This window comes from Vicugna pacos, chromosome 4 (genome assembly GCF_048564905.1).
Source record: "Vicugna pacos chromosome 4, VicPac4, whole genome shotgun sequence".
NCBI lineage: Eukaryota > Metazoa > Chordata > Mammalia > Artiodactyla > Camelidae > Vicugna > Vicugna pacos.
The window spans coordinates 2,626,866-2,915,223 of record NC_132990.1 but is presented as its reverse complement, the minus strand read 5'-3'; the positions used below and the strand labels follow the sequence as shown (position 1 = coordinate 2,915,223).

The 288,358-nt window shown below is 46.7% G+C and overlaps 2 protein-coding genes and 1 long non-coding RNA gene across 8 annotated transcripts; 1 reads left to right on the top strand and 2 right to left on the bottom strand.

The window, feature by feature from the left end:
• Nucleotides 1–4,256: 4,256 nt before the first annotated feature.
• Nucleotides 4,257–102,796, bottom strand: FAM120A (family with sequence similarity 120 member A). The gene is made up of 18 exons (XM_072959123.1): nucleotides 101,572–102,796; nucleotides 83,730–83,976; nucleotides 80,611–80,693; nucleotides 66,517–66,645; nucleotides 65,754–65,850; nucleotides 55,709–55,806; nucleotides 55,192–55,469; nucleotides 44,056–44,143; nucleotides 41,185–41,412; nucleotides 38,392–38,566; nucleotides 28,778–29,027; nucleotides 22,836–22,950; nucleotides 17,507–17,716; nucleotides 15,605–15,788; nucleotides 14,882–15,019; nucleotides 12,665–12,806; nucleotides 12,091–12,187; nucleotides 4,257–6,171 (listed from the first exon to the last, which is right to left on the bottom strand). Exons 1-18 carry the CDS (start codon nucleotides 102,580–102,582, stop codon nucleotides 5,860–5,862), a joined length of 3,882 nt encoding a protein of 1,293 aa, XP_072815224.1. The 5' UTR covers nucleotides 102,583–102,796; the 3' UTR covers nucleotides 4,257–5,859.
• Nucleotides 25,271–26,153, top strand: LOC140695790 (uncharacterized). The gene is made up of 2 exons (XR_012071606.1): nucleotides 25,271–25,404; nucleotides 25,529–26,153. It is a non-coding gene; the product is annotated as an uncharacterized lncRNA (long non-coding RNA).
• Nucleotides 102,797–158,318: 55,522 nt separating the features above from the next.
• On the bottom strand, nucleotides 158,319–274,898 carry WNK2 (WNK lysine deficient protein kinase 2). 6 transcript variants are annotated; one of them, XM_072959117.1, is made up of 30 exons: nucleotides 274,653–274,898; nucleotides 273,440–274,110; nucleotides 241,106–241,278; nucleotides 240,675–240,895; nucleotides 237,090–237,247; nucleotides 234,341–234,429; nucleotides 232,230–232,449; nucleotides 226,173–226,455; nucleotides 222,647–222,846; nucleotides 220,615–220,770; nucleotides 220,033–220,224; nucleotides 215,396–215,950; nucleotides 213,643–213,948; nucleotides 213,033–213,082; nucleotides 212,066–212,234; nucleotides 211,862–211,978; nucleotides 211,342–211,512; nucleotides 211,030–211,075; nucleotides 210,428–210,547; nucleotides 189,853–190,676; nucleotides 189,499–189,556; nucleotides 187,816–187,898; nucleotides 187,028–187,719; nucleotides 185,544–185,758; nucleotides 184,471–184,659; nucleotides 183,643–183,741; nucleotides 177,615–177,659; nucleotides 175,895–176,154; nucleotides 161,296–161,407; nucleotides 158,319–158,516 (listed from the first exon to the last, which is right to left on the bottom strand). In XM_072959117.1, exons 2-30 carry the CDS (start codon nucleotides 274,106–274,108, stop codon nucleotides 158,491–158,493), a joined length of 6,498 nt encoding a protein of 2,165 aa, XP_072815218.1. In that variant the 5' UTR covers nucleotides 274,109–274,110; nucleotides 274,653–274,898; the 3' UTR covers nucleotides 158,319–158,490. The 6 variants fall into 6 exon arrangements, with proteins under 6 accessions (XP_072815218.1, XP_072815220.1, XP_072815221.1 ...); XM_072959119.1 differs by having other exon boundaries at nucleotides 220,615–220,716; XM_072959120.1 differs by having other exon boundaries at nucleotides 220,615–220,713.
• Nucleotides 274,899–288,358: the final 13,460 nt, after the last annotated feature.

The window sequence follows — 288,358 nt, the reverse complement described above, 5'->3', positions numbered from 1 at the left end:
AGATTGGTTGGGTTAGGGCCCACCTCACCCCAGCATGACATCCTAACCTAACTAAATAGTTCTGCACCCACCCTATTTCCAAATAAGGTCCCACTCTGAGGGCCTGGGGTCAGGGACGGCAACATATGAATTTGAGGGGACACAATATAGTGCCTGCTTTGGCCCTGTCTGCTGGCCTTCCGATCACCTATGGCCTGAGCTGCGCTAGGGAAGCGAACATGGCAAGGAACAGAGGACAACCCTTGGCTCACGTAGTGGGGCAAAGGCAGGACTCTAGGCAAAGTGGCTTCTGCAAGGTTCAGTCTGCCAAGTGGGGATTAAGGAGAAAGGGGGCAATAAATCAGTCATTCTCGGGAAATTTGAAGGTAGAATAAGGTCACTGGAAGAGAGAGCTACTCTTGAGGACACAACATCAGGAAAGAACTGGCACCAGGTGTGGTGACAGGCTCCCTCTGGGGAGCGAGGAGGAGAGGGAGGGTGAGGAGGGAGGTGTCGGGAGCTTCCTTTGTCCTTGCAGGCGATTATATGGATGAGGGTACAAACAGTGAATTATTTCTTAATATTCTGGCTTTGGCCTGGGATTTTAGAATTATGAAAGAGCCAAGACGCTGGACATTCTCTGCCAATTGGAAAATGGTAAGCTGAGGGCACAGTAAACCTAAGAAGGGATCTATCACCCTTGCAGGCAATCAAAGCAATGGAGATGAAAACCAGAAACCCATCTTCCCTGCCACTTTTGGCAAAGAGTCAGGGTCTGGTCAGCACCTGGGACCAAGATAACCTTCCCTCACCTCCCACCTTGAGCTGTTCCTTCTCGTGAAATGCTAATCACCTATAGGGTGTTGCCTGCCTCCCAGTCAGCGGCCACCTGGAGACTGGTCACAGCCTCCGAAGGGCCAGCAGCATGCCCTCACCCTGCAGTGCTGGCTTTTCCCCTCACTTAGGTATCCTCTCCATCCACTGCTTCCTGGCCCGGGGCCTTAGCCTGACCCCAGTCTCCTCAGACCACCATCCTTCTCATCCCCTGTCCCAGAGGCCCTTCCTGTCAAGCACCCATCACCTCGTTTTATTGTCATCTTCTTGTTTCTAGTAGTCTTATTTGTACACACGTGTACTTCCCCCAGCCCACAACTGTAAATGCCGTGAAGGCAGGGCCCTTGCTGCCCTCTGAGCCTAGGGGCCTTGAGCAGTACCCGACACAGGTGCTCCATCAGCCCTGGAGGGGGCCCAAGTAAAGCCAGGTCCAGCCACACTGGACAAGCAGGTACATCATGGTGCAGCCACCCGCAGAGTTGTGGGACCTATGACAGAAAGTGGAATGGCAGAGAGGGATAGCCCTAAAATGATGCTAGGTGGGGTAAAAATGTTACAAAATAGGTTTGATGGCTTGATTATTTTCTGCAAAAAAGTTAAAAATTGCATAGAGAAAGGCAAGATAAAGACCAAATATTAACAACAGGTCTCCAGGAGGGTGATTTTTCTTTTCCTTTTCGTTTACCTGTATTTTTTAAAGTTACTACAATAAACATATTACTTTTGAAACAAGAAAAAAAAATCAGTAGAAGCTATTTTTTAAAAAGAAAAAGAAAAGAAGCCGACAGCCCGGGAGTGTGTGAGTTGTCCTAGGGGCCAGGCCGAGGTCAGAATTTGGTCCAGAACCTCAGCGCACCGCGCAAGGCTGCTGGCACCTTGCTATCCCGGAATGCCACTCGGACCGTCCTCTGAGAGCCTAGTGATGCGGGAGGGATGGCCAGCGTGTCCCCAAGCAAGCCTGGTGCCCTGGGCCTCCCTTTGCTTCCTGCCCAGGCCTGCGCCTCCGTCCCTCTTCCCTCTCTAAAACAGCAGGCTCTTCTCTAAGAGGGTGGACCTAACTCAGAGAGGGTAGAGAAATGGCGGGGTAGAAGAGGGGAGGGTTGCGGTTGTCATGGTGGGGAGGCACTGCTGGCATCTGAGGTTAGAAGCTGGTGGCACTGAGCACACAGCCCTCCTCGCAGACTATCTCACGGAGGAACCCTAACAGGAGTTTGCAATGGACGCTGGATTAAACGCGCTCCGGGCACAAACCAGGTGAGCCGTATGGCGAGTCTTCACTGGAACTGTGGTTTCTGTGAACTAGAAACACACCCTGCTCCCAATGCCTCCCACAGCGAGGGCAAGCAAGGGCTGGGGGCCACGGGGTCCCTTGGTACTGTGGCCCAGAACATGATATGAACGTACAGGAGCTCAAACCCACGTCCCTGAGGAACGGTGGGGCCAACAAGTGTCAGGAGAGGTCTGGGTGAGGTTCCCTATTTCCTCCAAGTTCAGAGCCACAGCCTGTAGGAGCAGAGGGCTAACCGCCCTTGGAGCCGCACAGCTGCCAGAACCAGAACTCTCAGGGCTTGCGTGGAACACACTGGCTCCGGACAGCGCCTGAGTGCTGGGCACTGGGGACCGTGGCCGGTCCCTCAGGGGCGCAGAGCTCCAGGTTAGAGGGTCGTGCGGTGCCGGAGCGCAGCCCAGAGCAGGCGGGGGTTTACTGCGGTCGGGCTCCAGGAAACTTGAACTTGAGCGCTGACCGTTTGGGGAAGCCCCGGCCCGCCCTGCCCGGCCCTCGCCGTCCCTGAGGATCTGGTCTGAGTTCTGCGCGCGGAATTCGGCTGCGGGCGCCATCGGTGTGAACCCCGAACCGGCCTCCGCCGACCTCCCGCGGCCGCCTCGGGCCTGGCCCCGGTAGCAGTGGCGCAGAGCCGCGGCGCCGCGCGGGCCTCACGGGCCTCGCGGGTGGGAGGGAAATGGTGCGCGCGCACCGTCCGCGCAGGGAGGGAGTGGGGCGGCCCTGCGCTCGGCCCCGCCCCGCCCACGCCCTACGCAAGGCCCCGCCCTGCTCCACGCAAGGCCGGAAGCGCGCATCCCGGGCGCGTCCGCCTCCGACCAGGAAGCGGGGCGGGCGGGGCCTCGCGGCGGCCCTCCCTCTCCGCCCCCGGGTTCCGAGCAGGCGGCCGGAGCGGCGGCCCGCAGACCTTGCCTGGGTGGTGCTGCGTCTTCGGGCCCTCTCCCCCATCCCGCCCACCCCGTGGCGGCCAGCACACAGCCCCACCCTCCGCTCCGACCGAAGACGCGGTTCCCGAGGAGCTGGGCGAGCCAGGCAAGGGGACCAACGGACCAAAGGGCTCCGCCAGGGCTCCGAGTGTGGGCTCCACGGCACGAACTCAAGATGCTGTCTCCCCCGCTCCCTAGCCTCCAATAAGTTAAAAATCTTCGGTGGTGAACTAGTGTCATCCAGATAGCATTGCGGTGAGCATTAAATGAGCTAAAACATCTAGAATAGCGCTTCTAAAAAAGCATGTCCTATTTTAGTATCATTACTGAAGGTTGCTATTAGAACACGAGAGATTTACAATGGAGACTTACAAAACAAAAACCAGTGAAATGTATTAAGTACTGAGCGTTCACCCCTGTCCTGTGCTAAGCACTCAGAACTCAACGACGTAAAAACATGGGGAAATGGGGGAGAAGAGACAAAACTGCCATACAAATTCTAAGTAATTTACTAGGGATAGATACTCAAGCATGACGGCCCACTTCCTGAGTGTGGGCTGCGTACGGTGACTTCGGAGGAGGGGCTGGAACTTTACAGAGAAGAGACCTGGCCAACACACAGCCGAATGATCAAGGCCGCCATCAGTGGTGATAAGGCGTGCTCATTTTACTGAGCCTAACCCGAGCCTACTCATGAAGAAAAAAAAAAAAAAAAATCGGGCATCACAATTAACACGCAGTCAAAAAAACATGTGACCAGCACTCAAGACTGTCACAAGGTCACCAAATACAACGAAAGTCTGAGCAACTGTCACGATGGGGAGCCTAAGGAGCCGTGACAACTAAATGTAATGGGGTAATCCTAGAACAAAAAAGGACATTAGGTGAAAACTAATGAATACAGTATGGATCTGGTTTTAAAAAATAAAAGTTATGTTTTGTCAAGATCAAGTGTATTTCATTCTTGGGCTTTTTTTTAATTAAGTTTCTATTTCTAAGACTGCTCTATCAGAGAATGTCTTTTTTTGTAACTATGAAACTCAAGACATCAGTATCAGCATAACTTGCACATTAGCCACGTATGTTCCTTTAGAGCTGGAACCTGGAATTACTTGCAAGGGGCAAAACATTTCTAAATTTTGGTTATTTGACCAAGCTCTTCAGCAGCTGTTTCAATTTGAATTAAATCTCGGTAAAATGTATGTTTTTACAAGGAATGTAAAAGCCACACCATCTTTATACTAAAAGAATAAAGATTTTTATTAAGCATTGTAAGTTGCATTCAATAGCCTTCAGATACACCACACCACAACCCATCTACAATCAGTCAAACCCAACAGCAGTTCATTCTTGCACAATCCATGAGTTAGGGCAAAACTCCCTTCAACTTACAGTAAGATCCTACTCAGGTCTTGCGGGCAGGGATTGGGGAATTACATCTCATTTCTGATCACTAATGTGTGATGAAGAGCATCAGGAGAATTATATGAAAACGAATAAGAAGTGATTCTGATTTCAAAGTACATTGTTTGGAAACATTAACAAAAACATCAAAATGATATAAGTATACCTGCTTCTACTAAATTCTTGATGGGAAAGTTCTCAAGAACAAGCAATTTGTTTCCTGCTACAGAAGGGGGGGTTGTTTTTTTTTTGTTTTTTTTAAAGATCAAAGGGATTTTTTTTTTGTTTTTCACAGAATTTCATATTTTGCTAATATGAAGGCATAAAACAGCAACAAAGAACAATAATGCATACAGCAGTGAATACACCAGGGTAATGTTGATATTCGAAACAGCTAGATAATTTGGGGGGGTTTTAGAATAAATGCAACAGAGGTCAATAATCACAAAATTTTAAGGTTAGAGCAAGATCAGTCAATGACTAAACAGAGTTAACATCTTTTATAGGACTATTACTGATTATTAGCATTTTTGTTTTGCAAATGGGCACATACTGGTAAGAATGGAAGAAAGGACAATAACATGCATAATATTAACTACACACTTTAAAAATTATGAACCATGCAGAAGTTTAGCTCAAGTAGTAGCACTAATGGTCTACGTCCGATTCAAAACCACATAGTTCATTGATCACAGATGCATGGTATTAAGTCACGAAAAGTTTCAGAACACATTGTGTTGATTTTGAAAGGTCATTTGCATCTTCTATGATTTCAACTTTATCTCCATTTAACTTGCTTGTAAAGTATGTATGATGTACTGTATATTTAAAATCAGCAGAACGGCAATATTACTCTATAATTTTTTTTAGTTTTGATAGTTGCACTTTTTTTTTAAACACAAAAAAAGAACCACATCAACAGTGATGAAGTTTAAGTAAGAAAGAAAAACTGTGGTTGTGCCTTATTTCTTTCATAATCATAAAATCAAAGCCTTAGACAAAGCTTTCTTGTGAACAGTAATGCAAAATCAAAGATAATGGCATACATATGGTGCCAAATGCTAAAAATGATATTTTAAGCTATATATACTTAAAGACTGCCAAAATTTGTTTTCTTTATAGTTCAAGAAACACAACTGTAGGCTTTTGTCATAACCAGTTTAAACTTTGTGTGTACTTCATTTTAAGTGTGGGAGTCAAATGCTCTTCATTTTCTTTCTTTCTTTGTTTTATTGTAGCATTTTGACTACAACTGGTTAAAACTAAAAATGTGTTGTTTAAATCTCTGATATCAAAGAGGGATCCGAATTTCCAAAGTCCTCATTTTTCACTTACGGAAAGGAAAAAATGTACATAACTGTAGGCTCTCTTTCTCTCCAGATATTCCTAAATCCTTACCCTTCCAGCATCCTTCACCCTCTATAAAAAATAAGTTTACTCTTCTTTCTTTAAGACAGCCGCCTCCAGAGCATCGGCCCTGCGGCAAGCACTGTCTGTACTTAGTGCATTTAAGTGAGGATTTGTATTGCACGTCTTAGAGTCATTGTTCAAGGCACTTTCCGAGTGGCTGGGGGCCCTGGCGTCGCCCGCGCTCCCGTTCATCTGGGGAGCCGGCTTCTCCTCAGCCACCGCTCCGTTTTCAGCCAGGGACCCGTCTGAAGACACGGCGGAGGACTTCGATTCCCCGGATCTTGACTTCAGTTCTTTGGCCACTTCTTCTGCCGAAGCAGCATAAGGAGGCTTGCCCTGTAAGAAAGGAAGGACAGGCAAGCGATAAGGCAGCTTTTGATTAACAGCGGGAGAGAGGGGACACCAGCTGGGGCCTGATGACACTCGCTGCAGATTCAAGAACAGAACACAGCGGGGGCGGGGCCGCGCCCCTGCCGCACGGACCCTCTGCTCTGCGCGTTCTCTTACATACCTACACGCGCTCTATACATTTGACCCTTGAACAACACGGATTTGAGCTGCACAAGTCCACTATTCTGGGGGCTTTTTTCAATAAATACGTACTATAGAATTACAGGATCCTCAGTTGGTTGAATCTGCGGATGCGGAACTGCAGACTCGCAGAAGGGCTGACTGCAAAGCTGTACGTGGATTTCTGACTGCGCAGAGGGCCGGCGCTGTCCGCGGGAGAGCTGTACCCTCTACCCCCGCAGTCTGTGCATGTTCTATTATCTACAGTCTCTCTGCATCCTGTTCTATCCCCTGTCCACCCTACAGTCACACCCAGAGTGGGGCTGGAGGTACCCATCACCCTCGCTTTAGATGCACCCTCTTGTACCCCAGGGGTTCGTGTTCCTCATCCAGGCTCAGTGTCCCACAGTATCTTCTCATTTTGGTTTTTACTCCTACAGTTCAGAAACACTCATCTTTTCGAGAAGTCAATACTACTATCATCCTCTTGGAACCTTGAACAAAATAATTAATACAAAAATATAGCAGGGCCAAGAAGGGGAGAAAAAGCAATCATGAAGATTTCAAGCACATGCTTCCCAACCTTAAAGCCCTCACTCCCTCAGGGGAAAGGCCACTTACTAAACACACACCTGCAGCAGTGCTGCCAGTGGTGACGCAGTGGTTCCCCCGCGGGCGCCTGCTGCAGGCAACGTGTGCGGCAGCCTGTTTATCCTGGAACCGCGGGATAGTTACTCCCTAGGTAGCAATATGAGGGGTGTGCGTGAAGGATGCAGGAAGACTACGAAGGAAAGCCAGCCTGTACCTGTTTGGAGACAGACATTCCCTCTCTCTACAGCCACCTCTTCCCACAAGCCTGGGCCGCCGGGAGGAGCCCCCATCACCAGAGGCACCACCAGCACAGGGCAGCACGGCCTCCTCCACCCCGCTGACACATCCCCTCAGAACTGGTCCCACCAGGATGGCAACAACAGAGGCCAGAAGGTCAGAAATGCTCAGGAAACAAGCAGCCCTTTGACACCTGTCTTTCTCAACGTGCCAGGACACTCATTCACTTAAAAACAAGTACCAGAAAGTACTAAGGTGAAACTACACATTAAGCCATTATAAGAAAATAAAGGATGGAACAATGTCCCTAAGGACAATGAAATATGTCAGAAAGGCATGTCCACAGAAGACCAAGACTGCTTGCTCTGATCTCAAAACAGGCTGTGACAGGACAGGATGAGGAAGAGCAGCACAGACTACACCAGGGAATGCTAGAAAGTGAGGTGGAAAACTTAGGGAAGAATTTAAAAGAAACAGAAAAAAATAATTCCCAAAATGAACACTAAACTAGAAGAAATACAACACCAAATAAACATCATAAAACTTGAAGAAGGTAAAAGAAAAAACATTTTTTAAATCAGAGACAAAAAAAAAAAGGGAAATGCAAATCAAAACCACAATGAGATACCACTTCACACCCCCTAGGAGGGATAAACTCAATATAACACGCGTAGACAAGGATGCGGAGAATTGGAACCCTAACATTGCTGGTCAAAATGGAAAATGGTGCAGCCACCACGGAAAAGTTTGGTGGTTCAAATGCTTAAACACAGAATTACCATTTGAGCCAGAAATTCACTCCTTCCTATATACCCAGGAGAACTGAAAATGTGTCACAAAACTTGTCCACAATGACTATAGTTAACAGTACTCTATTGTGTATTTGAGAGTTGCTAAGAGAGTGTATCTTAAAAGTTCTTGGGGGGAGGGTATAGCTCAAACAGTAGAGCACACGCTTAGCATGCACAAGGTCCTGGGTTCAATCCCCAGTACCTCTTCCAAAAATAAATACATAAATAAGTAAATGTAATTACCTCCCCCTCAAAAATTTAAAAAAAAAACTTAGAAAAAAAGGTTCTCATCACAAGAAAAAAACGTAGTTATGTGTGGTGATGGATGTGAATTAGACTTACTGTGGTGATCATTTCACAATAAATGCAAATATTGAATCATTATGCTATACACATAAAACTAACGTAATGTTATATGTCAATTGTATCTCGATAAAGCTGGGGGGAAAACCAGACTTGGACATGTATGTTCACAGCAGCAGTATTCATGATAGCCAAAAAATGGAAACAATCTAAATGTCCATCAGCTGATGAACAAGTAAAGAAAATGTGGTGTATCCATCCAGCGGAGCATCACTCAGCAATAAGAAAGAATGACAACCTAGTATATGTCACAACACGTGCATTTACGTGAAATGTACAGAGGACACGTCCAGACAGAAAGCGGATCCGTCAGGGACTCGGGGGGTGGGGTGTGTGGCTGCTCATGAGAGTAAGGAGTTTCTCTGGGGGTAATGAATGTTCTAGAAGTAGTGGTGACTGCTGTATGGCCTTGAGAACAGACTTGACTGCACACTTTAAACAGGCGAACTGCACAGTACATGAGTTACAGCTCAAAGAAGAAGGGAAGAGACAAGAAGGAATGGAGAGCATACAAACACGGAGGGACGGAACCAGAAGGGCTAGCACAACAGCCACACCAGAGACGAAAACAGAGCAAAGAAAAGGCTGAAATGAAAAGCCAGTGACTCAAGAAAATTTCCAATGTAAAACGAGACTTGAAATCGCATTTGGAAAGAAGGCATCATATACCAAGTATGTTGACCAGGAATGACCAGCAGCTCGGCGCGTCACTGAACTTTGATGGAAACACACACACAGTTTAGGCATTTAGGCCCAAACAGCAAATGACTTCAAAGGGAAAGACAATTCAATTATTATCATTCTTTGACGGCAAAGCTTTATGACAGAAGAAATCGCATAACACGTGTACGTTACTCGAGAAGGAGATGTGAACCGACATTTGCAATTACTAGGAAAATAAACTGTTTTCAAATTGAATGCTGTTTCCTTTCCCTAAGTCCTCCCCGAGGAACCCATTAAAGAAGGAGCCTCAGAGGGACGAAGTGGACCAGCAGACTCCAGGCTGGTGGGCCACGGGGCAGTCATCCACAGGCCCGGGACAAACACGGCTGAGCGTGTACCTCGGACAATGCCAACAATAAAAGCAGAGCTTTTTTTTTTTAACGTGACAATGGTGGGGGAAAGATGGGGGACATACGCCAACATTTTCTGTTACCTGTTCCCCGTGATTGTGCTGATGGCAGTAGTATTAGCTATTCCTAGCGGACTGTGTACGCAATGTGAGAGGATGTAAATGATGAGTTAGGGGACGTTCCGATTGGACCATCATCTGGGTTCCTGGGAACCAAGGTTCGAAGGATGGAAGAAAGGACATACTGATGTAAACATAAAAGTCAAGTTCAAGTCCTGAAGTCCTAAATTTCAATTGGAGGAGTCTATATGAACTCCTACGGTATTTAATTAGGGGAGGAAAAAGGCGGCAGACTGCATGCGTGTGTCTGTATGTGCCAAGCACACGTGAGTGAGCACGTGCACACTTTGCCCCTCTAGCTCTGTTCACAGGAAAAAGAAGTGGTGATTTGGCATGCAAGAAAGGACGTACACATGTAACAGAGGAGAGGCTAAAGGGAAGCCTTAGAGTCCTCAGTTTGAATTGGAAACATCAGTGTGAATTCATGAGAATTGTTTCTTTAAAAAATGCAATAAAAAGCATATAGGTTGTGTGTATAACGAAAAAGGACTCTGTGTGTCTATGTACACAGAACACTAGGAATAGTGACTGACCCCGTGGAAGCCAGAGTCTGTAAGTGCCCCTTCTCTGGTCCTGAAACGCCGTTTCCCACTAAAGAAACCAAGAAACTAGAAAAAACGGCTGTCACAGGTCTGCTGGACTGGGCAATGCACCGGACAGGAAGCTACTGAAGATCAGAGGTCACAGTACAGGGCCCAGTGGCCAAGGACGGGCAAGGGGAGCTACAAAGCCATGTGCTGACCTCGCTTTCCTGTAAGGGTTGTGATATTTGGGCACCAAAAGCGATAGAAAGAATCTTTTTATAAAACACCCCAATAAATAAAGAAAAAGAAATGATGGAATGAGAGGATCTTTACTTTGCAACCCACAGTCGATGAATGGATCTACTCACTGAGGCATCAGCAGGTCCTAACATGTAAAAATAGGGAAGCAGATACGAAAGCACACAGCTCCACTACATCCTGTCTCAGGGACAAACCCGATTCCAAGGCAGCATCCAGATCCAGCCACCAGTGTGCAAGAGAGACAAGGTCAGAGCCACACGGAGAAGAGCGCCATGAGTGTGCGCCTGGCAAAAGCCAGAAGCCTGCAGGTGAAACAGCCTGGGTTGTCCTTCACCAGATAAAGTGAAGGTAAAGGAAGGGAGGGAGGGAAACCTGCAGAGACACTCAGAAGACATAGCAAAGAAAAAGAAAATGAACAAAACTCAACCACGCTGTCTAGGAATGCACACATGAGAGATAAAACCAGAAAGAGACAAAGGAGAAATAACAGAGATGAGTGTAAAACTCCAGGGTGGTGGTTATTTCTGTGAAACTGGAAGACAGGAGGTTGGTATTGGGATCCGGCCCACGAGGGGCTCTTGGTACGGCTGAGAAAATATAAACCATCACATGGGTGATGGCTACATGGCTTTCTGCCTTTTAACTCATTAAGCTACACATTTTGTGTGTGTGGTTTTGGGTATCTAGGTTTTATATTAAAATAAAAGTGCTTAAGCAATGTGGGGACACATATTCCCCACCACCAGCTCAAGAAAAGGCCCCTGCATCCACCAGGGATGACCATAATGTACAACCTGGGACACTTTTACAGAACGAGCTCTGGGCTGGAGAACCAGTAAGAACGGAGTTCTCCTCCCTCTTGTAAACCTGTCAAGGGACTGAGAGTGTCAATGGCTCACAAGGACGTCTCTGTGAAGGCTGAGGAAGGTCAGGGTGGGGCCCCAAGGGGAGCCAGAATGAGCGGAGTACCTCCTCCTTGCCGGATGCTGGTTCCTGGGCCCGCTCTCAGGGACGGGACTGCCTCTGCGCTTGACTCATTTGAGGTATTTCATCAATACAGAAGCTACCAAGATGCTAAGATCACCTGGTAAAGGCAGAAATTTTATTTCCTCTTGGCCAATTAACCTTCCAAATGTGGGTTATTAATAAATGAGTCACAAGAGTGTACTCCTCTTAATGTTTACGTGGATAGTATGGGGGAAGAAACTGTTTGCACTTTGATTAAATATCATAACTCAAGTGAGACAACACAATACGGTGTTAGGACTGATCGGTATTTTTAAAAGCTCGTTCTCAAGAAGTTCACCAGGATCCAGGTCCTAAAATGGAACATCCAAAGCAGAAGAAAGCTCTGGCTACTTCATGAAGACAGGCACGTGACTTTATTTTCTCATGGGCTGATCCTTTCAGGGAAGACCTAGTCAAGATGGCCCAGGAGGAAGAGAAAAAGATGCACTGCCCCTGTTTGTAAATTTTCTTTTTCAATCCTACATGCAATTTACCTAAATCATGCTTTGTAATACAAACAGCAGGAAGAGTTCTGGAATATTCTCAGCTAACGTCCTACACACAGCACGTGGACGTGAGATCGAGCTCTCGTCACCACAAGCAACACTCTAATGATCTGGGTTGGAGGGAGCGTACATTTGGTAAACACCACGTGCCACTGCTGTGCTGGGTGCTCAACCCGACAGCCCTCCTGTCTGGACACTGGCCCCAGAGCACCGGCCTGGGCAGACCAGCACTCGGGAGTGAGGTGGCACTCAACGCTACATCGTGTCATTACCTGAATCGCACCCTGGTTTTTATAGCCTCTGCCGTAGTACCTTCCACCTCTTCCAAATGTTCTGATCACTGGCGTGGAAATAACCCCTCTTGGGCGCCTAAATGCATAAAAGAGGACAAAAGCAGACAGACTTGAATTTGTTACAAACAACATTTAAAAGAGTATCAGATGGATTTAAAGGTGTCTAATCTGTGCTATAGAAGGCAGACTTTATTAAATCATGGTCATACCAAAGATTGACTTCAAGTAATCAGTCTTATTTTTTGGGGGGATGGGGATCCCTATATCTAGTGGGTTCAATTTGAAAAATAATACACTTCAAAAATGTTCCTTTTTTTAAACATTAAAAGAATGGTTAATTGAATCATTTGTGGATAATTCTTTAATAATGGTTTAAATAATCACATAACGCTATATGTAATGGAACCCTGTAACCTACTAAGAATAGTGTTAAAGAGGAATGTATTTAATGACATAAAAATGTCCCTAGTAAACTCATGATTAAAATAACAAGAAAGGCCTTTTTTTTTTTTTCTTAAAAAAATACAAATTTGCTTTCATTGTTCAAACTTACCCTCTTGCTGGTCCTCCGACAGAAACTACCTGCAGGGGGAAAGGCCCCCGGCCCCCCCGGCCCCGTCTGCTCCCAGCCCAGTGGCCGACCACGGTGCCAGCTATTTCTAGCTTCCCTCCCTGAGAAGGTATAGGTTGGATCCCTGCACAAAAATAGATGAAGAAAAAAAATCTTTACAATCACAGAATTAAGCATAGCGAACAGAAATAAGCAAGCTATTTCTTTTCAAATGTGGTTTCTATTATTTCCTCTGAAGCCCCTTTCTCTTGCTTTGTGAAGACTTCTTGTTTGTTATGTAAACTGTCTGCATACACACGATTGGATTTTAATGGTTTTAAGCTGTTCTTAAAAATACAGCTGAAAGTAAGAGGTGTTGACTATTCAAAGAACCCACGAGAACTAAAACAGGTTACAACCGCAAAATTGAGTGTGGCTTTTAGGTGGAAATACAGCCGAAGTACTGGGTGCTTATGGCACCAGCATGGAAACCTACAAACTCTGAATGTTCTTCTCTTCGGGTAATTATTTCCAAGCTTACTACCTCAACCAAACACTGCAGAAATGAATCAGTCAATCTAGTCTGTTACTTCTTATTGTGTTATGAAATGAAAATTTCCTTAGGCAGGGTCACAAATATCCACTGTGCTCACTAACTTCTATTAATTGCTGGTACCCTGCATAAGGTCTTCTGACTTCCCTAAGAAAAATTTCTCAGAACTTCTGATAAAAACAAAATAGAACAGAACCTCAAGCATCTTATTTTCTGGCAGATGGAATGGACAATAAACTCTCTATCATCTTGACGTTAGCCGTGGTGATTAACAGCCAGACAGCGCTGTCCAACAAAATCTACAACAAGCCTTACGTTTCCTAGTAGCCACATTAAAAAAGTACAAAGAAACATGTGAAATAAGCATTAATAATACGTATTTTATTTAACCCAGTATATCCAAAATAATGCTAATTTCAACAATGTAATCAATGCAAAAACTATGAATGAGACAGTCTGCACTCTTCTTTCTGTATTAAGTCAGCTCAGCTCGGATGAGCCACAGGTTCAAGTGCTCCAGAGCCACATGTGGCCAGTGGCTACTATACTGGACAGCGCAGATCTGAGTTCCAGATACAATCTGGAGGTTCCTCTTGTCATTTCAGACTAAAAAACCCACTCTGACCCCACAATGTCCACAGTCCTGACTCCCCGACCCCTGCCCCCGCCACCGCAGTATTTTATCCCAACTACAGGCCAGCGTGAGTTTCCAGGCAAGGGTTGCAAGAAGCTGAAATCGACTGTGAAGCAGAGGGCACACGTTCCTGCGCGCTGCGCCAGGCGCAGGAACAGAAGGGAGAGCGCCCCGGGCAGCCGGGAGAGCTAGGGGCAGGCGGGACGGGCGTGCGAGTCCAGGAGGAGAGGAGGGACGGCTCCTGCAGCTCACTCATCTGCCAGTCTGACTGCTACAAAACACGTCTCTCGGTGGCTTCTGTAAGTACCCAAGTAGCTGAGCTGGAAAAATATTCCTGGTCAAGAAAGAGAGGCGTGCCTATCCTAAAAGTTCTTCCAAAAATGTACCTGAATAACCCTGTAATTCAGACTTGATGACCAGGTTGAGATTTGCAGGCCCCACACATGGATTTAATGACAAAGCCACAAGTCACGGGCTTCAAGTACAGCAAAATCACAAGACAGTATTTCAAAACTAAACGTTAAGACTTCTTTTATCTCCCTCGCAAGCCTAGTACAAATGAGAAGAGAAGCAATGGAAATTTAAAACAGACTACATATACATCTGATGTTGGATACGTCTTTAAAGCTGTGACAAACTTTTCTATGCCAGGAACTCTGCGTTGGCCTTAGAATCTTCCATACGAGCATCATCCCCTTTACCTGCCAGGGGCTTGTTAGAGAATACGGAAGGAAAGGGACGACACTGAGTGTTCCTGGGCGGCCTGCTCTGTCGCAGGAGGCAGTGGTCAGGAGGCAGTGGTCAGGGGGCCGGGTGCAGAGAAGAAGGGCTGTGTGCAGACATGCACCAGCCCCGCCGAGAGGCAGGGGCGGGCCACAGCAAAGCTGCTGGGAAGGCCTGGGGGCAGGCAGAGCCGGGAGGAGACCTAGCAGAAAGGATGTGGCGCTGGGGTGACGACAGACGGGGAGAAGAGGCGGGAGGAGGGGAAGCTGCTGGCGGACAGAAGCTCCAGGAGGAGGTGTGGCATAATTACCGCCCTGCGACTTGCTAGTCCTGCTGCTGTCACTGCCTGAGAAGGCTCCGCAGTGTCCTGCCGCCGTCGCCACACGGAAGGCACGGTAAGCGCCTGTCGCTACAGTGTCCCCATAGGGGCCTCCAAAGCCACAGACTCCTGTGGGACCCGAGCGGAGAGAGACGGGAGAAGCCGTGAGGAACCGGGTTCAGGGAGAGCCACCAGTGGGCTTGTGGGCAGAGCAACCCCCGTGTCCCTCCACCGCTGGTCTTACACCGCCAGTCACCGGGGAGGGGACTCCCAGCCCCTGCTGTCACCAGCGATACTGAAACGTCGCCCTGCCCGCTCTTGGAGGAGCCTCCTGAGACCAGATACTATTGCCAGAGGCTCTGCCACAGGCCTCGGGGGGGGGGCCTTAGTGCAGGAGAGCTCCGCAGGCTGCACACAGGAGAGGATCTCAAATCGCAAATGCGAGCAGGATTTCAGCCATACTGACCAATTTTAAAATCCTGTTTCTGCAACAACTTCTGCAGCTTCCTCTCCCTTTCCCATAATCTCTTCTAGGATCAAGTTTGCTCCTTTCTCACATAAGAGCTGTCGGTGCAAACTTCAGAACTAAGCCTGACAATCAATAACCTGGTCTCAACACGGCAAGACATGGCCCGCCAAGAAGGCCTGCCTGCTGGTCACACGCCTGCCTCCCCACACCGGCGCGTCCCGACATGCAGTGGGGGGCACGCTCACCTGCAAAGCCCCGCCCTCGGCCCTGAGCTGGAGGGATGGGCCCGAAGTGCCGGGGGTACACAGAGGCAGGGTAGAAAGGCAGCGCCGCCGGCGGTGGGAAGGGGAGCGGGTGGCTCTGCCGGGAGAAGTTCAGCCCTTCCAGGATGCTCTGCCGCATCTTCTCTACCTTGGCAGCTTGCTCGGCCTGCAAGGCAAGGACTGGCATGTGACAACTTGACTCACTAGATTTCCACTGAATTGGAATGAACAAGAAATAAGTATGACACACAGGTCACTGTGCCAGGCCTGTTTATTCTCCCGCAGATAAAACAGTCAAACTGCTCAACAACACTTGTTTACAGCATGCAAACGTGCAAACAAAAACTAACAGGTGCCTCTCCATCTCATAATCTTAAATCTTGTAAATCAAAAAGAATTTAAATTCCTACTTTCTCAGTATATCTTCAGGTGAGAGCTATTTATTATGAAAGTTACTAACCGAAAATGAACTTGGTTCTCAAAATCAATGTCTAAATCCAGACAGGTCACATTCAGTCTTCCTTCCACCCGTGGACCACAGGGAAGATGATGTCTAGTTCACATCTTTAAAATTTACTTTCCTATCAATTTAATTTTAGGTCAGAAATTTACTGTATTTTATAGAGAAGGAACTGAGGCACAGAGTGATCGATGCTGCTTAAGGGAAGCGTGGGGCTCTCTGAGACAGGACGGGACAAGAGCCCTGCTGAGCTGTCTGTGGGGCGACCTGCACAATGTGGACAATACAGCTTGTGTGTGTCCAACTCCACTGTGAAGTAACATCAGAAACGTTCAACCAGAGTGTCTTCTGTTAATAAACACATACTTAATACATACACCAACAACCCATCTTTAATCAGAGAAATTAAAAATCCATTTACTCTGTAAATCTGTCTTCAGACTGAGCTTGACTTAAGCAGCATGTGGGAAAATGCATGTTTTATAGTCTAAGATTTAAAAGCTTGAAGCACATGTGAGCATCTTTCATGCAATGGGACAAGATAACCTGATAATCTACTTCACTTTATTTTTAAATTAAGGTTTTAAAAGTACAGCCAATCTTCATCATTCAGGAGTTTCACATTTGCAGAATCACCCACTTGCTAAAATTTATTTATAACCTCCAAAATCAACATTCATGGCATTTTCATAGTCATTTGAAGACATGCGCTGAGTGGGATAAAGTTTGAGTTGGGATCTGAGGTTGCAGGATGCACAGCATGGCCTTCGTGTTTCAGCTTTTATACTGTAAACAGGTGTCCTGTTCATTGTGTTCCTAGTGTCACGGTTTCCGTGTTTTTGTGAGTGACTTGTGTGAAATGTCCCCAAGCACAGTGCTGAGTTCTGGCTTGTGTTCCCAAGTGCTGGGCTGTAAGGTATCTCATGGAGAAAACATAATGTGCTAGTTAAACGAGCTTTGCTCAGGCTGAGTTACAGACCTGCCGGCCGTAAGTGCAATATGAGTGAATTAACACTATATCTATGCATTAAGAAGTCTTTAAACAGAAACACATTAAGGAAGGTTATGTGCTGACTGGTTGATGAAGATGTTGTGACGGGAGGCTCGCAGGAACCTAAGCCTGTACTTCCCCTAAGAGCAAAGGTTCAGTATTTGCTAATTCAGTGTTCAAGGCATAGTTATAGAATATAATTACTGTGAATGAGAAGCAAGTGTCTATCCTGAGCGCGGCTCATGTGGGCACTTAACTGACACCTGGTTACACAATGGGCTGAGCCTAACCTACATCAGAGTGCTGTCTCACAGGCTCGTTACAAATTCGGTCGGAAAGGTGACAGATTAGCCAGTGAGCACGTTATTTCATTCCAGCCGGAAGTCACCACCCGCTCCTCCCTGGCCCGCCCACCCTCTTCCCTGCAACTGACCTGACCATCACAGAGGTCGATGAGTGGGGTCTTTTCCCGGCTTGCTTTGAGGAGTTTGGACTGGAAGAGCTTTCCATCAAAATACATCCAAGGACAGCAGTGTTCCCAGGGCACTGGCTGGCCACACGCGTCGTTTGCAAACAAGGCCATGTCCACGCCACTCATGAAGAGAGCTGACAGCTGAATGCCTCGGGGGTCGAGGTTCTCAATCTTTAAACGGAAAAGAGTGATTTCTATGGAGTAAGAGTACCACCGTATCTAACTCTTGCAATGTCTGACTACAGCTCTCCACAGTTATCGAGGACACCCCTCAACCAAACGGCCCCCTAAGCAGTCCTGTCCCTACTTCACAGTGACTCAGCACTGACCTGTCCAAACAGAAAGACCTTTTAAGTTATTTAACAAATTTAAATTTAAGAGACTGTTTTATAAACATACTGAAATACTTCAATTCGGAATTTATAAAGAGTTACATAAGTGTAAAGTAATACTGTATTTAAGGTGGACAGTTGACAAAGTACCAAATTATTAAGTTTCCTTAGCAGTTAAGCCCACAATTCATTTATGAAATAAAATTTTCCATTTCAGATTCTAAACACTGGCAATACATCAACAGAAATGTTGTACAAAGGAATATTCTATTCAGGTTCTGCATTTTTTCAGGTAGTTATCTTAAAAAATGACTTGGTGTAAGTTCATTCTAAAGCATAATACTTTACGTTTACAGCATTTTATATGCTAATGTTTTAGATAGCAACTTATTAATGAGACTGTCAAAATGTTTTAGGAGAAATGGATAGCTCATAAATGAAAGAACACAACAGCAAAAACACTGTATCTGAACCATGCACACTATCAGCATCTACAGGCTTGCATCTCTGGCGTCTTCTCACTCACACATTAGTGCCGTGAGCCTCCCTGGGCACACACAGCCCTCGCGTCTAGCATCTGATGCAGCGGATAAGAAACACTGCCAAATACAGTCAACTCTTGATTATCTGTGAAGGACCTAGTTTGTGGATTATCCAGGACTGAGTCTTAACTGTCCTGGTTTCTGTCTTCCCATCTTGCACGCTCATTTTCAAAGGCGCTGGCATCCCAAGAATGCAGTCTTTACAGGTACCAACCTGAGTCGTGCCTAATGGTGGCAGGTAAACTGGCCTTTCATTAAAGAGAAAAAAGACAATTTCTGTGCCCAATGTTAATGAATTTGTGATTATCTGACGTTTTGTGCCGTCAGTGTCAACACTCCCCGTTATCAGCCAACACTGTTTTTCAACTTTTTTTTTAAAAAGTTGAAGTCAATGCAGTGAAGAACTTAACCTGTAGAAGTCTGTCCACCCTTCCGAGCCCACCCTCCCGGCTCCTGCTTCTCCAATGGAGCGTCCGAAAGCAGAACTAAATATGCTCAGTCGAGGGCAGGTAGGGATGGGGTGATGGAATTAGATGCAGTTTTGTATTTCTAAGCAGAAAGTGGAAAAAGAGAGGGTCAAAACGGAAAAAAAAAATCACCTAACTTACTTAGCGCCTCACTGGCCCTGCCTTTCTGTGCACTGCAGAAAGGAAGTGGAAGTCCCTTCTCCGCTGAGAGTCTTGAGGCAGAAAGAGGGAGGGGAACCTCCCGGAACACTGGCGCTGTGGGGAGGCGGCACCGCAGTGATGCCAGCCTGAGCCTGGGGGCTGCCTGCGCAGATACCCCTCCCCTGGCCCTCTGCAGGGACAATGGCAGCCAGGCCTCTACTGCGCTCTCTGCACCAGCCCCCAGCCTCCCAGGCCAGAGGACGGGGGACCTGGGCAAGGCTGAGGGCAAGGCAGTGATGGCACTGATGCTGCCCTCAGGATGCTTTGTAACAAAGTGCCAGCAGCACGCTCCTGGGGAAGTCCGTACTGCTGTCATTTCTTAGTCCCCGGTGGTGTTGGTCACAGCCACGCCCAGCCCTTATTTCACCAATACAGCTCAAAACCAATGTGGGCAGTTGGCCGCATGAGTGCTGAGGTTAAGAAACGAGCCAGTGTGTGGGGCCCAGGAGCACCCCAGTTAGAACAAGTGACCCTCTAGTGAGCTGATGGGAGGAACGGACGAGTCTACGGTTCCCACACACATACATATTTATTTTAAATGGCCTCATCATTAGCTGAAGAACTGTGTATGGGTTTAAAAAACGATTTTCAAGTCAATTAGTTTTAGAAATGACAACTATCATTGATTTAATGGAGAAAAATTCTTCAAATCAAAGCTGGCTAAATAATATGAATGAAATCTCAACTGCTGTGTGGATTTCACTTCATTTGAAAAATGTTTTAAGTACTTTACATGGTGTTTTATATTTCTTTCCCTAAATGTGAATTATAAATATAAATGGCTGCAATATTCCTATTCCAACCTCATCCTCTTATACCAAGTGAGATAAAATATTTGCCTTTATTCAAAGTTCCTCAACTAGAGAAACGGTGACAAAATTTTCTGCCCTTACAGGAAATAAAAATATGGAATGTATCTCTGGCCAATGCGCTCAAGAACCAAATTCCAGTGAGGTCACTCTGTCCAACTTCTAATTACTGGGCAACAGACTCTTTACTTTGACTTGTCGTATTTACCTATATGCACAATAATTCCTACAGGTATCACAGACATGCTGCAATCCCTAATACTGCCTTTAAAGCTCTTCATTTTCTATCTTTTATACTCTGCACTTGGCATGTGAAACTGTTAAAAGAATCTGAGGCAATTTCAGGGATGTCAGGAGCAAGGGAGAAAGAAACTGGACAAATATTAAAACTGTACAAAGGCCCTTCTCCTCATCCTTTACCAGCCCTCCTCCAAGCACAGTGTCACTGCTGATTTTCCCTCAGTCATTTCATTTGTGCTGGTGACCTACGAGAAGGGTCTGAAAAATATACCAGGGAAAAAGTGAGGGCGGTCACTCAGTGTCACAGGTCCTCAAAGAGCCACACAGAATGCTCGACTGTTCAGGGTTGTGGCAGGCAGACAGAGAATGTACAGGATGAAACTCTTGCAAACTCGTTTAAAACAATGGTTTTAACATCTTTCCCCAGCAAACCTCCAGTCAGAATAGCTAACAAGAGGTCAAACTGCCAAAATTATTTTCTTTCTCTTCTCTTTATTCTCAAAGCGCATAATGGACAAAAATGGGAGGAGGAAAACAGGATCTGGGCAATCCACAAACTGGACAGTGGCCCCTAAAACAACAGCAAAAATCAAGAGTTGACTATATCCTAAACAGGGAAATGGTGTTTTGTAGGAAAGCACTGTCACTGCTTTTGAAATATCAAAACAACTTTAATGGTTAAATGAAAAAGCAATGTCGAAATTTACTTTTCTATCACTGAATTTGGGGACCCTCAGCTCTGCGTTGGGATTTGTGTAGCAATGAAATAATGATTATTCCTGTCAGTTCTCAATCTGACAGCTGAGAGGCTCTTTAATCTTAAAAAAAAACAAACCGACTACCTTCCCCCCACACCCACAGCGAATATGCTATTAGCTCCCCTTCCGGCTTGTTCAGAATTTATGGTGCTTGCGAATGAAGCACTGACGGTGCAGGCTGCCCTTGGTGGAGGGAATGCAGACCCCCCGACCAGCAAGACCCACAGGGACCGTGGTGGGCCTGAAGTAACTGCACATAAAATGGGTCCTTCTCAACGCCTGGCTTTAGATGAAGAAAAAGGAGAAAAATCATGAAAGCACTAAGACCTCAAAAGAACCAAAATGAAAGCTTAGAGTGTGACTGTCTTTCAAAAGCTATATCCTATGTGTTGATCCAAAAATGAAAAGGATATGGGAGAAGATGAACTTGGAGTAAAAGCAACTTGATGGTGAATAAGGCTTGGTGGGCATACCTGATACCTGGCGGTCTGATTTTCAGAACTGGGATGTCAATACTGATGTAATAATCTAAATAAGAGAAACAGGAAGTAGAGGTAGAGGGATGGCACCACACTCTGGTCAAAGTATTCACAACACCCCTAAGCACAGTTGCTGCTGAAGACGGTGGTGATGGCACCACGCTCTAGGACACAGGGAGGGAGGGCCTGCACTCAGTACCAGCCTCTCGGGGGACACCCAGCCAAACGTTCTAGAACGAAAACTTAAATTCAAAACCATTTAAAATAACCACAGTTTCTGTCTAACAAACAGAAAAGCTTAATCTACAATGTAAAGAACACAGTTTGAGGTGGACTCTCCTAAGTTCTGTTGTCTTTAGTTTAGCTTCTTTCGAAGTCATCAGAAACCTAAGGTGACCACGAATGACATGGGCTCCACGCAGCTAAGGGTTACTCAACACTGAAAAACTGAATTTAACTCAATCATTTAGGGGAAATCAGAGATTTATTCAGCCCCAACTGCAGAATACTGAAAATCTCTCAAATGAGCCTAAAACTCTTCTGCGGGGAAAGAACGCCTTCATAAAGAATGGCCAAAAGATCTAAAAGTGAAGGCGAGTTTGTCAAAAGAGATTACTTGATTACAAATCAAATTTTGTAAAAAAAAAAACAAACTAACAAAAAAAAAACAAACCAATGGCAAAGAAAAAACCCAAAACCCTGTACAATAAAAAGAAAAAGCAGATCCACTCATTTAGCTAACTCTGGAAAGTCTTGAACTTTCTAAAATTTAGTGTCGCAATCAGGAAGCAAGTACAGCCATGTGGACACAGTGACTAATAAAAGTGCACTGAAAAGATAAGCACACCAAAAAATCAGGTGACAACATGGAGAAAATTAATATTGTCAAAACAATTAAAGAACAAAAAGAACACTAGAAGGGAAAATTAAAAGAAATACGATGTTAAAGGCTGACTAAAAGGGCACAGGGATGATGACATAACATTGTTCTTCAAGTGGTTTTTTTTAAAAGGGATTTATAATACCAGGAGGGCAAAGGTGTTTTGTTTTTGTTTTTGTTTTTGTTTTTTTAAAGAAAACGAATGTTGTAATTAGGAACAACAGAACGAAATAAGAAAAAGAATCCTGGCCAGATGTTAGTCAATTCTTAGGACCAAGCCCTCCCAGGGTTTGGGATCCCATCTGAAATAAAAGGCAAGTTTATTTCCTGATACGAAAAACAAGAATAAACACCCACTGGCAAACAAGGGAAAATCTTATCCAACAAAAGTAGGCTTGACTGTTTTCATAACTGGGAAGGAAATCCCTTTTGCCCTGAAGGCTCTCAAGTTCACCTCATTAGTACTACGAGTTTAGTGCACTGAGTGACTGCTTAGTGAGGTTAGCTGTGTCTCCAAGAACTCCAAAACAAGGCTTCCCAAGACACGACTTCCCAAGACAAGGAATGAGGCTTGCGAATTACCTTGAGCTCCTGCAGCTGATCAGGCTCATAGAGTTTGGGGGACAACGCCTGAGCCAGGAAGGCATCCAGCTCCTGCCGACGCAGTATCCGTGCTCCAGGCCACTGCACCATATACCTGCAGGGGGTGGACAGAGAGGGTCTAGCGTCAGGATGCGGCCGTCACCAGTCAGGCGCACAACCTGGTGCTCCGGTGCTAAGTTCGCTCAGGACGACACAAGCTAAGGAGGCCTATATGGATTTCTCACCCAGTTTTTCTATCTTCACTGGATGTTGCCAATTACAAGTACAAACCTCATCATCTGGACTCATCAGAATGATTTCAGAGGAATGAAAAATAGCACGCTAAGTCTGTACATACTGTAAGCCAGCTGGTAAGTGATTTTTGATATAACTTTACTCTTCTGAAGTGTTTAAACCCTGAAAATGTATTTTAAGCACCAGTGTATAAGATTTATCTATTTGAATTCAAGACAGGATACCTGGGAGGCAGGCCTTAAGTCCAAACAAGAAAGATTAATCTCCCGATGAAGAGTGAGTGTGCGAACCGTCTGCACAGAAGGGGCCCTGGCGGTGGCAGGGGAGTGCCCCGGGATGGAGAGGGAAGGGACAGCAGGGACAATGCCTTAAGCTTCAGCCTTCAGAACTGGCACAATCCCTGGGGACACACAGACTTTCTGGGGCCACCCTGGTATGGACAGCTGTAGGGAAATCCATTTCTAATTCTTCAACTTCCATTTGTACTATCTGCCTGCGGACCGTCAGGTGTCCGCATTCCCTCTTCTCTACAAATCCTTTCCCCTGTACTCACCTTGCCGGACAGCACTGCTCCAGTGACAATCTCCAGGATGCTAAGCCAAAGCTCAACTCCAAGGAGTATTTGGGTATGAGAGAGTGAAAGGCTAACCACTAAGAACCTGTCTCACCGCATGGCCAGTGGTTCCCGGTTCTCTGCATTCAGCAAACCTGACCTAGCCAAGTTGCCAACTGATCATCATAAATAACTGCTGGCTTAAAAGGAGTCCGGAGAACCATGACATGCCTGACGAAGCTCTTTCCAGGCCTGTCTGCCGAGGAAGTTATCTCAGCGCTTAAAATTTAAGTTAACAAAACTCAGGATCAGAGTCAGTGTTGAGCCCTCTCTCCCTCTCTCATTTCTGTAACAATTAATATTCATCCACAGGAACATAAACTAATAGGTAAAGGAGGTTCCACCCAGCTGATTCAGAGAAGTATTTTCAATAAAAACCCCAGTATAAAAATCAAAGTGCTCACTGGGTGCCAGGCGCTGCTCTGAGCATTTACCACACATTAACATCTCGAGTGGCCACAGCAACTCTGAGGCCGGGACCACTACTGCCCCATTCTAGAGATGGGGAAGTGAAGGCACGGAGCTTATTTACTTCATGGTAAAGCTGTACACTGAAAGTTGAAAGGAAATGCAATTTCAAAGTAAACAAACAGTGGATGTTAAATCTCCACGGTATTTAGATATAATCAGAAATATGTAAAAGAGTGATGCAAACGTTTTATTTCATTAAATTGTCAATGTCTGTGATGACAAAAAAAAAAAATAGCACCCTTTGTAATTGTTTTAGTGCCCAGAATCTTAAATAAAAGAGTCTTCGTGAGTTTTAACCAGGGCTTGATGCAAGAACAGCAAATATGAAGAAAGTAACCCTACTCTTGTCTGAAAAAAATTACTGTGGAAAAGTTGTGCTTGATATGTGCTTTGCCTAAGTACCCATGTTATACATCCCTTTATCTTTATTTCTTATTTTTAAAAAACTGTGGTGAAATACACATAACATGAAATTTAGCATCTTAACCATTTCTAAGTGGACAGCACAATCGTCTTTATTAGATTCACTCACGGCGGCTGAGCAGCCACCCCAACGACTGGCCCCTACCACAGTTTTCATCCTGCAAAGCCATGAAACACTCACTCCCCTCCCTGCCCCCTCATCCCAGACTAGATGCTCCTTTACAAACTGTGAATCAGAAAAAAGACTGTCTCGGGAACAGGATGGTTTCCCCAGCAGCAAAGGCTCTCAGCGCTCGGTTTAGCTCTGACAACAAATAGTCTTACGGGCTTAGAAGACCTACTGTGTCCTCCATTTGGCTTCCTATCCACAGTTTAACAAAGTTACCATTTACCTCTTGCTCAATGTACGTCCCCAGAAAGACTTTCTGGATGTAGAAGGAGTATGAAGTGTGTACATGGAGAGATGCATGCCCAGAGCAGCTGAAATCCCGGAGAGCCCCGGGAGACGTCAGACGGCACCGATGGCAAAGGTGAGAGCAGCAAGCATCTCCCCTTGACCATCTCGTGTGTTCGAGATATTCCTGTCGGCGCACTGTCTGCGCACGGACAGTGCTTTCAATCCCTTCGCATTTCTCAGTTTTGTCCAGACATTCTTTTCCATGACTTCTCCGCTCCCAGCCTTAAGTTTCCTGCCCCGGAAGTTGGGGGGTCTCTGGGTTCTCCCTTTGTCACCTCCCCGCCCAATGCCCTTCAGAAGCAGGTCTCCGTGACACTGGGACCCATGAGGTCTGCCCGCGACGGACACAGGTAAGGAGCGAGACCCCGGCGGTGCTCCTCGGGGTGCTGGGACAGGCTGCGCTGACTGTGTGAGTCTTGTTTGGGGCCCTAAGCCCTCCAGTCCCCTTATTTTATTCAAGTTCCTCCTTCTCAGGAGAACGTGAACTCTCTGGGCTAAGGACCTGCTGCTGCCCGCTCTCAGGAAGGCTGCTTTCTGTTCTGGACGCTTGCTTCACCCTCACTGAACCTCTGCTCAGACGCGGGCCCCTCCTCATCCCCACTACAAGGGTTCTAGAAATCTGGCTGCCGTCCTCCCCCCATCCTCCTGATTGCTGCTGCAATGTCACACTTGGAACGCATGTCACGTACGGGTGCTGACATCACTGTGAAAGTAGACCACCGCCTCCTGGCTGGGGCATGCCTGTCCCCAAAGCAGAAACGCAATCTCATCACGGAGGGACACCAACAAATCGGGACTGACAGTCTGCCCAGAGGCGGCCGCCTGATTTTAAACGCAATTTCCTGGAGCAGCCACACCTATTAGTTCACATGCTGCCTAAAAGACGAACGATCTGCAGGTCTCTGGTCTGGAAAAAAAAAAAAACCCAATGTTTACTCTCTTCAGAAAAGTCCCTGCACCGACCCAAAGAAACCCGAGAAGTTGTCTTAGACTGGAGGACACATGGCAACTAAACGCAAGCACAAAGCCAAGATTCTGTTGCTAATAAAGGAGGTTACCAGGGCAACAGGTGAAACCTGAGCAAGCTCTGCACATGAGATGTATCAGTGTCACTTTTCTGATTTTGATAATGTCCTTGTTTTTTAAGGAAACACAGACTAAAGAGCTTAGGGGTAAACGGGCATCGCACCCACAACTTCCGTTCAAGGGATTCAGGACACACACACAGACACACAGAGAGAGAGGACAAAGCCGCTGCGATACAGCGTTCACGTGTGGGGAACCAGGGGGCGGGGCGGCCAGCCACCAATCAAACGGGGTGCCCTCCTTTACCTGCTTGTCCCTGTGGCCCCAGAACACCCACACAGGTAGAACACATGCTCTTAGTGGAGGCACACCAACCCGTTTACTGGTGTCCTGGCCTCAAATCCTTGGGACCTGTTCCGTGAGTCGCTCGCCTTCATCTCTCCCCAACGACCTGGCCTCAACAGGCCCCTCCTCCCCAGGATCTGAAACCGTGTGAGTCTGTCCAAGCGGGAAACTCCACGGCTCCTAGCCCACCCCACACACAACAGTCTGCACAACCAGCCTGTCCTCTGGCCTCCGCTGGGGTGCCAAGGAGCGGGGAACCCACAATGAACTCACTGTAGCTTCTTGACAACACAGACATGAGCCCAGGAGGTGGTTCCCTGAAACACAAGATCACTAGTTGCATTTATTAATCTTTTCAAGTTCTAAAGTGAGTATGCTTTTAATAAACAATAGAAATCACAACAAAGATTATCTGAAAAACAGGGACCAGCACAATGCTGAAATCCGGGAAGACTTACAAAGGCCATCTGAACAGTGCCTACCTCCTTCTGGGGTAATAGCCAAGGAAGAGTCACAAAGACCAACACAAAGAGCGGGGCCCGGTCACACTGCCCGGTCTGCACGTGTCCAGCATCCCAGCGCCCCACGGGGCCAAGTGCATGAACACACGAGACGCGAAGGCACTGCCATCCCAAGGAGCGTGAAATAACGTTGAGTACTGTGTTCACGTCAACAGTGGCTGCTCCCACACTAATATACAGCTGCTTCTGTCCAAGGGGAGCCAAACGAGCCTCAGGTGCAGCACACACTGTCCTCCCTCAGGGCGCCGGGGGATCTTTACGCCAGGTGTATGGTAGACAGCTAACTGAATTAGAGGCCACACATAATTTTAAACTTGGAAGAGAGACATATGAACAAATTCATCACTGCTGATTTGATCTCAGAGCCCTCAAAGTCTTAACCTTAAAGTGTTGGCTATTACAAGGCTTTTATCGATAAATGAATTCTCCATCAGAGGAAACTAGCAGAAGATTCTAAAACAAAAACAAAGAACTTTCCCTCCAGCTAACCCTCAACAGAGATAAAGATAGGAAACTGACACACTACGCTCATTTTCGTTAACCTCAGTTTAACTAAGGAAAGGCTTCTAAGTAAGTTATTGGCCTTAAAGTCTGTTATGAATTTATGAAACTTCAGGAAATAAACACCTGACCAAGGCTGTCTGCTGTTCTTAGTCAAGCAGATGAGATCCAGTGGGGATCAGGGGCCCATGGAGAAGGAGCTAGCCTGGGGGGACAGGACACACAGGGCTGGGGCAGGTGATGGCCTGGATGACAGCTGTGCCCCAGGCTCTGTTTGTCAGAGTCTGAGGCCACACACACGGGAAAAGAGAGGTAGGCTGGGCAGGCTGAAGGCACCAGAAGCAGAAGTCTACACACATGCAGATGTCTGTGTCCATAAGTGCACTGGGAAGGCCTGGGAGCAGCGAAGAGCGTCGTGTCCAACACCAAACCCATCACTAGAAACTAGGGCTGCTGGGAAAAATGGGGCATCCACGGTGAGGCCAGAACATCTCCAAAGAGAAGTAAGGAAGTGCTCACAGAATGACAAAGACACGTCAGAACACAGAGGCCAGACTGACAAGGCCCCCACCTGGCCCAACACGTGAAGGTGAAGCACCAAATTAAATGAGGGCAGTAGTGGGCCACAAGCCACTGAAGCAGCCAGGAGCCCATGCTGACACGAATGCACTAAAGTTTGAGGTGGAACAGAATGTTTACACTAAGTGCCTCGCATGAAATCGTATTAGTTACAAGGGGACAGAACGGCCTCACTGGAGAAGCCAGGCAGACGCCCCCTCTGCCAAGTGGTCAGGGTGCAGACACACAGCCTGGACGAGATACGGAGGAGGAGAGGACAGCTCCACGCTCCACCAGCACCTGCTGGAGACCAACAGGAGTTCATCTCCAAATACAAAGAGACGGCCTGCAACAAACCTCAAGTTTAGATAGAAACCAAGCCCCGATGCTGGTCGGTCCCCTGGCTGTACTGGGGTCGCACAGGACAGTGTACTTGTCTGTTGGCAGATCACACTCCAGTATCTGTTTTTTAAAAGCTCTTTGTATTATACAACTTTTTCCTTAGTCTGAAATTGGCTTAAAAAAACAAAAACAAAGCCCTCACTTTTAAATCATTATGTTTACATAAAGTGTAGGTTCATCAAACACACCTATTCATAAACATGCTATACTGCATCAATTCAAATCCAAATCAAATACAAGATGAGGACTAATTTCAACCGGCAAGACGATTCATCTGGCGTGACCCCCGGGAGCGTCACACAGAACGCATCCTGGGGAGGCGTCCGCACAAGCACGCGCCAGGGAGCTGGCAGCGGCCGGCCGCACCTACCGTAGGACGCAGCACAGCACCGTGAGATGAGTGGGCACGCTGGCTGGGTTGAGCATGGCTGGTGTGTCCGACCTCATGCAGGCCAGGAAGGCCCTCATCCTGCGGTTCTTGTCCTCCACCGCCTTCCCCAGCCAGAGTCTCTTCAGGTTGGGGCAGGTCCACTCCCTGAAGGCAAGGGCTTCCACCAGCTCCGGGGTCTGGGGAGACTTCCCTTTGTAAGCTGCCCACTCTTTAATGATCACTGGCGAGACTACAGGAAGGAAAAGCAGAGGAGAACCATTTATGCCCCATCGCAGCCGCCTTAAGCCTAACAAAACCCAAAAGCTCTAGTAATTATAGTTTGAGGATGTCACCCCTTGTATAGCAACGCACTCTCTCATTAGCAAGCCCTCGGTGATCAGTCCTCCCTCTGAGACACTTGTGTTTCCTACTCCATGCACCTTAGTGACTCATTCGGATTTGCAGTCAGGCCACCAATAAATTTCTTCTCAATCAAATCAAATCAAACTGGACTTCTCCATATAACTATTATGTATAAGTCAACAATGTTAGACAAAATTTGTTTTAATATTTTAAATCCACTAACAGTCTTAGTAATAACAACTGGTAACATTTAGAGAAGTGTATGACTATCGTGGAAACCAGACAGCGAAGCTTTTTCTATATAAATACTTTTACTAATTAGATTTGAGAAATAATTTGCAATTTGGCAGCCACTTTACTCTAGGACCTCCTACTTTAATAAATATAACTGTTAAACTCTATTTTAAGGATTAACAGGGACAAACTACCACACAGTGAGACCCCCACAGCCCAGCAAGGCAGCAAGCGGAAGCAGTATTCCATGTTTCAAAAATCCCAGGTGAAGTCGGCACACAGTATTTCTATTCAGCAAGACTGAAGACAAACTGTAAAATTCCCCATTTCACCTCAAAAAAAAAAAATCAAGATGTTCTAAGTTGGTATCATACAAAACAATGACCTTTTATCCACAGTGGTTTTACCCCTATTAGCATCAATTAATTCTTAAAACACACACAAACATGCACATTTTCCCATGTAAGTTCCAGATTACTTAAAGGAGACACTATGATGGGACACGGGGAGGGAGGACAATGAAGATAAGGCATACTGCAGAGAAGTGCGGTAAAACTTCTCATCAAAATGCACTGATGTCAACAATTGGGCAGGAAAATCTGGGTGTGCGTTTAGTAAGTAACAAAGCGCTCACTTTGATCAATAACCATCAGAACCGAAGCAGGGCGCCCCTGGCCCAAGGAGCCGCTCGCATGCCCTCCCGCCTCCCCACGTGGCTGACAGCTGGACAGGAGCCAGGATGGTGCTGTGATTCTAATGTGACCTTGGATGTATCAATTTTATCCAAATAACAGTACCCCACCTGGGTTCATTTTCCCTAAAGTAACACCCAGGACAGACTGAGCAAATGGAGAGACGGTGAAGAACCCGAATCCTGACAAAGTTAAACGATTAACTGGCCCACCTCCAGCTCCACCCCAAGTCTGAACAGAGTCAGGCAAGACAACCATCTCTTCCAATGTCAGGAAGAATTTCAGGAGTCAGATACTTGGATATATACAGTGTGTCAACGACAGGAAAAGCAAGCTTTGGCACATTCAGCCCCAGTCAAGTCAGGTGACAGTGAGCTGCAGAGGAGCGCCATGACCAGTCATTCTGCAGGGCCCCCCCCCCATCTCCCAGGAGCAGGCTGCTTGAGCAGGGATGCAAGTCAAGACAGTTTCTGAAAATGTTCCTCTTACAAAAAAGTAACTGTTCCGTCACTGGGAAAATCCCTTTAATTTACATTTGAATATATTAGTGTTTAAATGTTAAAGGCAAATTTTAAATACTTAAAATGTTCATCTTAAAGTCCACCAAGTCAAAACAGAGCTATACATGTATATATAAATACATGCTTCTTGAAATTAATCTATTTTTACGTGCCAAACGCAAACTCACAAAGTCCCCACTGTTCAGCAGACCCTGTCCGTGGACTCACAATCTAGCCACCCACCCCCCATGCCCGCCCAGCTCCAGCACACACAGCTCCACGCAGGGCCTGCCCATACACAGGGGGCGCCGGTCACCGCCGCAGGGTGCCCCTGGGTGCCCTGCCCGCCCCGCCTTTGCCCCAACTACCATCTCAGAGGCTGGCACACTGTCAGTCCCAACAAAAGAGGTGAAAGGAGGTTACCAAATAACCCGTTAACCAGTTCGCTGCACTTCTATCAGGTCACTCCACAAAGTGCATTTTCATGCCTCCAAGAGCAAAAACGCATGAATCTATTTTTCTTAGGTACGTCTTTGTTTTGCTGGCAAAGATTTATTTAATGAAACTAATTATATTTTATCTTTGGTTGTTAATCTAGGCTCTCTTATTTTCTCCCTCCAAAACACACACACACACCACACCACGCACGCATGCACACAGAGCATAAGTTTACTGCATCTTAAAAAAACCTCAGGATACACTGTCAGAGACTCCTTTGAGCTTTCTCAAGAGAGGCACTCTTATTAAAGCTTCCTTCATCTCCATTTCTCTCCCTTTTGACAGCTCTGTTCTTGCCTCTTTTAATAATTTTTAACAATCATTTTATTTTGTCTTCATTCTAGAAATAAATTTTTGGTGGAGGATTTTCATTCTGAAGCTCAGAATGCTTAGACCTCTACATGCTTTATGTTCTAAGATACAGCGCAGATAAGTGGAGGCTGGAAGTGCCAGCGGCCCCTTCACGAGTGTCTGTTTACCCAAGTCTTCCCTGAAGCTGCCCTAGACAGCTGTCCACACTCGCGGGGGCTCCGAAGGACCCAAGTGTGCCCGAGTTTACCTGGCATGGTGCTGTGTGCTCGGCTCCCGTACAGCCCGCAAAGGCTGCAGATGAGCACACGCTCACGCCTAAGGACTGCCACCTGACGCCGTGAGCCCGCGTCCCTGGGGAAAGGATGGCTCCAGTACTAGCAGGGATGTGCCGTCGGTTCCCACCAGGAGCGCAGCGCAGGGGGGAGCGCAGCTGTCAAGGAGGTATCGGATGTCTTAGCTTCCTCTCATCCTTCCAAGCATTTTTGCTGCTTCTCTGCACTACTCAGAACAAGAATGGCTCAAAGGGGAGGGGCTTCAGGGCGGCAGAACAGAAGGAGGCGGGGCTCACCCTCTCCCACAAATACATCCACGTGTAGAACATTCTCAAAGAATGGCCCCCAACTGAATTTAGGAAATACATGTCTTTTTTTTTTTTTTGGAAGTTTTTCGTCACTCATCACTTTATTTCAAACATTGTCTGGACGAAGGGAATATTCTACTCAGGCAAATTTGTGAAGCTCAAGAATTAGGAAATAAATGTCTTTATCAGAGAAAATAGGCAGCAAAATGTGCAGCAATGAAAAACTGTTCCAAAAGCAAAGATGCTCCTATTGGCTTTATTTTTTAACACGTGTGTATCTGTTTTTGAACAACTGAACATTTGGAGACCTTCTGTGTACACTGCCACTCAGTAGCTGTGGAAACTTTGGCCAATCACCTAATAGATATGTACTAAGTACCTACTATGTACCAGACTGGCTGGGGCATGGGTGAGGCAGGTGCCAACCCCCGTGTGCCCATGCTATTAGCAAGGGTCTCAAATTCTGAGGACTAGGCCCCTCATCTGCCTCACCCCAGCCCAGCCCTGGGACTAGGCACTGAAAAAAGGACGCCAGCCACTCACTCTGCAGCACAATCCAGATGAGGAAACACAAAGGTGCCTCACACCCCTGTTATGTGCTCACGACTGTGTGAGACCAACCTATGTTGTATAGACTCATTACATTAGATTAATTAAAGATTCGTGTTTTATAAAATAATGAATTCCAAGAGACATCCCATTCCGGGGTTGACACGTGGCAGCCTCTGCGTTACAAGCTGCCTGACAGGGGTGGCTGAGGCACACGCAGCACCTTCCCTCCCTCTGGCTCCGGGCTCCTTCTGAAGTCGCTGCTGCCCAGGAGGGAAGGCTCAGTCTCTAACTCAGCGCACAGGAACAAGCAGGTGCAGAGTGGCCAGCTCTTAGCATTTTCTGCAAAAACCACCGGTTATACAGGGATTTTCCAGATGGCACGGGCAGCTGGATTACAGGAACACCCTGAGCGCACGTCCGAGTGCCCACAGACACGAGCACTGTGGTATAAAACTCTCTGTGCAAAGGTACCATTTTAGAAAGACATGTTCCTGTTGCCTTGTTAAAACAATAAGAGAATTCCAGAAATCAGCTAACCCAGTTGCTGTCCATGAATAAATCTGTGTGTCACCATCAACAAATATTTAACTTGTCTTTTCTACCGACAGGAAAACTCCCAATTTCAAGTAAAGGTCTGAGAAAAAACTGAATATCAGGTTGTCTTTCTGACCTGAAACTAAACTGAATTTTCATGTTGGCAAAAGCAATTCTAAGGCATCAGTTTTCCGTATTCCTGGAGGCTAAATTTATAACGTACTTTCTGTACTAAAAGCACTTCTTCAAAATACAATTTCAGGACCCAAAACATTATTATGCTTAAGCTGTCAGTAAAAACCCAATGTTTTCCATCAGACATTAGCCATGTTCTACTATCTTCACATTTAAATATGTGACGACCAGCTACCTTGGAAATCTGTTATAATGCTGATTTCAGGATCCATCCCAGACCAGGAACAATGAACACGTTTCATTGTGTCAGCCTATTCTAACTCACTGGTAGTGGCCGGCTCTAGTGCCATCTGATGAAGTATATGCCTCTAAGCTCGGTGCCAGAACACCACTAGCACCGAGCAGTGCAGCACATGGGCGATAAGGTTACAGGTAAGGAAAAAGATGGAGACAAAAAACCTCCAAGACTGCAGCCAACTGGACCTTTCGTCTACATCTCTGCGTGCGTGGGTGTGTGCGTGCGTGCGTGCGCGCGCGCGCGTGTGTGTGTGTGTGTGTGTGTGTATCTGGGCAGGAGCCACTGTTTCACTCACTGAGCTTTCCTGGGGTTATAGAAAAAAAAAAACAAATAAATAGAAACAAAACTCTAGTTCCTTCATATTAGGGCAGAAACAGAAAAATGGGTGCAATGATAGCTGGTCTACCCTTCCAATGGGAGAATGGCTGGTTAACTTTCGAGCAGCATGGTGTGCACCCTCCATGACTCTCAGAAGTAAAAGGCTATCAGTTCTTCCCTTAAACCTTTCATCCCTGAGACTGGGGGCATCTTACTATCTACAAAAATATATACGCTCAGTAGGCCACAGGGTACACAGAAGAACACGATGTGACATGGTGTTCAAGGACCCATGACATAAATAAAAATCTGAAAGAGCGCCATCAAACACTGGCCTGGCACACAACACTGCCTTCTTCCTCAGCTGACTCTTGAGCTTGGCTGCTCAAAGTTTTGTGAGGAAAAGGCAGTTTGCTAACGCTACTTCTGGAAAGCTTTGAAGGATAAAGAAAGTCAGATTAATACACAAACATCTTCCATGAAATCAAGAGAAAAAATGTTTATGGTATCCAACTGTTACACAAATTAAAACAGCACACTTATGTTGGTCACGTTGAAGTATTCTGTTTTATAACGTAATCCACAATGAGCAAATGTAATGTATTTATTTTCAGTTAGCAGTCCCAACTATTAGCACTAACAAAATTCCTAAAGCAAATTGGACCAAGAGGAGAAAAAAAAAATCAATGTTCCTTTTGACTTTTCCTGATAGTTTAAAAAGTAGAGGAAATATGGGAAAATACAGATAAGCATAGTACATACTACACACAGTACATAAACTTGTTTCCTATTCCATAAATACAACTCATGTGTTTATAATTTATGTCTCATCTATTTTCTATAACTCTGTTTCTTTTACCTAATCTTGAGGTACTGGGAAGACTTAGAGAAAACAGAAGCCAGTTTTATTAAGAGGACAATAATTTTAAAATGTGCAAATCGCTTCCTGGATTTTTTTTAACTCTTCAGGTATAGCTGAAGTGATTCATTACCCTTGTAGTCTTTTTAGAACCTGACCCCTTTCTTGTGGCCCCTCCCATTCACCCTGAGGGAGCACCTGGGGGGGGACCCCAGTGCCTGGGTGATGGGGGAGCGCCTCCCCGCCCCAGGGCAGCAAAGGCCAGAGCTGCTTTCAGGGCTGGAGAGCGTCTGGAGTTCACCCATGAAGGCCTCAGGGCCAGGGCTGGCTCAGACCCAGGCACCTGTCTCCAGGCCCGGCCTGTATTCCAGCAGCTGCAGAGAAAGCTCCCTGGTCCTGTGTCTCCCCATAGCAACTGCCACTGTCACCATCCAGCACATCTGGGAGAATCTGCCTGTGTCAGGTCAACACCTTCTGCTTGCCCCACTGGCAGGACTTTGAATTCCACAGTAGTTCCCACAATAAAACAAGTATTCTGATGAATTTACCAAAGTAAAATGATAGAACCTAGAAATGGACAAAAAGGAATAGAAAACAAACTGGCAGCATGTGATTCATCAGGACCTTCAGAGGCTGCTGTTTTTTTAAGGATCTGATTGTAGATATCCTACTGTAACCATATAATGACTTTAAAAAGAAACTCTGGTAAGTCCCACAAAAATCCATTGTTGCTCATGAACACTTTATCATGGGCCTTAATTAAGAGACGAGATTTCCAAATGGACACATGTCTTACATCTAGTAAGGGTCAAGTATTTTTGAACAACCCTTTAGACTTCAATGTGCCCTTTGACTCATTCGCTCTGACAATAAAGCCATCTTCAGGAAACTCCTGATCGTCTCAGTAACCACCCCAGAATCGTGCATCTGTACGCAGAGCGTTCTGAGGCCACGTTAGATCAAAGCCCTCACATTCAGAAGCGGCTGCATCACCCACTTGAGTTGGTGGGTTTACCCGGAGCCCACCCAGCTCGGTCCTGGTTACCGGACCATCAAAGTGGACGGCAAAGCCAGCGGGCATCCAAAGGACAAACCTGTCCCAAGGACCGCATGGCGCACTGTCACGTGGCTTACAAATCTCCCGCAAGGTGCCACTCGTTTCATTTCATCTACGTATGATCTAAAAGTAAGCATCAGTAAAACAAGATTTCAACATACTCTCAAGTCTTGGCAACCAAGAACTCCCAAGAGGCCGTTCAAGGTCAGCCTCTCTTCACATGACCCGACATTGTCATTGTCCCATCTCATCCAGGCCTTCAAGAAAGCGTACAGTATTTTCTTCACAAGAAGAGTAAAACGCATAGTCACTTAGTAGAAGCTGCACGCATGGAAACCTGAATTGGTACCACCATTAGTCGGTGTTTCCCACTGGCCAAAAGTAACAGCGGTAACGGACAACCGTCGCCCATCCTTGAAAAGAAGGCAGAGGAGAGGGGAGTCAGTGGAGGCAGAAGGAAAGGAGAAAGACACGCCTGCTGAATTCTCTCTGAAGCTACGGCCTTCTCCCATCCATCGCACACAGGTACACCTTCCTCCTCCTTTCCTTAGTACTCCCTGGGGCCTTCCCCATCCAAATGAGCTCAAGCCACCTCCGTCCGGTCACCCCAGACCCGACCATCCTTCTTCTCTTTTCTTCCCTTGATCACGCCACTCCCCACGCCCTCCAGCCCCAGCTACAACTGGCCTGCCACAGGCAAGCTGACCCTGTCATTCCCCTTGGAGAGCAGCACCAGGCCCTACTGTGTGGTCTGCACACTCAGCCCTTCCTCACAGTTGGCCTCTCTCTGGCTTATGCTCAGAGGATGCTGGTCCATTTAGTCAACACCGTCCACTGGCTTCTGCTTTCCAATACTATTGTCTGCTAACAGGCCAGCCTCTCCCAGGCCAGCAGGACAAACTACAATTAAGCAATGAGGGAGTGAGCATGCTGTGTGCTGACAACTGTGTGTTTGTCCGACCATGTTTCAAAACTGCAGACATGCAGCAGGGCGGAAGAGAGCAACACTCCTACTTCCTGAGAGCACCTGGCACCTGAAGCTCCCTGAACTGCAGGGGACAGGGACAATCACACCAGACCTGAGGGGTGCACACCACCCAATGCCGAGAGCAGGAACAGAGCACACCAGCCATACTCACAAATACGGCCATGGGGAGCCTGTCCTGGGAGCTACCTGAGGGTCCCCAGGATGGGGTCAGTGAAAAGTCCTGAGGCGTCTGCTGCACAGAGATAACCATGCTTCTGGAACACACAAGCAGATGAAAGAGCAGCCTTTCACCAGCAAAGTCACCGCAGTGTCACAGAGCTGAGGACATGGCAGGAAGTGGGGCTGCATGGCACACAGCATCCTAGGCCCGACAGAGACCCAACGGGGCCACAGGGACGAGGTTGGTCAGGGCCGGCGGCGGACTGAAGTCAGGGTCACAGCACAGAAGGCTGAGCAATCCCATGCAAAGTGCAAAAGGTCCTTCTTTCCTAGCGAATAAGCCACACACTGTGAGAAGAGAGGACATGTGCATCCGGAACACACCAGGCCTTTGAAAAGCGTGTCCACTGACAACACTCGTGTTGCACATGGCGTCCCGAGCCCTGACCAGGGCAGCCGACGCATCACCTTTACCAGCTGTGGTCACACAAACAGTTCGGCAGCCACTCTCAGTATGGCCACCTTCAAGCGAGGGTAGTATCAGACGCTTCATTTTAAAGGCTTCCAGAACCACAGTTTCATCACGGTCATCGGAAACAGAAAACTTAAAATCTACTGAACTAAGCTTTTGGCATTGCCAGGATCTCTCTAGGTTTGAGTTCCAAGGGTAAGACCCACTCCCACACTTGCCCCTGAGCTGGTCAGCTTCACCCGGGTCAGCAGGCCTGCACTGACCTGCCACACAAGCAGGTGATGTGTCACTAAATATCCTTTGTTTAGAGGATGATCTAGTAGTCTACAGTTTCCACAGTTCAAAATATTATTTTAGACTGCATGTTCTGGGAAACTTTTCTCTATTTCCTACTGAAGGCACAGTGACTTTTACATTCCCTACATTAGTAGATAAAATCACCGATAACAGAAAGGCATGATTTCCCCAAAATATTACACTGCCCACGAGGAGAGCGAATACTCCGACTTCAACTTTTGCCAACGCTCAAACAACAGTTTCTGTCTTCCCACTTCCCCTTCCACCCCCAGAGTCGATCAGCTGGAGGCCTCCGAGGGGGATCATCATTACAAGTCCCCTCTCAGCTTCAGGGATGTGCGCAGCGACACGCCAACAGCGCAGAGCGGCCCAGTGGACTGCCGGTGGGACCCTCCCAGGAACACTGGCTTCTGCAAAGAGCGAACCACATCTCGTGCATGCCAGAGCAGACCCTGCTACCGCTCTGCCTGGTACAGGCTAACCACAGCAGGACAGCAATCATTGGGGCTGTCTCCAGATCAACGTGCAGTTTAAAGGGCAAACCTGCTGTTTTATCGTTTTACTGAATAACCACCATTGCTGGTATGTCACTGAGGAAAAAAATCCCGTGGCGTGTCCTCCTTTCCTAAGAGCCCCAGTGAAGCCCACCTCCTCAACGTGGGGGCACTCAAGGTGGACTCAGTCACGATCTTTCTAAGGCTTTAGAAAATGCACAAGCGATTACGAGGTACCGAGGAAAACAAACAATGGATTTTACAGTACATACATTCTGGTGGAAGTCTGTTCTTTCTAAAAGCAAGTCTCTCAGTTTTCTTTCTGCTTTCTGCCAAGCTAAACAGGACTCCGTAAACATACTGACGAACTGGCCTATAGAGCAGGGCGGCGGGAGGCAGGTCTTTGCTGGCTTCATCTTCAATAGAAACAGCAATTTTGATTTCACCCTTTGCATGGAAGAAAGCAGAATAATATTGCACATTTTTCATGTTGAATTTACAATAAACTCACAGAAATATACTGTATTATCTCCAGTTAATGAAATTGCAATTCTATTCCAAATCAATTGCTTAACAAGTTGCCTACATCGAGATGTTTAGGGAGAGTTCATTTAGCAGGTTGTAGTCAAAACATACGCTCAAAGAGTCAAAATAAAATCTACATTGTTTTAGTTTTAATCTGGAATCAAGAACAAACGAAAACCATGTAGATGATCCCAAAGTCTTTGAAGCAATCTAGACAGATAACATCAGACAACAAAAAGAATAGAAAATGCTGAGAACGGGCAGATTTTATGCACAAGTCAGGATGGTCACACGTAATGAAACTCATCATTTTCAATGACCTATAATATGAAATTCACAAAATGAGCATCCTGAAAATAACATGGTCGAATTTATCTTTTTCCCTTCCATAAAAAATTACCATGCGCAAAAATGCTCTACCTAAGAGAACTCTCTTCAGTGTCACTCATTTTTAAAGTGTTCGGCATGTTTAAGGCCTCTGCCCTAGTGCGGCCAAGTACCTGACAGACGCGTCTCACTGAGTAAGAGGGCATGACAGCCCTTAGGGGCAGAAAATGAAGGAAGCCCTGCTCTGTTCACTCCCCCACCCCCTCTGCCAACATGGCAGGGGCTGTGCCATGGTGCAGGACCATGCTTCCAGGAGACAGATGACCTCAGCGACCACCTGCACTTGACACCATTGAAAATGCAGTGGTCCTGTCTCAGATATTTCATGGTGTCAAGGTACGTCAAGAGATTTTACAAGGAATTTTATTTACGTATGTTCATAACATATAAATAAATTTATGACCTCCAATGTCTATTAAATTTATTGATATATATATACTCCGAGTAATTTCTTTACATTTGCTTTTTCTTTCACGTAAACTTAATTTCAAAATTGGTCTTCTCCCTTAGCAGTACCTTCATACTCATTAATCTAGCAGCTGCATGTGGTTAACCAGCTCAACCCACAAATACTATCTCTCTCAATACTATGAGGATTTGACCTCTGCATTCTTACTATGAAGCTTCACTTTATTGCAAATGTCTCTGCCTGGACAATTTAATACTAGAGCTACTCAGCTCCCAGGAAAACAGCAAACATTTTAATCTAAACTTTTCCCCTAGTATATCAAAAAATTTTAGGTGGCACTTTAAAATCTGAAGACAGTCAAGTTTACTTTTCTCAACCACAGTCATTTAATCATCATTTGCCCTTGAAATCGGTGAGTACAGAAGAGGTGGACAGGCAGTTTGCATCACTCAGACTGATCCCCAGGTCAGACCCACCAGCATGGCAGGGCACAGCCAGCAGGGAGTCCAGGGACCTTATATTCCAAACAATCCCACAGAGCAAGGGCACAATCTTCCCAAACCTTGGTCCCTTTAAACTTAGCAAAATCCTTTTCCCGCAGGAGTAACTTTCACTTACCCTTATAATTTACGTTGGACCTGAAAAATAAAATGTTTACTTTATAACCATAATCTGAAAAGTGATACCATACATGCATACCCATATCAAATTACGGATGAGACTTGGACGTAATTACAATTTAAAAATAAATTGAAGGACTTGAATAAATTCTACTCGTCTTCACGTCCTTTATTTTATAAAATACAATATTCTTCGTGTCCTTTAATTTATAAAATGTAGAAGTAAGCAGTTCAAATTAGTCAGTTAACAGTTCAAGTGCAGCTCAGGAGTGCTGTGGCATGCGAGTGACTTGTACTTAATGACTCCATTTTACAAACCACAGACGGACTGCAGAAAGTAGGGAGAAAAAAGCCCGATCACACGTGGTGGGATGGACACTGATGGAAACATGCTAAAAATACATAGAGCAATGAATTAATTCTGCATGAGAAATCTGGTCACCAAGGTAGCTTACTAAATTTGGGGTCTATGATTATAAACATGAAGCCTGCAAACCACTGAGGAAATTTAAATACACACAGTTCTACTCAAGACACCAAGATTTAGAAACAGTTAATGGCACGCTGTGTGTCGATTTAAGCATACACTTGGTAAAATACTAGTAAAGTGAAATTTTATGTTGTGCTACAAAATCCTGTATTCCATTTTTGCTGTGTTATTCAGACTGTACTCAGTGAGACAGAGGAACAAGCGAAAGTACACGAAGCGCTATCAGCCACTCAGAAGTGGGGTATTTCTGGGACAGATGATACGAAATCAGATAGCGTAGGTGACATCAGTTAAACCTGACACTACGGCATAAACATGGTGCAGGAAAAATTGAAATGAGAGGTAAAAAGAATAAAATTACAAGTCAGAAAATTACACGAGGCATCAGTAATTAGATGTTTCAAAATATTTGACATTAAATTGAGGAGGAAAATAAGACTTTTCCCGAGTTCTTTCATTGTGTTCGTGGACAGAAATATCCATCTTTTTTTTCCTCACAGTTTAGAAAGGAGAAAATGCACTTCGTTTCAAATAGCTTGTCAGGTAAAAAACAGTTCCAAACGGAACAAGAGGGCACACTCCGCAGGAACGAGCACTGGGAGACGACGGCCACACCCCCAGCCCCTGTGCGTACCTTCGTCAGGACGTGGAAGATGTAGGGGTACATGAGCCCCTTCTTGTGCCGGTGCTCGGCCACTCTCAGCACCTCGGGCGCGACGGGGGGCAGGGGCGGGGTGGTGATGTCCATGTGGTTCCTGGTGGGCATGGACAGGAGGCATGGAATTGGCTGAACAGTGCCAATCTGGCTCCCCTTTCCTTCAGCAAGCTGGCTGCCAGAAGAGGCAGTGGACGAGCCTTCTGCCTACAGAGCAACGGGGGAGAGGGGAAGACGGGTTCATGGCACGTTTCCACTCCTTTAACCCGTCTATCCACGTGCAGCACAGCGCCCTGTCCAGAGAGCCGTGACTGCGACTTCACCACCGAGCACACGGCAGCTCCGACCCACTCCTCAGACGGGGGGATGCCCACTGTGCCTGTGTTGCGGGTGGGAGCCCGGAGGACCGCTGCGGCTTCTGCTGGGTGACCCCTACCCACGATTCCTCCCTTGGGCCCCCCAGGGGGTGAATGGCTTTCTGTAGTTGCGAATCCCTGGACAGCCTTCCCCGTCCCATCTGGCTCCCCATGTGGCCAATTTCTGTGTTTCGCTTTCTGGGGAGACTGTTCCTAAACTAAGTAAGCATCATCCTCTCTACAGATGAAGAAATCAATGCTCCAAGAGGATACGTCACTTGTCCACAGTAACGAGACCAGAAGCTCGTGGAACTGGGACTCAAACGTAGGTGCGAGTCAGGCCCGCTCTTCACCACCACCACCAGCTGGTATTTGAAGAAACAAAAACCCAACCTCAGGCATTCTCTTGGGTATTTTTGCTCGCCAAAAATCAAAACTAAAGAGTAAGTTAATCCCATTAAAAATGATGAGTCAGATCAATGTATACTGACATAGAAATACATGCATGGTGAATCACCAATCACCAAAACACAGGCTCTATGTACATGAACAGGAAACAGTGTGGACACCAAATGACGATGTCAGTGCTGGATGGCTGCAGAGCAGCAGGACCAAGGGAAGGGAAGGCAGGAGGAGACCCTTAGTTTTTTCGTTATAAATTTTATCAAATTTAGCCAAGTCTGAATTGTTTACCAAAGCCGCCATTATTTTCACAATAAATTTTTTTCTCACAAAAATACTGGAAATAACAATTGCCTATTACGTGATTCTCTGGCACCTTAAAAAATAGACATTTTTCTACTTTGGAACAAAATGTATTTTTACAATAGTATGTAATGAGTGCTTAATTTTATCCTTTAAGACACAAAATGCCAAAATCAGTCTTAAGAATAACTCGTGGATAATTCATGAGTGTTTTCTATACTTTCCATTCCACAGAATGCAGACATAACTGAAAATAATTTGGAAGGTGTTTTGCAAACAGTAGGTATCCAGAAAGCGCTTCTGTTATTTATTTGCAGGATAGTCATTCAACAGTCGAATATTTCAGAGATTTACACAGATCTCTGATATTCTATATATTCTATGGATTCCATTCTGTGGATGGAAGACAAGCCCTCTTCCTGCCAGAGACCAGCTCATCCTCAGTGATCTCATGTGGGGACAGATGTCCTTTCGTAAGTTAAAAAGGTATTTCCAGAGATCGATATTGATAGGTAGAAATAGGGAAAAAAAGGGGAAGTAAAATTAGTTTACTTTTGTTTTTATTGCATACATCTCAGGTGCTTTCTCAATCATCACAAAAACCCTACAAAAAAGAAGGGCTCTGGAAGGCTCTAAGTTCTTGACAAGACTATGCAGTCAGCAGGCAGTGGAGGGTCACCACAGCCACCACCCTGCCCTGTGCAAGAAAGCTGGCTGACGGCAGCATAGCCCTGGGGCTCCTCCTCCCCTCTCACCCCTGCCAGCGCCTGTGGGCCCCCTACCCTCTCACCCCTGCCAGTGCCTGTGAGCCCCCTCTCCTCTCACCCCTGCCAGCGCCTGTGAGCCCCCTCCCCTCTCATCCCTGCCAGTGTCTGTGAGCCCCCTCCCCTCTCACCCCTGCCAGCACTGTGAGCCTCCTCCCCTCTCACCCCAGCCAGTGTCTGTGAACCCCCTCCCCTCTCATCCCGGCCAGCTCCTGTGAGTCCCCTCCCCTCTCACCCCTGCCAGTATCTGTGAGCCCCCTCCCCTCTCACCCCAGCCAGTGTCTGTGAGCCCCCTCCCCTCTCACCCCTGCCAGCGCCTGTGAGCCCCCTCTCCTCTCACCCCGGCCAGTGTCTGTGAGCCCCCCTCCCCTCACCCCAACCAGTGTCTGTGAACCCCCTCCCCTGTCATCCCGGCCAGCGCCTGTGAGCCCCCTCCCCTCTCACCCCTGCCAGTTATCTGTGAGCCCCCTCCCCTCTCACCCCTGCCAGTATCTGTGAGCCCCCTCCCCTCTCACCCCGGCCAGTGTCTGTGAGCCCCCTCCCCTCTCACCCCAGCCAGTGTCTGTGAACCCCCTCCCCTCTCATCCCGGCCAGAGCCTGTGAGCCCCCTCCCCTCTCATCCCGGCCAGCGCCTGTGAGCCCCCTTCCCTCTCACCCCTGCCAGTGTCTGTGAGCCCCCTCCCCTCTCACCCCGGCCAGCGCCTGTGAGCCCCCTCCCCTCTCACCCCTGCCAGTATCTGTGAGCCCCCTCCCCTCTCACCCCGGCCAGTGTCTGTGAGCCCCCTCCCCTCTCACCCCAGCCAGTGTCTGTGAGCCCCCCTCCCCTCTCACCCCAGCCAGGGTCTGTGAACCCCCTCCCCTCTCACCCTGGCCAGCGCCTGTGAGTCCCCTCCCCTCTCACCCCTGCCAATATATTAGTCATAATATGCTTAAAAAAAGACAGAGCATTTAACTTTAAACCAATCCCTAGTGTCACATGCTGAGAGAATGAGAATTTGAAAGAATAAAAGGCATAGAGTTACTACCTTTGTTTGGTCTCCTGGGTCTCCCCGTGCTTGAGGCTCTGAATGGCTTCCTGTCTTCTCCCAGCCAATTTTGTTCCCACTGATATGGCTGAACATAAGATGAATAAAATTACTGACAGTTGTCGACCACCTCCCACACACGCTCAGGACGACAAGTGCCGGGACCGAGCCCACAGGCTCAACGATGCCTCATGCTTTACTGATCTCCCCGCCCCCAGCAGGGTGTCTCCAAAGGGAACCCTATCATGGGGACACTTTCTGCCTACTGCAAACAGGCGGGTGGTAACCACTCACTGTGAAGAAGAAATAAAGCACCTAACCTACGGCTCACCGCGCGGCTTGAAGGTGGCCCAGGACCTGCCAGCGTTGTGGGGCTCAGTCAGCTTGGACAAATACGGAATCACATTTAACTGAGAACTGCCCGGCACTTGAAGATTAAATGCTATCTGGATCACATATCACTCATAATTTACAAACAAATGCAAGGTATTATATGGCAAGTGACAACTGATGGGGGCATTCCAGCCTACACGTGGAAGGGGGCAAGGGAGCTCAGGCTAGGGTAACTCACACAGGCCAGGCCGAGGTGGGAAGGCGCCTCCCAGACCCAAGAAGAGGGAACGGATTTGGTGAGCTCAGCGGACACGGAGCTGACTGACTCTTATTTGGGGGATGATTTTACTCGGCAAAGTGAAAGTGGGGGAAAGAAATGGGGAAGATGATAGAGTATCTTAAATGCCAGAATGAGGTATTTCAATCAGCATTCTTAAAAAAACTATGGGTTGTGTGACAATGAATATATGTATGTTCATGTATAACTGAAAAATTGTGCTCTACACTGGAAATTGACACAACATTGTAAACTGACTATAACTCAAAAAAAAAAAACACAAAACACACAAAACACTGCGGGTTGTGATCCACTAGTAGCCTGAGAAAACAATGTAATGGATTTAACAAGCTTTCAAAAAAATAAATAAAACGGAACAGACCAGATGTAGCAAACGTAATATGAATGGTTTAACTTTACAAATTCTTTGTTCTTTTGTGTGTTATGGGCCATAATGTAAAAGGAAGTTTACTGCAGTCCCCAGGCAAATTTTGTGGAAAGCATTATCCTGGAGGGAGCAGGGAAATCTAGAGGGAATTGAGCAGGGAGGGGATGCTGCCCTGCTGTGGGGACCGCTGAGGCCACATCACGCAGCCACCCTTCACTTGTCCCTCCCCCTGCAGGGTTCCATGCCAAAAATCATCTTCTAACACCAGTGTTGGCCAAAAGGCAAGCCAATGCACAAAGCATTTATTTGTTTTGCCTTTCTAACTGACCCACGTAACAGAGTTTTAAGACCTGCTAATTCTGTCTTCCAATCGACTTCATTTTAGTTCTACTGAAAAAAAAAGAGCAGTTGCAAAAAGAAGAGGAGAGATGAGAAGGCTGTCCCATCTTAAACCAAGACTCGTGTCCTGCGATGTGGTATCCCAGAGCCTCATTCTAGCTCCATGATCCCAGTCATGGGATGGTAAACCCCAGTACCTCCACATGAAATAAGCAGCCCAGATGCCCAGTTATCCAGCATCCAGGCTCCCAGTCTTCAGCAGGGGGACTCAGGGAAACCACTGCTCTGTCCAAGTTTGCTACTCATGTGTGCAATCTCAGGCTACAACTTTGCAAAAGCAGAAGAAACCCCAGTGATGAGGAGAAGGCATCTAAAGGCAAGTATTCCAAAAGCATAGTGATCCATCTGTTTAATCCGAGAGAGGAGCAGAGTGGCTATGACATGAGTGAGGAGGTAAGAAGTTAGAGAAACAGATTAGTTGATCAATTTTCAATTGAGTGTCTGCCTGTCAGGACATGTTACGTGACAACTGCGCCAGGACCTGTCAAATAGGGGGACAGAAGGTGGACGATCTTGTCATACACACATCCAAGGTGGGTATTCAAGTAATGGGGAGGAAAGGTTAGCGGCCCTGAAGTCATCTAGCATGTGGTCTAAACAGAGCTGCTTAACTACTTGTTCATAAACAAGTCAGTGACAATTATGTGGTGAAATTTTAGAACAAATTACTTGGATACTTATAGGATATATAAAGAAATACGTTTATTACCTACAATTTTAAACATTTAAGTAAAACATACCTACAAAATGCACTAGTCACAAGTGAACAGCTGAATGGATGTCCACAAACTGAACAGACCATGTAAGCAACCAAATCAAGACACAGGGCTGACACCCCAGAATTCCCTTCTTGATCTGCTCCAGAGACAAGGGTAACAGTTACTCTGACTTCTAACAGCGAAGATTGCGTCTACCTGGTTTTGAACACCATATAAATAGAATCACGCAACTGCACACTTTTTCGGATCCAGCAGTTTTGGCTCCACAACATTACCGCACACAGTGCTGGTGCAGTCTTGATGCTGCACACATTCCACTGTGGGGGCGTGCCACAGCTGGGTCTACAACCCAGCCCTGCAGGAGATCCCTGCCCTGATGCACTCAGTATCTTCGGTGGTTCTCGTGTCAGCCTTCCGGGAGGGGATGCTACGAATGCCAGCATAGTCTTATGTGCACCTCTCTGACAGTGATGAAGATGAGCGTCATTCCATGTGTGACATCTTCTTTTGTGACATGCCTGCTCAAATATTCTACAGAAAGTACTGTGCAGATTATTCTTATGGACTTAAAAGAAGTCATTATATGTTCTCAACATAAGTTCTTTGCAGGTTTATGGATTGCAAATATTTCCTATGCCCTGCTGGACTGCCACTCCTCCCTCCTCGTGATAGACTGAAGCTTTTATACGTGATGCTTCAACTTGAAGACTTGGCTACAACTGGGTGCAGCCTTCCCTGACCAGAATCAAATGAAAATAGAAATGCTATTTTCATTTCTGTGTTTCCTTCATGGCATGCCTCATATTGAGCACTATTTCTAATTACTGTCTGTTTTCCATCACGCAGTTATAAACTCCATGAAGATCTTATGGTCACTACAAACAAGTGTCCAATTGTTGAATGAATAAATCACGTTAACTGTAGCCTAAAGGCATATGGCAAAGAAAGTATAAAATCTGGTTTCTCTTTTATACAGCACAACAAAGGAATGCTCATTAAACACGCAGCCCCTCAAACACACAGCCCTAGTGACGGGCCCCAGGTCTCTAACGTGGACGCCGCCAGCAAGCACACAGGAACAATGTCCGGCAGGGAGCCATGCCATGCTACTGAAGCAGGAAGCTTGTCCCACCTAAGATCACACAGAATTTTTATTTATAAATCTGAGATTTGTTTTATACAGATTATCAAACTAAAAATGATGTCATAATCTAGAAGCTCATAAACCCCTCTGATACTGAACTAAATAATCTAAAATTCTGCCTGAAGAGCATCTTGACAATGGCCAATTTTTTAAAAGTCCAGAATATTTCAATAGCATAACTACATTACTTTACAACTTAAGAAAAAGAGTTTCTGAATACAACAAACACCTTCTTGCCTCGAAGAACAAGATGGATGAGAGGTTTCAGACCCTTTCTGTACTGAGTCAGGTTCCACTCTGCACAACTGCTCCCACCTCATAACCACACTTGGATCTGTTAACGTCAATGTGACGTTTCACCAGTTGTGCCCTGGGAAGCCCTCCTGAGACCCACACACAGGCCACAGGAAAGTGGACCGGCCCGGGCAGGGCGCCTGCATGTGTTCTTGAGTTGAATTTCCTGCACACCCTAAGGCGTAACACCCTGCTGGGAAAATTCAGGTTCAGAGAAGAGGCATCCACTCGTAGTCATAGTGACAGTGACTGGATTCAAACCCAGACCCCCCACTCCAGACATCACCGCAAGCTCTTACAAAAAGGCCATCCCAAGGGGTTTTACACAGATGCACTCGTGATGCAGCAGACGATTGACAGTAGAGAACGACCCTCACGCCCAGATCGGCGGCAAAGAGAAAGGCCAGCATCACATCACCAGGCTCTGTGGACCCTCAGGAGGCGCTGCAAGGGCTCGCTTCACCCCAGGGCACTGGGGCTTTTCCTGCACTAAAGCTGGTTCAAAGTAGCAAAATGTCCTAACCACTGAAATTCTCCCCCACACGTTTTTGGAGTCAGCAGGTTGGTGATACTAGGCTGGAAACTGACTGGCGTCCACTTACACCAAGTGCAGAAGCGTCTGACCTGTCACAGCGACTTCCCGCTCATGGCCCCTGCCATGGGAGCAATTTGCTTTTGTGCAACAGGAGAGGAAGACAGCATAGACCACAGGCTGACTTACTTGTCAATGGGGAAAAAAAGAAAAGGCAAATCAAAACCAGAAGGGAAGAAGCAAAAAACTGAACGAAAGGGAAAAGATCAAATCCTCAGCAGCAGTATCTGGGGTGTGTGTTTCAGGTCACAGTTACGGTCAAACCGAGTGAAGCTTTTAACAAGTGTGCCCGTTTTCATTTCTATCTGCTCCCCAACTCGGGAATGGAAGAGAGACTTGATCCACAGCCTGTTCTCATTCAACAGACCGCCCGGAGTTCCAGAGAGGGGGCCTAGTGGTCAGGTGCACCTACAACAGAGCGTGAAGATTTGAGCTCCCTGTGACAAGGGAGGCACATACAGACACCCTTGCAGGTACAGCCTCCTTATGCCCCAAACAACGAGCTACTGTCACACATGCAACTTCTTCATAAAAAATCAGTAACAGAAACGTACTGGTCTCATTCCTGCGCAGCAGTCACATGGGGCCCTTGTTCTGAATGCAGCTCTTACGTGCTTGTCAGGACTTCTCACGCTTTCTCCATACACAAGTGAAGGTTCAGAGACCTAACTGAGTTAGCTGAGCTCGACATAAAATGCCCACGTGGGTCAGCAGGTGGCGAGAACATACACAGACCCTCTCCCTGTGAGGGCAATGTGATTACTAGTTTTTGCCAACAATAAAAATAATTTAGAATAGTTTTCCTGAGAAGATACTAGAAATGTCCCCTTACGTTAAAAAGTCAAAATATAAAGTAGCCATTTGTCTGGCACAACAGCCGGACAGTCTGAAAGGAAAAACCTGCAGCTGTATTTAGCCTGTCTGACACTGGGTGCCCTAGGGTGGGGTGAAATGTAGTTTGTCTTTGCAAACCACATGGTTTCTTTGGAAAGGGAGATGGACAGGACTTGAAGTAGAAGAAAAACACCAGTATCACTTAAAGGAAGGAAGATCAGAAGAAGCGTGTTCCCGGGATGCCAGATCAAGGGCGCCAAGTGAAATTCTTTGGACATTTACATGAAGGATGAAATCACTGTCCTGATTTCTAGTTGCACCCACAGTTGTCTTGTAAATAACAGCATTAGCTATAACTTACCGTGGCTACTCATCAGCTGATCTAGATCACAGACAGCGCAGAGGCCTCCCGTCTGCACCGGGTGTACTGGGCCCACCCAGGGAGCTCCGGGTCACACAGCAGCACCTGGCAGGACCAGCTCGGGAGGCTGGGGGACAGCGCTGGGTCTCAGCACTGCTCAGCAGTCCCTCGGGCACTGACAACAACGTTCCGCAGCCCAGACCTGGTCCAGCAGGGCACACGTGCAGCCCTGCTGATAAGCTTACGCAAAGATGCCCCCGTGACACGGTACCTCGAAATTGAGGTCTATGTAAATATGTAGGGAAAGAGAGCAAATCTATAAACGAAGCCACAAAGTGGGAAAAAAGAAGTCAGTCTCCTCTCCTAACAGGACTTCTAAATATTCATTTGAAAATGTCAATCAGGATCGGTAAAAACACTGAAGCAATATTCAGTGTACAAATACATATTTACATTTACACACACAAATAAGAATATACACTTAAGTGTAGAAAGTATAAAAAGGAAGAAGAGGAAAAAAAGGCAAGTTGCTGTCCTTAAGGTCACATTATTGTAAGAACCCAATGTTAGTATATGTGGCGAAAAATAAGATGCTTAAATATTCACCAATATTTTGAAAATAGCTGTATCTCTAGAGGTGGGACCTTGAGCGATTTGCTATGGTGCAGAGTCTAATGCCTGAATTCTATAACTTTGTATTGAGGTGGTAATTTTAAAAAGATATGAAACAACTGAAAACTGCAAATTAGCCACCTCAGACCAGATTCAAATTCTAAAAGCCAATGAATTTATGAAAATAATATAAACACTTCCACAAGGATTCAGTTGTAATTCTCAATTCAACCAGAAGAGAATTACAAAGATCTGACAAAGACTAGGAAGGAAGAGAAGAAAAACAAGAATACAGCCTGTGGGTTTTTTTTTTTTAATTTTAACCAAGAACATAAAAAGAAATATATGCTGGTGACACCCTAAGAAAAGAAATAGGAGGGAAAAAATTATTTAGTTAGAAGGCAGCACATTTCTTTCTTATTTTACTCCAGAATAACTTGTCTGAAATAGCTGCCCGGTGGCCTTTGTCCTTCGACACAGAGCCACAGCCAACAGCAGAAGGTGGCATTTCCGGCAGTGAAGGGCGATGTCACTGAGCAGACTTGGCACAGCTTCAGCAGGGGGCCACGCAGCTCGTCTCAGGCCTGGTGAGACACCGGACTCACCACAGCTGTGCGCAGGGGGCCTCTCACAGCCCAAGACGCCTCGTCCAGCATAGACACGTGTCAGCTTCAAGAGGGCAACAACCCAGGATGCCGTTCCAGGAGTGAGGTGGGAAAGACACCTGAACTCTCCCAGCTCAAGAGGCTAAAATGCTAGGTAAGGTATTAAAACAAGGGAGGGAGATAAAGGACAGGGCCTGCCGTGTGCACACGTGTGCCGAGTGCGTACAAACTTACAGATACACACATACACACATAGCGATCTGCGCCTGCAGACGAGCCAGGAGGCACTGTCACTCCCGGCAGCTCCTCCACGGGACACCTTAGCCTGAACTGCCTTTCACATCGGGAACGCTCTTTGGAGAGGCTCCACAGTATTCTCTGGAAGGAATGTCTCTATCGTTGGCATCTGGGGCACTCACACATCTTTTGCTCTTAAACGCTCCCCCACCCCCACCTCTGCACACAGACGGCGCAGACCACCCTCCCAGGAGGAACACCCACAGCCCTCGGACACCTGTGGGTCCCACTGACCACAAACGCCAAGGACCTGCCAGGAGAGCTGACACCTCACGCCCTACCAACTCCACCAATTTTCCCCACTGAACTTTATCTTTAAAAACCTCTGGGAGTTCGAGATTTGCAGATACTGACAGGTATATATAAAATAGATCAACGAGTTTATACTGTATAGCACAGGGAAATATATTCAAGATCTTGTAGAAGCTCATGGTGAAAAAGAATATGAAGATGAATATATGTATGTTCATGTTTGACTGAAGAATTGTGCTGTACACCAGAAATTGGCACAACATTGTAAACTAACCCAATAAAAAAAATTTTAAAGTTAGAAAAAAAAACAGTATTTGCCAATTTTATAGGTTAAGAAAAGTATCTTGAGATAAACAAGATTGCACTGTGTAGCACAGGGAAATATATATAGGATCTTGTGGTGGCTCACAGCGAAAGAGAATGTGACAATGAATGTATGTATGTTCATGTATAACTGAAAAATTGAGCTCTACACTGGAATTTGACACAACATTGTAAAATGACTATAACTCAATTAAAAAATGTTTATATACAAAAAAAGTATCTTGTTATGTTTTAAGTTGCAGTCCTTTATGCTTTTTTAAGTGAGAGTGAACAACATTCTTTCACATTATTGACCATCTGTGTTTCCTCTGGGAACTGTATGTTTATATTCTTTGCCGTAAAAAACAGTTGTTTGTTCGATTTGTGGGAAGCTGGGTTTTTTATATGTGGGGGTGGGGAGTTAATTCTCTTTTATTCTGTAACAGTCCCCATCGCCTGTCAGCACCATCCTTTAAAAGAATCCCCCTGCTCTTCCACTGGGGAAACGAGGTTACTTATTTTGTGGGTTCTCCCACATACAGGATCACTTACTGGTACTGTGAGGAAGACGGCAGAAGGAACGCCGATGTCTGCGGGAATCGGACAGGAAAGGGCACACCAGCCTGGGGTGGCGCAGGACCCCCTCCTCTGCTGTCGTACAAGTCGGTGACAAATGCTTCTACGGTCCATCTGAAGCTGGCATGACCAGAGGCGCTTCAGTTCAACTAAGCAGTAACTTCCCGAGCTAAATGGCCTGGCCACCTCGACACCTGTCCGTCCCCAAAGCAAGCAGACCGGAGCAAACTCATTTCCAAAGAAGCCGCTGGGATCTTTCTAGCCCCAGGGCCATTCTAAGCAAACACTGGAGGTTGCCCATCACACTCAGAACAGAATTCAGACTCCACCCCGCTTGATCTCCTGCTCATCGGGACACCACAGCCACACCGGCTTCCCCTTTCACACCACACACTGGTCCAGCTCTCTCCTCGCTCAGTCACAGCTCAAACCTTGCCTCTCTGGAAGCAACCCCTCCTCCAGTCCCACTCTGGTGTGTTCTTCGCACACTCACCACCTGGGTCTATCTGTTCGTTTTGTCTGTTCACTTCTTTTCAGAGCTCCCATCACCACACCCTGTCTGTGCTGCCTGCAGACAGCAAGTGCTCAAATGTTGCTTGGCTAAATGAATGGATGATTTCATTCCCTCTGGTCTCATCCTGGATAGTCTCATCCTGAGAGCATGGTGTAGGTCCAGGGGTCCCAAATCAAGTCCAAACCAAAGGTAAACCAAATCCTGACTTAGTGCCCCTTAGTTTTGAACTAGGAGGGCAATCATCTGTCCTATGCATGGCCTCAAAAAGTGCACACACACAACGGATTCAACCAGAATCCTCAGCCTGAAATCACAAACACTGCCCTTCTTAACATCCTGCCACCATGAGCAAGGGACGCCCGTTAACAGGGCTGACCCCAGGTCCTACGCTGCCTGGCTTATGACCCTGAAGCCTCTGGCACAGGCTCCCTGACCCCTCTTCCTTCCCTCCTTCCTCTCCACTGTAACATGCCTGTCTCTTATTTGTTATAGTAAGTGGAAAAGCAGATCGCAGGAAATGAAGACATTGCGAGGTCACACAACCCGACCTTTTGAGCCCAGGCGGTGGTTGTGCTCTGTCTATTTCACCACAATTCACACCACAAGACGGTGAGACACCCATGCCAACCCCACATATGGAGTTCACCTCCTAAAGGCGCCTCCAGAAAACCAGAATAAAATGCCCCCAGTCAGGAGTACAGACAGCTCAGTGCTAGAGAGCTGACAGGGTGGAGAGACGACTCAGACTGAGGAAGAAGCCCAGCGCAGGTGGCGCTGGTAGGGACCTTTGGGACCAGGGCAGAGCTGGATGAGCACAAGTGAAGGGAGGGGCTCTCAAGCAACCTTACTCACTCAAATTCAGCCTGTATCCTGGCAGGGCAGCTTGCCAAGCGGAGCGGGCAGCTCGCATGATCTCTGCATCCCTACCCAACAGAACAGGACTGCTGCCCAACCGCCCCAGACCACAGCCTCTCCCACGCTCCTCACCAGCACAGTCTCTGAGCCACAAAGCACATACTTCTGCTCCGGGTCTTATTTCTAGAAAGGATGCGTCTTACTAAGGTGAACCTGTACCACAGATACCTTCATCTTGCTGACATGAGTCCATTTTTAAAAGAAAGTTCAGAGTTCCTTAGAGTGAAAGGGCTTCTGAGACATCTATCAGCTGCCCTCCAACTTTCCTGTGCTAGGAACTATATGCGATTTTCTGTAATGATAGAAAAGGAAAAAGAATCTAAAACACATATATATACGTACATACATATATATGTATGTATATGTACAACCGAATTGCTTTGCTGTACACCTAAAACATTGTAAATCAGCTACATTTCAATAAAAATAAATAAAACGTGAAAATATTAAAAAAAAAACAAAAAAGTTCCCTGTGCTGAAGAGTCACATGGGCTCCTTTACACATGCAGATTTCTGAGCCCAAACACGGCAATTCTCATTCAGTAGGACTTAAAAAATTACCTTTCAAGGAGACTAAAAGTTGGAATGCTAAATGACAGCTCTTTACTTCACTTTAAAAGCTTAGGGTTGCACAGACAGCAAGTAAACAAACGTTGGTGCATTTTATGCTTCTCTGCCCCACAAGCGCTCACACCCTTGGATGGCAGCGAACTCCTCAGCAGCTGATGCCCAAAGTCAGTGGACTTAGTGCCCATTTTACAGATGGAGCAAAAGAAGACGAAAGAGGAAAAATCTCTGGCTTCAAGGGACACACCCGCATGAACCTCCAGGAAGACTGGAAACTATGTCTCAGGTTTTCTTACAGTGGAAATCAACACAGCAGTAACTAGCCCTGGATGTCTACCTGTGAATCAGAGCTCACACCCAGGAGAGAGAGACAAAGATGTGAAGGGAAGACTCTTGTTTTCTTCGTTTATCTTTCTTTTTGTGAATCAGGTTTCCTAGAAACGTAAGGCTATGTGAAGGGAGGAGGAGGACTGTGTACTAAGACTTGCTCAATCAGATTCTAAAAAATTACGCATTTGAAAATCATTTGCTCAGAAACACACATTGTTGAAAACACTTCTCTGCAGGGAGAATTCCAACCTGGGTCTGGCAGCTTCCCATGGGTTTTGGTTGGGTGAACAGTGTTATTCCAAGAACGGTCCTATGAGCTGCTGAGCTCAGATTCAAGTTTTTGAATTCGGGGGGAAAGGAAATTCTGATTTCCTTTCAATCCAGGAGCCAAGAGACTGAAAGCCACAGGAGACTAACTTGAAATGCTTTCCAGGCTGCGTCTAGGGGAAATCACAGCCCAGGGGAGAAAAAGGGTCAGGCAGAAGTTGGCTAGATACTCCACCACATTTGGTGGTCACACAAACACAAAAGTTTCCCAAGATTCCACCCCAAAAGGGGGGTGGGGGGTGGCGCGCAAGGCTTCTGGCTGGTGTAGTACAGGTTTTCAGCCTTGGAAGCCCTGAGGAAATGTGTGACCTCCTTTCTCTGTTTGAGGCGCCCTGGTCCAAGCACAGAGTAACCTGTCACCCACCCACAACAACCTGCATCTTTGGGCACAACAATCAGTGCCACGGGCCGGCCAGACAGAAGGCAGCCTCCCCAGGGAACACAAGCAACTTAAGAAGCCTAGGGCGGCAGCTACACTGCTGGGAAGCACCACTCACTTTGCAGCTCCTCCACCGCCTTCGTCATTATCGGAAGACGACGACGTAGAAGAACCAGGAAAGTACGCGGAGTCCACATGGTTGGGGCTGCCGCTGGGCGCTGGGTTGATCGGGGAGGACCGTTCATACAGCGGAGTATGTTTTCCTTCGTGAGGAATGTTACTGTAGTTCTGCTCAGTCAGATTCTTCCCGCTCGTGTCCAAGGTGAGAGCCGGCTCAGCGAGGCTGTATGGGTGTGGACCCTGGCCCGGAGCACCTGGGCTGGGGACCTGTGGGGCCTGAAACAGAGGGCACAGATCACACATGTGTGCACACAGCCTGCACGGCCCGGCACACGTCAACGTTGCCTGGTCTTGGCTAAGTTTTAGTTCAACAAACACTGGGATCTGCTGCACATATCAGAAGTTTAAGAAATTATTTTACTGTTCATTAAGATTTGCTGCATAGGGAGCTTTCAAGGCAGCTGCCCCCACCAAGGCTGGGCAGGCCAGCTGCAGAAGGAAAGGAAAGGCCTTACCACAGGCTTGGCTTGCAGAGAGGTCTGTGGAATGTTGAGCATCTGGGGGGGGACATATGGTGGCACTATCCCAGGCATTCCAAATGGATTTGGTCTGGCTGTTTTATCAACATGGAAAGAAAACAATAAAACAACTGTGAGCAGAAGAGCACTTCCCCATGACACCATAGTTGCTAGCACATGTCCCCACGTGTCTCGTACCTCCTCAGGTGCCAGCACGCCACTGGCCCCACTTCCCAGAAACCTTTAGAAATTTATGTCGCTTAACATTAAAAGATACTTAATCTGGGGGGGAGGGTATAGCTCAGTGGTAAAGTGCTTGCTTAGCATCCATGAGGTCCTGGGTTCAATCCCCAATACGGCCATTGAAATAAAAAAATAAATTAAAAAATCTAATTACCTCCCTGCTAAAAATTTTTTTTAAAAAACTTAATCTTATGATGATCAATTTTATACACTGGGGTTGGAATTCTAACTTCTACGAATTTTCAATTAATTCTGATAGTTTTTACTCTCGCTCCTCTCCGTGAGCGCCTGGTTTGTCCCTGTCTTTAGCGTTCTCCCTCTGCTCGCTGCTGACAGCGCTGGAAGCCCTGTAGTACGTCCTGTAGGCACTAAAGGAACAAAGCGGGACAGAGTGCTTCCCCTTCCACATGGGAAGCAATGGGGTTTTCCTATTTAAACTGCAATTAGATTCTTAGCTACTGGCGAGATTTTAAATATAAAAAGTGAAATGTGATAGTTACTGCCTATACTTTCGGCTTGTTCTTCATTGTTAAGAAAACCATGATCAAGTTACACACTCACTGCAGGATCGATAATGTGGGATTCTGTGCTTACAACACGACTTTGTAAACCCGCTCTGATGTACGCTGGCCAAACGTTTGCTCATCATTACCCTAATGCTAACGCGTAACAGTCAGACACCGAATGGAAGCCACGTGGAGAAGCAGCTCCGAACACAACCTCAGGACTGGGTCCCAGGTCGGCTTAAAGACACGGCATCAAGCAGTGAACTCAGCCCAAGGTCCAGAAACCTCCAGACCCACAACACTCAGTCTCCTTGTGGATCTGAGGAGGGCGGGGGCCGGGGTGCAGCTGGCCAGCAAGGCAATGCCCCCGGCATGGGGTGACGGGAGATGAGTGTGGCCCTGATGTCAAAAATACTTCAAAATATCACTATTTACTAATGTGATAGAAATGCAGCAACACCTCAGGGCTCTGGTCACTTGCTGAACAATCAGGTGCGGGGTGCTTGTGACATCGGGCTGTGAGGCAGGCCTAGGGGTGTGGGGAGACCCGACCATGAGTGTCATTAGGGCTCAGACTGCAGGAGACACAGCGACAACCCACATCCTGTGAGGACACACCACAGATCCTACTGGAGACCACCTACACGGTCTCTTCCAGAGGTTTCTTTTAACAACAGGACAAAACCAAGCGTAGAGATACCTCAACGCAAATGTCATCTATCAGGAAGAGTGTCTCTCTGACCTTGAAATCTGAACAACAGCAGGTAAGAAGCCCAACCCACAAAGCATCACCTCTCACCCCACCAACTTGCTAAGATAAACAAACACATTCAAGTTAACGACAAAAATAAGGTACCCAAATCCTCTTTCTCATTCTCTGAAAGGAAACTCCCACCGATGCCTAATCTGGGGTTCCCTGAGCCAATCCAGTCCAGGGTCGCACGGACACCGGGAGCACGGGGGCTGGGGCCATTGCTCACTTCTCACTTCCCCAGCAGACTCATGGGCCCCAGAGGCCACAATCTGTTGGAAGATCCCCTTTCCAAGTGTCTGGCACTCGAGCTGGAAATGCCACAGCCCTCTGATCTGGCTTGCATGAACAGAAGGCTTGGCCAGCCTCCAGTTGCACTGAACAGAGACGGCTGCAGGACGAGAAGCTGGGAACGGTAATGCTGGCCCGTGTGCAGACGGGGCTGGAGGCACATGCACATACGCGCCCACATGCTCACACACATGCACACACACGTCCACCACTCACACGAACACCACACATACACACGTGCACATTCATGTGTGCTCACACACACACACGACACACTCTCGATCAAACAGTAAGCCCATGAGTTCCAAAGCTCCGAGTATGATATATAAGATCCTGTGACTAGTAAAGTCCCTTCGCAGGTGATTCTGAATGGTAACCAGATCTCGGGCAAAAGAGTATTGAGAAATCCATGCAAGCTCTGTGCAAAGCCCAGTTTACAACCTCCCGCAGCCGGCCTACCACACCTGATTTCACAGAGCACGAAAAGTGAGAGACTTCCTTCTTCAATTAGGCAGCAGCATTCAAGTGAAGACGAACATTTATGTTCCACTCTATGCTGGGCCATTATAATGCTATAAACTTCCCTTTAAAAAAAAAAATAAAAGCAAAACAACTCCTGCCAAATAAAAACACACACAGAACTAAACTTAAAAGCAAAGATTTCCAAGGAAAGAACATTTTCTAAGATCGTATTTCAATACTGACCCCAAATAAACCTTTGAGAACCCTCAGAACTGGTTACTGTTCTATCCTAACTTCGTGTATTAAGTGAATGAATTGGTCTATATTCCTCTGAGGGCCTCGGAAATGGCCTCACAAGCAGCGGCCTGCCTCTGCAATCTGACCCCTTCCTGCAAATCGGTTCTTGTTCTTCATGCCCTCACGCGGCTACGCGGGGCCACTGTCTGCCTTCTGTGTGACAAGCACATCCTTCTCAGAACTGACACCAGTTCACGGAGTGGAGATTAACACCACCAGGTTCTCATTCTCTTCCTTTCACAAATACTTACTAAGAAAGGTAGGCTTCTGTTACAAAAGTAGGCAGACTGAAGACAGACGAAAGAGGAAAAAAAAAGTGTTTAATTACCATATGAAAAATACTGTCATAATTTAAACATATTTAAATATTAAAGGCTTTGAGAATAAAGAATCAAGCCCTCGCAGCTGTGTTCAGTTAGCTGAACGCTGGGAGATAGGACAGGCTGTTCAGTGTCCACGCCTTTGAATTACCTACTATGCCTGTGCGAAGCTAACCAGCTTTTCTCTAAATTAAGATTTAAAAAGGGGATGGTGTTAACCAAGAAGCTCTACTGACAACTAGTTGGCCCTACACCAACCTAACAAACGGTCATCTATTACTGGGCATATAACCATGGAGATGTTACATTAAGCAAATAATCATAGCAAAGTAATATTTTTTTAATTCTGTAATTTAGATGGGTGCTGATGTATGATTTGCAACTGCCACACAGAAAAACATAGCTTTGAAAATTCAAAGATTAAATAAATCAATACATTTCCTACCACACCACTAGTTTTCAATGCTTGCAAAGAACAATGCAAAATTTTCCAACTATGTTAGCCCCGTTGACATATTTACTCAGTATCAACGTTATACGGATGTTAAGGCAACAGTTGCATGAAGGAGAATTTTACATAATCTGGTTTCATCCTCTCCCAGATGAGTAAAGCTACAGTAGGGGACAGTGGAAACCAACAGGACACTGCTGTGGCCTACGGAGTCTGGCAGACTGGAGCAGACTGAAGACCAGCCTGAGGGCACAGCCAAGGAAGCCTGGGGCTTTAGGGAAGGAGGAGACAGAAGTCATCCCGGCTTTTAGAAAACTGAAGCTTGTCAGTTTCTGGTGAGTGCCCACCGGCAAGAGCTCAGAGCCGGGGCAGCTGATGTCTGCCTGGAATCGCGGTGCCAGCAAGGCCCACAGGAAAGCCAGAGGCCACCGCCCAGGAGAGAAGCCCTCACGACGGAAGGTGAAGTTCAGGGCCAAGAAAAGTAAGATCATAACTGAAGCAAGTAGGTACCTGAAAGAATTATGAGCAAGGGAAAAAATTAACCTAGGGAAACACATTTCAGGTCAACATACATAAGAACTTTCAACAATGACAAGGGCTGCTCTGACTGCTTGCCTGTTGGTGTAGGAATATTCCACGGCTGGAAGGCAGCCTGGTGCTTGCACAGCATCCCTGGCTATCCAAATCTTCTACCCTGAGTTTGGACAGCACATATGTGGACCTCAAAGGATACGGCATCGTTCAAAGCCATGTGGTACCTGAGTCTTAAAGAGCAAGAGTCTTCTAGGTGGTGATGAACTTATTCCAAATTTTATCCAAATCTATTCAGTTCCTGGGTTCACTTAACCAGGGTTTGAATCGTAGGCAAACAGCAAAAGAAAAGAACACTTACATCTTGTCCAGCCACCTGTGAAGTTTTATAAGTCTATGATAAGACAAGACAAATCAGTTTCTGTCCAACTGTGGATGTCAAAAAGCACAACCTAAAGAAAAGTCCTAAAGGCCTTTATATTGTAAGTCACTGGTAAGCTAGACCTGCAGCCCCCCCTTTCACTGAATGCCACAAGCCACCCACAGACCTCACGACAAGCTGCGTTCGTCTCAGGAAGGCACACCTTGTAGTCTTTTAAACCAGACAGCAACTGAAAGGAGATGCAGTATTTTCAGTCGTTCTAAAGTGACTGATTTTCAGGTTTTTAAAAAATGACACAAGACCCGACAGCCTATACCACTTCATACCATGACAACAAAAATAAATTCACTAAAAATTGAATGAAAGGTCACAGGAACAGACAGAGAATCCAATGATCTGCTTGGGAATCAAGAAGAAAGAAGGAGAGAAAATCAGAGGACTTTCCACTTAACATAATAACATCTTAGCTTCCTTCTGGCATCAACTATTCCGTCAGACTCCCAGGGGCCTGACATTAATGTCATTTACATTAAAAAACTGAAAATCTTCTAGATGATGACCACAGGACACAGTTAAGTAGATTCCAGCACCTCCCCACTGTGGGACGTTACAAAAGCTTTAAAAATCCTAAGGCAAACCTTTGAGAAGTGACAGGGAAATCCCAAAGGTACCCTGTTGGGTGGGAAGAGGGCAAGTTACTTCCCAGTCTGCGCGCAGTCGGTCCCGCTGTAAGTCCCACAGCCTGGCTACACACACAGCCCGCCCTTGGAGCAGGAGGCTGGCCGGGCCGCCCCTGCCGTGAGCCGGCTGCATAGGAGATGGCAGGGGGATGAGGTCCTAAGAGCCGTGTCCCCTGGCAGAGGGCGGCAGGAACAGCCGAAGAGGCACAGGAGCAGCACACCCCAGGGGTGCTCAAAGGTGCTCTTGGGGGTCAAAAAGGTGCTAAAAAAAAAAAAGAACAGCCAGGAGAGCTCAAAAAGGTAGACTGTAATTCTGGGCTACCTTTTTGAGCTCCCCCGGCTGGTTTTTTTTTTCAGCACCTTTTTGACCCCCAAGAGCACCTTTGAGCACCCCTGGTCCCAACAGCTGGGGTGCAGGAACACCAACTACAGAGTCTAATTGTTCCTGATAAGACAGTAGGCATTTATGTCCTCACATAGACGGGTCACCAGCGCTTGACACTGAGGTCTGCCTTTCGGCATTTCGTGGATCAGGACTCTCTGACCCAGCCTGGCAGAATGTGGGCGGCCGTGGGGGCTTGTCAGGACACAAGCTAATGCAGGCTCCTGACTCAGGCGAGCCCATCCAGATAAAACACCCACGGGGCCTCTCCACCAGCACCCAGGAAGTCTCCACAGCCAGAGGCCCTTTCTTCGTGGTCACTATGTGGAGTCTGTTCTTTGCTTAGTGGCGACAGCTCCTATTTCTATATTGTCCTCTTTGCACAATTCTCTATTATTAGCGCATGCTGTCCTGCTGTGCTGCAGGCTCCCTGGGTCCTCCTAGACCCCCACTTCTATGCTCCAGGGGCCACTATCAGCTCCCACCTCCCATCCCCCTGCAGAGGCCCCCATCAGCTTTCACTAGCTACCTAAGAATTTAAGCATGTTCTATCCTCCCCCTCATTTCAAGCTCCACCCTTTATGGAAGCAACTGGAGGTGGATTTGGAGGACTGGTGCTGGCCACCGACCCCACCCTCTCCCATGTCTCTCACAGCACAGAAGAAGCTGCAAAGCTACAAACTTTTTCCTAAGATCCCTTGCACCTTGAGGACCACGCAGCCACACGCTCCTGCATGGGGTCTGGGAGCTGTGGGTGCCACAGGGGCCTCCTCCTCCCCTCTGCTGACAGCTGTTCTGGCCACGACTCCTACTCTGGCTGCTGCTCTGCCCTCTCTGTGCCCCCAGTCCCACCTTCTCTCCTTCACCTCAGGCACCCCATCTCAGGCCCTCTCTACAGAGTGCCTGCCACAGAAAACCTCCCCAGGGAATCCCACCCACTTCCATGGCTCCAATCAGTGCTCGGGGTACACAAAATAAACGCAAAGGGACCATTAATACAAAATTCAGGCTGCTGCAGTGCAAGGGAATGTGACCAGGGAGAGACAGGAAGAGGGCTCTGATACGCATAATATTCCACTGATGTTTTTTGCTGTAAGAATATACAGTGTGTAGACAGTCTCAAAATAACTTCAGTTTTTGCAATGAAAAATCTTTCAATGAGCTTCCGTGGTCCTAAGTGTTAAGTCTAAAATCTAAGGCCATGCTCGGTCACTGCACGCCAGCCTGACGAGCATCACCCGGCCACTCTTTCCTTGCTTCCTATGCTCCAGCCGGTCTTCTGTTTCTTCTACATCCTGGCCTCTCACCTCAGGACCTTTACACATGCTGTCTCTTCTGCATATATACTTCCTCTCTGTCGTCACCTGGCTAAATTCCTACTCTACACTCAAACCTCACCTGAGCATTAACTTAATCGAGCGGAACCAAACACTGGTTTAATCAAGGACGGTTTTAACTGGGTTGGTCTTCCTTGATATTCCTGTTCACATTCCTGTGTGGTTCCTTGTCTTACTCATCTACAAGGGCAAGGGGGACATCTGCCTTGCCTCCCACCTTGCCCAGCACTCACCACAGTGCCTGGCCGACTAACACATCGAGGGGCTCATTTACTCTTTTTTAAAAAAATTAAATAGGTTATTTTTTGAGCAGTTTTAAGAAAACATAAGCAGAAAGTAAGCCCCTTGTGGCACATTCGTTACAACTGATGATCCAATACTGATACACTACTATTAACTAAAATCTATAGTTCACATTAGGGTTCTGTCTTGGTAGTGTACATTCTAGAGGTTTGGACAAATTTACAAGGACATGTACCAGCATTATAACAGTACAAGGAATATTTTCACTGCTCTACAAATTCCCTGTGCTTTGCTTATTCATTCCTCTCTTCTCCTCAAAACCCTGGCAACCCCTGATCTCCTTACTGTCCCCAGAGTTTTGTCTCTTCCAGAATGTCGTACAGTTGGAATCATACAGTGTGTAGCCTTGTCAGACTGGCCTCTTTCACTTAGAATATGCAATAAAGGTGCCTCCATGTCTTTTCTGAAGAGAGCACTCATTAAACTGTACAGATTCATGTAAAAATATTTTATTGTTTTTTTTTTCTGGTAAGTATAAAGAGATACTCACCTCACTTGTAACTGACTTCAAAATCTACCTCATATCTGTATCTAACTTGAAGTAAACCTTCCTTCTCAATCTCATCCCAACCTTCCAGGCCACACACTGAACTCGGCACTGCCCCAAACTTCCTGCCCAGCTGTGACTCTCCGCCTGTGCTTGCTGGAGCCCCTTGCTGCGCAATTCAGATTTCTGTAATGGTCAGAAGCAACAGGAAATGCTTTACAGAAGGATTTACAGGTAGTTATCACCTACATTAACCTGCTGGAAAGTATCGCTCTAAATACCCCCAAATTCTTTACCAATCACACCACCGTTCTTCACAAACCACTCGGGAGCGAAAGAGAAAGTGAGTTCTAAGAGCATCAACTTCCTTTATAAAATACTCACCTCGTAATGCCCTTTGATGAATTAATACGAACATGAAAGCATTTTATAGAACAGTACATATTTTTGAGAAGCTCACACTTAAACTAATTTAAAACTCATCTTGCCTTTTCAAAACATCTTCGAAATTGCTATCAGCTCAGGTGAATGCCGAATGCTACGCCAAGCGTCTTTACCCTTTTCTCCTATGCTCCTCCTCTTTGATGAATGTGCTAGTCCCAAGTATACTGTCATGAATGTTTAAACCAGCCGTCAAATGAGGGCCAGAACATCACTACAGATACACGAGGTACCAGCTATGTCCCTGTGTGAACTCCTTTCAGGCTTTCTAACCACTCATTTCAACATTCACTGCTTTTTCTAGTCATCCTTCCTACAAGTAACAGTGACAGTATCTGTCACAAAGCAAGCATTCATTAAAGCATTTTACATATATTTTCTCTTTTAATAGTCATATAAGTATCCTATTTTAATAAAACAGGAAGCGTGAAGCCAGGAGGCAGTGGAAGGGGGGCGTCCACGACCTGGCATCAGCACCTTGCCTCTCACCTGTCTCAACAGCATCCACTAACATCCCCCTGGGCCCGGAGTAGAGCCAAGACGCCATGCTCTGCCCTCACTGCATCTCTCCTTAACTGAAGTCATCCATGGTAGCGTGTCTCCCCCCTTCCAACACACCCCGTCCTTTCCAAGAGTAACCTTAAGCTGTATTTCATCACTTCACTCATCTCTTCGTGGAGTAAGCCATTCAGCCACACATTTGCCTACTGTGGTACAAGAGTGGAGGCAGCAGGTAAGGTCCTGCTGCTGGACCTCTGAATATCTACCCCTGCATCCTGAGGGCGGGATGGGGGTGTGAGGAGGTGCACAGAGAATTAAATCAAGGTGATGTGACAGGATGGCCTGGAGGCTGATGTCGCTTGGCTGGTCAAGAAGGGCCCCAAAGAAGAGATAGCAAAGCCTGGATCTCAGAAATGCCAGCGCCCCAGGCACAGGGAGTCGGGGAGAGAGCTCCAGACCCACGGCCAGCGCCGAGGCCCCAGCAGGAGCCAGCGGAGCAAATTTCAGGCAGGAAAGAAGGCAGGGCCTTGAGAGTGAGGGGCAGAGGCTAGCAGGAGGAGGAGCCAGACCATGCGGGGAAGCTGGTGCACAGCTGGGAGCGTGTTCCAAGCGCGACAGGAATGGCATGGGCTGACTGACATTTTAAAACACTCTTCTGGCTGCTGGCAAGGAAATGAACAGCACGGGGGCAGGAGGGTGGGTGGCGAGGGCAGCAGGAGAGCAAGCGCCCCACCCCGTCAAGAGGCCGTGCGACTACCCAAGTCACAACAGTGGGCTGGGCCAGCAGAGAAAATGGCCTGTCCCCTCCTCAGTCACATGACATCAGGACCATCCATGTTCATCTGTCTGTCACTCACCCACAGGGACAGCCATCAAAAGCCAGCACTTACCTTTCATCTCTGTGCCCCCCCACCCACCCAGTACACAGCACACAGCACACAGTGGCACTGTGTTGAAATAAGTGAATGAATACTCTGACGTACAGGACCACTGTTAGGGACATTTCCACCCACAGGATTAATCTTTAAACTAGTTGAAAGTCTCATTCCTCTGACAGTCCCAGGGACATGGTTGTATGAACTAAAAGCACAGCTGAGAAACAACAGTTGACAGTATGATTTCGCAGAGCTTCACTGCTCCAGACCCTAAGAAAGACACAGTCTGACTCAGGAAGGAGGTTGGTACTTATGGTTAGTGCTTTACAATGAGATATTCACAACCTAGCAGCCTTTAGGCAAACAGTTTATAATTGTTTTTATTCCCCAATTCAGATCTCTGGGTTAAACCTGATCTTTTGCCAAAAAAAGACAAAAGAGGAGACATGAACCCAGTGCATTTATGAGGGCACTTGTGGAAAGATCCAGAGAGTCCCTGGTGCACTCTGCAAGAGGACCCCTTGTAGACATCGAGGTCTCAGCGTCACTGTCACCTGCCCGCCTTGGTCCTCACGGCTGCCTGCTCTTCTCCTCCACTCTCAAAAGTCTCTAAGTTTTCTCTCGCTTTCCAACACTTTCAGGGATTACTACTGCGTCTGCCCGGGAAGTTCTGCTACACTTATTTGTATAACTGCAGAAATCTCTTTCAAAAGAATGAACCTACAAGATTACTGGGTGAATATTTATATCTCTTTGGTTACTGCATGGTCAGCATCCATTACAGACGCCTTGTCTTACTTACCTAAGTAATGTGGTGGGTGAAATGCCATAGGCTTACTAGTCGCTGAATAATATCCAATTGCTCTCTTAAATCGAATAACCTTGTCATCTGTTCTAGACTGAAATAAACGTAGGAAAACCTTTGTAAATTAGTATGCCACTGGTCATGTGTATTAACATATTCTTATAATTTAGCACATGTATAATCATCTGTACCCTTTCAAGCTAGATGAGAGTTTAGAATGACATTAAAATCTTCAAGGAAAATCAACAGATTAGTATTGAAGAAACAAATCGAACATTAATTCTCTTCGAGCAATGTACTTAACACAGAGTCTGACGCGGCAGTCAGGAGACCTGAGTTCTGGGGCACGGTCCCCCCAGCTTCTCCTTAGCCAGGTCTCTGGTGCTACTTGGAAAGGTTTGGCTCTCCATCTCCAGCAAGTGGGGCGGCAGTTTTAGCTCTTCAGAGAGTGGGCAGGAGGGGGCGGGAAGTGACACAAACTTCCCTTCTTCTACTAACCCTGACTCCCCTCACATTCCGTACTTTCCAAAAAAAAGGAAGGAGAAATCTCTGACCACAAGTGAAGGAGGGGTGCACACGTCAGAGACCCTCAGTTCCATCTGACCCACTTCATGTCTGTCTTCTCAGCAGCGATCCCTGGCAGCGGAGGCTGGCAGCGGGGCCGGCGCCCCTGGACACGGCTGGCCTATGCCTCCCAAGCCCCTCCCGAGCCCAGGACACACCGCAGCACAAGGCGCTACCCGGGAGCTTACACGTCTACCTGAGAGTGCTGGAAAACATCCTTGGCTATGGCATCCAAGTCCGAGGTGTCCTGGATATTGCGGACGTAGTCAGCCACGGCCTTGATCACCACGTCGCACGGCGGCAAGACCAGCTGGTGGGCCCGGACCTGAGAAAAAAGCGCACGTGTCAATACGCTAATTCCAAGCTCAGGGTCCAGAAACTGCAGGTGGTGTCTCCTTCTAAGGGCCTGCCTGACTGTTACCCGTTTGTGAGTTCCTGGCCCAGGTCTCTGGCGGTCTGAGGTTCGAGTCCTGGATCTCCCTTTCAGCTGTTGAAATACAACTCAGCTGTCTCAACTCTGCTAGGCTGAAGAGCGTCTGGCAGCCTTCCACGACTTCTGAGGTGCCTGCGACCTGCTCGGGTGAGCAGAGCACCGAGGAGCCCTGGACCACCGAGGCTTCCCTTCTTTCAACACCAGCCACCAGGAGGCGGTGCTGGATATGCCGCCCCCAGGACCCGAGTCCACTGCGGAGAGCTTACGGTCAGCTCTGAACGAGGGGAAATGGCATCCCTGACTGCTGAGGGCCATGTCCGATGAAAGACACAGGCAATGAAGCACAGGAATAATTTACTATCCAGGAATAACTGATACCAGGAAACGGTAAGTCAGTCTATTTTTTTTTTAAAGTTTGTTTTGGACTTTTTCATAAAAACTAAAAAATACATGAAAAAGATAACTGAACAAAACTATGTTATACAGCTATGCTCTTGCTCTTGGAAACAAAGATGAATCAGGTACTGTGTTTATAAAAAAATTTTTTAATTGAATGACACTGTGAAATTACACTTTATTTCCTGTTCAGTCACAAAGATCAAAAAGATAAAAAAAGACGACAAAAATATCTGCAGGAGTTGTGTTTGCAGATCTGTGCACCCCTGCCCGCCACACCTGTGAACGTGGTACATTACACGGCAGGAGGGGGTATGCTGGCGGTCTCTCGGGCCACGCCTGTTACCCTGGATTATTCGGATGGTCCTCTAAGGTGGAAAAAGAGAAAGAGGAGGCGGTTTCCTACATGAGGCAGAGCAGGACTCCACCGGCCGTTGCTGGCTTTGATGATGGAGAAAGGGCCATGAGCCACGAAATACAGCATCTTTCGAAGCTGGAAAAAGCAAGAAACGTTGTCCTCAGAGCCTCCAGAAAAAATGTGGCCCTGCCGACACCTTGATTTTAGCCCAGGGAGACCCACTTTGGTCGTGAACTCCAGAACTATAAGATACTAAATGTGTACTGTTTTAAGACACCAAAAAAGAAAGAAAGAAAGAAAGAAAGAAAGAAAGAAAGAAAGAAAGAAAGAAAGAAAGAAAGAAAAAGGAAGGAAGGAAGGAAGGAAGAGAAAGAGAGAAAGAGAAAGAAAGAAAGAAAGAAAGAAAGAAAGAAAGAAAGAAAGAAAGAAAGAAAGAAAGAAAGAAAGAAAGAAAGGAAGGAAGGAAGAAAGAAAGAAAGAAAAAGAAAGGAAGGAAGGAAGGAAGAAAGGAAGAAAGAGAAACTCAGCATAAGCAAACAGAATGAAAGAACCTACGGAAAAAACCAACATTTATACTTTTAAGTTATCATCGTGCAAAATTTTCAGATGCACAAGAGTATATTCAATTTCTTTTTGGAGAAGCAATAATTTTTTTAAAAAATAATGTTTACCATGTTTGAGTAGCCGCTGTCTGTCTCCTAAAAAAGCATTTGTCCCCTTGCTCTGGTCTGTGTTTGGTGAAGGTAAATCCCATCACAGTGAACTCCAGGCAGCGTACCAGTAAAATGTCTGTGGCTACAGACCACAAACTCATCTCCAGAAACCTCACTCCTCCTCTGGAGAATGAAAAACCACGGACACACACGTACTTCACAGAGGGGCAGTCCCTGAGTGCATTCCAGCCAGTCTGGGAGAAACAGAACTTCCGTCCACTCCCAACCTTTTGCAATGTTTAACAGTCCCACAGCCAGGGCAAGCAGGAGGGCCAGTGAGTGAGTGGCAGCCCCAGGATCGAGGAGTCAGGACAGAAACCCTAAGCTGTCCTACCCTCAACATTGCCCCCCTGGTGCCCACACACCACAGGGATGGGGACAGCCTTGTCTGAGGAGGGTCTGCACCAGCCAGGAAAGGCCTGCCATTGTAGGATATTCAGAACAAAGAAATTATAAATAACATGGTGAGAACAGAATTCACTGGATACAAAAATGGCAAAATATGAAAAGGGCTTTCCCTAGGAGTTGGGAGCAAACGGTGTAGTCCAGGCTACCACGCCCAGGGGTGTGCGCCCTGGCACCAGGACACCACAGATGACTGGACAGCCGCGTGCTGTCCCATCCCACCACAAGTGAAAATGACCATCTGTCGCCTTTGTTCTTGTGGACACCCTTGTCTTCAGCACCCCCACCCTCACAACACGAAGGTAAAAGATCCCTGAAGTGAAACGATCGTATCACTAGAGGGCCCCTAAATCCTTCTGGGTGGCTAATTAACACCACTGACCACCATAAAACTGCGTCCTTTGTAATTTCCCACGGCCCGACCCCTCCCTCACACCCACCACCCCGGACCTCCCTGCTTCATTCCTAATCCAGCCTTCCCAATCCAGCTCCCATCTTCCTCCAAGGCTGTTGCTCCCAAACTCTCTGTTGGCTGCTCTTTAAATGCAAGTGATGATGAACACAAGTTTCACATGATATCACTGCTGAAGCAGAACCCGAACCACTTCACTGCCATTTGGAAAAGCGCAAAGTGGGGTGATTACGAACACTGTGAATCTTGTCGTTTCCAGGGAAGAAAACTAGAAACCTAATCTGATCAACATTCACTTGTGGGTAAGGCATGATTCCTGAAAACAAGGACACGGGGCAGCTCTGCAGCATCCTGACTTCAGGAGGGCTCACATTCTTACTGGAGAAAAAATGTTAACTAGACTCCAACGGGGCCCTCGGAGGACAGCCTGGAGGAAGGAAAATCACAGCCTGGCGGAGGAGGGAGAAAGGCTTCTGCATCCTCTGTGATTGTCAAAGTGCGGGCCCTGAGATCTGACCCAGCGCAGTCTTGGCACCCCCCCAGACCAAAAGATTTGTGTGCGGGGAGGGGGCTCTGGCGGTTTGTGGCAACAAGCCCTCCGACCACTGAATTGCTGAACACATCCTCAGGCCGAGTATCTTCTAAGCGTCAGGAGGAAGGAAACCGTTTAAACACCACAGCTGTTAGGTAACCACCAATGGCTGTGTCTTGAGAGTCTTGAAAAGTCATGACGTGTGTCAGTGTCTTGTAAGTATCTGCCTAAATAAAGCTGCGGAAAGGCTGCTAACGTGCAATTGATCATAAATAATGCCAAACGTGAGCTCTGCAGGTGGAAACTCTTGTGCAGATATGCTGAAGAATTTAATGGATTTGAATTTAAAGTTTTTAAAGTACTAAAAGTGAATAAAGAAAAATCCCCATCACGTTTTCCACGCAAGGGTCACCAGCAGGCTCCGACGGAAAGGCGGGTGGGCCTGGGCTCCCTCCTACAGAAGTGTCTGCATCCAGTTGGGGTGGCACTGTTCTGTGAGGGAGTTCCTCTAGACTACACGCCAGACACTGCTCTCAGCACATATCACTTCATTTCATCCTCAAAATGATGCTGTGAGGTGTGCTCGTAAATGTCCTCCCCGTCTGACAGAGGGGCCCACTAAGCCGCCCACAGGAGCCGACAAGGCGAGCGGCTGGACCACCATGCGAGCCCACAGACTTGGCCACCACACTCTTGTCTTAATTGTGCCCCTTCTGGCACTGAAATGTCCTTTTCTATGAAATGATGGTAGAGAGTGCGTTCCTTTTTCTTCGAACATTCTTATTTAGAACGATTAAAAGTTGGCAACGCAACAGTAGCCCTCCCAACATTTTTTCCAACAGACTCATGAAACCCAAACCCCTGCTGTCGGTGAGAGGGGCTAAGGTAAGACTGCCAACAGGGGAGGTATGAGATCAGGTGTGAGTGCCAGACATGTGGAGAACAGACACGAGGGCAAAGGAACAAAGGAGGGACCATCCTCGGTGGCCAAGAAGGATAGGATGGGCGAGCTGGAAATGGTCAGAACAGATGCAGGGAGGGGAAAAAAAGTTAATTCCCAATTTCTAACCTGATGATCGCAGGGACAGTGGTACCACTAGCTGAGAAACAAAATACAGGAGGACAAACCTATTTAGAGAAGATGATGACACCTGTAAGTCAGAAGCATGAAATCTGGTACACAGGCTGAGTGTCCAAGTAGAGACGACTTACTGGACAGTGGGATACACCCTGTCGTTCAGGGAAAGGGTCTCGCTGGGAGAAGCACAACACAGAGAATCATCTGGAGAATCATCAACACAGAGATGGTAGTTGAAACCTTCAGGGCGGATGAGATGCACCAGAAACTGTGGGGACTGCAGCAGGGCACAGATGCACCCTAGGTTGCACATGCACCCAGAGGACGCCAGCTCACCCAAGAGTCAAGGAAAGGATGAGGAAACAGGGAATACAGAACAACACTGAGGTGTGGGAATCACGGGAGGGGTTTCCAGTGGGGTGATGAGAGCAGGATGACTGACAGTGTCAAGTGCTCCAAGGAGGCTGAAAACCATTCATCAACTCCATTAACTAAGTCATCAGCATCCTAGGACAAGGACTCGACTGTGCCTGCCAGAAATCGGTGGAGAGGCGCCAGGAGGTGAAGGTGGCTTAAGCTGTTGGGGACATTATGGGAGGCCACCCTCTGGAGATTCGAGAATGAAAAAGGGAGTTAGGAAAACATGGGAGACTAGACATTATTTACCATCTGAGGGCCAGGGGCCAAGAGACGGGCATCTATACAGGAGCAAGGAGCAATGGGACGAGGGACACGGGGGGGTCCCCGGATGTGTTCAGTGACAACGGCTCAAGAATGTGAGGAGAGTCTAGTCTCAGGCTGGAAAAAGAAGTGACCATGGGCCTGGATGAAGGGGAATGAGAAGCTAAGGACTCTCCCTGTCCTCATACAAAGGATCTGCTGTAAGGGAAAGCAGCATGAAACTGAAGACAGGTCTCAAGAGATGATGCATGTTTAAGAGAAACATTGAGGAGGAGAAGAGGATTAGCTGCTGACACCGATAACCTGGTTGAAGCTGGAGACCATCATTTTTACCACCAGTTTTACTAAGATATTTTACTTGCAGTGAAATTCATCAGTTTTAAGGACATAATTCACTGAGTTCTGACAAATGTGTACATTAGTGTAGCCATCACCACAATTATAAAATATGTTTCCGTCACCTCAGACAAGTTCCCTGTGCCCTTTCCCATCACAGCCCCAGGCAACCACCCTTCTACTCTGCTTTCTATCACTGTGTATTTGCCTTTTCTAGGTTTTTACATAAAAACAATCATATATTCTCGGTTTTTGACTTTTAACTTAAGATGATGCTTTTAGGAGTCACACATATTATCAAATGAATAGTTTGTTCCTTTCACTGCTATCAGCACTTCTCACAGCGACATTTGGCATCATTCTCCTTCACTCGGCCCATTCCAGTGGTCGGCAGTGCACCTCATGGTGGTTTTAACTTTCAATCTCTAATGGCAAGGAGCATTTCTTTGTGTGCTTATTGAACACTCTGTAAAATATGCGTTCAAAATTTTGCCCATTTTTTCTTGATGGGTTGTGTAACTTCTTTACATATTCTGGTTATGAGTCCTTTACCAGAGAGAAATTCTTCAAATCGTTCCTCTCACTCTGTTGTTTGTTTTTCATTCTCTTAACTAAGAAATCTTTGCCTAGCTCAAGGTCATAAAGATCTTTTATCTTCTTCTAGAATAATTTTTACATTCTTTTCATTTTTACCTATGGATATCTTGCTATTATAAAAAAAACTAACCCTTCTCCTGAAGGTGTGGAGAAAAGGGAAACCTCCTACACTGTTGGTGGGAATGTAGTTTGGTGCAGCCATTATGGAAAATAATATGGAGAGTTCTCAAAAAACTAAAAACAGACTTACCATATGATCCAGCAATCCCACTCCTGGGCATACATCTGGAGGGAACTCTAATTTGAAAAGATACATGCACCCCAATGTTCATAACAGCACTAAATACAATAGCCAAGACATGGAAACAACCTAAATGTCCACTGACAGATGACTGGATAAAGAAGTTGTGGTATATTTATAAATGGAATACTACTCAGCGATAAAAAAGAATAAAATAATGCTGCTTACAACAACATGGATAGACCTGGAGATGGGTCATTCTAAGTGAAGTAAGCCAGAAAGAGAAAGAAAATTACCATATGATATCACTCATATGTGGACTCTAAAAAGGAAAAAAGAAAAAAGAGGACACTAATGAGCTCATCTACAAAACAGAAACAGACTCGCAGACATAGTAAACAACCTTATGGTTACCAGGGGAAAGGGGGTGGGAAGGGATTACTTGGGAGTTTGGAATTTGCAAATGTTAACCACTATATATAAAAATAGATAGAAAACAAATTTCTTCTGTATAGCACAGGGAACTATATTCAATATCTTGTAGTAATCTATAATGAAAAAGAATATGAAAATGAATATACGTACATATAAAGAAAAAAAACATAAAAACTAACCCTTCTCCATTTAGTTACTTTGGGACTTATGGTGAAAGTAACTAGCCACGTATGTATAGGTGTACTTCTGGCTCTGTTCTGCTCCACTGATCTATATGATTACTGTTACGTCAGTACCACACCGAGCTGATTATTATAGCTTTAAAGTGAGTCTTAAAATTAGGTAATATTAAACCCTCCAACTTTGTTCTTCCTTTTCAACATTTTTGTTGCTATTTTAGGTCCTTTGCAATTTGTTCCACATGAATTTTAAAATCAGTTTTTCAATTTCTATTTAAAAAAAAAAGCTTGCTTGGATTTTGACTGGGATGTAGTAAGTCTATAAACAGTCTTTTGAGCCATAAACACACATATTTATCTACTTATTTAGCTCCTTCTTTAACTTAGATCATAAATTTGCAATGTTATCCATCAGCTGTGTGGTTCCCATGATCTTCTCTAGGTAGTACCTAACTAGGGTGAAGGGTTTGCTGGGCAAGTGAGGAGGAAGAAGGAGCAAGAGAAGGGAGATGCTGGAACAGCCAGTTCAAGATGCACCACCGAGAGGCCTTGGCCGGCTAGGGGAGGAGGAAACAGTGAGAAAATGGGCAGAAGGCCAAGGAGGGTGAAAGAGCTAAGTGTCAGCTTGTGACAACACTAAAGGGAGAAGCAGCAGAGACAGAGCAGAGAGAGGATATCAGAGGGTAAGACAGGAAACGGGGCTCCTCTGGGAGGAGATCCCGTCTATGACTCTGTGCCTGGAAGGCAGCAGTACAGTAGAGGGTAGACCACTTAAGTCAGAAAGAATAAGCAACCAAGTTCTGTGGGCAACCTCCAGGACACTGACTGTGCTGAGGATTCTGAAATGTAGGAAAGGCTATGATTCTTAAGGCTTTAATATGTAATGAGCGACTAAGTGGAGCGACTAGCAGCAGTAGAAGGTTTAGATCGCCTGGGTCTCAAAAGAGTTATCAAAGGACACCATCAAGGAAGTAAAAAGACCACCCACAGGATGGGGGAAAATGTCTGCAAATCATGTATTTGATAAGGGACCTATATCCAGAATATATTTGTTAAAAAACTCTTACATCTCAATAGTTTAAAATAACCCAATTTAAACGTGGACAAAGGATATGAATAGACATTTATCCAGAGAAGGTATATAAATGGCCAGCGAGCACAGGAGCAGATGCTCAACATCATTAGTCATCAGGGAAAGAAATGCAAAGCAAAACCACAGCACACCCAGTGGGACAGCTAAAACTAAAACGACAGACAATAACAAGTGCTGGTGAGGATGCAGGAAAGTCAGAACCCTCACACATCGCTGGGAAGAAGAGTGTAAACAGTACAGCTCCTGCGGAAAATAGCCTGGCAGTTTCTCAGAAAGTTAAGCATTACCATATGACCAGCAATTCCAGCCCTAGGTATACATCAGGAAGAAATGAAAACACATGTCTGCACAAAGACTTGCACTTGAATATTCTTTACAGGAGCCAAAACTGGATGAACAACCTGAATGTCCCCTGAGTAACGAGTGGATCAAACATGGCAGGTATAGCCACACAATGGAATATTATTTGGCCACAAAAAGAAATGAAGTGCTGATACCTGCTACAAATGTGGATGAACCTGAAAAAATATGCTCAATGCAATAAGCCAGACACAAGAGGTCATATCATTCCACCTGTATGAAATGTCTAAAAGGGACGTAAGTCCACCGAGACGAGAAGTAGAATGCTTCAAAGTGCCTGTGCACGGTTTCAAAACTGAGACTATGCTGCTTATTTAACATAAAACTAGAAGATCCCAGGTCATGAGAAGAAACAGAAAGCAAAAGTACCCTAGTGAGCGTCCTTTAGTTCTCTCGGTCCCATCACTGGCAACCCCAGGCATCAGAAGTCGGACACTGTAAACACTGTATCTTCCAGACTGCATCCGGACCGCGCATCTCCCCTCCTCTGGCTGGGCCATACATTCCAGCTCACTGGGGAAGGAGTCCGCTGCCAGGCCCAGTCCCTTGAGGGAGGAGCTAAGCTGAAAGCGATCCTGTAACAACGAGGGAGCACAAACCCCTCCCATGTCTCCGCTCCTCCTTCCCAGCAAAGTGACTTGTGATCCACCCACAATCTATAAAATAAAGAGAAACTATTTCTTGAGTCCGAAAGATTCTAGCAGATTCCTCAAAACACCAAGCTTTCCGTCTTCACTTTTACAATCACTGGGAACGGGGAAAGCTCTGATGGGAAGATATAAACTGGCCAAAAAATCTTTTGAGTTCAGTCTTGTTTGCTCCATTTAAGGATTCCATATATAAACTTGAAATGAGTCAAGAATAAAAGTTCTTACTAAAAGCGAGTTTCCACGACCTAGAAGCTTGGAGTCCAGTATGGAGGATCTGTGCACTGAAGTCCCACCCAGGCTGTAAAGAATGTGTAGCTCACCGAGTGCGTGGTGATGATGACACTGTGATAATGACACTATTAGCAGGATACATATTTTAAAACAATTCTACGGGATCAAATATCAATCTGTTAAAAGTGGTTCTCTTCCAGAAGTGAAATTATAAATAAACAGCTCTCACTTCCATACTGCATAATGGTTGAATTTTCAACCTTCAGGCCCCTAACATTATTTTCCCTAGAGCCCCAGAAGTCCTTAGATTTTAGGAAGTACTTCTTAGCAGTTATGAAACAACAGGATGACTTTTTGAGAAAGGAATATATTGAGTTAACTCCAATTAACACTAATATGTAAGCAGGAACTCCTCCTTTGGAAGGTCTCATAGTGCCCAAACTGCCCCCTCTTACAATGCTTTAAAAGGTGGAACTCAGAATAAATGAAGGCTAGCCTTCTATTCATGTATAATTTACACCCAACTTACTTTCAAAAAGGATTCCAGAAAGGGTCTGATTACTGACCTCACTCTAATAAAGCTGCACAGTATGTCAGACACACCACAGAGCGTCAAAATGCCTGAAATTATGCCGCTCTTCTCTGGAAGCTGGCTCTGGGGTATGAAACCCACACAGGGGTCAGGTACAGAGGGTATGAAGACACTGGGCAGCAGGCGGAGCCTCTTCAGGGAAGCCAAGATGGGGAGAACCTCGAGCCTGGGTTTCATCCCAAGGGCCCTCTGCAAGCCCTGGGCTGCACCCTGACCTTAGGAATGCTGGGGTTAGTGGACCGTAGCAGGGAGACATCTGGCAAAAAAATCTTAGATTTGGAAGTAAAGAATATTTCATTTGTGTTCAGGACAGCGGAAGACTGTTCTAAGCAATGTAAAATTCTATATCCAGGGGTGGGCGGCCCTTTGGGATGTCCACCTCCACGTTCCTGGGGACTGTGACGTGCTACTTTCCCAGAACAAGACTCCCTCCTCCCTGGGGTTGACTGCCATATCCTGTCCCCAAAGACATTTGTAAAAAAGACTGCTCGATGATTTTTGGTGGCAGACAGTAAGATGTGAGAAGTATAGTTAGAGATAACTTTTGGTAAAATTCTAGGTAAATTTAAAACAAACTGTTTCTGAACTGACCTGATAGACTGCCCTGGTATCCAGCTGTCTCAGGGAAAACATAATGCTCACAAAGACAGGCAACTAAAAAAAAGTGAACCCAGAAGCAGGGTTATAAATACTAAAGACTATTTAAATCAGAAAGAGAGATGGGCAAGGGCTAGGACTTAGATGGAGCTCTGAGCAGAGGCAGGAGCGAGCAAGGGAGCTTCCAGGCATCATTTTCACTAGACACGCAGGGGAAGAGGGAATCCTAGTGGCACCCACGCCAGCCTGGCCCGCGGCTGATGGGCAGAACTGGTCTGGGGAGGGGGGAGACAGTGTGAGCGGGGAAGGGCCTCTTCTGCCTGTTTGTCACAGTTGGGGCAGTGGTACAGAGAGACCAAAATACAGACTGAATAGCTGTACAGGAGAATAACACTTGTATGAGGTCTGGGGAGAGGAAAGGCTGGCATGTAACTTGCAAGGTGGCTTGTCCAATATCAAGGAAAGGGCGAAAGAACTCTGTGGCTGGAAATACTTGGGGATCATGAATGACTGACAGGGATAAAAACCTCAAAATACGCGAGACTGAATATAAAGTTTAGGAACACAGAAGCCATTAAAATGAACACAGTGAATGACCTGCAACTAATGATTCAACTTAAAAGTGTTTTTAATTAAAAAACTAAATGCCTATCCCAAATAAAAATTTCCACAGCTTACAAGGCCTCAAAGCCATAGAACAATTAAAAAAACTCAAAAAGCACATCAAGACAAAAGAAAAGGGCACTCATTTAGCACACGCTTATGGCCAGAAGGTGCTTCCACCAGGGCTGACTGCATCGCATCCCAAAGGGCCCCCCACCCCTGGATATAGAATTTTACATTGCTTAAAACAGTCTTCCGCCGTCCTGAACACAAATGAAATATTCTTTATTTCCAAATCTAAGAAACTCGATGCTACCTTACTGGAAGTTCTTAACATGAGAATCGAAGTACTAAAAAGCTGAAAACCTGACCAGCCACCTTACTTCCTTTTTCTGACTGTCCTTACCTGATTTTAGGTTCTAAGTATGTCTAGCATGGCATTCCTGCCCTAGTGAGCACGGGCCCTGATTAATACAGCAGCACAAAACAGAATTCTGTTCCCTTCCTGGCCTCTGCTCTGGCTACCATCCCATGGTCTCAGTGTCTCAGCTGTTTATCATGACCACTCCGGGTTCTACTTTCGCTTCTCAACCCACAGAGCCCCAGGTAGGCACGCTCTTCTCTGAGCCCAGCCAGCACTGTGGACAGTGATGTGGAAATGCTGAGGGGGTTAGGATTACGGTATTACACGTTAAGGGGCGATTTGAATTGATTAGACAGTGAGTTCATGTAACACCAGCCTTCTGTGAACAACCCTCCAGTAGATATGATTTTGGCAGAATGTTTTGGTAAAATATAGCAGGATAAGAAGAATGCTTGAACTTGGAGATACAAAATCAGATATCCTTAAAAGCTGTGTATACAACATACTGTGTTAAAAAGAAACTAATAAAAATCAAAAGAAAGTTTCATAATCACCAACAAATTGAACTTTCAAAAGATGTAGTTAATTAGTTTCATAACTGGGAAAAAGAGACTAAAGAAGTAGATGGGAGACAGACAACTGTACAGAGTAGCAACATTAATGAAGAAAAAAATCTCACAGTCTTGGTTAAAATGATTAAAACGATGCTACATACCGGAAATACGTATAAAAGGTCAAAACATAAAAGTTTTGTAATTTTTGCACTCAAAGTCAGACATACTTGCTTTTCAGAATGTGACTTTAGAAATCCTACAACCTATCAAGTCACTGAAAAATGATTTTGGACTGTTCCTCTATTATGCCATAAAAACACCCAGCTATTGGGGGGAGGGTATAGCTCACATGGTAGAGCATATGCTTAGCATGCTTGAGGTCCTGGGTTCAATCCCCAGTACCTCCTCTAAAAAGAAAATAAAACCTAATTACCTCCTCCTGCTGATTAAAAATAATTTTTTTAATGATACAATAAATAAAATATTTTTTTAAAGTAGCCAGCTAATATCTAAAATACACATGATGATAATGCACAAAATTTGACTGAATCGATTTCTTAAAAACAAGAAACAATCTTATAAACGATTTTCAGGGAACAACTGAAAAATCTGAACGTGGACTTAATATTAAACAACATCAGGGAACTATCAATTTAGTTGATATGCGAACAGTAATATAAGTAAGAGATTATTCTGAGGTGGTAGTGACATAAACCAAAGTTTTCACAAACTTTGAAGCGTTAAGTTATCTGTAACTTACTTCTAAATAGCTGAGTTAAAAAACAAACACATAGACACAAGTATATTTTAGAGCAAAGTGTTAACTGTTGGACCAAGATGGTGGCTACATATCGATGAACATTTTCTATTTCAACTTTTTACATACTCAATATTTTTCTTAACAAACAATTAGGATAAATACATGATAGTGATGTTGTGACTTGTCAATAGGTTAAGTTTGTTTTCCAGTAATTCCTCCTCACTTCTAACCTCCGACACATGAAGCAAAGCCAGCTCAATTCAGACATATGGTCTGAGATCCTGGTGGCAGCCCCTCACCCCTGCTACTCAAAACTATACAAACCTTCAAAAAGCAAGCCTTCATTGTGTCTCAATTTGACAAATCTAAGGAGCACGATGCTTTTGAGTCCATCTGATTTCAGACTGTATTTTTCCCGTTCTGCATTTCACTAACAGTATCACCTGGAGTTCAGAATTGAGATTATACAAAGTGTAGCACTTTGTAAATGAGAACACTCATAAAGAACACTCCGGCCAAATAGCAAAGAGAAAGCTGTTCTCCTTCAAGGACAAAAAAGCAAAAGAGAACAAGTGATTGCTAACAAAAGGAGAAAAACTTAACTTTCAAACAGAAGTTGAAAAGCGCCGTACCAAGCACTGTCAGAACGGAAAGGAAAACATGAGGCCCCATCGGTAAGAAATGGAAAAGAAAGGGGCTCTGGGCAGCAAGGAACAAGATGACAGGGGCAGGAAAGGAGTGCCACTGGGACTTGCAAGTATCACCAAAATGCTCTATAAGCTAAGAGACAAAAACTCCAATTTGAAACTAACCACCAATTAAGCTGATTTATGGAGAGAGGGTGATTCTGACAGAACTTTATAGGAAAAAGTGCATTCAGAAACCATTCCACGCAACCTCCCCATTGCTGTGAGGAACTGAGACCCAGGCTGCCAGTCTATGTCCCAGCTTTCCAATTCCCCACCAAACAAAGAGCAGCAATGATCACAAAGCCAAAGCCGAGAATGCCAGAGCCAATTCACCCAGCAAAGGGAATGTGGAAAATCACAGGAAGCCACTCACAGGTACAACTCCAAGATGCGCAGTGGCTCACACCAATTCCACTACTAGGCGCTCATCAGACAGTAAACGTTCCCACTTTAGAAAATTCAAATTTAAGTGCATGTTCTTGGATGTTTATTACTTTCACAAACAAGAAGTAGAAGAAAATAAGTATTAACAAAACAGTACAAAGAGACCATTTCTCGAATGAATTTGGAATTCCTCTCCATCATTGAAAAGCTTTAAAACTGTAAATGGAGTCTTACAATTTCAGAAAATTAGTAAGAAAATTATGAAATTTATCAACTTCGCTGAGATGTGGATCTGAGTAACCAAAGATTGTGCTACCTGTTGAAAAATTAATATTTGTAAGTAAGAAAATTAATACATAAAAACTTTAGCTAAAAGATTTTCACCTATCTAGGTAGAAGGCATGAAGAATGTGTCTAAGAGAATTTTTAAGGACATTTATACATTTCCCTAAAATACAGGTGCTGGGAACAAGATACGGCGGGGTTGGTTGTTTTTTAAGGCAGTTGCCAATTTTGCTGATTTTGTGGTATATTTCCTTCTAGAATAAAGAAACGTTATTTATACTATGAAAGTAACAGCAAAATCAAGAAATGTTGGAAATGAAATGAATCTGTACCTTAAGTGAGGCTAGTGGATGTTCTGGACCAAGTAAACTCCAATGGAAGGAAGCCAGATCTTCATCAGGTAGAATGTGATTTCCTGGAATACAAACAGGGATACCAGAAAAGCCATCATGAGTGACACACGGAAACTTGACATCACTGCATCTGTAGATTACCTTTCTTAGTTTTAGACTTTGCAGTAAGATTTCTTAGGACCATCTCACTTGATATACCACATAAATCTTTCACACAGAAATTGAGAGTATTTTTTCATCTTTTAACACAAAGCAACATACAGCAGGCAGATTTCTTGCAGCTGCCTCAGGTACACCATGAATTTCCAGGAGAGGCTAAATAGCATTTCAACTAAGTAAACTACACGAAAACCTAAGTAACTTCCCAGAACAGCATTAAGGTCAGTCTGATAATGCCAGATGCCAAATACCAACTCGATACACGTCTTCATTTGTTTATGAGAAACTATGGTTCAAACTGCATTCTGTGAACTAGGTTCAACAGCAAAGGCAGAATCTACACAGTTATAAAATCTAAAGAAGGTCAAGTGACAATGTTTGCTGCCTGTGACATGGATCAACACCCTCCTCCCACAATTCCCACCCCACCCACAAATAGACATAACAAAGACCAGACTTATCAGCACCAAGAAGTGCCTCTCCGCTGTGCACCCTATCACCAGGGCTGTGTCACTAATAAGAAGTGTATTCAGTTGAGAAACTGCATTTGGGGGGAAAACTCTCTGCCTTTACTGTAATGCTTTGATGCCTGGTATACTGACATCTTTAGTGTGTTACTTATACTGATAAAATTTAAAAACAGAAACTTCCTAATAATTCTGTGGTTTTTATATCATGATTTTGTCACCTCCATGCTAAGTAGCTGGTGATTCATTAATTAGTAATCAGTGAGTAATTCATTAAACAGCTGCTATGGAAAGCCAAACAAGGGGCGTTCATTTGCTAGTGCTAATCATAATGCTCTAAACACACAAACGCACGACACTGCCATGGACTGAACTGCCACGTCCAGAAGAGGCAAAGCTAAGTCCTAACTGTGCAGTTACTAAGTTTTGCACTGCTGTTCATGGATTGCAGAGAACTTCGCTGTGAAGTAAGTATAAAGTGTCTGAGATTTGTTTTTGAAGCTTCTATCCGAAAAAATATTAAGCTGATTCCAACATCAGTGAAAGTCTGTTAAAGCTTGGGTCAAATACTTAAATGAGTATTTCACTCAACCTTTCTAAAACAGAACAACTTATATACCTATACTTTCTATCACAAAAAGGAAAAATTATACTTCCTAGTAAAAAAAGGACAAATTATACTTCCTATTACAAAAAGGAAAAACAATTTTTCTCATTTTGAGGACACTGCAACTTTTACATAAAATCTAAAATAAAAATGCTCACCCAAACAAGAGTTTATCTATAACTTATCAAAATTTTTGGAAGAAATTCCAAGCCCTAAATTAATTCATTCCTAAATTATTCAAAATGTTACTACTGATTATTTTTCATTTAATATTTCACAAAATAATTTAGCTAGAAAAGTATGAGTTGGCATTATTATCTCCCTTGAAATTTATTCAATGTTTCTTAATTAAGATAAACAAATATCTTCACATCTCAAATTAGCTAAGGCATCCATACTCTAAAGGTATACAATTTTCCCATTCATTTCAAGTCAGTCCACACGCCCAAGTCATTTTGTATAACATTTGCATAAATAATAAACTTTTCATAATGTGCCCATCCACATTATCACTTTTTTACATTAGAGGAAATATCCTTTTACACTTTAATATCTGAAAATATGAAAGTACTATATATATTTGGAAAATTAGCTTTAATCCTCCAAATCCCACGTCAGAAGAGTTCCCTAAGAAAATGTGCAGAAAACAGCCAAGTACTAACTTAAAGACATGTATCTGAGATTAAATCCAAATAAAGACAACTTGTAAAATCATTATTTTGTTGACAGACTTGTAGCTATATAATTTGAAACGTCATCAAGAAATACTATATGACAAATTATGGCTCTCTCGCTGTAATTTCTAGTTGTACAAAACTTTTTGGGAATGTTTATTAAAAAATCTGATAATTGGGAATTTCTAAAACTAACCCACAATATAATTCCCCTCTTAAACACAACCGGATCAGGCTGCTGACCTCTACAGAATACAAATGGATAGAGTTACAAAAGGTCTCCCTTTTCTGGAGACCACACGTCTTTCAAAAAGGGCCTATGTGTCCCAAACAGCCCCCAATCCTATCACCGAAGTTCATGGATTTTACTCCCAGGAGGGTCTTGCTTGGAATATGTTTGCTTGTATTATGGACGGACTTTTTACAAACTCTCAGCAAACTACAGCTGGATATTCAAGTAGCTAGAGACCTGCAGGTTGCAAGTACAAGAAAGGGGAGCTGACAGAAAAGAAAAGAAAGAACACAACTATAAAATGCAGACAGGGTGATGGGTGAATATATGACTTACTGGCAAGTTATTTTTAAGAGAAAGAAATGAACATATAAAACCTCAGTTAAAAAAAAAAATTCATCCTTTCTAGGTATTCAGCATAAGGAATTCCTCCAAGGGAGTTTTTAAAGACACTTACACATTTACTTAAGATGTAGCCTTTGGAAACAAGGTGAAAATAGTTTATTTTTATTGTTTTCTTTTAAAGTAGTGAGTATCCCAAAAATGAGGGGAAAACATGACAGTGCCAACTTCATAGCACATTTTCTTCTATAACAAACATAATTTGTGCCAAAGGTTTAAATGTCTAATTTTCATGTGATAAGGTGTTAACCTTTGTCATTTTTAAATGTTATTTTCCTCCAACTTTAAAGGAATTTATTCACAAAATTAGTCTCTCGGCCCGGGTGGAACAATACATAAACAAACACTGAAGAACAAAAGCAGCACATTGTCAGTGACGCCAGAAAATAATACTGAGTAAGGAATGCTACTGAGAAGCCCGTTTCCTGGTTCTTTTCAATTTAAGATACAATCGAAAACATTTCAGCACTGAAATTAAAAAAACCAAAAAAATCAACATGTTCCTAGTACAGAACCCCTTTATAAAACTAAAGACAGTTCTCACACTGCCCACATACCTAACAGAGCGGCAAAGATGGGGAAGCGGTTCGGGTTCAGGTCCAGCTGCTTGGCAACCTCGTGCATCAGGTACTGGCTTGTGGTGAGACTTTTCCCATTCCGGCTCAGCTTGAGGGCGTGGGCACTGAAGTAATAAGGGATGTTGCACAGCGCGTAATCAGAGTCGTACGCAACCAAGCCATGGAAGCCGTTTTCTCTGCAGAAACCGATCACTTCTTGATGATGGTCCTCGATGCTCTGCGCGACCTGGGTGAGAAAGGGGCGCTTTGTCAGAGGCCGGGCCCCGCTGCAGCACTTGCTCAATATGCAGGCGTTATCTGCACAGACTCTGCAAATTTCAGATATGGAAGATACGCAACAGAGCCAAACGGTCAGAAATGCCACGGCAAAGTGTGCAGCACATTGCTCAAATGAGAAATTTCAGTGGGAAAAAACCTCCTGGTCAGTAATCTCCATCCAGACTGTAAATTCATTTTCAATTTCTTCTCAAGTTCAAAGATCACCCTACTTCAAAATATACAATGCCAGTTGACCCCTGTGGCAGTATTTTGAAGGAAAAGAGGGAGAGGTGGGGGAAAAAGAGACAGAAAAGGAAAATAAAGAAGTGTGAAGGAAGGAGAAAGAATGTAGCCACTCTCAGTGAAACCAAAATAATTTCTTTTTTTAATTTATTTTATTTATTATTGTATTATTTAATTATTTTATTTGTGGGGAGGTAATTAGGTTTATTTTTAGAGGAGGTACTGGGGATTGAACCCAGGACCTCATGAATGCTTAGCATGCACTCTACCACTGAGCTATACCCTCCCCTACAAAATAATTTCTTCAAAGTAGATCCAATAGGTAAAACAATCAGAAGGATTTTTTAAAAAATAAAATAAAAGCCAAGGGTCATCCATCACCTACCTGTGTACTACTTACTACACACCTGAAGCAATCAGCATACGGGATAATAATCAGAATGGACATGTTTACCTCCAAATAATTGTCACATGTTTATTCTGTGCAAAGGACCAGGCCTGGTGGGGTAGTGCCAGGTTCAGGACAGCCATGAAGACTAGCTCTAAATTTACTGCCTTTTCCGTGGTGAAAACTACAAGCTGAACTTCTTTGCTGGTACTGGCTCTCCCTCTGTGAAAGGCCAGCTCCACCTCCCTCAGGTGTCGGGACATACTAAGGAGGGCAGAGAAGCAGCGCCCACAGAACAGTAAAAGGCCCCCGGGATCTCTCTATTCCTAAAAACATACCAAAAGGCACTGAAACACATTTTCCTAAAATACATAAAGTCAAAGACAATCGCGTCCTCTCCTGCTGTTTCCCAAAATCATTCATCCAACTAAAGTTTGGCAGGTTTTTTTGTTTGTTTGTTTCTACAATGGATAAAAGTATTTTAGAAAACAGAATTTTAGACTTACTCAGGTGATTCGGCTGTGGAAGGTTAACTCTCTATAGAGCCCTAAAGGTAAAACACATGTGCCCTTAAATATAAATTCCTTAAAACTACACTGCCCAATGTATGGCTATACTGAATTAAAATTAAAAATAAAAATACTTTAAAAATGAAGTTCAAGTGTTCAATGGTCACCTACTAGACATCACTGTAGAGTTACACTGATCTCTCACTGACTTTCACCAAATTTTGTTGGAAAGTTAATTATAATGAAATCTCATTTGGAGGCAAAGCAATTCTTTTAAAGATGCATATTTAAAGGAAAAATAATTTTCTGCCTTCTCTTGAGAAATATTTTGACAAAAATATTTTACTGTGTAAGAAAATAAAACAATATTCAATTAGTCAATATTCTGTCTTAGTATAGGAGGATTGTTTCACCTCTTAATCTAAAAGCAGTGTACTTTCACTAAGATAGAAAAGTATAGTTTAAAAAAAAACATCTAAAATTAGGCCAGCTTCATCTAGAAGTGATAACTTTCAAGTCCAAGTTCTCTATCGCAAATCCCTTTATTACATAGAACTTTACAGTAGTGATTTAAGGCATTTAAAAATCACCAGCAATTCCTGTTTCCCAGGCATCTTTAATAGTAAGTCTGCACAATCTCCTAAGAGGCCCTGAAGTGACAAGAGATCGTAGGTCAGCACCCCCTCGCTCCACACCCCTTGGAGGAGTTCTAGAAAAGGCAGCCTGGCTGCTTGCTCCAGAGCCAGGTATCCAGTAGAGATAGGGCAGAATTAAACGTCTAAGTCGAGTACCATATACTCAACAGTTGTATTCTGCAGGAGAGTTTATTAACCTATTCTTCTGGGAAACTGAGGCTGAGAGCCATTGAGAACCAACTCCAGGACGAGAGCAGTTAAGAGATGACGTGGCTCATCCTCCCCGGGCACCTGTTCTCCGCCATCACTGGGCTGCGTGCCTCCTGGCGTGTTGCCCCATCTCCCTCACAACAGCCCTGGGTGGGGAAAGAAGGCGCCAGCCCTGAGCAGGTCACCCCAAAGGGTGCTCACGCAGGGGAAGAGCAGGTACCCCGGGCCAGAGGTGAGTGTGATGTGTCTGCAGCCCCATCCCAGGGACCCACAGGAAAGCAGCAGGTGATGGAGTCAGAGCAGGCAGGGACAGGTCTAATTTGGCAGGTTTTCAAGGAAGGCTGTTGGCACTGGGAAACAATAGATAATGTATTTCCAGAGCTGTAAAGCACTCATAGTCGTTGGCCCTGGAATAACCTTACTCCAGGAAATACCTAAGAAACCAACGTACCCGATGAAAAACGCTGGGAGCATAAAAAGGGTAAGAGCAGGCTTCTACGGGAAAAAAAAAAAAAAGGGTTAACGTTAAGGAGCTGGGTAAATACAGCAACTACACAACATTGTGGCGAAACCTGGGAAAAGCTGAGGACAAAATACTAAACAAAACCATTTCAGAACATAACAACCAGTATACACAAACGTGTAAAAAGTACGCCTGTGGGGACAACAACTGGAAAGGAAAAAGCAAAAACCAACATAGCTGTGCAGGGTGGTGCAATCAGTTTTTTTTTAAAAAAAAACTTTTTAAAAGGAAAAATAATCTAATGAAAAGCTGAAACAGCACTGGTACAAGCCATACCCCTCTGTGCTGCTGCGCTGAGGGGCAGGTAGCCCTCCTTTCACACCTGTCGGACAAGGCATGCAACTTGCTCATCTACATATCAAGGGTCTAGCTCGGTGCCTGGCACACAGTAAGCACTGTCTCTGAAATAAAAAAACTCTGGGGGTCCCAGTTCGGAGGCCTACTAACAGTCTTTAAACGACTTACAGAGATAAATAAGATAAATTCTATCCAGTAGAAGCCAGCATCCAGTGGACTTACAGAGCGGTCTCATCTGTCTCTGGAGAGTGGGATGGCGGGCTTTCCACAATCACCTCCGTCCACTTCCCCTTCCCCAAACACAATTCCTTGTTCATTCAGAACACTTGGTTTCAGACTGGCATTAAAAAGCAAAGTGAGTGAACCATTAATAATTCACTACAATACTACTTTGCAAATGATTAACAATACTTTAATCCTCCCCCAAAGCACACCTAACATTAAACAGTTGTCTGTTAGAATTAATCTCCTAAGACAAAGGAACCATGGCCTTAGGTAAGCGGAGACTTCAAATCTAAAGTAAGGTGGAGCAATCTGTGCCCTTTGTCCTGCTCATCTTTGTTATCTTAGGTACCGGCGTGATGGTGATGGGGAGGAGAGCTGTCTAGGTTCCAGTTCTGGCTTAATGCCCAGTCTGCCCAGCTAGGAATGTAAAATTAACGAATCTTTCAGGTTCCTTCAACTTCTAAAATGCTAGTATTGTTCCCCACCAGTTAAAATCCATTATGCCTTTCTCTGAGGAAAGGCTACACGGCATTGAAAACCACAAGGGAACAGAGCTGTAGTGCCTCCCAACAGGTGAAGAGTAGCAGCGTGGGGCAGCAGTTAGGCAATGAGGGAAATGAAACACCTAAATGAGAGTCTGGGGGACCAATACAACATGAGTCTCTGCATCTGTACAAGCGCACCTGACTACATCTCATCAGAGAATCAACTTTAATAAACACAACTTAAAAAAATAGCCAGCATATCAGTGGTGTCAGGACAGAATACAAACTGACAGATGTATGGAATTATATTATAAAATGTCTAAAATAACCCCCCTGAGGGGTTGGGAGGAGCAGCCCTAGGTAACCTTGGAAAACAATGCTTTGAGGGGAAGCAATGACCCAACAATGAGCTCCTGGTAACCAGCGTGTGGCAGGGGTGCGGGTGAACAACTCTGCAATCACCCTCATGTGTGCACGGCTGGGGTAGATGGGTGGCAGATGACCCGGGTGTCTCCCGGTCACAGAACGGAGTCACAAATGCGCAAAGGGAGGAAGCTAGCGTGACCCTGTGGTGCTGGGTTAGCCATGCAAATGTCCGTAAGAACCGGGGTGCAGGTTCAACAACACAGACCTACAGGCACAGAAGTCATCAGAGGTGAGTGTGTACACATGGGTTGGTCTACACACACATCTCCTAGCTATCAGCAGAGGGCCTAGAAGCAGCAACACCCTAGGAGAAAGGATACCTGCACCCCGATCTGGTTTCTAAATACCATTCTCCACTAAAAGGGACGACAGCCTTTGAAAAAAATGGGTGATGCCGGGGCAGGGAAATCCAAGATGAGTCTGGAGCATCTATGATGCCACAGACAAAGGACGGGGTTTGTCAGAGGCACACAAGGGCCCACCTGAAAGATGGTGGCAAGATGTTCCACCAATGCTGGGAGAATTTGTGCAACAAAATAAATAACGTGGTACTGGCTTATAACCAAAGTACACAATGAATATATGAGTCCAGACTGACAAAAACAAATAATGAAATAAAGGAGGAAGAAGAGACAAATCTTCCTCGGAGAAAAATTAAAAAAGATAATGTGGAGTTTAACTCCCACCCCTCCCCCTGAATGTAGGCTGCACTGGATGACCGCCTCCTAAGAACCAAACCAGCAAAGGGGACCAAAGTCACGCCCAGTAGACACCACTGCGGCGCAGAAGGGCACCGCATCTCTGGAGCATTCTCCCCAAATCACAAGAAAACATCAGACAGCCCAAATTGGAGGCCAGCCTACAAAATGCCTGATCAGTTCTCCAAAGGTATAGGTCACCAGAGGCAGGCAGAGGCTTGGGACCTGCCCCAAACCTAAGGTGACTAAGGAGACGAGACACCGAAAGGCGACAGGGCATCTGAAAAAGATACGGGTGGAAAATGGATGAAACCTGAATGAAACACATAATGCAGTTAAGGGTACAGTAGCAACACTAATTCTTAGTTTTCATAATTGCACTTGCTCAAAGGATGCTAACATGTGTGGAAGCTGAGTGAAAGGTAGTCGGGAATTCTCTGTACCATCTTTACATCTCTTCTATAAACCTCAATTATTCCAAAGTAAGAAGTTTATTTTAAAAAGGAAATAGTCAATAGTGTACAAGACACTAGCTGAAAGAGTGTTTTAAGCATTTCCATCAGGTGAATAAAGCATTAAAAGGCCTGAAAGGCGAAGTGTCCAAGAGCTTACCACATGAAAATACAAGTCTTCCCCAGACACTGCAACTCCTCCGGGACGGAGGAAAGCCGACCACAGACGGTATATATAACCTATGAATGAATGAATGGAGTCCAGCGACCAGCAATACTTGTAAGAGGCCCAGACTCGTGTCAAAGAGCCTAATGAAGAATTGGGTGCAGAGAACTGGACAGAGCAAAAAGAAGACTCGATGCAAGGTTTGGGCGGGGATGGGGAAAGGCCTAGGTTGCACTGGACCAGAGAGATAGCCATTTAATTCAAAATAAAAATGAAGTTCCAGAGGTGAAGCTTCCGAGAAGCAGGGCCTAACAGGGCATCAGCAGTTTTTTCTCCTTTGAATGTGTCTTTCTTCTGGTCTGAAAGCCTTTCCCTATTTCCTATTTCATCTCGTCTATTCCACCCTATCACCTGTGTTCTGTTTCTCTAACTCCCTGGCCTTCCAGCTCCTGGCTCAGACTGGGCACAGTATGATGAAAATGGTTATGTCTAGCTCTTAATTCTAATTTTAGAAGCGAGTAAAAACTATGAAGTACAATGTTGGGAAGATGATTTCTATTTGAACTCCCCAACAGTACAAAAGCAAGCTAAAAAAGCCAGCCCTGAGACCTGCCTAACTTACAGATAGTAACAGAAGGGGTTAGGGCCTCCTCTGAACAAGAGCGAACCAGACGTGGAATTATCACCGCCTCCTTACAGAAAACCCCGTAACCAAAGACCACCCGCCACCTTAAGGGCACCAAGCCTTGACTGATTTTTGCCTTGGCTGCCATCCCCACTGCATTAAAATGCAACTTCAGATCAAGGGGGTGAATTCGAGCGCTCCTGTGTACACAGCACAGGGCATTCAATGCTGACACCTGCTACATGCTTTTGTGGCTACAACCAAGCTGGGAACCACAGAACACCTCGCCTCACCTCTCCAACCCAATCAGTGCAGAAGATCTTTAGTAGCTGACAAAATGCTCCATTTTTGGTCCAAATGAAGTATTTTGTACTTAGCTGGGATCATTTTAATGCTCCTATCTACTTGCCGCAGAATCCTAGGGAAATCTTTTTCTCAACAGTTTTTAGTTTCATCATTAAAAAGGCAGATACATCAAAATTCAGTATTTTTTACAAGGAATGATGACTAAAAAATTCCCAAGCTTACTTTGCATATAAATTATTCATTAATGTTCAAAGCAGCTATGGGGAAAGTCCCCTAAGAATGAAAACATAACACCGTTACTTACTCCTCGCCTCCAGGGAAGAAGCCCCTGCACAGCGAGGTTTTGTGTCTCCGGCGGGTGAACTCCTCTGCCTACTGCGATGGTTTCTGTACTTCCATTTCATCATCTGCAAAAATAATAGTACCTCACAGGGTAGCTGTAGTAATTAACTGAGTTACTACATGTGAACAGCTCCGAATCTATTCATAAATAAAAAGCACTCGATAAACGTCAGCTACTATTCATTTCGAAGCCATGTGAGAAAGGGTCTGCTTCTTCATGCTCTTCACGCAGGACGTATGACACTGTGAGTTGTCATAAACAGATTTTCTGATACAAAGGAAAAAAGTAGGTGTGTTTTTCTTCAGAATAATTGTACAGAAGCTTGGGGCATAACGTGACATGCTCCAACCAGCTACCATATTTAAAAGGCATAAGTTAACCTGAACATAAGAGGACATGAGTTGACCTAAATTCTTTTGTTTAAAAAAAAAAAAATCAGGCTCTGACCTTTATCCAGATGAACCCAAGTCAGTAGGTATTAAGTGGGTAGAACTTACTCAGGCGAGTTACTCCCTACTCGAGTAGAGCTAAAGAGTGAATACATGAAAGTCAATGCCGATTTGGTGTAGGATTTGTATTGCTGTTCACTTTAAAAGGGAGATTTCAATGTTATGACACACATTAGCAATGTCTCTAAATGTAAATGTCTCCTCCTTGGGAAATCTGAAGTCATCGTTGAATAAACTTCTTACCTTATATAGCTCTTGGTTATTACTAGTCTTATAGAATAAAGAATTAGTTGCAGTGATCTTATAAAAAGCAAGGATAAACAATTTCTTTTAAAATAAAGGAGTGCACATAAAGAGATTCTCAACTTCACTGATCATAGGGAAATGTAAATCAAAACCACAATGAAATACCATTTCACATATTAGGATGGATACTACATAAAAAAACAAAACAGAAATAAGCAAGTGTTGGTGAGGATGTGGAGAAACTGAAACCCTCACACATTGCTGATGGGAATGTAAAATGGGGCAGATGCTGTTCTGGAAATACATCCCAAAGAATTGAAAGCAGGGACTCAAACAGGTATTTGCATCCCCATCTTCATAGCAATATTGTTCACAATAGCCAAAAGGTAAAAGCAACCCAGGGGCCAATGACTGATGAACAGATCAGCAAAATGTGGTCTATCCAACACAATAGAATATTATTCAGCCTTGAAACGGAAGGAAATTCTGACACATGCTACAACATGGATGAACCTCGAGGACACCATGCTCAGTGAAATAAGCCAGTTACAAAAAGAAATTATGTTTGATTCCATTCAGAAAAGGTGCCTTGAGCAGTCACACTGACAGAGACAATCAAGTAGGATGCTGGCTGCCAGAGGTCGGCAGAGGGGAATGGAGAGTTAGCGTTCAGTGAGGACTGTTTCAGTTTGAGAAGAAGAGAACTTTCCGGAGATAAATGGTAGTGATGGTTGCACAACAGCGTAAATGTACAGTCAGTCAGCCCTTCACATCAGCAGATGCGAAACCACAGGTTTTACAGGGGGCCGACAACATCCACTGTACCATGCCATTTTACGTAAGAGATTTTACATCCTTGGATTCTGCCATCTAAAGGAGTTCCTGGAACCAGTCCCCTGCATATACCCAAGGAAAGACTGTACAATTTCACTAAACTGTACACTTAACAATGGTTAAAACAGTACAATTTTTGCTATGTATAGTTTGCCACAATTTTAAAAAATAAAAATATATAATAATGAAAAGAGGTAGCACCCCATCTCCCTGTCTTTTTGGAAATCCTAGGCACTTGGCGCCAAGACATAACTTCCTACTTGTCCTAAAAACAGAAGTTTTACTTTTCCTTTGGATAATGATATTAGCATATATGTCAGGGATTGTATCTGCCAGCCTACATAAAAAGGTGGGATTTCTTTCTTTGCAATCTCTTTAGCAGGTTGCCTACGATGCAATTGTAATCTGGCTCAATGCTTATTCAATAATAAAACTGTTTTCTTTCTCTGCTAAAGAAATAAAAAAATAAGAGTGGATATCATAAAAGAAATGCAAATTAAACTTTATAAATTTTTTAAATAAAAAAATAAAATGATAGGAGAGTAGAAACACCAACATTATTTGTATTCACTGTCCATTTAGCCCACTATATTAATTTCCTAATGATTCAGCTAACTCCTAGCAATACTATTTTTGTTAAAAATCTAATTCCAAAATACATCAAAACTGTAAATTTCAGAATTTATAAAAAGTAATCTTAGACTGATGCAATTTATTTCAAAGTGGTGACACTCGCAAACTCTTTATTAAAATCTTTTATGGCCCACATAGGTTCGGGAGACTGAAAAACCATGGTACCTGTGCTCATCTAAGCAGTCAAGTGAGGCCCTCCCAGCCTGGACTGGCTGGCTCTCGTGCTCATGCAGACAGACAACACCACTCCAGACCTATGAAAACGCAATCCCCCAACAACACTCCTTTCAGCACTTTCCTGCACTAATCAGCCAAATACCAACAGGGTAGCTTCAGTTTTTCCAAAGAAATACATTTATTCCAGAGACGAGTGGGAAATGCCAAGTAAGCAGGGCACAAAAGGAGCACGCTTCTAGATCACAGACCCTTAGTTGCTATGGATTTACCATCACCTTTGCAGGAAGGTCAGTGTGCCAAGTTCAACTGTATACTGGCCCTAAGAAGCCTAGAAACAAGGTTTGATAGAATGAGGAATAAGGGGTGGAAAGATGGCTAAATTCAGCCTATTTCCCTAAGCAGTCACCCCTTTTATGTCGTCAACACGGCTCCTAAATTTAGAAGCATGAAGGGCTCACTCAGAGACAAAGCCTCTGCACCAGGTGGCCAAGCTGAGACTACTTATCTGTAGAAATGACTAGACCCTGGGTTTGAATAAACTTTCTGCCATCTTTCTGCCATCACACTGCCATGCACAGGAGACTTGAGTAACTGGTGAGTCTGAAATCGATTTATTTGTCCATTTATCAAATATATTTTGAATTTCTACTACATGCCAAGTGATGTTCTAAGAGGTGGACACCACAGGACTTACTTTCTAGAGAAAATATAAACATAAGTAAAAAATAAAATAAATGATGCCAGCTATATAGACACATTTAGAGAATTTTTGAATATTTCCTTCTGAACTCTGATTCATTCATGTCTGTTCAATTTATAAAATTTTGTCCATAAACCCCCTGGGAAATAAATCTAATTTTTCCAATTCTAAAGTATCTCTTCTTCAGGTGGGGATGGGTGGGGAAAATTGGTGAAGAAGGTCAAAAGATACAAACTTCCAGTTATAGTTGACCCTTGAACAATGTAGGGGGAGGACAGGGGAACCAACCTTCCAGGCAGTTGAAAAATCTGTGTATAACTTTACAGTCAGCCCTCCATACCCATGGTTTCGTATCCACAGACTCAACCAACCACAGGCTGTGCAGTACTGCAGTATTTACTATTGAATAAAAATCATGTATAAGTGGGCCTGCATAGTTCAAACCCATGTTGTTCACGAGTCAACGGTATAAAATAAGTCAGTCATGGGGATGTAATGTACATCACGAAGGGTGTAGTAAACAACACTGTACTGAATATTTGAAAGCTGCTAAGAGAGATCTTAAAAATTCTTATCACAAGAAAAAGAAATTCTAACTATGTATGGTGATGGATGTTAACTGGACTTACTGTGATCATTTCTCAATATGTACATATATTGAATCATTACATTGTACACCCAAAACTAATATAATGTTGTGTGTCCATTGTATCTCATTAAAAAAAAATTAAAGTAACTCCTCTTCATTTTACAGAGTACTTACTTCAATGGTCAATTTCTTACTAAGGCTGGAATGTGCAGTATGTATTAATCAGTTTCTTTCCATTGTATAAATTCCCATTGTTTAAAACAAAACAAAGAGCAACATGGGTCCAGAAGTATATAGAGATAAGGTGTATAAACGTATGTATTTTAATTTAGAAAACTAAGGTGTATTTTTCTTTTATTACTTCTCTTCCTGGTATACTTAGAAATCTCTATTTCAAACACTTATATGGCTTTACTAAGGCCCAAAACTTAGAATTCTTTGATGTGTTCACACCAGGACTTCCTAGGCTTGGCACCACTGATACTTGAGAATGGGTCATTCTTTAATGTGCATTGTAGAATGTTCAACAGCGTCCCTTGCCTCCACCTCTAGATGGCTGTGGTCAGATGCCCTCAGTGTGACAATTAAAAATGTCTCTAGACATTGCCAAGACCACCAGCCCCCAGCCCCTATTGAGAACCACTCACTGCTCTGCACCGACAGTCCTATGGCATCAAAGAAGGCTCCAAACATTGGAGGCGAGGAAAATGACGTTAAGCAAACCCCTGTCCCCACTAGACTAAACTCTTTAAAGGATCCCATTCTTTCCTGTTATATTCATTCCTCCACAGCTGGCCAATAACAGGCACTCGATGTTTGCTAAAGGGATAATGACTCATCACTGGGAACCAGTCAGAAAAGAGTGCAAGAAATTTAAGGTAAGAAAATAAATCTTTACCTAATGGCCATTGATCAAGGTGTTGAAAGAAAATAATGAAATTTGTCTGCCTATATAAATAGAACAAAGCAAGTATCTGATTAAAAAGTTGAGATCCTATACTGAACATACAGGAGATCCAAGAGGAGTAAAATTAGTCCCTGGCCTCAAGTAGCTTAGTTTAGCGGAGAAGATACATACGCAGGTAGCTTAACTAAAGCTTTGTGATGGGCTTTGAGGCAGGGGTAAAATCCTGACAAGCAGAAGTGGGGTACCTCAATAAGAGGGAGCAGCATCAGCAAAGCTGGGTAGCTGGGAAACGGACATTTCTTGGGGAAACAGCGAACAGTCTGGTTGAGAGCATTTAACAAATAGAGAATAACTGTGAAACTGATGGACGGTACAACGGGTTCAGACTGAAGGAGGGTCTAAAAGCCCGAATAAGGAGTCTGGATGAGTGGTTTGGTTCAAGTCCCTCACCTAATGACCCTGCAGGCTGCTCTGGCAATGTGTGCAAGGTGAGCTCCACTGGTGACACCAGGCGTGGGGGCCCAGTCCGCCCCAGAGGCAATTCTGACAACCGTCCACTGTAAGGCAGTTTAATGGAATGGTATTTACCTTCAACATGTCTTGCATTCGACTTTTTCTTCTATTTTATTCTGTGTCAATCGTTATAAATGCTGATGAACACCCAGGAATTTGGTTTCAAAACCCACCGATGGGTTTGCAAGGCACTTGGTAGGCCTTTTTGGTCAACCTGGCAAGCTCACATGTTGGGGATATTAGAAATGAGAAAGAGAGGTGGAGGTGAAAGACCACTGGGCTCGAACTGATGAGACATTTTGCAGGGACTGGCAGGATGGGATAATAAAAAGGCCAAGGATGACTCAGGTGGTAATGAGTGTATCTCTGAAGTGGGTAACCACCAGGCTCAAACCAATTAGGGCTAAAAGTGAAATCAGAGCTGGCTGGGAGAACAGAGGATGATGGAAAGTAAGAAGAGAATGAAGGGTGTATCCGTAGGGGTCAGGATGCAGAGGGGCTACACAGTCTGAAATCTTAAAAGGTGGTGTCAATCTCCCTGCTGATTATAGGGAATAAACTCTAGGGTAGCTAAAGTGAAATTACAAGTCACTAGAGGTGAGTAATCTGAGGCCAGATTAGAGACGAGAATAGTCAGTTTGGGTGCTGAATGGGATATGGTAAAAATAATCTCTCAGTACGTAAAACCAGCTGCTCAAGTCTTTGAGAAGAGTAAAACTGTGCGCTGGGAATTGTCAGATGTTGAAAGAACACATGCGTGGTATTAACCTCAAAAGAGGTAATATTGGGGATTACGAAAAGAAAGAGTATGTGACAGAAAAGGTCCGGGGAACTGTGGCATTTATGAAAAATTGCATTTCAGTAACCCCAGAAAATGGAAGGACTTTGATAATCGAAAAGGGTTCAACAAGGAAGATAGGAAGAGACAGACTGGCCATTTATACGTCTAACTATAAACCTAAAAAAGAGTGGGCGGGGAGTAAGATTTAGAAATGGGTTACAATTGTTGATAAATATCAGCACTGAAATCACAAATCAGTGGCTCAAGAGCTGAATCTAGGCTGAAGCCCGTTTTGCTTGGCTTAGAGGTGTTTTTTAAATGGGATTAATTTCAAATAAAAATCTGGGTCTCTGGCATTCTTCAAAGATCTGAAGATTTGGCAATGTTGGCTCTATAGTATTTTTAGACTTTAGAATGTGTATACTCTTGGATCTACCAAGTTTATATGTGTGTATATCATTTGGAGGGGATGGGAAATTATGGAACACTATGCAGCCATTAAAAAGAATTAGTACTATAAGATCTATAAGAACAGTAAGACATGAAAAGATTTTTTTATATACTTATAAAAGTAAATAAATTGCAGAATGATGTGTGATCACATTAATGTTAAAAACTAGAACTGTTATAACATAATATATTGTATAAAAAATATACACAGGCAGCTGCTGTGGAAAATAGTATGGCGATTCCTCAAGAAATTACACACAGAGTTACCAAATGATCCAGCAATTCCACTCCTGGGCATGTATACACCCCAAAGAAACTGAAAGCTGGGACACCAACAGATTTTTGTACACCCATGTTCACAGCAGCACTATTCATTATCCACAACAGCCAAAAGGGGAAGGAACCCAAGTATCCATAAACCAAATGTGGTCCAGCCATACACTAGAGTATCATTCAGCCTTAAAAAGGAAGTAAATTATTACACAATGTTACAATATGGGTGAACTTTGAAGACATTAGGCTAAGTGAAATAAGCCAGTTGCAAAACTGGTACACTTACAAGAAAACACATGTTTTTAAATAGTATTTTAAATGTATGGCTGGCTTGAGTTATAAGGTGGTCAGTTTTGAATTCTGAGTATTTCTTTATCAATTTGAGGGCTTTACGAATCAAAGCATATTGCTAGATTTCCGTGCCTCCTGGCTAAAAACCGTGGAGCTCCCATTCTACCTGGAAACAGTGGTAGAGGCATTTTGCTATCAGATCTGACCTGAGAGTGAACTGTGGCAGGCACACCCCCATGGCATTCTTACACAATGAAACTGAACTTTGATTTCAGCACAGCACTTCCCTCTTGAAGAGGTTACTGGTGACTTGTCTTGGATATCGCTCAATCAGCAATCCCGTTTCTTCCCATATAAATTGGGTGACAAAAACACTGAGGGCTAAATGAGACAGCACTGTGAGAGAGGACCTGGCAAGGGACCCGTACCCGACAAATTAGTTCCCCATCAAGGACACAAAGAAAGAGATCATCATCCCAAAATCTCGGGATGTCTTATCTCACATTCTTCCAGGGAGTTAAAACACGAGCTCTGCTTTATGTAAGATCTGAGTAAATGCACCAGAGCACTGTTCAGGATAAGATCAGAAGGACTTCCATCATAAATCTGTACACCAACGCCACAAGTCTCGTGTCAGGAACACTGAGGAAAGCGCCAGGGATTTAATGCCACCAAGATTTTTAAATAAACAGCAGGCCTTCACCAAGTTTCAAAGGTTATGATGACTCAAGGCACACAAGAGGAAATGCTCCTAGTAGCAAAGGAGAAGCCAAGTTGAGACCAGGCAGTTTAATGGCCTGAACAAAATTAGTTGATACATGGGCCAACTTCCAATGGTTAGAGAAATACAATTATTACTCTAGCAAAGACATACTCTTCTAAGTCAAAGATTTCTCTAAACAAAGCTGACAGGAAATTAAGCCTTTCTGCCAGTTTACAGAACCCTAGAGAAAGCTAATACGATGGCATATTTTTCTGAGAGATGCCTCATGTGCCCAACATTAGATACACAGTGAGGCTTTCGTGTCAATTCCTTCCCCAATTTTTATTTAACCTTTAAAAAAATATTAATTATCATACAGTAATATTAATTTTTATTTACTTTTGATGTAGTTCTGTGATTTTAAAACATGCTACCACATCAAGTTACGGACAGTTCCATCACCCCCAAAAGCTCCCTCCTTCTGTCCCTTCATATTCACACCCTCTGGCAACCACTCATCTGGTCCCCATCACTATATTCTTATCTTCAAAAGAATGTCATATAAATAGAATCGTACCTTTTGAGCCTGACTTTCACTCAACATAAAGCTGTAAAGACTCAAGCAAGTTGTTTCATGCATCAGTAGCATCTCCCTTTTTATGGCTTAGTGGTACGGAGGTACCACAGTGTACCTATTTACCCAGTAAAGGATATTTTGGTTGTTTCCAGTTTGGGCTGTTATGCATAAAACTGCTATGAACATTCATGTACGGTATTTGTGTGAACAACAGCTTCATTAGGAAAATACCCAGGAGTACAACTGGTGGATCACATGGTAAAGAGATCTTTATAGGAAACCAAGGAGCTGTTTTCCACAGTGGCGTGCCATCTTGCATTCCCACCAGCCATGTGGGACAATCCCAGTTGCTCAGCATTCTTGCCAGGACTTGGTTTTGCCAATACTGTTTATTTGAGCCATTCTAAGAAGTGTGCAATGATATGCCATCCTGGTTTTACTTCCCATAACCGTTTTAAATATGGCCATCTTTTAAAAACAGTTCATACTGCTTCACTCCCTTAAAGAATGCTGACCATAAATTTTTCTGGCTTTAAATCATCCTTACAGAATAAACCATACACACCCTCAGGGGTTACTGAAGTACACAGGGTTGTTTTCCCTTTTCTAAAGAAGCCCCAGAATTATGTGTGCTTTTTATAGCTTTTTCTATCTTCTCCCTTGTGAAGTGTCACTTCTTGCTATTAATGGTGCTCCTGTCTCTGGCAGACTTTCCTCTGCACCCTTTTCTCAAGCTGAGTTTAGAAACAGATAACTAAGCTTATCAGAACTACATCTGAAAAGGAAAGGGCAGTCTACAAGGGAGAGAACTTGATTCTTCAATGAGGAAACAGAAAGCTTTTTTTTACTTTTTGGGTCACTGTATTAAAACTTCCTGACCTCTCATTTGACTGCTGAGAAACTTTTAGCAGCTAAATTTCTTAGGTGTTTTCCAAAAAGGTGAGGCTGCCAGGTATTTGTCCACCAGGGAACTGAGTCATCACTGTATTAATCTGTACAATTAACCCTATACTGTGATTCTACGTCAGGAGTTAAAAGCTTCTCTAAAGCAAACTAATTATAGACAAAATTATCTTGTGTCTAGAAACCTAAGTGGAAGAAATGATCTTAAATCTAGTTTCCAAACACTTACTCAGACACTGGTTTAAGATTCTGAGGACCTAAGTAGGTAAATGAGACATTCACAGGGGCGCAAAGATAAATATTAAGAAATTTCACAACCAAAAAAGAATTCAGCAGCAGTTCTTTCAAAACGATACAGAGACCGTGTATGCACACTGACTCTAATCCTCAGTAAGGTTTATTTGAAAGCCACTTGACCAGAAAGCTCATTCTCTTTTCCATCATCTCTGAACAAGATAAAACTGTTAACACTCCTGAAGGCATCTTCTGGAGGTGGAGCACATCTGGCAGCTGGCACTGCCTTATTTCTCTAAGAGCCCAGGCTCCACGGCAGAAAATGCCAGCAGCAGTCCCTAGCTCTCACCCGAACTTCTCCGGGGACGCAGGCCAGGTCTTTGCCATACTCACAGACCAATCGCCGCTCTTCCAGCAGCCTCGACCCGCAGACTTAGAAACCCTGTCACCAATTGCAACAGGATCGGGGTGGGACTTCCGCTATCACTTTCGGCTTAACCACCACCATCTCAGCACAGGCAGGCAGAGCAGTCAGGAAGTTTGAATTTCACAAACTTTGGGATCAAGCACAGTTGCAAGCAGAAATAAAGGAATGACAAACATGCTGGAAGGCAGAGTGGCGAAAGCCAGAAAACCCAAACAGCCCCCTCCTAAAAATGTTAAAAGAACAGTGAAAAAGGAAGCACTCAAAACTTAAGTCAAGGGTCACGGATTTGCATGTTATCTCTGCCTCGGCTGCAGGGTGGTGGAACACGCCTTGGCCAAAGGGACAGCACAGTGCCGGGCAGTCAAAGCTCTGATTACCTGAGTGCACAGCCCAAAGTGGCCAAGTCCTCACTGTGCAGAAAGAAAGAAATCCCGGAAACTCTGATTCACATTCTCTTTGCCCTGACTCTGAACTCTTCTCACATCAGATACACAGAACCACTTTTTCACACAGACTCATAAGTCACAGAACTGACAAATTCTGAGTCTTTGAAATATAAGACACAAAAAAAGTCAGACAATTTCTCTAAAACTATCATCTTACAGAGAACCTGGACCCAGTCCTGCGTTCTCAAGAGGCCAACTCCGCCGGCCTTGCCCGGGCTCACTGCCCCCAGGTGAGTCGGGGTGACAGCAGTAGGCAGACCTTACTGACTGGGGACCCCTTCCTGTTGATATCTGGCCCACTTGCTCCCACAAAAAAAAAACCCAAAAAAAAACAAACAGAACAAAAACCTGTTGCTGTTCAAGCCCTACTGAATTCGAAAACGAGTGTCTCATAAAAGTTCAGGTTAGTAATCTGCCAGCTTCAAGCAGGCATCTCAGGGAGGATGGCACTTTACCCTCCAAGCCTGCAGCTATCCAGCTGGTCCTAAGCTTCTCGCACGGACTGGGGCAGCCGAGGTCTCCAGACCCCGGGAAACTCGTAGCTGCCGGCCGGGCTTCAGGCCGCGCGTCCATCTTGCAGCAGGTCACACAGACCCGGAGCAGAGAGGCGCCTGGGCCCCCGGGCCCACATCCCTACCCGGACCCCGGCCAACTCCAACTCCAGATCCCGGCCTGCTCAGACCCCAGACCCGGACCCAGGCCCAGACCCCAGACCCCTGGCCCTCTCCGTCCCTGGCCCCGCAGACTCCAGATCGTAGCCCACCCTCAGCCTGAATTCGAGCTACCCGGCCCACGCCCACGCAGACCCCCGCCCCGCCCCGGGCCCAACCCCGCCCCCGGCCCCCCGGCCCCCCGGCCCACGCCGACCGCGGCCAGCCCGCCCGCCCGGCGGGCCGCACCTTGACGTGGAAGCGGATGAGCGCCAGGCGGATGCAGTGCGCCATGCAGACTGGTGGCAGGAACCAGACCTTGGGCGGCGGGGTGCCCTTGTTCTGGACATGGCTGACGATCTGCTGCGCCGTCTGGCGCTCGTTGCCCTGCCGCTTGACCCACTCGTGCAGCCGCGCTTTCTCGAGCGCGCCGTTGAAGAAGACGAAGAGCTCGATGTTGCCGCCGAAGCAGGCCTTGGCTAGCGCGGCCAGGTAGCCGAGCATGTGGTTCCACTGGCCGCCGCTCACCCAGTCGGTGTAGAAGCCGCCGTAGAGGCGGTGCAGGCAGTTGTCGGCGTCCACCAGCAGGCGCAGCGGCGTGTGCGGGGGCCGCTGCCGCCCGCCGCCCACCAGGCTGCCCCGGGCCAGCTTCTGCAGCTCCACCGGCACCACGGCGCTCGGGCAGTGCTTCTCGATGTAGTCCTGGAAGCCCTGCACGCCCATGGCGGCGGCGGCGGTGGCGGGCGCGGGGCGGCGGGGCGGCGGGGCCGGGGGCGGCGGGGCCGTGGCGCGGGCCGGGGCCGGGGCGGCGGGCTCTAGGGGGGGCCGGGCCGGGCCGCGGGCGCGCTCATGGCCGCTGCGGCCGCCATGTGCTGCCGCCTCCCAGGGCCATGGCGGGGAGGGACCTGCGCCGTGCGCCGCTCCAGGCCCAGGCCAGGCTAAGGCGGCCTCGCGCGGGCGGGCGGCGGCGGGGCGGGGCGGCGCCAGCTGACGTACGCGGGCCGGCGGAAGGGGCGGAAGAGGCGGTGCCGCGGGCTGAGGGGCCGGTACGCGGAGGCCCGGGACCCCCGGCCCGGAGCCACAGTCCCAGGCCGAGGAAGGCAAGCCGGCGAGGGGCCCCGAGGCCCAGGCCAGGGGATGGGGAGCCCGGGCCCAGGCGGCGCCTCTGGGGCTGCGCGAGCTCCCAGGGGATCTCGTGGCAGCAGCCTCATCCCATTCCCTTCCCGGTCCCCCGGAGCCGGTCACCGGACGAGGCCCCATCCCGGTTCCCGGGATCTGGTCACCCCGAGGCGGTCTTCTGCCCGGAAGCCGGCGAGGCGGCCCTGTCTTAGTCCCCGCCTGGGAGCCGGTCACCCTGCGGAGGCCCCGTCCCGTCGCTGGTCACCCTAAGGAAGCCCCATCTTCGTTCCTGGGACCGGTCATTCCAAGGAGGCCTCGTGTCCCGGAGCCAGTCACCTCAGAATGCCTCATCACACTTCGGGGTCTCAAAGGAGGCGCGTCTGGTCCCTTCAGAGCTGGTCACCCGAGGAAGCCTAATCCCTGGGGTCCGGTCACCCCAAAGACGTCCCGTCCCGGGGAGCCAGTCGCGCCAAGATGGAGTCAGTGCCCGGGCTGGGGTGGCTGCACGGGGAAGGTGGGCAGGCTGATCAGGACCTGGAAGTCGGGGTGCATCTGGGGGGGAGGAGCGGGCAGACGCCACTGTCCCCAATGGAGAAAGGAGTCAGTCGCTGCGCTGTGTCCCCAGGTCTAGTTACCAAGTTTGAGAAGTGATCGCCTGCTCTCTCAGCCTTAATCGCGTGGGTATCTTAATTAACTTAGGAATTAACTCTCCAGACTTGTTTTTCACAAGGCGTGGTGTCCTGATTCTGAGGAAGGTGGAAAGGCGGCAGATTGACCCCGCTACCCCTGTGCTTATAGTTCTGGGAGAAATAGGGCAGCGGTGTGAGCGGAGACCCTCACTGGCGCTCCCTTTTAGGGAGCAGGGTTCCCTACAGGTAGTTCTAATTCTGAGCCCAAAGTGGTGTCAACTGCCTGACGGAGCCTGAGGCTCCCCTTTATCATTTTCACACCAGTAACAAACTTCACGGCCCAGACACTGAAATGAGGGACACTTTATAATGTAGTTTACAAGTAGCCTTAGTGTCAGATAATCACTGAAGAGACTTTAAAAACAATAGATCTGTTAGCATGTGAAATGCCTCCTTTCTATTTAGTTCCAAATGTGAAATGGCCATCTTCCCTAACGCTTTTCTGCTGGGGTGCATCCCCTCCTAAGGAAACTGATTTAAATCCTTGGTGCGTCTTCTGAAAGGAGGTCCTCTTATGACTTCTGTCTGGGAGCTCTTCAGTGACTGCGTTTTTAAATGAAGTTAATATTGTTAGGTATGTTACGCTTCAATAAAAAATTTTTAAACAGATTAATGTCTTGCAGAATGAAGCATTTATAAACTCAGAACTCTTGAGGCGTTTGGGAGTGGTGTTTTTACTTACCTCCACCCCTCCTGTCTTTTTTTTTTTTTTTTTTTCTGGAGAAACCTCTGTAGTAGAGCAGGCCCAGACAGCAGGTGCAAAGCAAGTGGAGCCTGTACCCATGTGGGCTCCAAGAAGCCCCCATACTCTCTGTCCCTGAAAAGGCAAGGTGCATTTTCTCATTTCTGATAACTTCACCTCAAGTATAGGCCAGTATGATACATACATAAGTAAAATACTCTTTGTTATTTTGATGAGTTTGTTTAATTTTTAAAGAACAGACCATGGCAAATTAAGCCACTTACCCATGCACAAAAATTAGTAATGAGGCCAGGATTATGTTATGTAAAAACACAGTTAGCCATGTAAAGCCACGTTAAATAGTAACGCTCCCAAATATCCAAATTTCCTTCTATAATCCACTGCTGGTTCACAAAGATTAGTAGTAGTTTTAAAACTACTACTCATTGTAATTTAACTGATAGCATTGCGTTCCATATTTACTTTTCCAATGCACTGTTGTTCTTTTCAATGTGCTTGCTTTTAATATTTTAAATGCTTTAATGTCTGGAGTTCTGAGAATAAATTTGTTTTCACCTTAAGCTTAGTGGAGACGACTAAGGGTCTGGAAAGGACGTCCTTCCAGAAGATGCACCAAGGATTTAAATCTGTGTGTTCCTACCTCTGTGCCCTTGCAAAACTTACTTAAACTTTTTAAACCTTGGTTTCGATCATCTGCACAATGAGGATATTAATAATTTTTACTTCCCAGATTGTTATAAGGATTAAATGAGATAATTTGCTTACCACCCAGCAAATGCTCGATAAATGTTGACTTTTGTAACTATTACTTCCATGTACTCTAATTGTATAGACTTTATCCTTGAGAACATGGACCGGTTATCTTAAATTCATTTTCGTAAGTATAAAACATAAAAGTTATGCCTACTTTCCCTGTGTAACTCTGTGTTCACATTTTAAAAAATTAATTTTCTTGTTTTTGAGTAACATTATTAGTGGCTGGCAAAAGATTTGGCCGACAAGTATTTTGTATAACCTGTATCCTCAGCTCAAATTCAGCGGTTGGTTGAAGTTAAATTTTTTAAATATCAAGGTGAGATCAAACATCCATATTTACAGTTTACTAAAAAATTATATCTTTGTGGTTTCACAATATATGATAGCTAATGGTTGTGGACTTATATTTCCAACTACCTTTATCTCAGGGCAATTCACTTACAACATATGAGAAAACTTTTAATTTCACTAAGAGATTGCCACACATGCAAGAAAAAAAAACCTGAAAAATTTACAGAAATGCTAAAAAGGACATGGGCCGATGCTTTATAGAAATCACAAAAAGAAATTTCAGGAAAAAATTATGATTAATAGACAAAGAGAGTGAGCCCATGGTGTACAAAAATCACCAGTGTGTGGAAAACCAATGACAGAATACTTATTTTCAGCTCTTTCACATTTCAACCAATTTTTGATCAATTCATCTACAGCTCAAAGTAGGAAAATATTGCCAGCCTTATTTACACTATTCTTTTCCCCAAACTCAAGTGTTTTATAACAGATTGATACCTTTACTTAATATTCTATCCACCAGCAATAAAAGGTTAAGTTTTCAGTGTTTCAAGTAAGGTGATAGAGACTCACATTAACCATCAGCATAATTAGGGCATATATTAGGAGAACAGCAGGCTAGAGCTAAGCGTGCAATCTGTGACCCTGGAAGAGGGCAAATTAATCTCTGTTTGGGATTTGAACATGTAATGTTTACCTAGCACTAGGCTCTAATCTGTTAATTGATTGTCAACTAAAATTACCTGGAAGAGCACACAGGTATCTCTATAGTCTAAGGACTTTGTTGCTGTTTTGTTTTGTTTTGGTATTCTGGAAAATTAGAAACTGCTTTTTGTCTTTAGTTACGTAGATTAAAAGTCCTATTCTCCAAACTTATGGTTACCAGGGGGTGAAAGAGGTGGGAAGGGATAAACTGGGAGTTTGAGATTTGCAGATATTAACTACTCTATCTAAAACAGATAAACAAGTGTCTACTGCATAGCACAGGAAACTGTATTCAATATCTTGTAGTAAACTATAATGAAAAAGAATATGAAAACGAATATATGTATGACTGAAACATCATGCTGTACATCAGAAATTGGCACAACATTGTAAACTGACCATACTTCAGTAAAAAAGAATGCAAAAAGTCCTGTTCTCTTCAGAAGTGTGAATTTGTTTTCTCTTTCAACCATAATTTTTTAAAACTAGTATGCGTCATAGTTTTAAATTGTAAGTCAATGGGAAAGTATAAACGAACTTCTATAAATGCAAATTTCTAGCACTCTTCAAGACTAGAGGGAGTTCCCAAATGCCTAGCTGACAGACATTTTATATAATCAATTGGTTACCATCTCAGCCGAAGGGTTTCTGCTCCCTTTGAGCACTGTAATTTTCCCTTCCCTATCAAAGGCAGTCGGGGGCTCTTTGGTGCCCATTCTTTCTAAAGTCTGCAAAGGACTGTGTTCCTTCTCCACCACCTGTGGAAATGCACAGAGGCTTTTCCAGCACTTCCTGGGCATCCAGGTCCTCTTCCTCCCCACGTTGGTTCTTAATGACACAGAGACTCATGCGTCAAAGTTGGCCTTGACTCCTATCCTCGCCCCTGGGAGCTGCTGAGGACTGATGGATCACATCCACAGGGGTAGTTTGGGAGACGGTTCTTAGTTGGGACATATTCTCTCATTTGGCTAGAACTTTAGAGTTGTCCCTTAAGTACTGCCTGATGGAATCTTCCATTTTTTTTGGAAACTAAATTTTATTTTTAAATACGATGTAAATCAAATGAAAAAAAATTTAAATCAGGAATTTCTATTCAGAAGTACAAAATCACTCTAAGATTTAATTATTTAGAGGCTAGTTACTATGAAATGGTCTATTGCATTTAGAAAATATGATAACAATGTTTCTGGAAGGAGCAGTTCTCTCACACCAAAATATGAAAAGCACCCAGGCCTGACAAGGCTGGAACACATGAACCTGACCTCCAGGGAGAGTCTAGGGCCTCAGACAGGTGGGAGCACACAGTCATTCTCTGGAAACAGAGCTGAGGCTCCCTGCACAGTCTGTGCTGGCAAAGGAAGAGGTCAGGCTTGCCTTCCCACAACTACAAGAATGCAGGTGTCTCTGGAAGGCTGGGAGAAAGTTCTGTCGTAAATGCAGATGCCCTCAGGGTGGAGCAGTAGCCTGAGCCTGGGAAAGAGCTGAAAGCAAGAAAGGGCTCCTTCTCTCCTCCTCACCACTGTCTCCTCTCCATCCCTCACTCCCTCCGGGTCCCAGGTGGGTGGTGCAGGCAGCACTGGCCCAGGATGGAGGGCTGGGGCCTGAAGCGTGCATCTTCCACATCAGTGCAACCTGGAAGAAGGGTTCAGCATAGTCGTGACATTGCCTGTTAGTCTGTCTTATAACAGATACCTCCAGTTTTGTCAAACCAGGAAGCACTATAATTATAATATTTTAAAATAAAAATTTCCATGTCACTAAAAGAAGAAAAGATTATAAGCTCAGTCTTTTAACATTTTTTTTCTTGAGTTGCACTGTTCAATAGAACTTTCTGCAATGAGGGAAAAATTAACTCTACTATCTAACATGTAGCCAGTAGCCATAGGTGGCTTCTGAGCACTTGATGTAGACAACTGAGGAACTAAATTTAAATTTGTATTTAATTTTAATTAATTTAAATAGCTGCATGTGGCTAGTGGCTACTGTATCAAAAGATCTTAATTCCTGTAGAATTGAGCAATTTCATCAGTCTAGTCCCATATTAGATTATGTTTAATGTAATTTGTCTCCAACCTGACAGTGAAAAGAAAGTATCTCCTTAGGTGTTAATATGGGGAAGCAAGTACCTGGACTGGCCATTTCACCAACATGTGTGAAACTTCTAAGAAAGATATCTGGGTGCCTTCAGGAAGGGAAAAGGAATGCTGATTGTCCAAAACAGACGTATGTTCATGGCATATATGATAGGAACCTTCCTATACCTGTCCCCTGTCCTTAAAGTATCTAGGCACTATAAAGCCATGCCTTCTAAATTGTAAGCCACTGACTGTGTACTGAATCACTGGTGGTTTGTCTAAAGAACATGTCCTGTTTTAATTTGGTCCATTTGTCTTTTTTTGCATTTATTTAACTCACTGCAAGTTCACTTAATTACACTAAGAAATCAATATATCTTATCACAAAAGTTCTCATAAGAAATATTATGGAACTTCTTGCAGCTAGTGACATACACCATGACATTTCCATGACCTACAAGTCTAGAAATCCTATGCCAAATAAGGTTAATATTTAATAGTTTAATCCATTAAGTAGATGCTTATTAAGCATTTATATTTTTCATATTTGTAAAGTACGTATTGTGACTCAGATTTATCACAAGCTCACAGACCACTAATAAAAAACAAAATAATTGCATATATAACATTAATTACCGAGAAAGGTATCGATTAGTACCAATGGGGAGATTAGAGAATATATCCCAAGAGATCGTATAAGGAAGAAATTAATTTTAAATTGGAGCTTCAAACTTTCGCTTTTAGCCAAGATGAAGTAACGGGGACTGATTACCCTCCCACCTGATACAGTAACAGCAACCAAAGCAACCCAGACAACATGTGTGAAACAGTGGTCCTGAAGACACTGAACATGAGTCAACAAAGGACAGACATGCTTGAGAGATGGAAAACAAAGTATGTGAGCTCTACAATTGACCAAACCCACTGGCCGGTGAAAGTTTTCAAGCCATAATGTGAAGAAGGGAGCCCATGGAGCCTGGAAGCTTCCCCAAGTTGAGGGGAATGGGACTGGTTATCTGTGTTGGGCAAGGTGGCTGGAATTCACAGGGCAGAGTACTGAAGAAAGGAATGATGTACTACTGATAGAGGACTTCAGCGATTTGCAGAAATCCCTCCTCAAATATTCAGCTGAGACTCAATTAGTGAATACATGTGAGCAAGCTATCCAAGGCACAGGAAAAGGCCAATGGGAAGGATGAGAGGTTACAGTGCCTGAAATTCACATAAGGCAGAAGTAGTGCCTGTTCTCAACAGATTGGGAAATCGCATCACTCAAAAGTCATCAGGGAGGGTACTAAGAAGGGACTTCCCTTAGTAGTGAGATAAAATTAACTTTAGACAGGGGTTTTGGGAAGATGGTGGAGTTGGAAGCACCAGAAATCTGTCTCCCACCCAAACAACAATGACACTGGCAAGATCTGTCTGATGTAGTTGTTTTGGAACTCTGCAGTCTGTTGAAGGCTTACAACTTCCAGGAAGCTTAGATGGTAAATTTTGGTTAACTTTAGTCAATTTCAGCTCTTAGTTGACAGTAGCAGCGGCTACACATCCCCACCTCCAGCCACATGGCAGAAACTTAGCAGCTTGCACTCAACTTGCAGGAACCAGGGTAGGCAAAAAGGACCCCGTTCTCCAAATATTGGGGATCTGAGTTCTGGTCACTGATTGCTGCTTCTGATCACAGAGGTGCAGGGAAAGAGGCTGGCAGCCATTGTTGCTGCACCTACCCTCACCACCCCATGCCATTGCTTTTTGGGGGTGGGGGGGAGCCAGACATTAAAGACTCAGACATTCAAAAACAACTGCAATAATGGAGGAAATTATAAAGTGAGTAAATGTGCTCAAAGAAACATTCAGAAAAGACCTAAGAAGACATTATCTTTACACCTTAGGATGATTCTTGGCCCAGAGATAGCCTACAACAATTTTTAAAAAATAACAAAAACATCAAACCCTGGGGAATGGAGAGAATCTGACTTCCAGAGATATCATACTATTAGATGCAAAAATCTAGTGTTCATTCAACAAAAACTCACACAAAGCATACAAAGAATTAGGAAAGTAGAGCCTATTCAAATGAAAAATACAATTCAACAGAAGCTATCCCTAAAATAGACCTAATGGAATATATGTTAAACAAAGACTTTAAAATGAATGTCCTAAGATGCTCAGAGAACTATAGAAAAATGTGCAGAAAGTCAAGAAAACGAAGTGTAAACAAAATGGGGGGGTGGGGACCAACCAAAAGAACTTCTGGAGCTGAAAATTCCAATAACTATAACTGAAATGAAAAATTCACTAGAGGGACTCAAAGGCATTTAACCAGGCAGAAAAAGTAATCAGTGAACTTGAAGATAAAGCAATGGAAATTATTCAGGCTGAAGAACAGAAAGAAAAAAAAATGGAGAAAAGAAATGGAACCTAAGGAAACTGTGAGACACCATAAAACATACCAACCTACTCATCATGGGAGACCCAGACAGAGAAGAGAGAAAGAAAGTTACAGAAAGAACATTGAAGAAATAATGACTGAAAACTTCCTGAATTTGATGAAAGACATAAATATAAACTTCCAAGAAGCTCAACAGACTCCAAATAAGATGAACTCAAAGAGACCTACACTGAGACACAAAATCAAACTTTTAAAAGACAAAGAGTGGGTCTTGAAAGCAGCTAAAGAGAAGCAAATAATTATATATAAGGGATTTTCAACAAGTACAAATTTCTTATTAGAAACTTTAGAGGCCAGAAGACATTGGGACAATATATTCAAAGTGCTAAAGAAAACAACCATAAATCAAGAATCCTATATCCAGCAAAACTGTGGGAGAAAACAAGATATTCCCAGATAAACAAAAGCTGAGGGTGTTCTTGGCCACTAGACCTACACTGCAAGAAATGCTCAAAGGAGTCCTGCAAAGTAAAATGAAAGGACATTTGACAGTACTTCAGAATTGTATAGAAAAATAGAGATTTCACATGCAATTTTAAAAGCTAGTATTATTGCAGAAATGATTTGTAATCATACTTTTTGTTTTCCACATGATTCAAGAGACTAGTACATTTAAAAAGAAAAAAAATAATATAAAAGCTAGTGTTACAGTAACGTTGGTTTGCAACCCCCAACTAATGCATTTAAAAGAATTATTAGTTTATGTTTTGGACACACAATGTACAAAGAGGTAATTTTATGACATCAACAACTAAAAAGGGGCAAAATGAAGCTGTAAAGGAACAAACATTTTGTATGTTGTTGAAGTTACAAATACTTTCATTATAATTTCAAATTAGAATGTTACTACTTCAGGATGTTAAATGTAATCCTCATGGTAACTACAAAGAAAATAGCTATAGGATATACTGAAAAAGAAATTGAGAAAGAATTTAAGTGTTTTGCTACAGAAAATTCAACTAAACATAAAAGAAGGCAAGAATGCAAGAAATGATGGCCCAAAGGAAAAAAAAAAAGACTATAGGGCATATAGAAAACAAATAGAGCAATGACAGAAATAAGTTTCTCCTTATCAGTAATTACTTTAAATGTAAATTGATTAAACTCTTCAGTCAAAAGATAGAGATTGGCATAATGGATAGAAACACATGATCAGCTATGTACTGTCTACAAAAGACTCATTTGAGATCCAAAGACACAAACAGATTGAAAGTGAGAGAATGGAAAAAAATATTCCATACAAATAGTAACCAAAAGAGAGCCTGAGTAGTTATACTAATATCAGACAAAATAGACATTAAATCAAAAAATTACAATACCTGACAGAATGACCAGACAGAAGATAAATAAGAAAAGACAGGACTAAAATAGTACAGAAAACCAACTATATCTCACAGACATATACAAAACACTCCACCCAACAACAACAACATACCCATTTTTCTCAAGTGCACATGGGACATTTTCCAGGACAGACCATATGTTAGGCCATAAATTAAGTCTCAGTAGATCTTAAAAGGTGAATATCATACAAAGTGTCTTCTCTGACCAAAACTGGATGAAGTTAGAAATCAATAACATAAGTAAAACTGGAAAAGTCACAAAGAATGATCAATGAAATAGACATTGATAGTCTACTAGATCATGATTTCAAAAAAGGAGTGATCAAAGTATTGAAGGAACTAAAAGAGACTGTGTTTAGAGACAGAGAATATATCAAAAAGGAAATTGAAATCATAAAGAGGAGCCAATTAAAATTGGAAAACTCATTTGCTGAGATAAAAGCTGAGCTAAAGGCTGTAAAAAGTAGGCTAGATAATGCAGGGGAACAAATAAGTGACCTAGAAGACAGAACAATAGAAATCACCCAATCAGAACAGCTGAAAGAAAAACAAATAAAAACCAATGATTATGGGACCTATGAGATAATATAAAGCATGCCAACCTAAGCAAAATGGGGGTCCCAGAAGAAGAAGAAAGGGCAAATGGGATTGAAAAAGTATTTGAAGAAATCATGACTGAAAACTTCCCAAACCTAAAAAAGAAATCATATACAAGAACAGGAAGCACAGAGGATCCCAAACAAGAAGAACCCAAACAGACCCACACCAAGACATATTATAATCAGGATGCAAGAGGGAAACAAAGAGTTAATTACAAGGGAACCCACATAAGGCTTTCAGCTGATTTCTTTACACTAACACGACAGGCCAGAAGGGAGTGGCAAGATATATTCAAAGTCCTGAATGAAAAACAGATGCAACCTAGGATACTTTATCCAGAAGGAAATCCTTTAGAATAGAAGGAGAGACAAAGAACTTCACAGACAAGCAAAAACTAAAAGAATTTAACAACACTAACCATTGCTAAAAGAAATATTGACTGGTCTACCCTACCTAGAAAAGAAGCAGAATGCTACAGAAAGGAGAAAACCATAATTGGAAAGGCAATAACTACAGTGAATTACAGCAGAATAAACATTAAATTGTAAGAGAGAAAATCTAAATCATTAAGGGTGGGAGAGGGAAGCAAGAAAATATAGAGGGTTTTTTTTTTCTTGCTAGGATGGGTTTGAGCTTATATTACTATCTGTTTAAAACAGATATAGTTATGGGTTAATGTACACACAAAACAGTGTAACCACAAGCCAAAAGCTTACAATAGAGTCAGAAAAACTAAAAAGAAACCAAGATAATACAAAGGAAAATTATCAAACCACAAAGAGAAAAAGAAAAGAACAAAGAGGAAATACCAAACCAACTGCAAAACTAAGTTCAAAATGGCAAAAAACACACATCTATCAATAATTACAGTAAATGGCAATGTACCAAATGCTCCAATCAAAAGACATAGAGCGGCAGACTGGATAAGAAAACAAGAACCTACAATATGCTGCATACAAGAGACCCACTTTAGGTAGAAGGACTCACATTGATTGACAGTGAGAGGATGGGAAAAGATGTTCCAGCAAATGGAAACAACAAAAAACAGGAGTAGCAATACTGATTTCAGACAAAATAGACTTTAAAAGAAAGGCCATAAAGAAATACATTATATAATGATTAAAGAAGAAATGCATGATGAGGATATTACACTCATTAACATATATGCACCCAATATAGGAGCACCTAAATACATAAAGAAAATACTAACAGATACGAAGGGAGAAATTGATAGGAATACAATCATTGTAGGAGACTTTAACACCCCATTAACATCACTGCACAGATCTTTCAGACAGAAAATTAACATGGCAACAGAGAAATTAAATGATACAGTAGAACAATTAGACTTGGTTGATATTTTCAGAACATTTCATTCCCCCAAAATAGAATAGACATTCTTTCCAAGTGCACATGGGAGATTTTCTGGGATAGATCATGTACTCATGCACAAAAGAAGCCTCAACAAATTTAAGAAGATAGACATTATTTCAAGCATCTTTTCTGACCACAATGGCATGAAACTAGAAATCAATGACAGAAAAACAAAGGAGAAAAAAAAAATCACAGCATGGAGCTTAAATAACATGCTACTAAAAAAATCAATGGGTCAATGATGAAATCAAAGAAGAAATTAAAAAATACTTTGAGACAAATGATAATGAAAACACAACCACACAGAATCTATGGGATGCAGGAAAGGCAGTGCTAACAGGGAAGTTTATAGTGATACAGGTCTTCCTCAAAAAAAAAAAAAAAGATCAATCTCAAATAAACAATCTAACCTACCAGCTAAAAGAATTAGAAAAAGAAGAGCAAACAAACCGAAGTCAGCAGAAGGAAGGTAATAATAAAAATCAGGGAGGAAATAAATAAAATAGAGATTTTAAAAAGAATAGAAAAAAATCAATCAAACCAAGAGCTGTTTTTTTTGAAACAGTAAACAAAGTTGACAAACCTCACACCAGTCAGAATGACCATCATTCAAAAGTCCATAAATGATAAATGCTGGAGAGGCTGTGGAGAAAAGGGAACCCTTCTACACTATTGTTGTGAATGCAGTTTGTTGCAGCCACTGTGGAAAACAGTATGGTGATTCCTTAAAAGACTGAAAATAGACTTACCATATGACCCAGTAATCCCACTCCTGGGCATATATCCAGAGGGAATCCTAATTCAAAAAGACACCTGCACCCCAATATTCATAACACCACTATTTACAATAGCCAAGACATGAAACAGCCTAGATGTCCATTGACAGATGACTGGATAAAGTTGTGGTGTATTTATACAATAGAATACTACTCAAAAATGATAAAATAATGCCATTTGCAGCAACATGGATGGCCCTGGAGAATGTTGTTCTAAATGAAATAAGCCAGAAAGAGAAAGAAAAATACCATATGGTATCACTCATATGTGGAATCTGGGATTAAAAAGACAAATGAACTTATATATAAAACAGAAACAGACTCACAGACATAGAGAGGGGAGAGGAGGATGGGAAGGGGTAAACTGGGAGTTCGAGACTTGCAGATACTGACTGGTATATATAAACTAGATAAATAAGTTTATACTGTATAGCACAGGAAAATTTATTTAATATCTTGTAGTAGCTTATGGTGAAAAAGAACATGAAAATGAATATATGTATATTCATGTACAACTGAAGAATTGTGCTGTATGCTAGAAATTGACAAAATATTGTAAACTGACTATGCCTCAATAAAAAGAAAGAAAGAAAGAAATTACAGAAACTTAAATGCATGGGAAGACATGCCTTGTTCATGGATTGGAAGATTTAGTATTATTAAGAAGATAGTACTACAAAAAGGTATTTAGAGATTCAGTGCAATATGTACCAAAATTTCAACAACAATTTTCACAGAAATGGAAAAGCCATTCTAAAATTCAAATGGAATCTCACAGAATCCCAAATAGACATTATCAGTTTTGAAAAAGAAGAACAGAGTCCACGGATTCATACTTCTCAGTTTCACAACTTACTTCAGAGCTATAATAATCAAAACAGTGTGGCACTGACATAAGCATGGACATATGGACCAATGAAATAGAATAGAAAACCCAGAAATAAAATCTGACACAGACAGACAATTGATTTTTGATAAGAGTGCCAAGACCATTCAATGGGTAAGGGACAGTCTTTTCAACAGGTGGTGCTGGGAAAACTGAATATCCACATGCAAAAGAACTAAGTTGGACCCTTGCCTCATATCATTTACAAAAATTAATTCAAAATGGATCAAAGACCTAAACTTAAAAACTGAAACTATAAAACTCTTAGAAGAAAACTCTTAGTGAAAATTATTAAATTTAAAAGTGGTTAAATGGGAAATTTTATGTGATATATATTTTACCAAAATTTAAAAAAATAATGTTGTAATATGCCAAAAACCATTGAATTGTACACTTAAATGGATGAACTGTATGTGAATTGTGTCTCAATAAGCTTAAAAAAAAAACACAACGAGATCCCACTACACACCTATTCGAATGGCTAAAATTAAAATGCCTATTACTAAGTGCTGAAGAAGATACAACGGAACTGGAATTCTCACACTGCTGATGGGAAAATAGTCTGGAACTTTCTCTAAAAGGTGTGGTAATGGCGCCCTTGCAAGCCAGAGAGTGTGACAGTAATCCTCGTTTTGGTTTTGGCATTTCTTTCTAATTTTTTTATCTGTCAGTCTTGACCACAATTTGACCCTCATCATGGAGAGAAGTACCGCAGAGGTCAATGAGGTAGCGGTCAATTCAACCCTAAGAGAAAACCTGTCCTTCCAGCCAGGGAGGCAGGAAGGAGCGACTCTGCAGTCTGAAGAATGTGGAAGGAATCTATGTTTATTATTTTCTCCGTTTTCTCTCCTCTGTTTGCCAAAGGGCAGTTCCTTTTGATGAAATCATGGGGCATGTTGGCAGGTAACACTCAAAGAAAAATCTCATCTTTCTAGCCAGAGCACCAGTAAGAGGGGCCCCCAGGAGCCAGAGTCTGGGAGACATCTTGGAGAGAGGAGACCTGGAAAGTCTGTGTATGAGCAGATGGATGTGTGAGCTCAGCACAGAGCTGCACAGCAACACTTTGAAAATGAATTGACATTGGAACCACTGCTAACAGAGGGCAAGGGATTTTTCATTCTGAAGTTAACCTGGGTGATTGCCTGCTGAAACAAAAAAAATCAACAACCTCCAGATAATTGTTTAGAATTTTAGCACATTGAGTCTCCCAACATAAAACAGATGGTTTCTGGCTCTGCCCGGCAGAATAGAGTAATAAAAATGGTTGTGCAAGCTGAAACTGTGCCATATGATCTTAAAAATGAAGGAGTAAAATTATGATTTTCCAAGACTTCTAGAAATTTTCATCAAAACCTTAAAAAACTCATACTGCCAGTTATAAATGCATAAGGAAATGAGCAAAATAGTAAAATTCATGTTTATTTTATACACTGTAATTGAAAACAGCAACACTGAGAATTCAAGTGTTTTAGTCTTTATAAAATGTACTGAGTCATTTGAACAGTGCTTGTCTTCTTCATAAGTCACATAACTTATTTGACAACCTCATATTCCTTAGTTTGGAATAACTTCCAACGTTTTCTCCTTTGTGCTTTTAATATCATGAAATATGTCCAAGCTCCTTTAATGTCAAGTTTCTTTTGCTGGAGCCCCTTCCTCTGAAACATCTTCATCTTTTTTTTTTTTTTGTCACAAGCACTTTCCTTATGTGTTTGATAAATTTATCTTTACTAAGTTCCTCTAGGCGTCCAGAATGACAGCGATGTTGACATCCCCACAGCCAGCTCTTTCTTTGATGACACCATTTATATGTGTTTTGAATTTTACTTTTAGTGTATCCAGTTTTCATTTCTTCACTGTACTTTCATCGTTGGAGTGATCGATTTTTGTAAACTGTCGTGTGAGTTTATTCCTGGGAGACAAGGAGGCAACACAATCACATGCTCTGCTGTCTGTGCATGAACTAACCTATACTTGTGACCAGTCACTGACAGATTCTGCAAGAAGTGAGGCCATTGGTCACTGAGCATGGTAGCTTACATTATTTACAACAGTGATTGGTGGATGGGGAGCTAACGGCACAGTTTGTAGCAAGTCCGTAATTCATGCAATTACTCAGAGTTAATATACTGTGGTAACTGAAATTTGAACCGTGGTGTTGTGGTACTGGTATCAACTAAACTGTGGTAACTGCAATTTTAGAATCGTAAAATGTCCCTTCCACTATATTCTATTTATTAGAAATGGATCACTAATTCTGCCTCACCCTCAAAAGACAGGGAACTTGACTCCAACTTTTGAATGGAGGGTGACAATGGCTTTGTAGACATATTTTAGAACCACCATATTCTTGAAGAATATTTTCACTGAATGTAGGATTCTGACTTGATGGCCCTTTTATGTCTACTTTAAAGAGGTTTTTTCACTGCACTCTGGCTTACATGATTTTTGATTAGATATACATGGTTATTCACAATTTAAATGGTTGTTCCTTGTATTGAAAATGTTGTTTGTCTCTTGCTTTCAAGATTTTTTTATCTTTGGTTTTCAGCTGTTTGATTATGATATACTGGGCATTTTGGTTAGATTTTGCTGAGTTTCTTGAACCTGTAAATTTATATTCACCAAATTTAAGTTTTCAGCAATTATTTCTTCAAAACATTTTTTTTTCTGAGTCAGTTTTTCTTCTCTTTATGGGACTCCAATGACAAAAATACCAGGCCTTCAGATATTGTCCCACAGCTTCCTGAAGCTCTTTCCATTTTGTTTTATCTTTTTTCTCAGTGTTCCTCATACTGTTTAATTTCAACTGATCTGTCTTCAATTTACTGATCCTTTGTCCTTTTATTTCCATCTTGCTATTCTATCATTACATTTTTAAATTTCATAAATTATAATTTTCCATTATAAAATTCCCGACTGGAATTTTGATAGCTTCTATGGCTCTAGCAAGAATTTCTTTCTATTTGTCTTAAGAGTATGGTTATTATGGCTGCTTTCAAATCTTTGTCTGACGATTGAACATCTGGGTCATTTTTGTCTGAATGTGTGCTGATTGACCTTTCCCTTGTGAGTAGGTCATATGCCTCTGGCTCCTTGTGTGTCCAGTAATTTTGTACTGCATCCTGGACATTTTGATTATGTTGTGAGACTCTGCAAGCTGTTAAAATCCTCTGAAGAATATTGATTTAAGCAGGTAATTAACCCAGTTAGGTTCAGACTGCAAATTCTGTCTCTCTCTCTGTGGATAATGGTTCCCATCACAGTCCAGGTTTCAAAGATTTTGTTCACTTCTTTGCATCTGTCCCTGAATGTGTACCTAAGGCCTGAGGCCAGGACTTGTGCCAGTTCACATGCAGAGTTAGGGGCTCCCCTTCTCTAGTTCTCTCTTCTCTGGGATTCCCCAGAACATGCGTTTGGCTCGCAGGAACTTCTTTGAGTTTTTGTTGCCTATTCTGCCTTTTCATAGTACCAGGGCCGGGCTCTCCCTCAAGCAGGGCTGGGGGGGAGAAAAAGAAGGAAGACATGCTCACAGCTGTATCTACGCCTCCATCTCCATCCATGTTTATATCATCTGTATCTATGAGAGAGAGAGAACACACAGGGATTTTTCCCCGCCATCCCTCTGGCTCACAGGGACCTCGTTTCCTGGTCCTTTGGCCAGAAAGATGGGGCTTCATTTGCAGTTTTTGTTGTATGTGCCAACTGGAGAGTTCTCTGCCTGGGGCTTCTGCAAGTGTTACGAGAACAAAAAGCTCAGAAACTCACCCCTGTACATGCCACTTTTTCAGGCTTTGACCCCCCAACCCCTCAAAGTACCTGCTGTTGTTTACTTTTCAGAGTTCACAGGGAGTTGATACGTCATTTTGTCCAGAAATTTTAGTTACCATGAAGTGTGAGTTAGGCTGCAGTGTACTTACTCTGTCTAGGTCAGCATGAAAAGTCCAATATTTAAAAAATCTTATAACCTGTGAGCTTGAGTCCATTTATTTACTTATTAGGTAAGCAAGTCTTTTTCCCAAGTGGTTTTAGCATTCTTTTTTTTTTTTAAACTCCTTCCCTAGCAACAGGGATTTTTAGAACCTTTTTTTTTTTTTTTTTGGCAAGTAAAGAACCTGACATATTAGAGTCTTTTGCTACTAAGTGAGAAACGACCACACTGTACCTTCTCCTCCCTTGCTCCCTGGGTCAATGGAACTGAACTTTAGAATTTCTTAAAGCTATTTTTTCAAAGTTCTTGATCTCTCCAAGTATCATAGTACTGCATTTTTGAATCTGGAATTGGCTTCTGCTGTGTATTTAAATTTGGTATAAGTGATAAGAAGATTCATTTGTCACTAGTCTATTCAAAACATTATTTATATGAAGCAAACTTTTAGTAAGAAAAGATGCTTTGAAGGAGGTTTTGTGATTAGCTTCAAATCACGTCTATTTATTTGATTCAAATGTAGGGGGGAAAAGATTTAGCTTATTTCAAGAAATCTCTTCAAGCAAAAAAGATTGTTTTAAAATCAAGTGAAGCAAATAGGCAAATTTTAATAAGAAACATTTGATTTTAAAACATGCTTTTTTCTCTTGTTGTAAAGACAGAAAAATTATACAGTCCATCAGTTGTACAACATACAAAATTTTATCTGGAGTTACTTGATGAGGAAGAGCGTGTGGAGGGTCTGATCAGCTCTTTTGTAGTAAGCCACAGAAAGGGAAAGCTACTTAACCTGTTGCTAAGCAACAATGCTTCATAGACCAGAACTTCTGGAAACCAAAGAGAGGCTAGGGGGTATGAATTGCCCAAATTTACAAAGAGAAAGGCAGGGTGCAGTGTACACATGAATGGAGATCTGGGGAACTACCTTTTGAAACTAAGCAAAGGCAATTCAAGTGAGTATTTGAAAAATAAACCGAAGGCCTAATTCTCAAGTTATTCCATGAACTCCAAGGAGTGTTGCATGTGGAAGGGCCAAATTAACCCCCAAAGAGCTCAATGAAATCAAAGTTAAAAAATAATGATAAAGTGAATTTTTATTAACACACATAAAAAGGCATTATGCTAAAAAATGCCACCTTTCATAGGCAGCAAAAGATAATCAACAGTAAAGTTCTACTGAGATGGTTAAATTTCAAGTCTGAAGCACAAAAGTATTCAGCAAAATTACATGAGAAGGTTCGCATCGCTATGCATTTGAGAATTTGGTGTTTCCCTATTTAAGCTGCTAATACTACAGAGAGAAAGTACTGAGAGAAAAATGTGAACATTTCTGTTTTACCTCTGTTGTGAAGAGGTTAAAATTTCTCTCTCTCTTTAGGCAGTCTTAAATATGCAATTATAGATTCTTTTCGAGCAAAACCATGGAGTTCTTGACTCATAGCCTTTCTAAACCTAGGGAAAATACTGAATTGAAAACCTAGAGAGTAGTCAGAATGGGAGATACCATTATCCCAAGTGCTATGGCTACCAAGTAATTTTCTTTCCTTTATTTCTGTGGTTTCATTAAATTTTCCCTCAGCTTTGACATAAAACTGACAAGTAAAATTATAATGTATTTAAAGTGTACAATGTGAAGATTTGATATATGTATACATTGTGAAGTTATTCCCACAATCACACCCATAAACTCATATAGTTTTATTTTATTTTATTTTATTTTATTTTATTTTATTTTATTTTATTTTATTTGGTGAGAATGCTTAAGATCTACTATCTTAGCTAGTTTCAATTATACAATACAGTGTTATTAACTATAGTCACCATGCTATGCATTAGGACCTCAGAACCTATGCATCTTATAACTGAAAATTTGTTCCCTTTTACCAACATCTTCAATTTCCCCCGCACTGTAGCCCCTGACAACCCACCATTCTACTTTCTGTTTCTAGGAGTTCAACTCTTTTTTTTTTTTTGTAACTCCACATATAATTGATACCATGCAGTATTTGTCTTTCTCTGTCTGACTTATTTCACTTAGTATAATACCCTCCAGTTTTACCCATGTTGTCACAAATGGCAGAAATTCCTTCTTTTATAGGGCTGAATAATATTCCATTGTTATGTATGTATGTATGCCTCAAATTTTCTTTGTCCATTCATCTGTGGGTGGACATTTGTTTCCATACTTTGACTATTGAGGGTAATGCTGTAGTAGACAGGGGTGTACTGACATCTTTTCAAAGTGTGGTTTTATTTCCATTACATATATAACAAGAAGTAGGGTTACTAGAAAATATGGTAGTTCTATTTTTATTTTCTTGAGGAAACTTTATACTGTTTTCCATAGTGACTGTACCAGTTTACATTCCCACCAATAGAATACAGGATTCCCTTTGCTTGGCATCCTCACCAGAATTTATTGCCTGTCTTTTAAATAATGTTACACATCCTAATGAAAGCTAGTTATGACAAACCTACAGCCAGCACAGTACTCAACAGTGAAAAACTGAAAACCTTCTCACTAAAATCTGGAACAAGACAAGGATGCCCACTCTCACCACTTCTATTCAACACAGTCTTGGAAGTCCTAGCCACAGCAATCAGGCAAGAAAAAGAAATAAAAGGGATCCAAATTGGAAGAGAAGAGGTAAAATTGTCACTATATGCAGATGACATGATACTATATATAGACTACCCTAAAGGTTCCACACAAAAACTACTAGAGCTAATAAAAGAATTCAGCCAGGTAGCAGGATACAAGATTAACATACAGGAATGAGTTGCATTTCTTTACACTAACAGTGAATCAACAAGAAAAAAGTCTGTGAGTCTGTTTCTGTTTTGTAAAGAAGTTCGTTTGTATTATTTTTCGAGTCCACACATAGGTGATATCATATAATATTTGTCTGTTCCTGTCTGACTTGACTTAGGGAGGGTTTTTTACACAGTGTGAGGGAGTGGGTTACAGGGTTGTCACTGGCTTGTGCACCAGTCCCCGTTTGGCTGGTGGTGAGGTCACAGGGTGATGTTTCTGGAGTCAACATCATCAATCTTCTGGTTCCAACCAGTCTGAGATGTACTTGCTGGTGGTCAGCAATTAACTTCCTCTACTTGGTGGGGATTTTAGTACCTGCAAAACAACTCAGGGTGTGGCCCAGGATATTATCTATGGCCCTGGAGGAGAAACTAAGGTCGTTCTCTTTGTTTTGTGGCTGAACAATTCTTATTGTGTCTTGCTTGACTCTTTCCCTTTGTTTCTGCATTTTCTCACTTCTCTGATTAAATTTGCTATTTGGAACTTGGGAGAGGCCTAGGAGGCTAAAGATTCTACAAACAAGAGGCAGGTGGGAGACACAGGGTGGGCTGGTGTCTGTCTCTAGGGAGGCCACAGGGCCTCCTTGGTTACACTATTTTGTTTTTCTATAAAAGCAGTCTATATACTAAGCCTGCAATGGAGTACTTTCAACTTCAGATGATGGCATGACAATTTACATCTCCTCCACCTCTTCATGTCTCACTAAAATTAGAGGAACACAATAAAATATATTAAATCTACAGCTATAAGGAAAACAAGAAATGAAATGTCAGCAGTAAGGGTTATTTTTGGAAAAGGAGCATATGAAGCAGAGGTGACTGGATTAGTAGAGTGGAAGAAACTAAGTCCTAAAGAGCTTTCAAAAGAAAACGTTGGGAGTTCTAACATTATATACAAAAATCTTTTTTAAAATTTTTTATTGAGGTATAGTGAGTTTACAATGTTGTGTCAATTTCTAGTGTACAGCACAATGTCATACATGCATATACGTATATTCATTTTCATATTCTTTTTCACCATGAGCTACTGCAAGATCGTGAATATATTTCCTTGTGCTATGCAGTATAAACTTGTTTATCTATTTTATATATACCAGTCAGTATCTGCAAATCTCGAACTCCAGTTTATCCCTTCCCACCCCCCTTCCACTTGCAACCACAAGTCTGTAGTATATGTCTGTAAGTCTGTTTCTGTTTTATATATAAGTTCATTTGTCTTTTTTTTTAAATAAAAATCATTATTATTTTAAGTTTCAAATTTATTTTTGGGTGAGGTACTTAGGTTTGTTTGTTTATTTATTTACTTTTTAATGGAGATACTGGGGATTGAACTCAGGACCTTGTGCATGCTAAGCAAGCACTCTAACACTCAGATATACCCCCATATACAAAAATTAAATCAAAATGGTTTAAAGAACTAAATGTAAGACCAGAAACCATAAGACTCCTAGAGGAAAACATAGGCAGAACATTCTTTGACATAAACTGCAACAATATTTTTTTGGATCTGTCTCCTAAAACAAAGGAAACAAAAGCAAAAGTAGACAAACAGGACGTAATTAAACTTAAAGGCTTTTGCACAGCAAAGGAAACCATCAACAAAGCAAAAAGGCAACCTAATGAATGGGAGAAAATATTTGCAAATAATATAACTGATAGGGGGTTAATAGCCAAAATGTATAAAGAGCTCATACAATTCAACATCAAAAAAGAAAACCCAATCAAAAAATGAGCAGAAGATCTGAATTGACATTTTCCCAAAGAAGTAATAATACAGATGCCAACAGGCACATGAAAGATACTCAACTAATAGTTGAGTAACTAATTACTAATCACCAGAGGAATGCAAATCAAAATCGCAATGAGATACTGCCTCATACCTCTCAGAATGGCCATCATCAAAAAGAACACAAAAAACAAATGTTGATGAGGATGTGGAGAAAAGGGAACTCTTTTACATTGTTGATGAGAATGTAAATTGGTGCAGCCACTGTGGGAAACAGCATGGAGGTTCCTCAAAAAGAATTATAATAGAACTACTGTATGACCCAGCAACTCCACCCGTGGGTGGTGTTTTGAAAAAAAAAGAAAACATTAACTGGAAAAAATACATGCACTCCAATGTTCATGGTAGCACTATTCACAATTGCCAAGATGTGGAAGCAGCCTAAATATCCATCAACAGATGAATGGATAAAGAAGAAGTGGTACACACACACACACACACAAGCACACCAATGAACGACTACTCAGCCATAAAAAAGAACAAAATTTTACTATTCACAACGACATGGATGGACTTGGAGGGCACTATGCTAAGTGAAATAAGTCAGACAGAGAAAGACAAATACTGTATGACATCATTTATAGATGGAATCTAAAACATACAACAAACTAGTGAACATAACTAAAAAGAAACAGACTCACAGATATAGAGAACAAACTATTAATTGTCAGTGGGAAGAGGAAAAGGGGGAGGAGCCGGAAGGGGTAGGGAGCTAAGAGGCACAAACTACCAATAGCTACAAGGATATACTGTACAACACAGGGAATATGACTGATGTTTTATAATAACTGTAAATGGAACATAACCCTTAAAAATTGTGAATCACTATGTTGTACATCTGAAACTTGTATATTGCATATCAACTATACTTCCATTTAAAAAAAAAAGAATATGCTGCCAGGGACATTGTTGCTTGTCTTGCAGAACTCCTGAGTGTTATCAGAACAGAGGCACCAAATACTTCAAAGCGCTGGTGCTGAAACAAGTGACTGGCTGGAAGTCTATACGCAGAGTGGGTTGCCCTGACCCCTTGCCCTATCACTAGCAGTCCCGGTGGTTACCTCTTCCCTTGCCCCAAGTCACACAGCATAGATTTATTTTCTGTAGACATTGATATATAGCAGCTCCAGACACAGGGACACCAAACACGGATAAGAGATGACATTCTGAGCTGGGAAAAAAAATAAAAGAAGGAAAGGCTTAAAACTAAATTTGCACACTGAAAATGAAAACTTTAGCACATTTCCTTCAACTGTTCCTAGCTAGATTACTTCTGGTTATCAGGCTTCTGTCTCACCCACCACCTACAGGCAAAAGGTTATTCACTAGGGAAATTCTAAAGAATAGTAGAGAAAGTTCCTCCCAATTCTGACTTTGAGGTCTTTAAAAAAACAAAAAGAATTTGGCTTGCAGCTTGGTTATCCTATAGTGAACCCCCCAAATTGACAATCTCTGGTCATTCTCCAGACACATTCTCCAGACTGTTTGAAGATAGACTCCTACGCTACAAACAGATTTGACCAAACAAACAACAAAGAAAATGGAATTTAGGGGAAATAGAAATGACAAAGAGAATAGCATAAAACTTTAAACATTTCTTATTAATAACCTCAGGCAAATGAAAGAAGACATTACATTCATGAAAGAGACCAGATGTTTTGATAAAAGAGAGAACAAGAAAAAAAACTCAATGAACTTAAATTTAGGATAGCTGAACTAAAATGGTTAGAGTGAAATATTAAAGAAAAGTTCCAGAAAATAGAACAAAAAGAAAGTAAAATAGAAAAGGATAACAGAGGAAGGATGATTAATTTAGAGTATCAATCCAGGAGGTCTGATTTCTGACTTATAGGTCTTTCAGAGAGACAAACTGAGAAAAAGGATAGGAGAAAACTGCATAATAATAATAATAATAATAATAATAATAATAATAATAGTAAAAACAACAACATCAACTCAAGGAATCGTTCAGAATTGCAATATATGGGTCTCCAGGTTAAAAAAGGACCATAGATGCCTAGAATGAATGAATGAAAAAGAATGAAGTGAAACAATGAAAAAGAACTACACCTAGATGTAGTTAGCCTGAAGCTTCAAAATATTAAATAAAAATCAAGAGAAAAATCCTAAAAGTTTGTAAATCCAGTGTCCAGCATGGTAGTCATTAGCCATATGGAAATGCTGAGCACTTGGAATGTGGTTAGTTTCTGAGCTGAAATGTGCTATACGTGTGAAATACACACTAGATTATGAAGGTTTAGTATAAAAAAGTAAAATACCGCATTAATTTTTCTATTAACCACATGTTGAATATATTTTCACATAATGGGTTAAATAAAACATAGTGTTGAATTTTTATTTGTTTCTTTTTACTTTATTTTAAGGTGTCTACTAGAAAAATTTTAATTATGTATTATATATCTACTGGACAGTGTTGTGCAGAAAGAAGCAAATAGATCATTAATTTGAGGGAGTGGAAGCCAATATGACATCAGACTTTCACCCGTAACTCTAGGAAGCTGAAAAAAAAAATGATCTCCCAAATTTAGAGGGAAGTAATTTTTCAATCTGGCAGTCTACATTCAGCCAAACTTTCATTCAACTGTGAGACATTTATAGACATATGAACACTCAAAAGTTTGCCTTCTTTGTCTTTTCCTTGAATACTGCTGGAGGGTGTGCTCCAGCAAAACAAGGTTGTAAGGAAACAGCCTGAAAACAGTGGAACTCCGAATGAGGACAAGTTGAAGGCACTCCTGAGGTAATCGCTGTGCACCAGGTCTAGGAAACCCATGCAGAACAGGAAGACGGAGGACTCATGGAAATAATGGAACCATGGATTTGCTCATACAGAGAGACTTTCGGCAGACAGGACCCTGGTGCATTGGAAGAATGCAAGGACAGATCCATTTTAAAAACCTCTTTTTTTGATAATTCACTCAAAGAAAAAAGTTATATATTACACGGTTTTCCAGTGAGCAGTATTCTATGTGCGACAAATAACAATTTAGCACAAAAATTGTGGCATGAAAAAGGGAAAGCAAAAGTGTGCGTGAGCCACATCCATATCTTTTTTCAATTGTTTTTTTTTAGGAACAAAGTATTTTATTTTATTTTATTTTATTTAACATTTTTTATTGATTTATAATCATTTTACAATGTTGTGTCAAATTCTAGTGTAGGGCACAATTTTTCAGTTATACATGAACATATATATATAGTCATTGTTACATTCCTTTCTCTGTGAGCTAATGTAAGATCTTGTACATATTTACCCATGCTATACAGTATAATCTTGTTTATCTATTCTACAATTTTGAAATCCCAGTCTATCTCTTCCCACCCCCATCCCCTTGGCAACCAGAAGTCTGTATTCTATGTCTATGAGTCTATTTCTGTTCTGTATTTATGCTTTGTTGTTTTTGTTTGTTTGTTTTTTAAGATTCCACATATGAGCGATCTCATATGGTCTTTTTCTTTCTCTTTCTGGCTTACTTCACTTAGAATGACATTCTCCAGGAGCATCCATGTTGCTGCAAATGGCATTATGTTGTTGGTTTTTATGGCTGAGTAGTATTCCATAGAATAAATATATCACAGCTTCTTTATCCAGTCATCTATTGATGGACCTTTGGGCTGTTTCCATGTCTTGGCTATTGTAAATAATGCTGCTATGAACATTGGGATGCAGGTGTCATTTTGAAGTAGGGTTTCTTCTGGATATATGCCCAGGAGCACAATTCCTGGGTCACATGATAAGTCTATTCTTAGTCTTTTGAGGAGTCTCCATGCTGTTTTCCATAATGGCTGCCCCAAACTGCATTCCCACCAGCAGTGTAGGAGGGTTCCCTTTTCTCCGCAGCTTCTCCAGCATTTGTCATTTGAAGCCACATCCATATCTATCAAAACAGAAACACAGAAGATAATGTCTAAAATAAGTATATTAGGAAATAACTGCACATGAGCATTATCTAGAAACATGGAGGTAAATGACAGAAGAAATATCTTAACAAGTTGAATGCCATTTCTTCTGATGACTCCACAAGAGTAGGGAGCAATAGGGAGGGAGGGTCGGGTGTGCTATTTTTGTTTCTATTACTATTTGATTTTTTAACACTAAAATGATAAGCATTAAAATTACAAAGAACAACAACAAAAGCAAACACAAAGCAAACAACAAACAGCAGCAAAAGGCCCTACTGGACGCCCACTATGTTGATGGTTCTATGTGAGGTCCTCCAGGGGCTAAAAAAATAAGTGAAGAACCAGCAGGCTTATAAATAATGTAGTGAGTTTGAAAGGTATCATTTAAAATACAGTAATAATGTATATAGACTCCAGTGAAGTGTGCTTTTGTTCTCAGTTCTTCAGTTGCCTTATAATACTCATCAACTTTTCAAGAAGAAAGAGAATCTGCCAGAGTTTTAACTTAGCAGTGTATCACATGCATTTCTTATAAAACTGCGTCTGTTGAGCCATGGCGTACCAGGTGTGTCCATGAAGACATCTTTGCAAGGGGCGTGCTCTGGCAGAGTCTGCGCTGGAATGTGTACTGATGTGATCCAGCATCAGCTCATCCCTGGTTCTTTACATTCAACGCCTATCAAATGTGGGGATCCACGGGGTGTGCAAGATCCTTTTTTTATCATTTCCCCCTCCAAGTCTATATTTCTTTAGTCTCATTCATCTTCCTGATTATGTTAATTGTCCAGAGTCAGGTATTGCCTTACTTTTCTGATTTTAAGGCAATATATGCTCATTGTCAAAATTCTGTAAAATGCAGAAAAGTATAATAAAGGAAATTTGCATGCATAGCCCTACTATCTGGTGGCAACCACCGTTAATATTTTGAGGTACACACCACATTATGAGTACTTGGTAAATGCTAGATAGGATACACAGTAGCTATTATAATCATGTTTTCAACAAATATTTCGGGTATTGAAACCATTCACGCTTTCACATTGAATATTATACATATTTTGGTATCTATGTGGTGTGACTGCAAAGTGTTCTGCCCAATGAATGTGCAATACTGTATCCTCTGGGTGGACCAAACCATTATTTTTGGATATTTTTGTTTGTTTTCAATCTGTTGTTATTATAAATGACTTTCTAACAAATAGCATTGAGCATAGATATATTTATCTCTACTCATTTCCTAAGGATAAATTACAGAAATAGAATTATGAGGTCCGATAGTATAACCATTAGCCTTTTGATGCATGTTGCCAAAGATTGTATCACGACACCACCACTGACACAGACAAATGTCTGTTTTCCTGCCCCCAGCAGACTCCCGAAGTGATCATTTTCGAAGGTTTGCTAATCTGATAGGTACAAAATTATACTTCTTGTTTTTACTGAGATTGAGTTTTTAAACTATTTTTGGCCATTTATTTGTTTTTTTTAATAACTTCCCCATTTATGACTTTTGACACTTTTTGTATTGAGGTGTTATTCTCTCACCCTTCATGTTAAATGTGATAACACTTTGCCAGATATAGTGTAAATATTTTCCCCAGTTTGCTTTGGTTTATTAGATTTTTAGGACTTTTTTAAATGTAGAGACTTTTACATAGTCTCTTTTTACATAGATCAATCAATCTTTTCTTTATTGTTTTTTCTTTGTTTTTATGCTTTAAAAGTATTTTCCATATCAATCTTTTTAAATTGAAGTATAGTTAGTTTACAATGTGTCAATTTCTGGTGTACAGCATAATGTTTCAGTCACACATATACATACATATATTCATTTTCATATTCTTTTTCATTATAGGTTACTACAAGATATTGAATATAGTTCCTTGTGCTACACAGTATAAACTTGTTGTTTATCTATTTTATATATGCAGTCAGTATCTGCAAATCTCGAACTCCCAATTTATCCCTTCCCACTCCCTTTCCTCCCAGTAACCATAAGATTGCTTACTACATCTGTGAGTCTGTTTCTGTTTTGTAGATAAGTTCATTAGTGTCTTCTTTTTTCTTATTTTAGATTCCACATATAAGTGATATCATATGGTATTTTTCTTTCTATTTCTGGCTTACTTCACTTAGAATGATGATCTCTAGGTCCATCATCCATGTTCCTGCAAATGGCATTATTTTATTCTTTTTTATGGCTAAGTAGTATTCCATTGTATAAATATACCACGTCTTCTTTATCTAGATATCTGTCAACGGACATTTAGGTTGTTTCCACGTCTTGGCTATTGTATATAGTGCTGCTATGAATATTGGGGTGCACATATCTTTTTGAATTAGAGTTCCCTTCAGATATACACCCAGGAGTGGGATTGCTGGGTCATATGGTAAGTCTATTTTTAGTTTTTTGAGGAATCTCCATACTGTTTTCTGTAATGGCTGCACCAAACTGCATTCCCACCAACAGTGTAGGAGGATTCCTTTTCCTCACACCCTCTCTAGCAATTATCATTTGTGGACTTTTGAATGATGGCTATTCTGACTGGTGTGAGGTAACACCTTATTATAGTTTTGATTGGCATTTCTTGGATAATTAGCGACATTGAGCACTTTTTCATGTGCCTACTGGCCATTTGCATGTCTTCACTGGAAAATTGCTTGTTTAGGTCTTCTGCTCAATGTTTGGATTGGGTTGATTGTTTTTTTGGTATCAAGTTGCATGAGCTGTTTATACATTCTGGAAATTAAACCTTTGTCATTTGTAAATATTTTCTCCCATTCAGTGGGTTGTCGTTTTGTTTTACTTATGATTTATTTTGCTGTGCAAAAGCTTATGAGTTTAATTCAGTCTTGTTTGTTTATTTTTGCTCTTATTTCCATCACCAGGGTACACTGCCCTAGGAGAACATTACTAAGATTTATGTCAGAGACTGTTTTCCTGTATTTTCTTCTGGGAGGTTTATTGTGTCTTGTCTTATACTTAAGTCTTTAAGCCATTCTGAGTTTATTTTTGTGTATGGTGTGAGGGAGTGTTCTAACTTCATTGACTTACGTGTGGCTGTCCTGTTCCATATTAATCTTGAGTTCAAAGATTTAACTATATTTTCCTCTGGTTCTTCCCCAGTTTTATTTACATTTAATTTTTTAATAAATTAGGGTTTTACTTTGGTGCTTGGTGTGAGGTATGATCTAACAATTTTTTACATCTAGTTAGCCAATATACTAATCCCTTTTACTTATTTACTTTAAATTTTTGTTAAGGAGTATTCCAGCTAAATATAAAAGTGAAGAGACCAGTGTAATTAATTTCCATGTATCCATCACCCAGCTCAGTAATTAACTTATGGCCAATTATGTCTCATCTGTGTCCATTTCCTCTCCTGTCCTGGATGTTATTAAAGCAAATCTCAAGCATCATATAATTTCACCCATAAATACCTTAGTATGAACTCTAAAATATAAGGGCTCTTTTAAAAACGTAACTATAATACTGTTATCATCCCTAAAATGATATCCAGTCACTGTTCCAATTTCCCTTTTTCCCACCAATTAAAAATGAGATTCTTGTAGGAAGAACAATTATTTTTAAAAAATTAATGGGATGAAAAGAGTTGGCAAGTTGATTGGTGCTGGGATGGCTCAGACTGGGGAACAAGAACTCAGAACCAGGCAGGTGCATAGGTGTCTGGAGAGACAAGCTGCGAGCAGGGGCATCTCCCTGGCATCTGATCTGTAGGCAGAGACACAGGAGGAAAACAGAGTCAGGGCTTCCTTCTCTGGAAGCAAAACTCCATTCCTGAAGGAACCGGGGAAATGGGAAGGATCCTGAGACCAGGGCTTCAGTGTCACACAAAAGCTAGTGACTAGGCTACCAGAGTAGAATACAAGGTTGGGGCTTGCTCACAAGTGAATAGGGAAGATATCCAGATTTTGGCATCACCAGTTAGTCAGAGCAATGCTGGCCTAGTGCTGGCTGGGGGAGTACGTGCTGTCTTTATGGGTAGGATTGGTCTTAGTGTTGGAATTGGCCAAATATTATCAACTAAAGATAAACATAGATTTCAGTGACCTGGACACATGACTCATAACATTTTGTCTTCATTATTATAAATTCATAACAAGTAGGCTAGCCACTTTGTGGACTTTATCATTCCACTCTTGTCTCCTATCACTTCCCCTGACCCAGTTCGTTCCAACCACGTGGCCACCTTGCTGTTTCTGGAATCTGCCCAGTGTGGTCCTGCCAAAAGACCATATTATTTGCTGTTCCCAAGGATAACCAAGTGGTGTGACCTCTCTGCTCCCTCGGGTCTTTGCCAAACTGTCTCTTTCTCAGGCAGGCCCTCCCTGACTGCTCTGTCTAAGATTCAAATCCATGTCTCTTACCCTCTTCTTTGTTTTTTTAAAATCTACAGCATTGATTATATCAGATCTATTATTTATTTTTTTGACCCACCCACTCGACCACCTGAATATAAATTCTGAGAGGACAGGGGTCTTCATCTATTTTATTATCTGCCCTAATCTTAATGCTTAAAACAGTGTCTGGCACATAGTTTGTGCTTTCAGAAATATATTCGCTAAATGAAGTGAATGAATGAATGAAGCTGGTTTGAAGACGTTGGTCTGCAAGAGTATCATCTGTCAGGGCCCCACGAGGAAACAGAGGGAACACGCAGATGGGGTAATCAGGCAGAGTGTAATGAAGGCTTATTTACAAAATGCGGGTAGGGATAAGGGGCAGTGTAGTAGCATTGCCATGCCTAGGCTTGAACAGGAAAAAAAAAAGAAATAGTTACCAGAACCTTGAGAGAGCCGGTGCATCCTCACTCGCACCCCACACTCTAGTCTTCTGCTAGTGCTTTCCATTGGCAGAACTAACAGGAAGCTGGAGGTCAAAGGAAGCTGTCGGTGAGGTCCACAAATATGAGCAACATTGTGGGGCCCAGAGCAAGATGGAGAAGGGTGGAGAGAGGGTCTGAAAGGAAGAGAAAACGTATGCAGTGTTCAAAGATACCTGTTTGAGCACAGCAGACAATATGGGATATTTAAGTGGTTTTCCAATTTTCATTATATAAAATATATGTTGGTAAACATGTTTACCATATTATTCCCTTCTGTGATTTTTTAGTACATTAATTGTAGAAATGGAGTTTCTGAGTCAAAGGATTCCATTAAGGTCAATGGATTCCATTAATGCGTATGTTAAGGTTTTGGTGCTTGTTAATGTTGAACACTGCTAAAGGAATTTTACAAAGAAACTAAAGTAGCAGATTGCTGGAGGAGTGCTCTCTCTCTCTTTTTAAATTATAAAACCCACAAAACATGAAATTTACCATCTCAACCATTTTCAGGGGTTAAGTGGCATTAAGTACATTCACATTGTTGAGCCACCATCACCACAATCCATCCACAGATCTCTTCTCATCTTGCAAACTGAACACTACACATATTAAAAATAACTCCCAAATGAAATGAAAACTTATGTCCACACAAAAGCCTGCATATGGATATTTCCAGCAGCCTTATTCATAACTGCCAAAGCTTGGAAGCAGCCAAGATGTTCTTCAGTAGGTGAACGGATAAACAAATTGGTCCATCTAGACAATGGAATCATTATTCAGCGCTAAAAAGAAATGAGCTATCAAGCCATGAAAAGGCATAGAGGAAACTTAAATACATACTGCTGAGGGACAGAAGCCAATCTGAGAAGGTGACATTCTGTATCATTTCAGGTCTGCCTCAAAAAGTCTGCCTCGAAAAGGCAGAACTATGGAGACATAAAAAGATCAGCAGTTGCCAAGTATTAGGGGAAGGACAGGTGAATCCTTTCAAATTAAACAATATGAATAGTCCATAGCTATTAAAGATCTCCAAGCTCAGATAGTTTCATTGGATAATGGTGCCGAAAGTTTAAAGAGAATTCAAACCAATTCTACATGATTTTATTTATAATTATGTAAAATGTCTATCTACAGCATTCTAAAGTCAAAGCAATACAAAAACACAATCAAAAATATTAGAAGAGATTGGAAGGAAAAATTGGGAATGCTCTGTTACAAGGTACTGACACTAGCAGTGAAGTGGTGTAGTGTTATTTGAAAGTAGATTGGATTCTTTGCATATGTAGGAAACTAAAAAATAAAAAGAAGTATAACTGCTGTGTTAGAGAGGATATAAAATGGAATCATATAAAACGCTCAACTAAACAGCAGAGATGGCAGGACATGAGTGGGAGACAAAAAAGAAACAAAAGATGAGGGCAACTTGTAGAAAATAGTAACAAATATGGTCAATATCATTCCAAAAAGATCAATAATCAATTAACACATCATGGTCTAAATACAAGAATTAAAAGGCAGAGACTGTCGGAGTGGATCCAAATATGAAATCCGACCACTTATTGTCTACATGAATCCCACTTTAAATATGAAGACACAGTTTGACTACAGGTAAAGGGATGGAGGAGGCTCTGCCACGCTAATACCGATGAAAAGAAAGCTGCAGTCGCTGTATGACCACCAGGCAGAGCAGACTTCAGACAAGAAGGGTGTCAGGGTTCAGGGATGGGGAGGGAGGGGTGCAGAGGTGGAGCACAGGTCATTTGCAGGGCGTGAAAGGATTCGGCACCATGGTGGATAAAGACATCCCGCCTTTGTCAAAACTCACCAAACTGCGCTCACGAGGAGTGAACCCTACTGCAAACTCTGCACTTCAGCAGATAATAATGATTCAATAATGACCCATCAGTAGTGAGAACGGTACCACACTAACGCAAGGTGCTAGCATGATGTGTGAGGATATGTATGAACTCTCTGTACTTTCCATATGATTATATTTTAAACCTGAAACTGCTCTTTAAAAGGTCTAATTAAAAAGAAAAGGAGAAATAACTCACTTTGGGCCTTTGCGCGCTTCTGCTCTCGCCTCTCAGCCCGGTCAGAGCCTCTGTTCGCTGCATCCGAGGGGCCCCTGTGACCTGAGCCCAGACTGGCCTCGGCTAACCCTTTTCTCACTTCCCTCCGCAAGGAGAGTTCTGGGGTCAAGCCAGTCGTGGCAGAATGTAGGGAGCGGATACAAAGGCACTGAGCGTGGGCCTGCCTCAGAGACAATGGGAGTGAGGTGTAGTTTACCAAGTAAAAGGTGCAGATTTAGCCTGTAGAAGGACCTGGCCCTGCCCAGAGATCCATTTCGGAAGATGACTCGGTGATTGAGATCAGGGCCAACTTGGGAGGATGAAATGCACACGGCAGGGCTGCGTGAGAGGGGTCACTGTGTCACTCCCGGAGCATGCCGTCACCTCCTTCCAGGAACACTTAAGTTGAGTGAGGAAAAGTGGATCCACTAAAATCCATGAAATTTTGAGGACCCCCCCCCCCCAGTTCCATTGTTTTCTCCTGAGTTGCTATGATTTGAATCTATTCTGTTAGTCGGTATCTTTGGGAGGACCCTTGAGTCCGGGGCCTCAGCTGGCTGGCATTCTCTAAACTCTAGGGCAGGGGGAGAGTAGGAGGGAGGGATCCCCGGGACCTTTGCGGCAGGACCAGACTTCCCTGCACGGAAGGATGCTGTTACGCAGGAGGATGAGCCTCACCTGGGGACACTCCCCCCCCAGCCCCCCCATGCTGCTTCCTCCACCTCCTTTACAGACACTTGTGCTGAGAAGGGACCTGGTGCGGCACTGACCCTCTTAGGATTCCCAGAAAAAAAAAGCCCAAGCTTCAGGAGGCAGTCAGCCATCCCCACTTCCCCTGTGCACTGAGTAATGATACCACTTTCCTTTTGTGCAGTGAGCAGAGCAAAGGTAGACAGATGTGTTTTCTAAAAATCAGCGGGCCTCCCCCCACCCCAGGCCAGCTGTGGTCAGTCCCTGTGCCAGCCACTTGCTTGCACTGGAGACACAAACCAAGTGGTCAGTGGTAACTCTTAAGATATTAGCAATCAGGCAGAGCTTCAAGGTCCTTTGGAGACATGGAGGGCCAGCTGGCAGTCACTGAAAGGTCTCCTCAGCTAGTCCTGGAGCAGCCGTGGGCTGCCCTGCTGATAATATATATAAAGGCTTGAGACACATGCCAGGAGTCTTCAGCTTTCCTTGGGAGATCCTGGCATGTGCTGCTGAAGTGGTCTTTATAGTAGAGAGCCGACATAGTTCAGAAAAGGAAAAGAGTTGCCAAAAAGAATGCCTATCCAGGGGTGAAGCCTATGGGAAAGGCATGGAGAAGACTGGACCAGTGACACGACCCAGTGCAGCCCTCATGTTGCCTGTGGCGGAGGCCACCCCTCCACGTTACAAACCCTGTCTCTGTCTGAACTGAACAGAAATCTGAGTTGGTCTTCATTTCCAGATGCTGGAGAATTTTTTTTTCAAGAAAGGTGGAAAAGCCAGCTCTCTTAACTTTCCCAAGTGGCTGATGAAAACTTCTCTTAGAAGCATCACAGGGTGATGGAGACAACTTGGGGCGGGGGGGGGGGGAAATAACAGATGACTCGAACGCTAGCCCTGGTCTTCAGGAAAATCCAGAACTGGTCACCCACGAAATTGTGAGGTGGAAGCAGAGAGTGCAGGAGAAGACAGAGGAGAAAGAAAGAAAGGCTGGAGCTCTCAAATGCACAAACGCAACAGGTCATGAGAGATGATATGAGCTGACTAAAGTCCCTGAGTCAGACCATGTTGAAGATGATCCATTTGCTTGACCTGGTTAGAATCACATGGGTGACGAGAATTTGGAAAAGAGAGAAGGAGGGAAGTAGAAAATGGTGATTGGTCCATCCATCTGTTCGAAGTCCATCAGAAGGGTGTCATTCTCTAGAAAAAGAAAAAATAGAAGGGTGTCATTGATAACGGTAATTTATGTGGGCTCTTTGAAAGCCCCGATGGGGAAGAAGAATGGTAGGAAGAAAATCAAAGGATTGAAGAGCTTGCAGGACAAAATAACACATCTCCAAATTGAGTGTGTTTGCAGTTTAAAATTCACTGCTTGAAAGTGAGATTCAGGTGAGGTATCACCTCACACCAGTCAGAGTGGCCATCATTCAAAAGTCCACAAATGACAAATGCTGGAGAGGCTGTGGAGAAAGGGGAACCCTCCTACACTGCTGGTGGGAATGCAGTTTGGTGCAGCCACTGTGGAAAACAGGATGGAGAATCCTCAAAAGACTAGGAATAGACTTACCATATGACCCAGGAATCCCACTCCTGGGCATATATCCTGAAGGAACCCTACTTCAGGATGACACCTGCACCCCAATGTTCACAGCAGCACTATTTACAATAGCCAAGACATGGAAACAGTCCAAATGTCCATCAACAGATGACTGGATAAAGAAGATGTGGTACATTTATACAGTGGAATACTATTCAGCCATAAAAACCGACAACGTAATGCCATTTGTAGCAACACGGATGCTCCCAGAGAATGTCATGCTAAGTGAAGTAAGCCAGAAAGAGAAAGAAAAATACCAACTGAGATCACTCATATGCGGAATCTAAAAAAAAAAATACAAAACAGAAACAGACTCATAGACATAGAATACAAACTTGTGGTTGCCAGGGAGACAGGGTGGGAAGGGACAGACTGGGATTTCAAAATGTAGAATAGATAAACAAGATTGTACTGTGTAGCACAGGGAAATATATACAAAATCTTGTGGTGGCTCACAGCGAAAGAGAATGTGACAATGAATGTATGTATGTTCATGTATAACTGAAAAATTGTGCTCTACACTGAAGTTTGACACAACATTGTAAAATGACTATAACTCAATTAAAAAAATGTTTTTAAAAAAACCACAGCTTAAAAAAAAAAAAAAGAAGCTCCAACTGAAGCTTCAAATAAAGCCTGAATGACATAGAGGGCAAATCATGCAACATGAGAGAAAAACCATCTGAGAGGAAGCACAGTGTAAAAATCAAGAAGAAACTTTCCAAAGTGTCCAGGTGCCTGAATTCCACGTGTCAGACCTGCAACCTGTCAAAGATATGGGCAGAGAATCGGAGAGAACTGTGTCCTCTTGTCAAAGGGAGATCTTCTTGTCTGAGATGAGAGTTCCAGAAAGCTGGATGGAAAGAATATGTTCACCTCAGGGGAACACTGGCCAAAGTCGAGTCCAAGTTCCTTCCTGTCCTAAGTGAGCCTTGTGCTCCGGCTGCTCTACCTGCAGCCCCCAGGGCCTCCCCTGGCCCCAGACCCCACAAGAGAGAGGAGGCTCTTGCTGGGAGGGCTCTGGGGTGGGGGGGTCACCTGCAATGTTGACTCAGCTTCACAGCTGCGGAGCCTGGCCTCCCACAACCACAACAGGACATCTGTCTGTGTTTCCCCCGCAAAGCCACTTTAATTTCTCTCTTGTTAGTTTAGCTCCTGTTAATTAACTGATGCTTCATAGTTCTTATTGAAGTTTGTTATGGCATTGTAACTGTAAGATAGTATTTTTCAATAAAGTTTGTTTAATCTAATTCTTACTAATATATTATTTCGTGCTGTAAGGCCGTCTAGACTTACGGACTATAAGTATTATATTTTCAATTTTAATAGGATCCCTGTTACTTCAATCATTAGTGAAGTTGGCATGGATAGAGAGGCTTCAACAATAAAACTATTTTAACACATATAAGCTATCATTAGAACACTGTATAAATAGGGGAGAGGGGATGGTTAGCATGCGCAAGGCCCCGGGTTCAATCCCCAGTACCTCCTCCAAATGGAAATAAATAAATAAACCTAAGTATCTACCCCTCATAAAAACAAACAAACAAAAAGAATTCTGTATAAATAAATTTATTCATTCTGCATAGGTTTATTACTTCTTAAAAACATTGCAAAAAGAGAAATATATACTACAATATCACCCCATTCAAACTTCATAATGTCATTATTAGTTTAATTCTTACTCTCATAGATTAATTTAGGGGAGTTAATCTTCTGCAGTCATTTTTGTTTCTTGCCTTACATTTGTTTTAGTTTTGTTGTTTTGTTTAAAGTAGTATTTGTTGCCTAACTATTTTAAATTTTATGCAGTTAAAAACACAACTTCCCATAAATGACACAACCACACACACACACAAATACACACACAAAAGCACAAAGCAGACACAAGGCATGTTAGTTGTCATGTCAGTATCTGAAGAAATAGTGAAACTAAAGAGAGCTGTAATTTTATTTTTATTGAAGTAAAATTGATTTACAGCATTATGTTAGTTTCAGGTGTACGGCATAGTGATTCAATATTTTTATAGATTATCAGAAGTTATAAGATAATGCTTATAATTGCCCATGCTGTACAACGTATCTTTGTTGCTTATATATTCTATACATAGTAGTTTGTATCTCTTAATCCCATACCCCTAACTTGCCCTCCCTTCTTCCCTCTCTCCTCTGGTAACCACTAGTTTAGTTTCTGTGTGTAAGTCCATTTCTGTTTTGCTATATACAGTCATCTGTATTATTTTTTAGATTCCATATGTAAGTGATATCATACAGTATTGGTCTTTCTCTGTCAGACTTACATCACTAAGCATAATATTCTCTAGGTCCATACAGGTTGCTACAAATGGTGGAATTCCATTCTTTTTTATAGCTGAGTAATATTCCATCACATATATATAAATACACACACACATACACACACACACACACACATCATCTTGATCCATTTGTCTGTTGATAGACACTTGGAGAGAGCTGTAAATTTTGAAAATGTTTTTTGATTGATACAGGGAGAAAGAAAAAATTTTACATAAGTTATTCATATATACCCCAATGATCTCTAAATATATACATGCAAAAGAGGAGTTGCTTGATGAATCATGCAGGAATCTTTGAAGAAGCACTTCATTCAAATGTTGAGATGAAGAGACAGTGATAGAAGCACAGTCCCCCCATGGGGGGCAGGTATAAAGGAGTGGGCAAGGAACGCTGAGGCCCCCAGAGACTTGCAATTGCCACGCTAAGCCTGGAGGGATGCAGGAGGAAGAGGAGGCATTCAAGCCCAGTGGGGAGCTATCCAGGGTTCTGGGAACTCTGCCTACACTCTCTCCACACTGGCTTCCTTCCATTTACAGCTGGAGCACTGGGCCGTCGGCTGGTCAGGAGAGCCTCCTGAGACAGAGCAGGTCAGACAAGGACCTAGAACACATGAAGAATGACCAGGACCCTTAACTGTATTCCACCTGAGATGTGTGTGCTTTTCATTGCCTTCATTCATAACTACTTATTTAATAAATATTTCTTGAGCTTCTACAATGTCATTGGCACTAAGGGCTTGGGAGATGGGTAAAACAAATCAAAGAGGCCTCTGGACCCTCAGAGCTTACATCCAATGAGAAGCAAGTTCAGAAAATAAAGAAAAAATATAAAAGATGTTAATCCATGTTTGCAGACAATCACAGTACGGCAATGGTGTATTGACCGTGACGGGATAACACCCAGGGAGTGACATTGCCTGAGATTAAAAGTAAGAAGAGGCAGTTTGGGGGTCATGGGGAGAATATTCCAGGCAGAAGAAAGCAGGTAGAATAAAGGCCCTAAGAATTCCGTTTCTGGGGCTTGGGGACTGGAGCAAAGGGGATGAGGGAGGAAGGGTGGTGACTGAGCAGGGCTCATGGCACAGATGTTATCTTAGCGCAGTGCAGTAAACCCAGGGAGGGTGTGGTCATGTGAGGTGGAGGAGGTGGGGTACAGGTGTGACTTGTGTTCACATAGATATCTTTGACTGTGAAAGAATGGGATGTGGGAGAGGGGCAGGATCTGGTGAAGGGCTTTACAGGGGTCTGCATGGGAGCCTGACCCTGGGACAGTCATCATGGAGGTGGAGAAGGGACAGATTGGGTTTGAGCTTGGGCGGTCATGGAGGGCAGAGAAGAAAAATGAACAGGACTCCTAGCTGCTTTCCATAAGCCCTGGTTATTGTGGGGCACTCCTTTAAGTAAGCCTTGGTAAAATCTCCACGGAACCTGGAAAGCAAGCAAGGCATGCGTATGTCATCCCTGTGAAGACCGCTTCTCTGTAGACCTGCAGGTGGGGACATACATGTCCTTCTGGGTCTCCACTGGTTTCCTCCATAGCCGAAAATCCTCGTGACCACGTGGCTTCTTCTCAGGGGAGTTTCCACAACCTGCCACGTGTGGGGCAGGAAGTCTCAAGTGCAGAGAGGACTCCCTGGTATGAGGGATTTGCAGCCTATGTTGGGTCTGTATGATGGTGGTCTAGGAGACACCAAGATGAATGAGAAGTTCAGTCCCCACCGATCATAGGCAGTAGAAGGGAAAGACTTATGTACTGGAAATGTCATGAATGCGCTGGGTACCCTCATAGCTGGGGCTGCCCTGCCCTGCAGGGGGCTTGGGCGAGGGGGAAGGTCACAGAGAGCTCCCTGGAAGAGGTGGCCCTTATCTGAAGTCTTCAGTATGAAGGAGCCATCTTCAATGCTCTTTGATCTAGGGTCGTGGTAATCACTTGGAGACCTTGTTACAGTCAGATTCAGGTTCATCAGACCTTGGTGGGACCTGGGACCCTGCATTGCCGCAGGTGATGTGTATTCTGGAAACTGATGTGGACCACTCAGATTCTTTTTGATGATCATGGTGTAAGAGTGGGGTGAAAATGAAGAGTTAGGGACCTTGCTCTCATAAGTCACAGCAAATCAAAGACATACGTCTAAACAACCAACTTGGGAGACAAAGGAAACAGGTGGCTAGTTTGTGCTGTCATCATCTAGGGTCCAGGACTAAGGTGGGAGGGTGGGGCCATGAGCAAAACCTATGGGGTATTGACCACCAAGAAGTCCTCTTCTTCCAGCTTCCTTTGTGTTCAGCCACTGGTGAAGCCAGAGGGAGACTGGAGGGAAGGAGAGTGACCCAGCGCATTTAATCTGGTTCCTACCTGACAAGGTCACCTTGAGCTGGCACACTCCATGGGTGTGAGACCACGCTCCTTGTCAGCGGCTGAGTCTACATGGCATCTCCTGAGTTTCCTCCAATCTTTCCCTTTGTCCCTTCAGTCTTGGAGGTGGTGATGGCTTGATCCCACCTAGTCTCAGGCTCATGCCTGTATTCATTTCCTTTGGTTGTTGGAACAAGTCACCATAATCTTGTTAATTTGAATAGCAGAAATTTCTTACCTTACAATTTGAAGGCCAGAAGCTCAAAATCAGTCTTTCTGGGCTAACGTCAAGGTGTCAGCAGGGCTGCTTCCTTCCGGAGCACCTTCTACCTTTTCCAGCTTCTAAAGTCCACCTGCATCCTTGTCTGAAGACCCCACATCTTCAAGGCCAGAAACATGGTGTCTTCTCTCCTCAGTGATCTCTGCTTCTGTCATCACATCTCCTTCCCTCATCTTCCTGTTTCTCTCCTATAGAGACCCCTGTGATTACACTGAGCCCTCTTGGATGACCCAGGATAATCTATCCGTTACAAAATAATTTCCTTACCATTATCACATCTATAGACAGATTCACACCCTAAGGATCAGGATATGCCCTTCTTTGACGGCTACATTCTTCTGTCTACCAATCAGTGCCGTGTGCACTGCATTTCCCCACATCCAAGTGTTTGTAAAGAGTCCCTAGGTTTACAAACCTTCCTCAAATTAATCTATGTCAACCATCAACTGTATTCTTGATCGTATGTGTCATTGTAGGTACTTATTCCAATAGTGGGTTAAGAAGGCAAATGTAATATTTAAGCATATTTCCAAGGAAATGAGCACATTATATCTGTTATTGCTAACTATAGGTACTCTATGGAAACATCCAAAGTATAGATGGGATTCTTGTTGGTTTATTGGTGCGCAGAACTAAAACTGTCTGACGGGTAAAAGCGCTTAGGAGGCTCAGGGAATACCAAGCAGGATAAATGTCAAAAAGTAAAAGAAACAAAAAAGAAAATTACACTTAAGCATGTTATAGGCAAACTACAGAAAATCAAGATATGGAGCCAGTGGAAACAAAAAGATATGGTTTGGGCTATTATGCACTCACTGGTGATTACACGCCTCCCAGCTCAGTGCAGCACATTTGGGATAACTCTCAGCCCAGAAAATTTCCCTGGGGAGGAAAGAAGACATTGAAACACACCCAATGTCCAGAAATTTGCAGGGACTGCTGGAGGCATTGGCTTCTGACCTACCTGTCTCAGAGTGCTGAAAGAACCGGGTATAATCAAGATGTCTGAGCACCGCTGACAAATAACCGAAGATTTGGACAGTTTGCTGCGCTCCAGAGGACCTGCAGTGTAAGTAAGCAAACACCAGAGGGAGCAAGAGAGTAATATCACCTTGAAAAAACCAGCAACACTGCCCTGATTTCAAACTATATTAAAAAGCTATAGTGATAAGGTAGGATAGTGCTGGCATAAAAACAGACACATATATCAACGGAACAGAACAGAGACCCCAGGAATAAACCCACTCATACACGGTTAATTAATTCTTGACAAAAGAGCCAAGAATACACCGTGGGGAAGGGATGGTCTCTTCCATACATGGCGTTGGGAAATTTGGATTCTCATTTAAAAAAAAAAGGAAAGAAAGAAACTGGACAACTGTCTTACAGAATACACAAGAATTAATTCAAAATGGATTCAAGACTTGAACGTAAGACCTGAAGCCTTAAAACTCCTAAAAGAAGATATAGGCAGTAATTTCCTTCACACAGGTGTTGACAATGAGTCTTTTAAATCTGACAGCAAAAACAAAAGCACCAAAAGCAAAAATAAGGGGGAATAAATCAAACTGAAAAGTTTCTGCACAGGAAAGGAGATTATCAACAAAATGAAAAGACAGCCAGTAGAATGGGAGAAAATATTTGCAAATTATGTATCTGATAAGAGGCTAATATCCAAAATATAAACTCATAAAAATCAATAGCAAAAAGTCAAACAAGTCAATTTAAGAATGGACAGATTTGACCTGCAAATCAATGAAGTTAGAATACTCCCTCACACCATACACAAAAATAAATTCAAAATGGCTTAAAGACTTAAATATAGACAAGACAAAATAAACCTCCTAGAAGAAAACATAAGCAAAACATTTTCTGACATAAATCTCAGAAATGTTCTCTTAGGGCAGTCTACCAGGCAATAAAATAAAAGCAAAAATAAACAAATGGGGCCCAATTAAACTTACAAGATTTTGCACAGCAAAGGAAACCATAAACAAACAAAAAGACAACCTATAGAATGGGAGAAAATATTTGCAGATGACTAATTTCCAGAATATACAAACAGCTCATACAACTTAATAACAAAAAAACCAAACAACCCAATACAAAAATAAGCAGAAGACCTAAATAAGCAATTCTCCAATGAAGGCATACAAATGGCCAATAGGCACATGAAAAAGTGCTCAATGTCACTATCAGAGAAATGCAGATCAAAACCACAGTGCCACCTCACATCTTCTATGATCAAAATGACTAGAAGCTAAGTCTTGGCAAGGATGTGGAGAAAGGGAACTCTTGTGAACTTTGGTGGGAATGTAGATTGGTACAGCCACTAGGAAAAATGGCAGACCTAAAATTAAAAAATAGAACTACCCTGTGATCCAGCAAGTCCACTTCTGGACATTTATCTGAAAAAAATGAGAGCACTAACTAGAAAAGATATCTGTATCCCCATGTTCACTGCAGCATTACTTATAATAGCCAAGACATGGAAGCAACCGAAGTGCCCCTCAGTGGATGAACAGATAAAGAAAAGTGTGTATAGGTATACGATGGAAAAGAATGAAATCTTGCCCCTTATGACAACACGGATGCACCTCAAGGGCATTATGTGGTTAAAATAAGTCAGACAGAGAAAGACAGATACTGTATAATCTCTTATATGTAGAATCTTTAAGAAAGAATGTACGAATGAACAAACAAATAAATAAAACCCCAAGCTCATTGATACAAAGAACAGATCGGTGGTTACCAAAGGCTGGGGTCGGGGTGAGAGAAAAGGGTAAACTGTATTTTTTTTTAAGTTTAAATAAATTGATTTAAACTGAACTTTGTCAAAACTCACTGAACTGCACAACATAAGGCGTGAACCCTACTGTAAACTATGGGCTGTAATTGACAATAATGTCTCATCAATTGTAAGAAATTTACCACACTAATTAATGCGCGGTGTTACCATCGTGTGTTAGGATGTACAGAGGTGATGGGAATTCTCTGTATTTTCCAGTCAGTTTTTAGGGGATAAAAATAAAACCAAGACTTTATTTAAACCACCATTATTTGGGTTTGAGGCCCTCCACAGTCAAACTTAAATTCTGACTAATACAAGTATTGTTTGATAATTTTCACCTTAATTTTTTTCTGTTCTCTTATTCTTCAGAAGTCAGAGGTTAAACCTTCTGAACTGATCCTTTTAATTTTTGTTTGTTTTCCATCCTTTGGGGTTTTTTTAATTCTAATTTTCCCTTCTTCCTTTTCTAATCTATTGAAAAATTTCATTTCTGCTTTCCTATTCTCTTTTTTTTAAGTTTGGTTTTGGGGGGGACGGGGGAGGAGGTAATTAGGTTCATTTATTTATTTTTAGAGGAGGTACTGGGGCCTGAACCCAGGACCTCATACATGCTAAGTGTGCGCTCTACCACTTGAGCTATACCCTCCCCCCTCTCCCTCTCTCTTTCTCTCTCTGGTAATAGCTTTATTGAGATATAATTCATAAACCATACAATTCACCCATTTAAAGTGTCAATTCAATGGCTTTTATTATATTCACAGGGTTGTACCAGCATCACCACAAGCAATTTTAGAACATTTCATCACCCTGAAAGAAACCCTGTCCCCTTTAGCTCTCGCCCTCCAATCTCCCATTTCTCCCAGGCCCTACGCAAACACTGATCTGCTTTCTGTCTCTGTGGATTTGCCTGATCTGAACATTTCATATAAACAGGGTCATATGCTATGGGTTCCTTCGTGACTGGCTTCTTTCACTCAGCTTGTTTTCAAGGGTCACCCACGTAGTGCCATGTATGAGTACTTCATTCTTTTATGACTGAACAATAATCCGTTGCATGAATAAAACATTTTATTTATCCATCTGTGATCCTATTCTTAATTTCCAAGAATTCGCTCATGTTCTCTGAATTTTGTTCCTTTTCATAAGATGGTGTTATCTGTGTCATGAATATAGTATCTTCACTGTCCTCTCTGAGGATATTAATCATACTTTTTCTGAAATTGTCTTCTCCTTGAATTGTGTTTTCTGAGCTCCTTTTTCTCTTTTTTCTTCCCCATCCTTGGCCTTCACGTTCAGAGCTTTCCTCAAGTGCCTAGTGTTCCTTGATTGCTCATATTTGAGAGTAAGACACAAAATTGCTTATCAAATTCAGTATACGTGTAACGGGTGCGACAACTGGTGGACCTTGCTATACGGTGACAGAGAGTACCTGGCTTTTTCTCTCGGGCTCCCTGGATCTCCCAGGGCCACCTGATCACACGGCTGCAGGAAGCACTGCTCACACTGTAGTCTGTGGAATGATGGGTCCCTAGTGAGTCTGCAGAGAAGGTGATGTGTCAGTGTACTGACTCGGGGGTGCTGGGGGACAGTGCCTGTCATATATGACCTCTTCATTGTTTTCAGACATGTTTTGTGTTCTTGCCCCCAGCTGTGCCTCGTGTTCCTGGATGAGAATATCTCTGGTTCATCCTTCAGAGAGCAAACCTATTATACGCTGAACAACAGAGGAGCAGAAGCCCCTGTATGTGCGGGGCAAAGGGGTCTGGCTCCTACTTACGCAGACTTACGAATGAATCCGCTTGTTTTTAGCCCCATCCTGATCTCAGATTCAGAGATGCCTGGCTCAGATCCTCAGACTTTTGATAATTCTTGGTGGATTCAATTTACTTTTTGTTGGTTTCTCCAGGTATAGACAATAGCAGAATGGAGAAGGCTGAAACTAAATTAGATGCCCTTTGTACATCTAATTAAGTGTAAGACAACATCTTCCAAAACTTTGTGGGCGTTTTTTGCATCTCTTGTCTCACGGTCCTGGAGGCTGGAAGTGCAAGACAGGGCAGTAGCCTGGCTGGGTTCTGGGGAGAGGTCTATTCCAGGTATAGACAGCCAACTTCTTGAATCCTCACATGATCTGCAGAGAAGGAGGGAGCTCTCTGGGGTCCCTCTTATAGGGTCACTAATGCCATTTACTGGGGCTCAACCTGCAGACCCAATCACATCACAAATACCCCACCTCAAAATGCCGTCTCTTTGGTTGTCAGGATTGGAGTGTACAAATTTTAAGGGGGCATAACAGCAGCCTCCCAAAGAAACTGATTATAAAATCTTGAGTTTTCCTTGTATGATTATATGAGTTTTCCTTAATATGATTATAAAATCGTGAGTTTTCCAAATATTTCATGTGTTTAAACCATTGTAGTTATCACTGTTGCTCAAATTACCCCATACTTGGCCCGTGGAAGCCTCTTCGTTGGTCCCTGTGACCATTTCACGTGTGGCCAGTAGTCCTTGTTGCGTCCCTGCTGTCTGTTACAACAAGGAACTTCAAGTTCATCTTGTACATTTCCTACCCCAGACGCAGACCAGCTGTTTCTCTACAGGGTCCTGGTTCCTTTTAGTGGAAATGATACCTACATTCTGCAGAGAGGGCACCAGATGTGTTTGGCTACTGGATTTATTGTTTCAAGGAATTGTTTCAAGTGGATAGAGCTAGAACTTACAAATTTTAATTAACATTTTAATTCTGAGATAACCGTGTAGATTCACAGGCATTTGTAAGACTGTATTTCTTACAAACAAAGCCATGTACACTTTACTAATTTTCTCCCATTGGTGACCCCTTGGAACACTACAGTACAGTATCTCAGTCAGGTGATTGGCCTTCTTACACTTAAGATACATTTCCATTACATCTTATTTCCCTTTTGTAGCTACATCCACCTGCCCCTGCCTCCAATCCCTCCTTAATTCCTTGAAACCGCTCTTCGCCATTTCTGTAATTTTGTCATTTCAAGAATGTTACAGAAATGGAATCATATGTTGTAGAACCTTTTGGGGTTGCCTTTTTTCATTCAGTATGCGTCTCGTGATTCACCCACACTGTTGTGAGTATTCAGTTTGATCCTTTTTACTGCTGAGTAGTGTGACACTGTACGGAGGTACCACAGTCTGTTTCATCATTCACCTATTGAAGGACATCTGGGTTTCTTTTCCCAGTTTTGAATATTACAAATAATAAAAATATCTAAAAGTTTGCACAAGTTTCTGTGTGAACACAAGACTTCATTTTTCTGGGACAAATGTCCAGGGTACAGTTGCTGGGTTGTATGGAAGCTGCATTTTTAGTTTTTACCTTTTTTTTTTTTAAATAGTTTTTTATGTTATCTGGGGGGAAGGCAATTAGGTTTACTTATTTTTAATTTATTTTTTAAGAAGAGGTACTGGGGATTGAACCCAGGACCTCATGCATGCTAAGCATGTGCTATCCCATTTGAGCTATACCCTCCCCCTTGCATTTTTAGTTTTTAAAGAAACTGCAAAACTATTTCCAGAACGGCTGTACCATTTTAAATTCCCAGCAGCACTAAATGAGTGACTCATTTTTCCACAACCTCACCAGCATTTGGTGTTATCACTATTTTTTATTTTAGCTATACTGAAAGAGGTGTGGTAATTTTGATTTTTTAAAGTGAACTTAATTTTCATTCCCCTAATAGCTAATGATCTTGAATACTTTGTCTTGTCTCATTTCACATCTGTATAAGCTTTTTTGCTAAAATGTCTGTTCATGACATTTGCCCATTTTCTAACTGGCTTATTCTGTTGCACTGTTGAATTTTGAGAATTTTAAAATATATTCTAGATGAGTCCCTTTAAATATATTTTCTCCAAGTCTATACTTTGTTTTTTCATCCTCTTTACAGGGTCATCTGCACAAAAAATGTTCTTAAAATTTGATGTCTTGCAGTTTGTCAGTTTTCACCTTTGTGGGTTTTAGTGTTTATGAAAGTCTAAAGATTCTTTGCCTACCCTTACATCCTGAAGAGCTTCTGATACACACATTTCTAAAAGATTTATACTTTTTCATGTAAATTCATGTAAATTTCATGTAGATATTTTGAGTTAATATTTACATAGGGTTTTAGTTTTAGGTCAAAGTTTATTTTTTAGCATACAGATATACAAATGCTACAGCAACACTTGTGTATATATGTTTTTTTTAAAAGAGAAAACGCTATTCTTCCTCCATTGAATTGCTTTTGTACTTTTGTCAAAAATTAGTTGACCATATTCCTGTGGGTCTATTTCTCAATTCCCCATTCTGTTTAAATGATCTATGTGTTTCTCCCTCCTTTAATACAGTCTTGATTTCTGTAAGCTATATAATATGTCTTGAAATAGGGTAGATTGTTTTTTTCTGACTTTATGCCCATTTAAAAACTTAATTATTCTACCTTCTTGAATTTGCATAAAATTTTAGAATAATCTTTCCTATTGCTACCAAAACATCGTTTTGGTATGTTGATAGAAATGTCATTAAACCTGGATATCTGTTTGGGGAGAATTGACATCTTCACTCTGTTGAATCTTCTAACCAATGAACATGGCATGTCTCTTCATTTATTTACATTTTTTTTCAAATCTCTCAGCAGAATTTTGTGTTTTTCAGCATATGAATGTTTCACTAGATTGAGATCTAAAGTATTTAATTTTTTGAACAATTATAAATGATATTATATATTTAATTATAATGTGTTCCATGTGTTCATTGCTAGTATTCAGAAATATAATTATTTTGTTTGTTATCATGTATCCTGCACCTTTGCTGAAGTCCTTTATTGGTTCTGAATGGCTTTTGTTTTTGTGTCTCCTTCGGGACTTTCCATATAGCCAAATATGTTATCTACAAATAAGAACAGCTTTATTTCTTTTCCGTCCATATGTTTTTATCTCCTTTTCTTACTTTACTGCGCTGGCTGCATTGAATTACAGAGAGGAGAGCAGACATTCTTGCCTTGCTCCCTTTCTTAGGGGAAATTATTCTGTTCTTCACCATTACGTTGGTTTTCTTGTAGGTGCTCTTTATCAAGTTGATAAAGTTTTCTCTATTCTATTTTTCTGAAGTTTTTTTAAAATCACAAATAGGTCTTGAACTTTGTCAAATGAATTTTCTGCAGCAGTTATTATGATCATGTGATTTTCAATATTCAGCATGTTAATTGGTTGGAATTTCACTTTGACTTTCTTTTTCTGTATTTTTTTTCCTGAAGTATAGTCAGTTTACAGTGTTGCATCAATTTTTTGTGTACAGCACAATGCTTCAGTCATACATGAACATACATATATTCATTTTCATATTCTTTTTCATCATAAGTTACAAGATGTTGAATATAGTTCCCTGTGCAATACATATAAACTTGTTGTTTTATCTATTTTATGTCTATTAGTTAGTATCTGCAAATCTGAAACTCCCAGTTTAACTCTTCACACTCCCTTCCCCCTCTGGTAATGATAAGTTTGTTTTCTATGTCTGTGGGTGTGTTTCTGCTTTGTAAATTCATTTGTCTTTTTTTTTTTTGATTCTACAGATAAGTGTTATCATGTGGTATTTCTCTTTTTCTGGTTATTTCACTTAGAATGACGATCTCCATGTCCATCTGTGTTGCTGCAAATAGCATTATTTTATTTTTTATGGCTGAGTAGTATTCCACCGTATAAATATAACACAACTTCTTTATCTAGTCATCTGTTGATGGACATTTAAGTTGTTTCCATGTCTTGGCTATTGTATATAGTGCTGCTATGAACACTGGGGTGCATGTATATTTTTGAATTAAGTTTCCCTCTGGAGGTATGCCCAGGAGTGGGATTCCTGGATCATATGGTAAGTCTATTTTTAGTATTTTGAGGAACCTCCATACTCTCTTCCATAGTGGCTGCACCAAACTGCATTCCCACCAACAGTGTAGGAGGTTCCCTTTTCTCCACACCCTTTCCAGCATCTATCATTTTTGGCCTTTGAATGATGGCCATTCTGACTGTGTAAGTTGATACCTCATTGTAGTTTTGATTTGTATTTCTCAGATAATTAGCAATATTGAGCATTTTTTTCATGTTCCTAGTGGCCATTCGTATGTCTTCCTTGGAGAATTGCTTGTTCAGGTCTTCTGCCCATTTTTGGATTGGGTTTTTTTTTTTTCTTATTAAGTCATGTGAGCTGTTTATATATATATATATATATAGTGCTTTTTCCTGCCTTCACCCTGCTGCACGAACTCCACTCACTCTTTCCAGAGGCCCTTGTCGTGACCCGGGTCTGTGCTGCTCCCAGCACCGTGTTCCAGCACCACGTCGGTGCCCCCTCCCACCGCTGCATCCTGGGGCCGAAGCAGCGCAGGGTAGGTGGACGGGTCGCTCCCCAGTTCAGTGCCTCTCCCCGTGCCGCATGGCTTCCATCCATGCTGGCAGAAAACAGCCACACCAGCTCTGGCCTCTGCTCTGTGCCAGACCTCCGCTCCTTGTTCGTTTGTCTATTTCTCCTTTCAATTCTGTCAGTTTTTGCTTCATTTATTTTGATAATTTGTCATTAAATACATGAATGTTTATAGTTGTTACATTCTCTTTTGGAATTGATCCATTTTTCATTATATAATGACCTTCTTGTCTCCTCTAACTTTTTTTAATTGAAAGTCTATTTAAATCTGATGTTAGTATAGTCATTCTTACTCTTTTGGCTATCATTTGCATGGAATATGTTTTCCCATCCTTTCTCTTTCAGTCTGTTTATATTTTTGGATCTGAAGTGTATCTCTTACACACAACATATAGTCGAATCACATGTTTTTATCCATTCTGCCAATCTCTGTTTTATTGGAGAGATTAATCCATTTTCATTTACAGTGATTACTGATAAGAAGGGATTTACTTCTGTCACTGTGCTGTTTCCTACTTGCTCTACAGCTTTTTTTGGTCCCTCATTTCCTGAAATCCTATTTTCTTTTGTGTTCAGTTGATTTTTTTATGGTGAAATGTTTATAGTCCTTCTTTATTTGTTTCTGTGTATATTATGTAGCCATTTTCTTAGTGGTTACCATGGGGATTACATTTAATTCTTAAAGTTATAACATTCTAATTTGAATTTACAGCAGTTTAACTTCAAAAAGCTTACAAAAACTCTTCTCCCAACTCCATCCCCACATCTTTTCAGTTGTTGATGTCGCAAAATTCTATCTTTATACATTATGTGCTCCAAAATATAAACTAATAATTCTTCTAAGTGCATTAGGCTCCCAAATTATGTGGAAAACAGTATTTGGAGTTATAAACCCTAGTTCCAATAATATTAGCTTTTACATCAATAATTTTTGCAACAGATTTTTGTATGTTGATTCTGTATCTTGCAACTTTACTGAATTTATTAGTTCCAATAGGGTTTTTTTTTTTTTTTTGGAGTCTTTAAGGTTTTCTACAAAGAAGATCATGTAAATTCATGAAGTCTTCCTGTAGTTTATATTTCTTCTTACTTTCCTTTTGTGTGTATTCTATAGCTATTTGCTTTGTGGTTATCATGGAGATTACATTTAATACCATAATGTTATATTACTCTAATTTGAATATACAGCAGCTTAACTTCAAAAACATACAAAAGCTCTCTTCGTTTACAGGTCCACCTCAACCCCTTTCAGATGTTGATGTCACAAAATCATACCTTGTGTGTCTAAAAAACATAAACAGATAATTATATTAAATGCATTAGTCACCTAAGTTATGTAGAGCACAAGATTTGGAGTTAAAACCCAAGTTACAGTAATAGTAGCTTTTAAACGAGTAATTGTCTTTTGCCACTAATTTTTGTGTGTTGATTTTGTATCATGCAAATTTGCTGAATCTGTTTATTAGTTCAAATAAGGGGTTTTATGGAGTTTAGGCTTTTTTTTTACATAAAAGATCATACTAAATATGAACAGAGATCATTTTACTTCTTCTTAGTTAAAATATCTTTTATAAATTTTTGTGCCTAATTGATCTGTCTTGGATTCCAGTACTATGTTGAGTAGACTTGGCGAGAGTGTACATCCTCGACTTTTCCCTGATCATAGAGGAAAAGCTTCCAGTTCTTTTTACCAACAACTATGCTGTTAACTTTGGGCTTTTCATATATAGCCTTTATTTTATTGAGATAATTTCTTCCATTCTAAGCTCGTTTAGAGGTTTTACTATGAAATGTGTTGAATATTGACTGATGACTTTTCTGCCTCTATCAGTGTGATCATGTGACTTTTATCCTTCATTCTGTTAATGAGACGTGTCAGATTGATTGATTTTTATATATTGAACCATTTTTGCATCACAGGGATACACCCTGCTTGGCTGTGATATATGTTACTTCAGTGTAATGTTGAATTCCATTTTCCAGCATTTTGTTGAGGATTTCCCATCACTCTTCATTTGGGACTCTGGCTTGTAGTGTTCTTCTAGTGCCTTTGTCTAGTTTTTGTATCTAGATAATCATAGTTTGGAAGTGTGCTCTCCTCTTCAGTTTTTTGGAATAATTTAAGTAGAATTTGTATTCATTCTTCTTTAAATGTTTGATAGAATGTACCAATGAACTATATGGATCTGGGCTTTTCTTTGTTAAGTGGTTATTGATACCTGACTCAATTTTGTTACTATTTATAGATGTGTGCTGATTTTCTGTTTTCATGATTCTCTTTTTAGGTTATATGTTTCTAGAAATTTATCCATTTTTTTTTCTCGGCTATCCAATTTATAGGTTTTTAATTGTCACAGTAGTCTCCTGGCGTTCTTTTTATTTCTATGTCATTTGTTGTCATGTCTACACTTTTATTTCTGATTTTATTTGAGTCTTTCCTTTTTTCTTAGTCTAGCTATATGACTTTCGTTTTTATTGATCTTTCAAAAAGCTAAGTTTTAGTTTCATTGATTTTTTCTATTGTTTTTCTCTTCTGTTTTGTGTATTCTTGCTCTAATCATTATCATTTCCTTCCTTTCCTAAATCTGAGCTTAGACTGCTCTTCTATTTGTAAGTTCTTGAGTGTAAGTTTACATTCTTTATTTGAGATCTTTCTTCTTTTTATTTTTTTTAATTTTTTTTTACATTTTTATTGATTCATAATCATTTTACAGTGTTGTGTCAAATTCCAGTGTTCAGTACAATTTTTCAGTCATACATGGACATATACACACTCATTGTCACATTTTTTTCTCTGTGATTTATCATAACATTTTGTGTATATTTCCCTGTGCTATACAGTGTAATCTTGTTTATCTGTTCTACAATTTTGAAATCCCAGTCTATCCCTTCCCACCCTCTACCCCCCCCCCCCCCCCGGTAACCACAAGTCTGTATTCTCTGTCCATGAGTCCATTTCTGTCCTGTATTTATGCTTTGTTTTTGTTTGTTTGTTTGTTTCTGTTTTTTAGATTCCACATATGAGCGATCTCATATGGTATTTTTCTTTCTCTTTCTGGCTTACTTCACTTAGAATGACATTCTCTAGGAGCATCCATGTTGCTGCAAATGGCATTATGTTGTCGGTTTTTATGGCTGAGTAGTATTCCATTGTATAAATATACCACATCTTCTTTTTAAATGTGGGTGTTTATCCCTGTAATGTTTCCTCCTAAAATTGCTTTTTGCATGCCATCAGTTTCGATCTATTGTGTTTTCATTTGTCTTAATATATTTTCCACTTCCTCACTTAATTTCTTCTTTGATCCACTATATTTTCAAGATGATTTATTTAATTTCCTCCTATTTTTGAACTCCTCAGGTTTTCTCCTGCTATTAATTTCTATTATTCCACTATGGTCAGAAAATATGCACGGTTCGATATTAATCTTCTTAATTTTGTTTTATGACCTAACATGTGATCTATCCTGGAGAATGTTTCATGTACACTTGAGAAAATGTATACCCTGCTGTTTTTAGTGGATGTCTTGCATGTGTCCATCATGTCAATGTGGTATATACTGTTCAGTCCCTCTATTTCCTTGTAGATGTCCTTTTTATTATTGAAAGTGGGTTATTGAAATCCTCTATTTCATTATTTTGGTCAGTATCTCTCAGCCAATGTTTGTTTCATGTATTTGGATGCTCTGATATTGGGTGCAAATGTATTCATAGTTGCTACCTATATATAGGCAAATAAATTATTTTATTATTATATAATACCCTTTTTCTCTTTGGATTCTTTTTTCTTTTCTTTTCTTTTTTTTTTTTTTTTTTGAGCAAAGGTAGATTTATTTAGAGAGATACATTAAAAGGGCAAGAGAAAGGCCATGAGGTGTGGCCATGAGGTGTGAGATTAAAGTAGATACACACTCCATAAACAGAATGTGGGCAGTCTTCATAGAGGAGGCAGAGAGAGAGAGGGGCAGCCATGAGGCCACGAGGCACCATGTTGCCAGTTTTTAATGGGCTCATGTGCTTAAAGTGGAAGGACCAGTCTAACTACCCTGGGGAAGAGGCTAGGACTCCCGGGAAGTTGGCCATTTCCCACTCTTTGGCCTTTTGTGGCTAGCCTTGGGACTGTCATGGCCTCTGTGGGCATGTTATTTACCATGCTAATGTTACAGTGAGCATATAATGAAGCTCAAGGTCTACTAGAAGTCAAACCTCCCTCTTTGAATGTGCTTTAATTTAAAGACTATTCTGTATGATATAAGTATGACCATTCTTGCTCTTTTGGGTTCCCATTTGCCTAGAATATCTTTTTCCATTCTATGACTTTCATTAATTGTGTGTCATTAAATCTCAAGTGAGTCTCTTATAGACAGTACAAACTGTGCCCGTTTCTCTTAGTTCTGTCTGCCAAGCAGCTGCCACTTTCTGTCCCCAGTGACCTCCCAGCTAGAGATGGGTTGTCCCAGCACGAAGGTGCCTTTCTTCCTTTGCCACTCCCTCCCTGTGGGACTGGTCCCACACCAATCTTTTTTTATTTTTCCTTCCTTTTTTTTCTCCTACAGGTTATTGTGAGGAATCTTCCTATATTTCGAAGGAAGAGACTCTACCAAAGTTCAGTAGGTGTTCTGCGTGATTCAGTGGGTCTGCAGATTTAATTCTTGGTGGATCTGTGGGAGGGCGTGAGCTGTGAGTCCCTCTACTCCACCATCTTGGCTCTCTCCAAAGTCGTATGTTCTTAGTGATTGTTGTGGTCACTTCGCAGAAACAAGGAGGGACCTCCACCCAAAATTTGGTTCAGTTATTGATACTGATGATGCGCTCACGTGTGCGCCCGCGTGCGCGCGCGCGCACACACACACAAGAGGATAAAAAGTTTTGTTACTCACATAAAGAGATTTTAACGTCCCAAATGGATTGAGTGAGTAGGGAAGGGGAACTGGCTTGTGCTTTTTGTAGTGGTTAGGGAGAAGTGTTAGGACGAGGCCTTCTATTTACAGCATGAATTTCCCAAGGTGCCAAGGGCGGGCTTCTTATCAGCATGCCCAGATGTCAGCAGGAGAAGAGGGAAGGTGAAGCTTAAAGGCTGTCAGCACTCAGAAACCAAAAATGGTGTCACACTCCATTACAGTGGCTTTCTGCCTCCTTGTCCTGTCACTTACTGAGGGATAGATACTGAAATATCTGTCTGTCGGTTTGTTTGTTTCTCTTCTCAGTTCTCTTTTCCTCATGTAGTTTTAAAGTTGTTGTTGGGGGTAGGAACAGTTCGAATCATGTTTTCTCAGTGAGTCGACCTGCTTTCATTATGAAATGGTATCTTCGCTCTCGCAATAAGCTTTGCTCTGAAATCCGCATTGTGTGACTCCAGCTTCCTGTTAAATGATGTTAGGATGATATATCTTGATCCATCCTTTTACCTAAACCTATGTGTCTTTATATGTAAAGTATGTTTATTGTACACAGCATATAATTGGGTCTTTTTTAGACGAGATCAGACACGTTTAGGGTGGTAGGGCCATAGTAATTGGGTCTTTTTAAATCCAGTGTGACAATTTCTTTTAATCAAGGTGACCAGACCATTTAGACACCATTACAGAATTGTAGCTATTGATATAGTTATGGTCAAGTCTGTCATCTTCTTGTTTGATTTTTATTTATCTCATCAGTTCTTTGTTCCCTTTTTTCTCTTTTCTACAATTCTGTCCACTTGAGTTTCTAAACTGAAAGCTCTGTGGCCCTCAGCACTGGTGCACGGACCAGTCCCAGGCAGCTGGCTGAGTCTGTTCACCAATGGGTGCTGTCCCTCCAGTCCATTGATGCTAATGCTTTAGGGTTGGAGGGGGTGATTTCCCATCTCCCCACGAGTTCACCTGGGGCCCAGCAGGAGTAGTGGGCAATTCCTTCTAGTTTTCTGCCACAAATATGGCTCTATCTCCCCTCCCACCTTGTTTCTGTACATACATACATTTGGTATGCACTTAATTTTAGCTTTAAAATATGTGTGTCCCAGTAGAGACAAGTATGGACAGTTTCCATCTTATAAACAGATTGTGTACTAGAATTATTTAGAAAGCCACGTTATGGGCTGAATGTTCGTCCCCCCAACCCCAAAGCTGGTTTTGCAACTCTAATCTCCAGTGTATCTGTGGATAGGGCCTTTGTGGACAAAATTAAGACTAAATGAGATCATAAGGGCGGGGCCCTGATAGGATTAGTGTGCTTATAAGAAGAGGAAGAGAAAACAGAGCTCATTCCTTCTCTCTCCACACGGACACAAAGAGCTCTGTGGAGACATGTTGAGATGACAACACCCAGACACCGAGAAAAGAGGCCTCAGGATGAAACCTACCTGCCAGCACCTTGATCCTCGTCTCCCAGCCTCCCGGACTGGGAGAAATAAATATCTGTTGTTTAAGGCACCCCGTCTGTGGTGTGCTATGTCTGGGGACACCTGTGACAACTACGATGCTCTACACAGCATCTGTGTGCTCCAGTGGTGACACATCCCAGGAGCCGCTGCTCCTGCCCTGCGTTCATCACTAAACTGCAGTCAGAGGTTAAGGAAAATAAAGATGCAGGTTCTCCACCCCAGCATGTGGGACCCCCCCCCCCCCCCGCCGAATGCTACCCGAGGCCTCGGGTCCCAGTGTCAGCCTCCGTTCCCACTGGCCAGGTTGCATCTTTGTTACCCTGTGAGGCCACTAGCAGGTTTCCTGTCTTTCCTACTGTGCTTTGGACACCGTACCATGGTGGTGATGCAGCCCTGTTAGGACCAGCCACCGGCCATAGCCAGGGGTCTCCGACCCCAAGGCTGGCTCCTCCCAGTGACACACATGGATTCTAGAGGAAGGGCCATTTCAGGTCACTGTGGATGCCCGTCCTGTGCATGGGGGATGGATGGTGAGCCCTCAAGACAGAGTGGGGGGACCCAAGGGTCAGCGAAACGAATGGACCTGTGTGCCCAAGGCCCAAGCCTCTGAGCCAAGGGACCATCACCAGAGATGGTCACCATGGTCAGCCTCCAAGGGTCTGATGCCTCATGGGCCTGGAATAGAATGGGGGCTGCCCTGGGTGTGAAGGGGCAGAACAGGTGAAAACAGGGGCCAGGCCACCTGAGATCCAGCTGCCTCAGCGGCTTGTCTGAGAGGTCACCTTATTACACATTTGACCCACCCCAGCTGCTATCCCAACACAAGGACCCCGAGCTACCAGGGCCACTGTAAAGCCCAGTATGAAGTGTCATCTCCGCATTCGGGGCCCCTCAGCTAAGGGTACCCACCCCACGTCCCGGCCCGCTGTGTCATCCTGGGAGTTTCGCCGACGTCCTCATTTGCTCACCACCATCTCGGGTCACCTGCCTGTCTCGGGGTCACCAGAAAGGAGAGTTTGAAAAACCAAAGTCCTGTTTCCCCCAAAATATTTTTTATTCTTGCTTACATTTGTGTTTCCAATTGTGAATAAAAAATGCTTAGAAAGTGGTTACAAAACATCGTGAACCGGACACGAGGCGTGGGCTCGCCTTCTTGGCGTGAGATGACACGGGGCCTGGCGTCTGGGTCGGCCTGCCTGGGCTCAGTCGGGCTTCTCACTTTCAGAATCTAGAAAACAAAACCGCCACAGCTCATTACAGGCCCAATGCGGTCACATGAGGCCCTGGAAGTGGCCTTCCTCGGAGGGCCAGGCCGCCTGACCACGACCCACGCGCTACGCAGACAGACCCCCCCAGGCTGCCTCTGCCATCTGACTACCTTCCCTGCTGAGCAGCCGCCCGACCGGGCAGGGCCTCCCAGTGCCTGCAACCCTGGAGAGCCAGGTGCCTCTGGCTCCCAGGGCACAGCACGAAGAGCAGCAGGCCAAGATGCCCCTGCCCCTGACTCAGGGCCAGCCCTGGGACAGGGCCCGCAAGTGGCCTGAGGCACAGAGCCTGACTGCATCTCAGTGGGGACGTAGGGCGAACAAACCAGGAGGCCACCCAAGCTGGGCGGGGCAGGAGGCACCACGAAGCCCAGCTTGAACACGAGGCCATCAAGGCTGTGCTGAGTTCCGGAGGGCCTCCCCAGACCACAGCCCTGCACCTGTAGGACAGCAGAGCCCCTCAGGTGACCCCTGGGCAGGTGGCCCCAGCCCCACCCAGCTCTGTCCACAGTGAGTCACGCCAACCTAGCTTTCTGTGAGACAGCCAACATGGACAGGGGTCAGAGACAGTGTTGAGTTGGCCACGAGACTCACACACTCCATAGGGCAGAGCCCACTGCACATCTAAATACAGGTCAAGTTCAGAGTTTGAAAGCCGAGTGAATAGGCAGACCTAGGCCCGGAGCCAGCGGAGCTGGCAGGGGGGCTCCGCCCAGTGGCCCACCCCCGTCCTCTGAGCCAGGCTGGCTCAGTGTCAGTCACACCTGGCTCCTGCCAGGAAGCCAGCATCTCCTGCTTAGCGCCCAGGCCCCTCGTGGCCACCCTGCTCTCCTGGGCAAGCTGGTGACCGCGAGCGTGGGGCTGAGACTGCAGCTGTGCCCAGGACAGGGCAGTGCTGCCTGCCAGCGCTACCCACCCCTGTCCTCCCTGCAGGCTGGCTGGTTCAGCTCTTACAGGGACAGAAGGTAAGAAAAAGAGGTTGTGCCACACTGTTTTCAAGCAAAAATCTTTATTTTTCTCCATATATACAGTCTCTTGGGGATTCTGTACCACTGACCATTCACGTACAAGGCCAGGACCCCAAACCTCACGTCCGGTACAGAAGGGGGGGGGCGGGGGAGGGCAGCCTCCACCACCCTCAGGAACCAGGAACACATGACTCCCAACCAAAGGGCTGAGGGGCACATTACAGAGGACAGAAATCTCTTACTATAGCGTCGTGCCCTGGCAGAAGACTCTGCATAATCACCCAGAAAATTCAATTCTAACTGAATTGATGGAATAATATATATTTAAACCAAAATAATTTAGCTAGTTCTAGTGAAGTCCCGAAAGTACAGCAGAACTGTACAATGCACAGCTGGGCAGCCCAGCCCGCTGCCTCCCAGTGGGAAATGTGAAGCGTCTCGGCCAGTGGGGAGTGGGGCCTTCAGCTCCCTCCAAGGGCTGTTTGGTGGATGGGTCCCACTGAAATCTCCAGGAGAGGGACCCTCCCACACGCAGCAGGGCGGCCTCGAGGCCTGGAGAACAGGCTGGGGGCCAGAGGTGGGCGGGGCAGCCCGCGAGCAGGTGGCAAAGCTAGGCCCAGCTGGCCACAGGACCTCAGTGCAAACGACGGGAAAGGAGGGCAGGCCGGTAGGAGGGCCGGCAGGCCCCCGAGCAGAAGGGGGCCGTGCTGAGTCTGCAGAGCGGGTGGCCTGCCTGTGCTCCCGCGCTGGACACTTATCTTTACCTCCCCCTACACTCACGGCAGCCCTGCAGGCTTTGGGTCGTGAGGGCGTGTCTGCTTACCTAGCAGGTTGCATACAGCCAAACACAGACGCTGACATTCCTTACTAAGACACCAGCTACCATCAGCAAGTACGGCCCCGATCACCATGCATCCTGGGCAGCTCGCTGGCAGCGCCCACGACGCCGCAGGTGACAGCGCGTATGCATCTGTTTGCTATCAGTGACCATACACAGCCGGAGAGACCTTGTTTTATGAATACAAAGGAACGCTCCCCCAGCATTTGCAACTCTTCAATATTCAAGGTCACTAGTTCAATTTTTTTTTTAAAAGCATGTACAACAGAAAAGTAAAGGTCAGACTTTAGCTTCAGATTTGGAAACCATTCATATCTCTGCAACTTAAAATGGGAAATAGAGATATTAACACACAAGCCGACTGTAAACAAAATACACCTTTTCTGATACATAATTTTTTAAGAACATCTCTTTCCATCAGGGAACGGAAAAGCTGGAATTCAAGGCACTGTACTTCTGCAGGGTGATTACGAAGTTCTAACCATTGATTCAAGTACAGGAAGTGAGTGCAAAGGCAGCAAGTGTGGAGCTCAGGAACTGAAGAGGGAAGAGTCTGTAGCAATAGGGGAAGTAAGGATTGCCACCCATGTGCCACCCGCCCCGGCTGGGCGCCCACGGCAAGCAGGGCAAGACTCGGAGGCCAAACCATAACCCGACTCCTCCGGGCAGCTCGTTCAGGGTCATTCCATCTGGCAAGCGGTAAGACAGAGAGCTACGTGATCCGCAGCCTGGGGCCGGGCGTGCTGACCGTGGGCGGCCGCAAGAACACGGGGAGCGCTGGTGCGCCCGCCGCACCCAAGCCTGGCCCCCCAGTGGGGCTCCGGCTGCCTGCCTGGGCTGCCCAGGGCCCCCAGGACACTGGAGCTGGGAGCAGGTTTCCATACTGGCCCAAAGGCAGGGCATAGGGCGGGGCTGGGAGGCAGGAGAGAGCAGTACCTGGCATGGGCACAGGCAGGGCTGGGGCAGCTCCAGGAATGACCGCGGTGGGTAGAGGACTGGGCGCCGGGGCCAGGCATGGCGTCCCCACTGCTGTTCGAGGTGTGCTCATCTACAAAACAAGAAGAGGAAGACACGTGGCTTCTACCAGCTGGCTTCCCTAAGTGGCCCTGGGGCTCCCTGCAGTTTTTCCATCCTCAAGAAAGCGCAGTCTCGGGACCCGCCACGGAGCACCTTTTAATGGGACACCAAAGTAAAAGTGCAGAGTTGGGAAGCAGCCACCCTCCCTCCCTTACTCTGCAAAGCTACAGCCCGGCCACTCTGGGCCACATGCCCTGACTGTTCACAGGCCAGAGCAGGCTTCAGAGCAGACCCCATAGAACCTGAACCCTGAAGTCACAGTGAGGGGACCACAGACCTCAACCCAAAGGCCTCCTGTTTGACTGGTCAGTGCCATCATAGAAGGACCACAACAGCTGGGAGCTGTGCAGGGTTATGTGCCCAGAGCCCAGGGCTCAGTGGCAGGACAGCCCCTCTGCTCTTCGCACCCGAGGTACAACCCCAGAGGAAAAACAGCACAAGGAATGAGAAATGAGCTGTAATGGTGAGACCGGAATGGCCATGATGCAGAAACCTGCTGAGCTACTGCAAGAAAGGAGGGTATGGACCAACAGTCTTCAAACCCTGGACACAATGTGGGCAGATCTAACCAAGCAACTGTAAGAAAGCTAAAACATCAGAGCCAAGTGAGGTTTGCCCCAGGAATGCAACATTGCTGCCCCAGAAGAAATCACTGCACCTCACTGTAATTATACCCCGCAAGGGAGAACCCCATGTGGTGCTCCCCACAGATGCAGGAAAAGTGTCCGACCAGTTCTACACTCATTCATGGAAAGGACAACAACCGAAGCTGGAGAGTGCCTCCTCCATCCGGAAGGGCCTCTGCAGAACCCGCAGCCAACCCTGTGCTGATGGTGCAATGCCAAACCTACTTCCCCCATCATTCTCCCTGCCCTAGAACACTGTTCAGAAAGTTCCAACCAATAATAAGAACAAGAATTAGTGGTATAGACTGGAAAAGAAAAAGGAAAACCAACCTTACTTGCAGATGACAAGATCGTGTACGAAGAAAACCCAAAAGAGCAGACAAACCAACTTCTAGAACTGAGAAGCAAATTTAGCAAGATTGCAGGACATAAGGTAAAGAAATCGACCATATTTCTATATACTAGCAACACACAACTGTAAAGTGAAATTAAAAATTAAAAAATTTACAACCACGTTCCAAAATATCAACTATCTTGGGGTAAATTAAAGAAAGATGTGTAACACCTTTACACTGAAAACCACAAAATGCTACTGAGAGAAAATTAAAAAGACATAAACAAAGAAATGTCATGTTAATAGAAAGACTTACTACAGTTAATGTATCAAATCTTACCCAGTTGATCAACAGACTCAATACAATCTGAAACAAAATCTCATACAGCTAGTTCATAGAAATAAATGGGCTGTTTCTAAAATGTAGATAGAGATACTAAAGACCTAGAAAAATCAAGAAATTCTTGGGAAGGGACAAATTAGAAGTATGGAATTAACAGTTACAAACTATACATAAAATAGATAAGCAATAAGGACTTACTATATAACATAGGGAATTATATTCAATATACTATAATAAACTATAACGGAATATAGCTTGCAAAAAAAAAAAAGACCACTAGCTACGCCTTCAGCAAACAAAAATCAGCAAATGCCAGGGAAGGAGAGAATCTGTTTTCCGGAGCTATCATTTATAATATTCAGATGTCCAGTTTTCAACAAGAAATCATAAACCTTTACAAAGAAAATGGAAGGTATGATCCATACAAAGGGGAAAAAAAGGACAATTTAACAGAAACTGTCCTTGAAGAAGTCTAGATACCACACATAGAAAATAAAAACTTTAAGTCAACTGTTTTAAACATGTTCAAAGAGTTAAAGGAAATCATGAACAAAAAAAGAAGCCAGGAAAACGACACATGGACAACATGGGAATATCAATAAAGAGACAAGCAATAGTATCTTATGGTGGAAAAGAATATGAAAATGAATATATGTATGTTCATGTATGTCTGAAGCATTATGCTGTACACCAGAAATTGATAAAACACTGTAAATTGACTGTACTTCAATAAATATATATGTATACAAAAAAGAGAGATAAGTAATAAAAGGAGCCAAATATAACAGCTGAAAAGTATAACAACCAAAATTAAAGTTCCACTAGAGGGGCTCACAACAACAGATTTGAGTAGGCAGAGTAAAGAATCAGCAAACTTGAGGCCATACAGTTGAAATGATCAAGGCTGAGGAGCAGAAAGAAAAGAAAAAAGAATGAAGAAAAGGAAAATGTACAGAGCCTAAGGGATCTGTGGTATACCAAGGAGAAGAGACAGGGGAAAAAAAATACTTCAAGTGCAGAAAGAAAAGACTGTCAACCAAGATTCTACATCTAGCAAAATGATCCTTCACGAAGAAGGAGAAATTAAGACACATGGATAAATAAAAACCAAGAGAAGTTGTTACTAAAAGATTTGCCCCACAAGAAATGCTTAAGGGAGTCCTTCAGGCTGAAATCAAAGAATAGACAGTAATTCAAAGCTAAGTGAAGAAATAAAAAGGGAACTACATAGTTAAATGCATAAGCCAATAATATGGTCCTCTTGGTTTTAATTCTTTTTCCCCTATATGAGTTAAAAGGCAAAAGCAATATATAATAATTATAAACCTATGCTAATGGGCGCCCAATGTCCAAAGATGCAATATGTGACAAAAACAACACAGAGGAGGAGGGACAGAAATGTAAAGGAACAGAGTGTTTGAAACAAAGCTGACATTATAGGTTGTTATAAGTTTAAGGTTTTAATTGTAAGCCTTAAGTTAACCAATAAGAAAATAACAAAAACATACACAGAAAAGTAAAAAGGAAGTGAATCAAAATTATACACTACAAAAAACTCTAAAATTTTTGAAAAGACAATAATGAAGGAATTGAGGGGAAAAAAACCCTTTAAGACATACAGAAAACAAACAGCTAAACAGCAGAAGTCCTTTATAATCCATTAATACTTTAAATGTAAATGGACTGACCTCTCCAATTAATAGGCAGAGATTGGCAGAGTGAGAAAAAAAAGCATAGTTGATCTACAGAGCTGAAGAACACAATAACTAAAATGAAAAACACACTAGAAGGAATTAACAGTAGACTAGGTAATACAGAAGAATGCATAAGTGATCTGGAAGACAGAATAATAGAAATCACCCAATCAGTACAGTAAAAAGAAACAGAAATGTAAATGAGAACAGTTTAAGGGACTTCTAGGACAATATGAAGCATGCTAACATTCAAAATATAGGGGTTCCACCCTCCTACACTGCTGGTGGGAATGCAGTTTGGTGCAGCCACTGTGGAAAACAGTGTGGAGATTCCTCAAAAGACTAGGAATAGACTTACCATATGACCCAGGAATCCCACTCCTGGGCTTGTATCCAGAAGGAAATCTACTTCAGGATGACACCTGCACTCCAATGTTCATAGCAGCACTATTTACAATAGCTAAAACATGGAAACAGCCTAAATGTCCATCAACAGATGACTGGATAAAGAAGATGTGGTATATTTATACAATGGAATACTACTCAGCCATAAAAACTGACAACATAATGCCATTTGCAGCAACATGGATGCTCCTAGAGAATGTCATTCTAAGTGAAGTAAGCCAGAAAGAGAAAGAAAAATACCATATGAGATCGCTCATATGTGGAATCTAAAAAACAAAACCAAAAACAAACAAACAAACAAAAACAAAGCATAAATACAGGATAGAAATAGACTCATGGACAGAGAATACAGACTTGTGGTTACCAGGGGGGTAGAGGGTGGGAAGGGATAGATTGGGATTTCAAAATCGTAGAACAGATAAACAAGATTACACTGTATAGCACAGGGAAATATACACAAAATGTTATGATAAATCACAGAGAAAAAAATGTGACAATGAGTGTGTATATGTCCATGAATGACTGAAAAATTGTGCTGAACAATGGAATTTGACACAACATTGTAAAATGATTATAAATCAATAAAAAAAGTCAAAAAAAAAAGAAAAGGAGTGGAAAAAAAAAACCACAACAAAATATAGGGGTTCCAGAAGAAGAGAGAAAAGAAAAGGATCAAAAATGTGTTTGATGGAATTATGGATGAAAACTCCCTGAACCTAAAGAAGGAAACAGATATTCAGGTACAGGAAGTACAGAATGTCTTAAACAAGATGAACCCAAAGAGATCCACCAAGACACATCAAAGAGACCCACAAAAAAAATTTAAATGGCAAAGGCTGAGGATAAAGAGAGAATTTAAAGGCAGTGGGAGAATAACAAAGAGTCACATACAAAGGAAACCCCATGACTCTATCAGTTGATTTTTCTGCAGAAATTCTGCAGCCAGAAAGGAATGGTGTGACATACTTACAGTGCTGAAACGGAAAAACCCACAACCTAGGATACTATACCCAGCAAGATTATCATTTATAATTGAAGGAGAGATAATAAACTTCTCAGATCAGGAAAAACTAAACCAATCCTAAAGGAAGTGTTAAAGGATCTTCTCTAAGTGGAAAAGAAAGATGTAAGAATTTAAAGGAAGGAAAAATCCAACTAGTAAAGACAAATATATAGTAAAGGCTGTGGGTCAACCACTTACATAAGCTAGTACAAAGATTAAAAGACAAATTTCGGAAATGAGCTGTAACTACAATAAATAGTTAAGGTATAAATGGGAAGATGTAAACTATGACATCAAAAACACAAAATGTGGAGGAGGGAAGTGAAAATGTAAACTTCTTAGAATATGAACTTGAATGACTACTAGCTTAAAACAAGTAGACAGTATCTTCTCAAACTATTCCAATAAACTGAAGAGAAGGGAACACTCCCACATTCATTCTGTGAAGCCATCATTACTCTGATACCAAAACCAGACAAAGACATTACAAAACAGAAATTACTGGTCAATATCTCTGATGAATATAGATGCAAAAATCCTCAAAAAATACTAGCAAACCAAATTCAATAATATATTTAAAGGATCATACACTATGATCAAGTGGGATTTGTTCCATGGATGCAAGGATGGTTCAATATCCACAAATTGAAAAATGTGATACATCACATTAACAAACTGAAGGATAAAAATCACACAATCATCACAATAGACACAGAAAAAACATTAGGCAAAATTCAACATCCATTCATGATAAAAACTCTCATCAAAGTTGGTATAGAAAGAACTTATCTCAACATAATAAAGGCTATTTATGACACTCCCACAGCTAACATCATACTCAACAGTCAAAAGCTAAAAGCTTTTCCTCTAAAATCAGGAACAAGACGAGAATGCTCACTCTGGCCACTTCTATTTAATATAGTATTGGAAGTCCTAGCCACAACAATCAAATAAGAAAAAGAAATAAAAGGCATCCAAATTGGAAGGGAAAAAATAAAATTGTCACTATTTGCAGATTACATGATACTACATATAGAAAATTCTGAAGTCTCTCCACTGAAAAACCATTAAAACTAATAAGTGAACTCAGTAAAGCTGCAAGATACAAGACTGAAATACAGAAATCTATTGCTTTTCTTTACACTAATAATCAACTATCAGAAAATGCAAGAAAACAATCCTGTTTAAAATCACATCTAAAAGAATAAAATACTTAGGAATAAACTTAACCAAGGAAGTAAAATATCTGCACTCTGAAAACTATGAAACATTTGTGAATGATTTTGAAAATGATTCAAGGGAATGTAAAGATAACCTGTGTTCTTGGATTGGAAGAATTAATATTATTAAAAATGTCAATACCACCCAAAGCAATCGGCATATTTAATTCAACCCCTATCAAAATACCCATGACATTTTTTCACAGAACTAGAACAAATAATCCTAAAATGCATACGGAACAAAGACCACAAAGACCCCAAATCGCCAAACAAATCTTAAGGAAAAGAACCAAAGCTGGAGGTATCTTGTTCCCCAACTGCACTATACTACACTATACTACAGAGTAACCAAAACAGGATGGTACTGAAAAAGAAAAAGACACACAGATCAAAGGAACAGAATACAGAGCCCAGAAAGAAACACACTTCTGATCAATTAATCTAAAACAAATGAGGCAAGAATACACAATGAGAAAAAGGCAGTCTCTTCAATAAGTGGTGCTGGGAAAACTGGACAGCTACGTGCACATGAATGAAATTAGACCATTTTCTCACACCATCTACGAAAATAAACTCAAAATGTATAAGACCTAAATAAGACCGGAAACCATTAAATTTTGAGAAGAAAACATAGGTAGAATAATCTGACATAAACTGTAGCAATTTTCTTGATCAGTCTCATAAGTCAAAGGAAACAAAAGCAAAAATAAACAAATGGGACTTAATTAAACTTAAAAGCTTTTGCAGAACTAAAGAGACCTTTGACAAAACAAAAACATGAACTACTGAATGGGAGAAAATATCTGCAAATCATACGACTGATAAAGGGTTAATATCCAAAATACACAAACAGCTCATACAACTCAATATCAAAAAAAAAAAAAAACAAAACAAAAAAACCCAAACAACCTAATTAAAAATGGGCGAAGATCTAAATAGACAATTCTCCAAAGAAGACATACAAAGTTTTTTAAGTACCAAACTGGGTTAACTTAGATGAAGTAGACAAATTCCTAGAAACACCCAACTACTGACCTGACTCAAGAAGACAGAAAATCTGAATGGACCCATAATAAGCAGTGAGATTGAATTATTAATAAAAAAATCTTTCAAAAAAGAAAAGCCCAGGATCAGATGGTTTCCCTGGTGAATTGTACAACTTCAGAATTAACACCAATATTTCTCAAACTCTCAAAAAGTTGAAGAGGTGGGAACAATTCCTAACTCATTCTACGTAGCCAGCATTATCCTGATATCAAAGCCAGATCAAAACAAAACAAAACAAAAATTACAGACTAATACCTTTGATAAATACTAACGGAAAAATCTTCAATAAAACATTAGCAACTGGATTCAGTAACACATTAGAAGGAGCATACACCATGACCAGGGCAGTTTAACATATGAAAATCAATCATTGTAATATACCGTTAATAGGATGAAGGATTAAAAAATACATATAGGATCATCTTAATCCAGAAAATAAAACATTTGGCAAAATCCAACACTCTTTCATGACAAAAGCACTCAAAAAACAAAAAATAAAATAGAATTTTCTCAATACAATAAAAGCCATATGTGAAAAACTCATAGTTAACATCATACTTGATGGTGAAAGACTAAAAGCTTTTCCTCTAAGATCAGGAACAAGGCAAAGATGCCTACTTGTGCCACTTCTATCCAATGTAGTATTTGAAGTTCTAGTCAGAGAAATGAGGCAAGAAAAGGAAATTAAAGGCATCTGAATTGGAAAGGAAGAAGTAAAACTATCTGTTCAGAGAGAACATGGTATTACATGTAAATAACCCTAAAGAACACACACAGTTACACACACTGACACACACACACACAGACACACACACACACAAACTGCTAGAACTAACTCATGAATCCAGCAAAGTTGCAGAATGCAAAATCAACACGACAAAATCAGTTGCATTTTTTATACTCTAGCGATGACCAATCTGAAACGGAAATTAAGTAAAACAACTACATTTAAGGATAGAAAAGAATAAAATACTTCGGGATAATTTAACCAAGGAGTTGAAAGACTTACACACTGAAACTGCAAAACACTGCCCAAAGAAATTTAAAAAGATGTAAATAAATGGGAAGACATCCCATGTTTGTGGATTTGAAGACTTGCTATTTTTAATATGTCAGTACTATCCAAAGTGAATCTAAAGAGATTCAATGTATCACTATCAAAGCCTCAACGGCATTTTTTCTTTTCTTTTTTTTTTTAACATTTTTATTGATTTATAATCATTTTACAATGTTGTGTCAAATTCCAGTGTAGAGCACAAATTTTCAGTTATACATGAACATATATATACTCATTGTCACATTTTTTTCTCTGTGCACTGCCATAAGATCTTGTGTATATTTCCCTGTGCTATACAGTATACTCTTGTTGGCATTTTTTCAAGAAATAGAAAAACTCATCCTAAAATTCATTTGGATTCTCAAGGGACCCCAATAACCAAAACAATCTTGTGAAAGTAGAATGAGGTTGGAGGACTCACACTTCTTGACTTCAAAACTCACTACGAAGCTACAGAAATCCAAACAGCATGTTATCAGCAAAAGGATAGACTACAGACCAATGGAACAGAATTAAAAATCCAGAAATAAACCACTGCATGTATGACCAACTGATCTGCAACAAGTGTGCCAAGACTATTCAGCGGGGGAAAGGACAATGTTTTCAACACATACTGCTGGGACAACTAGACATCCACACGTAATCAAATGAAGACACATCCTTACTGAACACTCTATATAAAGATTAACTCAAAGTAGATAAGAGCCTAAACATAAAAGCTACAGTTGTGAAACTCTTAGCATCTTTAAAGATCTCTTTACTAAACCCTTAGAAGGAATCATGGGGGGAAAGCTTTACAACACTGGATTTGGCAATGATTTGTTATATAATACCAAAGACATAGGCAACAAAAGAAAATAAATAAATAAACTGGACTTTGTGCAAACTAAAAACTTTAATGCATCAAAAGACATTATCAACAGAGTAAAAAGGTAACCCACAGAAAGGGAGAAACTTTTTGCAAATCATATATCTGAAAAGGATTGATATCGAGACTGTAGAGAGAACTCCTACAATCAATAACAACAAAAAAAGAACCTGATTTAAAAATGGGCAAAAGACTAATTATTTCTCCCAAGAAGATGTACACAACGGCCAATAAGCACATCAAAAGATACTTAATGTCACTGATATTAGGGAAATGCAAATCAAAATTATGAGATACCACTTCACACCTATTAGAATAGCTACTATATAAAAAAATTAGAAAATAAAAAGTATGAGCGAAGATGTGGAGAAACCAGAACCCATGCGTACTGTTGGTGGGACTGTAAAATGGTGCAGCTGCTCTGGAAAGCAGGTGGGTGATTCTTCAAAAAAATTTAAGCTAGAATTACCATTTGGTCTAGCGATTTCATTTCCAGGTATACATCCAAAAGCAGGGACTCAAAGAGATATCTATACATCCATGTTCATAGTAGCATTATTCATAACAGCTAAAAGGTAGAAGCAATCCAAGTGTCTATCAATAGATGAACGGATAAAAAAACTTGGTACGTCTATACAATGTACTATCACCCAGTGTTAAAAAAGAAGGACATTCTGACATATGCTTCAATATAGATGAAACTTAAAGACATTATGCTAAGTGAAACAAGCCAGCTATGAAAAGACAAATACTGTACGGTTCTACTTACATGAGGTCCTAAAGAAGTAAAATTCACAGAGACAGAAACTAGAATAATAGTTGTCAGGGGCTGGGGGGAAGAAGGCGTATACAGGCAGTTATTTTACACTGGATGTAGAGTTTCAGTTTTGGAAGATGAAAGAATTCTGGAGACGGATGGTGGTGCTGGTTGAACAACAATATGAGTGTAATTAACACCACTGAACTGTACACACTTCAAAATGGTTACGATGTTAAATTTTATGTTACATGTATTTTACCATGATTTTAAAAAAATCAAACCTTGAAAACATTATACTAAGTGAAATAAGCCAGTGACAAAGGGGAAAATATTGTATGATTCCACTTTTATGAGGTACCAAAAGTACTTAAATTCGCAGAAACAAAGTAGAACAGAAATACCAGGGACTGGATAACCAGAGTGACCAGAAAGGGATTGTAGAGTTATTTCTTAAGGAGTAGTTTCTTTTGGGAATAATGAAAAAGTTCTAGGATAGTGGGGATAATTGCACAACACTATGAATATAATTAATGCCACTGAATTATACACATAAAAATGATTAAAATGCTAAATTTTATGTTACATAGGTTTATTTACCACAATAAAAAGAATAGTTTTTTTTTTAAACCACCTTGGTAAGAATTCCAGACACCTGGACAACAGGATGAGCTGAGCTGACCGACAGGGCATGGCCCAGCACAGATACCAAGAGCTCCTGCGGGGGAGTCTGGACAGCAGAATAGAGACAAGCCTGCCCAGGACTCAGGGTGCAGACCCCACAGGGCCTTGGTCCAGAATAATGGAGAACGGATCTGAGGGGTTAAACTCACGGATGTGTGGCTGTCAGGAGGGAGCTATAGAAGATGAATAGAGGAGGTTCACACAGGGAGTATGGACGTGAGAGGGAATGAGAAAAGCTGACCTCGAGCATCCAGGGAGCAGTGACCAAGACCGACAACTGGGGTCAAAAGTCCAGTCCCAGCAAATTTTAAAGAACTGAAGCCACACCAAGTTTATTCTCCTATGAGACTCCCCAAGACTTAAAATAGATGTACCATTGACCCAGCAATCCCACTCCTGGGCATATATCCAGAAGGAAGCCTAATTCAAAAAGACACCTGCACCCCAATGTTCACAGCAGCACTATTTACGATAGTCAAGACATGGAGACAGCCTAAATGTCCACTGGCAGACGACTGGATAAAGAAGTTGTGGTATATATATACAATGGAATACTATTCAGCCATAAAAAGACAACACAACACCATTCGCAGCAACATGGATGTCCCCAGAGAATGTCATTCTAAGTGAAGTAAGCCAAGAAAGGGAAAGAAAAATATCATATGATATCACTCATATATGGAATCTAAAAAAGAAAAAAGACAAATGAACTTAAATATGAAATAGAAACAGACTCACAGACATAGAATACGGACTTGTGGTTGCCGGGAGGAGGTGGGTGGGAAGGCACAGGCTGGGATTTTGAGATTTGCAGATACTGACAAGTATATATAAAATAGATAAACAAGTTTATACTGTATAGCACAGGGAAATATATTCAAGATCTTGCAGTAGCTCATGGTGAAAAAGAATATGCAATTGAATATATGTATATCCATGTATGACATTGTGCTGTACACCAGAAATTGATACAACATTGTAAACTCACTATACCTCAATAAAAAAAGTTTATTCTCCTATGACAGTGCAATTAGGCTAAAAAAAAAACACTAATAGAAAGATCATGAAGAAATAACTATATTACTTCAAATCACCACGTAAATTATAAAATATTTTGAAGCGGTATTAGAAAGTGCTAAGTATCAAAAACCTTTGGAATGTAGCTAGTACCATTAGAGGGACTTTTATAGCCCAAACGCCTATATTAAAAAAGCTTCAAAATCAATGCACTACACATCTCAAGAAACTTTCTAGAACAACAACAAAAAAAGTAACTCAAAGACAGAAGGAAAGAGATAATAAAAGGAAGAAACTAATGAAACATCTAATGAAGAATTATCATCAAAGACAAAATGATGAGTTCTCTGAAAAGGCTACTAAGATTTTTAAACCCCTAAAGGAACTGCATAAGGAGAGAGAGAAAGAGAGAGAGGGAGGGAGGGAGGGAGCAAACACAGACAAATCACCCATTTCAGGAATAAAATATAAGACATCAATGCAAATCCTGCAAAATGTGAAGAGAAGTTATTATAAACAGGTTTACGCCAATTAATTTGAAAACTTAGATAAATTTAGAGATGTACCAACTGCTAGAAAAGTAGAATGTAACAGAGAGAAGAAATAGAAAATCCAAATAAAGCTGTAAAATAAATTGAATCCATAATGAAAACCTTACCCTCCAGAGATGGAGAGATGCATGATAAATATAGCAAAAAGTCAATCATAAATCGGAACATTCTGTAACACCATATACAAAAGCAAACTCAAGATGGACTAAAGACCTAAATGTAAAATCAAATAGTTTAAACACCTAGAGGAAAACACAGGCAGAACACTTTGACGTAAATCACAGCAGTATTTTTTTGGTTCCATCTCCTAGAGAAATGGAAATAAAAGCAAAAATAAACAAATGGGACCTAATTAAACTTAAAAGCTTTTGCACAGCAAAGGAAACCATAAACAAACAAAAAAGACAACTTACAGAATGGGAGAAAATATTTGCAAGTGACACGACCAACAAGGGATTAATTTCCAAAACAAATGAACAGCTCATACAGTTTAACATAAAACAAACAAACAAAACCAATCAAAAAATGGACAGAGGACCTAAAAAGACATCTCTCCAATGCAGACTTACACATGGCCAACAGGCACAAGAAAAGATGCTTAATATTGCTAATTATTAGAGAAATGCAAATCAATACTACAATGAGGTATCACCTCACACTGGTGAGAATGGCCATCATCAAAAAGACTACAAATAATAAATGCTGGAGAGGGTGTGGACAAAAGGGACCCATTCTACACTGTTGGTGGGAGTATAAATTGGTGCAGCCACTATGGAGAACAGTATGGAGGGTGCTTAAAAAACTAAAAACAGAGTTACCATATGATCCTGCAATCCCACTCCTGGGCAGATATTCAGATGAAAAATTCTAATTCAAAAAGACACCTGCACCCCAATGTTCACAGCAGCACTACTTACAACAGCCAAGACATAGAACCAACCTAGATGTCCATCAACAGATGAATAAAGAAGATGTGGGAGATATATATATGTGTGTGTGTGTGTGTGTGTGTGTGTGTATATATATATATATATGCAATGGAATATTACTCAGCCATAAAAAGAATGAAATGATACATTTCTTAATCCATTTGCATAAAATGGATTTATTAATCCATCTGCAGCAACATGGATGGACCCAGAGATAGCATATTAAGTGAAATAAATCAGACAGAGAAAGATAAATATCCTATGATGTCATTTATAAGTGGAATCTAAAAAAAAATGATACAAATGCATTTATTTACAAACCAGAAATAGACACCCAGATGTAGAAAGCAAACTATGGTTACCAAAGGGGAAAGGGAGGCGGGGAAGGGATAAAATAGGAGTTTGGAATTAGCACACACAAATTACTGTATATAAAATGGATAAACTATCAGGACCTATTATACAGCACACAGAACTATATTCAGTGTCTTATAATTATAGATTACTATATAAATATATATATAATTGAATCATTTTTGCTATACACTTGAAACTAACACAACACTGTAAATCAATTGTACTTCAGTAAAAAAATAATGTTTAAAGGTCTTGGCATAATGAGAAACAAAATCATGTAAATGGAGCCTGTGAAGGCCAAGTGGAAAGACTGATCATTAAAGCACATATTTGAAAAGAAAAAACATTAATAAAACATTTGGCAATCAGCCAAGATACAAATACAAGAAGAGTGTGAAATTACATGTTTGGAGAAGGACTTTATGTGGCCCAAATTTTCCATATGCCAAAAGAAAGATTTTTTTTTTAAACAAAGGACAGCTTCTCTTTAAAAAAATAAATATAAGACAGCTTCTCTTTGGAATATAATTCCATTAAGTCCTTTTGAAGTAAATGAAAGACTAGAATGAAAGCTACAATCATTCTATGAGTTACAGACTTTAATATATGCTTCTTGAATAACGATCAGAGCTAGGACATCTGTTTTTTTTACATTTTTATTTAAAGTTTCTCTTTTAGGCTCTTATTCATTCATTAAATGCTTATCAAATAACTACAACACAGCAAGAATGTTCAGAGACGGAAGCAACTCAGACATGTTACTGTCTTTGAAGAGGTTTTGATTAGGCAGGTAGAGATTTATGTGGAAAATTAAGCATTATAGGTGAAATGAAAAACATTTGTATAGAGTTAAATGTTTATAATAAAGTGGAAAAATACACACAAGAAAATTGCACATAATGTACTTATGAGTAACATACATTTTTCATATATAGAATCCAAATAAAATGAGTATTTGAAACACACACACAGAAATGTCAATCATAGGGGGTACCTGACAGCTCACTGCAGAATTTTCAAGCTTCTGGATGTATGTTTGAAATTTTTTGAAATAAAACGTCATAGGGTAACCTTCCTACACTCAAAAAGCAAAACAAAACAAAAAGCCCTTCTGGCCTAAACAGCTTCACCAGTGAACCCTGCTAAACATCTCAGGAAGAAATAACACAATCTTGCACACACTCCTTCAGAAGATTCAAAAAGAGGGACTACTCCTCCGACAAGGTTTTAAAGTCAGCAGTCCTGATACAGGAAAGAATCACACAACAAAACCTAAGACTTCTGTCCTCCACGGCCTGGACGCACCTGAGCTACAGCCCTGTAGGAGGTGTGCCCCTGGGTGTGGCCTGCGGACTCTGCCCCCTCTGCCAGCCTGGGCGCAGACAGACGACAGGTGCAGGCGGGCCCACCAGGATGAGGCCACACCCACCAGCATGGCCAGTGCCACCTACATGCTGCCCAACACTGGGCGGGGGCCTGCCGCTCTGCCGAGACCGGGGGCCGCAGCTTCACTCCCACCCCATCCCTCTGGCCCCGGGCAGCCCACTCCCACGGTGCCCCACTTACAGCCCGAGCCTCGCCAGGGGCCGGGGGCCGGCCTGCCGCGGCCTCCATGTCATGCAGCTTCTGCGTCTGCTTCAGCTGGTTGAGCGACGGCTTCAGCGGCGTGGCCCCCACCGTCTTGCTCGTCCACTCGTCCACCAGTTTGTGCAGGTCATCCGTGAAGGTGCCTTTTTTGTTGTTGCTGTTGTTTACCTGCGCCTGGATGTGCAGGGCAGGCTGGGGGCCCGGCTCAGGGCCCGGGACCAGGCTGCTGGTGGAGGACCCTGGGGAGGCACACACACAGGCCACGGTTGGTGACACCACACGCCAGCACCACGGACGGGCTGCAGTTATTCAGACAATGGTCTCGCTTAGGCCAGGCAACGCCTTGCTTCAGGAGATGGTCTGCACTGGGGGTTGGGGGGGTCCATGCATCAGTTTTAGACACGAGGGAGCATTCCATGGACCATCACCCCATGTCATCAGCCAGGTCAGGGAACAGGACTCCAGCTGCTGGCAGCCTCACTCAGCATCCACTCTGTGCCCACGCTGCCGGAGACCACCAGACTCCCGTGTCAGAGTGCACAGAACTCCCGGTGCAGCTGGACACAGACTGGGGGCGAATTCCTCAGGCTTCTCAGCTCTAAACACAAGGATTTGGAGAGGAGCAAACAATACTTTGGGCAGGGTGCTTAGTAGCTGCCACTACCCGTCAGCAAAGGGAAAATGCTTGTGACAGGCTGGATTACTGATGCTCCTGGAAATGATAATGACTTGGTGATTTGGAATTTAAGACAGAAATCGCGGCTCTCCTCACCAGATCGTATGGTAATAAGTGGGTGCAAACACCCAGAGCCTTCTGAGGTGGGCTCAATGTCTGGAGCAGGAGGAAATGGGAGTCCCAGCTGCCCGGGGAAGCCTGGGGCTGCGGCTTAGGTGGCATTGGACAAAAGTGAGCGCACTTGGCCACTTCACCGAAAGATCTTTTTTAATGGCCCAATCGGGACTTTTTATTTTATTTTTTAAAATTGTGTCCCTTTCCTCTCCCCAACGCATAATTTCTGGTTGGCAATTTTGAATAAGCCAATTTTAAAATTTTCTGCAGCAAGTAAATGACGTGGCGACCATCTCTTCAAACAAGCCACTGCAAAATGTAGTTTACTTTAGAGGCTAGCAATGAGAAAGCACAGACACAAACAGGTAAACATCAGTGATGAGGTTTCACACGAAGAGCTATTTCTACATGAACATTTCAGCCAGAAAAGAAAAACGGAAACATTAAAATAAAAGAAGGAGGGGAGGGGGGAGGCACAAGATGAGAGCAGTGGGCAGCCCAGGTAAACTGATACCCATTTCGTCCCGGCATCTCTCCTCTGAGTGGGGGGGTGGGGGCACTCATCTTTAACGCTTCGAGGAAATACTCATTCCTATGGTTTTTGGAAAAGGAGCCAATTAATGACTAGTCATGTGTGGGTATTCCGGAGTAGGAGAGCCTGTTTGATATAAACTGGTGACGATGCACAAACTCTAGGAGCCATGGCGACTCAAAAGGGTGCCCAAGGGTGGCTGTCTCACCGGGCGGAGGCCAAGCAGCACCTGCGGCGGGTGGGCGCAGGGCTGACCCACGCCCACCCACCCACTGGGCCCTGAGCTCCAGGTCCAGCCATGGAAACCCTGATGCGCACTAGCCACAGCAAAGCTCATGCGATGGAAGCGGACAGGGGGTGAAAAACCCGATAATTACGACTGCTGTGTTCTTTGCCTAGACAGAGACGCTTCAAGGCAGACCCTGCAAGGGAAGAAGAAATGACACAAGACCACAGGGTTAGGCAGGACAGCACACAGCGGGGACAAGCCACCACACTCTAAGCAAAAGTCATCAGTGTGCGAGGAGGAGCAGAGGCCAGCAGTTCAGAGAAAGGACCAGCCTCCTGGGGTAACTGGGCGGCCCCCAAGTCAGTGTGGAGGTTCACATGAGCTTCGCCGAAGGGCGGAGGTGCAGGGCCAAGCCCCAAGCTTCAGGTAGAAGTGTGTGTGTCTCTAGAAGCATATTCCAAAAAAAGAAAAAAAGAAAAAAAAAGAAGAAAGAGAAAAAAAAAAAAAAAAGCAAAGCACACCGCTTGGTTTTCAAATGCAAGGTTTTTGGGAGCCCCACTGACGGGGGCAGGAAACCCATTAAAAGTCAGCCAGGAGAGCTCTCAACAGAGTCGAGCCCGGCTCTGCCTGGCATGAGGCCCATGGGCGGTTTTCCAAGTGCAAAAAGATACATTGTCTTGCAGGTTTGAGGCCAATCCCGGATCCTGGATGGCTGCCCTGAGCAGGCCAGAGGTGAGTGTGGAGGGGGAAATTCAAGGGGTCCTATCTGAGAGGCGGGAGGCAGGGCTAACCGGGGCTCCCTGTTAGCGCTGCTGTCTGGTACTCCGTGCCCACCAGGGCAGCACGGGCCTCCCTCACGGACCAGCACTAACGGTGCCGCACCCTGCACCCCTCAGAGGCTGCCTGTGCTGAGAGACAGGCAGTACGCTGGCTTTAGTGTCTGGCACTGATGGTCAGTGCCCACCTGGAGGGCGGGTGAGCTGGCTGGGAGGGGCTGCACACCGGCTTACCCTGTGGCATTCCAGGGAGCCAAGCAGGCAAAGACAGGGCAGGTAAGGACAGCTCAGGTATCCCCAAGGTCACTCAGCAAGGCCACACAAGCACAGAGGGTCTGTCTGTGCTCCCGCTCACGGCCCCTCATTTGGAACACGATACCCTGTACACCCTACACTCCCTAGACGGTGCCCATCACAGCACGCTCTTTATGCAAGGCAAGACACTGCCTCTTGTGTTTGGGGACGGGGACAAAGGGCAGCCCAGGCTCCCTGGGGGAGAGCTTTGCGCGCTGGGCTCAGAAACCTAGCTCAAGCTGAGTTGCATTTCCTTAGTTCATACTGTGTGTGTTCTCTGAGGCTGACTTGGTAAAAAGGGAGGGGATGTTCTGTTGGGATCTCTATTGCGTGAATAAAACCAAGAGGGCCAGGCAGGGGCAGTCCAGACCAACTGATTTTCAGTGGGCGCTTTGAAGGGCCTTAATTGGTCTGTGTCCTGAGATGGACCCCAACTTGGAACACAAGGCCCTTTGGGGGCACCAGGCACCAAGGGAGGAGGGTCCTGGGCTCTCTGTGCGGGGCACAGACTGAGTGCAGATTTTCCCAGCTGGGTTCCTGTGGCCGCAGCATCCTCTGGACCTAGGCAGCCTCCCAGACAATTCTGCCAGGTCCCTGCTGCCTAACGGTAGCAGGTTCTTTCAAACAGCTGCTCTGTGCCTGCCAGGCGACTCCCAGCTGGCGAGAGCTCTGTGTTCAGGGCTGCCTCCCGTCACCCTCACGGGAAGCACATGCCAGCCAGCCACAGGAGCTGCCAGCTCAGAACTACTGGAGGGAGCCTGGGCCTGAGATCAGGCCGGGAACCCAGGGTGGAAGCCACTGGCCACCAGGGCACTGTGCTCAGAGCAGGGATCAGCCTCTCCATCCTCGCTGGACAGAGCCCAAGGTGACGAGCATGTGTCTGCTCCCGGCCTTCCACACTCTCCCCGGTCACAGGCCCTCAGGTGACCAAGCAAAGTCGGCTCTCAGTCCTTAGGGTGGGTATCTGAACACACACCAACCAGATCTGAGTCCCTCTGCACCGAGTGCAGAGCCACAACCGAGCAGGCGTCATGTAGCTGGTAACCAGCCGTGACTCACGCCAGAGCCCCGTCCCTCCGCACAGGAGCCTCCTCTCTCACGTCCGTGCGCGGCTCTGGTCCTGCCCTCAACACCCACAGCGCAGGCGGCATCTGAGGGACAAGCCCTCACCCAGCCCTGCTCACCTCGCTCTCCACACAGGGCCCACAGGAAGCCCACATCAGACCCCCGTGGGGCAGCCCCGCCACTGGTTTCCCATAAAGAGTGGACTCCTCCCCCGCAGGACGTCTGTCCTCTGTCATGGGTATGCAAGAGCTGGCTTGGAGGCCCTACAACTACTCAGAGAAGATTCCACACGAGCAGATCCTGGGGACGCGGGGCTTGGTGGCCTCTCCCAGCTACTGGGGAAACTGTTCTTCCCAGACTGTGAAGGGCACCGCGCAGGACGACCTAACATCTTGTCCTGGTGCAGCACGTGTCTGCAGGGGCTGCCCGCTGCCTGCCCTCACAAGCCAGGCCAGGGTCTCAGGCAGCCCCCAGGCCTGCGTGCAGGGAGGCCTCTGCCCCTCTGCCCCTTCTGGCACAGAAACACAGGCTGCTCCTGGTGTGGACAGCCAGCCCTGCTGGGCACCCACTGCCACCCAGGCCCTCGGACTGCTCGAAAAATGCCTCAGATCCAAGAGTATCCGATGCCAGGCCCTGCAGCCATCACCATGCTTTCCCCTCTCAGTGTCCAAATACTAACGACACTCATGAGGAACTGGGGACAGCAGCCTCCGTGCAGACCAACCAGGGGCCTCCCTGCCTCCCCCATGACAAGAGGCGCGCCTCTGACGGGGCGGCCTTATCCCCCAAAGCAGCATTAGACGCCATGTTCAGGCCCCGGAGAACAAATGGGCGTACAGAGCCAGCACACCATTCAGGGTGTCTCTGTATCAAGCCACCAAGTTCTCAAGCTGAGAAAAGTGCCAAAACTCATCCATGAAGAGCGAATAGGGAAGCGGGATGTGTCTTGGCCCTGCCCTGGGGCGACTTCACCCTGGCCTCATCAGCTGGGTGGCACGGGGCTGCCCCGAGGACAGCCCAAGCTGGGTGGTGTCCCCTCCCTGGGGGTCCTCCCCTGGCTGGGTCCCCGCAGGGAGGGACGAGAACATTCCAGGGTGAGGGAAGGGCCTGGGAGGCTGCACAGAGACACCAGGGTTCTTGCTGCAGCGTGGACACCGGCCTGCAGCAGATGGATGCACGAGAAGGACACAAAGCAGGCACCGTTCCACGTGCACAGAGAAAGCCCTGGAAGGCACCCGCGCCTGCCTCTGGTCAGATGGTGGGGGGTTGCCAGAGGCAGGAAGGATCAATGGGTCTGGTGACAGCTTCCGACCAAAAGGACACTAGGACACAACCACTTCTGTAACCCAACTGACTCCCGAAACACGGTCCCCAACCCTCCACCGGCCGCAAGGCAGGGTCTGGGACCAGAGCCTCCCTCCCACGCCTGCCCTTCTCTGGGGGCCCACCCTGAGGAGGCGCCGAGGCTTTACCTTCCCCATGCTCTCCATCCTGCGCATGGTTGCCTCTCTCACCTCGAGTCACCCTCCTACCTCCTGAAGCTCTACCCCAGGTGCCCCACCCATCTCCCACCCCTCTCATCTTCTCTGAGCTCCATGGGAGCTAAGACTTTCTGTACTTCAAAAAATAACTGGCTTTATTTTCCCAGGGTCTTGTATCCTGTTCAGCTCCAGGTAGCAAACTAAAACGCTCTCTAGGCTTCAGCTCTGGGCTGGGCCAGCTGCCCCCCTACTCCCACAGCCACGGCCCTCAGCACCCAAGCTCCAGCTCCCTCCGCGCCTCGCACACGACCCAGATCCCACCACGTGGGCCCTTCCAGCCGCTCAGCTCCTGCAGGCTGTCCCAAATGCCCTCCTCTCTGCTGCCTTTGCCCAAAGTCTTCCTGCCTCTCAGCTTTCAGGGGGATGCGGCCAGCTTTGCATTTCCCTCAGTCTATCCAGGCATGTGCTCAGCCTCCTCTCAGATCTCAGAGCTGCCTGGCCACCAGGAACCAGCAGACGGGAGAACTCCCAGAGGAGTTGGAGAAGGGCACACAGGACAGGAGAGGGTGCCCCGGGGTATCCCATCCCATCAGAGCAGCAGGGCGGGCTCAGGCAGAGTCTTCACACTCGCAGTTAGAGGCTGTGAGTGAGAGGGCCGAGGGCAGGGACCCACAGCAGTCTCCCGACCAGCAAGCTCAGGGCTTGTGGGGGCCACACTGTGGCCCAGAAGGACTAGAACTCAGCCAAGCCTTGACTAAACGGGCCAGGATGTGCAAACAAGCAGTATCGCTGGATTCACAGCATCAGAGGAGACAAGGCCAGTCTGTGCCACTGCCTTTGTCCCTGCTATGCCTCAAAAAGAATTTTTTTTTCATTTTGGAATAATAGTGAAACAAATGAAAATCTAAAAAAAAAAAAAAAAAAAAGCAGAACCACATGGGTAGAAAGGCAGCCTGGCAATGGCCTCAGAGGTGTACACGGCACTGACCACTCGCACACTTTTACCCCAAGGGCCCTGGGAAAACTACCAGCTGCTCTAATCTGCTTCCCATACCCAGCCGGCAGCCCTCCTGGTAGTGATACACACACTCGTCCGATGGTGACACACCTAGAGACCCAGGTGCCCTCAAACCACGGCTTTCCAGGTGAGAGCCAGACACACATGGGCAGAAGAGGACCAGTGATGGCTGTGCTGAGCCAGGAGCCAGGATGCACGCAGGCCTCCCAACCCCCCACCCCAACTCGGCAACTAACCAGCAGCCTGATCACACTCAAGCCGAAAAGGGGCACCTGTCAGCGGACAAGGAGCACTTGGCAGTCCCTGGACACTTCTGTGTGGTCCTGGCGCCTCCGACCCGTCCCTCCCGGGGGAGGGTGCCAAGGTTCCTCTGATGGGGATGGACACTGAACTCTGACGGATGCCTGCAGTGGATGTAGCCTCGGATCCCAACAAGCACAATGTATCTTTATTGTACCAGAAAAGCCACATGCCCCAAACCAGCATGTCCAATCCAACTGGTAAAAAGCTTAATTTTTCTGCTAAAAAAACAAAAACCTGAAAGCCTCACAGCTTTTCATTCATTTGCCAATTGGTCTGAGGGATGATGATGATTTTGGACAGCCCCGAGCAGGTGCGCCATTCCTGGACACAGAGTCCCTGAGCACTAGGAGGGTGTTCCAGGGAACCTGAGGATGACTGGGACTGAGTTTTGGTTTAGCAGAGCTTGGAGGAACTGCGTAATTGACTTCATCTCTGAGGTCCATGAGATGAGAGGGAAATACACCAAGTAAAGTGCTCCAGCTAGAGAGACGAGGTGGGGCCGGGCCCAGGAAGAGAGCCTCGGTGGGAGGCTGGGAATCACATCTCTCGGGGTTGGAGAGATTTCAGTTCAGACCAAGAGTGGAGGCGGGGCGGGGCTGTGGCTGTGGCATCCTAGCTGGAGCACGTTCTCTTAGCATTTCCACATGCAGGGGGCGGGCAGTGGGTTAACAGTACTGAATGTTGTGATACGGCCCTTGTACAGAAGTTACACCCTCCAGTGACCTTCTAGAATTGTCTCGGCTCGCTACATGCATGTCTTCAGAGTCCAGACACGTGTGAAACACACCATGCGTCTAGAGAAGGCCGGGGTTGTCTTTTTGTTGTCGCTGGAACTGGGGACAGCGGACATGTAAATTTGCCACAATCGCAACAGAAATAAACTTACGTCCAACATAAAAAAAAAAAAAGAAAACAAAAAAACCCAAAAAACACCAAACAAGTGACGAAGAAAATAATGCAGAGCACTCTGAGATCTAGGGGCAGAGCGCCCAAGGCCGGAGTGGGTGAGCCGCTGCACATGCTTCTGGTGTCCGGGCACAAGCCAAGAGCATGCACTGGTGCTTTCCGGGGCCAGAAGGGTGGGCATGGACGGGGTTCCATTGTTTATATTAAATAGGTGATTTCAATGGGGGAGGGGGAGGCGTCCTACAAAATGTATGGAAGGTAATGAAGACAGGGAGGGGCAGGGGAGAAACCAAGGGCCAGGAGGTGATAAAATACAAAAGAACAAATACAGACAGATGGACACAGACACGGGTCCACTGAGGAATCGAGCGCGAGGTTTGCTACTAGACTTATAGGTCACTCTCTCAGACGTTGGGTGGTAAACCGTCCAGCCTGCAAATGAATATAGAGGGAAGAAAACAAAGAGACAGGCATCAAGTACAGTCTCTGGGATTCCTCCTACACACCACCAGCCACATCCGCCTCTTCACTTAGCGTCCGCGGCTGCACCTAGCCCAGCCCGGAGGCCCGCAGCCACTGACCACGCAATGGAAAGGAGGCAACGCTGGAGCGGAAGAGAAGCGGACCCCGGGAGAGCGTGCGGGGCGGGGCGGGGGGGGGGGGGCGCCAGCCGCGGTCACCACGACTTCTCTGGACAGAGATGGCAGGGGCTGGAGCACCTCGTCGCGAAGCTGCTGCGTCCACGGCAGCGGTGACGAGCCTTTCCTCCTCAAGGCCCATCTCCCAGCTCGAGAGCTGTGCCCTCGTCCCCCCAGCCGGGCCTCCTGACGGAAGGACCCGCGTTTAGTGGGGAATGGGGTGGGGTGGGGCGGGCCCGTGCCTGGGAACCAGCGCAGAGCACACAGCGGATGCCGCATCCGACCTCTCGGTGGTCCCGGCGCCTTCCCCAGGCCGGCTCTAGCAAAGCGCACCTCCCTCTGAGCCGCTCACAGCAAGACTCCATGATGGGCAGGCCATCCACTCTTTTCATTCAAAAGCTACGTCTATGACTTCTGTCTGTGAGAAGCTGTCGGCAGCCCTGGCCGCAGCTCACGTCCCCTCTATGCCACTTGGGCCCTACGAGGCTAGCACATGCTCGGAGACGGGCGAGCTGGGAATCACCTGGGCCGTGCGCTCCGCCTCCGTCACTGGCCAAGCCGGAGCAGATGTCTGCAGACAGGGAGGCCCGCATGGAGCAAGGCTGCTGGGTCTGAACTGCCTTCCCACATGGGTCTGAAGCTGCTGTGGGCCCCGCCCCAGCTTGGGCAGGGTCCTTAGCAGGAGGGGCTCTGCTGCACTCTGACAAGTGACCTGGGTGGAGGGGGAGAAGGGGGTGACAGGCATGATGAGGCACCACAGGACACACCAGCCAGTCAGGCCACATCTATCCTCCCTGCTCTTTGCTAGGTGACCTTGGGGAAGCTGAGTCCCTGCAGGCAATGAGTGTGTGGCTGGGTCACCCGGTGGGGTAGGGGTGGGGGTGGGGGGTGTCAGAAAGGTCAAAGAAAATGACTGCCGTCTCCACCAGTCAACACTGTGCCAGCTCGAGCTGTGCAAATGCATGGAAAGGACCACAGCACACCTGGAAATGCACACCTGGGCTCAGAGGGGACCTGTGGACTTCATAACTCTGGTTAGCCTCATGTTAGCTTTAGAAATTGGCATGGAATTCATGTAATTTGTGTAATTCTTGCAATTCATGGATGGGTACCCTGCAGGTTACGTGCAACATGGAGAGGAAGGGGTTAAGGTCAGCTCACTGCTGGCTTCCCACCAGGTGCACCCGGCTCACTGGGCCTGACCGCAGAGTGTGGGGGCTCGCGGTCAGTGTGTACTCTCAGTGCCCAGGCATTGTGGTTAAGGGCTGGGGGTCCTCACCATCCTCCTCCTTCCAAAGGCAGATGCTCAACCCCCACTATCAGGGGATGACAGATGCCCGAGAAACAGGGTCAGAGGAAGCAGGCTCCGTCCCAGGCAGCACCATACAAGGAGGAGCACGCTGCAACCCACAGGCGGCAAGTCGGCCTAGGCCTTCCCTCCCGGCAGGAGGGGCCCAGGCCCCGGCTCTCGCAGGCCTGAAAAGGCTTCCCTGCTCCAGTGAAGGAGATCTGAGAAGGGCTCCTCCAGTTCTCAATGCCTGCCTCCCGCCTGCCCCACCCCCATGCCCGAGGGCAGCGGGAGGGCCCTGGGCCAACCTGTGCTGGAGGCCACGACCTTGAGCTGCTGCACCAGGGGGTTCAACAGCTTCCCCGCCTTCAGCTTGCTCTTGCTGGTCTTCCTCCGGCGGCCGACAGGGGGTGCTGTGTGGAAGAGGCCCAGGTTGGGGGGCAGCGGCTTGCCCAGGCGGCGGTACAGGGCCTCAATCTCCTGCTTCTGCTGACTCTGTAGCTCGGAGATCTCCTTCAGGTGCCTGCGGGAGGGGACAAGAGGGATGCCAGGTGGGCATCCTGGTCACTCCCAGCACACGGGGCCCCTCCAGGAGATGCCGCTGCTGGCCAGAGAGACCGGAGGGGCGGAGCGGTGAGCCCCACGCATTAGCCTGGGCAGATGGGCCGTGTACAGGGGACACGGGCATTTAAACATCACTTTCTGTTTACATCTAAACCAAGTGGGGGTATTGCCAGGGGCCTCCAGCACCAACAGCCCAACAACACAGAACTGCATGAAGTCCAGCCTAAGGAGATTCAAGTTTTCTGATATCCAGGCGCCTAACACTGGTTTTTCATGGTGGTGGGTGGAGGGGTGCGGTGTGAACAGCTTCACACATTTCTGCTCCCAATACAAACCCTACCCATAAACACAAGTGAAGAGACGAATAATCAGTGCCCAGAACTGGAAGGCTGCCTCAGCTATCAGGCAAATAATTGTTACTTCCTCCGTGGGAGGGAACAGCCCAAGGGGCCTCAGGTGAGAGGAAGCCTTACAGAGCAAGCCTACGGAGAACATGCCATCGGCCAGGGGCCCTTCCAGCTCGGGCCGACCCCGGAAGTAACACCACCCCCAGGCACAGAGCTGAGCTGACAGGTCACACGGGTGGGAAACTGCCGTTAAGACAGCTGGAATCACTGGCTGTCGGCCAGGGCAGTTTCTAAAGCCAGGACAGGGCCGAGTGGTCCCCGCCGGCCTTACTCAGGGAGCACGGGGCCAAGGCTGGGGCTGGGGCAGGTAAGGGGCGGGGGCAGCAGGTGCAGGGCGTGGGGTGAGGGCAGAGCCAGCAGTGGGTCGGAGGCATGAGCCCCTCCTGCCCACGTCCCCACTTCTGGGCCCACTCAGAGAGCTCTCAGCCCACGGCCACCCCTTCCCAAGGACGCGAGCCTCTCCATGCCTTACTAGGTATTCAGCAGGGCCCTCCTGCCCTGAAGGAGACTTCAGGGTGTAGCTGTATCTCAATGACCCTAACCACAGTGGGGGTAGATGATACGTGCAGAGGGAGAGAGCTAGTGTGAGCAAGGCCTGTGTCTGAGCGTTGAGTGTTCCCCCAGGGGGCTGGCCCACTGAGGCCACAGGAGGGGAGGGGTGGCCCCCAGGGACCAGGGACCAGGTCTGACAGCGGGGACGACACCTCTGCCCCGTCACCCAGCCCAAGCAGCTCAAAATGCAGTTGGCAGGACCTGGACTCCTGCTGCCTGATGCTTCCCGGACCCCGGGGCCTGGACCCGACCTGGCCCGCAGGACCTACTTCTCTCGCAGACTCTGCAGCTCCTTCCTGATATCGGCATCCTCGATCTCTGAGTCATTGTCACTGCTGATGTAGGATGACTGGGAGTGGAAGGAGGTCACGCTGATGGTGGGGACCTTCACGCCCATCCTGCTGGGTGTCTCCTGGCTTGGGGAACCAGCCCGAGAGGACCTGTGCAGGAAGGCGGTGGCCTTCTTCACAAAGTCACTAGCCACACCACCGCCACTGCCAGGGAGGGAGGCACGCTTCTGCGCCGGGGACCTCCCGCGCGGGCACTCGTCCCCAGAGTCGCTGGACACGGGCTCGCCCATGCCGACCTCAATGGAGGAGGCTGTCTGTGCCCGCCGCACAGCCAGCTTCACGTCTGGGCTGCGAGGGGCCTGGTCCAGGTACACGTCGGGCGGAGCGGAGTACCGCAGGGTACTGGGGGAGGCCAGAGTCCACTCATCCTGGGTGCTGACCACTGAGAACCGGCCCACAGTTTTGGCTGGTGAGCTGCCGTCCTGCTGCCCCGGCCACTTCCGGGGGGACCCCGAGACCAGAGCGCCGTGTGTCTGGGGGTGGCTGGCCTGGCCACCCTCTGTCAACGTCCCTGGGCAGCCCTGGGTGGACTCGGCCAAGGTCTCCCCAGGGACTGTGCCGGTCCGGTCTGCGGGCTCCAGACGCGCAGGGATGGCAGAAGCAGGGGTATCCTTGGGAAACAGTGCAGAGGACAAGATTCCAAGCGAACCCCAGCAGAGAGCAAATCCAACAACCCACCGGGCGTCTCACTGGAGAAAACTCCTTACCTGGAGGGCGCTGGGCACTGCGGGTGAGCCTGAGGCCACCTGTCCTCCCTCACAGACCAGCATGTTGCTCAAAGATGACTCTGCTGCAGGAACACCAAAATCATTACTTGGGCTGGTGCAGCCAAGCCAGAAGGGAAAGGGAGCCGGCAGGGAGAAGCTGTGTGTGCAGCTAGGAAAACTGAAGGCCCTCCTGACATCCTAGCCGCATCACTTCACAGGAGATGCCCTGACTCCCAGGAAAGGGAGCAGGCGTCAGCCCAAAGCGCTCAGCTCCCTGAACACCCACGCTCCAGACCCTCGGGCGCAGCCAGGCCCTCCACACACCTGAAGGCCATCACCTGTCTCACCTGTCATTTCTCTACACCTGCTGATGTCACCCTGTCTCATCTGACATCTCTATCAGCTGAGGGCATCACCCTCTCTTTCCACGACATGTTCCAATAAGAAAAGGGTCTTATAAGGTCCTAGAAGGATCACTCAATAAGGATGATTTCTAACCCTGCTGCTCCGATGTCCGTGAAAGGCCCTTGTCTTCCGAACCTGTCTCAGGTTCCCACCTATAGAGCAGGGAATCAGCATATTTCTGACCAGCCTTCCTGGGTTGCTGTGAGGAGCAAACAGCAAGAGCAGAAGGGGCTGATGTGTGGGAACCTGGCCCAAGCTGGGACCTGCACACAGCAAAAGAAAGCCAGGGCTGTGTGTCAGCCTGAGCTGGACTGACACGTGGGGGTTGACAGGGGCTGACCGAGCCTCCAGCCAGGCTGGGGGGCTGCCCACTGCTCAGGCTACTGATGAAACGTAGACCCGTCTGTCATGCAACCCCAACCCATAGGCAATGGTGACACTCCTCACACGCCTGTGGTTGGGATCGTCCAACCTCGCTTTGCATACCTCCAGGGACAAGGGGCTCATTACTAACTGCCCTCTGTTTCTGGACAGCTCTGACTGCCAGAAGGGTTCACCTTGTCCAAACTAGAAGCTGTCTCCTCAGAGCTCCCCCATGATTTTTGTACTCCCAAAGGCTCCAGCACTCAAAGTGGCTGATGCTGTAGAAGGAAGCCCACGGTGCACACCTCACACTCACACACAGAAGTCAGAAGGAGACGAAGCGGGCACTCAGGTATGACCTCTCAGCTCCTCCCTTCCCCGGTACATTCCCGCTTCACCCCTGACCCTCATCTTCCCCAGGTAAACATCACCTGCTACAGCTTCTGCTGAGAAGGAACGCACAGCTTAGAAGGTCAGACAAACTCCCTTGGCCTGAACACAGGAGCCATGGGGGAAACACTGTTTCAGAACTTCACGTGTGGCTCCAGCCTGGCAGCTTCCACACTGGAACTCCCCAGCCCCAGCCCTGCACTCTGTCCAAAATAACCATAGGCACCTTCTTCTAAAGAAATGGGAGACAGGGATGCACATTGGAAAATACTGGGAGCACGTGGGGGCCAGACGGGTCCTGACAATACCCAGTCAACGGGCCTTTTACCCATTTCCACAGACAGAGGACCTTCTCTCCTCGGAGTGTGAACACATGGTTTGTGCCAGAACTCAGTGGGTTTTAACTGAGGCATCATGACAGGCTCCTGCCACGACTCGGTCCCACCCAAGATGCTGCGGGGATGAAGGGTGAAGGGGCAGGATGTTCCAGAGCAAGGAAGGCTGGTAGCATCTGGGGCTCGTTACCTGTCACTGGCAAGGACGTGGCCTGCTCCAATGTCAGGGCCGTTTCTGACTTTTCCAACTGAAGAAAGAAACAGAAAGGAACGAGCTGTGAGCGTCACTTGCTGACATTTCTGCAGCTAAACTGCAAATGCTCTCCTCCAGTCCAAGGGCTGGGCTCCCCCCGCCCCGGGCCTGTCTGAGCATCACATGTTGGTGTGGGTCAGGCATGGCATGGCTCTCCAGGACAGTATGGCCTGGGCGGGGGCACGGGGGCTCTACATGGCCAGGGTACCCACTGGCCTGGGCTGGTGTCAGCTCCAAGCCCTGTCCAGGCTCCCACGCAGGGAGAGTGCCTCCGGGCGAGGTGGTACTCACTGCAGGCTGCGGCAGCAGGGCCAGGTCCCCCCTAGAGGCTTCTGAGAGGGGCCAGTCCCCTCTTGGGGGCTCCAGGGTGAAGTCTCGGTCACTGGACTCCACGGGGGTCCCGGCCGAGGCTGAGGAGGTGGGCACGTGCTCCTGGTAGAGCAGGGTTCGCAGCTTCTCATCCAGGCTCTTGATGGTGCTGTCCACGAAGCCCACCCTGGGGGGCGGCCCTTCCCCATCTGACTCCAAGGCCGAGGGCGGCTGCGGGGGTGCGGTGGGCGCCAGCGGGGGGCTGGGGAGCTGGGGGGCGGCCAGGCTGATGGCCCCCACCACAGTGGGGAGTGGGGGAGGGGGCTGGCCCAGGGTGGGCTGAGGGGCCCCACCAGGGGCACCAGACACGGCGGCCGAAGCTGACAGGGGCTCCCCCCGGGTGCTGGCCTCTCTGGCTGACACCGGCTCCCCTAGACCCATGGGGTGGAGGGGGACCTCCAGAGATGGGGCGCGAGGCCCTGGGCCCACACCCAGGGGCTGTGCAGGAAGCTGGGTGTCATGAGTCTCCACTGGTGGCCACAGGGCCTTATGCTCAGTGGTCAACCCCTGAGGGGTCCCCGGGCCCCCTGCCGGCATGGCTGCCCCTGTCGCTGGCTCTGGCTTCAGACTGGCCGCTGGTGGGGCCGTGTCTTGGGGCACAGCAGTCACGGGAGGGGAGGATGGCACCACAGGGGCTGGTGCACTGCCAGAAGGGTCCCTGGGGCCCGCTTGGCTCAGAAGTTGTGGACCAGCAGGGAAGCTGGGTTTTTCCTTTGAGGACAGCTGGTCTTTACAAGGAACTGTATCTAGAAGAAACAGGAAAAATGCCTCTGTACCAGCCTACTCTGGTCCTGTTTACTGGGCACTTCACTGGCCAAAAAGATGTCTTCTATGAACTAGACCTACACATCGCTCCTCTCTCTTTTCCGCCGATGCACCGGCTTCCCGCGTGCTGGCCCCTGCCTGAGACACCTTGCACAGGTCCTCTCGCCACCCTGCTTCTCACCCCAGGCTGTGCTCCAGCAGTGCACCCTTCAGCTGAACTAGCGCACCCATCCCTTCCTCCTGGCTTTTCTGTAGCACTGAGCCATCAGGCATAACCCATCACCCGTCTGTTGACTGTCTTTCCACACCCCCACGCGCCAGGTGAGCTCCATAAAAACACGGCCCTGGTCACTCTTGCACTGGTCAGTTCCACATAATTTTGAAATGAAATGATAAAATTAAGGTGTTTCTAAGTAGTGAACTATACACACTCCCCTGCCCTGGAGTGAGCAAGAACTTCTGGCGAACCACCACCATGCTTTGTTAAGATCAGAAGCTCAGACCAGAGGAGATGGAGATGGAGAAGCAGGGGATACCAAGTTCCCCTCGCCCCACAAACACATCAAAGATACACCTGCATGCCAGACAGTTCCCACTAAAATCACACTGAAGGCTGGCAGGAAGCCTCTTATACAACCAAAGCTGTAAAGATCCACACAGAGTCAGGCGGGAAGTGATCAGGCCAGGACCAGCACCCCTAGGAGGGGACACAGAAGTAAAAGGAGTTACATGGGCTCAGAGATCCTCCCTGGGGAGTGAGCGGTTCGCACCACGTGCCAGGCATCCCGTCCCTGGGGTCCAACACCGGGAAGATGCATCCCCCTGGTTGGTCTGAAAACCAGTGAGACTAATAGGACTGTAAGAAACCTGGCATTCACTGGTGAACGAGGCAGAGGAAGCAGACTAAAACTGCTGAGACTCTGGCTGGTTCCCGCCACTGCTCCAGCGGCGCCCTGGCCCACGCCGAGCGCCCGCTCTGGCACCTGTAGCTCCGGCCTCCCACTAGGTCAAAGGATACCGTGGCTGAACTAAGTGTGCACCTGTGGGGGACAGAGCTGGCTCTGACCCGGCCTTGCATCAGAACGGGGCAGGGGCAGGGGCAGCTGTTGCTGGTGTCCACAGAGGCAGAAAGGGGGATGGTCTGGGGCTCTGACTGGTGTGCGGGGACCGCCCCAGCGCGCACACCGGCCTACACCAGCACCCAGTCCAGAAGCACGTGTTCCAGCGCGGCTCCCCACTGGGGCAAAGGTGCTGCTGCTGGGAGGCGGGGAGAAAGCACACTGAGAGGAAATTTAAAATGGAGTATTATCTATAAAATTTTGAATCAGTATGTTGTACACCTGAAACTCATAATATTGCATATCAATTATACTTCAAAAGAAAAGAAAGAAAAGGGAGGGAGGGAGGGAGGAAGGAAGGAAAGAAAGGACGAAAGGAAGAAAGAAAGAGAAAGAAAGAAAAGAAAAGAAAAGAAAAAGAAAAAGGAAAGGAAAGAGAGAAAGGAAGGAAGGAAGGAAAAAAGGAAGGAAGGGGAGAAGGAAGGAAGGAAAATAATTTTTTAAAAAAGCAGCAGCAGCAGCTCAGACCACAAGCATCCTGTCAGGAGCTGGAAAGGGGTCTTCGTCGGGGACCAATCAGTGGTGCACAGCTCCACAGCATCCTACCCAGGACCTCTCAGAGCCTCTGTGTGGTCCCAGGACTGGGAACATCGAGAGGAGGATGCAGTGGTTTCCATACTTACCTTTGAGTCTACTTTTCTGTGCTTAAAAAAAATTTATCTTAATAACCAAAGCCAAATTCATACAATGAAAATAAAGAAAAGCTTACCCAAGAAGTGGTATGGGGCAGAGGGCCAGGATCCCAAGCCCCAGACTCGTGTTGCCCCTCCCCAGCAACTGTAACGTAACTTTTACTACATAAGTGTGTGATCCAAACACCGTAATTTACTTTTGCCTGATGGTGAACATTGTATCAGAGGGCTCACGTTTATTCGTTCCTGTCTGGCTTCTCTCTCATCACTGTACCTGGGAGGTGCATCCACGCTGGGTGTCTGTAGACTAATTCACTCTAAGACTGTCCCACCACTCACTCGTCACTGTGTGGCTGGTGCCCTGCGGCTTGCTCCCAGTTTGGGACATGACTAATACTAACACACAAGCGTGAGTGTGACCGTGCGCACCTGCTGGGTGTACACCCAGAAGCAAAGTCGCCAAGCCAGAGTTGCTTCAGCCTTCAGAGGACACTAGCCGGCTTCCCAAAGCAGGTGTGCCCCTGCCCTCCCATAGCAGCCTCCGAGCACTTACTCCCAGGGCTTCCTACCTTCCCCAAGTCATCCTGTGGGGTGTACAGGATCTTAACGTGATTTTGTCGCTTGCTTTATTGTGGGTAGTACCCTCGATGGGAGATCTGCCCTCTCAACATTCCAAGTGCGCAGTACGGTATTATCTGTAGGTGCAGTGTTGCACGGTAGACCTCTAAAACTTACTCATCTTGCATAATTGAAACTTTATACTCGTTGAACAGCAATTCCCCCATTTCCACCCCCACCCGCCGGCCCCAGGGCCTGGGAACCACTTTCTACTCTCTGCTTCTGTGAGTTTGACTACTGGATACCTCACAGAAATGGAATCACACAGTTTTTGTCTTTTGTGATTGGCTTATTTCACTTAGCATAATGTCCTCAAGATTCATCCATGTTGTCACAAATGGCAAGATCGCCTTCTCTTTTTAAGGCTGAATAATATTCCATTGCAAGTAACTACATTTTCTTTTTTTTTTTTTTGCCACTTGTACATTGTTTTTATTGTAAATCAGTGGAAAATGCAGCATGAAATACATACGTTGCAAAAAGATCGAGAGGCAAATCAGGTTTACGATTTAATTCTTCTAATAATTGTTACTGAGGTTGTGTCACTGAATTTTTCACTGTTTAACAGGAGACCACATTTCCTTTATGCATTTATCTACTGATGGACATTTAGGTTGTTTCCACAATCCGGCTATTGTGAATGAACAGGGGGTGCAGATTTCTCTTCAAGATAGTGATTTTACTTCCTTTGTATGCAAACCCAGAAGAGGGGCTGCAGAATCACATGGCAGTTCTGCTTTCCCTTCTTGAGGCACCTCCATACAGTTTTGGTGTGCAGCGTGCACCATTTTACATTCCCAACAACTGTGTACAGCGTTCCCATTTCTCCACATCTTCATCAATGCTTTTCTTTTCTTCCTTTCTTTCCTTTTTTTTTTTTTTTACAGTAGCCATACTGACAGGTGGTGAGGTGATTTTTATCTCTGGATAATGTCAGAATTGGGTTGAATTCTCAGACACCCTGCTGGCATCCAAGAATTTCCTATTCATGTGGGGAAGCCTACACACACACACACACAAGTTGGCACTGGGTCTGGGAACCCTTTTATACTGTCTTACTCTACACTGCACTACCTAGGACCTCCAGTAGGACACTGAAAACAAGTGGTGACAATGGGTGTCATTATATGGCTCTACATCTCAAAGAGAAAGCATTCTGCGTATCGCCATTAAAAATATTTGCTGCTGTTTTTAAGTCGATATTCTGTATCAGATTAAATACATTCACTTTTATACCTATGTTGCTATTATTTAAAGTCATTAATGGATGCTGACTTTTATCAAATGCTTTCCTCCATCTATAGAAATGATCACATGCTTCTTCTTCAATCTGTGCCTCTGGTAACTAACATTCCACTCACTGGTTCTATGAGCTCAACTTTTTTTTAAGATCAAACAGTATTTATCTTTCTCTACTTGACTTATTCTATTAGCATAATGACCTCCATGTTGTCACAAATGGCAGCATTTCCTTCTTTTTATGGCTGAATATTCCATTGTGTGTATTTTCCATGTTTTCTGTATCCGTTCAGTTGATGACACATAGGTTGTTTCCATGTCTTGGCTGTTGTGAATAATGCTGCAATGAACATGGGAGTGTGGATATCTTTTTGAGACAGTGATTTCAGTTCCTTTGGATAAATACCCAGAAGCAGGACTGTTGGAACATATAATACTTCTACTTTTAATTTTTTGAGGGATCTCCATACTAATTTCCATAATAGCTTTACCAATTTATATTCCTACCAACAATGTATAAGGGATCCCTTTTCTCCACATCTTTGCCAACATTTCTTATCTGTTGTCTTTTTGATCACGGCCACTCTAACAGGCATGAGGTGAAATCTCATTGTGGTTTTGAACTGCATTTCCCTGATGATTAGTGATGTTGAGCACTTTTTCATATACCTGTTGGCAATTTATGTATCTTCTCTGGAAATATGTCTACCTGGGTTCTTGGCCAATTTTGTGACCGGATTATTTGGGGGTTTTGTTACTGAGTTGCGTGAGCCCCTCACATATTTTAGATATTAACCTTTATCAGATAAATGATTTGCAGGTGTTTTCTACCATTTTGTCAGATGCCTTCTCACTTTGTCGATGTTTCTGTTGCTGTGCAGAAGTTTTCCAGTTTGATGCAGTCCCATTTTTAATTTTTGCTTCTGTTTCTTGTACTTTGGATGCCATAGCCAAAAAGCATTGCCAAAACCAACGTCAAGGAGCTTTTTCCCTATGTTTTCTTCCAGGGGAAAGGTATCAGGTCTTCTGTGTAAGCCTTTAATTCATTTTAAGTTGATTTTTGTGAGTGGTGTGAGTTAAGAGTCCAATTTCATTTTTCTGCATTTGGATATCCAGTTTCCCCAGAACCATTTATGGAAGGGACTACTTTTTCCTCACTGTGTGTACTTGGTGCCTTTGCCATAAATTAGTTAACCACATACGCTTGGGTGTCTTTCTGGGCTCTTTATTCTGTTCCACTGGTCTGTGCCTGTTTTGCTACTAGCACCATACTGTTTTGATTACCATAGCTTTGTAATATAGTTGGAAATCAGGAAATGAGATACCTCCAGCTTTGTTCTTTCTCAAAATTGCTTTGGCTATTTGGCTTCTTTTGTGACTCCATACGAACTTTATGATTGCTTTTTCTATTTCTGTGGAAAATGCCATTGGAACTGTGGTGTGGATTGCATTCAATCTGTAAATGGCTTTGGGTAGCATAAACATGTAAACAATATTAATTATTCCAACCAAAGAACAGGGGCTATCTCTCCATTTATTTTAGTCTCTTTCATCAATGTCTCACAGTTTTCAGTGTCCAGGGCTTTCGCCTCTTGGTGAAATTTATTCCTGAGTGTGTTATTATTTGTGATGCTATTGCAAATGAGACTGCTTTCTTAATTCATCATTCAGACAGATCATTTAAAGTGTATAGAAATGCAACTGATTTTCCCATGTTGATTTTGTATTCCGCACAGAGTTCATTTCTTAGTTCTAAGTTTTTTGGTGGTGGAGTCTCTAAGGTTTTCTCTATATTAAATTATGTCACCTGCAAACAGACATATTTTCATTCTTCCTTTCTGATTTGGATGCCTTTTATTTCTTCTGGCTCTGCTCTGGCTAGGACTGGCTAGTCCTGCTCTGGCTAGGACTTCCAGGATGACATTGAAAAGTGGTGATGAGAATTTGTATCCTTGTCTTGTTCCTAAACTAGAAGGAAAAGCTTTCAGCTTTTCACCACTGAGTGTGATGTTAGCTGTGGACTTGTTACACATTGCCTTGATTATGATAAGGTTCACTGCTTTTACATCTATTTTTTTTAATCATGCAAGGATGCTGAATTTTTCAAATGCTTTTTTCTGCATCTATTGAAATGACCGTTTGATTTTATCCTTCATTCTGTTATGTGTTGTGTCAACGTTTATTGATTTGCTTGTGCTGATTCATCCTTGCATCTCAGGAATAAATACTACCTGATCCTGCTGTGCAATTTTTTTAATGTGCTCCTGATTCAGTTTGGTAGTATTTTGTTGAGAACTTTTGCATATAGATGCAATACAGCTTCATCAAGGATACTAGGCTGTAGTTTTCTTTGCTTGTAGTGTCCTTGCCTGGCTTTGATATCAGGGCAATGCTGATGTGGTAAAATGAGTTTGGAAGGATTACTTCCTCTTTAATTTTTTTGGAAGAGTTTAAGAAGACTTGTTTATTCTTTAAACGTTTGGTAGAATTCACCAGTGAAGTAATCTGGTCCCGGACTTTTCTTTGTCAGATTTTCATTACTGCTTTAATCTCCTTACTAGTTATAAGTCCATTCAGATTTTCTACTTCTTCATGATTCAGTCTTGGCACGTTGTATGTTCCTAGACATTTTTCCCTAGGTTATCCAATATGTGGGTATGTAACTGTTCATAGCATTTCCTCATGATTCTTTGTAGTTCTGTGCTATCAGTTGTAATGTCTCCTCTTTCAATTCTGATTTTATTTGATTTGTCGCTCTTTTTCTCTTAGCCTAACTAAAGGTTTGTTTCAACAAAAAAACTAGCTCTTAGTTTCACTGATCCTTTCTATTGCTTTTCTAGTCTCTATTTCTGCTCTGAACTTTGTTGTTTCCTTCCTTCTGCTATCTTTGGGCTAAGTTTGTCCTTTTTCCAGTTCCTTGACGTGTGAAGTTAGATTGTTTATTTGAGATCTTTCCCGCTTCTTACCATAGGCTTTTATCACTATAGATTTCTTCTTAAAACTGTTTTTGCTGAATTACGTAAGTTTTGGTATGCTGTGTTTCCATTTTCACGTGTATCAAGACACCTTCTATTTCCTTTGTGATTTCTTCTTTGATCCATTTGCTATTCATAAATGTGTTGCTTAATTTCCATGTAATTGCGCATTTTCCAGCTTTCCTCCAGTTATCGATTTCTAGTTTCCTACCATTGTGATCAGAAAAGATAACCTGATGTGATTTCAATCTTAAGTTTGCTAAGACTTGGTTTGTAATCTAACAAATGATCAGTCCTGGAGAATGTTCCCTGTGCACTTGAGAAGAATGTGTTTTCTGCCACTGTTGGGCGGAATGTTCTGTTCATGTCTCTCAAGGTCTATTTGTTCTAAAGTGCCATTCAGGTCCGGTATTTCCTTATTGATTTTCTGTCTGAGTGATCTACCCATTATTGAAGGTGAAGTGTTAAAGCCCCTACTATTAGTGCATTGCTGTCTATTTCTGCTGGCAGATTTGTTAGTATTTGCTTAATATATTTAGGTGCTCTGATGTTGGGTGCATATATATTTACAATTGCTATATCCTCTTGATTAAATGATTAATTTATCATTATATAATGATTTTTGTTGTCTCTTGTTCCAGACTTTGACTTGAAATCCATTTTGTCTGATATAAATAAAGCCACCCCTGCTCTCTCTTGGTATTCATCAGCCTGGAATACATTTTCCCATCCTCCACTTTCAGCATGTGTCTGCCATCAAAGTTGAAGTTAGTCTTTTGTAGACAGCATATACTTTTGTCTTGTTTTTTTAATTCATTGTATATCTTTTGATTAGTGAACTTAACCCATTTACATTTAAAGTAATTATTGATAAGAACTTCCTATTGCCATCTTATTCATTGTCTTCTGACCGTTTTGTAGTTCCTTTGTTCCTCTCTCCCTCTCTTGATGTCTTCCTTTGTGGTTTGATGATTTCCCATAGTGTCATGCTTTGTTTCCTTTATCTTTTGTGTATCCATTATAGACATTTACTTTGTGATTACCGTGAGGCTTACAATAAAAATACTGTTATAACAGCCTACTTTAAGCTGATAACTTTGGTCACAAAGACTCTACACTTTTACTTCCCCCACTTTTACACATTTAATGTTTTTGATCTCACAGTTTGCATCTTTTCTTTTGTGTATCCATTTTAACATTATTATAACTACAGCTATTTTTCACCCTTTCGTCTTTTATCTATTAGAGTTAAGTCATTTACACACAGTCATTATAATGCTATTCTGAATAACTATATACTTAATTTTACAGGTGAATTGTATACTTTCATGTGTTTTCATTTACATATTACTGTCTTTTCACTTTAGTTTAAAGAACTCCTTTCAACATTTCTTGTAAGGCAGGTATAGTGGCGGTGAACTCCCTCAACTTCTGTTTGCTTGGGAAAATATTTCTCTTTCTCTGAAGTATAGCTTTGCCAGTCAAAAAAGTTAAGTAGTAATTTTGGTCATCAGCTTTTTTCCCTTTCAGCACTTTGAGTATATTATTCCATTCTCTCCTGAAAGCTTTCTGAGCATTTTCTGGTGTGAAATGAGTTTTTTCCCCCTTCTTGTTGCTTTCAAAATTCTTTGTCTTTGATTTTTTATAGCTTTATTATAGTGTGCCTTGGTAAAGTTTTCTTTGGGTTAAATCTGTATGAGGACTTAAGAGATTCATGTACCTGGATGTGCATCTCTTCTTAGATTTGGGAATTTCTTAAATGAGCTTTTTGCCTTTTCTCTCTCTAGTCCCCTGGGACTCCCATAATGCAAATATTAGTTGTTTGATGGTGCCCCATAATTCACATAGGCTTTCTTCACTTTTTCCCCATTCTTTCTTTTTTCTTCTACAACTGGATAATTTCAAGTGGCCTGTCTTCAAGTTCACAGAGTCTTTCTTCTGCTTAGCCAGGTCTGCAGTTGATGCTCTTTTCTGTCTTTTTCATTCCATTCATTGTATTCTTCAGCTCCACAACTTGGTTCTTCTCATGACTTCTATTTCTCTGTTGAACTTTTCATTCTGTTCATGTATTGTTTTCCCGATTTTGTTGTCTACATGTGTTCTTTTGTAGCTCACCAAATTTTCTCAAGACAAGCAGTCTGAATTCTATAACAACCTGTACATCTTCAGTTCTGTGGGGTCAGTTACTGGCAAATTACTGTGCTCTTTTTAGTGGTGTTAACATTTCCTTGCCTTTTCATGCTTCTTATAACCTTGTGTTAATACCTGTGCATCTCATGGAGCAGTCATCTCTTCTAGACTTTACAAATTGATTTTGGTAGGGAAGACTTTTACCTAGTGGGTGCAGGGACACCAGCTGGGTGGGGTATGTTAGTTCCAGGTAGAGGGCAGGCCCAGGAGTGTAGTCTCTGTGTAGCTCCATCAGCTGGGGTCAGCACTGGCAAAGACAGCAGGGGGTCCTCACCTGCAGGTGGCTGCGGTGGCTGTGGGGGCCACTGAGGTCTTCAGTGGTGAAGGTTGCCGGCACCTCCTGATCTCTTCTTCTCCCATGGGGATATTGTGGCTGAGGGGATACCTCTTGGCACTGGGTCCAGTTAATGGGCACCCTCCTGGTAGTAGTAGCACTGGTTTCTGATGTGTAGGTGCTCATGGCACAGAGACAGAGCAGAGGGCTAGTGCACAGGCACTCAGAGGGATGATGGCTCCAGTTTCTGGCCAGCCGAAAGCAGTGGTGGCTCCAGAGTCTCGGGTGCATGAGTGTAGAGTTATGACAGAGCTGGGATCTGAAGTATGGGTGCAACCAGAGCAGCCAGGGTTCTGTGGTCTATAGGGTACGCACAGGGCTAGGGGAGGCAGCTGGCAGCCCTGGTCCCAGGGCAGCAGTCCAGCTCCTTCTGGGGAGACAAATAAGGTGCAACAGCATCCCTGGGGAGTTTGTGGCAGCAATGACTGTTGGTTGCCTCAGTGGTGAAAGCTTCTAATATCTTCTGTGGAGCAGGCAACTGGAGTCCATGTCTACTAACGCTACAGGGTCCTCTACTGTGAAAGCTGTGGGGAGCCCATAGCTGCCACAGTGGCTGTGAGATCCTTAGCTGCAAAGGCTGCTGAGTCCACAGAGCAGGTCCCTGGGGACCATGAAGGCACAGGCGGTGCAACTTACGGATACTTCCCCCTCTTTTATCCCTAGCCACCTCCTGACATCTCATCTAAGTCCATCTCCTCCAATCCTTTCTATGTAGCTATTTTGTTTTGGCTCCACTGGGTTGCCACGGGTTCTTAACTGAATTCTTGAGCCATCCCAGGGCTATTTCCGTTTATAGATAAATGTCTAATTGTTGTTTATACGGGAGGATGAATGCTGCTATCTCTTACTCTTCATTCTAGCTGATGTCATTCCTTCCCATTTTCTTCTGAGGGTCTGTTTCAATCTGGAAAAAGTTCTCCATTCCTCACATGAACCTTTTGTCTTCTCTTTTTCTCAACAATTATCCCATCTTTTCCAGCATTTGAGTGAGTCTACTTTTCTCACTATCATGAACATGTTTCAGGTTTGACTATGTAGCAGTCACCCCCTCCCTCATGTAGCAGTACTTTGAATTTCCTCTAGGGAACAGCTGTCCCTACTGTCAACTCCAGGGTTGCGCATGCAACTTGGGTACAAGTCAGTCTGTGCCTTCCAGCCATCTGGTCACATGATTGCTTTAGAGACAGATATTAATCCTAATTATGCATAGTGGAGTCAGGCCGAGAGCTTCCAAATGAGAGAACTCTGTTTCCTGCCTGCACTTGAACCTCGAAGGCTATACACTGAACGGCATCAGCAATCTTGCCACCACAAAGCATAAACGTGAAGTTTTTAAATACTGATTCAAATTTGTTTAAGTTTATAGCACTTTTCCGATTTCCCATTTCTTCTTACATAAGTGTGGTAGGTTGTACTTCTCCAGGACAATACCCATAAAAGTTTTCAAATTAATTGGCATGGGCTTATACTGATACACTCTTGTCTTTTTCTTTAAGTTTGTCAGACTGTAGCAATGTCCTTCCTTTTCATTCCTGATATTAACTGTGCCTTCTCTCTTTTCTGTAGTCAGTCTGACCAAGGGCTTGCTAATTTTATTAGCCATTTCAAAGAACCAACTTTAAGCTTTGTTGATACCCTATTGTATATTTATTTTATATTTCATTAATTCATGCTTTTATCTGTTTTCTTTCTTTCCTTTATTTCCATTCAACTTTCTCTTCTCTTTCTAACTTTTTACAGTGGGTATACTTTCAACTGTGATTTTTAGCCTTTTCTCCCTTCTAATAAGTGCATTTAATGCTCCTTTCTAATGAGTGAATTTAAAGCAAAATATAACTTTAGCTGCATCCCACAAGTTTTGATATGTATTTTTTTCAAAGAGTGGTAGAATTTTATTTTTTGATTAGCTTGAACGAACTGGTTTATGATGATAACTTCTCTATTTGTTCACTCATTTTTTTAAATTTTCTGAATCCCTGCTATGCTTGCAAAATTTTTAAAAATTGAAATACAGTCAGTTTACAATGTTGTGTCAATTTCTGGTGCACAGCGTAATAGGTCAGTCATACATAGACATACATATATTCATTTTCATGTTCTTTTTCATTATAGGTTCCTACAAGATACTGAGTATAGTTCCCTGTGCTGCACAGTATAAACTTGTTGTTTATATATTTTATATATAGTAGTTAGTATCTGCAAATCTTGGACTCCCAATTTATCCCTCCCCAACCCCTTTCCCTGCCCCAGTAACCATGAGTTTGTTTCCTATGTCTGTCAGTCTGTTTCTGTTTTGTAATATTTTCATTTGCATGACTTTCATATTATTATAATTCAGAATTTTTTTTAATGTTCATTATAATTTCTTTCCTGCTTCCTGGGATTTTAAAAATGTATTTCTTAACTGTCAAATATGTGTAGACATTTTAGGTATCTTCTTGTTTTCAAATTCTAGCTTACTCCCAACTATAGTTAGAGAAGAGGCACTGAATGATTTTGGTCCTTTTAAATTTGTTGAGATTTGCTGCGTGTCCTGAATATGGCTAATTTAAAAATATTCCATGTGGATTTGAAAAAAAATGTGTATTCTTCAGCTGTTGGGTGTCCTATATATAAAACAAGACTGCTAATTCTATTGTTGAAATCCTTTATATCCTTACTAATTTTTGTCTTCCTGTTCCGAAAGTTAAAACTCCTGTGATGACTGTAGATTACTCTAGTTCTTCATTTAGTTCTGTTAATTTTTGCTGTATTTATTTTGGGGCTGTGTTATTAAAGACATGCAAATATAGAATTATTCGACCTTCCTGGATAGCTGAATCTTGCACCATCATGTTTTTGCCTTAAAGTCTATTTTGTCTGATATAAAAAGATCTACACCAGCTTCCTTTAGGTTTAGTACTTGCATGCTTTACCTTTTCCCATCTCTTTATTACTCTTCACCTTTTGTAGTCTTGTATCTTAGTCTTAATAGTCATTCTCTTTTTTCACATTTGACAAACTTTGATATTTATTTCATTTGATTTAATTATTGCTCTATTACAGTTAAAACCACCATCTAACTAATGACTTTCTATACATTCATTGTGCTCGACATTGCTTTTTCTCTCCTTCTTTGCCTTTTGTTCTTAAAAAATTCTTCCCACTCCCCTACTCCCCCATGAGTGTGGAAGTTACCTATTATTTGACAGCTCTCAAGAGTGTATTCTATAGACAGCAATATACATTCTTGATTTTTGGTTCTCTTCCCCAACAATGCAAGAACCCGGGAGCCCTGTGAGTATAATTCTCTCCCTCTGATAAATGTGCCCTTATTTTCCTGCATTTTAACACAACAAATATATTTCAAATCTCAGAAGACATTATGCTCTCATACAGTCAGCATTCCTTTAGACCTACCCATGTGTTTATAATTCCATTGCTTTTATTCCCTCTTGCATTTCTGACCTTACATCGGGGGTCGCTGTTCTTTGGCCTAAAAATACCCCTCCTGGTATATATCTTTAGTTGAGATGTGCAGGTGATGAGTCCCTTTAGTCTTTACTTCATCTTAATTGATACAGGACGCTGTCATCGAGTGCAGATTCAAGTCCTGTGCTTATTTTCTTTAGCACTTTGAGGATAGCAGCATTCCTCGGCAAACTGGCAAACCCCGTCTCTAATGAGATGGGAGCTGTCCAAATCAGTCTTGCAGGTACTTTAAAGGTACCTGGTATTTCTCCTAGCATCCTTTAAACTCCTTTGTCAGCCTTTGGTATTCAATACTTTAACTGCAATATATTTAAGTGTGGTTTTTCTCTCTCTGAGTTCAGAGGGCTTCTTGAATTTGTGGCTTAAGGCCTTTCAATTCTCTGCATTATCTCATCAAACTTGATTTTGTCTCATTCTTCTACTTTCTAGGAATCCAGTTGTATATGCTTGACCATCTCATGGTAATCCCTACATATCTTAGCTCCTCTTTTGTATTTTCCATCAGTTTCAATATCCTTATTCTACGTTAAACATTTTCTTTTGAGTTACTTTTTAGTTTGCTAATTCTCTCTCCAACAGCGTACAAACCATCCAGTGAGGTCTTAACCACACTCAGCTGTTGGGTGAGTTTCCTTTCAGCTTGTTTTTTGGGTTTTTTTTTTTTTTTGCTTGTTTGTTTGGGGGGTTTTGCTTTTTTTTTTTTTTTGGTATAGTTTGTGATTGTCAAAAGTTTCACTCTAGTCATTTATTTATTTTAACACTAAGCAGGTAGTTATCTGTCTGGTAACTCCACCATCTGGAGCCCCTGGAAGTCAACTTTCTTTGTTATTGTTCGTTTGTTTTGAACCACTATGCTGCAGTACAATTGACATGCAATAAATTGGACATATTTAAAGTGCAGAGTTTATAAGTTCTGACACAGGCATATAAACAAAACGCTCACCACCATCAATATAATGAGTACGTCTGTCATTCTACCAAATATTTCTTCATGAATCTTGTAGTCTATCCCTCCCTCCCTTTTCTGCTGTACCATTGTGCCCAACCACCGATCTGTCTTCTGTCCCTATAGATTAATCTGCATTTTCTTTTTTAGGTTTCAAGATTCTTTAATAAGTTGAGCAAAACGTTAACAGTAAAATTGAGAAAAATAACACAAAAGGAATAGAATAAATAATGTCACTAAAATTATCCTTAAAGCCTTAGCAAACAGAATCTAGCAACATAATATATGAAAACACAGCCAAGTGGGATCCATTAGTCTGCATTTTCTAGTCTTTCACATAAATGCAATCACATAGTATCCTTTTTTTTTTCATCTAGCATCTTTCATCAGTATATTTTAAGAATCACCCATGCTGTAATGAGTATCAATTGTTCCTTCCTTTTTATTGCAGAGTAGTAGTATACTGTATGGATAAATCAGTGTTTATCTGTTCACCAGGCTATTTCTAGGTCCTGGCCATTATAAATAAAGCTGCTATGAACATCCTATATAATTCTTTGTATGAACGTCTGCTTTCAGTTCTCTTGGATATGTACCTAGGAGCAGAATGGCCAGATCCTGTGGTAGCTGTATGTTTATCTTTTTAAAAAAATTAAATTGCTTTCCCAAGTTTTCTAATTGCTTTCCATTTTATACAGTGTATAAGAGTTTCAATTCCTACACATCTTCACCAACTTGGTCTTTTAAATTTCAGCTATTTTAACAGGTATGTAGAGGCATCCCCTTGCAGTTTTAATTTGCATTTTCCTACTGAATAATGACCTTTTCATACACTTATTTGACACCCACATATCTTAGATGAAGTGTCTGTAAAAATATTTTTGTTAGCTTTTTTATTTTATTCTCATTGCAGTTTGAGAGTTCCTCGTATTATCTGGACAAAAGCCTTTTATTACATATATGGTTAATAAATATTTTCTCCCAATCTCTGGCTTATTTTTTCACTCCGTTGGTGTTTCTCAAAGAGCAGACATTTTAAATTTGATGACATTTAATTTACCATTTTTTTGTTTGTAGATCATGCTTTGGTGCTACATCTAAGAACTCTGTCTAACCCAAGGTCACACAAACTTTTACCTACGTTTTCTACTATAAGTTAGTTTTCAGTTTTACATTTAGGTTTACATTCCATTTTGAGTTGATATTTGGGTACAGCATTAAGTACGAATTGATATTCATTTTACATACGGATGACCAACTGGGAAAAAAATTGTCTTCTCCTCACTGAATGTCCTTTGCATGTCTATAAAAAATTAAGTGTCTCTGTGTGTTTGTGTCTATTTCTGGACTCTATTTTTATTCCACTGATCTGTTTACTTGTATTTATACCAATATCACCTTGTCTTGATCACTATAGTTTTATAATAACTCCTAAAGTCAGTTAGTGTTAGCATTCCAATCTAGTTCCCTTATTTTCAAATTCTAATGTCTTTACATTTTCACATGAAATTAGAGTCAGCTTTTCAATTGCCAGAAAACACTTCTGGGATTCTGATGGTAGCTGCATAAAATCAGTTGACCGATTGAGAGGATTAACACTGTAACAACACTGGGTCTTCTGACCCATGAACAGGATGCTTCTTTGAGTCGTTTAGTTTCCATCCACATTGTTTTTTAGTTTCCAGTGTACAGGTCTTACAGATACCTGATCAGGTTTAACCCTAAATAGTTCATATAGAGTTTGCTGAGGATGTTTATAGTTGCTGAATTTCATCAAATTCCTTTTCTGCATTTATTGAGCTGATCATATGGATTATGTCTTTTCTATTTTATCAATATGGTAAATCTGATTCCTTTCCTCCAGTTTTTAGGACATACGGAATACAGCTGTAATAACTGTATCCATGTGCTTGTCTGCTAATTCTAACAACTGTGTCAGCTATGGGTGGGTTAGAATGCAGGATTTTTCTCATTTTGTCCTGCTTGGTAATTTTGACTAGATATCAGGCAATGTAAAATTTACCTTCCTGGGTGCTGGATGAATTTGTATGCCTAATAACATTCTTTGTCGTGGGATACAGTTAGGTTATTCTGGCTTGATCTTTTCAGATCTTGTGCTTGAGATTTGCTAGGTGGGACAAGAAGAACATTTTGTGTAGGGCTTATTTTTCTCCATGACCTTCTCCAAGGCCCTTTTCAGTACTCTACTCAATGCCCCTTAAATTATAAGTTGTTCCAGCTAACTGCTGGGAACAGACATTCCCTGGCCAGTTCCAGTATCACTGGGGGTGGCTCATCTCCTGGCCCTGGCTAGCATCCTCATGTACAGTCTGCTGGCAAAATAATCAAGGGGAATCCTCTGTCAGTCTCCAGCATTTTCCCTTTGTGTTGCTCTCTCCTCTCCAGAAGTCTACCCTGAAAACTCTTGCCCGTAGGCCTCCTCAGACTCTCAGGCCAGTCTCCTCACCACAGGAAGCTGGCTGAACTCTACCTGCGTTCCTCCCTCTCTTCTCTGTGGTGTGGCAACTTTCTCAGCACAGTCAGCTGAAATGATCATACAATTTTTTCATCTTGCAGGGATCAATGTCCTTCACTGCCTTATGTTCTAAGTTAAAAAAAAATAGTTTCATATTTTTGCATGCTTTTTCAGTCACTTTGAGGGAAAATAAATCAAGTGCCTATTATCCACTGCAGCCTAAAGGAGAAGTCTAAGGGTCTTTTTTATTGTCTATTGTTGCTTCTGCTTTTCTTTCATGCTGTCTTGCCTCATTATCTGCCTGGTTATATATTTCTTTCAACATAGGTAACTTTTTTTTCCTTCACTTTTTAAGTTATCCTACAGTAAGAAAGCCTTTTTCTGTAGGTGTAGAGTTCTGAGAATTGTAGCACACATGTATCATATAATTACTTCCATAATCAAGACACATAACAATTCAATCACTCCCAAAAAACTTGCCTTGAGTTATCCCTTTATACTCACATTTCTCCCCCACTCCTAACTCCTGGCAAACACTGATCCTGTATCTGCATCTTTGAAAATGTCATCGTAAGTGGGATTATACAGTATGCAGTCGTTTGAGACTAGCTTCCTTTCACTCAGTATGCCTCTGGGGTTCACTCATGTTACAGCTGCAAGTGTCAATAGTTTGTTTCTTTTTCAAAGCACCACAGTCCGTTTGTCCACTCACCTACTGCAGGATATTGGGGTGTTGCCAGTTTGGGCAACTGGGAACTGAACTCTTATAACCACTTATACATAAGTGCTTAGTGGGCATGAGCTTTCATGTCTCCAGGGTAAATACTGAGGAGTGAAACTGCTGTGCTGTATGTTAAGCACATCTTTTATTTTAAAAATACCAAACTGTTATCCAGAATAGCTATGCCACTCTGCGTTCCCACTAACAATTTACGAGAGACCCAGTTACTCCATAACCACATCAAAACTTAGTACTGGCAGTTTAGCTGTTCTAACAGGTGATCCCTCACTGTGGCTTTAATGTGTATTTCCCTGGTAGTCAATGGCTTTTTTTTTTTTTTTCCAAATGTGCTTAGCTGCCATCCTTATATTCTCTTTGGGGAAATGTCTCTTCAAGTCTATTGTCCATTTTTCAGTCGAGTTTTTTGTTTTCTTTCGAGTTGGCGAGTTTCTTTATAATAGTTCGGGGACAAATACTAGGCTGAATATGTAATTTGCAATCATTTTCTCCCAGTCTGTAGCTTGTCTTTTCATTCTCTTAACAGTGGTTTCCACAGAACAAAAGAGTTTTATCTTGAGGATGTCTGATTTATCCATTTCCTTCTTTTACAGATTATGTTTTGGAGAGACGTCTAAGAACTCCCTGGCACAGGTCACAAAGGTTCTTCTCCAATGTTTTCTTCTAAAAGTCACATAGCCATATTTTTATGGATGTATTTCTGGGCTCTCTATTCTATTCCACTGGTCCTCGACAAAGGGGATTGATACTACACTGTCAAGGTCACTTTAACATTGTAATAAATCTTAATATTGGGTGGTGTGATTCCTCCAACTTGTCCTTTTTCCAAAACTGCTTAGCTATTTCAATTACCTTTGTTCATTCATATAAATTTTAGAGCCAGCTTGTCTATATCCGCAAAAAATATGCTGTTTGAATTTTTATTGGTATTGCATTAAATCTATTTATTACTTTGGAGAGAACTGACATTTTTACTATGTTGAATCTTCCAATCTATAAACACAATATGTTTCTCCATAATTTAGGTCATTTTTAATCCATTTCATCAGTGTAGTTTTCACCATACAGATCCTGTATATATTTTGTTAAATTTACAGCTATGTATTCTTTTTTTTTTCCTGAGCTACTGTAAATAGTATTCTTTCAAAATTTTAGTTTTTTGTTTGTTTGTTCACTGTTAGTGTATAGAAATAGAGTTATTTTTGTTATTGACTATGCATCCTGTGATCCTGCTAAACTCACCTACTAGTTCTAAGAGTTGTTTGTTGTTTAGAATTCTTGTGATTTTTTTCCGTATAAAATCATTTTAGCTGCAGGGACAGTTTTATTTCTGCTTTTTCAATCCACATCCTTCTATTTCTGCTTCTTGCTCATCTGGAATCTAAATTTCTAGTTTGATGTTGAATAGGAACAGAGAGAGTGGACATCTATGCCATGATCTCAATCTCAAGGAAAACACATTTGGCTTTTCACTACTAAATACGATGTTAGTGGTCAGTTTTCTGCAGATGTGTTTTATCAGGCTGAGGAAGTTCCTGTGTTCCTACTTTGCTGATAATTTTTTTTATCAATATTGAGTGATCTTGTCAAATACTTTTTCTGTCTCAACTGATGTGATCACTTGTCTACCCCTTTATTGGGAAGGGAAATTCCCATTGATATTAATACGGCAGAGTAACTGATTTTTAATATTGCCTTCCAAGGATAGACTCCACTTTGTTATGGTATGTTGCTCTTTTTATATGTTGCTGGATTTGACTTTTTAATATTTTATTGAGATATTTTTCCCTCTATATCTATGAAAGATCTGGGTCTGTTTCTTTTGGTACTGCCTTTGTGTGGTTTTGATATCAGGGCAATGCTGGCTTCATAAAATGATTCAGTAAGTGCACCTTCCTCTTCCATTTTCTGGAGAAGCTGGTATAGAATTGGTGCTATCTGTTTTTTCAAATGTTTGATAGAACTCATCAGTGAAACTATTTGGGCCTAGAAAATTCTTTTGGGAGACTTTTCACTGCAAATTCATCTTGTTAATAGGTATAGGAGTATTCAGGTTATCTATTCCATCTTGAATGAGTTTTAGTAGTTTGTGGCTTTCACAGAGTTAGTCTCTTTCATCTAAGTTGTCAGTTTCTTATGTGTGTAGGTTTGTTCATAGTATTCCATGCCCTGATTTCATTTTCAGTGACTTCATAATTATCCATAATGTGAGGTATGTAGTGATATCTCCTCTTTTATTACTGACACCGGTATTTTGCATCTTTTCCTTTGACAGTCTTACAAGAGGCTAATAATTTTATTGATTTTTCCCCAGAGACTCGGTTTTTTGTTTCACGGTTTTTTCTATTGTTTTTGTCTCACTGTTTTTTATACTGTTCTTGTCTCAAATTTCATTAATTTCTGGTCTTTATTTCCTTCCTTCTGCTTGCTTTGGATTCTGTTCTAGTTCTTCTGGTTTCTTAAGGTGAAAGCTTGGGTTACTGATGAGACTCCTTTCTTCCTCTAACCATTTAGGGCTATAAATTTGCCTCTAATTACTGTTTTGGCTGCATCCCATACATTTTATTATGTTGCATTTTCATTCTTGTTCATATGAAAATGTTTTATGATTTTTCTTAGGACTTTGCAACAACACTGGTAAGAAAGGGTGAGGGCAGAGCCCTTTCAGTACACACTTGTGCAGCCCATGTGCCTCACCTGCACAGCAGAGGTAATGGACAGGCCCAAGCCTGAGGGCTACCTTGACTTGGCTCATTTGGTGGAAAACCAGCACAGGGACACAGACAAGGACACAGCCCCACAGACTCCTATGGGCCTTGGGTCAACAGTGCAGAATGAGACCCTTGCACTTTGCTGGGCACCCAGCACATGCTGGTGGAACATGAGCACAAGTAAAGCCAGCCTGAGGACCATGGGGTGATGTGGAGTAATAAACAGGAGGAGGCACACTGAGTTATCAGGGAGGAGGGTTTAGGGGGTTCTGGATGCTCATACCTTGGCTGGTTTCTGGCTGCAGGGAGCTCAGAGGAAGTGGGGGTGAAGATTCGGGGGCCTCTGCTGCTGGGTGCTCTGCCACCGGACAGATGATAAACCACCTCTTCCCAGTGTGTAGGACTAAGGGGTAGGACAAAAACAGCTGGTGAGAGCGAGCAGGTTTCTCCCCAGTCTGGCGTGACCCTTTGCCACAGGGGCATTTGGAGAACTCTTCCCGCACCAGTGGGGAGGATGTGCAGCCCACTCAGGGCTCTCACAAGTCCCCCGAGCACAGGCTTAGAGCCCAGGACACCCGCAGTGCATCAGCGAAGGGGTAATGCTGGCCGGGGCACCAGCTGGCTGCAGCGAGTCCATGCCACGCTCAGTCCCCACCTGGGCCAGATGTGACTCCTCAGACAGGGCGGATGTCCCCAGATGAAGGCACACTCACCACACACCCCAGCAACCCCCGTGTGTCATGGCCAAACCCCCTACAGTATGCTCAGTGGGGCTCTTATCGAATGCCTGCTTGAAGGCTGAGTAGGGACAATGACAGAAATGACAGAAATGCCTCCTCTAAATGCGTGACTGGTTGGCGGCTGTGGCCTCGAAGGGAGACGTACCATTTTGTTGATACACCGGGGCATTTGCTTGGGATTGGCGGCTCTCCTGGAGGAGGTAAAAGATCAGAAATCAGCAGACTGCATGGAACAAGAACTTTACAGCGCAACCCAGCCTCAAATCATTTGAGGGCCTCTGGGAGTCTGGAGGTTTCTAACTGGATTAAAGGCACTTGCCCTCCTGGCCCCCTCACCCAGCGCTGCATGGCCTACAGGTTCCTCTACAAGCAACATCACAGCGTTGTATTTACGGAGCCTGGAGCTGGGGGGATAAGGAGGCCCAGGCCCTCTCAGGACCCCGCACCTGGGACTCACCTCCCTGGCGCCCAGGCCACAGGTGCTGAGGTGTGGCGGGCTGACCCCAGGGTCAGAGCCACGGTCCACATCCGTGTCCTCACTGAGCATGTCCTCCGCCTTGTCCATGACGTCCTTCATCTGCTCGATGAACGTCTCCCGCTCAGCCGGCAGGATGAAGTCGTGCTCCACCTGCAACAACATGGGCAACCCTGCTGGTGGGGACGTGCCCAGAGCACTGGCCACAGTGGGTCTTCACTGACTCATCTGCTTCATTTCAACTCTGGACTAAGCCCAAGAGGGGAGACACAGCCAGGGGGCCCAGTCCCCATACTGGGAGCTGCACGGGCCAGCAAGAGAAGCAGGCTCTCCAGGTGATGGGCCAGCACTGCCCACAATAGGCAACCACCTGCAGAGGCTGGAGGCTGGGGAAGCCTGGCAACCAAAATTCCCCTCAGTGGGGCTGGCAGACGTGAGCCCAACCTCAGCCCCAGGGCAAGTACCACCAAGTCATCGGACAAGGCAGGACACCCAGCCTCACCATGTAGGTAGCAATCTCGTCAGGCGCATCCCCGTCCAGGTCGAACTTGAACGTCACCATCTTGTGGTTGTGTGTCTCCAGCTGGCACTCCACCATCTTGTCACCCGTGTTGCACACCTACAGGACACTCAGACGGTTGAGATCAGGGAGGAGACCGTGCCTGGCGAGCCCCGTCCTGCCGGCCCATCACGCCTGGCTACTCACATTCAGGATGGTCAGCCGGGGCCTGCTGGCCCTCTCCTGGCGGGAACGCGCACGGGTGGACCGGCGGTGATGTTTCCGGGTGGTCTTGCCTTCCAGCTTCCCCCCACCAAATGCACCTTCACAGCTGTCGCTCATCTCTCTTCCAGAAGTGACGTCGGAACCTCCGTAGCTGTGTGAAAACCAAGAATGTTATGGTCCCCAAAGGAAGGGCCTGCAAGCCGGCCTCGCGTGGGAAACCTGGCTTTTCAGGAAACAGCCAGAAGCTTTTGTGTCTGGGTGTCCCCAGCTGGGAAAACCTAGAGCGTCTAAAGCTAGCCATGCCTGGCAGAGAGACTCAGCCTGCTGCCCCTTCTGCCCCTGCAACGTCTGTCCTGGGCGGTGCTGGGGTCCTAGGGAACACACAGGCTTTCTGGTCTGGGACCTTGGTCCTCTCAGCTCCTGACCTGTAAATCAGGCTTCACCAGCTCACAGTAAATGTCAGGATGAAGACACAATCCTCCCCCGTGCCTTGGTTCCCCTACCTGTTCAACAGCAATGGGAACTTGCCAACCGTGTGGGGCTGTCGTAGGATTTAAGACTTTGCGGAGCACCAAGCTTGGTGCTGGCGTACCAGAAGGGTGGGACACAGTCACTTCCCTTAACCGGTTTCCTCCCCAAACTCGACGTTCCCCATGACGAGGTGCTGGGAGACCTGGGGTGTGGGCTAGACTCTGCCCTTCCCTCCTGGGCTCCCCCCAGCTCCTAGGCCTCCTGACTCTCCATCCATAGCTCTTCTCTATTCTAGAACATCATCAGCATTGCAGACCAGCACCAGGACCCAGAACACAGCTGGGAGTATCTGGCTACCAAATTTCAACAGACACTGACAAAGACCCTAGAAGAGCTCCCGGAGGCCCCACCAGGTCAGGCTTGGAAACAGGTGACATTGTTAGAAGCACTAGCACAGGAGGGCCAAGTGTGCCATTACCTCTCACAGCTCTGAGGGAGGCTGGGCTGCTTGTCCTGCGAGGCCTGCTCCTGAAATAAAACCATGGGGAGGAGGATGGGTCAAGTTCACTTCCCCACGACACAGCCGCACACAGCTTGCTGTCTGCCCAGCTCCACAGCCCAGCCCACCGCCTGCTCCCTTCTGACTACAGCAAGCAGACCAGGCAGGGTAGCAGGAGTGAGGGGTTTTTATCCTGTTAATGCTTACAGCCAAGCAGATTCTTAAAAGCTGGGGCCACGCCCTTCCCAAACATGCCAGCCCACTTTGATCACCCCTACGAGGGAGCACGTGGCCCAGGAAGAACTGTCACAGGCCTTCCCCTCGTCTCCAGAGAAAAGAACTCTAAATCCACGTGTGAAGATCACGGTCTCCACCCAGGCATGTGTTGAAGGAAAGTGTGACATCCAGGAACAGCAGAGGGAGATAAAAAACACCACCCGTGGCTGTCCCTGGGCACACGCTTCCACCCTCCCAAGGGCATCCCCAACTTCCAGAGCTGAAGTCACCACGCAGGAGGGCTGCCGTGATGCTGGGGTCAGGGATCAGGGTGACGGACTGCAGGCCAAGCCCCGAGGAGCGGGCCACGCACCTCTGCAGCCGGCTCCACCGTCAGCTGAACGGCCGGGCGGGGGCCAGGGACCCCGGGGCCGCTGGAGAGCGGCAGGCTCGCAGGCGGCAGCAGCGCGGCGGTCTGGCCGGGCAAGCTGTGAGCAGCCGCCGCCACCGTGGGGGCCAGGGAGCCGGGGAGCTGAGGCAGGAGCTCGGGGGCGGCGGGCGGCCGCACTTCCGGCAGAGGCGGGGAGAGAACGGCGGCGGGTGCAGGCACCATGGGGACCTGGCTGGCAACCTGGGTGGTGACATCCACGGCGTACGGAGGCGGGTGGCCACGCAGGATCTGGGGGCACAGGGGACAGGCATGCAAGTTGGGGTACAGAGCCGTCCCCTTCCCTGGGGATCCTGGACCAAAGCAGGCGCTTCCACCACCCAGGTGGGTAAGCACACCACAGGGTACAGGCAATGCGGACATCCCCCTCATCCACCCACACCCTGCAGATCCTGGGGGTCCCCGCATGTTTGCATGCGGATTTAACAGAAACGAACAAGAACAGGCATTCTCGGGTCCCCATTCGTATAAAATCAAACCTAAAACTGCACTTCATTTATGAACCTCTAGCTGAGTCAGCCTGCGAAGCTGGAAGGGTGGCATATAGTTAGCACCAGTCACGAGCTCCCAGCCACTGCCCTCAGGGCCATGGTACCAACTACGCCATCCCAGCCTCCTGGCAGGTCACAGCCTGGGTTCCAATCCCAGCCATGTGCAAGGGGGGGCTGTGCACCTCGGCCTTCCACAGGGCAACTCAGGAGCAGGGCCTGACTCCCTACGGTTCCCTCCTTTAAAAGCTCTCAGCCCCATCTTACAGGGGAGAAGCCTGAGCTCAAAAGGCAAAGGACATGCCCACAGGCGCAAGCTGCTGACGCTTAGAGCCAGGCTTGGGCCAGGTGGGAGGGCCCCAGGTAAGCAGCCCCAGGGTGGGAGGGGTTCCAAGTGAGAATCCCCTCAAGGAGAGAGCGCCCCCCACCAAGAGGAGAGGTCCCCCGCTACCACTGCCAAGATGAGAGGCCCCACGCAAGCTCCTCTCCTCACCTGAGGTTTGGTAACAGCCCTGGAGCTCCAGAACACGCATGGGCCACACAGGTGTGTGGGGCCACTCATACAGCAGGGTGTGTGTCCCTGTATCCCTTCACTGCCAGCCCAGCAAGCTGCCCATGGCCCCCACATGACTGTGAGATCATCCTTGTCTACCACGAGCACCTTGGAACCAGCAGCCCATATACCCCCGGCACCACCCAGTCCACAACCAGCAGACCCCCCTCAGACCGCCATGTGCCTCAGTTCCTGGTTGCTGAAGTGGGGGTAAGCCACCCACTTCACTTGGACAGTAACACAACAGGTAGTGTGAGCCTCCCCGAAACCCGTGGAGAGGCTGACGGAGCTGCATCAAGGCTGCCAACCCCACCCGGGTGAGGGCAGGTGCCACGATGCCCAGCGCGGCCAGGGGCCCCTCCACCACAAGCACCTGCTACTGACACTTAGGAAAGAACCAGCCTTGGAGCTTCTGGCCACTCCAATTCCTGAGGTTCCTAACCCGTGCTGGAGGAAGGAGGAGGCAGCAGACACCCACACACACACACACTGGATGACAGGGGACAGCCCTGCCTGCTTGTCCGCTCCCACCGTACTGCGGGGGCAAGGTGCTGAGGAGCAGAGGTCTGTGAACCCCTTGCATACTAAGGGGTCTCCCAGCTCCTGGAGGGTGGGTCCTGGCCAGCAGGTGGGTTACCTGGCTCCCAGCGCCGGCGGCCGGAGGAGCCTGCTCCGGAAGGCGGGCGACACTTGGCTGGTGGGGTTGTGGCAGAATGGGGGGTGCCGGCTGCGGAGGGGCAGCCCGCACAGTCTGTGCTGCGTGGAGAGGAGAAGGCGGGACCTCGCTGGGCATCATCTGTGGGAAGGCTGCCGGGTACACGGGCTGGGATGGGAGCTGAGCCACGGTGGGGTGAATGGACAGGGCAGCCACGCCCTGTGGGGCCACAGCCAGCAGAGGGATGGTGGTGGCGGTGGCCGCCACGTTTGGCACTATGGTCCGGCAGGGCACGGACAGCGGCGCCCCAGGAGGGTGGGGCAGCTTAACCGCCTGCAGAGGCAGGGCCGGCGACACGGGCAGCGGGGCAGTGGCCGCGTTGAGTGGGAGGCTTGGCAAGATGACAGCCGGGGAGAAATACTGAGAGGGGGGAGGCACGGTGGGCCCACTGGTGGCTGGCAGGTCAGGGAGGGCTGCAGGGAGGCTGTCGACGGTGGCCAGTGGAGCGATGGGGGGGACCACAGGAAGCGGAGGCATCTGAAAGAGAACAGGTATGTCAGCCCCACCGGGACTCGGCCCCGCGCACCTGCAGCACATCTGTGCTGGGTGAGAGGGTCCACGTCACCCAGTCTCTGCCCAAGATATATCTGTGTAGCTGCTGTGGAGGGGAACCAAAACGTGAACCCAACTTAAACAGAACCAAGTGAAATGCAAATTAAAACCACATTACTCCACACTTATCAGACGGCTGAAGTAAAAAGCAGTGATAACACCAAACAGCCGGTGAGGATGTGGGGAGACTCAATCACTCTCATGCTGCTGGTGGGAATGTAAAGTGGCACACTCATTCCGGAAAAGAATACATAGTTTGTCAGCAATAAAATGGATTTGCCACACCACCCAAAAAAATAAAAATAAAATAAATAAATGGAACCAAGTGTATAACGCTGTCAAACGGAAGGAAAGGCCAGAAGCCTCAGAAGGGTGCAGGAGACCTTGAGGAGAGCCTTCCTTCAGCACCAAGACAAAGGAGCCCTGGCTGGGCCCCTCTGGGGTGACAGCTAGGTGACTGCAAGGACACCAGGAGTCACATTAGTGACCACCAGCTTCACAGCTTTGGCGTATCTTCATTCAGAAAGACCATGACTGTCAGAGCTACCAGACTGGCTCAAAACATCTGAAATTACTTTGCCTGATTTCCCTCAATCTATAGAAATTCACACTGAGACCACACTACTCAGAAGGTTCTTTCAGGGAAAGCATATCTTCGAGCCCCTCCTTGCTGGCTGAATGTCCTATGCCATGAGGCCTGAGGAAGAATGGCAGCTTGCAACAGCAGAGCCCTGGAACCTTCCACGTCGGCCTTCCATCCTGGAGACAGCTCCTGAATTTAGCACTTCACGTATTTCAGCAGGTTCTCTGACAGTTCTCTCTAAAATGAAGCCTTTCTGGTGGTGGGCACATCTGCATCTCATAATATGTGCCTTTGTGCAATTATAAGGCTGTGAAAATACGCAAATTGACTTCTGTGTTTCTGAAAAGCAACTCAATGCGATGACCACTGGGAGTAAGGTGGCAGTTTAACTAGACGTTGAAAATGACTCACATGCAGGAGGGATGAGGACAAGGCTGAGTGACAGGTGGCAGCCGACACGAAAGGAACTTCTGGGCGGCGGCTGTAAACCATGGGAACACTCACATCTTCCTAATGAAGCAGTACTTTCCATCCTAGCCCTGCTCAAACACTGTGATGGGACCCATCAAATGAAAGCCATCCCATGATAGAGGGTCACTGGAGACATGTGTGACCATCCACAACACTAGCCTGCGTGGCAGCACCCAAGCATCAGCCACGTGTTATCAAATGTTACTAGTCACGTGAAGCTCCCCTCCAAAGACAGGCAGCAGAAGTCACTTTTATAGTTCTCAGCTTATAGGTTTTTCACCTCCTTGATTAGGTTTATTCCTAGGTTTGGTTTTTGGGAGGGGTTTTTTTGATGTATATTTAAATGAGATTGGGTTTTTTTTATTTTCTCTTTCTGATATTTCATGGTCAGTATAAAGAAATGCAACAAATTTCTGTACATTAATCTTGTATCCTGCTACCTTGCTGAATTCATTTATCAGTTCTAATAGTTTTTGTATTGAGTCTTTAGGGTTTTCTATATTGAGTATCATGCCATCTGCATATAATAACAATTTTACCTCTTCCTTTCCAATTTGGATATCTTTTATTTCTTTTTCTTGTCTGATTGCTGTGGCTAGAGATTCCAATACTATGTTGAATAAAAGTGGTGAGAGTGGGTATCTTTGTCTTGTTCCAGAATTTAGTAGGAAGGCTTTGAGCTTTTCACCATTGAGTATTATATTGGCCGTGAGTTTGTCATAGTGGGAAATTAAAGATGACTCCAAGAAATGGAAAGATATCCCATGCTCTTGGATTGGAAGAACTAATATTATTAAAATGGCCATACCACCCAAAGCAAGCTACAGATTTAATGTGATCCCCATCAAATTACCCAGGACATTTTTCAGAGAACTAGAACAAATAATGCTAAAATTTATAAGGAAACACAAAAAACCCAAAATTGCCAAAGCAATCCTAAGGAAAAAGAACAACACTGGAAGCATAACCCTCTCAGACTTCAGACAATACTACAGAGCTATAGTAATCAAAACAGCATGGTATTGGCCCAAAAACGGACATATACATCAATGAAACAGAACAGAGAGTTCAGAAATAAACCCACACACCTACGATCAATTAATCTTTGACAAAGAAGACAAGAATATACAATGGAGGAAAGACAGTCTCTTCAGCAAGCAGTGTTGGGAAAGCTGGAAAGCCATATGTAAATCAATGAAGTTAGAACACTCTCTCACACTATACAAAAATAAACTCAAAATGGCTTAAAGATTTAAATACAAGACATGACACCATAAAACTCCTAAAAGAGAACATAGGCAAAACATTCTCTGACAAAAATCATAGCAGTATTTTCTTAGATCACCTCCCAAGGCAAAAGAAATAAAAGAAAAATTAAATGAATGGGACCTAATCAAACTTACAAGCTTTTGCACAGCAAGGGAAACCATAAACAAAACAAAAAGACAACCTAGAGAATGCAAGAAAATATTTGCAAATGATGTGACTGACAAGGGATTAATTTCCAAAATATACAAACAGCTCATATAGCTCAATACCAAAACAAACAAACAAACAAACAAATAACCCAATCAAAAAATGAGCAGAAGACCCAAATAGACATTTCTCCAAAGAAGATATACAGATGGCCAACAGGCACATAAAAAGATGCTCAACATCACTAACTATTAGAGAAATGCAAATCAAAACCACAATGAGGTATTACCTCACACTGGTCAGAATGGCCACCATCAAAAAGTCTACAAATAATAAATGCTAGAGAGGGTGTGGAGAAAAGGGACACCTCCTACATTGTTGGTAGGAATGTAAACTGGTGCAGCCATCATGGAGAACAGTATGGAGATTCCTTAAAAAAAAAAAAAACTCCTTAGAAACTAAAAACAGAGTTACCATATAATCCTGCAATCCCACTCTTGGGCATATATCCAGAGAAAACTCTAATTCAAAAAGATACATGCACCTCAATGTTCATAGAAGCACTATTTACAACAGTTAACACAGAAGCAATCTAAATGTCCATCAACAGGTGAGTGGATAAAGAAGAGATTTTATACACACACACACACACACATATTATACATATATATACACACACATATACATATATATATAATGGAGTATATATACATACATATACAATGGAGTATTACTCAGCCATGAAAAAGAATGAAATATTGTTATTTGCAGCAACATGGATGGACCGAGAGATTATCATATTAAGTGAAATAAGTCAGACAAATATCATTTATATGTGGAATCTAAAAAATGATACAAATGAACTTATTTATAAAAAGAAACTCATAAGAGACTCACTGACATAGAAAACAAACATGGTTAACAAAAGGGAAGGGCAGGGGAGATAAATTAGGAGTATGGGATTAACAGATACACACTACTACATATAAAACAGATAAACAACAAGAATTTACTGAATAGCACAGGGAACTATATCCAGTATCTTATAATAACCTATAATGGAAAAGAATATGAAAAGGAATATATATATACATATATATAACTCAATGACTTTGTTGTACACTTGAAACTAACACAATATTGTAAATCAACTGTACTGCAATTAAAAAGCAGTCACTTTTACAGTTGAGTTTGAGCTTCGTGGCCAGTCTTCTCTGCAGTCGGCAAGCTGCTCAGCTGTCCCCTGGACCCCCAAGGAGCCATGGTCAGCACAGTCCCAGGTGGCTCCGTGGGAGGGAGTGACCCTAGTTCTGTGCTCACAGCTCCATACCGGCTCCTCTGGCCCTACTCTGGACTAAACCTTCCCCCACCCTGGATGCATCTGGGACAGAAGTCAAGGGCAGGAGGGCACAGCAACCCAGCCACCCCAACACCCCAAGTGTTCCTATCTTAAGGGACCCATGTGCCCAGAGGACAAAGAACGGCCAACCAGGCTGGGAAAGAAGGCGAAGCTGGAGGGCAGGGGACAGGGAGGTACCTGTGGAGGGACTTGAGCAACTGGCTGCAGGGGCACCGGTGGCATCTGGAGCGGCTTCAGCTGAGCAGGGGCCACCACCTGGGAGGCTGGAGCCAGGTATGGAGGCAGGTGAGGGGGCACTGGCTGGAGAGGGCCCACGGGTTGTGGGGCCAGGACCTGTGGCAGCGATACCGGCTGGGCCAGCAGAGGAGGCTAGAAAGAGAAGGGGCTTCCCTTACACCAGCACCCTCCTGAGATACCCCCATGTGCTTAGACACAGCAGAAAAAATCAACTCACACACATATACCGACATGTATGCTCAAACACCCAGCCTAGAGCCTGGGACACACAATCTGGGAGAATTATTCTATGCAACGGGGGCCCTCTGAGTGTGATGGAGCCCTGAACTCCACAGAAACAAGAGACCCGCCCCCACTCCCATCTACTCCCTGGTCCCAGGAGAACTGCAGAGAAGGGGCACGGGGGCCTGGACCTGCCAGGAGGCTCACGGACCCCGGGCTCGGGCCAGCCAAATGGACAGGCAGGGTCTGGGGGAACCAAGGCACTGATGGTGCTCATAAGGAGGGGTAGTCAGCACCTACCTGGTGGCCAGCGGGTGTGGGCTGGCCTGGGCCCGTGGGCACAGGGGCGCTGGGTGGCGGCAGCACAGGGGCAAAGCTCATGGCCGTCTCTGGGAAATGCTGCTGTGGGAGCGAAGGGTGTGTAGGGGGTGGGACAGAACCCACCGACGGGCCAGGCTGCAAAGAGCACCCAGAGCCGCGCTCAGCAGCGGCCCTGAGGATCCCTACCCAAGCACACACTAGACATCCACGGGGACCCATCTCTCAGCCCCCATGCCTGCTGGCCTGCCAGGGTCACTTATCCTACGGACAAGATTCAGGAGAAGCAAGGTGCGGAGGCCCCCAGACCGAGAACGGCCACACCGCCCAAGCAGGGAATGTCCTAGAACAGCAGCTCCAGAGTATCATGCAACCATGAGAAAAGACCATTAAGAGACTTGTGGAACCCTTTGTGGCACCACGAGAAACGCTTGTTTTGACATTAAACGAAGGGAAGATAAAAATGCATGTCTCTTGTTTACAGGATTATATAAAAATGTATACATGCGGTTATATTCGCAGACCATGAAAACATGGGAATAAACGTCAGGACAGAGCCAGAGCGTGGGATGCTCTTAACAGCCAGGAGTCTCCAGTGACTCGCCCATTAGGAGGGAACGAGGGACAGGAGTGAGCCCTCACTGCCAGGGGCAGCACAGACACAGACTGGGGAAGTGCCGGAAATCTGAGCACTGGATGTCTGATGCCGCCAAGAACGGCTGCTAACCTGTTGATTTTTAGGTGCAATAATGGTACTGGGCTTTGTTTTCAGAGTCTTGATCCAGCAGAGATACAGACAAATATTTGGGGCCAAAATAGCTTTCTGTCTAGGGTTTACGTCAAAATACTAGGGATGTGAGAAGCAGGTGAGGGCGGCGGAAAAAACAGATTCGAACACAGGTAACTTCTGAAGCTGAGAACCTGGTTCCGCGCAGGCGGCCTGGAGCCTCAAAGGAGCGGCTCATACTCTGGTCCCAAGGGCACATCACCATGGTGACCCTCCCCAGGAGCCCTGGGGCAGCCTGGGGACCCCCTCCAACGCCACCCTTCTGTCCAAGGTGTTTGTGTGTAAATAGGCAAGACACGGGAGAAAGCGCTCCAGCCCAGTCTGGCCGGTGCCTGCTGGCTGGGCCCGGGACCTCCCTGTGCTCGGGCGTCCTGGCCCGTGAGCCGAAGCTGGGATAGATGCAGCGCAGCAGGGACCCGGTGGAGAGCGCAGTGTGGCCAGGGAAGGTCTGACCCTGCACCAGGAGGGACGAGGGCCAGCAGAATGCCCTGGCTCAGCCCCAGCATGGGCGACCTAAAGCCAAGAACCAAACCACCACTCTGAGAAGCAGGTGGCCCTTTTGTAAATGAACTCTTCCTGTGTAAAATCATATTTTATTTCATTTAATGAAATGAGTCAAACTGCAAATGTAAATTGCTAACAAATCCTGGGCTCCAGTCAGCAGAGGCAAATGCTTCAACTTAGTCTTTCCAAAGTGTACAAATTACACCACAGGCATAACACGGGCACCCTTTCAAGTGCTACTTCTCAAACATCACTGAAAATGTTTCCCGTGGTTTGGTCGTTCATATACCTCCTTTCTGTCCCCCCATACCTCTAACTCTTAATGGCTGCCTAATATACAGTGGAGAAATGCCAGGAGATACTTAACACTCCCTCAGTGAAGCTGGACCCTGAGACAAAATCAAAGGCTTTATTACTGTAAGTGATGCTTTTCTGTCACCTTTGCAACAGTCAGAAGTAACTTCGACCCTGCCAGCTTTAGCACAGATGTGCCAGCACTGGGCGTCGCTGGGCTGTCTGTGGTATTTCCTCATCTGGCAGGTCTTTCAGGGTGCATCTCGGGCTGCTCCCGCCTGCAGCCCTGCAGTTACTGGCCAGGATGCCCCTCCGGTGGGCCTGCTTTCGTATGGTGGGAACTGACCATGGACCAGCACAGGCTGGACGGCCCATCACAGACGGGCCGTGGGGACGGGGACGCTGGCCCGAGGGGGCGTGCTGACTCACCGCAGGAGGCTGGTAGGCCCCCAGGGAGGGCAGGCCGTGCGGCAGGACAGGCCCGTCACTCACGCTCACGGGGGGGCTGCACACACACTGGCTGGGGGGCGGGGCTCCATCCGCCAGCGAGCCCAGCACCACGCTCTGCTGGCTGCTTTGCGAGTCCGAATACACTGTGGATCCCTGGCCACTGTCGAACGTGCTGTCCGCTGGGGAGGGAGGACAAAGGCATGGCTCAACGCAGGCACCCCCAGACGTTCCACACAAGTCTCGGGGAACGCAAATGTGGGCTAGCCTGTCCGTGCGTCTTCTGCAAAACCAAGACTTGGTTGCATTTCCAGATCACATACATAGTAAATGTGTGACATTTTAAACAGTCAAGTCTAGAATGTTACGGGGGCGGTAGTAGCACCAGAAGTGGCCCTAGCAACCTGAGTCCCCACCGCCTGACATCGACAGGAGCCCACCGTGGGCCACCACGGATCCCAGGTGGGCACCTCGCACCATCCTCCGTAGGCAGGAGAGCCGCCCCACGGGCTCACAGCCAGGGACCTCACCTGGTACTTGACCTGGCCTTATAGAGGGTGCTCTTTCAGCTCTTCAAAGGCACGAGATGGATTGTCCAAGTTAGGAAAAGCTATAGTCACACAGAGGAAATAATGATCACCTGTGTTTCATGGGGAGGGGTGTCTCAGGACCCCGACCACCTTCACTCAGCACAGCAAAGAGCCTGAAGTGGGAAGATCTGGGTCCAAATCTGGCTCCTCTCTTCATGGGCCCTGGTCTAACTTGGTTGGAAAATGGGGCTGACGAGGCCACCACATCATAGAGAGGCCATGAGAGGGGGACCTGGAGGCCCCACAGCCCAAAGCAGCACCCCCTACTCCAGTAAAAGGCCAGCCTCACCCAAGACAAGCCAGACTGGCCCGTCAAACCCAGCCACAACAGAAGGAGCAGCCTGCGCACGGGGGCACGGACAGAAATGCCACGGCACACGGGCTCGCTTCACCAAGACGCACCTGGGAAGACAGGGCACCCGCACGGCCAGGCCAGTCAAGAATGAAGAGCAAAAACCTGTCTGAGGTGGCACTCTGGTTTCACTGCCTCCAAGAGCTACACAAGCATTCAGATTTGCCACCTATGAACGCCAAGCTATTTCTACAGGAGATGCCTTTCAGTGCCGGCATTATGTCCATGTATAATTTAAACAAATAAAAAAGGGACTCTTATTGGCTTTCCAACAAAATGATCTTTCCCAGGGGCTGGTCAGAACTGATTCTGACCTAGTAAGACATAAGAATGCTGAGGTTTGATTGTGCAAAACCAATTAAACAACTGGCCCTGATTTCTGATGAGGTGGCTGGTGGCCATTTCTGCTTACACAGAGGGAGGAGAGAGACAGAGTATGTGCACATGAGGGAGAGAAAGAGGGTGTGGGCACATGAGAAAAAGAGAGAGAGATCAGACCAAATTTCAAGGAAAGCGACTCTAACCATATATGTAACATTTTATATTTTTTAAGTGATGATATCTACTATTGGTATAATTAAAAATTAATTTTAAAAATCATGTTTTAAACCTGTTGACAAATTGCATTCTTGCCGTCATCAGGTGCTGGCCCCGTCTTGAGCCTGATCTGGACTGTGGTGAGTAGCTAACAGAACCCATAGTGGGGAATCACACAATATGATGTCTGCTGCACCTTCTGACATATGGAAGCGTGACTGTGAGCCCATCTTGTCACCTAAGACAGGGTTCTTTCTCCAGTGACGTGTGGGCTGCTTGGCGTCCGCACCCATTCACCTTCGTGAAGCACAAGGTGGTCCAGCCAGCCACAGGCACTGTGGCCAGGGGGATGGCTGAGCACAGACTTCCTGTTCTGACCCACAGCAAGGTACAGAAGAGCATGTGCAGGGTGCCGTGGGTCGTAGATCAGAGGGAGACACGGGTGTGTGTGCGTGTGCGCGCACTTGCGTGTGTGCTTAATGCACTGTATACACGCACATGCACATGCATTTGTGTGGGTATGTGAACAGGTGTATGTATGTGTGCATATGCTTGCTGAGTGCATGTGTGATAGATTGCATGTACAGATTATGTCTGGAAGTTATTACCTCTGGAAGTTACAGTTAAAAGATGCATAATATCAGTGACATCCAGACAGGAAAATTAACCAGCTTCTGCTGTATACTCTCTTCGACTTTCTCAATTTTATACAATGTGACTTTATCATCTACTTTAAAGAAGCTACAATAAACAGGTAAAAATGTTTTTGAGAAGTGCAGCTGTGGTAAGCCCACTCTAGCCAGACAGGAAGGGAATCTGTCTGCAGACAGAACGCCCACCCCAAACTGAACGCGTTCCATCTATACAGGGGGCCACACCTGTATCGTGACACACCTGACCACAGCAGAGCCCCTTCAAAGTTCAACAGAAGGAGATTTCTTAATTCCTGCCCCAGAACTTGTCAACCAACAATTACGTTTTTAAAATAGTGAGTGGTATATCAAGTGTGGAGAGTTCTTTCCTACAAAAAGTTTACGTTCTTGCATTAATTTTTTGGTTTATCAGAAAATGGAGCAATGACACAGTGAGTCCATTCTCCAAAGCAAACGTGAGCAAGTTGGAGGGAAGCAAACAGCAGGCAAACTGTCTCAAAGTGTTGGCCAGCTGCTGGTTTGAATTTACAGTTTCTGCCTCTCTTTGAAGAATGGTTAGCTATTTTACTGATAAATCAAAGGATATAATTATTAAATGGATTAAACAGATTATTTTGGTCTTTCCACACAAAAGCCCTGAAATTGTGGCCTGGATAGGCTCGGCTCTGCAATTCTCTGTGCTCAGTCACAGAACAGACAGAAAAGGAAACATCTTCCATCCTCAGCTCACAGCTGAATTGTTAGTACACTGAGAGCACAGGCAGGACACTTTTCCACCTAGACATGCAGAGGACACTGGATTCCCCCTCCCAGCGGTCTGAGATGAAGCCAGGTACACAGTGACTCCCACCAATCCATCCGTGACATTCCCTGGGAAATGTACTGAAGGTCTCAAAGGTCTCAAAGGTTAGGTACCAAAACAGAGATAATCTTGGAGACAGACAGTCCCAGCAGCAAAAGTCACAGCCAAGACCATGACATGACCGCCCAAGGCTGTAGTCATCGGCAGCCCCAGGGCCACAGCAGCTGGCAGGGACAGCGAGCCCAGGCTGAGGTACAGCCCTCAGGTGCCCTGTGAAGTTGGGACTGATACCTTCCAGGTGTGATGAGCAGCCGGCCAGACTGGCCCAGCTCCATCCGCACCGGCTCAGGGACCAGGGAGGTTCTGGGTCTGTCTGCACGTCTGTTCCCCACCCATCCTAGGAGGCTGGACTTCAGGGAGCCTTCAACCCCTCTGGTCACAGATCTCTTTGCAACGCAGAGATGCTTCCAAGCCCCTCCCTGGATGAATGCTGGTCCACACCAATCATCCATGCCCGCAGGCTGGGCTGGAGGGAGTGGGGGACGGGGGGACACAGGAGGAGGGCAGCACTCACAGGCCAGGGAGGTGGCGCTGGCCGGCAGCGCAGTGGGGAGGAGGTGCTGGTCGGCCTCGGGCTCCTCGGGCTCCAGCGGCCCGGCCTGTGAGTGGTAGGTCACCTGGACCTGCAGGGGCATGGCCGGGCCCTTGGCCTTGTCAGGGCTGCCGGGGTCCCGCTGCTCCTGGGGCTGCAGAGCTGGCCAGATCCTCTTCCGCCGCCACTGGATCAATGCCACGCGGTCACGGATGGACTTGGCCACAATCTTCAAGTCACTCTCGTGGAAGAATCCTGACTCAATCTGCAAAGGAGATCACCACATTGTTACTGGGATCAGCCCCACCTGCATGCCCCACTACCAGGCCAGCCCTGCCGTCTGTGCTACCGCCTCCTGCTTGTGGGGGGTCTCTGCCCAAAGTCCCCTCCTTGGACCCCTTGCCCCCATCACCAAGCTCATTCTTTTCAGGGACACTCCTGTCACTGACTGTAAATTCACAGGGAGAGTGACCATCTAAGCTTACACTGGCCCAGCTCCTGGGGCAGACAACACAGCAGGTGCTCATAACATGGGCTGGATGAGCGAGGATGTGGGGGGACCCTAGTCTGCCTCCTGCAGAAATTCAGAGCAGCCCCCACTGGCTAGGCCCCAGGGGTTTCCTGAAGCCCCTTGCTCAGGCTGGCCGAGGGCAGGAAGGGGGTCCTGGCCTCATCTGTGTGCTCAGGAAGAGGGACAAGGAGGCTTGGCCAGTGCTGTCCGCAGTGCTGCCCCGGGCACTCTCTGAGCAGTCAGAGGCCATGGGAAGTAGGCATATTTCGTAATTGGAGACTGGGAAGCTGTGCACGCATGCCTAGGAAAATTCTGAACCCAGTTCACCCAAAGGAGTGTGTGAGAGCATTTATACAGGAGTCGAAGATCTCCGGGAAACATCACAGCGCTTTCTGAGGATATTTACAGCAAAACCATGAAACAGCAAAAGCCAGGCTCCTTGCCATCAGTGTGGGATTCCCCATGTGAAATGGGAGAAAACCACAGAAAAACCCTGCGGTGCTGGATGGGAGTTGCGTGAACTCAGGGTTTTCAATGTACAACGTTGAAATGCACGGGATGTAAGTGCAAGTGTGCACGTGCATGGTGTACGTGCACAAACACAACTGCACAGAACACGTGGGCCTCTGAACCACCCGTGGAGTGGGCCTGGGGCAATGACAGCTGAAAACGCAGCATGGCCACCATGAGAGGACATGGCTCACCACAAAAGGGCAGATTCAAGCTTGCAGGGAAAGGACGAGGGGACCAGGACACCTCACTGTGCCTGAAATCGAGGACGTGCTTGGAAGTGACATGGGAGCCAGCACCCAGGGCCTCCCACTGGCCAAATCTGGGACATTCTGAACACCAAAATAAACAGTGATGTGGTGACGGCTTGAAGGACGTGTCCACAAATGCACGTGGGAGAAATGCAAGTGATCTGCGGTGACAGAAGTGATGGGTGTCACTGCCAGCACAAAGGGGGGCCATATATATGTAGTCCCTCAGTTTCTGTCTCTCTGTATCTCTCCCTCTCTCTGTCTGCCTGTCTCTCTCCTGTGGACCACTTGCTCCTGTGAGGCCATATCATGACCAGCCCTATGGAATGTCCCAGCTGGATGGGAACTGAGTCTCCCGCCACCAGTCAGGTGAGCAAGAACGGACGCTGACCCTCACCTCCGGTCTGCCCTGGCGGACAGTCTGGCCACACCTCACGAGGGGCCCTGAGCCAGAAGCACCAATTCCTGACCTCAAGGACCATGCAAGCCCGTAAGCATGTACAGGGCTGTGTTTGAAGTAATTTGTTGGCAGAGATAGGTTACCTCACCAACAGCATATGACCTACTGAATAAAAGAGAAACCACGAGCCCACAGGGATGTAAATAAATGGAGAGTTTGGGGGAAATGGGATATTTACATGGTTTCAAGGTACCTCCCCACAAGATCGCTATTTACTGTCACTGCATGTGGGGAACCCTGGCAGACAATGTCAACTGAGCTCAGGGAGTGTCCTGGGTGGGCTGGCCATGGTGAGCCACCCATGAAGGCATCCCGAGACAGTGCGGACCCTGGGTGGGGCTGGGCTGCTCTCGGGGTTCTGACACCCACGGTGGCCATTAGCAAAGTCCCCATCTGTGGGAAAGACACGGATGTACTCAGGGTCAGTCCGGAGATGGTATCTCACAGGGCTGCCTCGAATTTTCAACTTTTTTTTTGTAAGTTTGTGATTACTTGGAAAACTCATTTCTGAAGACAACTGCATCTGAGGGAATGAATTGTGCTGAAGTCCCACAGACACCCTCACCGAGGCCGCCCTGCCAGGCTCAGCCCAGGACGGCGACAGAGGCGCGAGCTGGGCTGAGCGCGTGGTCAGGACCTGCTGAAGAGGCAGAGCCGGGGTTCGGCACCCACCCTCAGCGCCGCCCACCTGGCCGACCTGACCAGAGGTCCCTGAGAAAAGGCATCCCACAGACACAGCTGCCTGCCATCTCTATTTTTGGCCCATGACCCATTTTCCCTTCCGTCCCATCTTCACAGTCACCCCCTGGTGATTCTCTCCAAGGTGTTTCTTCAATTTTTTCTCAAACAGGAGAGAACCTGGCCACATTCCATGCCACACTGGAACATCTTACTTTCTGCAGGCTGTGAAGGCGGAAGGAAGGGCTGGCACCACAGACAGGAGAATCCCCTGAGCGAGGCTGCAAGACCCCTCCCCTTCCTTCCCGGCCTGGGGGTCTAAACGAGGGGTTACTTTCAGATCAAAGCCGGCCCAGATCCCCAAGGAACCTGCCCTGCTCTCAGCCCTGGGGCATCTTTGTTCGGATTCACATCCACACAGAGGCCGGCCTCCACCCATGTCCCCCATCCACCACTGGTGCCCCACCGCCCACCCTTCCACCGCCTGCAGGACCTGTTCGGAGGTGACTGCAGAGGGAGGAAAGAAAACTGTCCCATCGGCCTCCCTCCCACCCCCGGGGAGCCTCAAGGAGGCAGCCTCATCCGGGTCCAGGACATCTTCAATACTCGGCACTCGCTAATCCCAGGGGCTAACAACGGGGCAGCCCAGGCCTGGTCCGGGTCCTAGAACTGGTGACACCCCTGTGCTTCCAGGGCATTTCCTTCGTGAGGTTACCATCCGTTTATGATAACCAACATTGATGTTTCATTTGTAGTCATCGCCTCTTTAAATTAAGTTTTGAAGAACTATGTGTATTGAGTTAAAGCTGTCAGCAAGTGCCGACCCAACAGAGCAGCCTGGCGGGAGGGAGCCCTGAAACGCTGCCCCACCTAGGCCCCTTCAGGGCCCAGACAGCTGGCCCAGGGACAGCCCAGGAGGGGCCCAGGCAGCTGCTACCAGGACCCCAGGGAGAAGGAGAGCCCAGACCCCCGAGTTGGTTCTGGTGTTTACAGATGGGCGGGGAGGTGGGGGAGTGGGGACCGGAGGGGGAGTCAGGCCCTAGGCAAGGGCCTCGGGACCAGTGCTGAGCTGCAAGGCCCAGCCAGGAGCCAGGAGCAGCGGCCAACCCGGGCACTCACGTGAGAGAAAACGCCACCACGGGGGGACGGCCACTTTCAGCTCATCACAGGCGCCTCCAAGGCTCCGGGCTAATTCTGTTTCTTCAACAGAGCCGTGAGCATGTAGTTTTAGTTTTGTTTTGTTTTTCCTTAACTGAACACAGTGATGCACCCTCTCCTACACAGATGTCATAAGGCACGGACGATGCGCCCCATGGAAAGGTGCTTTGAAAGGAGACAGAGGAAGGGGAGGAGGAAGCACGGAGCCCAGGGCCTCCAGTGTGAGCTCCTGGAGACACCTCCCGACCATGAGTCCTGCCAGGACCCAGGGACTTGGTGAGGACGAGGCCGTGGCTACAGGCACAGGCATGAATGCAAGGCCCTGGGGATCCTTCTCTGCAGCAGGAGGCAGAGAAGGGATGAGTCCTCTTGGGAAGGTGGGCAGGTCATGGGAAGGGGCCCAGACCATGTTTGGCGCCACCATCTTATAACTAAAGAGTGTCTGGAACAGAACCGAGAACCGAGCCGGGGCTGGAGGAGGTACCCGGTCCAGCAGACAGACAGCACTGTCTGTCTGGGTCTCCGGTGCCTCCAGGACACGCCGCCACGTGGAATCTGTGTCATCCTTAAGCCATCACTATGCGATGCTCGTAGGGGAACGAGAACGCTGCTCACGTCCTGTGCTTCCTGCCTGCGCCCCGGCCTCCGCAGCCCCGATAGACACGTCTCCTCAAGGCGGCCCCAGGGATCTGCCACAGCTCCATGCAGGGCTGTCCCCCCGAGGCCTGATTCCCCTCCTCCTGTCACCGGGACAGCTGGAGCTGCTGGCCAGGTACCCCAGTCCCCAAGGTCCCTCCAAGACGCTCTCCACACGCAGCCCGCACTCCTGAATCTCAGCTCATAGGCTACCAGTCTGCACACCACCTTGATCAGTACTTCTGTTTGCACTTTAAATTTCAGCAAGAAGCATGAAGGGACCACGGTGTCACAGAACAGAGAAACAGATATCCTGAATTCACAGGACTGCTGTGCTGGTAATCATCTTTTTAAAAAAAAAAAAAGTTTAATGTGGAATCTAATACAAATAAATCTACATACAAAACAGGGGGAGGTATAGCTCAGTGGTAGAATGTGTGCTTAGCATGCACAGGGTCCTGGGTTCAATCTCCAGTACCGCCATTAAAATGAATAAGTAAATAAACCTAATTACCTCCCCCTCAAACAAAAACAAACAAACACACAAAAAACCCATATATACAAAACAGACACAGACTTAAAGGCGTAGAAAACAAACTGCAGCTACCAAAGGGGAAAGCAGGGAAGAGGGATGAACCAGGAGTACGAGATTAACAGATACAAACTATTATACGTAAAATAGATAAGCTGATAATAATCTTAATGCAACAGCCAGCAAATACGCAGCCATTCAACAGCGCCCCACGGAAGGTCATGGAAAGATCCTCCCAGAAGCATGGAGCTAAACAACCCCATTAAATCCGATTACAGCAGAGGTGTCTGTTTCTGGGCCCAGGAATGTAACCAGCAGCTGGGAAGGAGTCCTGCCGTGGCTTCTAGGCCATCAGCGACGCCACACCCACCACACATGCCAGACGCAACAGGGGCACAGGCTGCTGTCCAGCGGAAGGGAGGATGCTGGCTGGCCATGCACCGCCCCCCCCAACCCATGTCCTGCAATGACCTGCTGCATCACTTACATCAAGCGCCAGGGATCCCCCACCTGACATGTGCCCAGCCCCCACCTCCTGAACCCCGCCTTGGTCTGTGGCACCCACACCTTATATGGCATGGCCAGCCTCAGTTTCCTCATCTGAGCAGGGCTCCAGTGTCCTACTAGGGTCCAAGGAGTCCAGTTATAAAGAATCCATCAGCCACACCCTTGTGACTTACTATGTCTTAGATGTACTATTTTCAGTGACACGTTTATTTAAGAAAAAGAGAAAAAAGGACATGCATTTCTCCGGTTTTGAAAGGCACAGACAAGGGCCCGCTCTCCTGCAACAAGCATGCAGATTTTTACTTTTGCTCAGATTTTCCAGTAATAGTCAGTGTCTAATCTATTTCTCACGTACACTCCTTTTCCTCTGTAATACTGGACGCCTCTACATCCCTGCTGCTCGCCAGCCGTCCAGACCACAACGCCCCTCAGAAACAAAATGAAACAAAGATCAAAGGCCCACATCTGCACCAAGTTAGCAAGAATCTGATCAAAACACAGCCCTTCCGGACACGCTCAAGTCCTCAAGTACCTCTCTGCGCTGGTCCCCGGAATCCCCTCACTGCCCCATTTCCAAGGTGATGCCCTGCACCCGTGCAGGAGGGCGACTCTGACCTCTGCTGTCCTTCACGGCTGCACTGGACAAGCAGGGGTCCTCGCTCCCCGAACTGCCCACTGACCGCGGGACCACGTCCCTCTTCTTACTTTTCTAAAATCTTTGGAAACCGCACACATTCAAGGCACACACCAGGACATGGCGAGGCCCGCGCACCCACCGCACACAAGCACACGGTACCATTTCCTGCGCCACGTCATCTGGGGTCTCCCTCTCCAGGTCGAAGGCGAACTCTATGGCCCCGCTGTCCTTGGGCTTGCCCTTCAGTTTCTTGGGGTCCTCGACCCAGAGCCGCAGGGCGATGGTGGACTTCCTGCCGTGGTCCTCCTCCGCCAGCTCCACCCTCACGCCCGTGTCCTCCGCAAAGAAGGCGTGGCTGAGCAGGTCCTTGATCTCGTACCTGGGGAGGGGATGGCTCTCAGGCAGGGCCCAGCACACCTGCGGAGGGGGCCCCGACACGGGGTGCAGGGCCCACGACCTGCCCAGTTCCCTCCGGAAGGTCCTCTGATCCTAGCCGGTGGGCAGTCTTCACCCTTGAGGGCAGCACAAACCAGTTTACATCTGCATTCCCCGGGTTCCAAGGGAAGAGGAGAAAACTGCTCCTAAACACAACTAAATGGACACTATGTAAGATTTCTTTTCTTCTCTCATTATAAAAATGAAATGTCCCCATCATTAAGAGACTCAGGGAATTCAGAAAAGAATTTTCAAACCTGGCTCTGCACTGCGCAGACAAGACCTGCTGAGGAGCTGGGGACCTCTCAGTTGTCACAGGATACCTGGCTCCAGATAAGACTGGACCCAGAAGAGGCAGGCTCCCACCTTCCACAGCACATCACTGGGTGCCCTGAGGGACCCTGGCCTCAAGGAAGCAGGGAGGTTTTCCAGGGCTGCTCAGGATGGCAATGGGGGCTGGATGTTGCCATGGTAACCACTTTGCCATCCAAATTCGCATCCCTAAATGCTCTGGTGGTTCCTGTCTCTGGCAGGGACAGAGTGTGGGCTGTCCTGGGCCTCGCCTCCTCCCAGTGTCCTGTCTGTGGTCCGTGGTCACTGTGTGTCGCCCTCGAGTTCCAGGGGCCCATCCCTGACTGCTGCTGATGGCAGCATATCCCATGGGTGGGTGGAACTCATCCCCTGCACACGGCCACCATGCATGAAAGGGAGACAGTAGGGTGAGAAACCTTCAGGGAAGGCAAAAAGTGCCTGTGAGGGCCCTGGGGAAGGTCAGAAGCTGGGGCTCCTGGGAGCTCAGAGGTCACGACCCTGGGGCTCTCTGTCCTGGTCTGGGAGGTGGTCTCACAGGGTCTGCTCTGAGGATTCACGGCTCTATGTGGTTGTTTCTGTACTTTTCTGATGTGAGCCATATCTCAGTTTTTTAGTATTTTTTTCCTTAAAAAAAAAAAACCATGATAACGTGCAGGGGGCAAGAGAGAAGGCCACTTGGATCAGGACAGGGCCTCTGCATGAGAGAGGACAGTAGCAGAAAAGGACAGTGACCAAATCTGGGCACAGGAATGGGGGGAGGGGGCGTGAGCTGGGTGTACGTGGGCAGGGAGGGCACATGAGGGGGCGCAGAAGAGATACAGGGGAGAGGAGAAATAGGGAGGGTGCAAATGGGCAGGAGAGGAGGGACATGAGGGAGAGAGATGGGAGGGCGGAGATGGGAGGAGGCAGGGAAAGAGGGGGAGCAAGGGAGGGGTGGGGGAGGAGAGAGGAGGGAGGAGGGCAGGAGGGAAAGAGGGAAGAGGAAGGAGGGAGGGAAAAGGAAGGAGGAAGGCTCAGCTTCCTGGCAGACCAGCTGAGGAAGGAGGGGCCCTGATCTGAGATGGGGGCTGGTTTGGGGGGCATCTCAAGGACTCTGAGTTGAACGTGGTGGTTCAGACAAACAGGTGCGTGAAGTACACAGCTGGAGTTGAAAGCGAGGGCAGGATGCGACTTGCTGGGGAGCCTGGGCATGAGGGTGTCCTCCAGGCCAGAGGGCTGGGTAGGGACACCACAGAAAGCAACCACGGGCAGAGGGAGGCCCCAGTCACCCTCATGCTCCAGGCTGGGAGGGCAAGAAACAGCCGGCAAAGGGGGTGGGGGCTCCAGGACAGTCCCCAAAGCCCAGGAGCATGTTCCCAGAAGCCGAGATCAAGCAGGGGCTGCCCACCAACTGCCCAGCGGGCTCGCTGGCACCCAGGACACCTGCAGCCTGACACAGCCTGCCTGCCCGCCGAAACGTGTCTCCTGGGAAGCAGCTGCAGCCAGGACAACAGCGCAGACCCCAGGCGGCCCGGGGAGCTCACCTTTCCTCCTTGTTTTTGCAGATACATTCCCCGATGATCTCCTTGATTTCAGGGTCGTGCACTTTCTCGAAGCTGGCCGGCTTGATGCCCTGAGGATGACATGAGCAGAGTCACCTGACACCCAGCTAGGGTCTGTTTCTTGCTCACCTCACACTAACCCCAGGAGAAGAAAAGCCTTGTTTGCGGTGGCCGGGCAGGAGGGCTGTTTCATTCTAAATCCCCACTGATGGGCTACTGAGAGTAGTGAGGTCTGGGGAAGAGAAAGACTCAGGGGAGACTCAGAGCAACCACCAAGGATGCTCGCTCTTTCCAGCCCAGCTCCCGGCAAGGGAGCACTTGCCCCCCTACCCCGCACAGAGGACGCGGAGCGGGACAGGGCGCACCTGCTGGAGGCCACACACCGATCCGCCAGGGCCTCCCGTGCCAGCTGCTCAGAGGGTCTCAGAGGCTGGGCAGGGAATCCCACAGAGCTGGCCCTTCTCACCACATCCCACTGGAGGGTACAGAGGGCACTAATGTGGTCACTGCTGGCCAAGGGCCACCAGAAACTCTGGCCCCACTGTGGTCACAAGTGGGGCTGACTTCCAAGGCCTGGTGGCTCGAGGGGTTTGCAAGCAAGCGTCAGTGTCATGGAATTCCTCTGCCAGCAGTGAGATCAGATGACTTTCAGACAGCAGGATCAGGAGGTGGCCGAGCATTCATGCTGACCAGAGACCCCGTGGGTGCCAGGGGTGTGGAGCCAGAGGCACGGAGGGGAACAGACCACACAAGAAGATGGGATTCCAGGAGAAGCAGGGGCTGGACTGTAGAGTTTATCTGCATTCTGCTTCGGGGAGGCAGGGAAGGGGGTTGAGGGAGGGGATCCTGGTTTTTAAACATTTTGAACACACTGAGGTCTCAACCATCACATTCTTCCTCCTTCAATGAGACTTTGCCTTCAAAGTATCCATCCTTTTTTTTTTTAAGGTAGACAAAGTGAAGCATACATTTTCCCACAGAGACAGAGGACTGGAGGGGGGCAGACCTGGGAGTGCAGGATTTCCAGCAGCTCCCACTACCTGGCTGGGGCCCCCTGGTGCCCACCAGAACCCCGACCAGGACCTGTGCCCACAACCAATGGGGGGGTCACATTGTGCCTGACATGCAGGGGCATCTGTGCAGCAACAGACACAGCACCCTGGGTTTTAGGGGCAGACAAGGGGTCCCCCTTGGAGGAGACCCTCCTGCCTTTCCACAGAAACCAAGAGAAAAAAGAGTTCAATTACGCCAGGAAGAAAGGCCATGGTCCAAGGTTGGCGAACGGGGTCTGGGAAAATACAAATTCAGGTAAGTGTATATATACACTTCACTTAAATTTCTGAAAGGCTGCGGCCCCCAAAGCAGGGGAAGAATGGGCCCGAAGCACAGTCAGGGCAGCTGAGAGCCAAGGGCGCCGAGACCCAGAGTCCCCGGAGGTGGCGTGGGTGCCGGAGGCTGGCCAGCATGCGGGTGCGGAGTGAGGGACCAGAGCACCCAGACGGTTACTGCAGAGGAAACACCACGGGTCAGGGACTGAACCTCTCATTTGACTTCCCCAAGGAGGCAGGATGGGGCCAAGCCCTGCTTTGCTCAAACCCACATGGGCCTACATAGGAGCCGTGGGACCCTGAGCAGCGTCCTACTTCCCAGACCTAAATGGGGGCAGCAGGGCTGCTGGGAGGACCAGGGTGGCGGAGAAGCATGTGCCTGGGGGGCTCAGTCCCTGTCTCCCTAAGCCCGGTGGGAGGACCGCCATTCTATCCACCTGTGCAACTAGACCAAAGTGAGCACACGCTCGTCCTGCAGCCCGGGCACCAGCATCCACCACAGCCCAGCAGTGAAGCCCTGACCTTCCCCGGGTCCCTCCCTGCCCCCCGGAGGACCAGTGCCCACAGCTGATGGGCCCAGCACCACTGGGCAGCTACACACCTATCTGGGGGTCTCTGACCCACAGTCACAAGTGCCACTAATCAAGGCCTCCACCTTCCCCACCTCCCACTCTCAGCGGCACACAGGAGGGGCTCAGAGGAATCAAATGACTGAGAATTAAAAACCAAAAGAGAGAAACCAGCTGCAACCCATGGGGAGGGCTTTGGGTGGAGGTTGGGACAAGGGCGGGTGCTCTGGGAGTGCCAAGAACCATGGCTCCTCATGTTTCTGCAGAAGCAAGGCGGGTGCACTGGGGGCTGGGGGCAGGAAGCCAGCACCCCTGCGGTGCAGCCTGGTGCTTGCAGGTGCAGGTGGACGGTGAGGTATCACAGCCCCAGCTGCCCCACCCTGGATGCTGCCCCCGCGCTGCCTACTCCGCGGGACAGCCAGAGAGGGAAGACAGGATGCTGTTTGCACAGCTGAAACCATCCAATTAAAGCTGACAACTGCCTGGGGCCACGCCAGAAAGCGGGAGAGCCAGCAGCCCTCAGGAGGCACAGAGAAGGGGTTCTGTGGACGGGCGGCCTGGGCGCCTCCCAGAGAGGCCGAGTCAGTACTCCAGTCCCATCCGCCCCAAGCAAGGTCCCAGTGATGCCTCCGGGCACCGCCCTCGGCACCCACGTCACTGCTGCTGCCATTCCACCACAGCTTACAGAGCTGGGCTGTCACCCCACTGAGCCACCAGCTCCCCGTCTGTAAAATGGCTTACTTCCCTTCCTCACACAGCCTCCGTGAGGATTTCACGAAGTACACAGAGCCCAGCCCGGGACGCATGGCCCATCACGGGGGCCGGTGGACTCACACAGGTGACCTTCCTGTAGATCTGGGCAGCGTTCTGGCACTCGGAGTAGGGGTACTCTGAGGTGGCCATCTCGAGCATGCACATCCCGAAGGCGTACACGTCCACAGACTCATCGTAGTGCTCCTCATACATCTCCGGCGCCATGAACTCGGGGGTGCCTGTGCCCAGGAGCAAAAGATGCAGGGGTCAGCGGTCACTGGGCCACAGAGTCCCTTGGGCTCTCAGAGCCCCGTGCCTCCTCCCCCATCCACATGCCAGAGCTAGCTCCTCGCCTTTAGTCCCGGAATCCACGATTCAAACAAGATTTTGCTCTGCTGACAGAAGTTCCCCACAATTCCCCCTGGAGCCTAACTGCAGGTCAGGTCAGCTCACAGCACCAACCCGTGACTACAGAGCTGGGAGACCATTACTTCCCACGAGACAGGGTCTCTGCCGGAAATGACCCTGAGCACACCCCTCCTGGCCACCAGCCCGGATAACCTAGAGCAGACATCACCACGGTGCTACTTAAATTGCAAACACCTAGACCAGTCCCAATGTCCATCACGCAGCACAGTGACTGTCTCCCCTGAAGATGACTGCCTGGGGACAAAGGGCAGGTGCCATTCACCTGGCAGGTACCAGCGAGGTGTTATGGTGAGAACTGCTCATCGATTCTAAGCACAAGGGATTTTAAAATAACACTTATTCTGAACTTTTAAGGACATGGGAGACTTATAATAGGCTGAATAAAACAGACCGCACATGCATGCTGACCACCCCGTATAAAACAATGAGTTAAAATGACTTGTCTAGGAGGTGGGGTTACACCTGATTTTTTTCCTTCAGTTACACTTGTCTGGGTTTTTTACATTTTTCTGTGACGAACACTTGCTTTAAAAACCTTTTATTAAAGTTGGTCCAGCTGAGCATCTGTCAACTGAATGAGAAGGACAAGGGCCATCGACTTCAAAAAGGCTACTTTTAACTTCTCCATCTTTGTTGACTTTTGGAAGAGTCTCAAAATGTTCCAGTTGTTTAAAAAACCAGATGCAAAATGGCACAAACCATTGTGTTAAAAAGCGTGGGGGGTGGGGGGTCTGGGATGCAGGTAGATTAAGGGTAATTTTAATTTTTTTCATTTGTTAGTAGTTTAAATTTAAGATGCATTATATGTTTAACATTTTGGGTTTAAAAATGGGGCAAACAAGAATCTATGTTACAATTAACGGACATGCATAAAGAATTCTGGAAGATTCCATCAGAAATAATGAAGAGCAGAAAGAGGACAGGCATTCAAGGGAAGTTACACTGGGAATTTTTCATCCTTTTGGGTTTTTGAACCACATGACTGTACTGAAAATTTTCTGCACGCGGCCATATCCATCCACAGAAAAAACAGGGAGAAGGGATCCTCAGGGCTGCTCGCAAGAAGCTGGGAGCTGAGCCGGCCCGGGCGGAACCCCCACTCACCTAGTCAGGGCTCCCATTCATCCACCTCGGTCACTTCTGAAACCCCTGAGAACCAGGAATGCTGCTTTGCAAGAAACACCCCAAAGCCTCCAGATGTCCTGGCATTGCAGGAGTGGGGGTGGGCGGCAGGGGTGGAGGGGGCCCAGCTCCAGGCTGGGATGGTGGGGGATGCCACTTTGGCACATGTGCTTGGACCACGGACCCACCTGAACCTTCTCTTTCCTTACAATGCAGCCATTTAAATCTAAACATTAAGAAGAATGTGTGCGTGGTGGTGCACATACACACACGTGTCCAGTGACCTCTGGGCACACCTCCTCTGCACCACAGCTCCACATCCCCCACATCCCAGCCTCTGGGCCGTGAACACCTACAGGATGGACTGCGCCCACTCCACCTCCACCCACTCAGGGCTCTACCAACACAAACACAGTGAGAACATGCCATGATGGCGTCAGATCCAAGAGGCCCTCGGGGACAAACCCTACAAGGGTCATGTAACCTATAGCTGTGTGCCCATGGACACAGCACTGACCATGAGGACACTGCCCAGACACTAAGGATCTTCTCACCCCACCCATCCACCTCCAAGTTTGCTCGGCTGGCACAGAGCCCCCAAGGCCCCTTTCAGCAGGGGAGCACCTGGGAGGCTGCCACCACCAGATGTCTCAAATGGGCCACGTCTTACCTGCACAAAACCTAACGGCTGCGCCCAGGATGGGTGCCCATCAGCTGCCCCCACAGGTACCTGGACACAGCATGGAGGGGAAAGCCTCTTCACAGGCCTGGGGGAGCCCCTCACCTGACCACAGACCCCCACTCAGCTGATGGCCCCTTGCTGAGGACGGGACCATGCGGCCCAGGGCCTGTGGAGACACGCTGGCCAGCCCCCACTCACGGTGAGTGCAGAGTTTCCTGGGCTCCAGCCGAGCCAAGGCTGGAGTGACCGGGGACCCCTCCAGAGTCAGGCACCCTGTGTGGGGCTCAGGGCCCACTGTGCTGGCTGCAAACACCCACCTGTCACATCACCCAGCAACTAGAAAGCCTGTTTCCAAGAGGAGAAAGAGCTGCTGGCCAGAGAAACCCTGGAGGGCTCTGCCAGGTGCCCCACTTCCAAGGCCAAATCTGCAAAACCTGCCTGGACTCCTCCAGCAGCTCAGAGGCCCGCGGGGTGCACCCCCCACAGTCCTGGCCCCCTCAGCCAGGCCCTCACCCGCTCCACCCATTTCTCAGAAACGGAACTGAGGCCTGGGTCGCCCCGTACCCCACCACACAGCTCCCCTGGGCAGCCAAAGGCCCCATGTCCACAGGGCATCCCCAGCGGCCACCCCGCCCTAGGTGTCACATTCTGAACCCACTACCCTGCCACAGAAGTTTCCAGATTCCCAGTGGTTTCGTTTTCCAGAAACACGTCAAGTTCTGTCTCCAACCATACAGCAAAACCATGAACTCGCAAAGCCCTGAATCACTCTCTCAACCTGTGTCCGTGGGAAGAAGCCCGCACGCAGGGCCTCGGTTAGCAGCAGCGCCTCGCCTCTCCCAGCTCCACCCAACCCCACCTAACCCACGCTGCTGGAGCCACAGCCTGGAGCCACCGGACCCCGCAGCACCTGTGAACGGCTGCCCCAGAGCCCCTCCAAGCACTCTGTCTGCAAAGCCCATGGGAGGCCCCCGCCCAGGTCTGGTGGGGACACAGTGCCCACTGTGTACCAGGACCCCGCCTGGAGCTGGCACACGAGACGCAGACCCCATCTCAGAAAACCAGCATCCACACTGAATCCCTCAGACCCCCATGCTCACTCTGTGCCCCCAAACTATCCCACGGGCTCCCTTCTGTGAACCTCCAAGCCTGTGGCTCCCTCCCCACCCCACAGCCCTCTGCCATCCAGACCCCCTTGCCACTCCCAATACCCACAGCAGCCACAGCCCCTCAGGTGCCAGCCAGCCTCACCACCAGACCCAGATAGCTAAGAAGGTCACGTGCAGGGCTGCAGGGCTCACACCCAGGGCTGCAGCCAGCAGGGAGGTGCAGGGAGGCGCAGGGAGGGAGAGCAGCGCACCTCACTCTTGGAGGACGGTGACCTGGGGCACGCAGGGGCCCTGGGGCACAGGGGCACAGAGAGAAGGTCTTACCTATGACACTCTTGGCAAAGGATGCTCTCTTGAGGGTGGCCAGGCCCAAGTCGCCGATCTTCACAGACCCCGTGGGCCCAGTGATGAAGATGTTGTCGCACTTGAGGTCCCGGTGGATGATGGGGGGCGTCCTGGTGTGCAGGAACAGCAGGCCCTTCAGGATCTGCCGGCACCAGCTGCGCAGGACCTTGGGCTTCATCACCTTGAACCGCTTCAGGTACCTGAGGGTGGGGGTGCGGCTCACCGACGGCTCGTGTGGGGAAGGGGCGTCCAAGGGCTGGGGGTCGTGCATTTATCACCCCAATAGGGCTACTTCTGAGAGAGGACTGCCCCAAGCCGAGGGAGGCATGGCACCCCAGCCATCACGACTCCTGCACCCTGGGCCAAGCCCACCCCGAGGCCCCGGCTGGCTGGCTGGGTGGCACGCTCACGTCTTCAGTGTCCCCGAGGTCATCAGCTCGGTCACCAGCACGATGCACCGCTTCCCCCTGGCACTGGACTCCCAGAAGTCATAGAAGCGCACGATGTTGGGGTGCTGCAGCCCCTTCAGCATCTCGGCCTCCTCCTTGAAGCGCTGCCTCTCCAGTTTGGTGAGCTTCCGGTCCTAGAGAGAAACACACACAGGCTGAGAGGGACTCTGCCCGGCCGCTCCCTCAGCTCCTCACACAGCGCGCACAGCAGAGGGGAAGCACTGGACATCCGGGGTCGAGGGACGTCTGACCCAGTCCTGAGTCCTTCCCGTCCACCCATAGAGAGCAGAGCAGTCCGCCGACCTAGAGAGTAGCACAAGCCACTCCTGATTCTCCAACCTCTGTGACATCAGACCCTGCAGCCTCATCGACCCCCAGGGAGCCCCTCCCTGCACGGTGAGCTCAGCAAAAAGGTCCCCGGGAGCCAGCGACATCTTGAAAACCCATGCTCCGAAACACTCATGAGCTTTTCCCCTAAAAACACCTCTGAGGCCTTCCTCCCTCCACGCCCACTTACTGAGCATTGTTAAAAGAAAGACGCATCCATTTACTTCTAATTTACACACAACTTTGAGGACATGTTCACGACCACAGCAGATGAGAATCTGAAAACTAGGAGACACTGACAAGAAACAAGAAGCGTCAGCAGAGAAGGAAAAGCAGGGCCGCAGCCAAGCCCACATCGGGGCTGGAGGACACAGCAGACACACCTTCTGGGGCCTGGGAACACGTGGGAGCACCGACCTGGACTTTAAGTTTAAATGGGGAACTGCAACCACACCATGACGGTGCTAGGAGCCAGCTGTGTGGTACCTGTCGCCCACACCTGTCCTCCAGCCACATCTCAGGAGGAAGACCACCGACACCCTCAGCACATCCCAACATCCCAAGAGCCTTCCCTGCCCCCGCCCACCTGCTCCAGCATCCCCCTGACCTCCATCCATCACCAACCCTGCCCCCTGCCTCGTCCCACCCCTGCCACCTGGATCCCAGCCCCTCCCCTTCCAAAAACCCCCCAAAGCGTTCCCACCACAGAGCGCTCAGAACAACCCCAAGAGCTCTGTTGTTTTCAAATTCACCTCATGGATGAACCCTACCTCTACGAGAGACGCAGGAGCTGAGAACCGGGGGGCAATGGGAACATTCTACGTGGTAACAGAGGACAAGGGTTACACCATGGCATGCACCTGTCAGAGCCTGTCGGCATGTACACTTCTCTCCCAGCCCGAGCGTGTGTCCCCAGCGTCACCTCCATCCCAGGCCCACCGGCCCACAGAGCCCACACCTGCACCCTCCCACCAGGAGGAATCTCAGAAGGAAACATAAATGCAAATGAGCACGAAACGGTGAGTTTTGAGAAGCTCCAGGAAGTCAGAAGTGGGAAAATTTGGACAGACGGAGGGAGAAATTAGAGCTGAAAGGAAACAGACCAAGACCCCTCAAGTCCTTTGAAGGACAGCAGACACCGAGCCAGACTGCAACCAGTCGACAGAGAAGGGGGCCCTGGGACTGTGACAAGGTCACCCGGTTAAGGAGCCCCATCCCACGTGGCACTGCACGCACTGCGCATCCTCCCTCCCGCCAGCCCCACCCCCACAAACCCTCCGTCAGCCGCGTCGTGCACAGGTGGGACTGACGGCATGATCACCAACAGAACAAAGAAACACCGAGGCTGATCCCAGAAAAGCAAATCATTCAGGGACAAAAGGAACTTTCAAAAAATCTAGTTCATGTCCTCAGGAGGTTCCAAGATGCTGACACACATAAATAAGAGGAAGCTTCTACCTAAATAGGAACAATCAAGGAAGAGCTTCGGCAAATTAAAGCTCCATATTTTAAAAAGAAGATACTCTGTAATGCAGTGAAACATTAAACACCAGAAGCTACCTACCCCTTAACCAAGACAATAACACGGAAATGCGTTCTGCTCATCAAAAATGATTTGTTTGGGGGGGAGGGAGGGAGGGAGGAATGAATAGATGGAGCACAGGGGATTTTTAGGGCAATGAAGTTATTCCGTATGACACTATAGAGGTGGCTACGTGTCATTATGCATCTGTCAAAACCCACAGAATGCACAACATCAAGAGTGAACCCTAATGTAAACCATGGACTTTGGTTGATAATAATGTGACCATGTTGGTTCATCGATTGTACCAAATATGCCACACTGACAAGGGATGTTGAGGGTAGGGGAGTACATATGTGTGGGTGGGGAGGCCTATGTGGGAACTCTATTTTCTGCTCAGTTCTGCTGTGAAACTGAAACTGCTCTAAAAGAATAAAATCTATTAAAAAAAAGAAAAAAGAAATAAATAAAAATAAATGAAAAAAAAAGATTTGTTTAAGAAAATAGTTCAAGCCACCAACTGGGAGAAGCTACTGTCAACACATATATCTGACATGAGACTCACATCCAGAATACAGACAGAGCTCCTGTACCTCAGTTATAAAGACACGAACAGAGAAGCCACCGGAGAAGATGCACACGTGGCCGACGAGCACTTGAAAACATGCTCAGCATCATGAGCCACCAGGAAAATGCCAATCACAACCCCAGGGCACCACTTCACACCCACCAGAAGGGCTAAAATGAAAAGAGGGATCATTGCGACCACGGGGCGGTCCAGACCAGCTGAGTCCTCTGGGCACACGTCTGCTGGAAGAGCAAGCCTCCGAGAGCCCCCGGCAGGTTCACGCACACTCTAGGTCCAGCCACTCCCCTCCAGGTACCCACCCCAAGACAAGGGACTGAGAACAGCTCCACCTGTAATATCTCCGAAACGCAGAACTAACGTGTGAGGCTGAAACCAGAACAAGTGTTCGCCTCTAGGGCCGGGGGAGACGCAGGAGCTGAGAACCGGGGGGCAATGGGAACATTCTACGAGGTAACAGAGGACAAGGGTTACACCATGGCACGCACCTGTCAGTGCCTGTCGGCATGTACACTTAAGATCTGTTTCATTATATGTAAGTTATACTTCAGTTTTTCAAATGTAAAAAATTAAATGAAAGCAGCATCAGAAAACTGAATGAGAGAAATGGAAGAAAAACATCCAGAGGCATGAAAGAATGAGCTGGAAGCCCTACCAACAGGGAACAGGAGTTAAAAGAGGAGAGAACAGATCAAGGAGAAAGGGGAACAGCATCTCCTGCGTGAAAGGAGAACTATTTAGAATAAAGGCATGTGCTGCGGCCAGAACCCACCTCCAGCCTCATTCCAGCAAAATTCAGGCTCCCAAGGACAGAGAGCAAGTCTTACCCGCCGAGGAACACCCAGGCAGGCACCCTGGCTCACCAGCAACGCTGGCAACATCTTCAAAGTGCCGACTCAGATCTGGATTTATACAACCAGCCAGACAACATCAAACCATGAGGCCCAAAGACTCGTTCTCAGATACCTGAGAACCCAAAGGTCGCTTCCCAGAACCCCAGGTGAATCAGCTACTGGAAGAAGCGTTTTTGCAGAACACGCAACAACACAGAAGGGGCCTTGGCAAAGCCAACCCCACTGGCCTGCGAGAGGGGACTGAGCTCGGCTGCACTGCGTGAAGGAGGCCAGGAAGGCCCCCGCTGTGCCCCGCTGTGCCCCTCCCAGCCCCAGCAGCCAGCCAGCTCTGGGCAAGGACATTTCCGCTGCAGTTCCCCTCCAGTGGTCTAGTCACTGATCCTAGAGGAAACTCACAGGATTACTTATAGTCATAAAAAAATTGTTTTTGTCAGTGTTTCAGCATCAACCAACAGCAAAGTAAAAGATTTGATTACAGTTTCAGAGCAAAAGGTTCATGTTTTAAGTACCGTAACTGACAAAACCTGAGAGGGAGAGGGAAGTGCCCTGCTGATGCTTCAGTCTTTGTTTTTAGATACCGGTTAGGTTCAAGTATAACACAAGTCAGATCTCTAACGACGGTGCTTCTTGGAGCTGGGCTGGGCGTGAGGGTGGGAGGCAACAGACCTCATTTTATGTTCTGAGCCACGGGGCTATTTTTAACTAGGTGACACACTGCTTGATAATTTAAAAGGTCAGCTGGCATGTCCTCAGAGCACTGCCCAGATCTGCCTGCAGTGTGCTGCCCAGTGTCCCCTCTCAGAGCTGGTCGGGGTCCTTGTCATTGTTTGCTGATCACTGGTTCACCCAGTTACATCAGTGACTCCATGAAGTCAGGACCACCCCAGTGACTGGTGCGTCATCACTGTTTGTGGGGTGGATTTAGTAACTGATGTGCTCGGGGCTCGGGGTCGTGAACCAGGGTAGGAAGAGAGCGTCTGATCCCTTCAAGACCCCCAAATCCTGCCAGCATCAGGTGCTGAGGTCTGGTGTTGAGGGGGTGGGCTCTGGCTGCTCACACAGTATCACTGTGGGACAGTTCACCCCAACCAGAGAGGGACGTGAGGTCACTTAGACCAGGACCCCTCCCACCCGGTCCCTGGTGCTGGGTAAATTAGTGGCTCCTGTTTCCCCAAAGATGATAAGAGTCAGTCAGATTATAAAGGATAAGAGCATTTTCGGACAATGCTGGCTTTTGTCTCCTATAGGGAAAAGGCTATTCATGGCACCTCTAAGCGGGGGCAGGGAGGACGGGTGGCCAAGGGGGTCAGAGGAGAAAAGCCTTGGGTCTGACAGACCTTCCCATGACAATCACGGTCACCAGCTCCACCCTGGCGGCTCTCAGGGGATTCGGTGGCTCCTCTCACCAGGCAAAGCCCAACCAACTCCATAAGGAGCAAGGCTGCCTGGTGACCCCATGTCCAGCCAGGGGAAGGCAGGGTCCACACACTCAGAGCAGAGTGGGACGTGAGCAACTGTCGGAGAGTGCCCAGAACAAGCACAGCCGGAGTCCTGGGCTTGACAACCCGGGCCTCCCTCCAACCCCATGTGCTCATACAGCAAAACAAAAGCAAGCCTCAAGGGTCTTTGTTGGGAACAGTCCCATGTACAGGGCATCACCCAGGCCAGGGGCTCCAGGGACAGAGTGAGCCCGGAAGGGGGCGGGGGTGGGGGTGGGGGTTCCCTGGCCCTGCCCAGTGTTCTCTGCACACTCTAGGCCCCAGATGCCCCGGTGGGAAAAACGTTCCCAGGTCCGGAGGATCTGACCCAGGCTCCCGCTGCTGCAGAGCTGGCACCCTCCTCGCTGTCCTTTCATCCTGAAGTGCAGAGCCTGGGGTTCAGGGGTGGCGATGCACAGGGAGCAGGGATGTCAGTAGAGAGGGTCCTGCTCTATCCCCTGACTCTTGCTTCCAGCAGGGGCCCATGTGCCTCACTCAGTCACCAGAGGATCACTGAGGCTCTGGGCATGCAGGAAACGGCTGTGGACAACCTCGGGGGGTACAGGGTGGCAGGCAGATAAACACACAATTACACTGTGCCGAAAATCAGAGCAAAGGGCTAGGCTGGAGGCACCCCTGGGCCAAAGGAACACCCCCGTGGCCTGGGAAGAAGAGGCAGGGCAGGGGTCCCAGGAGGAAGCATCCTATGTGAGGGTGTGGGGTCCCAGGGAGAGTGGGCTGACTGTGGTTTATTTCAGCACAGGGGCCGCTGGCTGCAGGGGCAGTAGGCAGGGGCTGGGCTGCCCCGAGGCAGGTGGCTCAGTCAGGCTGTCCTAACCTCTCTTAAAAGCTGAGCTCCCACCAGGGCAGCAAAGGAGAGCCTTGGAGAGAGGGCGATATCTCACACTTTGGGTTGTGATCTGCTCGCTCTAGTATTCACTGCAGTTTTAAAAATAAATTCACTTCTTTTAAACCCAAGTATTCTCCTTAGCCTCATCTAAGCCTTAAAATATGTGAAATCACAGGGGAGGGGGTGTATGCTTTTTCTAATTCACATTTAAAACATAGACATCTTGGGGAGGGTGTAGCTCAAGTGGTAGCACGCATGCCTAGCTCGCCCGAGGTCCTGGGTTCAATCCCCAGTGCCTCCTCTAAAAATAAACCAACCTAATTACCTCCCCACCGCAGCCCCCCCCCCCCCGCCAAAATAAAATAATTAAATAATACAATAATGAAATATTTTAAAAAGTAAAAAACAAAATTAAGGCATCAGAGAGGATGTACTGTAGCTCACACCTCTCCATTCTTCGATCACAGAATAAAGCTTTCCTTTGCTTCTAAAAAAAATTAATTAAAAAAATAATATAATATAAAGGCATCATTATTAAAATGAAAAGTCCTCCCACTGCTACCACATGAGATGTGCTCCCCACACCTGAGGGAGCACAGACCCAATGCGGAAGGGTCCGTGGAGCCACAGAAACAGGAAGATCTCCCTGGGGACAGACCGAGAGTCAAATCTCAGCGGACAGACGGGCCAGCGAAGATCAGGCGCTCCGACACTCCCATCGCCTTTGTCATGGGTGCCAGCAAGGCTGCGACTCCCTGGGGAGGAAACGTGACCGTCATTCTCCAGCCCCTCGCTGCTTTTGTAAATATAACCATCTTCTTTATGGAGGGAGGTTTAGGTGCACAAATGACTCAAAACTAACATTGTTGAGGGGGCTTTGTTCTTTTAAGGCCACTGGGCCACTGCCTTTCCCACAAAAGACAGAGCCACCAGCCGCCAGCCCCCACTGAGCCCTGCCCCATCTGCCACCTACAGGACGAGGTGCCCTCACCACACGGGATCTGGGGTCAAGCCGCAAGTTTAAGTAGCTGTAAAGGATGCCACCTCCGGCATGTTGTAAACACTGCCACTACTTTAATGGTTGATGACATGGTTCCCATGGAATCTGATGGTCTCCCCAGCTGTAGTATAAAAATATGCAAGTAAAAGCATCTCTAGCACAGTCTGGATTCTCATTTCCACTCCACAGACCTAATATAACACAGTTTTTTCCTGAAAGCCTTTATTGATCACCTGATCACTCTTGTATGTCATAAAATGAGGCGTGCTGGAATTTAGGAGTTTTTGGTTCCTGTGGTCATACGGCTTTGAGAGACAAACATTTTCCTTCTGCATTGAGGTGTTGTTACAAAACAGTCCACGGCTGATCAAACAGGTAACAAACGTGACTGAACACGCACCTGTTACAGAGCCGGGTGGAGCCTTTTCCCAATCACTACACACATCCTCCATGGGTGAACCTTGTCACCAGGCTGAGGCCGGGCCAGCATCAGTCCTGCTCACGTCAGCCAGCAGGTGGGGTGCGGGAGCAGCTACGGTCCCTGCCCAGAGCGGTTCTTCAGGCCTGGCTGGCAGCCCCACCAGGGCCCCCTCCAGTTCTATGGACGCAGCAGGGTGCGTCACCTCGTCTGTGGCAGCCCCGTCCCCTTACTGGGGTCTGGTGTCATTTTTGACTCTGGAAAGGGTCAGAGGTAAAGTCCAGGGTGGGCGGGGGGTGCCCCCTGCCTACCTTTAGGAAGGCCCTGTCCCTGGCACAAGCACAGTGGGTCAGTTTCGGGACAGGCCCTTTGTGCTGGGCACCCCAGGGTGGAGGCCTCTGCTCCATACCCCACCCCAGGCTCTGGGTCGTGGGCAGCTAAGGCCCCCACCCACCATCCTCATCAAAGGACACAGACACAGGGCCATCGTAAGAAGCCAGCGGGAGCTGTCACCACTTGGTAGGGACAGGCAGAGGAAAGGAGCCAAACAGAGGAAGAGGACCAGATGCAGGACAAGGGACAGCTCTGAGACAGCAGACAGGCTGCGGGTAGGCGGCACCTGAGGGGGGACAAAGCCACAGGCCACCCGCATCCCCAGGGGCAGGAGCTCGCTGGGCAGGCCCAAGCCCCCCACCTCACAAAACCTTTCAGGGGGCCTCAGCTGCCACGTGGGCCACAGACGGATCTGTTCACTCTGCAGACGGTCCCCAGGTGGTGAAAGACGGCCATGGCCGAGACGCGCTGCCTCTGGACACGGCCGCTCTCAGGCAGGCCTCCCTGACAAGCCCTAGGGCAGTCAGTCCGCCACGGTCCAGCTCGCACCTCCTGGGCGAGCCGTGGGGTCTTTACAGCCCTGGCCTCACTCCCCTCCCGACAGTGGAAAAGGACAGAGGTCTTGGGGGGGGGGGATGGGTACCAAACTCAGGTCAGTTCTGTCCCGGAAGCAGGGAGAACAGGGCACGGGGCCACCGGGCCAGTGGGGCAAGGCAAACCAGGAGGCGGGGGCAGCAGAGCCACACAGGACAATGGCAACCGGGGCCGGGGGAGCTTTGCGTTTCTCGGGGGAATGCCTGCTCTAACCCTGGGACCCGGGGCCAGGGCAGTGGCTCAGCTTGGTGTGAAATGCAAACAGGAGGCTCCTGAGCATGGGAGCTAACAAGAGACATCCCCCCGGCCACTCCCTGCTCTGGCCCCGGCTCCCTCACCACCCCACAACCAGGAGCACTTGCCTGAGGTGGCCCCAAGGCCCAGCTGGCAGGGGCTGGGCAGCAGCCACCCCCTGCACCTGACCACACCACATGTCTGGTTTCTAGGAAGGGCAGGTCCCTGCAGGGACACCTAAAGATAGATGTGGATGCACCACTGACACGGGTCAGCCAGGATGAACATTCCCCACCAAGGACAGCGCCTGTGGACAGGGGCAGGGCAGGGCAGCCAGCACTGCCCAGTACCAGGGCCAGGCTACGGACCGATCACCCCTGTGGGGCCTCCTCATTGGCTCCACTTCCTGTACCTGTACCTTCCAGTCGACTCTGTGACTGGGTCACCCTAGGGTAGCAGCGGGGTGCAGGGTCCCAGTGACAACCTGCTGAATGCTATGGACACTCCCCCAGAAAGTGGACCCCTCCCCCACCCCTCCAACCCCAGGAACACCCAGATCCACAGCTCTGGCTGCTCAGGAGCAGAGAAGAGGGAGGACCCGATGCCCCCTACTGCAGAGGGCCCCATCCAGCCAGGCCCTCTATGCCCCACCTGAGAAAAAGCTGGTCTGGACTCATTCCTCTCCTGTCCAGACGCCCCAACTAATCCAACCAACAGAGGTAAGATGACCTCATGGGCCAGGCTGCAGGGGCTTTGGCCACCGATGGCCTCAGGCTAGTGTCTGCTGAGTGAACGTGCTCCCGGGCCTGGACACCCATGATGTCCCTCTGGGCCAGGCACTGAGCTGGGGTACAGGGCACGGGTCGGGGCTGTCCCTCTGGGCCAGAAGCTATGCCAGGGTACAGGACAGGAAGCTGGGGCTGTCCCTCTGGGCCAGGCACTGAGCCAGAGTAAAGGGTAGGGGGCTGTCCCTCTGGGCCAGGTGCCGCACCAGGAAAGCACTGACGGATGGACCAGCACATGTGACCAAGGCCACAGAGGACCACAGAGGCTCAGGGCAGCCTGGAGTGAAGGAAAGCCCAGTGGCTCCCATCTGCCCCAATCCTGTGAACGGACTCCTTGGTTCCTCCCCAAGTTGGCATCAAGTGCCCTGGAGCCACAAACAAGACCAGACAGCAGGCGCACAGGGCACGTGCATGTGAAATGAGCAGAAGGTCTGAGTCCGACTCCTGCAGAGAGCAGGGAGCCCCCCACATTCAGTGCATTACCCCCTAGAGCCATGCGGCCCAGGCCAACGGCTATGAGCCACGTGTGGCTATGAGCACCTGACAAGCGGCTGGTCCAAACTGAGATGTAACCTAAGTGTAAGACACACAGTAGATTCCTAAGACATAGTCTTTCTTAAAAGGAATTTAATGTCTCGTTAATAAGCTTCTATTAATCACAGCTAACCCTTGAACAGCACATGGGTTAGAAGCGCTGATCCTCCCCACAGTTGAAAATCCGCATACAGCTTCACAGTCGGCCCCCCGTCTCCACAGTTCTGCATCCACAGATGCAGCTAACCGCAGATCATGCAGTACTGCGGTACGTATTTATTGAAAAAACTCCATGTATTAAGTGGACCCACGCAGTTCAAACCTGTGATGTTTCAAGGTCACCCTTACATGTTAAAAAGACAATATTTTTTTACGTACTGGGTTAAGGAAAACATATTATTAAAATTAACTCTAGGAGGGAGAGCATAGCTCAGGTGGCAGAGCACATGCTTAGCATGTACAAGGTCCTGGGTTCAATCCCCAGTACCTCCTCTAAAATAAATAAATAAATAAACCTAATTGCCTCCCCTGCTTCAGAAAAAAAGAAATTATTTTTAATACAATAAATTAAAAATATAATTAATTCTACCTGTTCTTTTTATACTTTTAATGAACTTATATTAAATATTAAGTATGACACATATGGCTCACAATACATTTCCAGGGGACAGTCCCACCTTCTAGCATCAACACCGTGCAGTGGACCAGATGCTGAAGAAATGCTGCATGGAGCTTCCGCAGGCCCTGTCAGGAACGGAGGCCTCAGCGAACGCCCAGGCCTCAGTCTAGTCCCCTCAGAAGGGCTAAATGCTAGAAAATGGACAAAACGGAACAGGGCAGCCCTTAAAAAGGCTGAAGCGTGGCTTTGAATCAGCTCAATTTCAGACTAGAGTAACATGATCTCATCTGATTATAACTGCCTTCTGAGGGCAAAAGTAAACCTTCTCTAGAGGAAGACAAAATCACCCACAATTTCCCTCAAATATCTCCATTTAAGTTTTCAACATCTCAATCAAAAATGGCCAGGCAGACCAGGAGACAACACCAGATGACAGAAAATCAAGAGGACAAAAAAAAAAGATAGTGGCAATGAACTCTCAGAGGATCCAAATATTGTAGTTATTAGACACAGACATTAAAATCCTGGTTAGTGTGGTCAAGGAAATAGTGAGACAGAGAATTTCAAGACAACTAAAATCTATGGACATACAGGAAAGAGGCTCTTTTAGAAACTCTTAGAACACAGTGGAAAGGTCCAACCTATCAGTAAAAGGGATTCTGGAAGAAGAAGGCATAAAGAATGAAACAAAAGCAATATGCATAAAATAACAGCCTAAAGTTTTCCAAAACTGAAACAAAAAATCTAGACATAGATTCAATAAGTACTATAAACCTTATGAAAATTAAGTACGAGGAAAATCACACCACAGCAAATGCAGCCAAATAAAATTCCTGAAAACCAAGCATACAGGAAAATCTCAGACACAAATCACAAAAGGCAGGCAGGGATGGGGAGACAGAGTTCAATGTTCCAAGACCCCTGCCTTGCCCAGGATGTGGCAGAACTTCAAGTTCTTGTCAAGCTCTGGTAATCAAGGATACGTGGTGCAATCTCCAGTGGAACCACTAAGAACCTTAAAAAGAATGCGCAGAAAACTCTCTAAGTTCAAACTGTAAACTGCCCAAAGCCCAGAGTTCTAAGATTGGCTCGTTCAATTACAAGGTGGACACGCCTGAATCCACACCTCAGCTGTTAAAATTACCACTACGTGGGTACGTAAGTATGCAATGAAATAATGACCAAGAATTACAAATACATAGTGAAACAAAGTAAAATGAAATAACAGGTGAAGCAAACACGCCAGCCCAATTCCCCTGCTCTGTCATCCTCCATCCTGCCCTCCTCAGTTATCCAGCCCTACAGCCCAGGTCTCCCTGAGAGCCTGCCTGCAAAAGCACGACCATCCTTGCCGCGGCCTCAGTCACCCATGGGAAGATGATACAACCTTCTTCCCAAGGTCACAGCAGAATCCCAAAGCCAACGCAGAGCCAGTGCTCAGCGGAGCTGCTTTCTGCAGGAGGGTTTGTTCTCCAGGTGACGGTAAAGTCACCTCCCCATTTCACCCCTGAGACCCACAGATGCAGGCGGGGTGAGTAGATGGAGTTCAGTGTTCCAAGACCCCTGCCTCGCCCAGGATGCGGCACCCCACAGGATGTCTGGCATCCCGCAGGGCCTCCTCTGCCTCCACCTGCTATGGGACTCACCTCCATCGGGCAGGAGCAGCCCTGAGGCCTGGGAGCGAATCTCTGAGGTCTGATCCCTGCGCACTCCGGGTGGGGAGAGCTGAGGCAGGGAGTCTCTCTCCTTGTCGCTTACATCCTGACGGGTGAAGCAATGCCTCCACCCCATCCACGCCTGCATCAGGCAAACGTTTACCAACAGTCACGACCTGCTGGACAGCCCCGGAAGGTGACCTAAGACCAAACCTCTGCCCTTGGTGTTCAACCCTATGAGCCAGGCAGCCTGGTGCTGCCCCCATTTTACAGAGGGAAGCTGAGGCTCAGGGAAGCTGACCACCTCTGCAAGCAGCAGGTCTGAATGTGATGCCTGGCCACCTTGGCTCCCACTGCCTCCAGATGTGTGCAGGCTCCCAGGAGCAGAAGCACAGTTGACACGGGTGAAACATGGCTGTGGAAGACAGGCAGACCTCAGTCGGAGTGGCATCACTCCGGGTGGGGAGGCGTGAAAGAATCCAGGACCCAGGCACACACAGAGAGCAGAGCGAGCCCTCACCCTCTCCAGGGCTGCTCCGCAGACAGCCAAGTCCTGCTCACACCCCTCGCCGGCCAGCCCGCCCCAGACAGCACCCACGCTGGGGCAGGCACCACAGCCACCAGCACCAGGATCATGTGGCACCTGGCCTCCCCACACCCACCCAGCGGCACTCCCTCCAGGGTCTCTACACCCTGGCCGCAGGGGCACAAACAGCTCCTCCTTCCCGCACACCCCACGGTTCTCGCCAAATCCACAGGCAGGAGCATCACCGCGTGGGGAGGTGGCACTTAGCAGGGACAGCTGGGGTGCCACTCCCCATGAGGGACACTGCATGGAGCAGCCAGCAGGTCAGCCACCTGGCCATGAGGCCTGCCCACCCCAGGAGCGTGGGTCGGGCCCCGACTCGACCTGACTCGGCCATCCCACAGCACAACTCCCCTCCCCATCAGAGCCCAGAGCATTGAGAAAGTGACCGGGGTCTTCAGTGGCCTTCAGCTCCCCTCATTCCTCAGGCCACGCTGGGACTCCTCCCCTGCAGGGCACCCATGACTCCCCAGGCCAGGGCCAGGGCTCAGGCATCATGTGATGCACATGAACTAGCCCCATCAGCTTCCTTGCCCTTGACATGGGGAAACACTTTGTGTGGTCCAGCTGCGCAGGAATTGCCTAAGACAGGTGCAGATACTCGGCCAAGGTAAACCACAGGACACACCCAACACGCTGGCTCACAGCCTCCTCTGCTGGGATCACCAGCAGCTCGTAACTCTTTGCAAACCAGTTGTGCCGACCATCCGACCCCTGAGCCAGGAAAGAGCCTGGGGAGGGTGCCCTGCAATGCCAGTGGGCAGCGGTGACTTCCAATGCTCGCAGCACCCTCACTGGGCTGCCACACAGCCATGCACCCAGCTCCCCCTAACACAGGTTTTGCTCTCTCTGGGGGCACAGCTCTCTCCCCCGGGCTGCTGCTTGTCAGCAACGCCCCCCAAACCCTGCAGGTCTCCCCAGGCATCTGAGCAGCTGCGGGAAGTGCCCGGCTCCACCGAACCGCACGTGTGTGACAGTGCACATGCAGCACACAGGCAGAACCGGCCGGGACACATGCGGGAGAGAGCAGTCACACTCGGATCAGTGCCAGGAGTCGGGTGTTGCTTCCCTAGGAAAACCTATTTCCTCGATGGTTTTCAAACCATCTCTCAGGAGAATACCACGTAAGAGGTGGCAGACAACGTTAACACGGAAACTCCGTCTTCAGACACAGCGTGCCACCCAGCAGGCAAGTGGCCCAAGAAGCGCGCCCACAGCCCGCACCGAGTCCGCGGCACCCACCTGGGACCCGCACAGGGAAGCCGTCCACAGCCACGCCGCCTGTGGACAGGTATTTATAACTGTGAGAAACAGCCGGACATCCCAGGACGGGCCTGGCGGCGGTGACGCAGCCCCTGGGGTCCACGGGGCAGTTACAGACCCCACCCGCTGAGGATAGTGGTGAGACGGGCAAGGGCAGAAAGCACTGGGCTGGGGTTTAATAAAATTAAACAGTGAGCTCGAAACAGCCAGCAAGACGGGGGCTGCATTCCGGGAGGGGGGCATGGGGACTTTTCTCCTTCCTTTCCTCTGTTTCCCCAGTTCTCTGCAACCTGTTGGATGTGGCGAAGCTAAAGACAGAGTGCACTCTCTGGCTGTACCCCAGGCCGTGTCTGGGCAGCGGCCGGGCTCACCGCGAGGCTGTTTTCCTCCCCAGAGTCAGGTTACCATGGCGTTTATTTCAAGGGCTCCCTTTGGCGGCTGTTCTATAAACGGCTTTGGGTTTGCACCAAACACACTCACTGGGGAAAGAATTCCTGATTCTGTAAAACCCACAAACCCTGAATGCTTCTCCCTGTTGGGCTCCATCTCCTCCAGCGGGCGAAGAGGAGGGATGGGCCCGATCCCCCCCCCGCTGAGCGTGCACTGAGCACTTACTGTGCGCTGCATAATAGGAGACACGGCCCTCCGCGGGAGCTGGGGGCAGGGAGGGGGCCCTGCCTGTGGGGGCGGCAACCGAGGTCCCCCCAGAGGCCCGGACAGGTCTGACCCCTAGGTCTGCACTTGGGACTCGAGCCAAGACTGAGGGTGTGAGAAGATGAAAGCACAGGAGACTCCTGATAATAACTCAGGGTGGGATGAGGTTTGTCCGTGTACTTTCTGGCCTCTTTGGGATTTCCATGATGGTAAGTTAGAAATAGCAACACTGGGGTGTTCTTGCCCTCAGTCAGCACGAGTGGCCTTGCCTCAGATTTGGACACCCCGGGCAGGACACTGCCAGGAAGACCTGGCCAGGCACGGGCATCGTGGGCAATGCCATGGCCTCCTGCAAGATGCCACCTTGGCAGATGAAGAGATGGAGGGTGCGGGAGCACCCCCTAAAGAAATGGGCCCCACACATTAGGGGAAGAAGCTGACCCCAGACATCATGCCATCCACATGGGCCTTGGGGGGACAGGATGATACCTGAGAAGACACCCAGCAGAGACGCCCAAGACAACTCTGATGGCATCAGTGTCCCCATCTGTAAAATGGGTCCTGGGCAGCATCGCAGGAACTTGCAGCATGAGGCTCCACACGGGGCTGGGTTGGTGCCCAAAATCAATCACCCCAGGTGCTCCCAATGAACAGGCCGAGGCTAAGGGGCTTCAGTCAGGCCCCTTCAGACAACTCTTGCTGTCCAGAGCCACTGCCCGAAGCCCCCCATACAACCTGTGGACCCCATGACCTGCTGCCCCAGAGGCTGCTCAAAGGAGCCAGCGTCTCTGGCCAAGTCCACAGAATCCAGTGGGGAAGGGCCTGCACCTACACAGCCACAGGGTGGCTCTCGGGCCTGTGCCCCCCAGAGCAGAGGCTGCTGTGAACGCTGCCCCCAGCTCTGTCTGTGTAGCGCTCACGCAAAGAGTAAAAGTCAAAACCGAAGATAAAATAAAATCTATCTGCAGTGCCAAAAATACCTCCCCACGGGATGAGGGAGCAGGCATCAGCTTCCACAGCAGCAACTGTTGCTATGGATACAGGGCTCATGCCAGCAGGGGGTGGGGACAGGGATGGGGGAGGGGCGAGTGGGGGAGGGGAGTGCAGAGATGGGGTGGGGGGCTGAGATGTGGACAGAGATGGGGGCTGAGGGGGGCAGAGATGGGGAGGAAACAGAGATGAGGGAGTGGGGACAGAGACAGGGAAGGAACAGAGAGGTGCCAGCAGGCGGCAGGAGAGATGGGCTGGTCAGCTGGAAGAAGGCACCTGGCCCTCATGCCCCCTGTCACTGGTGAAGCTGATCTGCAAATTCAGATTCTGGGGAGGGGGCCACTAAATGGTACTATCTGTACCAGAACGGGAGGAGGGAAAGGGGTCTCCCACAAACAGGAACACACATCTGGTCTGAGCCTGACAAGTGCAAGACACTCCCCCGGGGAGGCCCGATTCCTGACACTGACTCCCTTCCCCTAACACTGCCACCTCTGGGGGCTGACGTCACCCTCAGGCTGTGGCGAGCAGCAGGACGGCCCTTCAATCCTGCCCACCCCTCGGCCAAGCCCCCCAGCACCCCCAGGAGGAGGCCCGGGGGAAGGGCCAGAGGACAGCTGGCCACGTCCTCCCCCGTCCGCCCTCCCTGCCCGCCGTGGAGACCCCAGCCCTGCGAGGTCCCGCCCGCCACGTAAGGTCCACTCGGCCCCGGGACACTCACGGCTCTGTGATGTGGGCATGTGGGCCACCACCCCCAGAGCCAGGGCTGAGCTGTGCCCTGACCAGGAGGCAGGATGGCTTCCTGTCACGACTGTAACAAGCTGCCACCACTGCAGTCCAAACAGCATGTTTATTCTCTCAAAGTTCTGGGGGCCAGAAGCGAGAAGGCAGCCTCACAAGCGGAGTCAAGGTGTCGCTGGTAGCACTGCTTCCTTCTGGGGCCCAGTGGAGGATCCACCCCCTCGTCCACTGTCTACAGGCCGCGCGTTCCTCAGCACATGGCCTCACCCTCCACCTTCCCTCATCTTGTCCCGTGGGACCCTCCAGCCACCTTATAAGGACCCAAGTGATGACCTGGGCCTACCTGGATAACCCAGGATCATCTCCCATCTCAGGGTCCTCAACCCAACCGCATCCACAAAGTCCCTCCAGCCACACAGTAAGCATATTCACAGGAAGCCTCCATCATCCGGCTTCCCACACCCCTCCCACTGTAGGGTCCCCTCCAACCTTCCCTGAGATCGGCTGTCAACCAGCTTCACGGCTGACCTTAAGGTGGCAACACCATCTCTTTAAATACGCCTTTTCCTTCTCTAAATAAAGAAGGAAGCCCCACATGGGCCACCTTTCATCTGCATCCTGGCTATCACTCCCCGGGGGGCCCATCTGTCCATGATGCCGTGCCTACGACCCCTCCTGGCTCCACACCTTCCAGTGGGCCACACCCTGCCCGCCAGGCCTGCTGTCCCCTCAACCCAGGTTCACATCACAAGCCAAGCTCAGCAAAGCATGCTCAAGGCTCCCGGCAGTGCCCCCGACCCTGGTCAGACTGGCTGGCCCCCTTCCCACAGCCCCAGGCACTGGGGGCTCCAGTCTGGCCCCCTGCCCAGCAGGGTGTTGGGTGCTCTGAGCGGCAGACAGGAATCCCAGGCAGAGGCGGCCCCCAGGCAGCACAGCCTTCGTGGGCCTCAGTCCTCATACCCCCCGAGGGTAAGCCAAACTCCTGGGGCTACAGCCAGGACTCGGTGACACGCAGAGGGACACACGGCAGCACGGCGCCTTAGTGAGCTTCAGGACATCACTGCCGCAGCTGCTCAGACGCAAGGTCTTCTGAAACCCTCAGAATTCAACCTCCACCACACAGCAGCTACCCCCGGGCCCACCCAGGAGAAAACACAGCAGAAACCCTTTGTTGAGAGACCTGTTCAGCCGTGGAACACCCACCCCCACCCGCAGCACAGGGGCCCACCAGCAGTTTCTGCCACCCCGCCCCCAGGGAGAAAGCCTTCATTACCAGAAGCCTGGGGGCGGCAAGGCTGCCTCAGAGGGCTTGTGATTCCCACGGAAGCGCCCACAGGGCAGGCAGGCCTCTCCTCTGGCACACAAACCCAAGATCTCACACACACACACGCACACGCACACTCACACACACAAACCCGAGGCCAGCAAAGCCTGATGGTGCGTCTTCACTGCACACGCAAACTGGATAAGCAACAGCCGGTGGCGGGGAAGCCAGAGTCAGGCGCCACTGTAGCCACGTGCAGGCCACGAGGGAAGGACCATGGGAACAAGACCAAAGGAACAGGGCCATGGGGGCAGGATCGTGGGGGCAGGGGCACGGGGGCAGAACCACAGGAGCAGGGCCGTGGCGGGCAGGAACACCATGTGCCTGTGGCAGCCCAGCCAAGCCCCCCAGGGCCCAACAGTGCTGGCCAGCCACTGACCCCTCTGCTAAACAGTCAGGCACCCCAGTTCCTCTGAGGTCCTCCCCAGGACATGGGACCAAGGATTTGTCCCAAGTCACGTCTGAAGGGCAAGACCCCACTGTGACCTCTGCCCTGGCCAGCAGCACTCACAGAGGCCCAGCCAGGCTCCAGGTGGAAAGTTGGCTACGCTGCCTCCGCTCTGCCTTGCCAGACAGAGAACACAAAGGGCCTGCCTCAAAAATGCATCCATAAACTGCTCCAGGAAGCAGCCAGCAGGGCCAGAATGTTCGAGTCACCATCTTGCTCCCCTCCAGGAACAGAGCAGGCCTTTGTTTTTAATCATCGCCGTCATCAAATATTTACAGAGGCTGACAGACATCTCAGGCAGGCCAGCCATGAGCCAAACACCACGCTTCCCAGGACACAGGAGGTGCAGGTGAGTAGGCGGGGCGCTGAGAGGAGTGAGGCTTCCTGCAGGGCAGCCACTGCTGTCTCAGGCTGCAGCAAGCACGCCCACCAGGGCTCTGAGGCCCTGCTGTCTGGACACCGAGCCCAGGGCATGCTGCCGCCACACTGTCCCACTGCAAGCAGCACACACGAGCAGGCTGGAGGGCTCTCCACACGCAGGCATCCCAGGAAGCCAAGAGCATGGGCGTGAGAGGGCACCCACTCCAGCCCAGGCAAGCAGGGGCCTAGCGCTGCTGAGGACCCGGGAGAGCGCATCCCTGGGTCCCCACGCCCACCTCAGCCAATCCGTTACAGTCCAGACTGGAAACCGCCCAAGTGTCTGTCCGCAGACCCACAGACGCTTACACAGGAGAAGAGGGACCGGCTGCTGATTGGTGCCGCCAGGTCTGAGTCCCAGAGGACACGCTGACGTGCAACGACAGCAGACACAAAAGGCTGAACACACACTGTGTGATCCACATGCAAGAAATTCTAGGGCAGGCAGGCGAGCTACAGGACAGAAAGCAGGACAACAGGACCCAAGGCCGGGGGTTACAGCTCACAGGTCGCAGGCCGCCCTGCTGGGTGGGCTCCCAGCGCCCTGACCTGCCATGGGGGTGGGCTCCAGCAGCTTCACCTCCAAAATCACAAAGCAATGCCCGCCTCTACCATTCAGTGTTTTCTTTGCCTTCACTTTCAAGGAATACCAGTCATCTCTTTTTTTTTTGAAAAACTTTCACTGTTTATTTCCACCCGCTTATGTTTCATTTTCTTTTGAGCTGATAGCTTTCAACATGTTTTGCCATTTCCCCTCTGCTCATCCTGTCCTCTCCGAAGCATGCTTAGCTGAGTTTATTCACTTCCCCGTCTCCTCTTCAACCTTTTCACAAATGGCAAACACAGTCCTCTGTGCAAACCTCGCCTCGGACAGAGCCAGGTCTGCAGCCACAGCATCCCCACCGCAGCCTGGGTAGGCTGCCTGTGGACCCCAAAATGTGCACTGGTCCTACTGGTACCCCAGGGGTGCTGTCCAGGGGGCATTAACCTCAAACCTGCAAAGGCAACTAAGCAAGACGGGAGGGGGCAGGCAAGCCCCCCGAGGCTGGGCCCCAAACCCCAGGAGGCAGTGGAGGTAGGGAAGGTGGGTTCACTTGGCCTTTAGAATCCTCTTTTAGAATCCAATTCAAGATTCTAAAGGCTAGGAATCCCACTCATAGTCAGGGCCACTGAGGCCTGGGAGCACCCCTACCTCATGCCCTCCACTGCCCCCAGGAGCCAGCCCCCTCTGCGTGAGTCCAAATCACAGCAGCACACCTGTGTGAACAGAGGAGCCTCGGGGTTCCCCACCACCCCATGGTAAAACCAGAAACCCCAGCCGTCTCGCCCGGGCGGCCCAAGACACCCGGGGAGGCCCCCCTCCCCACACAACACAGCGCCTACTCCCCTCCACGCAGTGGCTCCCCTTTGCCTGAGGGTCTCCTCTCCACCGCCACCCACACAAGGCCAAGTCCAGGCCCCATGCCCTCAACTCAAAGTCCCCACCTGGACCCCTCAGGGGCAGCTGTCCCGGGGCAGAACCGCCCCAGAGAGTCTGTCCGTAAGGAAATGTGAGGAAGCTTTCCAAAGGACAGACGGCCACCACCGAGGGCAGCTTTTGTTCCCCTAGGAGCCCAACAGTCCAGGCGACCACGCCAACCCCTCCATCGTGCAGGGGCGGCACTGGGGAGGAGAGGCCAGCCCGCCCACAGCAAATGCTAGGGCGGCTCATACGCACGTGTCACAGCGCACAGCCAGGGTGAGGCGGGGGCCGCCTGTCCCCAGGGCCAGAAAACACGTGACACCGAGACTGTTCCACAGGGTCCACTAGAACCAGCCCACTCTGGCTGTGGCCAACCAGACCCAGACCTCCAAGGACCTGCTCCCAACTGGGAGCATAGGACGGCCCCAGTGACCCGGGAGGATGGGGCGGGCCTCAGACGCCGGGGGGCGTCTTCAACAGTGGCAGGGGACCGTCTCACTGCGGATAACCAACGAGCCTGCAGTCCTGTAAGCTGATCACTGGCATTCTGCAAAAAAGCTACAGCATTTCCAAATTCCAAGCACGTGTGGGCCCCCACCACACTCAGGAAGACACCTGGCGCCTGCATCCCTGCCCTGCTCCCCATCTTTTCCTCTGCCCTTCAAGTTTGCAAAGCTTCTTCCAAAAAAGCTGAATTCACTCTCCCACTTGAACCCTGTAATTAAAAAAGAAGAAATGCCTGGCAACCTGTCGGGGCAGATGTCAGTGGATTGCTGCTGGCCAACACAGCAAGATGACTTCCCGGCTTGAAGACACAGCACGGCAGCCACCTTCCTTCTGGGGAGCCCCAGGGACCCCAAGTGCAGCCAGGCTGCACCCCATAGGGCACAGGGGGAGGCACCCTGACGGTCTGGTCCTAACCTGGAGGTGAGAGGGATGTCCAAACACCTGCACCCAGCTAGGGGCAGGGCTGGGGGTGAGCGTACCCTGCACTCACCCCCCGGGGGACAGGGGAGGTCCACCCCTGCAGTGGGCTCTTGCCAAAGCTGGAGGTGGGAGCTACAGGTCCTGCGGTGATTCACCATCACTGCACACGTTAGCACAAACGCTACAAGTATGACTCTGCAAAATACAAGAACATCAAAAAGAGACAAGGACACGTACCAGAGTGAAAACTGCTATGTCAGAGGAAGGAAATTTGGGGCAGTTTTCTGTCAGGTTTCAGCATCTGTCATGTCTCTCACCTTCCTCGGAATTTATGTAGTTGGAACCATCGCCCCCAAAACCCCACAAGCCATCGTCTACCACCCCCCCATCCTCACCACCCCCACTCACTCGGGTGCAGTGCTAGCACAGTGGGGGGACTCTGCCCTCCCCTCCCCCGCCACCGCAGCCCGGGGTAAACGGTCCCCTGGACGTCTGGGTCCTCCTGACAGCAAGTCCCACTGCAAAGTCCCCCTTCTCCTGACCCTGGGGCTCAGGAGAGCTTGAGACTGTTGGGGTTCCCCTAGCTAAGTGCAAGACCTGGAAGGATCAACCATTCAACTTAAAAACAAGCTGGGTCATTCCTGTTCAGGTGCAGGAAGGAAGGAGGCCGGGCAGCCCTGAGCCCTGGAGCAATCTACGCCTGCAGTCCAGCCTCCTGGCAGGGTGCCCAAGTGACTTGGTTCAGGTCCTGCCTCTGCCACCAACTGCCCATTGGGAGGCGGATTAACGTGATCAGCTTTGTCTTTCCAAAGGGTCTGGATGATTCTGGCAGGATCGTTCCAGGATGCTGCAGTCATGGATCAAAGGTCGTGGGGGCAGCAGAGTGACCCCCTTGCAGAATCTGTTCTTCACCACCGACAGTGGACTCACCTCGGCCTAGAGAGCCCAGTCAACGTCACCTGCAGGGGGCCAACCCACCCTGTGCCTGTGAGCGACACCAGCACCACCCATGGGGCACCAGCGCCGGAAACACAGCTCCAGTGCAGTCGTGTGGGAACACCTGCCAACTCAGAATGCAGCCTCCATTGGAGAAAAAGGCAGTGCTGCAAAAGATTCAGCAATGAGGATACTTAAAAGGTGGAAGGACTGTTCTATATTAAAACTGACATGACAACCAGATGCAGCGCATGAACCAACTGACTGGATCCTGGATCCAAACAGGAAAACCATTAGGAATGCAACTGGGAGGCACGGTCCACGTCAGACACATGGCTGACAACATCCAAGTTAGATCTGAATGTAACACAGCTGTGGCTTTGTAGGAAAATGTCCTCTCTCCTATAAAAAACATGGGCTGAAGTATTCAGGGCAAGGTGCAAATGGGCCAGAATAAAACATGCACAAAGATACAGAGATAAAGCTAATGTGGCAAAATGTTAACCCCTAGTAACCCCATCCTTCCTGTCCAAGTTTTCCAAAATAAAAAGTTCGTAGGGAAATGAAAACTAAATTGCTGGCAGAGAGGAGAAAGCTAGAGAAAGAGGGAAGGAGGGAGGATGGGGCTGGCAGGTGGAGAGCTGGGAGGTCACAGGATCCCGGCCCCAGACGCCTGGAGGTGGGAGGGTGGAGGAGCAGGAAGTGGAAGCCCCTGGAGGCATCCAGGAGTATGTGGGTTGTTCTGTTCTAAAGCCAGGCCCAGGCAGAGGAGGGCCTCATTGCACTTGGGCACCAACAAGACCTTGGGGGGACAAAGTAACCAAGACAGACACAGGCAGGTGCCCCCTTCCCACCTCCCTGCCCACAGCCTGCCACCCCTCTCTACCAACAAAACCCACAGTGCCCAGCCCCAGGGAATCATAACCTATCTATGCTACAAAGCCCTTTCCCAGATGTCTGCGTAGCCAAGGGAGACCACACAACCTCATTCTAACCAGAAAAACCAAAGAGGCTTCCTGGTAAGCATTTTCCTTTATGGATTAAGATATGGACACCCTACCTAACCTCCACCTAACCACCTGCTTGCTTCTTGCCTTCAAATTATGGTTGTGATGCCTGGAGCTATGGCAGCCTTTCTGTCACCAAGAAGCAACAAGCCTGAGAACAAATCCAACGTGACTGAGGAAAGTAGTTGAGAAAGTGGGAGGGCACCTTTGTTCCTGCTGACACTGCTAAGCCAGGCAGGCCCTGGGGATGATCAAAGGTCTGCATTGCTTAGCCACACTTGGCTTGCAGCTGAGAATTTTCCCAGCTTATCCACTCCTGAGCAAGCACACAAAGAGCCAGTAAAGCAGGAGGCTTGGGGGGAAAAGTCGACATTGGAAGGAAGACAGGTCCTTCCAGGGCAGCTTCTGGCCTGAGACAGGCCGGGAGTCTCAAGGGCAAGGCCAGCTTTCCATGTCTAGATCCAAGTGCTGCCAACAGTACCACCGATGAGTGAGACAGGAACCCCCATGGTGTTTGCAACAAAGCCAAAGCACACCATGGTAACACGCACACTTCTACCAACAGTCAGCCAACACAACACTGCCCAGAGCCCATCCAGGTCCCACGAGACATTTGCAAGATGAAAGAAAAGGTGGAAGGCGTGCAAGGCCTCCCACGCCCCACCCACCGACAGCATCACAACACAGCGAGTGTTTTAAAGGCTCTGCGAAGCCCCACAACAGCAATGCGTGCTTGGCCCAGCACTTTCCAAGCCTGCTTAGTGGCACCCCTTTCCACAGCAGCCTTCTGAACACACGTGAAAGATGACAACCCGAGGAGAGGCCACCAGCTGCTGTCTCCGTGAAAGCTTGGATGTGAGCCACCTCCCAAGTCTCCTTCTCATCTCTGAAAACACAGTCTCAAAACCTCTCAGCATGGTTCTGAGGACCTCATGAACTCACACGTGGATCTAGACATCGAAGAAATTCCTCACCATGCCACAGCGTCCTCCCTGTCCTCCGGCCTGCATCCTGCCCACAGCCAGCTGACAGCCAGGCTGGCACCTCCCTGCCAAGGAGGCCCCCGGAAGCCAAGCCAGGATGGCCCTGCACAAACCAGAGGACTCGTGGGTACCAGGCCCCGCCAAGCACCCCTCTCTACTCCACTGGCTTGTCTGGGCAGGGCTCATGCCATGACATCTTTAATTTCTGGACCCACCAGAGAGAGACCCCACATTCCTGAACACTTGGGAAATATGTCCAGCTCAAGAACTGGCCAGCCCTGGTCCTCGGGGAAGTGGGGTGTGAGGGGGACCACCTGCCCAGACTCTCTAGACATGTGCATAAAGGCATGAAGACCACCCAAGCACAGAGGCCCCCAGAAGCAGATGCTCAGGGAGCCCCTGACCCGTGGCCACCTCTCTATGGCCAGGGATGCACTGCCCAGCCTGCAGCCTCCTCCCCGCCGAGCACAGCTGGGCAGAGCTTTCTGGACAAGCCCTCCATGAGGACCAGAACAGCAAGCACAGAGACAAACCACAGCCTCTCCTTGCAAACCAGTAAGTAGCATTCACAGACTGTCTAGAAGCAAAAAGGTAGATTTTAGAAGCTATGATACCCAAGGATTGCAGCTGTAGTTTAAAAACAAATATGTGTGTGGGAACAAGAACTTGAGGGTGTTAAGATGCAAAAATAATAAGTAGTTATATTCACTTGGACTAGGGGTAATTTTTCTTTCATTTCCACAAACTTTAATGTAGCTGTTACACTGTTTTGTTTTTTAATTAACTATTTTTTTAAAGAAGGTCTAGGTTTACAGAAAGGCTGAGCAGAAAGTGCAGAGTTCCCTTGCACTCCCTCACTCCCAGTTTCCCCTGTTATTAACATCTTGCATTGGTGTGGCGTTTTATTAAAACTGATGCACCAATATTAATATATTATTACTAACCAAAGTCTATGGTTTACATTATGGCTGTCTGGGTGTTGCACATTCTATGAGTTTGAACAAATTTATAATGACGTGTATCCATAACTATAGTTTCACTGCCCTAAATTTTCCCCCCAACCCCTGGCAACCTTTTCACAGTCTCCATAGTTTTGCCTTTTCCGCAAAGTCACAGAGTTGGAATCATACAGTATGCAGTCTTTTTAAATTGGTATCTTTCACTCGGTAATATGCGTTTAAGGTTCCTCCGTATCTTTTCATTGTTTGAAACTTCATTTCTTTTTCGTGCTGAATCCCATTGTCTGGATGTACTACAGTTTATTTATCTGTTCAGCTACTGAAGGACTGCTTCCAGGTTTTGGCAACTATGAATAAAAGCTACTATAAACATCAGTGGGCAGGTTTTTGTGCAGACGTAAGTTTTCAACTTATTCAGATAAATACCAAGGAGCATGACTGCTAAATCTTATGGTAAGAATATGTTTTGGGGGGAGGGTGTAGCTCAGTGGCAGAGTGCGTGCTGGGCATGCACAAGGTCCTGGGTTCAATCCCCAGCACCTACATTAAATAATGATAAATAAATAAATAGAAATAATTAACATCTTCCCAATAAAAGAATATGTTTAGCTTGCAAGATGTTGCCATATTGTCTTCCAGAGTGGCTGTACCATTTTGCATTCCCACCAGTAAAGAACGAGAGTTCCTGGTGCTCCACATCCTTGTCAGCATTTGGTGTTTAACCATTCTAATAGGTGTGTAGTAGTATCTCATTGTTTTAATTTGCCTTTCCCTAATGAAATATGATGCGGAGTGTCTGTTCATGTGCTTTTTGCCATCTGTGTATCTTCTCTGATGAGATATCTGTTAAGGTCTTTGGACCACTTTTCCCCCTCCACGTGCTTTCCTCTGTTCAAGAAGCCAAGGTCAATAGATAAACAACAAGTTTATACTGTACAGCACAGGGAACTATAGTCAATATCTTGTAGTAGCTTATGGTGAAAAAGAATATGAAATGAATATATGTAGGTTCATGTATGACTGAAGCATTGTGCTGTGCACCAGAAATTGACACAACATTGTAAACTGACTATACTTCAATTAAAAATTTATATATATACAAAAAAAAAAAAGCAGAGACAAGGAGGGGGCCGTGATTCTGTGTCCCCCTTCCCTGACCCACAGAAAAGGTCTTTGGCCCATTTTTTTTAATGTGGTTGTTTGGTTTCTTACTGTCGAGTTTTAAGAGTTCTTGATATATTCTGGGTAATACTCCTTTGTCAGGTATGTGTTTGGTAAAGATTTCCTCCCAGTCTGCATCTGGTCTTCTCATTCACTTATAGGCCTTTGCAGAGAAGTTTTTCATTTTAATGAAGTTGAACTTATAAAGTTATTCCTCCATAGATCACATCTCTCGTGTTGTATCCAAAAAGTCACTGCCAAGCCCAAGGTCACCTTGGTTTTCTCTTATGTTTTCTTCTAGGGGATGTACAGTTTTGCATTTTACATTTAGGTCTATGATCTATTTAAAGTTAATTTTCATGAAAAGTATAAGGTCTGTGTCCAGATTCATTTTTCTGCATGTGGATGTCCAGCTGTTCCAGCACCATTTGGGGAAATGACCATCTTTCTCCATTTATTGCCTTTGCTTCTTTGTCAAAGGTCAGTTGACCATATATTCAGGTGGATCTGTTTCAAGGCTCTCTATTCTGTTCCATTGATCTGTTTCTCTTAACCACACTGCCTTGACCTCTTTTCTTTTATTCTTTTCCAAAAACTTTACCATATATTTAAAGAGAGCTGACATAAATTGGAGGTAGTAATCAAGCAGTCCAGGAAATCTTAGATTTCCAGCCTCCTGGGAGTAGAACCGGATTTGAAAACTATTTGAAGCAAGAAACCCTGCAGCTGACTCAGGCTGCCAACCTTGGACAGGCTTCTGCAGTCTCACGGGGTGAGGGCGGGGAGGGTGGGGGGACTCTCCACCCAAAACACAGCCTTTGGATCGTCTGTGTCCAGAGGCAGATCCTAATCTGCTTCTTAGAGATTCCAGCTGCTGCGTTCACACCCCGTCCTTATCTGCAGCTCAGACAATAAAGCAGCAGCAGCCAGGTGCTCAGGCAGAGGTGCACAGGCCCTCAATCTGCCTGGGGCCCCAGCGCCACCCCAGGGACCCGCCTCCAGCCGTAGGCAGGCCTCCCTGCTCCCCCAGGTTCGGCTGGCTCTCCGCTTCAATCCCTGCTTCTTAAAGCTGCAGGAAGCAGTGAGTGTGGGGTGAAAAGAGGCTTAACTCTGAGTGCCTGCTCTATGCTCAGTGCTGGACGTACTTCTCAACACTCCCCATGGCCCTGTGAACGTCGGCCGGCACTATCCCCAATGCACAAACGGGTAAACTGAGGTTCTCAAAGGCAGATGCCCTCCCTATGGCCTCCCTGCTGGGAAGCTGCAGGGCTGGGGTCTGAACGCAGCGGGGCACCCTGCTCCCAGTGTCTGTATGCAATGGGCAAGGTGCCCAGCCTGGCTGCGAGGCTCCCGACACCCCTTCGTACCACATCAGGCAGACGCTGGCACCCACCTTGCCATTCAGCCAACACAGACCACAAAAAAGACCCAAGGCTGCAGCCTGCAGGACTAGGTCAAGCTCCCCTCCATCAAAGTAGTGACCTGGAGCTCTGCGCTGTCACATTGGGCGTCATCCAGTTCCAGCCTAAAGCCAGCCCAAGGCACTGGCCCCAAGAGATGCCTACGACCAGGCAGGGGGCTGCTAGTCCCAGCCATGCTGGAAGGCGAGTGGCAGGCACCCAGCAGGTCCAGCCAGCCCAGGACTGAAGGACAGTCTCTCCCCAGTCTCACTCCCTTGCCTCCTTGCAGGCTTCTGGCAAACATCCCTCTTCTGTGAGAACCCGGCTCTCCCACCATGACCGTCCTGCTCGCTGTGGTACCCCAGGGCTGAAACCTGGACACATGCTCAAAAAATGCCTCGTGAGCCAATAAACCACACTGGCCTGCACTGCTGAGCCTGGGCACAAGACCCAGCACTGGAACATCCACTCTCTGCCCTCCTCTTGGCACTTCTTTTTCCTGCCACCATCACATGCTGGCTAACAGTCCACCAGCAAAGTTTCACCCAACTCAGAGTGATACCCCAGCCACCATCTAGAAGTGGCATGGGATGTCGGGAGATGCCCACTAGCCGTCCACCCAAGTTAGACCGTCTGGGGATCCCTCCTCTGGGGTCCAGGTCACGGGACAATTTAGGCCTGAATCAGGCTTCACCTGGAACCCTCACATGCCAGAGCCTCCTGGAGAGGCACACACGCAGCCACAGGAGCACCTGCTTCCAAGAAGGAACAAGCTGCAATGCCCAGTGTGCCCACAGAAGTGACCCACAGCTCGAGCCGCTTGCCCATCACTGCTGACCACACTCACCTCACCAGCATCACTTGGGGGCAGGGGAGGGGCCTCTGGGCTCTGGACACCCGCACTTCTGCACCGGTGGGGAGGTCAGGAAAGCCCCGTCTTCACAGGCCTCTGCGGCAGCTGGCAATGGCCTTGCTCGCCAGCCAAACCAGAACCGTGGTCAGGGCGGCATAGGAAGTATCATTTGAGAAAGTCAGCTCAGCGTTGACTCCCAACTGCTTTCAAATTACACCTCTGCCGACAACATTAAGCTCTGAGCAGATTTTTAAAAATAAAAATAAAGAGGAGGGTGACCACCAGGCAAACTGAGTCGAGCCCTTTCTAAGCAGCCTAGTCCAGCAGACAAGCACCGTCCTCTCCGCAGAGCCCCTCCTCTCCCCGCCTCAGCCGGATCGGGCTGCCTGTGGCTCCTCTGAAAGCAGACGAGGCCAGCAGTTGAGCCTCCGACATGATGATGCTATGGGAGGGAACTCTCAACCCCAGGCCTGGGGCTGCCCCGCATGGCAGGACCTGTCTATGAGAGGCGATGGTACACCTGGATGGGCAGGTGTGCCAGCTCAGCACCCAGGACAAATGGGGCACCCACAGCCATGGGAGAGGTGCCAAGGCACATCAACAGCAGGTGGACCTGGCCATCCTCGGAGGACAGCGAGGGGACCAGCACGTTTAGCATGGCCGCACACAACAAGCCCCTACGGGCATTAAGAGAACACAGGCGGGTGAATGAGACACAGAGGTCCGGCTGGGGTGAGCTGAGTTGGGAACACATGGGTCCTCAGTGGCCACACAAAGGAGATGCCAGCAGGTCACACATCATCAGGTCTGTGATCCCCACACCCACAAGCCCCGCTCTGGCCTGGAGCACAAGGCCATGGCCGCCCCCATGGGGGCCCAGTCACCTCTGGGCAGTGCAGAGCCGCAGGAGGACAGTCATCACGGCACCTGGGGGAGCCAGACACCTGTCCCTGGCTGGCCGGGGCTCCGGCCCCATGGTACCTCTTTAGGACTTTCATACCCCTGCGAAGGCCCTGCAAGTACTCCAGACAAAGGGACAAGGACTTGTACCTCCCTGAGGCAAAATGACCCCCACACTGGGCACAGGCCAGGACATAGTGTGGGAAACACGAATTCTGAGTGGAATCCCCCAAGAGGCAGTGCCCAGCCTTGCAACAGCCGCTCACAGCAGTCTTCGGTGAGGAGGGGGTAGCACAGAGGAGCTGAGATCCGGTCTCCCTTGAAGGCAGGGGACTGCTGATGGGAGGGGGCAGCACTGACCAAGGAGGCTAAAAACCAAGGCTCTCTCCAAGCTCCGAGGAAGACAGAGGAGAAGCAGGTGGTCAGGAGGAGCCAACAAGGCTGCCTCCGACGAGGCTCCTGGACACTGGCCGGGATCCGGGTTGGCTGCATTTTCTCTACTCGGAGACCCACGCCTTCGGCTCAGAGGCATCAGCAGGTGAAAGAGGGTGCCCTGAGCCACCTGGGGCAGGGCTGGTGGCCCAGACCTCCCCCGCTCCCCACCCAGGCAGCCCAGAGCCGACCAGGAGCCCCCAGCTATTTCATGGGGACAGGATGGGGTCTGTGAGGGGCGGGAGCTGGCCGTGGGGACAAGGGAAACGTGAGCCAGGGTGAATGCAGTGGATCTGGGTGTGTTCGCACTCCCCTGTTGCCACTGTAACGTGCTCTGGTGCCAGAAATAAATGGTTCATTCAAAAGGAAACAGAAGGGAAGGTAATACTTTAAAATGGCTTCCCCCCAAAGAATCAATGTCAGCTTTGAACGTCTGGAGAATTCAGGACGTGGAAACACCTCGCTGCCCTTGGCTGTGATATGAACACATACAGCTCTTTCTGCAAAGCTCTTTCAACACTAAATTATGTAAGGAAATTAGAAGTCAGGGACCTCACATTCTCCAAGCCGGACTTATTAGGTCCAAAAATGCGGCCTTTCCTTCCCTTGGCAGGGAACCCTGGAACAAGCAAGCGAGTGACACTGTCACAGTTCTGGGGCAGGCCTGCGGGTGCTGACAACCCCCTATGGTCCCAAGGGTCGGAGGAGGAAACAGACTTTGGAAGGTCGATTTTCAGGGCATTCCAAACCTGCCGGCTGAGGGGCTTCTGGAGGTTGGGGAAGAGAGGGTGGGGGTCAGACGGCAGGAGGAATCCTGCAAAGCTCCTTGCACCGAAGGCAATACTCCTGTCAACTCGTCCTCCACTGGGAGCCCCGATGCCTGGGAATTCTGGGGGCTGGGTGGAGGCTGAAGGTCTCCACACTGTGCACTAGGAAACCCCCTTCCCCGGCACAAAGCCAGCAAGCCACCTGTTGCCCTTCCTGGTGGTCCAAGAGGCCCAACGTGGTGCCCTGCTCTCCACCTTCATCTCCTCTCCTAAGGACAGTCACGCCAGGCTGGTGGCCTCCTCCCATCATGCTGCAATCCCCCTCTGCCATCTACATCCTCGCAGGTGACCTTGGAAGGTTCTCAACAATAAAACAGGGGAAACGACAGCCTCCCGTTTGGTGAGGAGGAGGATGCTACACAGCAGGCTCTTAGCTGCTGTCCTAAGCTGGGTCCTTCTGGGGTAAAACCCTCTCAGACCTGCCCAGCAAAAGGCAACTGACCCTAAATGCTGCACATCAGAACGGCTTCCTGGCTGGCTTGGGGCCCCCGGTAACTACTGTATAAGAAACATAACCAGACAGATTAGAAGCCAGCTCCCACCTTCCCACTCCTACCCAGAGTTCAGGACTAGAAGCCCCCTGGACAGCAGCCAGGCTCCGCTCTGGTGCCACTCTGCTTAGGGACCCGGGGGCAGAACAACCTGTCTTGCCTTAAAGGGAGTGGGGATGAACAGCCTCCTCCGAGGGTCACATGAGCCTGCAATGCCTCAACCAGATCAGCTGGGCTCTGCTGCTCAGGTCTAACCCAGCTCCCGCCTCCTGCAGCACCCCGACTCCCACCCTCCACCCTGCAGGGGCATTCCGCGGCAGAGCCTCAGTGGGTGCCAGCAGTGCCACACTAGGTCACTTGGCAAGAGCAAGAAAGTGGGGAGGGAAGGCACATGGCCACGCTGTAGAATTAGGAACCCCTCCTCCCTCTCTGGTCTTCCCTTTCTGGGTCCTCTGTGTTCACACGCTGCAGTGATGCCCAGCTCACTCCCATGCGGTCCCCGCACACCCCAGGACCCCAAGGCCAGCCCTCAGCAGGGCCCGAACCTGCCGCTGTGAGGGAGGGGAGCTCGGGCCCTCCTGAGGGACTCAACAGTTCACTGGACCCACCATGAAAAGTCCGTATTTCCACAGCAGAACCAAGGAACAGTGGGGAAGGGTGGTCTCTGGAACTCTGTCTTGGGAGAAAGGCTGAGGACAGGTGGACACCAGATGAATTCGTCCAGCTCGCACATGCACACACACACACACACAGGCCAGCCTGCAGAAGCCCAGAGGACAAAGCAACCAAATCCCCTTTCTGAGCCAGAAAGGCAGACTGCCTGCAGTGTGGCAGGCGGCCTGCGTCAGGACTGGAAGAGCCCAGCTAACTTTACAGGGTGCTGAGGCAGGCTTACATCCGCACAGCCAGCTCTTGCACAGGCCAGCCCCGTGCCTGACAGCTGTCCCCCCAGACAAGTGAGGGCTCGTAAACACCCACTGAGACAGGCACTGCCCCGTGGCTGGCCCAGGGCAGCTTGAGTTACCGTTTATATAATCTTCCAGGGCTAGGGCTGACACAGTCAACGTGAGGGCAAGGTTATGAAAAATGCATGTCCAGAGCCTCTGCATCCATGAAAACAAAACAAAAGAATACAAACAAAACCCCACCTGCATTTTGCACGACTTGGTTTTAAGACTGCTCTCACATTCATTTTGTGAACGAACAGGATCTGGGAGCACCAAGAAGCCAGTGACAATACTTCCAGGCTCTGCCCACAGGCCCCAGGGCCCACCAGGCTCACCTTAAACAGACCCCAGGTCAGAAGAAGCCCCTCTGATATCCCCATCTGGGGCATCTACACCCTGCAGGACACAGGAAGGTGCTCATTTAAGAGCAGCTCAGAGTCCCCCAAACCGCCCTGTGCGCACCTGGACAGGGGGCCTGCAGCCCCACCACTGCTTCTGCAAATACACAGCCGATCCAGACAGCCTGCGTCAGTACGGCCCAGAATTAGGAGTAAAGACGGAGCAGCACTATAGACACGCCCTCCACGCGCCCACTCTCCAGCACTGGCCCACCCTGTGTCACCCTTAGATACCACACGCCGGGAGGTCCAGCCTCCATCCCCCAACCTTCACCATACAGATCGCCAGCACAACCAGCCCCCTACACCGAGGGTGACACACACGGCCGCCTAAGGCCAGGCATGGCCCTGGGCAGAGCGCATTTGCCCACCACCCACCTGCAGCCAGCACGCCCCTCACCTGCAGCTCGCACCAGGCCACCTCCACCCAGGTCTCCGTGTCCAGCCCCTTGTAGACTGTCTTGAAGGAGCCGCGGCCAAGTTCAATGTCGAACTTGAGGAAGCGGCCGTCCAGGGAGGTGGCCACAGCCTTGAGGTCGTCCTCGTCGTCCTCCTCCTCCTCGGGCTCCTCCCGGCGTGCGCGCCCGAGCTCGGGCCTCACCTCGGGCGCCTCCGCGTCCTCCTTCCTCGCAGACGCTGCCTCCTCCTCCCGGGGACCGCCGTCGGGGGCGGGCGCGGGCACCGGGTCCGGGCCAGGCTCCTGCGAGCCCGCGGGCTCGGGGCCGGGATCAGCAAGGGCGCCCGGCGACGCGGCAGGAGCGGCAGGAGCGGGGGCGGCCGGGCGGCCGCGAGCGCGCTCTGCGATGAGGCGGCGCGTCTTGCAGAGCAGGAGCACCCTGCGCTGCAGCGGCTGCGGGGGCTGCGCCCCCGGCGCCTCGGCCGCCTCCAGGCCCGGCGGCTCCTCCTGATCCGACTCCACCACGCTGCGCCGCAGGAAGCGCTGGGGCCCGGGCCGCGCCGCCCGCGCCCGCGGCACCGCCGCCGGCTCCGCCATGCCCGCGGGCCCCGCACCGCGCCCGGCCTCCATCAGTGCGCCGGGGGCGTCTCGGCGGCCGCCATCGCCGTCCATCTCTGCGGGCAAGGACAAGCAGGCCCGTGTGAGCGCTGGCCTCGCCGCACCTGCCCGAGCCGTGGGATGAGACAGCGCCGCCCCGGGACCCCCGCCCTGCCTGCCCCGGCCGCGGAGGGGCCTGCGGGGCTATCCCTGCGGAGGGGACTACAGACAAGACCGGGAGAGCCGGCTGGGAGGGAGGGGGCCTGCTGGGCTGTCCCTGGGGACCCCGGGGGAGCCTGCAGAGGGAACAGGAGGCTGGGGAAAGGGGCACCTGTGCCCTGCCCTGCCCCGGCGAAGGGGGCCTACCGGGATGTTCCTGGGAGGTAGGGGGGTGGGGGTGCAGATGGGACTGGGAGGCCTGGGTTGGGGGGTTGCGGGTGCCGTGCTCTGCTCAGCCCAGGGCCGCAGAGGGAACAAGGAGGTTGGGGGAGCGGGAGGTACTGGACAGGCGGCGGCTCCACAAAGGACGCGGCCGGGGGCGCAGGAGGGACGCGCGGGGAGGGGGCTGCGGCCGCGCGGCGCGCACACAAAGGCGGCAGGCGGGGGGCTCGGCACTCACAGGGTGAACCGGCGCCGTCCATGCCCGCGGCCGGGCGGCCGGGGCGGGCGAGGCCGCGCTCAGGGCCGGGATCCGCGCTCCGGCCCGGAGTCCGCGCTGGGTCCAGGGTCGCTCTCAGGGCCAGGGTCGGCGCTTTGGGGCCGGGTCACCCTCGGCGTTGCTCGCTGGGGCCGGCCAGCTGCGAGGCCGCGCTCCCGCGTGCTGCTTCGGCTCCTCGCGGCTGCGCTCCCGCACCGGCTCCGACCCGGCGCGCGAGGAGGGCGGGGCATTCGGCTGCCCGCCCCCGGCCGGCGCGGCGGGGCGGGGCCTGGCACGCCCACCTGGCCTCGGGCTCGCTCGGCCACCTGCGGGCCGGACCTCGGGGCCGCGCAGGCCCACTGCGGCCTTCATGCTCCCCCTCTAGGCTGCACTGCTGGCCCCTGAGGATCTTTGAAATATGCCCCTCGGGGCTGCTGGTCATGGACGGTCTGTTATCCCCCCTACAAGAACTGGCTTGGCCATCCTGGTTTGTCCACCTAAAAAGGCTGCCGGTTCCTTCAAGACTTGGTCAGTCCAGGAAGACACCCTGAGTTTCAAGCCTGTCCGTGATGGACATGCATAGGCCTGTCCAAGGGAAAACTGAGAAAGGATGGAACTAAGCATGTTCCAGACAGATACACGCAAGCCAGTCTGGTCTCCGTGGGACACACTGATGGCATGTGGGGATCACGCCTGCCTGGTGATGGGGGAGACCACTGGCTATTCACATCATTGCCTGCAGGCTGCTGCCCACCCGCAGCTGGCATATGTGCACAAAATGGGAGCAGTAGCCCCACACATTGCAGGGGCAGCCCAGGTGCTGGGGGATTGGGAAAACCTGTCGCTGACTGAGTGCTATGTGCTCTCTGAGCCCTTAGGGGCAGTTTCATGCAGCCCTGCTTACATGCCTCTCATGATAGGGAGCTCACTCTCTGCTGACCCATGACCATTGGAGTACACAGCTAAGCAGCTAGTGAACAGGTGACAGTTTGCACATCCATGAGATTGATCTAATGTTCAGCGCACAGATGGTGTTCAACAAATGCTCACGGAGGCAGGAAGGAAGGGAGAGAGAGCCTGTCCTCTACCTCTGCTCAAATCAGTCCCCAGAACAACTCACCGGTAGGAAGGTCAGGGTCTAGCCTTCCCCCCAGGGAGCCTAGTCAAGAGGTATTTTTGGGGTGTCTGTCTCTGAGTGGACTCAGGCAGCCGGAGGCCAGTCTGTTGGTCACATCTAGTCTCGACAACTATGTGGGACCCAACCCAGGAGCGAGTGAGACAGCAGAGAGCCTAGGTCCCATAAAAGGGCAGGGGCAAATGGTGGCGGGACTGTACCAGGAGACCAGAGCAGGACACAGCAGGGGTGTCCTGGGGTGATAGGGGCAGGGCAGGCCTCCCAGGGACCTGAAGGCAATGGAGGTTCCTGCTACTGGGAGGGCAAATGACTGGGCCCTCGAGGCTCCAGCCTCTTGAGGAAGTCTCCCCATCCAGTGGGGGCCAAGAAATGTTGTAAGACAATTTTTTTCTTCTTCTTTTATAATAAGATGATGTAACATTTCCTTTACTCCCAAATTGGGAAATGTATTGCTTTTTAAATCACAGCTTCATTGGAATATAAGTTACATCCCATAAAATTCATTTAGTGTACAGTTCAGTGGGTTTTTTTGGTATATTCACAGAATTGTGTGATCATCACCACTGTCTAATTCCAGAACATTTTCATCACCCTAAAAAGAAACCCATGCCCATTAGCAGTCACTCCACATGCCCTCTCTCTCAGCCCCAGGCTAGCAGTAATCTACTTTCTGTCTCTACAGATTTGTTGATTCTCGACATTGCATGTAAATGAGATCATACAACGTGTGGTCTTTTGTGACTGGCTTCTTTCACTCAGTCTAACATTTTATGTCATCCACGTTGTGGAAAACATCAGGACCTCACTCCTTTTGTGGCTGAATAATATTCCGTTGTAGAGATATACATTTTGTTTTTTAAGAGCAAGTCCTCATTATATAAATTTTATAAGACAGAAAAAGTAGAAACAAAAACTTTTTTAAGTCATTCACGTGTCACTACCCAAGTGTGACTCCCATGATGCCCCTTGCCCTGTGACAAGCACATGTCTTTTCACCTGCAGCTGTCATTCAGGAGGCTCTCAGCAGGCTTGCATCAAATAACCAAATAATGATTCAAATCTTTTTTTCCTATTCAGAGAGTTACTATCTAATTTTACTCAGGCTCATGCTAGAAGCTAGCTTATTCAGTCCAGAGAACTCAGTTTTAGCTCTCAGATGTCCTGGGATGTGCAGGTATTTGAAATCCTCTGCCCAGGACCCTGCTGAAGCAGGCCTGCTGCCAGGTGTGGGGGATGCTGTCAGCCTCCAGTCTCCCCCTAGGGACAACTCTTAAACTGCACAGCTCAGCCCCTGGCCCCAGGAATTTTTTTTTTAATGGACACAACTTTTAGAAATGGTTGGAATACTACTTAGCCATAAAAAATGATAAAATAATGTCACTTGCAGCAACATGGATGGCACTGGAGAATGTTATTCTAAGTGAAGTAAGCCAGAAAGAGAAAGAAAAATACTATATGATATCACTCATATGTGGAATATTAAAAAAAGAGATAAATGATCTTATATATAAAACAGAAACAGACTCACAGACACAGAAAACAAACTTATGGTTACCAGGCAGGAAGAGGGTGGGAAGGGATAAACTGGGAGTTCAAGATTTGCAGATACTGACTGGAATACATAAAATAGATAAACAAGTTCATACTGTACAGCACAGGGAACTATATTCAATACCTTGTAGTAGCCTACAGCAAAAAAGAATATGAAAATGAACGTATGTATATTCATGTACGACTGAAGCATTGTGCTGTACACCAGAAATTGACACAACATTGTAAACTGACTACACTTCAATTAAAAAAAAAAAGAAATAGATGGGGTGTGACCTCCTGCAGTTGCTTGCAAGAGTTGATGCCAGTGTCCACCACCTGAGACCCGCTGAGTGAGCCTTCTTTTAGTGTCTCAGAGCAGGATTCAACTTGGTCTGCAAACAGAAGGGCCAAGTGGCTGTAAAGATCTGCATGGGTCACGAAATATGGAGATGGGCAGAAGAAAACACAGGCCATTTGCCACGTGTCCATCTTCTCCTAAAGCCCCAGGAATTTGATCCAGGGATCTTGAGTAACTGATAGCTGTCCAAAACGGGGGTGGGTCCCTGAGCCCACTGGGTGGTAGGGCCCCAAGTAAGTCATGCTGCTGAAATAATGATAATGATGATAATCCCCGGTGCTGAGCTAAGTCTTCGCAAAAATTCTCACCTTGCCCTACACTGGCCTAGAGGGCCTCCTTATCAGATGGGAAGCAGCAGAGAGGCGAAGAGACTTACCTGAGTTTGTCGGCTGCAGGCAGTGGGCCTGGAGATGAACCAGGCCAGCTTACCTGCCTACACTCCACTGTGAGCTGCCTCTCGGCCCGTGACTGCTGCCATCCAGCCTTTTCAGGCCTTCGTGGCCAGAGCCTGCCCATCGACTTTCGCTGGCTCCAGGGGCCGGTCCTCGGGCAAGCGCGCACATACCCCATGATGCCCGCTCTCTTATATCCTCTCATAACACCTTTCTCCACGTGGCCCCTGGAGCTCCAGATCTGCTGGCTCTACTGTCACACACCCATGACCCAACTCACCCCTCACTCAGCCCCTGACAGCACTGGGGCCAGGTCTGCGCCCCAGCTCTCCCAGCCGGCCTCTGGCTTCAGGGAGGCATTGCCAGTGGAGGTGCTGGGAGGGGGTACAGAGGGCTCTCCATCCGTCACATGGCTCTGCTCCCCTCCAAGGGAGTAGCCAGTGCCCAGCAGCTCCCCCTACACACACACACACTCCCAGTCCCCCAGGCTGAGCATCCCTTGGGGTGGCTGTCCCTCCATGCTCCACATCTTCCTTCTGTCCCTATGCCGTGTTCACCGCTGTCTGGGTTCCAGTGGGAGCAGAGCCCCTATTATGATTGCTCAGCCTGCCAGCATCTGGCATTTAACCCCTGGTATCAAATTCCCTGTGTTGAAAGTATCCACTGTGGTTTCTTTTTGCTGAATGGATGCTCCGCCCAGTCTCAGCCTCAACTCTGTCCCCCCAACTCTAAATTCCTTTCTCTTAGGGGCTTCATCTTAATGGACAGGCCAAGGGGTCAGGGCCCTCCTTCAATTCTAGCTTGACCTCGGGCCCAACCTCGTCTGCCCTCCACAGCAGCCCCTGCCCCGAGCAAGAGGCCCCAGACTCCGGGCTATGTTCTCCTCTTGGGCTCACGCCAGCCCTCACTCACCATGGATTCACTGCCTCTGTCTCGTCCTGCTGCCCAGATGGATTCACGGGGCAGACTGGCACAGGCTTCCTGAAAGTAATTCGCGGTTGGAGCAAGAGTCTAAAGAAGTGTTTATACCCTTTAAGTCAGTAATTCCCTTTGGGGGAATTTATACAAATGAAGTGACCAGCTATGCAGACAGTGGTGTGTGAAGATGTTCACTGAAGGGTTGTTTATGATAAGCATTAGGAATAACCTAAATTTTCAGCAATTGGAAAAAGGTTCAGTAAACTCTTATTCCTACATAATCAAATTTGATGAAGAACTCTGAATGCTCTTCAGGGAGTGTTACAATGGCACAGGAAGTGATTACAGAAAATTTGAAGTGACAATGCACAGGAGAAAAACCAGAAGGGAACACACCAAAATGTTAGCAGTGGTACTTCTGCTTTTGTGCTCTTTTCTGCACTTCAACAAGAGACGGCTGCACCTAATGTCTGGCCTATGTCTTTGGGAAAGGGGGCGCACTGATCCACCACGGGTCTGGAGGCATGGATCCAGTTCAGATCCTAGCACCACCCACTGACCTTCAACCCATTAATTAATTTCTCTGAACTCCAGTTTCCTTGTTGGTTACAGAGAAGTGGTGACGCCCAGCTCCCAGGGTTGTGAGACAATCACTAAAGAAATCCCCAGGGGTTCCAGCAGCCCATTAGGATGGAAACCTGATAGCCATCTTGGACTCTGGCCACCTCCTGCCCTGCCACCTGTCTCCTTGCTGGTGTGACCTGTCCATGGAGAGAGGAATGGCCCCTGCTTCAGGAGAGCCATCCAAACCCCATTTCCACAGGAGAACCCACAGGTTTGAGGTCTTGGCGACCTGCTCAGGACCACCGAGCCAGCCGGTGGGGGAGCAGACACGTGGGCTCGTGTGGACAGAGCAGAGAGAAGGAGCAGGGGGAGCCAGGTGTCACAGGCCTTGGCGCCCGCCCCACAGGTCCTTGGACCAGAGCCCACGCCACTGTCCAGGGCAGGTTCTGACGCGTGGCCTTGATGGGTTGTCCTGCCAGGTGGGGTAGCTGACTTAGGCCCAGGGTTCACAGGGGTCTCTCCCACCCAGAGTTTCCATTTTACACGCAGTGGGCCCTGTCAGCCTCCGTGAGAGCTCGGGCCGCCACGCCACTCTCCGTGTGATGCAGAAGAGGCTTCTTCCACTGGCTGGAAGCTCGGCCTGCTTGACTTGGGGTTTTCCAGCAGACGCAGTTTGAACTGCAATGCCTGTTCGCTCAGAATGAAGAGGTGCCTGGGTGATGTAATACACCATCCAGCACCTGCTGGGCCTGTTGTGGGCCCGGCCCAGTGTACACAGTGGACAGGACCGCATCACGTGAGGAGGCACCGCCTGTCTCTCAGCTGTGCTTCCTTCTCTGGTGGCTTCATGCGCAGTCTGACCTGTCCTGAAGGAGCCACCCTTGGCCACCAGCAGCTCCACGTCAACATTCCCAGCTTCTCCCTCCACAGCCCTAGAAAAGCCCTGGGAGGGAACATCTTTAGTTGGCAGGTCATGCGCCCATCCCTGAACCACCCCAGTGGACAGGGCTAGAACGCTTTGATGGGCCAGACTGGGCGTGTGCCTCCCACGGGTCCGAGGACTAGGTGTGGGAAGGCTTGTTCCGAAATAAGGGGAAAGCATCCCACCTACACTCTGATCTTGACCTTGGGGAAGCAGGCTTGGCTCCCCCTTTGAAGGGCTGCACCAAATCCCCCGGAAGCCCCAGGCACACTTCTTACCCTCATGGCCTCAGTTTGCTCATCTGTTAAATGGCTCGCCTCATCAGGCCATGCAAGGGGGAATGGGAGGGCACACAGTAGGTGCTCATTAAATGTTAGCTCCGCCCTCCTGGAGTCAGCACTCTGCACATACCTGCCAAGGGAGTGGATCACAGCCTCTGGGGCCATCAGGCTGCAGCATGTTTTTCTAGAAGGTTTTATGTGACGTGCATCCAGGAATGAAGTCACTGATCAATAAACCACAGCAGTGACCCCTTGATTAACAAATCCTTATTGATCTTAGAGACAGAATTGCCATTTTGCAAGATAATTTGGCACCAAGGACCAGAAGCATACTCTGCTTTTGAATAAAGATCTGAAATATGACTGGCACCCACAGGACATCAGCAGGGTCCTGCAGGCAGCCTCGGGCCCTGGGGAGATTTCTGCAGCAGCATCACAGGGGCATCCAGGCAGGGGCCGAGCCCTGGAGCCCACAGGATAAGGATGTGACAGGGCAGCATGTGCTGTGTGGGGTGTGACATGGTTCTGGTCTGTGTCTCTGAGGATGTGAGGGCTGCGATGGGAGTGGCGGGGAAGAGGTGCCTTGGGCCTGACGCTGAGGGGCGGAGGCCAGCGCACACACCAGCGAGACCAAAGCAGGTCTCTTAACCCAGAGAGGGAAGGGGAGCCACCCAAGGGCACACAGTGAGCAGGCCTCAGAACCAGATCTACAGGTTCAAAAGTTGTACAAGTTCTCGTCCCAGCCAGAGAGAGCATTCCATGAACATTCAACAGGCGTGTGTGCAGACTTCCGGGCACAAGAGCAATGGGAGGCGGGGAGGGCGGGGAGGGAGATTTTCCAAGGAAAGCTAAAACTGGCTAAATTTTAAAATATCAAGAAACAAGATTGAAAGGCAGGCATTTCCTTGAGGAAAAAGACTCAAAGCAGATATGAAAAATAAGGTATCATTAATACGCAAAAGCTCATTTGAGTCATTATGTGTTCAATCTGAGTGGAAAAGACCAGAGTCCCAAAAGAAAAGGGAACAGAAGACGGGCTCAGACAAGCACAGAAGGTCACAGAATGTGTAGAGCCACAGTTTCGTCTCACTGGGAACTGTCGCTAGGCAAGTGAGACAAATGGGCATCTGCACGTGGAGATGAGCGGGCCCAGTTTAATACTAAGGCCCAGTGCTGGCGGAGGGGCGCAGACAGGCAAGCCGTGGGCAAGTCCGGCAGGCCAGCCTTTCAGGAAAGCAGCTTGGAAAAGCTTCCCGCTTACTTACCCTGATTCACTTTGAGGACCTACCCTGAGGAAAGCAAAGATTTAGACCTAGAGTTGTTTCTCTCATATAGTTACTATAGGTGCCGAAAGATTGGAAATGATCAGGTTCCAGCAGGAAGGCTGGGTAACCCTTCGTTATCCAAAGCCAACGGGTTTGCCATCACCTGTTGCTGCAGCAAACATGGACTCATACACTCAGCGCTGAGCTCCTGGCACAAGAAAGCTTGATGTATCCTGGAGGCTCAAGGAACAATTGCTAAATCAGCAAATAAAAGAATGACCTCAAAGAAAGTACACCGGCTATCAGCAGTGGACTTCTGCTTAGGTGAATTCCATTTTTTTTTCAATTTGTGCTATTCTAGTATTTTCCAACGGCAGTCCCAGCTGTCCGTCCCTTGGCTGTATCATGCGCCCACCTGCTTGGCCGGCCCTGAACCAGCTGCTGGGTCAGAAGTTGTAATCAATTTTGTCACATTGTCCTCAGGAGAGGTTGAACCAATTTACACTTCCACCAGCAACGTAACCTTGCCCACAGAGCACGCTAATTGGCTTTTGCATTAGGAGAAATGTGGTACCCCAGCAAGGCTTTAATTTCCATATCTCCTGTTACAGGTGAGCTCAGCCTCTGCACACGGATCCAGTTCTCTTTTCTTTGAATCGCCCACATAGGGGCTGGTGTCTCCTGGCCCTGCTGACTCCCAGAACACCTTTGCTCAGTTTCCAAGTGGCCAGTTCTATCTCCTCTGTCAGCCCTCAGCTCAGAAGTCACCTCTGCAGAGAGGGGAGGTCCCTGCGGATCCCGCAGCCCTGCCTGAACTCACTGGAGCATCTTCCTCCCTGCAGCAGACAGTCAGCTCTCAGCCCAGGGACCCCACCGCTCTGATTCCGGCCCCTGACTCACGCCGGCAGGGCCTGAGCCAGTTGAAGGCAAATCTGTGCCTGCCTAATGACCCATCTTGCTCTTCTGGGAACCCCATTGAGAAAGATTCTTAGCCCCAAGACAGAGGCCAGTGTGGTGGCCTCCAAGAGTGTGGCCTGGACTGAAGTCCAGCCCCTGGGATGCCTGGACTGGGGGCCCTGCAACAAGCTCACCTCTTGGGCCTCGGCTTTCTATCTGCTGACCCCCAAGGTCACCGTGAGTGTGACAAAACAGATGCCTGCAGGGCTTCCAGCAGGCAGCTTAGGCCAGGGTGTAAGAGGATTGGTCCAGACACGCGCCCCTGAGCACCCCCTTCCGGTCTCAGATTACGCTGGGGCTGGGTCAGCGTCTCCCCACCCAAGGCCCCCTGTCGGCCTGTGCCAGGGCTGGGTGGGGGCTGCTGGAATGACTGCTCAGTCCATGCCTGGTTCCTGCCAGCCAGACCCCCCCAACCCCACGGTCCCTATGCCTGCCCGCAGCCCATGGCTGGTGCTGGTGCTTGAGGTCCCCCACACCACGTGGGCAGTGCTACCTGGAGTCCAGGGTGTTCTCAGGGTGGCACCTGGGGAGGGGCCAGCACGGCCCAGAGGTGCACAGGGGCTTGCTGCTCATGAAGCACCAACACCAGCATTCACTCACAGGGTCCCAAGGCAGCCTGGGCCATTGCCCACCCACTCCCACCCCCTAAAGGAGGGCTGATCTCCCAAAAGGCAGAGACACCCATCAGCTCACCTCAGCCAGGCCCCATGAGGCTCCATCCTGCTCTCCTCAGACTGAGCCCACCCCAGTCAGCCCCTCCCTCCCCGCAGCCCAGGCAGGCCAGGGCACGAACTCTTGCCACTCAGAGCAACAGCTTGGGAGTCCATTCACGGTGGCATTTTAGCCTTCATTTTTCCAACAGGAGGACAGCACAGGACTTAGCATGCCGGGGCCCTAGCAGGTCTCTGCCATCCCCATCCCCGCCCCGTTTCCCTCCACGTGGCCCACAGGAGGTGCCGGCTTCCGCGTCCTCAAAGGCATTTTTTGCACATGGACCCTTTCACTGTTAGCTTTGCCCAAGTCAGGGTGGGCCAAGCACACTGCTGCCTCACTTTCCTCAAAATTCTGATCCTTTGCTTGGCTCATCTGTTTATACTGTAAACACTTCACTGCAAACTACAACGCGAACCCAGAAAAGTACATTAAACAGCTTAGAAGATGACTACAAAGTGCACACTCACGTGACACCCTGGGACCCCAGAACTCTGCGCTCCTGTCTTGACACTCCAGAGATAGCCCCAAGCCTGCCTTCACAGCAAGCGCAGCCCAGACGCTATTTTGTTGTCTACCATTTTTCTGCCCGGTGAGCACCCTCGAGCCCTGCAGATGACTTTCAGGGCAGGAAAGGCACTGGGTGAGCCTTTCCAACCTCAAATGTGGCCCAGGCCGCAGGGAGCCCAGCCCAAGCCTGAACGCTCTGTCTGGAAGGTCATGGAGCAGGACCCCACGCCCAGAAGCCCACGGTCAGCGTGTGGGTACCAGCTGCATGGAGGACCATGGCCCGATACTCCATCACTCGGGTGATGCTGGGAAAGACTGCTCAGAGCATCCCGGCGAGGCTTCTCACGCTTTTCTTGGCCAGGCGCCCGCCGTGAAGCTGCTCTCGTGGTGGGCGGTCCTGGGGGCTCCCCTCGGTCCTCCCCAGGTGACCCAGCCTAGCCGATGGGCCAGTGGACCTTGCTGTATTCACACTCATCGCACACCATCGCTCCCAGTTCGTCTTCCTCTGTGGACGGCCCCTAGGCATTTTGTTGCGTGATGTGCTGTGTTCATTTTCCCAAGCCGTGTTGTGGGCGTTTTGGTGTTTCCATCCTTTTGCTTCCACAAACGCTGAATAACTTGTACCCACGTGGATATGCAGCTTGTGAGGCAAATTCCTAGATGTGGAGTCAGCTTGCCCCCCCCATACACACCGAAGACCCATCCAGGTCCCCAGACTCAGTGTCACTAACAAACCCCTTCCACCTCGATTCCCCAGCCCTCCCGCTGGGACAGGCAGCCACACCTCAGTTCCTCAGGCCTTCACATCAGACCCCTGGCAGCTTGGAGGCCAGACCAGCCCCATGAACTCCCTCACGGACAGGGCCTCTCTCCCTCGCCCCCGCCTCGGGAATCCCTCATTTCACACCCTCCTGCCCACCATCGAAGGCGTGTTCTTTGAGGCAAGTGCCTTCATCTCATGAACACGTGCACTTTTTCTTTGATGGCTTGACTGAAGCAATGTGCTATCACAGAGTTCTTCTCTGAGAAGGGGACTTGACCCGGAACGCGACAGCCACCATGCCGCAGTGTGTCCCCTCTAGACTGTTCGTGGGCACACACGTTTCAAAGTGCGTTTGTCCATTCCTTCGGCAAATCCTCACTGGGTCTTTGTGAGTGGGGCCAGCACCCTGACGGGTCCCAGAACAATCTAGTCCCTGGACAGGTGCGCTGACCAAGTCCCGCATGACCCTAGCGGTGTCCAGGCTCATCCCCGACTCGGCAGGTCCCCCGCAGACAGGCTTGTGGAGTGAATTGTTTCCCTGCCGAGGTCCAGCCTGCAGCCTTGCACCCTCACCTTCTTCTGCAAGAGTTGAACGGCAATGGCACGAGGCCCTGCAGACACAGACAGAGGCAGCCAGGAGGCTCAGTGGCCTTGAGAGGATGTTGGTGGCCCTCCCCATCCCGTTTCCCCCCCTGCAAGATGAGGAGGATGGGCAAACGAATGAGTGAATGGATGGTAGTGTCTGCTCAAATGATTGCAGGCTGGAAAGAAGGAAAGGGAAGGAGGGTGGGAGGGAAGATAAACAGGGGAAATGACAGGATAACGATCTATTAAGATAAAACTAGAAAGTTTGCTGACCCATAGGGTCAGCTATGAAGCCCTGGGCGGGTTTGCTGACCTCTCTGAGCTCACCTTGGTGACCTGCAGAATAGAAACCATTCTAATCGAGGGAAAGATGGCTTGTCTGGGATTCCCAACACCTGGAGCTGCCAGCCCAGCATTGTTCTGGCGCTTTTCTTGGCTGTGCCCTTTAAGAAGCACAGCTCTGTGCTCAGCACACAGTCATGGGTCGCTCATATATACACCCCGCTGTGCTGGGCTCCTCAGGATTGGGGTCGGGGAGGGGGCAGTGTTGGCTCTGTCTGGCCTCACCCCAACCTCATCACAGGTCTAAGAGGTAAGAGGGCATCGCTGGCAACTGGGCAAAACCCTGAAGTCACTGACACAGACGCACCTTTTGGACCTATTGTAAAACAGCATTTATTTGCTATTTAGCTGAATAATTTAATCTGCCCTGGGGTACTGTTTGTAACTGGGGCTGCTTTTAAAATTCGTGCATGCTAGGACCTGAGGGGTGAAGGCCGGCCCTGCTAGCATCTCTCCAGGATGGGAGTGCACTGCCTTTAAGGTGCGCAGATTTACTGCAGACCTGACACTCTGCTGTCGCTGCCCTGGGACAGCCAAGCAGGGTCCCAGGGACAGTGAACATCCCCACCCCACCTGCAGAGCTGGCCCCCAGCTGTGCTCCTGTCTGCCACATCACAGTTTTCCATCACATCCTCCCAAGAAACAATCACGGGGTGAAATGAATGAGGACTTAAATTTGACAGAAAGCTGGGCGTGTCTGGAAACTCACAGAAATGTTTCCCCGTGCCCTGGCCGAGGGTTGGGGGCAGGTGATGGGGACAGAGTTGCAAGGCCACGACCAACCCTCAGCCACTACATTTCACACTGACCAAGAAAGTCTTTTATTTTACTTGAGACATAATTCACATACCATAAAATCCCCCGTTTAAAGCGTACGACTCAATGGTTGTTCGCACATTCGCAGTCTTGTGTAACCGTCATCACTAAGTCCAGAACATTCTTATCACCCCAAGAGAAGACTCGGCCCTCCCGGCTGACGCAGGGAACATGATGGCCCTTGACGACCATAACCTGCCACTTCGACTGCAGAGATGAAACAATATTTAAAAACTTACTGTTTGGCTTGAAGACCAGAAAATCAGACACTACAAAACTGAAGACAGAGGGAACCTAAGAAACGCCACAGCTGTGACCAGCCCAAGTTCTTTGAAAAGTATCTCAGCGCTGTTGAGTGTCCCTTCAAGATTCAAGATGGACGAGAAGCAATTGACTGGCTTCTTGGTTTAGCTGTTAGACTTGAATAGGGAGATAATGCTGAAAATGCAAGGACTTGGTACCCGATAATGCAAAACATTCCAGCAGTGGAACTAAAAATGCAGGGCCCATGATCAATCTGGATGTAAATATTGAAAAGTCTACAAATGATAGATGCTGGGGAGGGTGTGGGGAAAAGGGAGCCCTCCTACACTGCTGGTGGGAGTGTAGATTGGTGCAGCCACTATGGAGGACAGTATGGAGGTTCCTTAGAAAACTGAAAATAGACCTACCATGTGACCCAGCAATCCCACTCCTGGCCATATATCTGAAGAAAAATAAAATTGAAAAAGACACATGCACCCCAATGTTCATAGCAGCACTACTTACAATAGCCAAGACATGGAGGCAACCTAAACGCCCATCAACAGATGACTGGATAAAGAAGATGTGGTATATTTATACAACGGAATACTATTTAGCCATAAAAAAGAATGAAATAATGCCACTTGCCACAATATGGATGCTAAGTGAAGTGGGCATGAAAGAGAGAGAAAAATGCCATGTGACATCACTTATGGGAGGAATCTTAAAAAAATGATAATAATAAGGACACAAATGAACTAATTATTATTTTGATTTCTTGAATACATGTAAGCATATCTGACTGTCCTTTATGATTGGATTACGGCCTTCTGTTGATTCTTGTTGTAGTTGGCTTTATTTCTTTGATAACCATGTAAGTTTAAAAGCTAAAGCTCTGAGGAGGGGATAGTTCAGTGGTAGAGTGTGTGCTTAGCATGCATGAGGCCCTGGGTTCAATCCCCAGTAAAATAAATTAAATAAATAAATTTTAAAAGTAAATAGATAAAATAAAAAAATAAAAAGCTAACGCTCTGATCTGTTCTTAGAAACAATGATCAGTACATATACATAAACTAAAAAACTGTGCAGTATACTGAATATATGTACTTACATGCAATATAATGTGTATGTGCAGTCAAACTGTAATAATTCTACCTAATAAAACTGAAACAGGAAAAAGAAATCTGGATGTAAATGATTCTAATTTTAAAGCTGGTGTCGTGGCTCAGGCTAACTTTCGGGGTCAGCTCGTGATGATCACCTGCAGTGCTTCAAGCAGTTAGCATCTGGTCCCGGAGCCCTGACACAGAACGCGGCTGCTAACACAGATCTAACAGATGAGGGCTTGCCTGGTGTGTCAGGATTTTAGCTTCTCCCCTACCTAGTGTGCCTC

Excerpts from the sequence above, each read along its gene's own strand:
- FAM120A (XM_072959123.1), bottom strand. The coding sequence starts at position 102,582 with ATGGGGCCTCGTCCGGTGACCGGCTCCGGGGGACCGGGAAGGGAATGG. Across the intron at positions 44,144-55,191 it reads GGCGGTGGAGGAGCTGCAAA|CCATATCAGTGGGAACAAAA; the intron begins GTGAGTGGTGCT and ends TCTTATGTTCAG. Across the intron at positions 15,020-15,604 it reads CCGAGGGCGGGGCTTTGCAG|GAGTCTGTGGCTTTGGAGGC; the intron begins GTGAGCGTGCCC and ends CGGGTCCCACAG.
- WNK2 (XM_072959117.1), bottom strand. The coding sequence starts at position 274,108 with ATGGACGGCGATGGCGGCCGCCGAGACGCCCCCGGCGCACTGATGGAG. Across the intron at positions 211,979-212,065 it reads CCCGGCTGACCATCCTGAAT|GTGTGCAACACGGGTGACAA; the intron begins GTGAGTAGCCAG and ends AGTGTCCTGTAG. Across the intron at positions 187,899-189,498 it reads CACGTCCTTGCCAGTGACAG|CAGAGTCATCTTTGAGCAAC; the intron begins GTAACGAGCCCC and ends GTGTTCCTGCAG.